This window comes from Phyllobates terribilis, unplaced genomic scaffold, assembly GCF_046119375.1.
Source record: "Phyllobates terribilis strain yellow unplaced genomic scaffold, ASM4611937v1 Scaffold_6__1_contigs__length_29720123, whole genome shotgun sequence".
Lineage (NCBI taxonomy): Eukaryota > Metazoa > Chordata > Amphibia > Anura > Dendrobatidae > Phyllobates > Phyllobates terribilis.
Genome location: NW_027362766.1, coordinates 14,953,576 through 15,241,933, shown reverse-complemented (window position 1 = coordinate 15,241,933; position 288,358 = coordinate 14,953,576).

The window sequence follows — 288,358 nt, the reverse complement described above, 5'->3', positions numbered from 1 at the left end:
TGTAAATAGTCTGTTATAGGCCCGAGAAATACAAGTGTGGTTTAGCAGTTCCAAGGGTCAAATCTCTGTATAATCCTACTTTTTGCATTTTTTACCTTAAAGAAAAACAGTAGTGTCTCCTGATTGTTCAGACACAAATATATCTGTTGAAAACAGTCTGGTGTAGGCCCGAGAAACACAAGTGTGGTTTTGCAGTTCAACGGGTCAAATCTCTGTATTATCCTGCTTTTTTGCATTTTTTGCTGTAAGAAAAACAGTAGTGTCTCCTGATTGTTCAGACACAAATATATCTGGAGAAAATAGTCTGATGTAGGCCCAAGAAGTACAAGTGTGGTTTTGCAGTTCCACGGGTCAAATCTTTCTATTATCCTGCTTTTTGGAAATTTTTGCTGTAAAGAAAAACAGTAGTGTCTCCTGATTGTTCAGACACAAATATATCTATTGAAAACAGTTTGGTGTAGGCCCGAGAAACACAAGTGTGGTTTTGCAGTTCCACGGGTCAAATCTCTGTATTATCCTGCTTTTTTGCATTTTTTGCTTTATAGAAAACAGTAGTGTCTCCTGATTGTTCAGACACAAATATATCTGGAGAAAATAGTCTGATGTAGTCCCGAGAAATACAAGTGTGGTTTTGCAGTTCCAAGGGTCAAATCTCTGCATTATCCTGCTGTCTTGCATTTTTTGCTGTAACGAAAAACAGTAGTGTCTCCTGATTGTTCAGACACAAATATATCTGTTGAAAATAGTCTGGAGTGGGCCCGAGAAATACAAGTGTTGCTTTGCAGTTCCACGAGTCAAATCTCTGTATTATCCTGCTTTTTTGCATTTTTGCCGTAAAGAAAAACAGTAGTGCCTCCTGATTGTTCATACACAAATATATCTATTGAAAATAGTCTCGTGTAGGCCCAAGAAATACAAGTGTGGTTTTGCAGTTCCACTGGTCAAATCTCTGTATTATCCTTCTTTTTGCATTTTTTACCTTAAAGAAAAACAGTAGTGTCTCCTGATAGTTCAGACACAAATATATCTGTTGAAAACAGTCTGGTGTAGGCCCGAGAAACGCAAGTGTGGTTTTGCAGTTCCACGGGTCAAATCTCTGTATTATCCTGCTTTTTTGCATTTTTTGCCGTAAAGGAAAACAGTAGTGTCTCCTGATTGTTCAGAATCAAATATATCTGTTGAAAATAGTCTGGTGTAGGCCCGAGAAATACAAGTGTGGTTTTGCAGTTCCATGTGTCAAATCTTTGTATTATCCTGCTTTTTGCATTTTTTCCCTTAAAGAAAAACAGTAGTGTCTCCTGATTGTTCAGACACAAATATATCTATTGTAAATAGTCTGTTATAGGCCCGAGAAATACAAGTGTGGTTTAGCAGTTCCAAGGGTCAAATCTCTGTATAATCCTACTTTTTGCATTTTTTACCTTAAAGAAAAACAGTAGTGTCTCCTGATTGTTCAGACACAAATATATCTGTTGAAAACAGTCTGGTGTAGGCCCGAGAAACACAAGTGTGGTTTTGCAGTTCCACGGGTCAAATCTCTGTATTATCCTGCTTTTTTTCATTTTTTGCTGTAAGAAAAACAGTAGTGTCTCCTGATTGTTCAGACACAAATATATCTGGAGAAAATAGTCTGATGTAGGCCCAAGAAATACAAGTGTGGTTTTGCAGTTCCAAGGGTCAAATCTCTGCATTATCCTGCTTTCTTGCATTTTTTGCTGTAACAAAAAACAGTAGTGTCTCCTGATTGTTTAGACACAAATATATCTATTGAAAATAGTCTGGTGTAGGCCCGAGAAATACAAGTGTGGTTTTGCAGTTCCACGGGTCAAATCTCTGTATTATCCTGCTTTTTTTGCATTTTTTGCTGTAAAGAAAAACAGTAGTGTCTCCTGATTGTTCAGACACAAATATATCTGGAGAAAATAGTCTGATGTAGGCCCGAGAAATACAAGTGTGGTTTTGCAGTTCTAAGTGTCAAATCTCTGCATTATCCTGCTTTCTTGCATTTTTTGCTGTAACGAAAAACAGTAGTGTCTCCTGATTGTTCAGACACAAATATATCTGTTGAAAATATTCTGGTGTAGGCCCGAGAAATACAAGTGTGGTTTTGCAGTTCCACGGGTCAAATCTCTGTATTATCCTGCTTTTTTGCATTTTTTGCTGTAAAGAAAAACAGTAGTGTCTCCTGATTGTCCAGACACAAATATATCTGGAGAAAATAGTCTGATGTAGTCCCGAGAAATACAAGTGTGGTTTTGCAGTTCCAAGGGTCAAATCTCTGCATTATCCTGCTGTCTTGCATTTTTTGCTGTAACGAAAAACAGTAGTGTCTCCTGATTGTTCAGACACAAATATATCTGTTGAAAATAGTCTGGAGTGGGCCCTAGAAATACAAGTGTTGTTTTGCAGTTCCACGAGTCAAATCTCTGTATTATCCTGCTTTTTTGCATTTTTGCCGTAAAGAAAAACAGTAGTGCCTCCTGATTGTTCAGACACAAATATATCTATTGAAAATAGTCTGGTGTAGGCCCAAGAAATACAAGTGTGGTTTTGCAGTTCCACTGGTCAAATCTCTGTATTATCCTTCTTTTTGCATTTTTTACCTTAGAGAAAAACAGTAGTGTCTCCTGATTGTTCAGACACAAATATATCTGTTGAAAACAGTCTGGTGTAGGCCCGAGAAACACAAGTGTGGTTTTGCAGTTCCACGGGTCAAATCTCTGTATTATCCTGCTTTTTTGCATTTTTTGCTGTAAGAAAAACAGTTGTGTTTCCTGATTGTTCAGACACAAATATATCTGGAGAAAATAATCTGATGTAGGCCCGAGAAATACAAGTGTGGTTTTGCAGTTCCAAAGGTCAAATCTCTGCATTATCCTGCTGTCTTGCATTTTTTGACGTAACGAAAAACAGTAGTGTCTCCTGATTGTTCAGACACAAATATATCTGTTGAAAATAGTCTGGAGTGGGCCCGAGAAATACAAGTGTTGTTTTGCAGTTCCACGAGTCAAATCTCTGTATTATCCTGCTTTTTTGCATTTTTGCCATAAAGAAAAACAGTAGTGCCTCCTGATTGTTCAGACACAAATATATCTGTTGAAAATAGTCTGTTATAGGCCCGAGAAATACAAGTGTGGTTTAGGAGTTCCAAGGGTCAAATCTCTGTATAATCCTACTTTTTGCATTTTTTACCTAAAAGAAAAACAGTAGTGTCTCCTGATTGTTCAGACACAAATATATCTGTTGAAAACAGTCTGGTGTAGGCCCGAGAAACACAAGTGTGGTTTTGCAGTTCCACGGGTCAAATCTCTGTATTATCCTGCTTTTTTGCATTTTTTGCTGTAAGAAAAACAGTAGTGTCTCCTGATTGTTCAGACACAAATATATCTGGAGAAAATAGTCTGATGTAGGCCCAAGAAATACAAGTGTGGTTTTGCAGTTCCAAGGGTCAAATCTCTGCATTATCCTGCTTTCTTGCATTTTTTGCTGTAACGAAAAACAGTAGTGTCTCCTGATTGTTCAGACACAAATATATCTATTGAAAATAGTCTGGTGTAGGCCCGAGAAATACAAGTGTGGTTTTGCAGTTCCACAGGTCAAATCTCTGTATTATCCTGCTTTTTTTGCATTTTTTGCTGTAAAGAAAAACAGTAGTGTCTCCTGATTGTTCAGACACAAATGTATCTGGAGAAAATAGTCTGATGTAGGCCCAAGAAATACAAGTGTGATTTTGCAGTTCCAAGGGTCAAATCTCTGCATTATCCTGCTTTCTTGCATTTTTTGCTGTAACGAAAAACAGTAGTGTCTCCTGATTGTTCAGACACAAATATATCTGTTGAAAATAGTCTGGTGTAGGCCCGAGAAATACAAGTGTGGTTTTGCAGTTCCACGGGGTAAATCTCTGTATTATCCTGCTTTTTTGCATTTTTGCCTTAAAGAAAAACAGTAGTGTCTCCTGATTGTTCAGACACAAATATATCTGTTGAAAATAGTCTGGTGTAGGCCCAAGAAATACAAGTGTGGTTTTGCAGTTCCATGGGTCAAATCTCTGTATTATCCTGCTTTTTTTTGCATTTTTTGCCATAAAGAAAAACAGTAGTGTCTACTGATTGTTGAGACACAAATATATCTGGAGAAAATAGTCTCATGTAGGCCCGAGAAATACAAGTGTGGTTTTGCACTTTCAAGGGTCAAATCTCTGCATTATCCTGCTTTCTTGCATTTTTTGCTGTAACGAAAAACAGTAGTGTCTTCTGATGGCTCAGACACAAATATATCTGTTGAAAATAGTCTGGTGTAGGCCTGAGAAATACAAGTGTGGTTTTGGAGTTCCACGGGTCAAATCTCTGTATTATCCTGCTTTTTTGTATTTTTTGCTGTAAGAAAAACAGTTGTGTCTCCTGATTGTTCAGACACAAATATATCTGGAGAAAATAGTCTGATGTAGGCCCGAGAAATACAAGTGTGGTTTTGCAGTTCCAAGGGTCAAATCTCTGCATTATCCTGCTGTCTTGCATTTTTTAACGTAACGAAAAACAGTAGTGTCTCCTGATTGTTCAGACACAAATATATCTGTTGAAAATAGTCTGGAGTGGGCCCGAGAAATACAAGTGTTGTTTTGCAGTTCCACGAGTCAAATCTCTGTATTATCCTGCTTTTTTGCATTTTTGCCATAAAGAAAAACAGTAGTGCCTCCTGATTGTTCAGACACAAATATTTCTGTTGAAAATAGTCTGTTATAGGCCCGAGAAATACAAGTGTTGTTTAGGAGTTCCAAGGGTCAAATCTCTGTATAATCCTACTTTTTGCATTTTTTACCTTAAAGAAAAACAGTAGTGTCTCCTGATTGTTCAGACACAAATATATCTGTTGAAAACAGTCTGGTGTAGGCCCGAGAAACACAAGTGTGGTTTTGCAGTTCAACGGGTCAAATCTCTGTATTATCCTGCTTTTTTGCATTTTTTGCTGTAAGAAAAACAGTAGTGTCTCCTGATTGTTCAGACACAAATATATCTGGAGAAAATAGTCTGATGTAGGCCCAAGAAGTACAAGTGTGGTTTTGCAGTTCCACGGGTCAAATCTTTCTATTATCCTGCTTTTTGGAAATTTTTGCTGTAAAGAAAAACAGTAGTGTCTCCTGATTGTTCAGACACAAATATATCTATTGAAAACAGTTTGGTGTAGGCCCGAGAAACACAAGTGTGGTTTTGCAGTTCCACGGGTCAAATCTCTGTATTATCCTGCTTTTTTGCATTTTTTGCTTTATAGAAAACAGTAGTGTCTCCTGATTGTTCAGACACAAATATATCTGGAGAAAATAGTCTGATGTAGTCCCGAGAAATACAAGTGTGGTTTTGCAGTTCCAAGGGTCAAATCTCTGCATTATCCTGCTGTCTTGCATTTTTTGCTGTAACGAAAAACAGTAGTGTCTCCTGATTGTTCAGACACAAATATATCTGTTGAAAATAGTCTGGAGTGGGCCCGAGAAATACAAGTGTTGCTTTGCAGTTCCACGAGTCAAATCTCTGTATTATCCTGCTTTTTTGCATTTTTGCCGTAAAGAAAAACAGTAGTGCCTCCTGATTGTTCATACACAAATATATCTATTGAAAATAGTCTCGTGTAGGCCCAAGAAATACAAGTGTGGTTTTGCAGTTCCACTGGTCAAATCTCTGTATTATCCTTCTTTTTGCATTTTTTACCTTAAAGAAAAACAGTAGTGTCTCCTGATAGTTCAGACACAAATATATCTGTTGAAAACAGTCTGGTGTAGGCCCGAGAAACGCAAGTGTGGTTTTGCAGTTCCACGGGTCAAATCTCTGTATTATCCTGCTTTTTTGCATTTTTTGCCGTAAAGGAAAACAGTAGTGTCTCCTGATTGTTCAGAATCAAATATATCTGTTGAAAATAGTCTGGTGTAGGCCCGAGAAATACAAGTGTGGTTTTGCAGTTCCATGTGTCAAATCTTTGTATTATCCTGCTTTTTGCATTTTTTCCCTTAAAGAAAAACAGTAGTGTCTCCTGATTGTTCAGACACAAATATATCTATTGTAAATAGTCTGTTATAGGCCCGAGAAATACAAGTGTGGTTTAGCAGTTCCAAGGGTCAAATCTCTGTATAATCCTACTTTTTGCATTTTTTACCTTAAAGAAAAACAGTAGTGTCTCCTGATTGTTCAGACACAAATATATCTGTTGAAAACAGTCTGGTGTAGGCCCGAGAAACACAAGTGTGGTTTTGCAGTTCCACGGGTCAAATCTCTGTATTATCCTGCTTTTTTGCATTTTTTGCTGTAAGAAAAACAGTAGTGTCTCCTGATTGTTCAGACACAAATATATCTGGAGAAAATAGTCTGATGTAGGCCCAAGAAATACAAGTGTGGTTTTGCAGTTCCAAGGGTCAAATCTCTGCATTATCCTGCTTTCTTGCATTTTTTGCTGTAACAAAAAACAGTAGTGTCTCCTGATTGTTTAGACACAAATATATCTATTGAAAATAGTCTGGTGTAGGCCCGAGAAATACAAGTGTGGTTTTGCAGTTCCACGGGTCAAATCTCTGTATTATCCTGCTTTTTTTGCATTTTTTGCTGTAAAGAAAAACAGTAGTGTCTCCTGATTGTTCAGACACAAATATATCTGGAGAAAATAGTCTGATGTAGGCCCGAGAAATACAAGTGTGGTTTTGCAGTTCTAAGTGTCAAATCTCTGCATTATCCTGCTTTCTTGCATTTTTTGCTGTAACGAAAAACAGTAGTGTCTCCTGATTGTTCAGACACAAATATATCTGTTGAAAATATTCTGGTGTAGGCCCGAGAAATACAAGTGTGGTTTTGCAGTTCCACGGGTCAAATCTCTGTATTATCCTGCTTTTTTGCATTTTTTGCTGTAAAGAAAAACAGTAGTGTCTCCTGATTGTCCAGACACAAATATATCTGGAGAAAATAGTCTGATGTAGTCCCGAGAAATACAAGTGTGGTTTTGCAGTTCCAAGGGTCAAATCTCTGCATTATCCTGCTGTCTTGCATTTTTTGCTGTAACGAAAAACAGTAGTGTCTCCTGATTGTTCAGACACAAATATATCTGTTGAAAATAGTCTGGAGTGGGCCCGAGAAATACAAGTGTTGTTTTGCAGTTCCACGAGTCAAATCTCTGTATTATCCTGCTTTTTTGCATTTTTGCCGTAAAGAAAAACAGTAGTGCCTCCTGATTGTTCAGACACAAATATATCTATTGAAAATAGTCTGGTGTAGGCCCAAGAAATACAAGTGTGGTTTTGCAGTTCCACTGGTCAAATCTCTGTATTATCCTTCTTTTTGCATTTTTTACCTTAGAGAAAAACAGTAGTGTCTCCTGATTGTTCAGACACAAATATATCTGTTGAAAACAGTCTGGTGTAGGCCCGAGAAACACAAGTGTGGTTTTGCAGTTCCACGGGTCAAATCTCTGTATTATCCTGCTTTTTTGCATTTTTTGCTGTAAGAAAAACAGTTGTGTTTCCTGATTGTTCAGACACAAATATATCTGGAGAAAATAATCTGATGTAGGCCCGAGAAATACAAGTGTGGTTTTGCAGTTCCAAAGGTCAAATCTCTGCATTATCCTGCTGTCTTGCATTTTTTGACGTAACGAAAAACAGTAGTGTCTCCTGATTGTTCAGACACAAATATATCTGTTGAAAATAGTCTGGAGTGGGCCCGAGAAATACAAGTGTTGTTTTGCAGTTCCACGAGTCAAATCTCTGTATTATCCTGCTTTTTTGCATTTTTGCCATAAAGAAAAACAGTAGTGCCTCCTGATTGTTCAGACACAAATATATCTGTTGAAAATAGTCTGTTATAGGCCCGAGAAATACAAGTGTGGTTTAGGAGTTCCAAGGGTCAAATCTCTGTATAATCCTACTTTTTGCATTTTTTACCTAAAAGAAAAACAGTAGTGTCTCCTGATTGTTCAGACACAAATATATCTGTTGAAAACAGTCTGGTGTAGGCCCGAGAAACACAAGTGTGGTTTTGCAGTTCCACGGGTCAAATCTCTGTATTATCCTGCTTTTTTGCATTTTTTGCTGTAAGAAAAACAGTAGTGTCTCCTGATTGTTCAGACACAAATATATCTGGAGAAAATAGTCTGATGTAGGCCCAAGAAATACAAGTGTGGTTTTGCAGTTCCACAGGTCAAATCTCTGTATTATCCTGCTTTTTTTGCATTTTTTGCTGTAAAGAAAAACAGTAGTGTCTCCTGATTGTTCAGACACAAATGTATCTGGAGAAAATAGTCTGATGTAGGCCCAAGAAATACAAGTGTGATTTTGCAGTTCCAAGGGTCAAATCTCTGCATTATCCTGCTTTCTTGCATTTTTTGCTGTAACGAAAAACAGTAGTGTCTCCTGATTGTTCAGACACAAATATATCTGTTGAAAATAGTCTGGTGTAGGCCCAAGAAATACAAGTGTGGTTTTGCAGTTCCATGGGTCAAATCTCTGTATTATCCTGCTTTTTTTTGCATTTTTTGCCATAAAGAAAAACAGTAGTGTCTACTGATTATTGAGACACAAATATATCTGGAGAAAATAGTCTCATGTAGGCCCGAGAAATACAAGTGTGGTTTTGCACTTTCAAGGGTCAAATCTCTGCATTATCCTGCTTTCTTGCATTTTTTGCTGTAACGAAAAACAGTAGTGTCTTCTGATGGCTCAGACACAAATATATCTGTTGAAAATAGTCTGGTGTAGGCCTGAGAAATACAAGTGTGGTTTTGGAGTTCCACGGGTCAAATCTCTGTATTATCCTGCTTTTTTGTATTTTTTGCTGTAAGAAAAACAGTTGTGTCTCCTGATTGTTCAGACACAAATATATCTGGAGAAAATAGTCTGATGTAGGCCCGAGAAATACAAGTGTGGTTTTGCAGTTCCAAGGGTCAAATCTCTGCATTATCCTGCTGTCTTGCATTTTTTAACGTAACGAAAAACAGTAGTGTCTCCTGATTGTTCAGACACAAATATATCTGTTGAAAATAGTCTGGAGTGGGCCCGAGAAATACAAGTGTTGTTTTGCAGTTCCACGAGTCAAATCTCTGTATTATCCTGCTTTTTTGCATTTTTGCCATAAAGAAAAACAGTAGTGCCTCCTGATTGTTCAGACACAAATATTTCTGTTGAAAATAGTCTGTTATAGGCCCGAGAAATACAAGTGTTGTTTAGGAGTTCCAAGGGTCAAATCTCTGTATAATCCTACTTTTTGCATTTTTTACCTTAAAGAAAAACAGTAGTGTCTCCTGATTGTTCAGACACAAATATATCTGTTGAAAACAGTCTGGTGTAGGCCCGAGAAACACAAGTGTGGTTTTGCAGTTCCACGGGTCAAATCTCTGTATTATCCTGCTTTTTTGCATTTTTTGCTGTAAGAAAAACAGTAGTGTCTCCTGATTGTTCAGACACAAATAAATCTGGAGAAAATAGTCTGATGTAGGCCCAAGAAATACAAGTGTGGTTTTGCAGTTCCAAGGGTCAAATCTCTGCATTATCCTGCTTTCTTGCATTTTTTGCTGTAACGAAAAACAGTAGTGTCTCCTGATTGTTCAGACACAAATATATCTATTGAAAATAGTCTGGTGTAGGCCCGAGAAATACAAGTGTGGTTTTGCAGTTCCACAGGTCAAATCTCTGTATTATCCTGCTTTTTTTGCATTTTTTGCTGTAAAGAAAAACAGAAGTGTCTCCTGATTGTTCAGACACAAATATATCTGGAGAAAATAGTCTGATGTAGGCCCGAGAAATACAAGTGTGGTTTTGCAGTTCCAAGGGTCAAATCTCTGCATTATCCTGCTTTCTTGCATTTTTTGCTGTAACGAAAAACAGTAGTGTCTCCTGATTGTTCAGACACAAATATATCTGTTGAAAATAGTCTGGTGTAGGCCCGAGAAATACAAGTGTGGTTTTGCAGTTCCACGGGGTAAATCTCTGTATTATCCTGCTTTTTTGCATTTTTGCCTTAAAGAAAAACAGTAGTGTCTCCTGATTGTTCAGACACAAATATATCTGTTGAAAATAGTCTGGTGTAGGCCCAAGAAATACAAGTGTGGTTTTGCAGTTCCATGGGTCAAATCTCTGTATTATCCTGCTTTTTTTTGCATTTTTTGCCGTAAAGAAAAACAGTAGTGTCTACTGATTGTTGAGACACAAATATATCTGGAGAAAATAGTCTCATGTAGGCCCGAGAAATACAAGTGTGGTTTTGCAGTTCCAAGGGTCAAATCTCTGCATTATCCTGCTTTCTTGCATTTTTTGCTGTAACGAAAAACAGTAGTGTCTTCTGATTGTTCAGACACAAATATATCTGTTGAAAATAGTCTGGTGTAGGCCTGAGAAATACAAGTGTGGTTTTGGAGTTCCACGGGTCAAATCTCTGTATTATCCTGCTTTTTTGCTTTTTTTGCTGTAAGAAAAACAGTTGTGTCTCCTGATTGTTCAGACACAAATATATCTGGAGAAAATAGTCTGATGTAGGCCCGAGAAATACAATTGTGGTTTTGCAGTTCCAAGGGTCAAATCTCTGCATTATCCTGCTGTCTTGCATTTTTTGACGTAGCGAAAAACAGTAGTGTCTCCTGATTGTTCAGACACAAATATATCTGTTGAAAATAGTCTGGAGTGGGCCCGAGAAATACAAGTGTTGTTTTGCAGTTCCACGAGTCAAATCTCTGTATTATCCTGCTTTTTTGCATTTTTGCCATAAAGAAAAACAGTAGTGCCTCCTGATTGTTCAGACACAAATATTTCTGTTGAAAATAGTCTGTTATAGGCCCTAGAAATACAAGTGTGGTTTAGGAGTTCCAAGGGTCAAATTTCTGTATAATCCTACTTTTTGCATTTTTTACCTTAAAGAAAAACAGTAGTGTCTCCTGATTGTTCAGACACAAATATATCTGTTGAAAACAGTCTGGTGTAGGCCCGAGAAACACAAGTGTGGTTTTGCAGTTCCACGGGTCAAATCTCTGTATTATCCTGCTTTTTTGCATTTTTTGCTGTAAGAAAAACAGTAGTGTCTCCTGATTGTTCAGACACAAATATATCTGGAGAAAATAGTCTGATGTAGTCCCAAGAAATACAAGTGTGGTTTTGCAGTTCCAAGGGTCAAATCTCTGCATTATCCTGCTTTCTTGCATTTTTTGCTGTAACGAAAAACAGTAGTGTCTCCTGATTGTTCAGACACAAATATATCTATTGAAAATAGTCTGGTGTAGGCCCGAGAAATACAAGTGTGGTTTTGCAGTTCCACAGGTCAAATCTCTGTATTATCCTGCTTTTTTTGCATTTTTTGCTGTAAAGAAAAACAGTAATGTCTCCTGATTGTTCAGACACAAATATATCTGGAGAAAATAGTCTGATGTAGGCCCAAGAAATACAAGTGTGATTTTGCAGTTCCAAGGGTCAAATCTCTGCATTATCCTGCTTTCTTGCATTTTTTGCTGTAACGAAAAACAGTAGTGTCTCCTGATTGTTCAGACACAAATATATCTGTTAAAAATAGTCTGGTGTAGGCCCGAGAAATACAAGTGTGGTTTTGCAGTTCCACGGGGTAAATCTCTGTATTATCCTGCTTTTTTGCATTTTTGCCTTAAAGAAAAACAGTAGTGTCTCCTGATTGTTCAGACACAAATATATCTGTTGAAAATAGTCTGGTGTAGGCCCAAGAAATACAAGTGTGGTTTTGCAGTTCCATGGGTCAAATCTCTGTATTATCCTGCTTTTTTTTGCATTTTTTGCCGTAAAGAAAAACAGTAGTGTCTACTGATTGTTGAGACACAAATATATCTGGAGAAAATATTCTCATGTAGGCCCGAGAAATACAAGTGTGGTTTTGCAGTTCCAAGGGTCAAATCTCTGCATTATCCTGATTTCTTGCATTTTTTGCTGTAACGAAAAACAGTAGTGTCTTCTGATTGTTCAGACACAAATATATCTGTTGAAAATAGTCTGATGTAGGCCCGAGAAATACAAGTGTGGTTTTGCAGTTCCAAGGGTCAAATCTCTGCATTATCCTGCTGTCTTGCATTTTTTAATGTAACGAAAAACAGTAGTGTCTCCTGATTGTTCAGACACAAATATATCTGTTGAAAATAGTCTGGAGTGGGCCCGAGAAATACAAGTGTTGTTTTGCAGTTCCACGAGTCAAATCTCTGTATTATTCTGCTTTTTTGCATTTTTGCCATAAAGAAAAACAGTAGAGCCTCCTGATTGTTCAGACACAAATATTTCTGTTGAAAATAGTCTGTTATAGGCCCGAGAAATACAAGTGTGGTTTAGGAGTTCCAAAGGTCAAATCTCTGTATAATCCTACTTTTTGCATTTTTTACCTTAAAGAAAAACAGTAGTGTCTCCTGATTGTTCAGACACAAATATATCTGTTGAAAACAGTCTGGTGTAGGCCCGAGAAACACAAGTGTGGTTTTGCAGTTCCACGGGTCAAATCTCTGTATTATCCTGCTTTTTTGCATTTTTTGCTGTAAGAAAAACAGTAGTGTCTCCTGATTGTTCAGACACAAATAAATCTGGAGAAAATAGTCTGATGTAGGCCCAAGAAATACAAGTGTGGTTTTGCAGTTCCAAGGGTCAAATCTCTGCATTATCCTGCTTTCTTGCATTTTTTGCTGTAACGAAAAACAGTAGTGTCTCCTGATTGTTCAGACACAAATATATCTATTGAAAATAGTCTGGTGTAGGCCCGAGAAATACAAGTGTGGTTTTGCAGTTCCACAGGTCAAATCTCTGTATTATCCTGCTTTTTTTGCATTTTTTGCTGTAAAGAAAAACAGTAGTGTCTCCTGATTGTTCAGACACAAATATATCTGGAGAAAATAGTCTGATGTAGGCCCAAGAAATACAAGTGTGATTTTGCAGTTCCAAGGGTCAAATCTCTGCATTATCCTGCTTTCTTGCATTTTTTGCTGTAACGAAAAACAGTAGTGTCTCCTGATTGTTCAGACACAAATATATCTGTTAAAAATAGTCTGGTGTAGGCCCGAGAAATACAAGTGTGGTTTTGCAGTTCCACGGGGTAAATCTCTGTATTATCCTGCTTTTTTGCATTTTTGCCTTAAAGAAAAACAGTAGTGTCTCCTGATTGTTCAGACACAAATATATCTGTTGAAAATAGTCTGGTGTAGGCCCAAGAAATACAAGTGTGGTTTTGCAGTTCCATGGGTCAAATCTCTGTATTATCCTGCTTTTTTTTGCATTTTTTGCCGTAAAGAAAAACAGTAGTGTCTACTGATTGTTGAGACACAAATATATCTGGAGAAAATAGTCTCATGTAGGCCCGAGAAATACAAGTGTGGTTTTGCAGTTCCAAGGGTCAAATCTCTGCATTATCCTGATTTCTTGCATTTTTTGCTGTAACGAAAAACAGTAGTGTCTTCTGATTGTTCAGACACAAATATATCTGTTGAAAATAGTCTGGTGTAGGCCTGAGAAATACAAGTGTGGTTTTGGAGTTCCACGGGTCAAATCTCTGTATTATCCTGCTTTTTTGCATTTTTTGCTGTAAGAAAAACAGTTGTGTCTCCTGATTGTTCAGACACAAATATATCGGGAGAAAATAGTCTGATGTAGGCCCGAGAAATACAAGTGTGGTTTTGCAGTTCCAAGGGTCAAATCTCTGCATTATCCTGCTGTCTTGCATTTTTTAACGTAACGAAAAACAGTAGTGTCTCCTGATTGTTCAGACACAAATATATCTGTTGAAAATAGTCTGGAGTGGGCCCGAGAAATACAAGTGTTGTTTTGCAGTTCCACGAGTCAAATCTCTGTATTATTCTGCTTTTTTGCATTTTTGCCATAAAGAAAAACAGTAGTGCCTCCTGATTGTTCAGACACAAATATTTCTGTTGAAAATAGTCTGTTATAGGCCCGAGAAATACAAGTGTGGTTTAGGAGTTCCAAAGGTCAAATCTCTGTATAATCCTACTTTTTGCATTTTTTACCTTAAAGAAAAACAGTAGTGTCTCCTGATTGTTCAGACACAAATATATCTGTTGAAAACAGTCTGGTGTAGGCCCGAGAAACACAAGTGTGGTTTTGCAGTTCCACGGGTCAAATCTCTGTATTATCCTGCTTTTTTGCATTTTTTGCTGTAAGAAAAACAGTAGTGTCTCCTGATTGTTCAGACACAAATAAATCTGGAGAAAATAGTCTGATGTAGGCCCAAGAAATACAAGTGTGGTTTTGCAGTTCCAAGGGTCAAATCTCTGCATTATCCTGCTTTCTTGCATTTTTTGCTGTAACGAAAAACAGTAGTGTCTCCTGATTGTTCAGACACAAATATATCTATTGAAAATAGTCTGGTGTAGGCCCGAGAAATACAAGTGTGGTTTTGCAGTTCCACAGGTCAAATCTCTGTATTATCCTGCTTTTTTTGCATTTTTTGCTGTAAAGAAAAACAGTAGTGTCTCCTGATTGTTCAGACACAAATATATCTGGAGAAAATAGTCTGATGTAGGCCCGAGAAATACAAGTGTGGTTTTGCAGTTCCAAGGGTCAAATCTCTGCATTATCCTGCTTTCTTGCATTTTTTGCTGTAACGAAAAACAGTAGTGTCTCCTGATTGTTCAGACACAAATATATCTGTTGAAAATAGTCTGGTGTAGGCCCGAGAAATACAAGTGTGGTTTTGCAGTTCCACGGGGTAAATCTCTGTATTATCCTGCTTTTTTGCATTTTTGCCTTAAAGAAAAACAGTAGTGTCTCCTGATTGTTCAGACACAAATATATCTGTTGAAAATAGTCTGGTGTAGGCCCAAGAAATACAAGTGTGGTTTTGCAGTTCCATGGGTCAAATCTCTGTATTATCCTGCTTTTTTTTGCATTTTTTGCCGTAAAGAAAAACAGTAGTGTCTACTGATTGTTGAGACACAAATATATCTGGAGAAAATAGTCTCATGTAGGCTCGAGAAATACAAGTGTGGTTTTGCAGTTCCAAGGGTCAAATCTCTGCATTATCCTGCTTTCTTGCATTTTTTGCTGTAACGAAAAACAGTAGTGTCTTCTGATTGTTCAGACACAAATATATCTGTTAAAAATAGTCTGGTGTAGGCCTGAGAAATACAAGTGTGGTTTTGGAGTTCCACAGGTCAAATCTCTGTATTATCCTGCTTTTTTGCATTTTTTGCTGTAAGAAAAACAGTTGTGTCTCCTGATTGTTCAGACACAAATATATCTGGAGAAAATAGTCTGATGTAGGCCCGAGAAATACAAGTGTGGTTTTGCAGTTCCAAGGGTCAAATCTCTGCATTATCCTGCTGTCTTGCATTTTTTGACGTAACGAAAAACAGTAGTGTCTCCTGATTGTTCAGACACAAATATATCTGTTGAAAATAGTCTGGAGTGGGCCCGAGAAATACAAGTGTTGTTTTGCAGTTCCACGAGTCAAATCTCTGTATTATCCTGCTTTTTTGCATTTTTGCCATAAAGAAAAACAGTAGTGCCTCCTGATTGTTCAGACACAAATATTTCTGTTGAAAATAGTCTGTTATAGGCCCGAGAAATACAAGTGTGGTTTAGGAGTTCCAAGGGTCAAATCTCTGTATAATCCTACTTTTTGCATTTTTTACCTTAAAGAAAAACAGTAGTGTCTCCTGATTGTTCAGACACAAATATATCTGTTGAAAACAGTCTGGTGTAGGCCCGAGAAACACAAGTGTGGTTTTGCAGTTCCACGGGTCAAATCTCTGTATTATCCTGCTTTTTTGCATTTTTTGCTGTAAGAAAAACAGTAGTGTCTCCTGATTGTTCAGACACAAATATATCTGGAGAAAATAGTCTGATGTAGGCCCAAGAAATACAAGTGTGATTTTGCAGTTCCAAGGGTCAAATCTCTGCATTATCCTGCTTTCTTGCATTTTTTGCTGTAACGAAAAACAGTAGTGTCTCCTGATTGTTCAGACACAAATATATCTGTTGAAAATAGTCTGGTGTAGGCCCGAGAAATACAAGTGTAGTTTTGCAGTTCCACGGGGTAAATCTCTGTATTATCCTGCTTTTTTGCATTTTTGCCTTAAAGAAAAACAGTAGTGTCTCCTGATTGTTCAGACACAAATATATCTGTTGAAAATAGTCTGGTGTAGGCCCAAGAAATACAAGTGTGGTTTTGCAGTTCCATGGGTCAAATCTCTGTATTATCCTGCTTTTTTTTGCATTTTTTGCCGTAAAGAAAAACAGTAGTGTCTACTGATTGTTGAGACACAAATATATCTGGAGAAAATAGTCTCATGTAGGCCCGAGAAATACAAGTGTGGTTTTGCAGTTCCAAGGGTCAAATCTCTGCATTATCCTGCTTTCTTGCATTTTTTTGCTGTAACGAAAAACAGTAGTGTCTTCTGATTGTTCAGACACAAATATATCTGTTGAAAATAGTCTGGTGTAGGCCTGAGAAATACAAGTCTGGTTTTGGAGTTCCACGGGTCAAATCTCTGTATTATCCTGCTTTTTTGCATTTTTTGCTATAAGAAAAACAGTTGTGTCTCCTGATTGTTCAGACACAAATATATCTGGAGAAAATAGTCTGATGTAGGCCCGAGAAATACAAGTGTGGTTTTGCAGTTCCAAGGGTCAAATCTCTGCATTATCCTGCTGTCTTGCATTTTTTAACGTAACGAAAAACAGTAGTGTCTCCTGATTGTTCAGACACAAATATATCTGTTGAAAATAGTCTGGAGTGGGCCCGAGAAATACAAGTGTTGTTTTGCAGTTCCACGAGTCAAATCTCTGTATTATCCTGCTTTTTTGCATTTTTGCCATAAAGAAAAACAGTAGTGCCTCCTGATTGTTCAGACACAAATATTTCTGTTGAAAATAGTCTGTTATAGGCCCGAGAAATACAAGTGTGGTTTAGGAGTTCCAAGGGTCAAATCTCTGTATAATCCTACTTTTTGCATTTTTTACCTTAAAGAAAAACAGTAGTGTCTCCTGATTGTTCAGACACAAATATATCTGTTGAAAACAGTCTGGTGTAGGCCCGAGAAACACAAGTGTGGTTTTGCAGTTCCACGGGTCAAATCTCTGTATTATCCTGCTTTTTTGCATTTTTTGCTGTAAGAAAAACAGTAGTGTCTCCTGATTGTTCAGACACAAATATATCTGGAGAAAATAGTCTGATGTAGGCCCAAGAAATACAAGTGTGGTTTTGCAGTTCCAAGGGTCAAATCTCTGCATTATCCTGCTTTCTTGCATTTTTTGCTGTAACGAAAAACAGTAGTGTCTCCTGATTGTTCAGACACAAATATATCTATTGAAAATAGTCTGGTGTAGGCCCGAGAAATACAAGTGTGGTTTTGCAGTTCCACAGGTCAAATCTCTGTATTATCCTGCTTTTTTTGCATTTTTTGCTGTAAAGAAAAACAGTAGTGTCTCCTGATTGTTCAGACACAAATATATCTGGAGAAAATAGTCTGATGTAGGCCCGAGAAATACAAGTGTGGTTTTGCAGTTCCAAGGGTCAAATCTCTGCATTATCCTGCTTTCTTGCATTTTTTGCTGTAACGAAAAACAGTAGTGTCTCCTGATTGTTCAGACACAAATATATCTGTTGAAAATAGTCTGGTGTAGGCCCGAGAAATACAAGTGTGGTTTTGCAGTTCCACGGGGTAAATCTCTGTATTATCCTGCTTTTTTGCATTTTTGCCTTAAAGAAAAACAGTAGTGTCTCCTGATTGTTCAGACACAAATATATCTGTTGAAAATAGTCTGGTGTAGGCCCAAGAAATACAAGTGTGGTTTTGCAGTTCCATGGGTCAAATCTCTGTATTATCCTGCTTTTTTTTGCATTTTTTGCCGTAAAGAAAAACAGTAGTGTCTACTGATTGTTGAGACACAAATATATCTGGAGAAAATAGTCTCATGTAGGCCCGAGAAATACAAGTGTGGTTTTGCAGTTCCAAGTGTCAAATCTCTGCATTATCCTGCTTTCTTGCATTTTTTGCTGTAACGAAAAACAGTAGTGTCTTCTGATTGTTCAGACACAAATATATCTGTTGAAAATAGTCTGGTGTAGGCCTGAGAAATACAAGTGTGGTTTTGGAGTTCCACGGATCAAATCTCTGTATTATCCTGCTTTTTTGCATTTTTTGCTGTAAGAAAAACAGTTGTGTCTCCTGATTGTTCAGACACAAATATATCTGGAGAAAATAGTCTGATGTAGGCCCGAGAAATACAAGTGTGGTTTTGCAGTTCCAAGGGTCAAATCTCTGCATTATCCTGCTGTCTTGCATTTTTTGACGTAACGAAAAACAGTAGTGTCTCCTGATTGTTCAGACACAAATATATCTGTTGAAAATAGTCTGGAGTGGGCCCGAGAAATACAAGTGTTGTTTTGCAGTTCCACGAGTCAAATCTCTGTATTATCCTGCTTTTTTGCATTTTTGCCATAAAGAAAAACAGTAGTGCCTCCTGATTGTTCAGACACAAATATTTCTGTTGAAAATAGTCTGTTATAGGCCCGAGAAATACAAGTGTGGTTTCTGAGTTCCAAGGGTCAAATCTCTGTATAATCCTACTTTTTGCATTTTTTACCTTAAAGAAAAACAGTAGTGTCTCCTGATTGTTCAGACACAAATATATCTGTTGAAAACAGTCTGGTGTAGGCCCGAGAAACACAAGTGTGGTTTTGCAGTTCCACGGGTCAAATCTCTGTATTATCCTGCTTTTTTGCATTTTTTGCTGTAAGAAAAACAGTAGTGTCTCCTGATTGTTCAGACACAAATATATCTGGAGAAAATAGTCTGATGTAGGCCCAAGAAATACAAGTGTGGTTTTGCAGTTCCAAGGGTCAAATCTCTGCATTATCCTGCATTCTTGCATTTTTTGCTGTAACGAAAAACAGTAGTGTCTCCTGATTGTTCAGACACAAATATATCTATTGAAAATAGTCTGGTGTAGGCCCGAGAAATACAAGTGTGGTTTTGCAGTTCCACAGGTCAAATCTCTGTATTATCCTGCTTTTTTTTCATTTTTTGCTGTAAAGAAAAACAGTAGTGTCTCCTGATTGTTCAGACACAAATATATCTGGAGAAAATAGTCTGATGTAGGCCCAAGAAATACAAGTGTGGTTTTGCAGTTCCAAGGGTCAAATCTCTGTATTATCCTGCTTTCTTGCATTTTTTGCTGTAACGAAAAACAGTAGTGTCTCCTGATTGTTCAGACACAAATATATCTGTTGAAAATAGTCTGGTGTAGGCCCGAGAAATACAAGTGTGGTTTTGCAGTTCCACAGGTCAAATCTCTGTATTATCCTGCTTTTTTTTCATTTTTTGCTGTAAAGAAAAACAGTAGTGTCTCCTGATTGTTCAGACACAAATATATCTGGAGAAAATAGTCTGATGTAGGCCCAAGAAATACAAGTGTGGTTTTGCAGTTCCAAGGGTCAAATCTCTGTATTATCCTGCTTTTTTGCATTTTTGCCTTAAAGAAAAACAGTATTGTCTCCTGATTGTTCAGACACAAATATATCTGTTGAAAATAGTCTGGTGTAGGCCCAAGAAATACAAGTGTGGTTTTGCAGTTCCACGGGTCAAATCTCTGTATTATCCTGCTTTTTTTGCATTTTTTGTCGTAAAGAAAAACAGTAGTGTCTACTGATTGTTCAGACACAAATATATCTGTTGAAAATAGTCTGGTGTAGGCCTGAGAAATACAAGTGTGGTTTTGTAGTTCCACGGGTCAAATCTCTGTATTATCCTGCTTTTTTGCATTTTTTGCCGTAAAGTAAAACAGTTATGTCTCCTGATTGTTCAGACACAAATATATCTGTTGAAAATAGTCTGGTGTAGGCCCGAGAAATACAAGTGTGGTTTTGCAGTTCCACGGGTCAAATCTTTCTATTTTCCTGCTTTTTGGAAATTTTTGCTATAAAGAAAAACTGTAGTGTCTCCTGATTGTTCAGACACAAATATATCTATTGAAAACAGTTTGGTGTAGGCCCGAGAAACACAAGTGTGGTTTTGCAGTTCCACGGGTCAAATCTCTGTATTATCCTGCTTTTTTGCATTTTTTGCTTTATAGAAAACAGTTGTGTCTCCTGATTGTTCAGACACAAATATATCTTGAGAAAATAGTCTGATGTAGTCCCGAGAAATACAAGTGTGTTTTTGCAGTTCCAAGGGTCAAATCTCTGCATTTTCCTGCTGTCTTGCATTTTTTGCTGTAACGAAAAACAGTAGTGTCTCCTGATTGTTCAGACACAAATATATCTGTTGAAAATAGTCTGGAGTGGGCCCGAGAAATACAAGTGTTGTTTTGCAGTTCCACGAGTCAAATCTCTGTATTATCCTGCTTTTTTGCATTTTTGCCATAAAGAAAAACAGGAGTGCCTCCTGATTGTTCAGACACAAATATATCTGTTGAAAATAGTCTGTTATAGGCCCGAGAAATACAAGTGTGGTTTAGGAGTTCCAAGGGTCAAATCTCTGTATAATCCTACTTTTTGCATTTTTTACCTTAAAGAAAAACAGTAGTGTCTCCTGATTGTTCAGACACAAATATATCTGTTGAAAACAGTCTGGTGTAGGCCCGAGAAACACAAGTGTGGTTTTGCAGTTCCACGGGTCAAATCTCTGTATTATCCTGCTTTTTTGCATTTTTTGCTGTAAGAAAAACAGTAGTGTCTCCTGATTGTTCAGACACAAATATATCTGGAGAAAATAGTCTGATGTAGGCCCAAGAAATACAAGTGTGGTTTTGCAGTTCCAAGGGTCAAATCTCTGCATTATCCTGCTTTCTTGCATTTTTTGCTGTAACGAAAAACAGTAGTGTCTCCTGATTGTTCAGACACAAATATATCTATTGAAAATAGTCTGGTGTAGGCCCGAGAAATACAAGTGTGGTTTTGCAGTTCCACAGGTCAAATATCTGTATTATCCTGCTTTTTTTGCATTTTTTGCTGTAAAGAAAAACAGTAGTGTCTCCTGATTGTTCAGACACAAATATATCTGGAGAAAATAGTCTGATGTAGGCCCAAGAAATACAAGTGTGGTTTTGCAGTTCCAAGGGTCAAATCTCTGCATTATCCTGCTTTCTTGCATTTTTTGCTGTAACGAAAAACAGTAGTGTCTCCTGATTGTTCAGACACAAATATATCTGTTGAAAATAGTCTGGTGTAGGCCCGAGAAATACAAGTGTGGTTTTGCAGTTCCACGGGGTAAATCTCTGTATTATCCTGCTTTTTTGCATTTTTGCCTTAAAGAAAAACAGTAGTGTCTCCTGATTGTTCAGACACAAATATATCTGTTGAAAATAGTCTGGTGTAGGCCCAAGAAATACAAGTGTGGTTTTGCAGTTCCACGGGTCAAATCTCTGTATTATCCTGCTTTTTTTTGCATTTTTTGCCGTAAAGAAAAACAGTAGTGTCTACTGATTGTTAAGACACAAATATATCTGGAGAAAATAGTCTCATGTAGGCCCGAGAAATACAAGTGTGGTTTTGCAGTTCCAAGGGTCAAATCTCTGCATTATCCTGCTTTCTTGCATTTTTTGCTGTAGCGAAAAACAGTAGTGTCTTCTGATTGTTCAGACACAAATATATCTGTTGAAAATAGTCTGGTGTAGGCCTGAGAAATACAAGTGTGGTTTTGGAGTTCCACGGGTCAAATCTCTGTATTATCCTGCTTTTTTAGCATTTTTTGCTGTGAAGAAAAACAGTAGTGTCTCCTGATTGTTCTGACAGAAATATATCTGTTGAAAATAGTCTGGTGTGGGCCCGAGAAATACAAGTGTGGTTTTGCAGTTCCACGGGTCAAATCTCTCTATTATCCTGCTTTTTGGAAATTTTTGCTCTAAAGAAAAACAGTAGTGTCTCCTGATTGTTCAGACACAAATATATCTGTTGAAAACAGTCTGGTGTAGGACCGAGAAACGCAAGTGTGGTTTTGCAGTTCCACGGGTCAAATCTCTGTATTATCCTGCTTTTTTGCATTTTTTGCTGTAAGAAAAACAGTAGTATCTCCTGATTGTTCAGACACAAATATATCTGGAGAAAATAGTCTGATGTAGGCCCAAGAAATACAAGTGTGGTTTTGCAGTTCCATGTGTCAAATCTTTGTATTATCCTGCTTTTTGCATTTTTTCCCTTAAAGAAAAACAGTAGTGTCTCCTGATTGTTCAGACACAAATATATCTGTTGTAAATAGTCTGTTATAGGCCCAAGAAATACAAGTGTGGTTTAGCAGTTCCAAGGGTCAAATCTCTGTATAATCCTACTTTTTGCATTTTTTACCTTAAAGAAAAACAGTAGTGTCTCCTGATTGTTCAGACACAAATATATCTGTTGAAAACAGTCTGGTGTAGGCCCGAGAAACACAAGTGTGGTTTTGCAGTTCCACGGGTCAAATCTCTGTATTATCCTGCTTTTTTGCATTTTTTGCTGTAAGAAAAACAGTAGTGTCTCCTGATTGTTCAGACACAAATATATCTGGAGAAAATAGTCTGATGTAGGCCCAAGAAATACAAGTGTGGTTTTGCAGTTCCAAGGGTCAAATCTCTGCATTATCCTGCTTTCTTGCATCTTTTGCTTTAACGAAAAACGGTAGTGTCTCCTGATTGTTCAGACACAAATATATCTATTGAAAATAGTCTGGTGTAGGCCCGAGAAATACAAGTGTGGTTTTGCAGTTCCACGGGTCAAATCTCTGTATTATCCTGCTTTTTTTGCATTTTTTGCTGTAAAGAAAAACAGTAGTGTCTCCTGATTGTTCAGACACAAATATATCTGGAGAAAATAGTCTGATGTAGGCCCGAGAAATACAAGTGTGGTTTTGCAGTTCCACGGGTCAAATCTCTGTATTATCCTGCTTTTTTGCATTTTTGCCTTAAAGAAAAACAGTATTGTCTCCTGATTGTTCAGACACAAATATATCTGTTGAAAATAGTCTGGTGTAGGCCCAAGAAATACAAGTGTGGTTTTGCAGTTCCACGGGTCAAATCTCTGTATTATCCTGCTTTTTTTGCATTTTTTGCCGTAAAGAAAAACAGTAGTGTCTACTGATTGTTCAGACACAAATATATCTGTTGAAAATAGTCTCATGTAGGCCCGAGAAATACAAGTGTGGTTTCGCCGTTCCAAGGGTCAAATCTCTGCATTATCCTGCTTTCTTGCATTTTTTGCTGTAACGAAAAACAGTAGTGTCTTCTGATTGTTCAGACACAAATATATCTGTTGAAAATAGTCTGGTGTAGGAATGAGAAATACAAGTGTGGTTTTGTAGTTCCACGGGTCAAATCTCTGTATTATCCTGCTTTTTTTGCATTTTTTGCTGTAAAGAAAAACAGTAGTGTCTCCTGATTGTTCTGACAGAAATACATCTGTTGAAAATAGTATGGTGTGGGCCCGAGAAATACAAGTGTGGTTTTGCAGTTCCACGGGTTAAATCTCTCTATTATCCTGCTTTTTGGAAATTTTTGCTGTAAAGTAAAACAGTAGTGTCTCCTGATTGTTCAGACACAAATATAACTGTTGAAAACAGTCTCGTGTAGGCCCGAGAAATACAAGTGTGGTTTCGCAGTTCCACTGGTCAAATCTCTGTATTATCCTGCTTTTTTGCATTTTTTGCTGTAAGAAAAACAGTAGTGTCTCCCGATTGTTCAGACACAAATATATCTGGAGAAAATATTCTGATGTAGGCCGGAGAAATACAAGTGTGGTTTTGCAGTTCCAAGGGTCAAATCTCTGCCTTATCCTGCTTTCTTGCATTTTTTGCTGTAACGAAAAACAGTAGTGTCTCCTGATTGTTCAGACACAAATATATCAGTTGAAAATAGTCTGGTGTAGGCCCGAGAAATACAAGTGTGGTTTTGCAGTTCCACGGATCAAATCTCTGTATTATCCTGCTTTTTTTGCATTTTTTGCTGTAAAGAAAAACAGTAGTGTCTCCTGATTGTTCAGACACAAATATATCTGGATAAAATAGTCTGATTTAGGCCCGAGAAATACAAGTGTGGTTTTGCAGTTCCAAGGGTCAAATCTCTGCATTATCCTGCTTTCTTGCATTTTTTGCTGTAACGAAAAACAGTAGTGTCTCCTGATTGTTCAGACACAAATATATCTGTTGAATATAGTCTGGTGTAGGCCCGAGAAATACTAGTGTGGTTTTGCAGTTCCACGGGTCAAATCTTTGTATTATCCTGCTTTTTGAATTTTTTGCTGTAAAGAAAAACAGTAGTGTCTCCTGATTGTTCAGGCACAAATATATCTGGAGAAAATAGTCTGATGTAGGCCCAAGAAATACAAGTGTGGTTTTGCAGTTCCAAGGGTCAAATCTCTGCATTATCCTGCTTTCTTGCATTTTTTGCTGTAACGAAAAACAGTAGTGTCTCCTGATTGTTCAGACACAAATATATCTGTTGAAAATAGTCTGGTGTAGGCCCGAGAAATACAAGTGTGGTTTTGCAGTTCCACGGGTCAAATCTCTGTATTATCCTGCTTTTTTTGCATTTTTTGCTTTAAAGAAAAACAGTAGTGTCTCCTGATTGTTCAGACACAAATATATCTGTTGAAAATAGTCTGGTGTGGGCCTGAGAAATACAAGTGTGGTTTTGCAGTTCCACGAGTCAAATCTCTGCATTATCCTGCTTTCTTGCATTTTTTGCTGTAACGAAAAACAGTAGTGTCTCCTGATTGTTCAGACACAAATATATCTGTTGAAAATAGTCTGGTGTAGGCCTGAGAAATACAAGTGTGGTTTTGTAGTTCCACGGGTCAAATCTCTCTATTACCCTGCTTTTTGGAAATTTTTGCTGTAAAGTAAAACAGTAGTGTCTCCTGATTGTTCAGACACAAATATATCTGTTGAAAATAGTCCGGTGTAGGCCCGAGAAATACAAGTGTGGTTTTGCAGTTCCACGGGTCAAATCTCTGTATTATCCTGCTTTTTTGCATTTTTTGCTTTATAGAAAAACAGTAGTGTCTCCTGATTGTTCAGACACAAATATATCTGGAGAAAATAGTCTGATGTAGGCCCAAGAAATACAAGTGTGGTTTTGCAGTTCCAAGGGTCAAATCTCTGCATTATCCTGCTTTCTTGCATTTTTTGCTGTAACGAAAAACAGTAGTGTCTCCTGATTGTTCAGACACAAATATATCTATTGAAAATAGTCTGGTGTAGGCCCGAGAAATACAAGTGTGGTTTTGCAGTTCCACAGGTCAAATCTCTGTATTATCCTGCTTTTTTTGCATTTTTTGCTGTAAAGAAAAACAGTAGTGTCTCCTGATTGTTCAGACACAAATATATCTGGAGAAAATAGTCTGATGTAGGCCCGAGAAATACAAGTGTGGTTTTGCAGTTCCAAGGGTCAAATCTCTGCATTATCCTGCTTTCTTGCATTTTTTGCTGTAACGAAAAACAGTAGTGTCTCCTGATTGTTCAGACACAAATATATCTGTTGAAAATAGTCTGGTGTAGGCCCGAGAAATACAAGTGTGGTTTTGCAGTTCCACGGGGTAAATCTCTGTATTATCCTGCTTTTTTGCATTTTTGCCTTAAAGAAAAACAGTAGTGTCTCCTGATTGTTCAGACACAAATATATCTGTTGAAAATAGTCTGGTGTAGGCCCAAGAAATACAAGTGTGGTTTTGCAGTTCCATGGGTCAAATCTCTGTATTATCCTGCTTTTTTTTGCATTTTTTGCCGTAAAGAAAAACAGTAGTGTCTACTGATTGTTGAGACACAAATATATCTGGAGAAAATAGTCTCATGTAGGCCCGAGAAATACAAGTGTGGTTTTGCAGTTCCAAGTGTCAAATCTCTGCATTATCCTGCTTTCTTGCATTTTTTGCTGTAACGAAAAACAGTAGTGTCTTCTGATTGTTCAGACACAAATATATCTGTTGAAAATAGTCTGGTGTAGGCCTGAGAAATACAAGTGTGGTTTTGGAGTTCCACGGATCAAATCTCTGTATTATCCTGCTTTTTTGCATTTTTTGCTGTAAGAAAAACAGTTGTGTCTCCTGATTGTTCAGACACAAATATATCTGGAGAAAATAGTCTGATGTAGGCCCGAGAAATACAAGTGTGGTTTTGCAGTTCCAAGGGTCAAATCTCTGCATTATCCTGCTGTCTTGCATTTTTTGACGTAACGAAAAACAGTAGTGTCTCCTGATTGTTCAGACACAAATATATCTGTTGAAAATAGTCTGGAGTGGGCCCGAGAAATACAAGTGTTGTTTTGCAGTTCCACGAGTCAAATCTCTGTATTATCCTGCTTTTTTGCATTTTTGCCATAAAGAAAAACAGTAGTGCCTCCTGATTGTTCAGACACAAATATTTCTGTTGAAAATAGTCTGTTATAGGCCCGAGAAATACAAGTGTGGTTTCTGAGTTCCAAGGGTCAAATCTCTGTATAATCCTACTTTTTGCATTTTTTACCTTAAAGAAAAACAGTAGTGTCTCCTGATTGTTCAGACACAAATATATCTGTTGAAAACAGTCTGGTGTAGGCCCGAGAAACACAAGTGTGGTTTTGCAGTTCCACGGGTCAAATCTCTGTATTATCCTGCTTTTTTGCATTTTTTGCTGTAAGAAAAACAGTAGTGTCTCCTGATTGTTCAGACACAAATATATCTGGAGAAAATAGTCTGATGTAGGCCCAAGAAATACAAGTGTGGTTTTGCAGTTCCAAGGGTCAAATCTCTGCATTATCCTGCATTCTTGCATTTTTTGCTGTAACGAAAAACAGTAGTGTCTCCTGATTGTTCAGACACAAATATATCTATTGAAAATAGTCTGGTGTAGGCCCGAGAAATACAAGTGTGGTTTTGCAGTTCCACAGGTCAAATCTCTGTATTATCCTGCTTTTTTTTCATTTTTTGCTGTAAAGAAAAACAGTAGTGTCTCCTGATTGTTCAGACACAAATATATCTGGAGAAAATAGTCTGATGTAGGCCCAAGAAATACAAGTGTGGTTTTGCAGTTCCAAGGGTCAAATCTCTGTATTATCCTGCTTTCTTGCATTTTTTGCTGTAACGAAAAACAGTAGTGTCTCCTGATTGTTCAGACACAAATATATCTGTTGAAAATAGTCTGGTGTAGGCCCGAGAAATACAAGTGTGGTTTTGCAGTTCCACAGGTCAAATCTCTGTATTATCCTGCTTTTTTTTCATTTTTTGCTGTAAAGAAAAACAGTAGTGTCTCCTGATTGTTCAGACACAAATATATCTGGAGAAAATAGTCTGATGTAGGCCCAAGAAATACAAGTGTGGTTTTGCAGTTCCAAGGGTCAAATCTCTGTATTATCCTGCTTTTTTGCATTTTTGCCTTAAAGAAAAACAGTATTGTCTCCTGATTGTTCAGACACAAATATATCTGTTGAAAATAGTCTGGTGTAGGCCCAAGAAATACAAGTGTGGTTTTGCAGTTCCACGGGTCAAATCTCTGTATTATCCTGCTTTTTTTGCATTTTTTGTCGTAAAGAAAAACAGTAGTGTCTACTGATTGTTCAGACACAAATATATCTGTTGAAAATAGTCTGGTGTAGGCCTGAGAAATACAAGTGTGGTTTTGTAGTTCCACGGGTCAAATCTCTGTATTATCCTGCTTTTTTGCATTTTTTGCCGTAAAGTAAAACAGTTATGTCTCCTGATTGTTCAGACACAAATATATCTGTTGAAAATAGTCTGGTGTAGGCCCGAGAAATACAAGTGTGGTTTTGCAGTTCCACGGGTCAAATCTTTCTATTTTCCTGCTTTTTGGAAATTTTTGCTATAAAGAAAAACTGTAGTGTCTCCTGATTGTTCAGACACAAATATATCTATTGAAAACAGTTTGGTGTAGGCCCGAGAAACACAAGTGTGGTTTTGCAGTTCCACGGGTCAAATCTCTGTATTATCCTGCTTTTTTGCATTTTTTGCTTTATAGAAAACAGTTGTGTCTCCTGATTGTTCAGACACAAATATATCTTGAGAAAATAGTCTGATGTAGTCCCGAGAAATACAAGTGTGTTTTTGCAGTTCCAAGGGTCAAATCTCTGCATTTTCCTGCTGTCTTGCATTTTTTGCTGTAACGAAAAACAGTAGTGTCTCCTGATTGTTCAGACACAAATATATCTGTTGAAAATAGTCTGGAGTGGGCCCGAGAAATACAAGTGTTGTTTTGCAGTTCCACGAGTCAAATCTCTGTATTATCCTGCTTTTTTGCATTTTTGCCATAAAGAAAAACAGGAGTGCCTCCTGATTGTTCAGACACAAATATATCTGTTGAAAATAGTCTGTTATAGGCCCGAGAAATACAAGTGTGGTTTAGGAGTTCCAAGGGTCAAATCTCTGTATAATCCTACTTTTTGCATTTTTTACCTTAAAGAAAAACAGTAGTGTCTCCTGATTGTTCAGACACAAATATATCTGTTGAAAACAGTCTGGTGTAGGCCCGAGAAACACAAGTGTGGTTTTGCAGTTCCACGGGTCAAATCTCTGTATTATCCTGCTTTTTTGCATTTTTTGCTGTAAGAAAAACAGTAGTGTCTCCTGATTGTTCAGACACAAATATATCTGGAGAAAATAGTCTGATGTAGGCCCAAGAAATACAAGTGTGGTTTTGCAGTTCCAAGGGTCAAATCTCTGCATTATCCTGCTTTCTTGCATTTTTTGCTGTAACGAAAAACAGTAGTGTCTCCTGATTGTTCAGACACAAATATATCTATTGAAAATAGTCTGGTGTAGGCCCGAGAAATACAAGTGTGGTTTTGCAGTTCCACAGGTCAAATATCTGTATTATCCTGCTTTTTTTGCATTTTTTGCTGTAAAGAAAAACAGTAGTGTCTCCTGATTGTTCAGACACAAATATATCTGGAGAAAATAGTCTGATGTAGGCCCAAGAAATACAAGTGTGGTTTTGCAGTTCCAAGGGTCAAATCTCTGCATTATCCTGCTTTCTTGCATTTTTTGCTGTAACGAAAAACAGTAGTGTCTCCTGATTGTTCAGACACAAATATATCTGTTGAAAATAGTCTGGTGTAGGCCCGAGAAATACAAGTGTGGTTTTGCAGTTCCACGGGGTAAATCTCTGTATTATCCTGCTTTTTTGCATTTTTGCCTTAAAGAAAAACAGTAGTGTCTCCTGATTGTTCAGACACAAATATATCTGTTGAAAATAGTCTGGTGTAGGCCCAAGAAATACAAGTGTGGTTTTGCAGTTCCACGGGTCAAATCTCTGTATTATCCTGCTTTTTTTTGCATTTTTTGCCGTAAAGAAAAACAGTAGTGTCTACTGATTGTTAAGACACAAATATATCTGGAGAAAATAGTCTCATGTAGGCCCGAGAAATACAAGTGTGGTTTTGCAGTTCCAAGGGTCAAATCTCTGCATTATCCTGCTTTCTTGCATTTTTTGCTGTAGCGAAAAACAGTAGTGTCTTCTGATTGTTCAGACACAAATATATCTGTTGAAAATAGTCTGGTGTAGGCCTGAGAAATACAAGTGTGGTTTTGGAGTTCCACGGGTCAAATCTCTGTATTATCCTGCTTTTTTAGCATTTTTTGCTGTGAAGAAAAACAGTAGTGTCTCCTGATTGTTCTGACAGAAATATATCTGTTGAAAATAGTCTGGTGTGGGCCCGAGAAATACAAGTGTGGTTTTGCAGTTCCACGGGTCAAATCTCTCTATTATCCTGCTTTTTGGAAATTTTTGCTCTAAAGAAAAACAGTAGTGTCTCCTGATTGTTCAGACACAAATATATCTGTTGAAAACAGTCTGGTGTAGGACCGAGAAACGCAAGTGTGGTTTTGCAGTTCCACGGGTCAAATCTCTGTATTATCCTGCTTTTTTGCATTTTTTGCTGTAAGAAAAACAGTAGTATCTCCTGATTGTTCAGACACAAATATATCTGGAGAAAATAGTCTGATGTAGGCCCAAGAAATACAAGTGTGGTTTTGCAGTTCCATGTGTCAAATCTTTGTATTATCCTGCTTTTTGCATTTTTTCCCTTAAAGAAAAACAGTAGTGTCTCCTGATTGTTCAGACACAAATATATCTGTTGTAAATAGTCTGTTATAGGCCCAAGAAATACAAGTGTGGTTTAGCAGTTCCAAGGGTCAAATCTCTGTATAATCCTACTTTTTGCATTTTTTACCTTAAAGAAAAACAGTAGTGTCTCCTGATTGTTCAGACACAAATATATCTGTTGAAAACAGTCTGGTGTAGGCCCGAGAAACACAAGTGTGGTTTTGCAGTTCCACGGGTCAAATCTCTGTATTATCCTGCTTTTTTGCATTTTTTGCTGTAAGAAAAACAGTAGTGTCTCCTGATTGTTCAGACACAAATATATCTGGAGAAAATAGTCTGATGTAGGCCCAAGAAATACAAGTGTGGTTTTGCAGTTCCAAGGGTCAAATCTCTGCATTATCCTGCTTTCTTGCATCTTTTGCTTTAACGAAAAACGGTAGTGTCTCCTGATTGTTCAGACACAAATATATCTATTGAAAATAGTCTGGTGTAGGCCCGAGAAATACAAGTGTGGTTTTGCAGTTCCACGGGTCAAATCTCTGTATTATCCTGCTTTTTTTGCATTTTTTGCTGTAAAGAAAAACAGTAGTGTCTCCTGATTGTTCAGACACAAATATATCTGGAGAAAATAGTCTGATGTAGGCCCGAGAAATACAAGTGTGGTTTTGCAGTTCCACGGGTCAAATCTCTGTATTATCCTGCTTTTTTGCATTTTTGCCTTAAAGAAAAACAGTATTGTCTCCTGATTGTTCAGACACAAATATATCTGTTGAAAATAGTCTGGTGTAGGCCCAAGAAATACAAGTGTGGTTTTGCAGTTCCACGGGTCAAATCTCTGTATTATCCTGCTTTTTTTGCATTTTTTGCCGTAAAGAAAAACAGTAGTGTCTACTGATTGTTCAGACACAAATATATCTGTTGAAAATAGTCTCATGTAGGCCCGAGAAATACAAGTGTGGTTTCGCCGTTCCAAGGGTCAAATCTCTGCATTATCCTGCTTTCTTGCATTTTTTGCTGTAACGAAAAACAGTAGTGTCTTCTGATTGTTCAGACACAAATATATCTGTTGAAAATAGTCTGGTGTAGGAATGAGAAATACAAGTGTGGTTTTGTAGTTCCACGGGTCAAATCTCTGTATTATCCTGCTTTTTTTGCATTTTTTGCTGTAAAGAAAAACAGTAGTGTCTCCTGATTGTTCTGACAGAAATACATCTGTTGAAAATAGTATGGTGTGGGCCCGAGAAATACAAGTGTGGTTTTGCAGTTCCACGGGTTAAATCTCTCTATTATCCTGCTTTTTGGAAATTTTTGCTGTAAAGTAAAACAGTAGTGTCTCCTGATTGTTCAGACACAAATATAACTGTTGAAAACAGTCTCGTGTAGGCCCGAGAAATACAAGTGTGGTTTCGCAGTTCCACTGGTCAAATCTCTGTATTATCCTGCTTTTTTGCATTTTTTGCTGTAAGAAAAACAGTAGTGTCTCCCGATTGTTCAGACACAAATATATCTGGAGAAAATATTCTGATGTAGGCCGGAGAAATACAAGTGTGGTTTTGCAGTTCCAAGGGTCAAATCTCTGCCTTATCCTGCTTTCTTGCATTTTTTGCTGTAACGAAAAACAGTAGTGTCTCCTGATTGTTCAGACACAAATATATCAGTTGAAAATAGTCTGGTGTAGGCCCGAGAAATACAAGTGTGGTTTTGCAGTTCCACGGATCAAATCTCTGTATTATCCTGCTTTTTTTGCATTTTTTGCTGTAAAGAAAAACAGTAGTGTCTCCTGATTGTTCAGACACAAATATATCTGGATAAAATAGTCTGATTTAGGCCCGAGAAATACAAGTGTGGTTTTGCAGTTCCAAGGGTCAAATCTCTGCATTATCCTGCTTTCTTGCATTTTTTGCTGTAACGAAAAACAGTAGTGTCTCCTGATTGTTCAGACACAAATATATCTGTTGAATATAGTCTGGTGTAGGCCCGAGAAATACTAGTGTGGTTTTGCAGTTCCACGGGTCAAATCTTTGTATTATCCTGCTTTTTGAATTTTTTGCTGTAAAGAAAAACAGTAGTGTCTCCTGATTGTTCAGGCACAAATATATCTGGAGAAAATAGTCTGATGTAGGCCCAAGAAATACAAGTGTGGTTTTGCAGTTCCAAGGGTCAAATCTCTGCATTATCCTGCTTTCTTGCATTTTTTGCTGTAACGAAAAACAGTAGTGTCTCCTGATTGTTCAGACACAAATATATCTGTTGAAAATAGTCTGGTGTAGGCCCGAGAAATACAAGTGTGGTTTTGCAGTTCCACGGGTCAAATCTCTGTATTATCCTGCTTTTTTTGCATTTTTTGCTTTAAAGAAAAACAGTAGTGTCTCCTGATTGTTCAGACACAAATATATCTGTTGAAAATAGTCTGGTGTGGGCCTGAGAAATACAAGTGTGGTTTTGCAGTTCCACGAGTCAAATCTCTGCATTATCCTGCTTTCTTGCATTTTTTGCTGTAACGAAAAACAGTAGTGTCTCCTGATTGTTCAGACACAAATATATCTGTTGAAAATAGTCTGGTGTAGGCCTGAGAAATACAAGTGTGGTTTTGTAGTTCCACGGGTCAAATCTCTCTATTACCCTGCTTTTTGGAAATTTTTGCTGTAAAGTAAAACAGTAGTGTCTCCTGATTGTTCAGACACAAATATATCTGTTGAAAATAGTCCGGTGTAGGCCCGAGAAATACAAGTGTGGTTTTGCAGTTCCACGGGTCAAATCTCTGTATTATCCTGCTTTTTTGCATTTTTTGCTTTATAGAAAAACAGTTGTGTCTCCTGATTGTTCAGACACAAATATATCTGTTGAAAATAAACTGGTGTAGGCCCGAGAAATACAAGTGTGGTTTTGCAGTTCCATGTGTCAAATCTCTGTATTATCCTGCTTTTTGCATTTTTTACCTTAAAGAAAAACAGTAGTGTCTCCTGATTGTTCAGACACAAATATATCTGTTGAAAATAGTCTGTTATAGGCCCGAGAAATACAAGTGTGGTTTTGCAGTTCCAAGGGTCAAATCTCTGTATTATCCTACTTTTTGCATTTTTTACCTTAAAGAAAAACAGTAGTGTCTCCTGATTGTTCAGACACAAATATATCTGGAGAAAATAGTCTGATGTAGGCCCAAGAAATACAATGTGGTTTTGCAGTTCCAAGGGTCAAATCTCTGCATTATCCTGCTTTTTTGCATTTTTTGCTGTAACGAAAAACAGTAGTGTCTCGTGATTGTTCAGACACAAATATATCTGTTGAAAATAGTCTGGTGTAGGCCCGAGAAATACAAGTGTGGTTTTGCAGTTCCACTGGTCAAATCTCTGTATTATCCTGCATTTTTTTTCATTTTTTGCCGTAAAGAAACACAGTAGTGTCTCCTGATTGCTCAGACACAAATATATCTGTTGAAAATAGTCTGCTGTAGGCCCGAGAAATACAAGTGTGGTTTTGCAGTTCCACGGGTCAAATCTCTGTATTGTAATGCTTTTTTGCATTTTTTGCAATAAAGAAAAACAGTAGTGTCTCCTGATTGTTCAGACACAAATATATCTGTTGAAAATAGTCTGGTGTTGGCCCGAGAAATACAAGTGTGGTTTTGCAGTTCCATGGGTCAAATCTCTGTATTATACTGCTTTTTTGCATTTTTTGCTGTAAAGAAAAACAGTAGTATCTCCTGATTGTTCAGACACAAATATATCTGGAGAAAATAGTCTGATGTAGGCCCGAGAAATACAAGTGTGGTTTTGCAGTTCCAAGGGTCAAATCTCTGCATTATCCTGCTTTCTTGCATTTTTTGCTGCAACGAAAAACAGTAGTGTCTCCTGATTGTTCAGACACAAATATATCTGTTGAAAATAGTCTGGTGTAGGTCCGAGAAATACAAGTGTGGTTTTGCAGTTCCACGGGTCAAATCTCTGTATTATCCTGCTTTTTTCGCATTTTATGCTGTAAAGAAAAACAGTAGTGTCTCCTGATTGTCCAGACACAAATATATCTGGAGAAAATAGTCTGATGTAGGCCCGAGAAATACAAGTGTGGTTTTGCAGTTCCAAGGGTCAAATCTCTGCATTATCCTACTGTCTTGCATTTTTTGCTGCAACGAAAAACAGTAGTGTCTCCTGATTGTTCAGACACAAATATATCTGTTGAAAATAGTCTGGTGTAGGCCCGAGATATACAAGTGTGGTTTTGCAGTTCCACGGGTCAAATCTCTGTATTATCCTGCTTTTTTTGTATTTTTTGCTGTAAAGAAAAACAGTAGTGTCTCCTGATTGTTCAGACACAAATATATCTGGAGAAAATAGTCTGGTGTTTGCCCGAGAAATACAAGTTTCGTTTTGCAGTACCACGAGTCAAATCTCGGTATTATCCTGCTTTTTTGCATTTTTGCCGTAAAGAAAAACAGTAGTGTCTCCTAATTGTTCAGACACAAATATATCTGGAGAAAATAGTCTGATGTAGGCCCGAGAAATACAAGTGTGGTTTTGCAGTTCCAAGGGTCAAATCTCTGCATTATCCTACTGTCTTGCATTTTTTGCTGTAACGAAAAACAGTAGTGTCTCCTGATTGTTCAGACACAAATATATCTGTTGAAAATAGTCTGGTGTAGGCCCGAGAAATACAAGTGTGGTTTTGCAGTTCCACGGGACAAATCTCTGCATTATCCTGCTTTTTTGCATTTTTTGCTGTAAAGAAAAATAGTAGTGTCTCCTGATTGTTCAGACAAAAATATATCTATTGAAAATAGTCAGGTGTAGGCCCGAGAAATACAAGTGTGGTTTTGCAGTTCCACGGGTAAATTCTCTGTATTATCCTGCTTTTTTGCATTTTTTGCCGTAAAGAAAAACAGTAGTGTCTCCTGATTGCTCAGACACAAATATATCTGTTGAAAATAGTCTGGTGTACGCCCGAGAAATACAAGTGTGGTTTTGCAGTTCCACTGGTCAAATCTCTGTATTATCCTGCTTTTTTGCATTTTCTGCTGTAAAGAAAAACAGTACTGTCTACTGATTGTTCAGACACAAATATATCTGTTGAAAACAGTCTGGTGTAGGCCCGAGAAACACAAGTGTGGTTTTGCAGTTCCACTGGTCAAATCTTGGTATTTTCCTGCTTTTTTGCATTTTTTGCCATAAAGAAAAAGAGTAGTGTCTCCTGATTGTTCAGACACAATTATATCTGTTGAAAATAGTCTGGTGTACGCCCATGAAATACAAGTGTGGTTTTGCAGTTCCATGGGTCAAATCTCTCTATTATCCTGCTTTTTTGCATTTTTTGCTGTAAAGTAAAACAGTAGTGTCTCCTGATTGTTCAGACACAAATATATCTGGAGAAAATAGTCTGGTGTGGGCCCGAGAAATACAAGTTTGGTTTTGCAGTACCACGAGTCAAATCTCGGTATTATCCTGCTTTTTTGCATTTTTGCCGTAAAGAAAAACAGTAGTGTCTCCTGATTGTTCAGACACAAATATATCTGGAGAAAATAGTCTGATGTAGGCCTGAGAAATACAAGTGTGGTTTTGCAGTTCCAAGGGTCAAATCTCTGCATTATCCTGCTGTCTTGCATTTTTTGCTGTAACGAAAAACAGTAGTGTCTCCTGATTGTTCAGACACAAATATATCTGTTGAAAATAGTCGGGTGTACGCCCAAGAAATACCAGTGTGGTTTTGGAGTTCCACGGGTCAAATCTCTGTATTATCCTATTTTTTTTCATTTTTTGCCGTAAAGAAACACAGTAGTGTCTCCTGATTGCTCAGACACAAATATATCTGTTGAAAATAGTCTGCTGTAGGCCCGAGAAATACAAGTGTGGTTTTGCAGTTCCACGCGTCAAATCTCTGTATTGTAATGCTTTTTTGCATTTTTTGCCGTAAAGAAAAACATAGTGTCTCCTGATTGTTCAGACACAAATATATCTGTTGAAAATAGTCTGGTGTTGGCCCGAGAAATACACGTGTGGTTTTGCAGTTCCATGGGTCAAATCTCTGTATTATACTGCTTTTTTGCATTTTTTGCTGTAAAGAAAAACAGTAGTATCTCCTGATTGTTCAGACACAAATATATCTGGAGAAAATAGTCTGATGTAGGCCCGAGAAATACAAGTGTGGTTTTGCAGTTCCAAGGGTCAAATCTCTGCATTATCCTGCTTTCTTGCATTTTTTGCTGCAACGAAAAACAGTAGTGTCTCCTGATTGTTCAGACACAAATATATCTGTTGAAAATAGTCTGGTGTAGGTCCGAGAAATACAAGTGTGGTTTTGCAGTTCCACGGGTCAAATCTCTGTATTATCCTGCTTTTTTCGCATTTTATGCTGTAAAGAAAAACAGTAGTGTCTCCTGATTGTCCAGACACAAATATATCTGGAGAAAATAGTCTGATGTAGGCCCGAGAAATACAAGTGTGGTTTTGCAGTTCCAAGGGTCAAATCTCTGCATTATCCTACTGTCTTGCATTTTTTGCTGCAACGAAAAACAGTAGTGTCTCCTGATTGTTCAGACACAAATATATCTGTTGAAAATAGTCTGGTGTAGGCCCGAGAAATACAAGTGTTGTTTTGCAGTTCCACGGGTCAAATCTCTGTATTATCCTGCTTTTTTTGTATTTTTTGCTGTAAAGAAAAACAGTAGTGTCTCCTGATTGTTCAGACACAAATATATCTGGAGAAAATAGTCTGGTGTTTGCCCGAGAAATACAAGTTTCGTTTTGCAGTACCACGAGTCAAATCTCGGTATTATCCTGCTTTTTTGCATTTTTGCCGTAAAGAAAAACAGTAGTGTCTCCTAATTGTTCAGACACAAATATATCTGGAGAAAATAGTCTGATGTAGGCCCGAGAAATACAAGTGTGGTTTTGCAGTTCCAAGGGTCAAATCTCTGCATTATCCTACTGTCTTGCATTTTTTGCTGTAACGAAAAACAGTAGTGTCTCCTGATTGTTCAGACACAAATATATCTGTTGAAAATAGTCTGGTGTAGGCCCGAGAAATACAAGTGTGGTTTTGCAGTTCCACGGGACAAATCTCTGCATTATCCTGCTTTTTTGCATTTTTTGCAGTAAAGAAAAATAGTAGTGTCTCCTGATTGTTCAGACAAAAATATATCTATTGAAAATAGTCTGGTGTAGGCCCGAGAAATACAAGTGTGGTTTTGCAGTTCCACGGGTAAATTCTCTGTATTATCCTGCTTTTTTGCATTTTTTGCCGTAAAGAAAAACAGTAGTGTCTCCTGATTGCTCAGACACAAATATATCTGTTGAAAATAGTCTGGTGTACGCCCGAGAAATACAAGTGTGGTTTTGCAGTTCCACTGGTCAAATCTCTGTATTATCCTGCTTTTTTGCATTTTCTGCTGTAAAGAAAAACAGTACTGTCTACTGATTATTCAGACACAAATATATCTGTTGAAAACAGTCTGGTGTAGGCCCGAGAAACACAAGTGTGGTTTTGCAGTTCCACTGGTCAAATCTTGGTATTTTCCTGCTTTTTTGCATTTTTTGCCATAAAGAAAAAGAGTAGTGTCTCCTGATTGTTCAGGCACAATTATATCTGTTGAAAATAGTCTGGTGTACGCCCAAGAAATACAAGTGTGGTTTTGCAGTACCATGGGTCAAATCTCTCTATTATCCTGCTTATTTGCATTTTTTGCTGTAAAGAAAAACAGTAGTGTCTCCTGATTGTTCAGACACAAATATATCTGGAGAAAATAGTCTGATGTAGGCCCGAGAAATACAAGTGTGGTTTTGCAGTTCCAAGGGTCAAATCTCTGCATTATCCTGCTGTCTTGCATTTTTTGCTGTAAGAAAAACAGTAGTGTCTCCTGATTGTTCAGACACAAATATATCTGTTGAAAATAGTCTGGTGTACGCCCAAGAAATACAAGTGTGGTTTTGCAGTTCCACGGTTCAAATCTCTGTATTATCCTACTTTTTTTCATTTTTTGCCGTAAAGAAACACAGTAGTGTCTCCTGATTGCTCAGACACAAATATATCTGTTGAAAATAGTCTGCTGTAGGCCCGAGAAATACAAGTGTGGTTTTGCAGTTCCATGGGTCAAATCTCTGTATTGTAATGCTTTTTTGCATTTTTTGCCGTAAAGAAAAACAGTAGTGTCTCCTGATTGTTCAGACACAAATATATCTGGAGAAAATAGTCTGGTGTGGGCCCGAGAAATACAAGTTTGGTTTTGCAGTACCACGAGTCAAATCTCGGTATTATCCTGCTTTTTTGCATTTTTGCCGTAAAGAAAAACAGTAGTGTCTCCTGATTGTTCAGACACAAATATATCTGGAGAAAATAGTCTGATGTAGGCCTGAGAAATACAAGTGTGGTTTTGCAGTTCCAAGGGTCAAATCTCTGCATTATCCTGCTGTCTTGCATTTTTTGCTGTAACGAAAAACAGTAGTGTCTCCTGATTGTTCAGACACAAATATATCTATTGAAAATAGTCTGGTGTAGGCCCGAGAAATACAAGTGTGGTTTTGCAGTGCCATGGGTAAATTCTCTGTATTATCCTGCTTTTTTGCATTTTTTGCTGTAAAGAAAAACAGTAGTGTCTCCTGATTGCTCAGACACAAATATATCTGTTGAAAATAGTCTGGTGTACGCCCGAGAAATACAAGTGTGGTTTTGCAGTTCCACTGGTCAAATCTCTGTATTATCCTGCTTTTTTGCATTTTCTGCTGTAAAGAAAAACAGTAGTGTCTCCTGATTGTTCAGACACAAATATATCTGTTGAAAACAGTCTGGTGTAGGCCCGAGAAACACAAGTGTGGTTTTGCAGTTCCACTGGTCAAATATTGGTATTTTACTGCTTTTTTGCATTTTTTGCCATAAAGAAAAAGAGTAGTGTCTCCTGATTGTTCAGGCACAATTATATCTGTTGAAAATAGTCTGGTGCACGCCCAAGAAATACAAGTGTGGTTTTGCAGTACCATGGGTCAAATCTCTCTATTATCCTGCTTTTTTGCATTTTTTGCTGTAAAGAAAAACAGTAGTGTCTCCTGATTGTTCAGACACAAATATATCTGGAGAAAATAGTCTGATGTAGGCCCGAGAAATACAAGTGTGGTTTTGCAGTTCCAAGGGTCAAATCTCTGCATTATCCTGCTGTCTTGCATTTTTTGCTGTAACGAAAAACAGTAGTGTCTCCTGATTGTTCAGACACAAATATATCTGTTGAAAATAGTCTGGTGTACGCCCAAGAAATACAAGTGTGGTTTTGCAGTTCCACGGTTCAAATCTCTGTATTATCCTACTTTTTTTCATTTTTTGCCGTAAAGAAACACAGTAGTGTCTCCTGATTGCTCAGACACAAATATATCTGTTGAAAATAGTCTGCTGTAGGCCCGAGAAATACAAGTGTGGTTTTGCAGTTCCATGGGTCAAATCTCTGTATTGTAATGCTTTTTTGCATTTTTTGCCGTAAAGAAAAACAGTAGTGTCTCCTGATTGTTCAGACACAAATATATCTGTTGAAAATAGTCTGGTGTTGGCCCGAGAAATACAAGTGTGGTTTTGCAGTTCCACGGGTCAAATCTCTGTATTATACTGCTTTTTTGCATTTTTTGCTGTAAAGAAAAACAGTAGTATCTCCTGATTGTTCAGACACAAATATATCTGGAGAAAATAGTCTGATGTAGGCCCGAGAAATACAAGTGTGGTTTTGCAGTTCCAAGGGTCAAATCTCTGCATTATCCTGCTGTCTTGCATTTTTTGCTGTAACGAAAAGCAGTAGTGTTTCCTGATTGTTCAGACACAAATATATCTGTTCTAAATAGTCTGGTGTAGGCCCGAGAAATACAAGTGTGGTTTTGCAGTTCCACGGGTCAAATCTCTGTATTATCCTGCTTTTTTTGTATTTTTTGCTGTAAAGAAAAACAGTAGTGTCTCCTGATTGTTCAGACACAAATATATCTGTTGAAAATAGTCTGGTGTACGCCCAAGAAATACAAGTGTGGTTTTGCAGTTCCACGGGTCAAATCTCTGTATTATCCTGCTTTTTTGCATTTTTTGTTGTAAAGAAAAACAGTAGTGTCTCCTGATTGTTCAGACAAAAATATATCTGTTGAAAATAGTCTGGTGTAGGCCCGAGAAATACAAGTGTGGTTTTGCAGTTCCACGGGTAAATTCTCTGTATTATCCTGCTTTTTTGCATTTTCCGCTGTAAAGAAAAACAGTAGTGTCTCCTGATTGTTCAGACACAAATATATCTGTTTAAAACAGTCTGGTGTAGGCCGGAGAAACACAAGTGTGGTTTTGCAGTTCCACTGGTCAAATCTCGGCATTTTCCTGCTTTTTTGCATTTTTTGCCATAAAGAAAAACAGTAGTGTCTCCTGATTGTTCAGACATAATTATATCTGTTGAAAATAGTCTGGTGTACACCCAAGAAACACAAGTGTGGTTTTGCAGTTCCACGGGTCAAATCTCTCTATTATCCTGCTTTTCTGCATTTTTTGCTGTAAAGAAAAACAGTAGTGTCTCCTGATTGTTCAGACACAAATATATCTGGAGAAAATAGTCTGATGTAGGCCCGAGAAATACAAGTGTGGTTTTGCAGTTCCAAGGATCAAATCTCTGCATTATCCTGCTTTCTTGCATTTTTTGCTGTAACGAAAAACAGTAGTGTCTCCTCATTGTTCAGACACAAATATATCTGTTGAAAATAGTCTGGTGTAGGTCCGAGAAATACAAGTGTGGTTTTGCAGTTCCACGGGTCAAATCTCTGTATTATCCAGCTTTTTTCGCATTTTATGCTGTAAAGAAAAACAGTAGTGTCTCCTGATTGTTCAGACACAAAAATATCTGTTGAAAATAGTCTGGTGTACGCCCAAGAAATACAAGTGTGGTTTTGCAGTTCCACGGTTCAAATCTCTGTATTATCCTGCTTTTTTGCATTTTTTGCTGTAAAGAAAAACAGTAGTGTCTCCTGATTGTTCAGACACAAATATATCTGTTGAAAATAGTCTGGTGTAGGCCCGAGAAATACAAGTGTGGTTTTGCAGTTCCACGGGTAAATTCTCTGTATTATCCTGCTTTTTTGCATTTTTTGCCATACAGAAAAACAGTAGTGTCTCCTGATTGCTCAGACACAAATATATCTGTTGAAAATAGTCTGGTGTTGGCCCGATAAATACAAGTGTGGTTTTGCAGTTCCACTGGTAAAATCTCTGTATTATCCTGCTTTTTTCCATTTTCCGCTGTAAAGAAAAACAGTAGTGTCTCCTGATTGTTCAGACACAAATATATCTGTTGAAAACAGTCTGGTATAGGCCCGAGAAACAGAAGTGTGGTTTTGGAGTTCCAAGGGTCAAATCTCGGCATTTTCCTGCTTTTTTGCATTTTTTGCCATAAAGAAAAACAGTAGTGTCTCCTGATTGTTCAGACACAATTATATCTGTTGAAAATAGTCTGGTGTACACCCAAGAAACACAAGTGTGGTTTTGCAGTTCCACGGGTAAAATCTCTGCATTATTCTGCTTTCTTGCATTTTTTGCTGTAAAGAAAAACAGTAGTGTCTCCTGATTGTTCAGACACAAATTTATCTGTTGAAAATAGTCTGGAGTAGGCCCGAGAAATACAAGTGTGGTTTTGCAGTTCCACGGGTCAAATCTCTGTACTATCCTGCTTTATTGCATTTTTTGCTGTAAAGAAAAACAGTAATGTCTCCTGATTTTTCAGACACAAATATATCTGTTGAAAATAGGCTGGTGTAGGCCCGAGAAATACAAGTGTGGTTTTGCAGTTCCACGGGTAAATTGTCTGTATTATTCTGCTTTTTTGCATTTTTTGCCGTAAAGAAAAACAGTAGTGTCTCCTGACTGCTCAGACACAAATATATCTGTTGAAAACAGTCTGGTGTAGGCCCGAGAAACACAAGTGTGGTTTTGCAGTTAAACTGGTCAAATCTCGGTATTTTCCTGCTTTTTTGCATTTTTTGCCGTAAAGAAAAACAGTAGTGTCTCCTGATTGTTCAGACACAATTATATCTGTTGAACATATTCTGGTGTACGCCCAAGAAATACAAGTGTGGTTTTGCAGTTCCACTGATCAAATCTCTCTATTATCCTGCTTTTCTGCATTTTTTGCTGTAAAGAAAAACAGTAGTGTCTCCTGATTGTTCAGACACAAATATATCTGGAGAAAATAGTCTGATGTAGGCCCGAGAAATACAAGTGTGGTTTTGCAGTTCCAAGGGTCAAATCTCTGCACTATCTTGCTTTCTTGCATTTTTTGCTGTAACGAAAAACAGTAGTGTCTCCTGATTGTTCAGACACAAATATATCTGTTGAAAATAGTCTGGTGTAGGCACGAGAAATACAAGTGTGGTTTTGCAGTTCCACGGGTCAAATCTCTGTATTATCCTCCTTTTTTCGCATTTTATGCTGTAAAGAAAAACAGTAGTGTCTCCCGATTGTTCAGACACAAATATATCTGGAGAAAATAGTCTGGTGTGGGCCCGAGAAATACAAGTGTGGTTTTGCAGTTCCACGGGTCAAATCTCTCTATTATCCTGCTTTTTTCGCATTTTATGATGTAAAGAAAAACAGTAGTGTCTCCTGATTGTTCAGACACAAATATATCTGGAGAAAATAGTCTGATGTAGGCCCGAGAAATACAAGTGTGGTTTTGCAGTTCCAAGGGTCAAATCTCTGCATTATCCTGCTGTCTGGCATTTTTTGCTGTAACGAAAAACAGTAGTGTCTCCTGATTGTTCAGACACAAATATATCTGTTGAAAATAGCCTGGTGTACGCCCAAGAAATACAAGTGTGGTTCTGCAGTTCCACTGGTCAAATCTCTGTATTATCCTGCATTTTTTTCCATTTTTTGCCGTAAAGAAACACAGTAGTGTCTCCTGATTGCTCAGACACAAATATATCTGTTGAAAATAGTCTGCTGTAGGCCCGAGAAATACAAGTGTGGTTTTGCAGTTCCACGGGTAAAATCTCTGTATTGTAATGCTTTTTTGCATTTTTTGCCGTAAAGAAAAACAGTAGTGTCTCCTGATTGTTCAGACACAAATATATCTGTTGAAAATAGTCTGGTGTTGGCCGAGAAATACAAGTGTCGTTTTGCAGTTCCACGGGTAAAATCTCGGCATTATCCTGCTTTCTTGCATTTTTTGCTGTAAAGAAAAACAGTAGTGTCTCCTGATTGTTCAGACACAAATTTATCTGTTGAAAATAGTCTGGAGTAGGCCCGAGAAATACAAGTGTGGTTTTGCAGTTCCACGGGTCAAATCTCGGTATTTTCCTGCTTTTTTGCATTTTTTGCCATAAAGAAAAAGAGTAGTGTCTCCTGATTGTTCAGACACAATTATATCTGTTGAAAATAGTCTGGTGTACGCCCAAGAAATACAAGTGTGGTTTTGCAGTTCCACGCGTCAAATCTCTGCATTATCCTGCTTTTTTGCATTTTTTGCTGAAAAGAAAAACAGTAGTGTCTCCTGATTGTTCAGACACAATTATATCTGTTGAAAATAGTCTGGTGTACGCCCAAGAAATACAAGTGTGGTTTTGCAGTTCCACGCGTCAAATCTCTGCATTATCCTGCTTTTTTGCATTTTTTGCTGAAAAGAAAAACAGTAGTGTCTCCTGATTGTTCAGACACAAATATATCTGGAGAAAATATTCTGATGTAGGCCCGAGAAATACAAGTGTGGTTTTGCAGTTCCAAGGGTCAAATCTCTGCATTATCCTGCTTTCTTACTTTTTTTGCTGTAACGAAAAACCGTAGTGTCTCCTGATTGTTCAGACACAAATATATCTGTTGAAAATAGTCTGGTGTAGGCCCGAGAAATACAAGTGTGGTTTTGCAGTTCCACGGGTCAAATCTCTCTATTATCCTGCTTTTTTCGCATTTTATGATGTAAAGAAAAACAGTAGTGTCTCCTGATTGTTCAGACACAAATATATCTGGAGAAAATAGTCTGATGTAGGCCCGAGAAATACAAGTGTGGTTTTGCAGTTCCAAGGGTCAAATCTCTGCATTATCCTGCTGTCTGGCATTTTTTGCTGTAACGAAAAACAGTGGTGTCTCCTGATTGTTCAGACACAAATATATCTGTTGAAAATAGCCTGGTGTACGCCCAAGAAATACAAGTGTGGTTCTGCAGTTCCACTGGTCAAATCTCTGTATTATCCTGCATTTTTTTCCATTTTTTGCCGTAAAGAAACACAGTAGTGTCTCCTGATTGCTCAGACACAAATATATCTGTTGAAAATAGTCTGCTGTAGGCCCGAGAAATACAAGTGTGGTTTTGCAGTTCCACTGGTCAAATCTCTGTATTGTAATGCTTTTTTGCATTTTTTGCCGTAAAGAAAAACAGTAGTGTCTCCTGATTGTTCAGACACAAATATATCTGTTGAAAACAGTCTGGTGTAGGCCCAAGAAACACAATTGTGGTTTTGCAGTTCCACTGGTCAAATCTCGGTATTTTCCTGCTTTTTTGCATTTTTTGCCATAAAGAAAAAGAGTAGTGTCTCCTGATTGTTCAGACACAAATATATCTGTTGAAAATAGTCTGGTGTACGCCCAAGAAATACAAGTGTGGTTTTGCAGTTCCAAGCGTCAAATCTCTGCATTATCCTGCTTTTTTGCATTTTTTGCTGTAAAGAAAAACAGTAGTGTCTCCTGATTGTTCAGACACAATTATATCTGTTGAAAATAGTCTGGTGTACGCCCAAGAAATACAAGTGTGGTTTTGCAGTTCCACCCGTCAAATCTCTGCATTATCCTGCTTTTTTGCATTTTTTGCTGAAAAGAAAAACAGTAGTGTCTCCTGATTGTTCAGACACAATTATATCTGTTGAAAATAGTCTGGTGTACGCCCAAGAAATACAAGTGTGGTTTTGCAGTTCCACGCGTCAAATCTCTGCATTATCCTGTTTTTTTGCATTTTTTGCTGTAAAGAAAAACAGTAGTGTCTCCTGATTGTTCAGACACAAATATATCTGGAGAAAATAGTCTGATGTAGGCCCGAGAAATACAAGTGTGGTTTTGCAGTTCCAAGGGTCAAATCTCTGCATTATCCTGCTTTCTTACTTTTTTTGCTGTAACGAAAAACCGTAGTGTCTCCTGATTGTTCAGACACAAATATATCTGTTGAAAATAGTCTGGTGTAGGCCCGAGAAATACAAGTGTGGTTTTGCAGTTCCACGGGTCAAATCTCTGTATTATCCTGCTTTTTTTGCATTTTTTGCTGTAAAGAAAAACAGTAGTGTCTCCTGATTGTTCAGACACAAATATATCTGGAGAAAATAGTCTGATGTAGGCCCGAGAAATACAAGTGTGGTTTTGCAGTTCCAAGGGTCAAATATCTGCATGATCCTGCTGTCTTGCATTTTTTGCTGTAACGAAAAGCAGTAGTGTTTCCTGATTGTTCAGGCACAAATATATCTGTTGAAAATAGTCTGGTGTAGGCCCGAGAAATACAAGTGTGGTTTTGCAGTTCCACGGGTCAAATCTCTGTATTATCCTGCTTTTTTTTAGATTTTTTGCTGTAAAGAAAAACAGTAGTGTCTCCTAATTGTTCAGTCACAAATAAATCTGTTGAAAATAGTCTAGTGTAGGCCCGAGAAATACAAGTGTGGTTTTGCAGTTCCACTGGTCAAATCTCTGTATTATCCTGCATTTTTTTTCATTGTTTACCGTAAAGAAACACAGTAGTGTCTCCTGATTGCTCAGACACAAATATATCTGTTGAAAATAGTCTGCTGTAGGCCCGAGAAATACAAGTGTGGTTTTGCAGTTCCAGTGGTCAAATCTCTGTATTGTAATGCTTTTTTGCATTTTTTGCCGTAAAGAAAAACAGTAGTGTCTCCTGATTGTTCTGACACAAATATATCTGTTGAAAATAGTCTGGTGTTGGCCAGAGAAATACAAGTGTCGTTTTGCAGTTCCACGGGTAAAATCTCTGCATTATCCTGCTTTCTTGCATTTTTTGCTGTAAAGAAAAACAGTAGTGTCTCCTGATTGTTCAGACACAAATATATCTGGAGAAAATAGTCTGGTGTGGGCCCGAGAAATACAAGTTTGGTTTTGCAGTTCCACGAGTCAAATCTCGGTATTATCCTGCTTTTTTGCATTTTTGCCGTAAAGAAAAACAGTAGTGTCTCCTGATTGTTCAGACACAAATGTATCTGTTGAAAATAGCCTGGTGTACGCCCAAGAAATACAAGTGTGGTTTGGCAGTTCCACGGGTCAAATCTCTGTATTATCCTGCTTTTTTGTATTTTTTGCTGTAAAGAAAAACAGTAGTGTTTCCTGATTGCTCAGACACAAATATATCTGTTGAAAATAGTCTGGTGTAGGCCCGAGAAATACAAGTGTGGTTTTGCAGTTCCACGGGTAAATTCTCTGTATTATCCTGCTTTTTTCATTTTTTGCCGTAAAGAAAAACAGTAGTGTCTCCTGATTGCTCAGACACAAATATAACTGTTGAAAATAGTCTGGTGTAGGCCAGAGAAATACAAGTGTGGTTTTGCAGTTTCACTGGTCAAATCTCTGTTTTATCCTGCTTTTTTGCATTTTCTGCTGTAAAGAAAAACAGTAGTGTCTCCTGATTGTTCAGACACAAATATATCTGTTGAAAACAGTCTGGTGTAGGCCCGAGAAACACAAGTGTGGTTTTGCAGTTCCAATGGTCAAATTTCGGTATTTTCCTGCTTTTTTGCATTTTTTGCCGTAAAGAAAAACAGTAGTGTCTTCTGATTGTTCAGACACAATTATATCTGTTGAAAATAGTCTGGTGTACGCACAAGAAATACACGTGTGGTTTTGCAGTTCCACGGGTCAAATCTCTGCATTATCCTGCTTTCTTGCATTTTTTGCTGTAACGAAAAACCGTAGTGTCTCCTGATTGTTCAGACACAAATATATCTGTTGAAAATAGTCTGGTGTAGGCCCTAGAAATACAAGTGTGGTTTTGCAGTTCCACGGGTCAAATCTCTGTATTATCCTGCTTTTTTTGCATTTTTTGCTGTAAAGAAAAACAGTAGTGTCTCCTGATTGTTCAGACACAAATATATCTGAAGAAAATAGTCTGATGTAGGCCCGAGAAATACAAGTGTGGTTTGGCAGTTCTAAGGGTCAAATATCTGCATGATCCTGCTGTCTTGCATTTTTTGCTGTAACGAAAAGCAGTAGTGTTTCCTGATTGTTCAGACACAAATATATCTGTTGAAAATAGTCTGGTGTAGGCCCTGATAAATACAAGTGTGGTTTTGCAGTTCCACGGGTCAAATCTCTCTATTATCCTGCTTTTTTTATATTTTTTGCTGTAAAGAAAAACAGTAGTGTCTCCTAATTGTCCAGTCACAAATAAATCTGTTGAAAATAGTCTGGTGTAGGCCCGAGAAATACAAGTGTGGTTTTGCAGTTCCACTGGTCAAATCTCTGTATTATCCTGCATTTTTTTTTCATTTTTTACCGTAAAGAAACACAGTAGTGTCTCCTGATTGCTCAGAGACAAATATATCTGTTGAAAATAGTCTGCTGTAGGCCCGAGAAATACAAGTGTGGTTTTGCAGTTCCACGGGTAAAATCTCTGTATTGTAATGCTTTTTTGCATTTTTTGCCGTAAAGAAAAACAGTAGTGTCTGCTGATTGTTCAGACACAAATATATCTGTTGAAAATAGGCTGGTGTTGGCCCGAGAAATACAAGTGTCGTTTTGCATTTCCACGGGTAAAATCTCTGCATTATCCTGCTTTCTTGCATTTTTTGCTGTAAAGCAAAACAGTAGTGTCTCCTGATTGTTCAGACACAAATATATCTGTTGAAAATAGTCTGGTGTAGGCCCGAGAAATACAAATGTGGTTTTGCAGTTCCACGGGAAAAATTCTCTGTATTATCCTGCTTTTTTGCATTTTTTGCCGTAAAGAAAAACAGTAGTGTCTCCTGATTGTTCAGACACAAATATATCTGGAGAAAATAGTCTGGTGTGGGCCCGAGAAATACAAGTTTGGTTTTGCAGTTCCACGAGTCAAATCTTGGTATTATCCTGCTTTTTTGCATTTTTGCCATAAAGAAAAACAATAGTGTCTCCTGATTGTTCAGACACAAATATATCTGTTGAAAATAGCCTAGTGTACGCCCAAGAAATACTAGTGTGGTTTTGCAGTTCCACGGGTCAAATCTCTGTATTATCCTGCTTTTTTGTATTTTTTGCTGTAAAGAAAAACAGTAGTGTCTCCTGATTGTTCAGAAATAAATATATCTGTTGAAAATAGTCTGGTGTAGGCCCGAGAAATACAAGTGTGGTTTTGCAGTTCCACGGGTAAATTCTCTGTATTATCCTGCTTTTTTGCATTTTTTGCCGTAAAGAAAAACAGTAGTGTCTCCTGATTGCTCAGACACAAATATATCTGTTGAAAATAGTCTGGTGTAGGCCCAAGAAATACAAGTGTGGTTTTGCAGTTCCACTGGTCAAATCTCTGTTTTATCCTGCTTTTTTGCATTTTCTGCTGTAAAGAAAAACAGTAGTGTCTCCTAATTGTTCAGTAACAAATAAATCTGTTGAAAATAGTCTGGTGTAGGCCCGAAAAATACAACTGTGATTTTGCAGTTCCACTGTTCAAATCTCTGTATTATCCTGCATTTTTTTTTCATTTTTTACCGTAAAGAAACACAGTAGTGTCTCCTGATTGCTCAGTCACAAATATATCTGTTGAAAATAGTCTGCTGTAGGCCCGAGAAATACAAGTGTGGTTTTGCAGTTCCACGGGTAAAATCTCTGTATTGTAATGCTTTTTTGCATTTTTTGCCGTAAAGGAAAACAGTAGTGTCTCCTGATTGTTCAGACACAAATATATCTGTTGAAAATAGTCTGGTGTTGGCCCGAGAAATACAAGTGTCGTTTTGCAGTTCCACGGGTAAAATCTCTGCATTATCCTGATCTCTTGCATTTTTTGCTGTAAAGAAAAACAGTAGTGTCTCCTGATTGTTCAGACACAAATTTATCTGTTGAAAATAGTCTGGAGTAGGCCCGAGAAATACTAGTGTGGTTTTGCAGTTCCACGGGTCAAATCTCTGTACTGTCCTGCTTTATTGCATTTTTTGCTGTAAAGCAAAACAGTAGTGTCTCCTGATTGTTCAGACACAAATATATCTGTTGAAAATAGTCTGGTGTAGGCCCGAGAAATACAAGTGTGGTTTTGCAGTTTCACGGGTAAATTCTCTGTATTATCCTGCTTTTTTGCATTTTTTGCTGTAAAGAAAAACAGTAGTGTCTCCTGATTGTTCAGACACAAATATATCTGGAGAAAATAGTCTGGTGTGGGCCCGAGAAATACAAGTTTGGTTTTGCAGTTCCACGAGTCAAATCTCGGTATTATCCTGCTTTTTTGCATTTTTGCCGTAAAGAAAAACAGTAGTGTCTCCTGATTGTTCAGACACAAATATATCTGTTGAAAATAGCCTGGTGCACGCCCAAGAAATACAAGTGTGGTTTGGCAGTTCCACGGGTCAAATCTCTGTATTATCCTGCTTTTTTGTATTTTTTGCTGTAAAGAAAACAGTAGTGTCTCCTGATTGTTCAGACACAAATATATCTGTTGAAAATAGTCTGGTGTAGGCCCGAGAAATACAAGTGTGGTTTTGCAGTTCCACGGGTAAATTCTCTGTATTATCCTGCTTTTTTGCATTTTTTGCCATAAAGAAAAACAGTAGTGTCTCCTGATTGCTCAGACACAAATATATCTGTTGAAAATAGTCTGGTGTAGGCCCGAGAAATACAAGTGTGGTTTTGCAGTTCCACTGGTCAAATCTCTGTTTTATCCTGCTTTTTTGCATTTTCTGCTGTAAAGAAAAACAGTAGTGTCTCCTGATTGTTCAGACACAAATATATCTGTTGAAAACAGTCTGGTGTAGGCCCGAGAAACACAAGTGTGGTTTTGCAGTTCCAATGGTCAAATTTCGGTATTTTCCTGCTTTTTTGCATTTTTTGCCGTAAAGAAAAAGAGTAGTGTCTTCTGATTGTTCAGACACAATTATATCTGTTGAAAATAGTCTGGTGTACGCACAAGAAATACAAGTGTGGTTTTGCAGTTCCACGGGTCAAATCTCTGCATTATCCTGCTTTTTTGCATTTTTTGCTGTAAAGAAAAACAGTAGTGTCTCCTGATTGTTCAGACACAAATATATCTGGAGAAAATAGTCTGATGTAGGCCCGAGAAATACAAGTGTGGTTTTGCAGTTCCAAGGGTCAAATCTCTGCATTATCCTGCTTTCTTGCATTTTTTGCTGTAACGAAAAACCGTAGTGTCTCCTGATTGTTCAGACACAAATATATCTGTTGAAAATAGTCTGGTGTAGGCCCTAGAAATACAAGTGTGGTTTTGCAGTTCCACGGGTCAAATCTCTGTATTATCCTGCTTTTTTTGCATTTTTTGCTGTAAAGAAAAACAGTAGTGTCTCCTGATTGTTCAGACACAAATATATTTGTTGAAAATAGTCTGCTGTAGGCCCGAGTAATACAAGTGTGGTTTTGCAGTTCCAAGGGTCAAATCTCTGTATTATCCTGCATTTTTTTTCATTTTTTACCGTAAAGAAACACAGTAGTGTATCCTGATTGCTCAGACACAAATATATCTGTTGAAAATAGTCTGCTGTAGGCCCGAGAAATACAAGTGTGGTTTTGCAGTTCCACGGGTAAAATCTCTGTATTGTAATGCTTTTTTGCATTTTTTGCCGTAAAGGAAAACAGTAGTGTCTCCTGATTGTTCAGACACAAATATATCTGTTGAAAATAGTCTGGTGTTGGCCCGAGAAATACAAGTGTCGTTTTGCAGTTCCACGGCTAAAATCTCTGCATTATCCTGCTTTCTTGCATTTTTTGCTGTAAAGAAAAACAGTAGTGTCTCCTGATTGTTCAGACACAAATTTATCTGTTGAAAATAGTCTGGAGTAGGCCCGAGAAATACTAGTGTGGCTTTGCAGTTCCACGGGTCAAATCTCTGTACTATCCTGCTTTATTGCATTTTTTGCTGTAAAGCAAAACAGTAGTGTCTCCTGATTGTTCAGACACAAATATATCTGTTGAAATTGGATCGTGTAGGCCCGAGAAATACAAGTGTGGTTTTGCAGTTTCACGGGTAAATTCTCTGTATTATCCTGCTTTTTTGCATTTTTTGCTGTAAAGAAAAACAGTAGTGTCTCCTGATTGTTCAGACACAAATATATCTGGAGAAAATAGTCTGGTGTGGGCCCGAGAAATACAAGTTTGGTTTTGCAGTTCCACGAGTCAAATCTCGGTATTATCCTGCTTTTTTGCATTTTTGCCGTAAAGAAAAACAGTAGTGTCTCCTGATTGTTCAGACACAAATATATCTGTTGAAAATAGCCTGGTGTACGCCCAAGAAATACAAGTGTGGTTTTGCAGTTCCACGGGTCAAATCTCTGTATTATCCTGCTTTTTTGTATTTTTTGCTGTAAAGAAAAACAGTAGTGTCTCCTGATTGTTCAGAAATAAATATATCTGTTGAAAATAGTCTGGTGTAGGCCCGAGAAATACAAGTGTGGTTTTGCAGTTCCACGGGTAAATTCTCTGTATTATCCTGCTTTTTTGCATTTTTTGCCGTAAAGAAAAACAGTAGTGTCTCCTGATTGCTCAGACACAAATATATCTGTTGAAAATAGTCTGGTGTAGGCCCAAGAAATACAAGTGTGGTTTTGCAGTTCCACTGGTCAAATCTCTGTTTTATCCTGCTTTTTTGCATTTTCTGCTGTAAAGAAAAACAGTAGTGTCTCCTAATTGTTCAGTAACAAATAAATCTGTTGAAAATAGTCTGGTGTAGGCCCGAAAAATACAACTGTGATTTTGCAGTTCCACTGTTCAAATCTCTGTATTATCCTGCATTTTTTTTTCATTTTTTACCGTAAAGAAACACAGTAGTGTCTCCTGATTGCTCAGTCACAAATATATCTGTTGAAAATAGTCTGCTGTAGGCCCGAGAAATACAAGTGTGGTTTTGCAGTTCCACGGGTAAAATCTCTGTATTGTAATGCTTTTTTGCATTTTTTGCCGTAAAGGAAAACAGTAGTGTCTCCTGATTGTTCAGACACAAATATATCTGTTGAAAATAGTCTGGTGTTGGCCCGAGAAATACAAGTGTCGTTTTGCAGTTCCACGGGTAAAATCTCTGCATTATCCTGATCTCTTGCATTTTTTGCTGTAAAGAAAAACAGTAGTGTCTCCTGATTGTTCAGACACAAATTTATCTGTTGAAAATAGTCTGGAGTAGGCCCGAGAAATACTAGTGTGGTTTTGCAGTTCCACGGGTCAAATCTCTGTACTGTCCTGCTTTATTGCATTTTTTGCTGTAAAGCAAAACAGTAGTGTCTCCTGATTGTTCAGACACAAATATATCTGTTGAAAATAGTCTGGTGTAGGCCCGAGAAATACAAGTGTGGTTTTGCAGTTTCACGGGTAAATTCTCTGTATTATCCTGCTTTTTTGCATTTTTTGCTGTAAAGAAAAACAGTAGTGTCTCCTGATTGTTCAGACACAAATATATCTGGAGAAAATAGTCTGGTGTGGGCCCGAGAAATACAAGTTTGGTTTTGCAGTTCCACGAGTCAAATCTCGGTATTATCCTGCTTTTTTGCATTTTTGCCGTAAAGAAAAACAGTAGTGTCTCCTGATTGTTCAGACACAAATATATCTGTTGAAAATAGCCTGGTGCACGCCCAAGAAATACAAGTGTGGTTTGGCAGTTCCACGGGTCAAATCTCTGTATTATCCTGCTTTTTTGTATTTTTTGCTGTAAAGAAAACAGTAGTGTCTCCTGATTGTTCAGACACAAATATATCTGTTGAAAATAGTCTGGTGTAGGCCCGAGAAATACAAGTGTGGTTTTGCAGTTCCACGGGTAAATTCTCTGTATTATCCTGCTTTTTTGCATTTTTTGCCATAAAGAAAAACAGTAGTGTCTCCTGATTGCTCAGACACAAATATATCTGTTGAAAATAGTCTGGTGTAGGCCCGAGAAATACAAGTGTGGTTTTGCAGTTCCACTGGTCAAATCTCTGTTTTATCCTGCTTTTTTGCATTTTCTGCTGTAAAGAAAAACAGTAGTGTCTCCTGATTGTTCAGACACAAATATATCTGTTGAAAACAGTCTGGTGTAGGCCCGAGAAACACAAGTGTGGTTTTGCAGTTCCAATGGTCAAATTTCGGTATTTTCCTGCTTTTTTGCATTTTTTGCCGTAAAGAAAAAGAGTAGTGTCTTCTGATTGTTCAGACACAATTATATCTGTTGAAAATAGTCTGGTGTACGCACAAGAAATACAAGTGTGGTTTTGCAGTTCCACGGGTCAAATCTCTGCATTACCCTGCTTTTTTGCATTTTTTGCTGTAAAGAAAAACAGTAGTGTCTCCTGATTGTTCAGACACAAATATATCTGGAGAAAATAGTCTGATGTAGGCCCGAGAAATACAAGTGTGGTTTTGCAGTTCCAAGGGTCAAATCTCTGCATTATCCTGCTTTCTTGCATTTTTTGCTGTAACGAAAAACCGTAGTGTCTCCTGATTGTTCAGACACAAATATATCTGTTGAAAATAGTCTGGTGTAGGCCCTAGAAATACAAGTGTGGTTTTGCAGTTCCACGGGTCAAATCTCTGTATTATCCTGCTTTTTTTGCATTTTTTGCTGTAAAGAAAAACAGTAGTGTCTCCTGATTGTTCAGACACAAATATATTTGTTGAAAATAGTCTGCTGTAGGCCCGAGTAATACAAGTGTGGTTTTGCAGTTCCAAGGGTCAAATCTCTGTATTATCCTGCATTTTTTTTCATTTTTTACCGTAAAGAAACACAGTAGTGTATCCTGATTGCTCAGACACAAATATATCTGTTGAAAATAGTCTGCTGTAGGCCCGAGAAATACAAGTGTGGTTTTGCAGTTCCACGGGTAAAATCTCTGTATTGTAATGCTTTTTTGCATTTTTTGCCGTAAAGGAAAACAGTAGTGTCTCCTGATTGTTCAGACACAAATATATCTGTTGAAAATAGTCTGGTGTTGGCCCGAGAAATACAAGTGTCGTTTTGCAGTTCCACGGCTAAAATCTCTGCATTATCCTGCTTTCTTGCATTTTTTGCTGTAAAGAAAAACAGTAGTGTCTCCTGATTGTTCAGACACAAATTTATCTGTTGAAAATAGTCTGGAGTAGGCCCGAGAAATACTAGTGTGGTTTTGCAGTTCCACGGGTCAAATCTCTGTACTATCCTGCTTTATTGCATTTTTTGCTGTAAAGCAAAACAGTAGTGTCTCCTGATTGTTCAGACACAAATATATCTGTTGAAATTGGATCGTGTAGGCCCGAGAAATACAAGTGTGGTTTTGCAGTTTCACGGGTAAATTCTCTGTATTATCCTGCTTTTTTGCATTTTTTGCTGTAAAGAAAAACAGTAGTGTCTCCTGATTGTTCAGACACAAATATATCTGGAGAAAATAGTCTGGTGTGGGCCCGAGAAATACAAGTTTGGTTTTGCAGTTCCACGAGTCAAATCTCGGTATTATCCTGCTTTTTTGCATTTTTGCCGTAAAGAAAAACAGTAGTGTCTCCTGATTGTTCAGACACAAATATATCTGTTGAAAATAGCCTGGTGTACGCCCAAGAAATACAAGTGTGGTTTTGCAGTTCCACGGGTCAAATCTCTGTATTATCCTGCTTTTTTGTATTTTTTGCTGTAAAGAAAAACAGTAGTGTCTCCTGATTGTTCAGACACAAATATATCTGTTGAAAATAGTCTGGTGTAGGCCCGAGAAATACAAGTGTGGTTTTGCAGTTCCACGGGTAAATTCTCTGTATTATCCTGCTTTTTTGCATTTTTTGCCATAAAGAAAAACAGTAGTGTCTCCTGATTGCTCAGACACAAATATATCTGTTGAAAATAGTCTGGTGTAGGCCCGAGAAATACAAGTGTGGTTTTGCAGTTCCACTGGTCAAATCTCTGTTTTATCCTGCTTTTTTGCATTTTCTGCTGTAAAGAAAAACAGTAGTGTCTCCTGATTGTTCAGACACAAATATATCTGTTGAAAACAGTCTGGTGTAGGCCCGAGAAACACAAGTGTGGTTTTGCAGTTCCAATGGTCAAATTTCGGTATTTTCCTGCTTTTTTGCATTTTTTGCCGTAAAGAAAAACAGTAGTGTCTTCTGATTGTTCAGACACAAATATATCTGTTGAAAATAGTCTGGTGTAGGCCCTGATAAATACAAGTGTGGTTTTGCAGTTCCACGGGTCAAATCTCTCTATTATCCTGCTTTTTTTATATTTTTTGCTGTAAAGAAAAACAGTAGTGTCTCCTAATTGTCCAGTCACAAATAAATCTGTTGAAAATAGTCTGGTGTAGGCCCGAGAAATACAAGTGTGGTTTTGCAGTTCCACTGGTCAAATCTCTGTATTATCCTGCATTTTTTTTTCATTTTTTACCGTAAAGAAACACAGTAGTGTCTCCTGATTGTTCAGACACAAATATATCTGTTGAAATTAGTCTGGTGTAGGCCCTGATAAATACAAGTGTGGTTTTGCAGTTCCACGGGTAAAATCTCTGTATTGTAATGCTTTTTTGCATTTTTTGCCGTAAAGAAAAACAGTAGTGTCTCCTGATTGTTCAGACACAAATATATCTGTTGAAAATAGTCTGGTGTTGGCCCGAGAAATGCAAGTGTCGTTTTGCAGTTCCACGGGTAAAATCTCTGCATTATCCTGCTTTCTTGCATTTTTTGCTGTAAAGAAAAACAGTAGTGTCTCCTGATTGTTCAGACACAAATTTATCTGTTGAAAATAGTCTGGAGTAGGCCCGAGAAATACTAGTGTGGTTTTGCAGTTCCACGGGTCAAATCTCTGTACTATCCTGCTTTATTGCATTTTTTGCTGTAAAGCAAAACAGTAGTGTCTCCTGATTGTTCAGACACAAATATATCTGTTGAAAATACTCTGGTGTAGGCCCGAGAAATACAAGTGTGGTTTTGCAGTTCCACGGGTAAATTCTCTGTATTATCCTGCTTTTTTGCATTTTTTGCTGTAAAGAAAAACAGTAGTGTCTCCTAATTGTTCAGTCACAAATAAATCTGTTGAAAATAGTCTGGTGTAGGCCCGAGAAATACAAGTGTGGTTTTGCAGTTCCACTGGTCAAATCTCTGTATTATCCTGCATTTTTTTCCATTTTTTACCGTAAAGAAACACAGTAGTGTCTCCTGATTGCTCAGACACAAATATATCTGTTGAAAATAGTCTGCTGTAGGCCCGAGAAATACAAGTGTGGTTTTGCAGTTCCACGGGTAAAATCTCTGTATTGTAATGCTTTTTTGCATTTTTTGCCGTAAAGAAAAACAGTAGTGTCTCCTGATTGTTCAGACACAAATATATCTGTTGAAAATAGTCTGGTGTTGGCCCGAGAAATACAAGTGTCGTTTTGCAGTTCCACGGGTCAAATCTCTGCATTATCCTGCTTTCTTTCATTTTTTGCTGTAAAGAAAAACAGTAGTGTCTCCTGATTGTTCAGAAATAAATATATCTGTTGAAAATAGTCTGGTGTAGGCCCGAGAAATACAAGTGTGGTTTTGCAGTTCCACGGGTAAATTCTCTGTATTATCCTGCTTTTTTGCATTTTTTGCCGTAAAGAAAAACAGTAGTGTCTCCTGATTGCTCAGACACAAATATATCTGTTGAAAATAGTCTGGTGTAGGCCCAAGAAATACAAGTGTGGTTTTGCAGTTCCACTGGTCAAATCTCTGTTTTATCCTGCTTTTTTGCATTTTCTGCTGTAAAGAAAAACAGTAGTGTCTCCTAATTGTTCAGTAACAAATAAATCTGTTGAAAATAGTCTGGTGTAGGCCCGAAAAATACAACTGTGATTTTGCAGTTCCACTGTTCAAATCTCTGTATTATCCTGCATTTTTTTTTCATTTTTTACCGTAAAGAAACACAGTAGTGTCTCCTGATTGCTCAGTCACAAATATATCTGTTGAAAATAGTCTGCTGTAGGCCCGAGAAATACAAGTGTGGTTTTGCAGTTCCACGGGTAAAATCTCTGTATTGTAATGCTTTTTTGCATTTTTTGCCGTAAAGGAAAACAGTAGTGTCTCCTGATTGTTCAGACACAAATATATCTGTTGAAAATAGTCTGGTGTTGGCCCGAGAAATACAAGTGTCGTTTTGCAGTTCCACGGGTAAAATCTCTGCATTATCCTGATCTCTTGCATTTTTTGCTGTAAAGAAAAACAGTAGTGTCTCCTGATTGTTCAGACACAAATTTATCTGTTGAAAATAGTCTGGAGTAGGCCCGAGAAATACTAGTGTGGTTTTGCAGTTCCACGGGTCAAATCTCTGTACTGTCCTGCTTTATTGCATTTTTTGCTGTAAAGCAAAACAGTAGTGTCTCCTGATTGTTCAGACACAAATATATCTGTTGAAAATAGTCTGGTGTAGGCCCGAGAAATACAAGTGTGGTTTTGCAGTTTCACGGGTAAATTCTCTGTATTATCCTGCTTTTTTGCATTTTTTGCTGTAAAGAAAAACAGTAGTGTCTCCTGATTGTTCAGACACAAATATATCTGGAGAAAATAGTCTGGTGTGGGCCCGAGAAATACAAGTTTGGTTTTGCAGTTCCACGAGTCAAATCTCGGTATTATCCTGCTTTTTTGCATTTTTGCCGTAAAGAAAAACAGTAGTGTCTCCTGATTGTTCAGACACAAATATATCTGTTGAAAATAGCCTGGTGCACGCCCAAGAAATACAAGTGTGGTTTGGCAGTTCCACGGGTCAAATCTCTGTATTATCCTGCTTTTTTGTATTTTTTGCTGTAAAGAAAACAGTAGTGTCTCCTGATTGTTCAGACACAAATATATCTGTTGAAAATAGTCTGGTGTAGGCCCGAGAAATACAAGTGTGGTTTTGCAGTTCCACGGGTAAATTCTCTGTATTATCCTGCTTTTTTGCATTTTTTGCCATAAAGAAAAACAGTAGTGTCTCCTGATTGCTCAGACACAAATATATCTGTTGAAAATAGTCTGGTGTAGGCCCGAGAAATACAAGTGTGGTTTTGCAGTTCCACTGGTCAAATCTCTGTTTTATCCTGCTTTTTTGCATTTTCTGCTGTAAAGAAAAACAGTAGTGTCTCCTGATTGTTCAGACACAAATATATCTGTTGAAAACAGTCTGGTGTAGGCCCGAGAAACACAAGTGTGGTTTTGCAGTTCCAATGGTCAAATTTCGGTATTTTCCTGCTTTTTTGCATTTTTTGCCGTAAAGAAAAAGAGTAGTGTCTTCTGATTGTTCAGACACAATTATATCTGTTGAAAATAGTCTGGTGTACGCACAAGAAATACAAGTGTGGTTTTGCAGTTCCACGGGTCAAATCTCTGCATTACCCTGCTTTTTTGCATTTTTTGCTGTAAAGAAAAACAGTAGTGTCTCCTGATTGTTCAGACACAAATATATCTGGAGAAAATAGTCTGATGTAGGCCCGAGAAATACAAGTGTGGTTTTGCAGTTCCAAGGGTCAAATCTCTGCATTATCCTGCTTTCTTGCATTTTTTGCTGTAACGAAAAACCGTAGTGTCTCCTGATTGTTCAGACACAAATATATCTGTTGAAAATAGTCTGGTGTAGGCCCTAGAAATACAAGTGTGGTTTTGCAGTTCCACGGGTCAAATCTCTGTATTATCCTGCTTTTTTTGCATTTTTTGCTGTAAAGAAAAACAGTAGTGTCTCCTGATTGTTCAGACACAAATATATTTGTTGAAAATAGTCTGCTGTAGGCCCGAGTAATACAAGTGTGGTTTTGCAGTTCCAAGGGTCAAATCTCTGTATTATCCTGCATTTTTTTTCATTTTTTACCGTAAAGAAACACAGTAGTGTATCCTGATTGCTCAGACACAAATATATCTGTTGAAAATAGTCTGCTGTAGGCCCGAGAAATACAAGTGTGGTTTTGCAGTTCCACGGGTAAAATCTCTGTATTGTAATGCTTTTTTGCATTTTTTGCCGTAAAGGAAAACAGTAGTGTCTCCTGATTGTTCAGACACAAATATATCTGTTGAAAATAGTCTGGTGTTGGCCCGAGAAATACAAGTGTCGTTTTGCAGTTCCACGGCTAAAATCTCTGCATTATCCTGCTTTCTTGCATTTTTTGCTGTAAAGAAAAACAGTAGTGTCTCCTGATTGTTCAGACACAAATTTATCTGTTGAAAATAGTCTGGAGTAGGCCCGAGAAATACTAGTGTGGTTTTGCAGTTCCACGGGTCAAATCTCTGTACTATCCTGCTTTATTGCATTTTTTGCTGTAAAGCAAAACAGTAGTGTCTCCTGATTGTTCAGACACAAATATATCTGTTGAAATTGGATCGTGTAGGCCCGAGAAATACAAGTGTGGTTTTGCAGTTTCACGGGTAAATTCTCTGTATTATCCTGCTTTTTTGCATTTTTTGCTGTAAAGAAAAACAGTAGTGTCTCCTGATTGTTCAGACACAAATATATCTGGAGAAAATAGTCTGGTGTGGGCCCGAGAAATACAAGTTTGGTTTTGCAGTTCCACGAGTCAAATCTCGGTATTATCCTGCTTTTTTGCATTTTTGCCGTAAAGAAAAACAGTAGTGTCTCCTGATTGTTCAGACACAAATATATCTGTTGAAAATAGCCTGGTGTACGCCCAAGAAATACAAGTGTGGTTTTGCAGTTCCACGGGTCAAATCTCTGTATTATCCTGCTTTTTTGTATTTTTTGCTGTAAAGAAAAACAGTAGTGTCTCCTGATTGTTCAGACACAAATATATCTGTTGAAAATAGTCTGGTGTAGGCCCGAGAAATACAAGTGTGGTTTTGCAGTTCCACGGGTAAATTCTCTGTATTATCCTGCTTTTTTGCATTTTTTGCCATAAAGAAAAACAGTAGTGTCTCCTGATTGCTCAGACACAAATATATCTGTTGAAAATAGTCTGGTGTAGGCCCGAGAAATACAAGTGTGGTTTTGCAGTTCCACTGGTCAAATCTCTGTTTTATCCTGCTTTTTTGCATTTTCTGCTGTAAAGAAAAACAGTAGTGTCTCCTGATTGTTCAGACACAAATATATCTGTTGAAAACAGTCTGGTGTAGGCCCGAGAAACACAAGTGTGGTTTTGCAGTTCCAATGGTCAAATTTCGGTATTTTCCTGCTTTTTTGCATTTTTTGCCGTAAAGAAAAACAGTAGTGTCTTCTGATTGTTCAGACACAAATATATCTGTTGAAAATAGTCTGGTGTAGGCCCTGATAAATACAAGTGTGGTTTTGCAGTTCCACGGGTCAAATCTCTCTATTATCCTGCTTTTTTTATATTTTTTGCTGTAAAGAAAAACAGTAGTGTCTCCTAATTGTCCAGTCACAAATAAATCTGTTGAAAATAGTCTGGTGTAGGCCCGAGAAATACAAGTGTGGTTTTGCAGTTCCACTGGTCAAATCTCTGTATTATCCTGCATTTTTTTTTCATTTTTTACCGTAAAGAAACACAGTAGTGTCTCCTGATTGTTCAGACACAAATATATCTGTTGAAATTAGTCTGGTGTAGGCCCTGATAAATACAAGTGTGGTTTTGCAGTTCCACGGGTAAAATCTCTGTATTGTAATGCTTTTTTGCATTTTTTGCCGTAAAGAAAAACAGTAGTGTCTCCTGATTGTTCAGACACAAATATATCTGTTGAAAATAGTCTGGTGTTGGCCCGAGAAATGCAAGTGTCGTTTTGCAGTTCCACGGGTAAAATCTCTGCATTATCCTGCTTTCTTGCATTTTTTGCTGTAAAGAAAAACAGTAGTGTCTCCTGATTGTTCAGACACAAATTTATCTGTTGAAAATAGTCTGGAGTAGGCCCGAGAAATACTAGTGTGGTTTTGCAGTTCCACGGGTCAAATCTCTGTACTATCCTACTTTATTGCATTTTTTGCTGTAAAGCAAAACAGTAGTGTCTCCTGATTGTTCAGACACAAATATATCTGTTGAAAATACTCTGGTGTAGGCCCGAGAAATACAAGTGTGGTTTTGCAGTTCCACGGGTAAATTCTCTGTATTATCCTGCTTTTTTGCATTTTTTGCTGTAAAGAAAAACAGTAGTGTCTCCTAATTGTTCAGTCACAAATAAATCTGTTGAAAATAGTCTGGTGTAGGCCCGAGAAATACAAGTGTGGTTTTGCAGTTCCACTGGTCAAATCTCTGTATTATCCTGCATTTTTTTCCATTTTTTACCGTAAAGAAACACAGTAGTGTCTCCTGATTGCTCAGACACAAATATATCTGTTGAAAATAGTCTGCTGTAGGCCCGAGAAATACAAGTGTGGTTTTGCAGTTCCACGGGTAAAATCTCTGTATTGTAATGCTTTTTTGCATTTTTTGCCGTAAAGAAAAACAGTAGTGTCTCCTGATTGTTCAGACACAAATATATCTGTTGAAAATAGTCTGGTGTTGGCCCGAGAAATACAAGTGTCGTTTTGCAGTTCCACGGGTCAAATCTCTGCATTATCCTGCTTTCTTTCATTTTTTGCTGTAAAGAAAAACAGTAGTGTCTCCTGATTGTTCAGACACAAATTTATCTGTTGAAAATAGTCTGGAGTAGGCCCGAGAAATACTAGTGTGGTTTTGCAGTTCCATGGGACAAATCTCTGTAATATCCTGCTTTATTGCATTTTTTGCTGTAGAGCAAAACAATAGTGTGTCCTGATTGTTCAGACACAAATATATCTGTTGAAAATAGTCTGGTGTAGGCCCGAGAAATACAAGTGTGGTTTTGCAGTTCCAAGGGTCAAATCTCTGCATTATCCTGCTTTCTTGCATTTTTTGCTGTAACGAAAAACCGTAGTGTCTCCTGATTGTTCAGACACAAATATATCTGTTGAAAATAGTCTGGTGTAGGCCCTAGAAATACAAGTGTGGTTTTGCAGTTCCACGGGTCAAATCTCTGTATTATCCTGCTTTTTTTGCATTTTTTGCTGTAAAGAAAAACAGTAGTGTCTCCTGATTGTTCAGACACAAATATATTTGTTGAAAATAGTCTGCTGTAGGCCCGAGTAATACAAGTGTGGTTTTGCAGTTCCAAGGGTCAAATCTCTGTATTATCCTGCATTTTTTTTCATTTTTTACCGTAAAGAAACACAGTAGTGTATCCTGATTGCTCAGACACAAATATATCTGTTGAAAATAGTCTGCTGTAGGCCCGAGAAATACAAGTGTGGTTTTGCAGTTCCACGGGTAAAATCTCTGTATTGTAATGCTTTTTTGCATTTTTTGCCGTAAAGGAAAACAGTAGTGTCTCCTGATTGTTCAGACACAAATATATCTGTTGAAAATAGTCTGGTGTTGGCCCGAGAAATACAAGTGTCGTTTTGCAGTTCCACGGCTAAAATCTCTGCATTATCCTGCTTTCTTGCATTTTTTGCTGTAAAGAAAAACAGTAGTGTCTCCTGATTGTTCAGACACAAATTTATCTGTTGAAAATAGTCTGGAGTAGGCCCGAGAAATACTAGTGTGGTTTTGCAGTTCCACGGGTCAAATCTCTGTACTATCCTGCTTTATTGCATTTTTTGCTGTAAAGCAAAACAGTAGTGTCTCCTGATTGTTCAGACACAAATATATCTGTTGAAATTGGATCGTGTAGGCCCGAGAAATACAAGTGTGGTTTTGCAGTTTCACGGGTAAATTCTCTGTATTATCCTGCTTTTTTGCATTTTTTGCTGTAAAGAAAAACAGTAGTGTCTCCTGATTGTTCAGACACAAATATATCTGGAGAAAATAGTCTGGTGTGGGCCCGAGAAATACAAGTTTGGTTTTGCAGTTCCACGAGTCAAATCTCGGTATTATCCTGCTTTTTTGCATTTTTGCCGTAAAGAAAAACAGTAGTGTCTCCTGATTGTTCAGACACAAATATATCTGTTGAAAATAGCCTGGTGTACGCCCAAGAAATACAAGTGTGGTTTTGCAGTTCCACGGGTCAAATCTCTGTATTATCCTGCTTTTTTGTATTTTTTGCTGTAAAGAAAAACAGTAGTGTCTCCTGATTGTTCAGACACAAATATATCTGTTGAAAATAGTCTGGTGTAGGCCCGAGAAATACAAGTGTGGTTTTGCAGTTCCACGGGTAAATTCTCTGTATTATCCTGCTTTTTTGCATTTTTTGCCATAAAGAAAAACAGTAGTGTCTCCTGATTGCTCAGACACAAATATATCTGTTGAAAATAGTCTGGTGTAGGCCCGAGAAATACAAGTGTGGTTTTGCAGTTCCACTGGTCAAATCTCTGTTTTATCCTGCTTTTTTGCATTTTCTGCTGTAAAGAAAAACAGTAGTGTCTCCTGATTGTTCAGACACAAATATATCTGTTGAAAACAGTCTGGTGTAGGCCCGAGAAACACAAGTGTGGTTTTGCAGTTCCAATGGTCAAATTTCGGTATTTTCCTGCTTTTTTGCATTTTTTGCCGTAAAGAAAAACAGTAGTGTCTTCTGATTGTTCAGACACAAATATATCTGTTGAAAATAGTCTGGTGTAGGCCCTGATAAATACAAGTGTGGTTTTGCAGTTCCACGGGTCAAATCTCTCTATTATCCTGCTTTTTTTATATTTTTTGCTGTAAAGAAAAACAGTAGTGTCTCCTAATTGTCCAGTCACAAATAAATCTGTTGAAAATAGTCTGGTGTAGGCCCGAGAAATACAAGTGTGGTTTTGCAGTTCCACTGGTCAAATCTCTGTATTATCCTGCATTTTTTTTTCATTTTTTACCGTAAAGAAACACAGTAGTGTCTCCTGATTGTTCAGACACAAATATATCTGTTGAAATTAGTCTGGTGTAGGCCCTGATAAATACAAGTGTGGTTTTGCAGTTCCACGGGTAAAATCTCTGTATTGTAATGCTTTTTTGCATTTTTTGCCGTAAAGAAAAACAGTAGTGTCTCCTGATTGTTCAGACACAAATATATCTGTTGAAAATAGTCTGGTGTTGGCCCGAGAAATGCAAGTGTCGTTTTGCAGTTCCACGGGTAAAATCTCTGCATTATCCTGCTTTCTTGCATTTTTTGCTGTAAAGAAAAACAGTAGTGTCTCCTGATTGTTCAGACACAAATTTATCTGTTGAAAATAGTCTGGAGTAGGCCCGAGAAATACTAGTGTGGTTTTGCAGTTCCACGGGTCAAATCTCTGTACTATCCTGCTTTATTGCATTTTTTGCTGTAAAGCAAAACAGTAGTGTCTCCTGATTGTTCAGACACAAATATATCTGTTGAAAATACTCTGGTGTAGGCCCGAGAAATACAAGTGTGGTTTTGCAGTTCCACGGGTAAATTCTCTGTATTATCCTGCTTTTTTGCATTTTTTGCTGTAAAGAAAAACAGTAGTGTCTCCTAATTGTTCAGTCACAAATAAATCTGTTGAAAATAGTCTGGTGTAGGCCCGAGAAATACAAGTGTGGTTTTGCAGTTCCACTGGTCAAATCTCTGTATTATCCTGCATTTTTTTCCATTTTTTACCGTAAAGAAACACAGTAGTGTCTCCTGATTGCTCAGACACAAATATATCTGTTGAAAATAGTCTGCTGTAGGCCCGAGAAATACAAGTGTGGTTTTGCAGTTCCACGGGTAAAATCTCTGTATTGTAATGCTTTTTTGCATTTTTTGCCGTAAAGAAAAACAGTAGTGTCTCCTGATTGTTCAGACACAAATATATCTGTTGAAAATAGTCTGGTGTTGGCCCGAGAAATACAAGTGTCGTTTTGCAGTTCCACGGGTCAAATCTCTGCATTATCCTGCTTTCTTTCATTTTTTGCTGTAAAGAAAAACAGTAGTGTCTCCTGATTGTTCAGACACAAATTTATCTGTTGAAAATAGTCTGGAGTAGGCCCGAGAAATACTAGTGTGGTTTTGCAGTTCCATGGGACAAATCTCTGTAATATCCTGCTTTATTGCATTTTTTGCTGTAGAGCAAAACAATAGTGTGTCCTGATTGTTCAGACACAAATATATCTGTTGAAAATAGTCTGGTGTAGGCCCGAGAAATACAAGTGTGGTTTTGCAGTTCCACGGGTAAATTCTCTGTATTATCCTGCTTTTTTGCATTTTTTGCCGTAAAGAAAAACAGTAGTGTCTCCTGATTGTTCACACACAAATATATCTGGAGAAAATAGTCTGGGGTGGGCCTGAGAAATACAAGTTTGGTTTTGCAGTTCCACGAGTCAAATCTCGGTATTATCCTGCTTTTTTGCATTTTTGCCGTAAAGAAAAACAGTAGTGTCTCCTGATTGTTCAGACACAAATATATCTGTTGAAAATAGCCTGGTGTACGCCCAAGAAATACAAGTGTGGTTTTGCAGTTCCACGGGTCAAATCTCTGTATTATCCAGCTTTTTTGTATTTTTTGCTGCAAAGAAAAACAGTAGTGTCTCCTGATTGTTCAGACACAAATATATCTGTCGAAAATAGTCTGGTGTAGGCCCGAGAAATACAAGTGTGGTTTTGCAGTTCCACGGGTCAAATCTCTGTATTATCCTGCATTTTTTGCATTTTTTGCTGTAAAGAAAAACAGTAGTGTCTCCTGATTGTTCAGACACAAATATATCTGTTGAAAATAGTCTGCTGTAGGCCCGAGAAATACAAGTGTGGTTTTGCAGTTCCAAGGGTCAAAAATCTGCATGATCCTGCTGTCTTGCATTTTTTGCTGTAACGAAAAGCAGTAGTGTTTCCTGATTGTTCAGACACAAATATATCTGTTGAAAATAGTCTGGTGTAGGCCCTGATAAATACAAGTGTGGTTTTGCAGTTCCACGGGTCAAATCTCTCTATTATCCTGCTTTTTTTATATTTTTTGCTGTAAAGAAAAACAGTAGTGTCTCCTAATTGTCAAGTCACAAATAAATCTGTTGAAAATAGTCTGGTGTAGGCCCGAGAAATACAAGTGTGGTTTTGCAGTTCCACTGGTCAAATCTCTGTATTATCCTGCATTTTTTTTTCATTTTTTACCGTAAAGAAACACAGTAGTGTCTCCTGATTGCTCAGACACAAATATATCTGTTGAAAATAGTCTGCTGTAGGCCCGAGACATACAAGTGTGGTTTTGCAGTTCCACGGGTAAAATCTCTGTATTGTAATGCTTTTTTGCATTTTTTGCCGTAAAGAAAAACAGTAGTGTCTCCTGATTGTTCAGACACAAATATATCTGTTGAAAATAGTCTGGTGTTGGCCCGAGAAATACAAGTGTCGTTTTGCAGTTCCACGGGTCAAATCTCTGCATTATCCTGCTTTCTTTCATTTTTTGCTGTAAAGAAAAACAGTAGTGTCTCCTGATTGTTCAGACACAAATTTATCTGTTGAAAATAGTCTGGAGTAGGCCCGAGAAATACTAGTGTGGTTTTGCAGTTCCATGGGACAAATCTCTGTAATATCCTGCTTTATTGCATTTTTTGCTGTAGAGCAAAACAATAGTGTGTCCTGATTGTTCAGACACAAATATATCTGTTGAAAATAGTCTGGTGTAGGCCCGAGAAATACAAGTGTGGTTTTGCAGTTCCACGGGTAAATTCTCTGTATTATCCTGCTTTTTTGCATTTTTTGCCGTAAAGAAAAACAGTAGTGTCTCCTGATTGTTCAGACACAAATATATCTGGAGAAAATAGTCTGGGGTGGGCCTGAGAAATACAAGTTTGGTTTTGCAGTTCCACGAGTCAAATCTCGGTATTATCCTGCTTTTTTGCATTTTTGCCGTAAAGAAAAACAGTAGTGTCTCCTGATTGTTCAGACACAAATATATCTGTTGAAAATAGCCTGGTGTACGCCCAAGAAATACAAGTGTGGTTTTGCAGTTCCACGGGTCAAATCTCTGTATTATCCAGCTTTTTTGTATTTTTTGCTGCAAAGAAAAACAGTAGTGTCTCCTGATTGTTCAGACACAAATATATCTGTCGAAAATAGTCTGGTGTAGGCCCGAGAAATACAAGTGTGGTTTTGCAGTTCCACGGGTCAAATCTCTGTATTATCCTGCTTTTTTTGCATTTTTTGCTGTAAAGAAAAACAGTAGTGTCTCCTGATTGTTCAGACACAAATATATCTGTTGAAAATAGTCTGCTGTAGGCCCGAGAAATAAAAGTGTGGTTTTGCAGTTCCAAGGGTCAAATATCTGCATGATCCTGCTGTCTTGCATTTTTTGCTGTAACGAAAAGCAGTAGTGTTTCCTGATTGTTCAGACACAAATATATCTGTTGAAAATAGTCTGGTGTAGGCCCTGATAAATACAAGTGTGGTTTTGCAGTTCCACGGGTCAAATCTCTCTATTATCCTGCTTTTTTTATATTTTTTGCTGTAAAGAAAAACAGTAGTGTCTCCTAATTGTCCAGTCACAAATAAATCTGTTGAAAATAGTCTGGTGTAGGCCCGAGAAATACAAGTGTGGTTTTGCAGTTCCACTGGTCAAATCTCTGTATTATCCTGCATTTTTTTTTCATTTTTTACCGTAAAGAAACACAGTAGTGTCTCCTGATTGCTCAGACACAAATATATCTGTTGAAAATAGTCTGCTGTAGGCCCGAGAAATACAAGTGTGGTTTTGCAGTTCCACGGGTAAAATCTCTGTATTGTAATGCTTTTTTGCATTTTTTGCCGCAAAGAAAAACAGTAGTGTCTCCTGATTGTTCAGACACAAATATATCTTTTGAAAATAGGCTGGTGTTGGCCCGAGAAATACAAGTGTCGTTTTGCAGTTCCACGGGTAAAATCTCTGCATTATCCTGCTTTCTTGCATTTTTTGCTGTAAAGAAAAACAGTAGTGTCTCCTGATTGTTCAGACACAAATTTATCTGTTGAAAATAGTCTGGAGTAGGCCCGAGAAATAGTAGTGTGGTTTTGCAGTTCCATGGGACAAATCTCTGTAATATCCTGCTTTATTGCATTTTTTGCTGTAAAGCAAAACAATAGTGTGTCCTGATTGTTCAGACACAAATATATCTGTTGAAAATAGTCTGGTGTAGGCCCGAGAAATACAAGTGTGGTTTTGCAGTTCCACGGGTAAATTCTCTGTATTATCCTGCTTTTTTGCATTTTTTGCCGTAAAGAAAAACAGTAGTGTCTCCTGATTGTTCAACACAAATATATCTGGAGAAAATAGTCTGGGGTGGGCCTGAGAAATACAAGTTTGGTTTTGCAGTTCCACGAGTCAAATCTCGGTATTATCCTGCTTTTTTGCATTTTTGCCGTAAAGAAAAACAGTAGTGTCTCCTGCTTGTTCAGACACAAATATATCTGTTGAAAATAGCCTGGTGTACGCCCAAGAAATACAAGTGTGGTTTTGCAGTTCCACGGGTCAAATCTCTGTATTATCCAGCTTTTTTGTATTTTTTGCTGCAAAGAAAAACAGTAGTGTCTCCTGATTGTTCAGACACAAATATATCTGTTGAAAATAGTCTGGTGTAGGCCCGAGAAATACAAGTGTGGTTTTGCAGTTCCACGGGTAAATTCTCTGTATTATACTGCTTTTTTGCATTTTTTGCTGTAAAGAAAAACAGTAGTGTCTCCTGATTGCTCAGACACAAATATATCTGTTGAAAATAGTCTGGTGTAGGCCCGAGAAATACAAGTGTGGTTTTGCAGTTCCACTGGTCAAATCTCTGTTTTATCCTGCTTTTTTGCATTTTCTGCTGTAAAGAAAAACAGTAGTGTCTCCTGATTGTTCAGACACAAATATATCTGTTGAAAATAGTCTGGTGTACGCCCAAGAAATACAAGTGTGGTTTTGCAGTTCCACGGGTCAAATCTCTGCATTATCCTGCTTTTTTGCATTTTTTGCTGTAAAGAAAAACAGTAGTGTCTCCTCATTGTTCAGACACAAATATATCTGGAGAAAATAGTCTGATGTAGGCCCGAGAAATACAAGTGTGGTTTTGCAGTTCCAAGGGTCAAATCTCTGCATTATCCTGCTTTATTGCATTTTTTGCTGTAACGAAAAACAGTAGTGTCTCCTGATTGTTCAGACACAAATATATCTGTTGAAAATAGTCTGGTGTAGGCTCGAGAAATACAAGTGTGGTTTTGCAGTTCCACGGGTAAATTCTCTGTATTATCCTGCTTTTTTGCATTTTTTGCTGTAAAGAAAAACAGTAGTGTCTCCTGATTGTTCAGACACAACTATATCTGGAGAAAATAGTCTGGTGTAGGCCCGAGAAATACAAGTGTGGTTTTGCAGTTCCACGGGTAAATTCTCTGTATTATACTGCTTTTTTGCATTTTTTGCCGTAAAGAAAAACAGTAGTGTCTCCTGATTGCTCAGACACAAATATATCTGTTGAAAATAGTCTGGTGTAGGCCCGAGAAATACAAGTGTGGTTTTGCAGTTCCACTGGTCAAATCTCTGTTTTATCCTGCTTTTTTGCATTTTCTGCTGTAAAGAAAAACAGTAGTGTCTCCTGATTGTTCAGACACAAATATATCTGTTGAAAATAGTCTGGTGTACGCCCAAGAAATACAAGTGTGGTTTTGCAGTTCCACGGGTCAAATCTCTGCATTATCCTGCTTTTTTGCATTTTTTGCTGTAAAGAAAAACAGTAGTGTCTCCTCATTGTTCAGACACAAATATATCTGGAGAAAATAGTCTGATGTAGGCCCGAGAAATACAAGTGTGGTTTTGCAGTTCCAAGGGTCAAATCTCTGCATTATCCTGCTTTCTTGCATTTTTTGCTGTAACGAAAAACAGTAGTGTCTCCTGATTGTTCAGACACAAATATATCTGTTGAAAATAGTCTGGTGTAGGCCCGAGAAATACAAGTGTGGTTTTGCAGTTCCACGGGTAAATTCTCTGTATTATCCTGCTTTTTTGCATTTTTTGCTGTAAAGAAAAACAGTAGTGTCTCCTGATTGTTCAGACACAACTATATCTGGAGAAAATAGTCTGATGTAGGCCCAAAAAATACAAGTGTGGTTTTGCAGTTCCAAGGGTCAAATCTCTGCATTATCTTGCTGTCTTGCATTTTTTGCTGTAACGAAAAACAGTAGTGTCTCCTGATTGTTCAGACACAAATATATCTGTTGAAAATAGTCTGGAGTGGGCCCGAGAAATACAAGTGTTCTTTTGCAGTTCCACGAGTCAAATCTCTGTATTATCCTGCTTTTTTGCATTTTTGCCGTAAAGAAAAACAGTAGTGTCTCCTGATTGTTCAGACACAAATATATCTATTGAAAATAGTCTGGTGTAGGCCCAAGAAATACAAGTGTGGTTTTGCAGTTCCACGGGTCAAATCTCTGTATTATCCTTCTTTTTTGCATTTTTTGCCGTAAAGAAAAACAGTAGTGTCTCCTGATTGTTCAGACACAAATTTATCTGTTGAAAATAGTCTGGAGTAGGCCCGAGAAATAGTAGTGTGGTTTTGCAGTTCCATGGGACAAATCTCTGTAATATCCTGCTTTATTGCATTTTTTGCTGTAAAGCAAAACAATAGTGTGTCCTGATTGTTCAGACACAAATATATCTGTTGAAAATAGTCTGGTGTAGGCCCGAGAAATACAAGTGTGGTTTTGCAGTTCCACGGGTAAATTCTCTGTATTATCCTGCTTTTTTGCATTTTTTGCCGTAAAGAAAAACAGTAGTGTCTCCTGATTGTTCAGACACAAATATATCTGGAGAAAATAGTCTGGGGTGGGCCTGAGAAATACAAGTTTGGTTTTGCAGTTCCACGAGTCAAATCTCGGTATTATCCTGCTTTTTTGCATTTTTGCCGTAAAGAAAAACAGTAGTGTCTCCTGCTTGTTCAGACACAAATATATCTGTTGAAAATAGCCTGGTGTACGCCCAAGAAATACAAGTGTGGTTTTGCAGTTCCACGGGTCAAATCTCTGTATTATCCAGCTTTTTTGTATTTTTTGCTGCAAAGAAAAACAGTAGTGTCTCCTGATTGTTCAGACACAAATATATCTGTTGAAAATAGTCTGGTGTAGGCCCGAGAAATACAAGTGTGGTTTTGCAGTTCCACGGGTAAATTCTCTGTATTATACTGCTTTTTTGCATTTTTTGCCGTAAAGAAAAACAGTAGTGTCTCCTGATTGCTCAGACACAAATATATCTGTTGAAAATAGTCTGGTGTAGGCCCGAGAAATACAAGTGTGGTTTTGCAGTTCCACTGGTCAAATCTCTGTTTTATCCTGCTTTTTTGCATTTTCTGCTGTAAAGAAAAACAGTAGTGTCTCCTGATTGTTCAGACACAAATATATCTGTTGAAAATAGTCTGGTGTACGCCCAAGAAATACAAGTGTGGTTTTGCAGTTCCACGGGTCAAATCTCTGCATTATCCTGCTTTTTTGCATTTTTTGCTGTAAAGAAAAACAGTAGTGTCTCCTCATTGTTCAGACACAAATATATCTGGAGAAAATAGTCTGATGTAGGCCCGAGAAATACAAGTGTGGTTTTGCAGTTCCAAGGGTCAAATCTCTGCATTATCCTGCTTTCTTGCATTTTTTGCTGTAACGAAAAACAGTAGTGTCTCCTGATTGTTCAGACACAACTATATCTGGAGAAAATAGTCTGATGTAGGCCCAAAAAATACAAGTGTGGTTTTGCAGTTCCAAGGGTCAAATCTCTGCATTATCTTGCTGTCTTGCATTTTTTGCTGTAACGAAAAACAGTAGTGTCTCCTGATTGTTCAGACTCAAATATATCTGTTGAAAATAGTCTGGTGTAGGCCCGAGAAATACAAGTGTGGTTTTGCAGTTCCACGGGTCAAATCTCTGTATTATCCTGCTTTTTTTGTATTTTTTGCTGTAAAGAAAAACAGTAGTGTCTCCTGATTGTTCAGACACAAATATATCTGTTGAAAATAGTCTGGAGTGGGCCCGAGAAATACAAGTGTTCTTTTGCAGTTCCACGAGTCAAATCTCTGTATTATCCTGCTTTTTTGCATTTTTGCCGTAAAGAAAAACAGTAGTGTCTCCTGATTGTTCAGACACAAATATATCTATTGAAAATAGTCTGGTGTAGGCCCAAGAAATACAAGTGTGGTTTTGCAGTTCCACGGGTCAAATCTCTGTATTATCCTTCTTTTTTGCATTTTTTGCCGTAAAGAAAAACAGTAGTGTCTCCTGATTGTTCAGACACAAATTTATCTGTTGAAAATAGTCTGGAGTAGGCCCGAGAAATAGTAGTGTGGTTTTGCAGTTCCATGGGACAAATCTCTGTAATATCCTGCTTTATTGCATTTTTTGCTGTAAAGCGAAACAATAGTGTGTCCTGATTGTTCAGACACAAATATATCTGTTGAAAATAGTCTGGTGTAGGCCCGAGAAATACAAGTGTGGTTTTGCAGTTCCACGGGTAAATTCTCTGTATTATCCTGCTTTTTTGCATTTTTTGCCATAAAGAAAAATAGTAGTGTCTCCTGATTGTTCAGACACAAATATATCTGGAGAAAATAGTCTGGGGTGGGCCTGAGAAATACAAGTTTGGTTTTGCAGTTCCACGAGTCAAATCTCGGTATTATCCTGCTTTTTTGCATTTTTGCCGTAAAGAAAAACAGTAGTGTCTCCTGCTTGTTCAGACACAAATATATCTGTTGAAAATAGCCTGGTGTACGCCCAAGAAATACAAGTGTGGTTTTGCAGTTCCACGGGTCAAATCTCTGTATTATCCAGCTTTTTTGTATTTTTTGCTGCAAAGAAAAACAGTAGTGTCTCCTGATTGTTCAGACACAAATATATCTGTTGAAAATAGTCTGGTGTAGGCCCGAGAAATGCAAGTGTGGTTTTGCAGTTCCACGGGTAAATTCTCTGTATTATACTGCTTTTTTGCATTTTTTGCCGTAAAGAAAAACAGTAGTGTCTCCTGATTGCTCAGACACAAATATATCTGTTGAAAATAGTCTGGTGTAGGCCCGAGAAATACAAGTGTGGTTTTGCAGTTCCACTGGTCAAATCTCTGTTTTATCCTGCTTTTTTTCATTTTCTGCTGTAAAGAAAAACAGTAGTGTCTCCTGATTGTTCAGACACAAATATATCTGTTGAAAATAGTCTGGTGTACGCCCAAGAAATACAAGTGTGGTTTTGCAGTTCCACGGGTCAAATCTCTGCATTATCCTGCTTTTTTGCATTTTTTGCTGTAAAGAAAAACAGTAGTGTCTCCTCATTGTTCAGACACAAATATATCTGGAGAAAATAGTCTGATGTAGGCCCGAGAAATACAAGTGTGGTTTTGCAGTTCCAAGGGTCAAATCTCTGCATTATCCTGCTTTCTTGCATTTTTTGCTGTAACGAAAAACAGTAGTGTCTCCTGATTGTTCAGACACAAATATATCTGTTGAAAATAGTCTGGTGTAGGCTCGAGAAATACAAGTGTGGTTTTGCAGTTCCACGGGTAAATTCTCTGTATTATCCTGCTTTTTTGCATTTTTTGCTGTAAAGAAAAACAGTAGTGTCTCCTGATTGTTCAGACACAACTATATCTGGAGAAAATAGTCTGGTGTAGGCCCGAGAAATACAAGTGTGGTTTTGCAGTTCCACGGGTAAATTCTCTGTATTATACTGCTTTTTTGCATTTTTTGCCGTAAAGAAAAACAGTAGTGTCTCCTGATTGCTCAGACACAAATATATCTGTTGAAAATAGTCTGGTGTAGGCCCGAGAAATACAAGTGTGGTTTTGCAGTTCCACTGGTCAAATCTCTGTTTTATCCTGCTTTTTTGCATTTTCTGCTGTAAAGAAAAACAGTAGTGTCTCCTGATTGTTCAGACACAAATATATCTGTTGAAAATAGTCTGGTGTACGCCCAAGAAATACAAGTGTGGTTTTGCAGTTCCACGGGTCAAATCTCTGCATTATCCTGCTTTTTTGCATTTTTTGCTGTAAAGAAAAACAGTAGTGTCTCCTCATTGTTCAGACACAAATATATCTGGAGAAAATAGTCTGATGTAGGCCCGAGAAATACAAGTGTGGTTTTGCAGTTCCAAGGGTCAAATCTCTGCATTATCCTGCTTTCTTGCATTTTTTGCTGTAACGAAAAACAGTAGTGTCTCCTGATTGTTCAGACACAAATATATCTGTTGAAAATAGTCTGGTGTAGGCCCGAGAAATACAAGTGTGGTTTTGCAGTTCCACGGGTAAATTCTCTGTATTATCCTGCTTTTTTGCATTTTTTGCTGTAAAGAAAAACAGTAGTGTCTCCTGATTGTTCAGACACAACTATATCTGGAGAAAATAGTCTGATGTAGGCCCAAAAAATACAAGTGTGGTTTTGCAGTTCCAAGGGTCAAATCTCTGCATTATTTTGCTGTCTTGCATTTTTTGCTGTAACGAAAAACAGTAGTGTCTCCTGATTGTTCAGACTCAAATATATCTGTTGAAAATAGTCTGGTGTAGGCCCGAGAAATACAAGTGTGGTTTTGCAGTTCCACGGGTCAAATCTCTGTATTATCCTGCTTTTTTTATATTTTTTGCTGTAAAGAAAAACAGTAGTGTCTCCTGATTGTTCAGACACAAATATATCTGTTGAAAATAGTCTGGAGTGGGCCCGAGAAATACAAGTGTTCTTTTGCAGTTCCACGAGTCAAATCTCTGTATTATCCTGCTTTTTTGCATTTTTGCCATAAAGAAAAACAGTAGTGTCTCCTGATTGTTCAGACACAAATATATCTATTGAAAATAGTCTGGTGTAGGCCCAAGAAATACAAGTGTGGTTTTGCAGTTCCACGGGTCAAATCTCTGTATTATCCTTCTTTTTTGCATTTTTTGCCGTAAAGAAAAACAGTAGTGTCTCCTGATTGTTCAGACACAAATATATCTGTTGAAAATAGTCTGGTGTATGCCTGAGAAATACAAGTGTGGTTTTGCAGTTCAACGGGTCAAATCTCTGCTTTATCCTGCTTTATTTTGCATTTTTTGGCCTAAAGAAAAACAGTAGTGTCTCCTGATTGTTCAGACACAAATATATCTGTTGAAAATAGTCTGGTGTAGGCCCGAGAAATACAAGTGTGGTTTTGCAGTTCCACAGGTCAAATCTCTGTATTATCCTGCTTTTCAGAAATTTTTGCTGTAAAGAAAAACAGTAGTGTCTCCTGATTGTTCAGACACAAATATAACTGTTGAAAACAGTCTGGTGTAGGCCCGAGAAACACAAGTGTGGTTTTGCAGTTCCACGGGTCAAATCTCTGTATTATCCTGCTTTTTTGCATTTTTTGCCGTAAAGAAAAACAGTTGTGTCTCCTGATTGTTCAGACACAAATATATCTGTTGAAAATAGTCTGGCGTAGGCCCGAGAAATACAAGTGTGGTTTTGCAGTTCCATGTGTCAAATCTTTGTATTATCCTGCTTTTTGCATTTTTTCCCTTAAAGAAAAACAGTAGTGTCTTCTGATTGTTCAGAAACAAATATATCTGTTGAAAATAGTCTATTATAGGCCCGAGAAATACAAATGTGGTTTAGCAGTTCCAAGGGTCAAATCTCTGTATTATCCTGCTGTCTTGCATTTTTTAACTTAAAGAAAAACAGTAGTGTCTCCTGATTGTTCAGACACAAATATATCTGTTGAAAACAGTCTGGTGTAGGCCCGAGAAACACAAGTGTGGTTTTCAGTTCCACTGGTCAAATCTCTGTATTATCCTGCTTTTTTGCATTTTTTGCTGTAAGAAAAACAGTAGTGTCTCCTGATTGTTCAGACACAAATATATCTGGAGAAAATAGTCTGATGTAGGCCCGAGAAATACAAGTGTGGTTTTGCAGTTCCAAGGGTCAAATCTCTGCATTATCCTGCTTTCTTGCATTTTTTGCTGTAACGAAAAACAGTAGTGTCTCCTGATTATTCAGACACAAATATATCTATTGAAAATAGTCTGGTGTAGGCCCGAGAAATACAAGTGTGGTTTTGCAGTTCCAGGAGTCAAATCTCTGCATTATCCTGCTTTTTTGCATTTTTGCCTTAAAGAAAAACAGTAGTGTCTCCTGATTGTTCAGACACAAATATATCTGTTGAAAATAGTCTATTATAGGCCCGAGAAATACAAATGTGGTTTAGCAGTTCCAAGGGTCAAATCTCTGTATTATCCTGCTTTTTGCATTTTTTAACTTAAAGAAAAACAGTAGTGTCTCCTGATTGTTCAGACACAAATATATCTGTTGAAAACAGTCTGGTGTAGGCCCGAGAAACACAAGTGTGGTTTTGCAGTTCCACGGGTCAAATCTCTGTATTATCCTGCATTTTTTTTTCATTTTTTACCGTAAAGAAACACAGTAGTGTCTCCTGATTGCTCAGACACAAATATATCTGTTGAAAATAGTCTGCTGTAGGCCCGAGAAATACAAGTGTGGTTTTGCAGTTCCACGGGTAAAATCTCTGTATTGTAATGCTTTTTTGCATTTTTTGCCGTAAAGAAAAACAGTAGTGTCTCCTGATTGTTCAGACACAAATATATCTTTTGAAAATAGGCTGGTGTTGGCCCGAGAAATACAAGTGTCGTTTTGCAGTTCCACGGGTAAAATCTCTGCATTATCCTGCTTTCTTGCATTTTTTGCTGTAAAGAAAAACAGTAGTGTCTCCTGATTGTTCAGACACAAATTTATCTGTTGAAAATAGTCTGGAGTAGGCCCGAGAAATACTAGTGTGGTTTTGCAGTTCCACGGGTCAAATCTCTGTACTATCCTGCTTTATTGCATTTTTTGCTGTAAAGCAAAACAGTAGTGTCTCCTGATTGTTCAGACACAAATATATCTGTTGAAAATAGTCTGGTGTAGGCCCGAGAAATACAAATGTGGTTTTGCAGTTCCACGGGAAAAATTCTCTGTATTATCCTGCTTTTTTGCATTTTTTGCCGTAAAGAAAAACAGTAGTGTCTCCTGATTGTTCAGACACAAATATATCTGGAGAAAATAGTCTGGTGTGGGCCCGAGAAATACAAGTTTGGTTTTGCAGTTCCACGAGTCAAATCTCGGTATTATCCTGCTTTTTTGCATTTTTGCCGTAAAGAAAAACAGTAGTGTCTTCTGATTGTTCAGACACAAATATATCTGTTGAAAATAGCCTGGTGTACGCCCAAGAAATACTAGTGTGGTTTTGCAGTTCCACGGGTCAAATCTCTGTATTATCCTGCTTTTTTGTATTTTTTGCTGTAAAGAAAAACAGTAGTGTCTCCTGATTGTTCAGACACAAATATATCTGTTGAAAATAGTCTGGTGTACGCCCAAGAAATACAAGTGTGGTTTTGCAGTTCCACGGGTCAAATCTCTGCATTATCCTGCTTTTTTGCATTTTTTGCTGTAAAGAAAAACAGTAGTGTCTCCTCATTGTTCAGACACAAATATATCTGGAGAAAATAGTCTGATGTAGGCCCGAGAAATACAAGTGTGGTTTTGCAGTTCCAAGGGTCAAATCTCTGCATTATCCTGCTTTCTTGCATTTTTTGCTGTAACGAAAAACAGTAGTGTCTCCTGATTGTTCAGACACAAATATATCTGTTGAAAATAGTCTGGTGTAGGCCCGAGAAATACAAGTGTGGTTTTGCAGTTCCACGGGTAAATTCTCTGTATTATCCTGCTTTTTTGCATTTTTTGCTGTAAAGAAAAACAGTAGTGTCTCCTGATTGTTCAGACACAACTATATCTGGAGAAAATAGTCTGATGTAGGCCCAAAAAATACAAGTGTGGTTTTGCAGTTCCAAGGGTCAAATCTCTGCATTATCTTGCTGTCTTGCATTTTTTGCTGTAACGAAAAACAGTAGTGTCTCCTGATTGTTCAGACTCAAATATATCTGTTGAAAATAGTCTGGTGTAGGCCCGAGAAATACAAGTGTGGTTTTGCAGTTCCACGGGTCAAATCTCTGTATTATCCTGCTTTTTTTGTATTTTTTGCTGTAAAGAAAAACAGTAGTGTCTCCTGATTGTTCAGACACAAATATATCTGTTGAAAATAGTCTGGAGTGGGCCCGAGAAATACAAGTGTTCTTTTGCAGTTAAACGAGTCAAATCTCTGTATTATCCTGCTTTTTTGCATTTTTGCTGTAAAGAAAAACAGTAGTGTCTCCTGATTGTTCAGACACAAATATATCTATTGAAAATAGTCTGGTGTAGGCCCAAGAAATACAAGTGTGGTTTTGCAGTTCCACGGGTCAAATCTCTGTATTATCCTTCTTTTTTGCATTTTTTGCCGTAAAGAAAAACAGTAGTGTCTCCTGATTGTTCAGACACAAATATATCTGTTGAAAATAGTCTGGTGTATGCCTGAGAAATACAAGTGTGGTTTTGCAGTTCAACGGGTCAAATCTCTGCTTTATCCTGCTTTATTTTGCATTTTTTGGCCTAAAGAAAAACAGTAGTGTCTCCTGATTGTTCAGACACAAATATATCTGTTGAAAATAGTCTGGTGTAGGCCCGAGAAATACAAGTGTGGTTTTGCAGTTCCACAGGTCAAATCTCTGTATTATCCTGCTTTTCAGAAATTTTTGCTGTAAAGAAAAACAGTAGTGTCTCCTGATTGTTCAGACACAAATATAACTGTTGAAAACAGTCTGGTGTAGGCCCGAGAAACACAAGTGTGGTTTTGCAGTTCCACGGGTCAAATCTCTGTATTATCCTGCTTTTTTGCATTTTTTGCCGTAAAGAAAAACAGTTGTGTCTCCTGATTGTTCAGACACAAATATATCTGTTGAAAATAGTCTGGCGTAGGCCCGAGAAATACAAGTGTGGTTTTGCAGTTCCATGTGTCAAATCTTTGTATTATCCTGCTTTTTGCATTTTTTCCCTTAAAGAAAAACAGTAGTGTCTTCTGATTGTTCAGAAACAAATATATCTGTTGAAAATAGTCTATTATAGGCCCGAGAAATACAAATGTGGTTTAGCAGTTCCAAGGGTCAAATCTCTGTATTATCCTGCTTTTCAGAAATTTTTGCTGTAAAGAAAAACAGTAGTGTCTCCTGATTGTTCAGACACAAATATATCTGTTGAAAACAGTCTGGTGTAGGCCCGAGAAACACAAGTGTGGTTTTGCAGTTCCACGGGTCAAATCTCTGTATTATCCTGCTTTTTTGCATTTTTTGCTGTAAGAAAAACAGTAGTGTCTCCTGATTGTTCAGACACAAATATATCTGGAGAAAATAGTCTGATGTAGGCCCGAGAAATACAAGTGTGGTTTTGCAGTTCCACTGGTCAAATCTCTGCATTATCCTGCTTTCTTGCATTTTTTGCTGTAACGAAAAACAGTAGTGTCTCCTGATTATTCAGACACAAATATATCTATTGAAAATAGTCTGGTATAGGCCCGAGAAATACAAGTGTGGTTTTGCAGTTCCACGGGTCAAATCTCTGTATTATCCTGCATTTTTTTTTCATTTTTTACCGTAAAGAAACACAGTAGTGTCTCCTGATTGCTCAGACACAAATATATCTGTTGAAAATAGTCTGCTGTAGGCCCGAGAAATACAAGTGTGGTTTTGCAGTTCCACGGGTAAAATCTCTGTATTGTAATGCTTTTTTGCATTTTTTGCCGTAAAGAAAAACAGTAGTGTCTCCTGATTGTTCAGACACAAATATATCTTTTGAAAATAGGCTGGTGTTGGCCCGAGAAATACAAGTGTCGTTTTGCAGTTCCACGGGTAAAATCTCTGCATTATCCTGCTTTCTTGCATTTTTTGCTGTAAAGAAAAACAGTAGTGTCTCCTGATTGTTCAGACACAAATTTATCTGTTGAAAATAGTCTGGAGTAGGCCCGAGAAATACTAGTGTGGTTTTGCAGTTCCACGGGTCAAATCTCTGTACTATCCTGCTTTATTGCATTTTTTGCTGTAAAGCAAAACAGTAGTGTCTCCTGATTGTTCAGACACAAATATATCTGTTGAAAATAGTCTGGTGTAGGCCCGAGAAATACAAATGTGGTTTTGCAGTTCCACGGGAAAAATTCTCTGTATTATCCTGCTTTTTTGCATTTTTTGCCGTAAAGAAAAACAGTAGTATCTCCTGATTGTTCAGACACAAATATATCTGGAGAAAATAGTCTGGTGTGGGCCCGAGATATACAAGTTTGGTTTTGCAGTTCCACGAGTCAAATCTCGGTATTATCCTGCTTTTTTGCATTTTTGCCGTAAAGAAAAACAGTAGTGTCTCCTGATTGTTCAGACACAAATATATCTGTTGAAAATAGCCTGGTGTACGCCCAAGAAATACTAGTGTGGTTTTGCAGTTCCACGGGTCAAATCTCTGTATTATCCTGCTTTTTTGTATTTTTTGCTGTAAAGAAAAACAGTAGTGTCTCCTGATTGTTCAGACACAAATATATCTGTTAAAAATAGTCTGGTGTAGGCCCGAGAAATACAAGTGTGGTTTTGCAGTTCCACGGGTAAATTCTCTGTATTATCCTGCTTTTTTGCATTTTATGCTGTAAAGAAAAACAGTAGTGTCTCCTAATTGTTTAGTCACAAATAAATCTGTTGAAAATAGTCTGGTGTAGGCCCGAGAAATACAAGTGTGGTTTTGCAGTTCCACTGGTCAAATCTCTGTATTATCCTGCATTTTTTTTCATTTTTTACCGTAAAGAAACACAGTAGTGTCTCCTGATTGCTCAGACACAAATATGTCTGTTGAAAATAGTCTGCTGTAGGCCCGAGAAATACAAGTGTGGTTTTGCAGTTCCACGGGTAAAATCTCTGTATTGTAATGCTTTTTTGCATTTTTTGCCGTAAAGAAAAACAGTAGTGTCTCCTGATTGTTCAGACACAAATATATCTTTTGAAAATAGGCTGATGTTGGCCCGAGAAATACAAGTGTCGTTTTGCAGTTCCACGGGTAAAATCTCTGCATTATCCTGCTTTCTTGCATTTTTTGCTGTAAAGAAAAACAGTAGTGTCTCCTGATTGTTCAGACACAAATTTATCTGTTGAAAATAGGATGGAGTAGGCCCGAGAAATACCAGTGTGGTTTTGCAGTTCCACGGGTCAAATCTCTGTACTATCCTGCTTTATTGCATTTTTTGCTGTAAAGCAAAACAGTAGTGTCTCCTGATTGTTCAGACACAAATATATCTGTTGAAAATAGTCTGGTGTAGGCCCGAGAAATACAAATGTGGTTTTGCAGTTCCACGGGAAAAATTCTCTGTATTATCCTGCTTTTTTGCATTTTTTGCCGTAAAGAAAAACAGTAGTGTCTCCTGATTGTTCACACACAAATATATCTGGAGAAAATAGTCTGGTGTGGGCCCGAGAAATACAAGTTTGGTTTAGCAGTTCCACGAGTCAAATCTCGGTATTATCCTGCTTTTTTGCATTTTTGCCGTAAAGAAAAACAGTAGTGTCTCCTGATTGTTCAGACACAAATATATCTGTTGAAAATAGCCTGGTGTACGCCCAAGAAATACTAGTGTGGTTTTGCAGTTCCACGGGTCAAATTTCTGTATTATCCTGCTTTTTTGTATTTTTTGCTGTAAAGAAAAACAGTAGTGTCTCCTGATTGTTCAGACACAAATATATCTGTTGAAAATAGTCTGGTGTAGGCCCGAGAAATACAAGTGTGGTTTTGCAGTTCCACGGGTAAATTCTCTGTATTATCCTGCTTTTTTGCATTTTATGCTGTAAAGAAAAACAGTAGTGTCTCCTAATTGTTCAGTCACAAATAAATCTGTTGAAAATAGTCTGGTGTAGGCCCGAGAAATACAAGTGTGGTTTTGCAGTTCCACTGGTCAAATCTCTGTATTATCCTGCATTTTTTTTCATTTTTTACCGTAAAGAAACACAGTAGTGTCTCCTGATTGCTCAGACACAAATATATCTGTTGAAAATAGTCTGCTGTAGGCCCGAGAAATACAAGTGTGGTTTTGCAGTTCCACGGGTAAAATCTCTGTATTGTAATGCTTTTTTGCATTTTTTGCCGTAAAGAAAAACAGTAGTGTCTCCTGATTGTTCAGACACAAATATATCTGTTGAAAATAGTCTGGTGTTGGCCCGAGAAATGCAAGTGTCGTTTTTCAGTTCCACGGGTCAAATCTCTGCATTATCCTGCTTTCCTTCATTTTTTGCTGTAAAGAAAAACAGTAGTGTCTCCTGATTGTTCAGACACAAATTTATCTGTTGAAAATAGTCTGGAGTAGGCCCGAGAAATACTAGTGTGGTTTTGCAGTTCCATGGGACAAATCTCTGTAATATTCTGCTTTATTGCATTTTTTGCTGTAAAGCAAAACAATAGTGTGTCCTGATTGTTCAGACACAAATATATCTGTTGAAAATAGTCTGGTGTAGGCCCGAGAAATACAAGTGTGGTTTTGCAGTTCCACGGGTAAATTCTCTGTATTATCCTGCTGTTTTGCATTTTTTGCCGTAAAGAAAAACAGTAGTGTCTCCTGATTGTTCAGACACAAATATATCTGGAGAAAATAGTCTGGGGTGGGCCTGAGAAATACAAGTTTGGTTTTGCAGTTCAACGAGTCAAATCTCTGTATTATCCAGCTTTTTTGTATTTTTTGCTGCAAAGAAAAACAGTAGTGTCTCCTGATTGTTCAGACACAAATATATCTGTTGAAAATAGTCTGGTGTAGGCCCGAGAAATACAAGTGTGGTTTTGCAGTTCCACGGGTAAATTCTCTGTATTATACTGCTTTTTTGCATTTTTTGCCGTAAAGAAAAACAGTAGTGTCTCCTGATTGCTCAGACACAAATATATCTGTTGAAAATAGTCTGGTGTAGGCCCGAGAAATACAAGTGTGGTTTTGCAGTTCCACTGGTCAAATCTCTGTTTTATCCTGCTTTTTTGCATTTTCTGCTGTAAAGAAAAACAGTAGTGTCTCCTGATTGTTCAGACACAAATATATCTGTTGAAAATAGTCTGGTGTACGCCCAAGAAATACAAGTGTGGTTTTGCAGTTCCACGGGTCAAATCTCTGCATTATCCTGCTTTTTTGCATTTTTTGCTGTAAAGAAAAACAGTAGTGTCTCCTCATTGTTCAGACACAAATATATCTGGAGAAAATAGTCTGATGTAGGCCCGAGAAATACAAGTGTGGTTTTGCAGTTCCAAGGGTCAAATCTCTGCATTATCCTGCTTTCTTGCATTTTTTGCTGTAACGAAAAACAGTAGTGTCTCCTGATTGTTCAGACACAAATATCTGTTGAAAATAGTCTGGTGTAGGCCCGAGAAATACAAGTGTGGTTTTGCAGTTCCACAAGTAAATTCTCTGTATTATCCTGCTTTTTTGCATTTTTTGCTGTAAAGAAAAACAGTAGTGTCTCCTGATTGTTCAGACACAACTATATCTGGAGAAAATAGTCTGATGTAGGCCCGAAAAATACAAGTGTGGTTTTGCAGTTCCAAGGGTCAAATCTCTGCATTATCTTGCTGTCTTGCATTTTTTGCTGTAACGAAAAACAGTAGTGTCTCCTGATTGTTCAGACTCAAATATATCTGTTGAAAATAGTCTGGTGTAGGCCCGAGAAATACAAGTGTGGTTTTGCAGTTCCACGGGTCAAATCTCTGTATTATCCTGCTTTTTTTGTATTTTTTGCTGTAAAGAAAAACAGTAGTGTCTCCTGATTGTTCAGACACAAATATATCTATTGAAAATAGTCTGGTGTAGGCCCAAGAAATACAAGTGTGGTTTTGCAGTTCCACGGGTCAAATCTCTGTATTATCCTTCTTTTTTGCATTTTTTGCCGTAAAGAAAAACAGTAGTGTCTCCTGATTGTTCAGACACAAATATATCTGTTGAAAATAGTCTGGTGTATGCCTGAGAAATACAAGTGTGGTTTTGCAGTTCAACGGGTCAAATCTCTGCTTTATCCTGCTTTTTTTTGCATTTTTTGCCCTAAAGAAAAACAGTAGTGTCTCCTGATTGTTCAGACACAAATATATCTGTTGAAAATAGTCTGGTGTAGGCCCGAGAAATACAAGTGTGGTTTTGCAGTTCCATGTGTCAAATCTTTGTATTATCCTGCTTTTTGCATTTTTAACCTTAAAGAAAAACAGTAGTGTCTTCTGATTGTTCAGAAACAAATATATCTGTTGAAAATAGTCTATTATAGGCCCGAGAAATACAAATGTGGTTTAGCAGTTCCAAGGGTCAAATCTCTGTATTATCCTGCTTTTTGCATTTTTTAACTTAAAGAAAAACAGTAGTGTCTCCTGATTGTTCAGACACAAATATATCTGTTGAAAACAGTCTGGTGTAGGCCCGAGAAACACAAGTGTGGTTTTGCAGTTCCACGGGTCAAATCTCTGTATTATCCTGCTTTTTTGCATTTTTTGCTGTAAGAAAAACAGTAGTGTCTCCTGATTGTTCAGACACAAATATATCTGGAGAAAATAGTCTGATGTAGGCCCGAGAATTACAAGTGTGGTTTTGCAGTTCCAAGGGTCAAATCTCTGCATTATCCTGCTTTCTTGCATTTTTTGCTGTAACGAAAAACAGTAGTGTCTCCTGATTATTCAGACACAAATATATCTATTGAAAATAGTCTGGTGTAGGCCCGAGAAATACAAGTGTGGTTTTGCAGTTCCACGAGTCAAATCTCTGCATTATCCTGCTTTTTTGCATTTTTGCCTTAAAGAAAAACAGTAGTGTCTCCTGATTGTTCAGACACAAATATATCTGTTGAAAAAAGTCTGGTGTAGGCCCAAGAAATACAAGTGTGGTTTTGCAGTTCCACGGGTCAAATCTCTGTATTATCCTGCTTTTTTTGTATTTTTTGCTGTAAAGAAAAACAGTAGTGTCTCCTGATTGTTCAGACACAAATATATCTGTTGAAAATAGTCTGGAGTGGGCCCGAGAAATACAAGTGTTCTTTTGCAGTTCCACGAGTCAAATCTCTGTATTATCCTGCTTTTTTGCATTTTTGCCGTAAAGAAAAACAGTAGTGTCTCCTGATTGTTCAGACACAAATATATCTGTTGAAAATAGTCTGGTGTAGGCCCAAGAAATACAAGTGTGGTTTTGCAGTTCCACGGGTCAAATCTCTGTATTATCATGCTTTTTTTGCATTTTTTGCCGTAAAGAAAAACAGTAGTGTCTACTGATTATTCAGACACAATTATATCTGTTGAAAATAAACTGGTGTACGCCCAAGAAATACAAGTGTGGTTTTGCAGTTCCACGGGTCAAATCTCTGTATTATCCTGCAGTTTTGCATTTTTTGCTGTAAAGAAAAACAGTGTCTCCTTATTGTTCAGACACAAATATATCTGGAGAAAATAGTCTCATGTAGGCCCGAGAAATACAAGTGTGGTTTTTGCAGTTCCAAGGGTCAAATCTCTGCATTATCCTGCTTTATTGCATTTTTTGCTGTAACGAAAAACAGTAGTGTCTTCTGATTGTTCAGACACAAATATATCAGTTGAAAATAGTCTGGTTAGGCCTGAGAAATACAAGTGTGGTTTTGTAGTTCCACGGGTCAAATCTCTGTATTATCCTGCTTTTTTTGCATTTTTTGCTGTAAAGAAAAACAGTAGTGTCTTCTGATTGTTCAGACACAAATATATCTGTTGAAAATAGTCTGGTGTGGGCCCGAGAAATACAAGTGTGGTTTTGCAGTTCCACGGGTCAAATCTCTCTATTATCCTGATTTTTGGAAATTTTTGCTGTAAAGTAAAACAGTAGTGTCTCCTGATTGTTCAGACACAAATATATCTGGAGAAAATAGTCTGATGTAGGCCCGAGAAATACAAGTGTGGTTTTGCAGTTCCAAGGGTCAAATCTCTGCATTATCCTGCTTTCTTGCATTTTTTGCTGTAACGAAAAACAGTAGTGTCTCCTGATTGTTCAGACACAAATATATCTGTTGAAAATAGTCTGGTGTAGGCCCGAGAAATACAAGTGTGGTTTTGCAGTTCCACGGGTAAATTCTCTGTATTTTTTGCATTTTTTGCTGTAAAGAAAAACAGTAGTGTCTCCTGATTGTTCAGACACAACTATATCTGGAGAAAATAGTCTGATGTAGGCCCGAAAAATACAAGTGTGGTTTTGCAGTTCCAAGGGTCAAATCTCTGCATTAGCTTGCTGTCTTGCATTTTTTGCTGTAACGAAAAACAGTAGTGTCTCCTGATTGTTCAGACTCAAATATATCTGTTGAAAATAGTCTGGTGTAGGCCCGAGAAATACAAGTGTGGTTTTGCAGTTCCACGGGTCAAATCTCTGTATTATCCTGCTTTTTTTGTATTTTTTGCTGTAAAGAAAAACAGTAGTGTCTCCTGATTGTTCAGACACAAATATATCTGTTGAAAATAGTCTGGAGTGGGCCCGAGAAATACAAGTGTTCTTTTGCAGTTCCACGAGTCAAATCTCTGTATTATCCTGCTTTTTTGCATTTTTGCCGTAAAGAAAAACAGTAGTGTCTCCTGATTGTTCAGACACAAATATATCTATTGAAAATAGTCTGGTGTAGGCCCAAGAAATACAAGTGTGGTTTTGCAGTTCCACGGGTCAAATCTCTGTATTATCCTTCTTTTTTGCATTTTTTGCCATAAAGAAAAACAGTAGTGTCTCCTGATTGTTCAGACACAAATATATCTGTTGAAAATAGTCTGGTGTATGCCTGAGAAATACAAGTGTGGTTTTGCAGTTCAACGGGTCAAATCTCTGCTTTATCCTGCTTTTTTTTTGCATTTTTTGCCCTAAAGAAAAACAGTAGTGTCTCCTGATTGTTCAGACACAAATATATCTGTTGAAAATAGTCTGGTGTAGGCCCGAGAAATACAAGTGTGGTTTTGCAGTTCCATGTGTCAAATCTTTGTATTATCCTGCTTTTTGCATTTTTTCCCTTAAAGAAAAACAGTAGTGTCTTCTGATTGTTCAGAAACAAATATATCTGTTGAAAATAGTCTATTATAGGCCCGAGAAATACAAATGTGGTTTAGCAGTTCCAAGGGTCAAATCTCTGTATTATCCTGCTTTTTGCATTTTTTAACTTAAAGAAAAACAGTAGTGTCTCCTGATTGTTCAGACACAAATATATCTGTTGAAAACAGTCTGGTGTAGGCCCGAGAAACACAAGTGTGGTTTTGCAGTTCCACGGGTCAAATCTCTGTATTATCCTGCTTTTTTGCATTTTTTGCTGTAAGAAAAACAGTAGTGTCTCCTGATTGTTCAGACACAAATATATCTGGAGAAAATCGTCTGATGTAGGCCCGAGAAATACAAGTGTGGTTTTGCAGTTCCAAGGGTCAAATCTCTGCATTATCCTGCTTTCTTGCATTTTTTGCTGTAACGAAAAACAGTAGTGTCTCCTGATTATTCAGACACAAATATATCTATTGAAAATAGTCTGGTGTAGGCCCGAGAAATACAAGTGTGGTTTTGCAGTTCCACGAGTCAAATCTCTGCATTATCCTGCTTTTTTGCATTTTTGCCTTAAAGAAAAACAGTAGTGTCTCCTGCTTGTTCAGACACAAGTATATCTGTTGAAAAAAGTCTGGTGTAGGCCCAAGAAATACAAGTGTGGTTTTGCAGTTCCACGGGTCAAATCTCTGTATTATCCTGCTTTTTTTGCATTTTTTGCCGTAAAGAAAAACAGTAGTGTCTACTGATTATTCAGACACAATTATATCTGTTGAAAATAAACTGGTGTACGCCCAAGAAATACAAGTGTGGTTTTGCAGTTCCACGGGTCAAATCTCTGTATTATCCTGCAGTTTTGCATTTTTTGCTGTAAAGAAAAACAGTGTCTCCTTATTGTTCAGACACAAATATATCTGGAGAAAATAGTCTCATGTAGGCCCGAGAAATACAAGTGTGGTTTTGCAGTTCCAAGGGTCAAATCTCTGCATTATCCTGCTTTCTTGCATTTTTTGCTGTAACGAAAAACAGTAGTGTCTTCTGATTGTTTAGACACAAATATATCTGTTGAAAATAGTCTGGTGTAGGCCTGAGAAATACAAGTGTGGTTTTGTAGTTCCACGGGTCAAATCTCTGTATTATCCTGCTTTTTTTGCATTTTTTGCTGTAACGAAAAACAGTAGTGTCTTCTGATTGTTCAGACACAAATATATCTGTTGAAAATAGTCTGGTGTGGGGCCGAGAAATACAAGTGTGGTTTTGCAGTTCCACGGGTCAAATCTCTCTATTATCCTGCTTTTTGGAAATTTTTGCTATAAAGTAAAACAGTAGTGTCTCCTGATTGTTCAGACACAAATATATCTGGAGAAAATAGTCTGATGTAGGCCCGAGAAATACAAGTGTGGTTTTGCAGTTCCAAGGGTCAAATCTCTGCATTATCCTGCTTTCTTGTATTTTTTGCTGTAACTAAAAACAGTAGTGTCTCCTGATTGTTCAGACACAAATATATCTGTTGAAAACAGTCTGGTGTAGGCCCGAGAAATACAAGTGTGGTTTTGCAGTTCCATGGGTCAAATCTCTGTATTATCCTGCTTTTTTTGCATTTTTTGCTGTAAAGAAAAACAGTAGTGTCTCCTGATTGTTCAGACACAAATATATCTGTTGAAAATAGTCTGGTGTGGGCCCGAGAAATACAAGTGTGGTTTTGCAGTTCCACGAGTCAAATCTCTGCATTATCCTGCTTTTTTGCATTTTTGCCTTAAAGAAAAACAGTAGTGTCTCCTGATTGTTCAGACATAAATATATCTGGAGAAAATAGTCTGATGTAGGCCCGAGAAATACAAGTGTGGTTTTGCAGTTCCAAGGGTCAAATCTCTGCATTATCCTGCTGTCTTGCATTTTTTGCTGTAACGAAAAACAGTAGTGTCTCCTGATTGCTCAGACACAAATATATCTGTTGAAAATAGTCTGGTGTAGGCCTGAGAAATAAAAGTGTGGTTTTGCAGTTCCACGGGTCAAATCTCTGTATTATCCAGCTTTTTTGCATTTTTTGCTGTAAAGAAAAACAGTAATGTCTCCTGATTGTTCAGACACAAATATATCTGTTGAAAATAGTCTGGAGTGGGCCCGAGAAATACAAGTGTTGTTTTCCAGTTCCACGAGTCAAATCTCTGTATAATCCTGCTTTTTTGCATTTTTGCCGTAAAGAAAAACAGCAGTGTCTCCTGATTGTTCAGACACAAATATATCTGTTGAAAATAGTCTGGTGTATGCCCGAGAAATACAAGTGTGGTTTTGCAGTTCCACGGGTGAAATCTCTGTATTATCCTGCTTTTTTTGCATTTTTTGCTGTAAAGAAAAACAGTTGTGTCTCCTGATTGTTCAGACACAAATATATCTGGAGAAAATAGTCTGATGTAGGCCCGAGAAATACAAGTGTGGTTTTGCAGTTCCAAGGGTCAAATTTCTGCATTATCCTGCTTTCTTGTACTTTTTGCTGTAACTAAAAACAGTAGTGTCTCCTGATTGTTCAGACACAAATATATCTGTTGAAAATAGTCTGGTGTAGGCCCGAGAAATACAAGTGTGGTTTTGCAGTTCCATGGGTCAAATCTCTGTATTATCCTGCTTTTTTTGCATTTTTTGCTGTAAAGAAAAACAGTACTGTCTCCTGATTGTTCAGACACAAATATATCTGTTGAAAATAGTCTGGTGTGGGCCCGAGAAATACAAGTGTGGTTTTGCAGTTCCACGAGTCAAATCTCTGCATTATCCTGCTTTTTTGCATTTTTGCCTTAAAGAAAAACAGTAGTGTCTCCTGATTGTTCAGACACAAATATATCTGTTGAAAAAAGTCTGGAGTAGGCCCAAGAAATACAAGTGTGGTTTTGCAGTTCCACGGGTCAAATCTCTGTATTATCCTGCTTTTTTTGCATTTTTTGCCGTAAAGAAAAACAGTAGTGTCTACTGATTGTTCAGACACAATTATATCTGTTGAAAATAAACTGGTGTACGCCCAAGAAATACAAGTGTGGTTTTGCAGTTCCACGGGTCAAATCTCTGTATTATCCTGCAGTTTTGCATTTTTTGCTGTAAAGAAAAACAGTAGTGTCTCCTGATTGTTCAGACACAAATATATCTGGAGAAAATATTCTCATGTAGGCCCGAGAAATACAAGTGTGGTTTTGCAGTTCCAAGGGTCAAATCTCTGTATTATCCTGCTTTCTTGCATTTTTTGCTGTAACGAAAAACAGTAGTGTCTTCTGATTGTTTAGACACAAATATATCTGTTGAAAATAGTCTGGTGTAGGCCTGAGAAATACAAGTGTGGTTTTGTAGTTCCACGGGTCAAATCTCTGTATTATCCTGCTTTTTTTGCATTTTTTGCTGTAACGAAAAACAGTAGTGTCTTCTGATTGTTCAGACACAAATATATCTGTTGAAAATAGTCTGGTGTGGGCCCGAGAAATACAAGTGTGGTTTTGCAGTTCCACGGGTCAAATCTCTCTATTATCCTGCTTTTTGGAAATTTTTGCTATAAAGTAAAACAGTAGTGTCTCCTAATTGTTCAGACACAAATATATCTGGAGAAAATAGTCTGATGTAGGCCCGAGAAATACAAGTGTGGTTTTGCAGTTCCAAGGGTCAAATCTCTGCATTATCCTGCTTTCTTGTATTTTTTGCTGTAACTAAAAACAGTAGTGTCTCCTGATTGTTCAGACACAAATATATCTGTTGAAAACAGTCTGGTGTAGGCCCGAGAAATACAAGTGTGGTTTTGCAGTTCCATGGGTCAAATCTCTGTATTATCCTGCTTTTTTTGCATTTTTTGCTGTAAAGAAAAACAGTAGTGTCTCCTGATTGTTCAGACACAAATATATCTGTTGAAAATAGTCTGGTGTGGGCCCGAGAAAGACAAGTGTGGTTTTGCAGTTCCACGAGTCAAATCTCTGCATTATCCTGCTTTTTTGCATTTTTGCCTTAAAGAAAAACAGTAGTGTCTCCTGATTGTTCAGACATAAATATATCTGTTGAAAAAAGTCTGGTGTAGGACCAAGAAATACAAGTGTGGTTTTGCAGTTCCACGGGTGAAATCTCTGTATTATCCTGCTTTTTTTGCATTTTTTGCCGTAAAGAAAAGCAGTAGTGTCTACTGATTGTTCAGACACAATTATATCTGTTGAAAATAAACTGGTGTACGCCCAAGAAATACAAGTGTGGTTTTGCAGTTCCACGGGTCAAATCTCTGCGTTATCCTGCTGTCTTGCATTTTTTGCTGTAACGAAAAACAGTAGTGTCTCCTGATTGTTCAGACACAAATATATCTGTTGAAAATAGTCTGGTGTAGACCCGAGAAATACAAGTGTTGTTTTGCAGTTCCACGAGTCAAATCTCTGTATTATCCTGCTTTTTTGCACTTTTGCCGTAAAGAAAAACAGTAGTGTCTCCTGATTGTTCAGACACAAATATATCTGTTGAAAATAGTCTGGTGTATGCCCGAGAAATACAAGTGTGGTTTTGCAGTTCCACGGGTCAAATTTCTGCTTTATCCTGCTTTTTTTTGCATTTTTTGCTGTGAAGAAAAACAGTTGTGTCTCCTGATTGTTCAGACACAAATATATCTGTTGAAAATAGTCTGGTGTAGGACCGAGAAATACAAGTGTGGTTTTGCAGTTCCACGGGTCAAATCTCTGTATTATCCTGCTTTTTTGCATTTTTGCCGTAAAGAAAAACAGTAGTGTCTCCTGATTGTTCAGACACAAATATATCTGTTGAAAACAGTCTGGTGTAGGCCCGAGAAATACAAGTGTGGTTTTGCAGTTCCATGTGTCAAATCTTTGTATTATCCTGCTTTTTGCATTTTTTCCCTTAAAGAAAAACAGTAGTGTCTCCTGATTGTTCAGACACAAATACATCTGTTGAAAACAGTCTGGTGTAGGCCCGAGAAACACAAGTGTGGTTTTGCAGTTCCACGGGTCAAATCTCTGTATTATCCTGCTCTTTTGCATTTTTTGCTGTAAGAAAAACAGTAGTGTCTCCCGATTGTTCAGACACAAATATATCTGGAGAAAATAGTCTGATGTAGGCCCGAGAAATAAAAGTGTGGTTTTGCAGTTCCAAGGGTCAAATGTCTGCATTATCCTGCTTTCTTGCATTTTTTGCTGTAACGAAAAACAGTAGTGTCTCCTGATTGTTCAGACACAAATATATCTGTTGAAAATAGTCTGGTGTAGGCCCGAGAAATACAAGTGTGGTTTTGCAGTTCCACGGGTCAAATCTCTGTATTATCCTGCTTTTTTTGCATTTTTTGCTGTAAAGAAAAACAGTAGTGTCTCCTGATTGTTCTGACACAAATATATCTGCAGAAAATAGTCTGGTGTGGGCCCGAGAAATACAAGTGTGGTTTTGCAGTTCCACGGGTCAAATCTCTCTATTACCCTGCTTTTTGGAAATTTTTGCTGTAAAGAAAAACAGTAGTGTCTTCTGATTGTTCAGACACAAATATAACTGTTGAAAACAGTCTGGTGTATGCCCGAGAAACACAAGTGTGGTTTTGCAGTTCCACGGGTCAAATCTCTGTATTATCCTGCTTTTTTGCATTTTTTGCCGTAAAGTAAAACAGTAGTGTCTCCTGTTTGTTCAGACACAAATATATCTGTTGAAAATAGTCTGGTGTAGGCCCGAGAAATACAAGTGTGGTTTTGCAGTTCCATGTGTCAAATCTCTGTATTATCCTCCTTTTTGCATTTTTTACCTTAAAGAAAAACAGTAGTGTCTCCTGATTTTTCAGACACAAATATATCTGTTGAAAATAGTCAGTTATAGGCCCGAGAAATACAAGTGTGGTTTTGCAGTTACAAGGGTCAAATCTCTGTATTAATCTACTTTTTGCATTTTTTACCTTAAAGAAAAACAGTAGTGTCTCCTGATTGTTCAGACACAAATATATCTGTTGAAAACAGTCTGGTGTAGGCCCGAGAAACACAAGTGTGGTTTTGCAGTTCCACGGTTCAAATCTCTGTATTTTCCTGCTTTTTTGCACTTTTGCCGTAAAGAAAAACAGTAGTGTCTCCTGGTTGTTCAGACACAATTATATCTGTTGAAAATAGTCTGGTGTAGGCCCGAGAAATACAAGTGTGGTTTTGCAGTTCCAAGGGTCAAATCTCTGCATTATCCTGCTTTTTTTGCATTTTTCGCTGTAACGAAAAACAGTAGTGTCTCATGATTGTTCAGACACAAATATATCTGTTGAAAATAGTCTGGTGTAGGCCCGAGAAATACAAGTGTGGTTTTGCAGTTCCATGGGTCAAATCTCTGTATTATCCTGCTTTTTTTGCATTTTTTGTTGTAAAGAAAAACAGTAGTGTCTCCTGATTGTTCAGCCACAAATATATCTGTTGAAAATAGTCTGGTGTGGGCCCGAGAAATACAAGTGTGGTTTTGCAGTTCCACGAGTCAAATCTCTGTATTATCCTGCTTTTTTGCATTTTTGCCATAAAGAAAAACAGTAGTGTCTCCTGATTGTTCAGACACAAATATATCTGTTGAAAATAGTCTGGTGTAGGCCCGAGAAATACAAGTGTGGTTTTGCTGTTCCACGGGTTAAATCTCTCTATTATACTGCTTTTTGGAAATTTTTGCTGTAAAGAAAAACAGTAATGTCTCCTGATTGTTCAGACACAAATATATCTGTTGAAAATAGTCTGGTGTGGGCCCGAGAAATACAAGTGTGGTTTTGCAGTTCCACGAGTCAAATCTCTGTATTATCCTGCTTTTTTGCATTTTTGCCATAAAGAAAAACAGTAGTGTCTCCTGATTGTTCAAACACAAATATATCGGTTGAAAATAGTCTGGTGTAGGCCCGAGAAATACAAGTGTGGTTTTGCAGTTCCAAGTGTCAAATCTCTGTATTATCCTGCTTTTTGCATTTTTTACCTTAAAGAAAAACAGTAGTGTCTCCTGATTTTTCAGACACAAATATATCTGTTGAAAATAGTCAGTTATAGGCCCGAGAAATACAAGTGTGGTTTTGCAGTTACAAGGGTCAAATCTCTGTATTAATCTACTTTTTGCATTTTTTACCTTAAAGAAAAACAGTAGTGTCTCCTGATTGTTCAGACACAAATATGTCTGTTGAAAACAGTCTGGTGTAGGCCCGAGAAACACAAGTGTGGTTTTGCAGTTCCACGGTTCAAATCTCTGTATTTTCCTGCTTTTTTGCACTTTTGCCGTAAAGAAAAACAGTAGTGTCTCCTGGTTGTTCAGACACAATTATATCTGTTGAAAATAGTCTGGTGTAGGCCCGAGAAATACAAGTGTGGTTTTGCAGTTCCAAGGGTCAAATCTCTGCATTATCCTGCTTTTTTTGCATTTTTCGCTGTAACGAAAAACAGTAGTGTCTCATGATTGTTCAGACACAAATATATCTGTTGAAAATAGTCTGGTGTAGGCCCGAGAAATACAAGTGTGGTTTTGCAGTTCCATGGGTCAAATCTCTGTATTATCCTGCTTTTTTTGCATTTTTTGTTGTAAAGAAAAACAGTAGTGTCTCCTGATTGTTCAGCCACAAATATATCTGTTGAAAATAGTCTGGTGTGGGCCCGAGAAATACAAGTGTGGTTTTGCAGTTCCACGAGTCAAATCTCTGTATTATCCTGCTTTTTTGCATTTTTGCCATAAAGAAAAACAGTAGTGTCTCCTGATTGTTCAGACACAAATATATCTGTTGAAAATAGTCTGGTGTAGGCCCGAGAAATACAAGTGTGGTTTTGCTGTTCCACGGGTTAAATCTCTCTATTATACTGCTTTTTGGAAATTTTTGCTGTAAAGAAAAACAGTAATGTCTCCTGATTGTTCAGACACAAATATATCTGTTGAAAATAGTCTGGTGTGGGCCCGAGAAATACAAGTGTGGTTTTGCAGTTCCACGAGTCAAATCTCTGTATTATCCTGCTTTTTTGCATTTTTGCCATAAAGAAAAACAGTAGTGTCTCCTGATTGTTCAAACACAAATATATCGGTTGAAAATAGTCTGGTGTAGGCCCGAGAAATACAAGTGTGGTTTTGCAGTTCCACGGGTCAAATCTCTCTATTATACTACTTTTTGAAAATTTTTGCTGTAAAGGAAAACAGAAGTGTCTCCTGATTGTTCAGACACAAATATATCTGTTGAAAACAGTCTGTTGTAGGCCCAAGAAACACATGTGTGGTTTTGCAGTTCCACGGGTCAAATCTCTCTATTATCCTGCTTTTTTGCTTTTTTTGCCGTAAAGAAAAACAGTAGTGTCTCCTGATTGTTCAGACACAAATATATCTGTTGAAAATAGTCAGTTGTAGGCCCGAAAAATACAAGTGTGGTTTTGCAGTTCCATGTGTCAAATCTATGTATTATCCTGCTTTTTGCATTTGTTACCTTAAAGAAAAACAGTAGTGTCTCCTGATTGTTCAGACACAAATATATCTGTTGAAAATAGTCTGGTGTGGGCCCGAGAAATACAAGTGTGGTTTTGCAGTGCCAAGGGTCAAATCTCTGCATTATCCTGCTTTCTTGCATTTTTTGCTGTAAAGAAAAACAGTAGTGTCTCCTGATTGTTCAGACACAAATATATCTGGAGAAAATAGTCTGATGTAGGCCCGAGAAATACAAGTGTGGTTTTGCAGTTCCAAGGGTCAAATCTCTGTATTATCCTGCTTTCTTGCATTTTTTGCTGTAACGAAAAACAGTAGTGTCTCCTGATTGTTGAGACACAAATATATCTGTTGAAAATAGTCTGGTGTAGGCCCGAGAAATACTAGTGTGGTTTTGCAGTTCCACGGGTCAAATCTCTGTATTATCCTGCTTTTTTGCATTTTTTGCTGTAAAGAAAAACAGTAGTGTCTACTGATTATTCAGACACAAATATATCTGGAGAAAATAGTCTGATGTAGGCCCGAGAAATACAAGTGTGGTTTTGCAGTTCCAAGGGTCAAATCTCTGCATTATCCTGCTTTCTTGCATTTTTTGCTGTAACGAAAAACAGTAGTGTCTCCTGATTGTTCAGACACAAATATATCTGTTGAAAATAGTCTGGTGTAGGCCCGAGAAATACTAGTGTGGTTTTGCAGTTCCATGGGTCAAATCTCTGTATTATCCTGCTTTTTTTGCATTTTTTGCTGTAAAGAAAAACAGTAGTGTCTACTGATTATTCAGGCACAAATATATCTGGAGAAAATAGTCGGATGTAGGCCCGAGAAATACAAGTGTGGTTTTGCAGTTCCAAGGGTCAAATCTCTGCATTATCCTGCTTTCTTGCATTTTTTGCTGTAAAGAAAAACAGTAGTGTCTCCTGATTGTTCAGACACAAATATATCTGTTGAAAATAGTCTGGTGTGGGCCCGAGAAATACAAGTGTGGTCTTGCAGTTACACGAGTCAAATCTCTGTATTATCCTGCTTTTTTGCATTTTTGACGTAAAGAAAAACAGTAGTGTCTCCTGATTGTTCAGACACAAATATATCTGTTGAAAATAGTCTGGTGTAGGCCCGGGAAATACGAGTGCGGTTTTGCAGTTCCACGGGTCAAATCTCTCTAATATCCTGGTTTTTGGAAATTTTTGCTGTAAAGAAAAACAGTAGTGTCTCCTGATTGTTCAGACACAAATATATCTGTTGAAAACAGTCTGGTGTTGGACCGAGAAACACAAGTGTGGTTTTGCAGTTCCACGGGACAAATCTCTGTATTATCCTGCTTTTTTGCATTTTTTGCCGTAAAGAAAAACAGCTGTGTCTCCTGATTGTTCAGACACAAATATATCTGTTGAAAATAGTCTGGTGTAGGCCCGAGAAATACAAGTGTGGTTTTGCAGTTCCAAGGCTCAAATCTCTGTATTATCCTGCTTTTTTGCTTTTTTTGCCGTAAAGAAAAACAGTAGTGTCTCCTGATTGTTCAGACACAATTATATCTGTTGAAAATAGTCTGGTGTACCCCCAAGAAATACAAGTGTGGTTTTGCAGTTCCACGGGTCAAATCTCTGTATTTTCCTGTTTTTTTGCACTTTTTGCCGTAAAGAAAAACAGTAGTGTCTCCTGATTGTTCAGACAAAATTATATCTGTTGAAAATAGTCTGGTGTACGCCCAAGAAATACAAGTGTGGTTGTGCAGTTCCACGGGTCAAATCTCTGTATTATCCTGCTTTTTTGCATTTTTTGCTGTAAAGAAAAACAGTAGTGTCTCCTGATTGTTCAGACACAAATATATCTGGAGAAAATAGTCTGATGTAGGCCCGAGAAATACAAGTGTGGTTTTGCAGTTCCAAGGGTCAAATCTCTGCATTATCCTGCTTTCTTGCATTTTTTGCTGTAACGAAAAACAGTAGTGTCTCCTGATTGTTCAGACACAAATATATCTGTTGAAAATAGTCTGGTGTAGGCCCGAGAAATACAAGTGTGGTTTTGCAGTTCCACGGGTCAAATCTCTGTATTATCCTACTTTTTTTGCAATTTTTGCTGTAAAGAAAAACAGTAGTGTCTCCTGATTGTTCAGACACAAATATATCTGGAGAAAATAGTCTGATGTAGGCCCGAGAAATACAAGTGTGGTTTTCCAGTTCCAAGGGTCAAATCTCTGTATTATCCTGCTTTCTTGCATTTTTTGCTGTAACGAAAAACAGTAGTGTCTCCTGATTGTTGAGACACAAATATATCTGTTGAAAATAGTCTGGTGTAGGCCCGAGAAATACTAGTGTGGTTTTGCAGTTCCACGGGTCAAATCTCTGTATTATCCTGCTTTTTTTGCATTTTTTGCTGTAAAGAAAAACAGTAGTGTCTACTGATTATTCAGGCACAAATATATCTGGAGAAAATAGTCGGATGTAGGCCCGAGAAATACAAGTGTGGTTTCGCAGTTCCAAGGGTCAAATCTCTGCATTATCCTGCTTTCTTGCATTTTTTGCTGTAACGAAAAACAGCTGTGTCTCCTGATTGTTCAGACACAAATATATCTGTTGAAAATAGTCTGGTGTAGGCCCGAGAAATACAAGTGTGGTTTTGCAGTTCCAAGGCTCAAATCTCTGTATTATCCTGCTTTTTTGCTTTTTTTGCCGTAAAGAAAAACAGTAGTGTCTCCTGATTGTTCAGACACAATTATATCTGTTGAAAATAGTCTGGTGTACCCCCAAGAAATACAAGTGTGGTTTTGCAGTTCCACGGGTCAAATCTCTGTATTTTCCTGTTTTTTTGCACTTTTTGCCGTAAAGAAAAACAGTAGTGTCTCCTGATTGTTCAGACAAAATTATATCTGTTGAAAATAGTCTGGTGTACGCCCAAGAAATACAAGTGTGGTTGTGCAGTTCCACGGGTCAAATCTCTGTATTATCCTGCTTTTTTGCATTTTTTGCTGTAAAGAAAAACAGTAGTGTCTCCTGATTGTTCAGACACAAATATATCTGGAGAAAATAGTCTGATGTAGGCCCGAGAAATACAAGTGTGGTTTTGCAGTTCCAAGGGTCAAATCTCTGCATTATCCTGCTTTCTTGCATTTTTTGCTGTAACGAAAAACAGTAGTGTCTCCTGATTGTTCAGACACAAATATATCTGTTGAAAATAGTCTGGTGTAGGCCCGAGAAATACAAGTGTGGTTTTGCAGTTCCACGGGTCAAATCTCTGTATTATCCTACTTTTTTTGCAATTTTTGCTGTAAAGAAAAACAGTAGTGTCTCCTGATTGTTCAGACACAAATATATCTGGAGAAAATAGTCTGATGTAGGCCCGAGAAATACAAGTGTGGTTTTCCAGTTCCAAGGGTCAAATCTCTGTATTATCCTGCTTTCTTGCATTTTTTGCTGTAACGAAAAACAGTAGTGTCTCCTGATTGTTGAGACACAAATATATCTGTTGAAAATAGTCTGGTGTAGGCCCGAGAAATACTAGTGTGGTTTTGCAGTTCCACGGGTCAAATCTCTGTATTATCCTGCTTTTTTTGCATTTTTTGCTGTAAAGAAAAACAGTAGTGTCTACTGATTATTCAGGCACAAATATATCTGGAGAAAATAGTCGGATGTAGGCCCGAGAAATACAAGTGTGGTTTCGCAGTTCCAAGGGTCAAATCTCTGCATTATCCTGCTTTCTTGCATTTTTTGCTGTAACGAAAAACAGTAGTGTCTCCTCATTGTTCAGACACAAATATATCTGTTGAAAATAGTCTGGTGTAGGCCCGAGAAATACAAGTGTGGTTTTGCAGTTCCACGGGTCAAATCTCTGCATTATCCTGCTTTTTTTGCATTTTTTGCTGTAAAGAAAAACAGTAGTGTCTCCTGATTATTCAGACACAAATATATCTGGAGAAAATAGTCTGATGTAGGCCCGAGATATACAAGTGTGGTTTTGCAGTTCCAAGGGTCAAATCTCTGTATTATCCTGCTTTCTTGCATTTTTTGCTGTAACGAAAAACAGTAGTGTCTCCTGATTGTTGAGACACAAACATATCTGTTGAAAATAGTCTGGTGTAGGCCCGAGAAATACTAGTGTGGTTTTGCAGTTCCACGGGTCAAATCTCTGTATTATCCTGCTTTTTTTGCATTTTTTGCTGTAAAGAAAAACAGTAGTGTCTACTGATTATTCAGGCACAAATATATCTGGAGAAAATAGTCGGATGTAGGCCCGAGAAATACAAGTGTGGTTTTGCAGTTCCAAGGGTCAAATCTCTGCATTATCCTGCTTTCTTGCATTTTTTGCTGTAACGAAAAACAGTAGTGTCTCCTGATTGTTGAGACACAAATATATCTGTTGAAAATAGTCTGGTGTAGGCCCGAGAAATACTAGTGTGGTTTTGCAGTTCCACGGGTCAAATCTCTGTATTATCCTGCTTTTTTTGCATTTTTTGCTGTAAAGAAAAACAGTAGTGTCTACTGATTATTCAGACACAAATATATCTGGAGAAAATAGTCTGATGTAGGCCCGAGAAATACAAGTGTGGTTTTGCAGTTCCAAGGGTCAAATCTCTGCATTATCCTGCTTTCTTGCATTTTTTGCTGTAACGAAAAACAGTAGTGTCTCCTGATTGTTCAGACACAAATATATCTGTTGAAAATAGTCTGGTGTAGGCCCGAGAAATACTAGTGTGGTTTTGCAGTTCCACGGGTCAAATCTCTGTATTATCCTGCTTTTTTTGCATTTTTTGCTGTAAAGAAAAACAGTAGTGTCTACTGATTATTCAGGCACAAATATATCTGGAGAAAATAGTCGGATGTAGGCCCGAGAAATACAAGTGTGGTTTTGCAGTTCCAAGGGTCAAATCTCTGCATTATCCTGCTTTCTTGCATTTTTTGCTGTAAAGAAAAACAGTAGTGTCTCCTGATTGTTCAGACACAAATATATCTGTTGAAAATAGTCTGGTGTGGGCCCGAGAAATACAAGTGTGGTCTTGCAGTTACACGAGTCAAATCTCTGTATTATCCTGCTTTTTTGCATTTTTGACGTAAAGAAAAACAGTAGTGTCTCCTGATTGTTCAGACACAAATATATCTGTTGAAAATAGTCTGGTGTAGGCCCGGGAAATACAAGTGTGGTTTTGCAGTTCCACGGGTCAGATCTCTCTAATATCCTGGTTTTTGGAAATTTTTGCTGTAAAGAAAAACAGTAGTGTCTCCTGATTGTTCAGACACAAATATATCTGTTGAAAACAGTCTGGTGTAGGACCGAGAAACACAAGTGTGGTTTTGCAGTTCCACGGGACAAATCTCTGTATTATCCTGCTTTTTTGCATTTTTTGCCGTAAAGAAAAACAGCTGTGTCTCCTGATTGTTCAGACACAAATATATCTGTTGAAAATAGTCTGGTGTAGGCCCGAGAAATACAAGTGTGGTTTTGCAGTTCCAAGGCTCAAATCTCTGTATTATCCTGCTTTTTTGCTTTTTTTGCCATAAAGAAAAACAGTAGTGTCTCCTGATTATTCAGACACAATTATATCTGTTGAAAATAGTCTGGTGTACCCCCAAGAAATACAAGTGTGGTTTTGCAGTTCCACGGGTCAAATCTCTGTATTTTCCTGTTTTTTTGCACTTTTTGCCGTAAAGAAAAACAGTAGTGTCTCCTGATTGTTCAGACAAAATTATATCTGTTGAAAATAGTCTGGTGTACGCCCAAGAAATACAAGTGTGCTTGTGCAGTTCCACGGGTCAAATCTCTGTATTATCCTGCTTTTTTGCATTTTTTGCTGTAAAGAAAAACAGTAGTGTCTCCTGATTGTTCAGACACAAATATATCTGGAGAAAATAGTCTGATGTAGGCCCGAGAAATACAAGTGTGGTTTTGCAGTTCCAAGGGTCAAATCTCTGCATTATCCTGCTTTCTTGCATTTTTTGCTGTAACGAAAAACAGTAGTGTCTCCTGATTGTTCAGACACAAATATATCTGTTGAAAATAGTCTGGTGTAGGCCCGAGAAATACAAGTGTGGTTTTGCAGTTCCACGGGTCAAATCTCTTTATTATCCTGCTTTTTTTGCATTTTTTGCTGTAAAGAAAAATAGTAGTGTCTACTGATCATTCAGGCACAAATATATCTGGAGAAAATAGTCGGATGTAGGCCCGAGAAATACAAGTGTGGTTTCGCAGTTCCAAGGGTCAAATCTCTGCATTATCCTGCTTTCATGCATTTTTTGCTGTAACGAAAAACAGTAGTGTCTCCTCATTGTTCAGACACAAATATATCTGTTGAAAATAGTCTGGTGTAGGCCCGAGAAATACAAGTGTGGTTTTGCAGTTCCACGGGTCAAATCACTGCATTATCCTGCTTTTTTTGCATTTTTTGCTGTAAAGAAAAACAGTAGTGTCTCCTGATTATTCAGACACAAATATATCTGGAGAAAATAGTCTGATGTAGGCCCGAGAAATACAAGTGTGGTTTTGCAGTTCCAAGGGTCAAATCTCTGTATTATCCTGCTTTCTTGCATTTTTTGCTGTAACGAAAAACAGTAGTGTCTCCTGATTGTTGAGACACAAATATATCTGTTGAAAATAGTCTGGTGTAGGCCCGAGAAATACTAGTGTGGTTTTGCAGTTCCACGGGTCAAATCTCTGTATTATCCTGCTTTTTTTGCATTTTTTGCTGTAAAGAAAAACAGTAGTGTCTACTGATTATTCAGGCACAAATATATCTGGAGAAAATAGTCGGATGTAGACCCGAGAAATACAAGTGTGGTTTTGCAGTTCCAAGGGTCAAATCTCTGCATTATCCTGCTTTCTTGCATTTTTTGCTGTAACGAAAAACAGTAGTGTCTCCTGATTTTTCAGACACAAATATATCTGTTGAAAATAGTCTGGTGTAGGCCCGAGAAATACTAGTGTGGTTTTGCAGTTCCACGGGTCAAATCTCTGTATTATCCTGTTTTTTTTGCATTTTTTGCTGTAAAGAAAAACAGTAGTGTCTACTGATTATTCAGACACAAATATATCTGGAGAAAATAGTGTGATGTAGGCCCGAGAAATACAAGTGTGGTTTTGCAGTTCCAAGGGTCAAATCTCTGCATTATCCTGCTTTCTTGCATTTTTTGCTGTAACGAAAAACAGTAGTGTCTCCTGATTGTTCAGACACAAATATATCTGTTGAAAATAGTCTGGTGTAGGCCCGAGAAATACTAGTGTGGTTTTGCAGTTCCACGGGTCAAATCTCTGTATTATCCTGCTTTTTTTGCATTTTTTGCTGTAAAGAAAAACAGTAGTGTCTACTGATTATTCAGGCACAAATATATCTGGAGAAAATAGTCGGATGTAGGCCCGAGAAATACAAGTGTGGTTTTGCAGTTCCAAGGGTCAAATCTCTGCATTATCCTGCTTTCTTGCATTTTTTGCTGTAAAGAAAAACAGTAGTGTCTCCTGATTGTTCAGACACAAATATATCTGTTGAAAATAGTCTGGTGTGGGCCCGAGAAATACAAGTGTGGTCTTGCAGTTACACGAGTCAAATCTCTGTATTATCCTGCTTTTTTGCATTTTTGACGTAAAGAAAAACAGTAGTGTCTCCTGATTGTTCAGACACAAATATATCTGTTGAAAATAGTCTGGTGTAGGCCCGGGAAATACAAGTGTGGTTTTGCAGTTCCACGGGTCAGATCTCTCTAATATCCTGGTTTTTGGAAATTTTTGCTGTAAAGAAAAACAGTAGTGTCTCCTGATTGTTCAGACACAAATATATCTGTTGAAAACAGTCTGGTGTAGGACCGAGAAACACAAGTGTGGTTTTGCAGTTCCACGGGACAAATCTCTGTATTATCCTGCTTTTTTGCATTTTTTGCCGTAAAGAAAAACAGCTGTGTCTCCTGATTGTTCAGACACAAATATATCTGTTGAAAATAGTCTGGTGTAGGCCCGAGAAATACAAGTGTGGTTTTGCAGTTCCAAGGCTCAAATCTCTGTATTATCCTGCTTTTTTGCTTTTTTTGCCATAAAGAAAAACAGTAGTGTCTCCTGATTATTCAGACACAATTATATCTGTTGAAAATAGTCTGGTGTACCCCCAAGAAATACAAGTGTGGTTTTGCAGTTCCACGGGTCAAATCTCTGTATTTTCCTGTTTTTTTGCACTTTTTGCCGTAAAGAAAAACAGTAGTGTCTCCTGATTGTTCAGACAAAATTATATCTGTTGAAAATAGTCTGGTGTACGCCCAAGAAATACAAGTGTGCTTGTGCAGTTCCACGGGTCAAATCTCTGTATTATCCTGCTTTTTTGCATTTTTTGCTGTAAAGAAAAACAGTAGTGTCTCCTGATTGTTCAGACACAAATATATCTGGAGAAAATAGTCTGATGTAGGCCCGAGAAATACAAGTGTGGTTTTGCAGTTCCAAGGGTCAAATCTCTGCATTATCCTGCTTTCTTGCATTTTTTGCTGTAACGAAAAACAGTAGTGTCTCCTGATTGTTCAGACACAAATATATCTGTTGAAAATAGTCTGGTGTAGGCCCGAGAAATACAAGTGTGGTTTTGCAGTTCCACGGGTCAAATCTCTTTATTATCCTGCTTTTTTTGCATTTTTTGCTGTAAAGAAAAATAGTAGTGTCTACTGATCATTCAGGCACAAATATATCTGGAGAAAATAGTCGGATGTAGGCCCGAGAAATACAAGTGTGGTTTCGCAGTTCCAAGGGTCAAATCTCTGCATTATCCTGCTTTCATGCATTTTTTGCTGTAACGAAAAACAGTAGTGTCTCCTCATTGTTCAGACACAAATATATCTGTTGAAAATAGTCTGGTGTAGGCCCGAGAAATACAAGTGTGGTTTTGCAGTTCCACGGGTCAAATCACTGCATTATCCTGCTTTTTTTGCATTTTTTGCTGTAAAGAAAAACAGTAGTGTCTCCTGATTATTCAGACACAAATATATCTGGAGAAAATAGTCTGATGTAGGCCCGAGAAATACAAGTGTGGTTTTGCAGTTCCAAGGGTCAAATCTCTGTATTATCCTGCTTTCTTGCATTTTTTGCTGTAACGAAAAACAGTAGTGTCTCCTGATTGTTGAGACACAAATATATCTGTTGAAAATAGTCTGGTGTAGGCCCGAGAAATACTAGTGTGGTTTTGCAGTTCCACGGGTCAAATCTCTGTATTATCCTGCTTTTTTTGCATTTTTTGCTGTAAAGAAAAACAGTAGTGTCTACTGATTATTCAGGCACAAATATATCTGGAGAAAATAGTCGGATGTAGACCCGAGAAATACAAGTGTGGTTTTGCAGTTCCAAGGGTCAAATCTCTGCATTATCCTGCTTTCTTGCATTTTTTGCTGTAACGAAAAACAGTAGTGTCTCCTGATTTTTCAGACACAAATATATCTGTTGAAAATAGTCTGGTGTAGGCCCGAGAAATACTAGTGTGGTTTTGCAGTTCCACGGGTCAAATCTCTGTATTATCCTGTTTTTTTTGCATTTTTTGCTGTAAAGAAAAACAGTAGTGTCTACTGATTATTCAGACACAAATATATCTGGAGAAAATAGTGTGATGTAGGCCCGAGAAATACAAGTGTGGTTTTGCAGTTCCAAGGGTCAAATCTCTGCATTATCCTGCTTTCTTGCATTTTTTGCTGTAACGAAAAACAGTAGTGTCTCCTGATTGTTCAGACACAAATATATCTGTTGAAAATAGTCTGGTGTAGGCCCGAGAAATACTAGTGTGGTTTTGCAGTTCCACGGGTCAAATCTCTGTATTATCCTGCTTTTTTTGCATTTTTTGCTGTAAAGAAAAACAGTAGTGTCTACTGATTATTCAGGCACAAATATATCTGGAGAAAATAGTTGGATGTAGGCCCGAGAAATACAAGTGTGGTTTTGCAGTTCCAAGGGTCAAATCTCTGCATTATCCTGCTTTCTTGCATTTTTTGCTGTAAAGAAAAACAGTAGTGTCTCCTGATTGTTCAGACACAAATATATCTGTTGAAAATAGTCTGGTGTGGGCCCGAGAAATACAAGTGTGGTCTTGCAGTTACACGAGTCAAATCTCTGTATTATCCTGCTTTTTTGCATTTTTGACGTAAAATAAAACAGTAGTGTCTCCTGATTGTTCAGACACAAATATATCTGTTGAAAATAGTCTGGTGTAGGCCCGGGAAATACAAGTGTGGTTTTGCAGTTCCACGGGTCAAATCTCTCTAATATCCTGGTTTTTGGAAATTTTTGCTGTAAAGAAAAACAGTAGTGTCTCCTGATTGTTCAGACACAAATATATCTGTTGAAAACAGTCTGGTGTAGGACCGAGAAACACAAGTGTGGTTTTGCAGTTCCACGGGACAAATCTCTGTATTATCCTGCTTTTTTGCATTTTTTGCCGTAAAGAAAAACAGCTGTGTCTCCTGATTGTTCAGACACAAATATATCTGTTGAAAATAGTCTGGTGTAGGCCCGAGAAATACAAGTGTGGTTTTGCAGTTCCAAGGCTCAAATCTCTGTATTATCCTGCTTTTTTGCTTTTTTTGCCATAAAGAAAAACAGTAGTGTCTCCTGATTATTCAGACACAATTATATCTGTTGAAAATAGTCTGGTGTACCCCCAAGAAATACAAGTGTGGTTTTGCAGTTCCACGGGTCAAATCTCTGTATTTTCCTGTTTTTTTGCACTTTTTGCCGTAAAGAAAAACAGTAGTGTCTCCTGATTGTTCAGACAAAATTATATCTGTTGAAAATAGTCTGGTGTACGCCCAAGAAATACAAGTGTGCTTGTGCAGTTCCACGGGTCAAACCTCTGTATTATCCTGCTTTTTTGCATTTTTTGCTGTAAAGAAAAACAGTAGTGTCTCCTGATTGTTCAGACACAAATATATCTGGAGAAAATAGTCTGATGTAGGCCCGAGAAATACAAGTGTGGTTTTGCAGTTCCAAGGGTCAAATCTCTGCATTATCCTGCTTTCTTGCATTTTTTGCTGTAACGAAAAACAGTAGTGTCTCCTGATTGTTCAGACACAAATATATCTGTTGAAAATTGTCTGGTGTAGGCCCGAGAAATACAAGTGTGGTTTTGCAGTTCCACGGGTCAAATCTCTGTATTATCCTGCTTTTTTTGCATTTTTTGCTGTAAAGAAAAATAGTAGTGTCTACTGATTATTCAGGCACAAATATATCTGGAGAAAATAGTCGGATGTAGGCCCGAGAAATACAAGTGTGGTTTCGCAGTTCCAAGGGTCAAATCTCTGCATTATCCTGCTTTCTTGCATTTTTTGCTGTAACGAAAAACAGTAGTGTCTCCTCATTGTTCAGACACAAATATATCTGTTGAAAATAGTCTGGTGTAGGCCCGGGAAATACAAGTGTGGTTTTGCAGTTCCACGGGTCAAATCTCTCTAATATCCTGGTTTTTGGAAATTTTTGCTGTAAAGAAAAACAGTAGTGTCTCCTGATTGTTCAGACACAAATATATCTGTTGAAAACAGTCTGGTGTAGGACCGAGAAACACAAGTGTGGTTTTGCAGTTCCACGGGACAAATCTCTGTATTATCCTGCTTTTTTGCATTTTTTGCCGTAAAGAAAAACAGCTGTGTCTCCTGATTGTTCAGACACAAATATATCTGTTGAAAATAGTCTGGTGTAGGCCCGAGAAATACAAGTGTGGTTTTGCAGTTCCAAGGCTCAAATCTCTGTATTATCCTGCTTTTTTGCTTTTTTTGCCATAAAGAAAAACAGTAGTGTCTCCTGATTATTCAGACACAATTATATCTGTTGAAAATAGTCTGGTGTACCCCCAAGAAATACAAGTGTGGTTTTGCAGTTCCACGGGTCAAATCTCTGCATTATCCTGCTTTTTTTGCATTTTTTGCTGTAAAGAAAAACAGTAGTGTCTCCTGATTATTCAGACACAAATATATCTGGAGAAAATAGTCTGATGTAGGCCCGAGAAATACAAGTGTGGTTTTGCAGTTCCAAGGGTCAAATCTCTGTATTATCCTGCTTTCTTGCATTTTTTGCTGTAACGAAAAACAGTAGTGTCTCCTGATTGTTGAGACACAAATATATCTGTTGAAAATAGTCTGGTGTAGGCCCGAGAAATACAAGTGTGGTTTTGCAGTTCCACGGGTCAAATCTCTGTATTATCCTGCTTTTTTTTGCATTTTTTGCTGTAAAGAAAAACAGTAGTGTCTACTGATTATTCAGGCACAAATATATCTGGAGAAAATAGTCGGATGTAGGCCCGAGAAATACAAGTGTGGTTTTGCAGTTCCAAGGGTCAAATCTCTGCATTATCCTGCTTTCTTGCATTTTTTGCTGTAACGAAAAACAGTAGTGTCTCCTCATTGTTCAGACACAAATATATCTGTTGAAAATAGTCTGGTGTAGGCCCGAGAAATACACGTGTGGTTTTGCAGTTCCACGGGTCAAATCTCGGCATTGTCCAGCTTTTTTTGCATTTTTTGCTGTAAAGAAAAACAGTAGTGTCTACTGATTGTTCAGGCACAAATATATCTGGAGAAAATAGTCTGATGTAGGCCCGAGAAATACAAGTGTGGTTTTGCAGTTCCAAGGGTCAAATCTCTGCATTATCCTGCTTTCTTGCATTTTTTGCTGTATCGAAAAACAGTAGTGTCTCCTCATTGTTCAGACACAAATATATCTGTTGAAAATAGTCTGGTGTAGGCCCGAGAAATACAAGTGTGGTTTTGCTGTTCCACGGGTCAAATCTCTGTATTATCCTGCTTTTTTGCATTTTTGCCGTAAAGAAGAACAGTATTGGCTCCTGATTGTTCAGACACAAATATATCTGTTGAAAATAGTCTGGTGTATGCCCGAGAAATACAAGTGTGGTTTTGCAGTTCCACGGGTCAAATCTCTGCTTTATCCTGCTTTTTTTTGCATTTTTTGCTGTGAAGAAAAACAGTTGTGTCTCCTGATTGTTCAGACACAAATATATCTGTTGAAAATAGTCTGGTGTAGGCCCGAGAAATACAAGTGTGGTTTTGCAGTTCCACGGGTCAAATCTCTGTATTATCCTGCTTTTTTGAATTTTTGCCGTAAAGAAAAACAGTAGTGTCTCCTGATTGTTCAGACACAAATATAACTGTTGAAAACAGTCTGGTGTAGGCCCGAGAAATACAAGTGTGGTTTTGCAGTTCCACGGGTCAAATCTCTGTATTATCCTGCTTTTTTGCATTTTTTACCTTAAAGAAAAACAGTAGTGTCTGCTCATTGTTCAGACACAAATATATCTGTTGAAAACAGTCTGGTGTAGACCCGAGAAACACAAGTGTGGTTTTGCAGTTCCACGGGTCAAATCTCTGTATTATCCTGCTCTTTTGCATTTTTTGCTGTAAGAAAAACAGTAGTGTCTCTCGATTGTTCAGACACAAATATATCTGGAGAAAATAGTCTGATGTAGGCCCGAGAAATACAAGTGTGGTTTTGCAGTTCCAAGGGTCAAGTCTCTGCATTATCCTGCTTTCTTGCATTTTTTGCTGTAACGAAAAACAGTAGTGTCTCCTGATTGTTCAGACACAAATATATCTGTTGAAAATAGTCTGGTGTAGGCCCGAGAAATACAAGTGTGGTTTTGCAGTTCCACGGGTCAAATCTCTGTATTATCCTACTTTTTTTGCATTTTTTGCTGTAAAGAAAAACAGTAGTGTCTCCTGATTGTTCAGACACAAATATATCTGGAGAAAATAGTCTGATGTAGGCCTGAGAAATACAAGTGTGGTTTTGCAGTTCCAAGGGTCAAATCTCTGTATTATCCTGCTTTCTTGCATTTTTTGCTGTAACGAAAAACAGTAGTGTCTCCTGATTGTTGAGACACAAATATATCTGTTGAAAATAGTCTGGTGTAGGCCTGAGAAATACTAGTGTGGTTTTGCAGTTCCACGGGTCAAATCTCTGTATTATCCTGCTTTTTTTGCATTTTTTGCTGTAAAGAAAAACAGTAGTGTCTACTGATTATTCAGGCACAAATATATCTGGAGAAAATAGTCTGATGTAGGCCCGAGAAATACAAGTGTGGTTTTGCAGTTCCAAGGGTCAAATCTCTGCATTATCCTGCTTTCTTGCATTTTTTGCTGTAACGAAAAACAGTAGTGTCTCCTCATTGTTCAGACACAAATATATCTGTTGAAAATAGTCTGGTGTAGGCCCGAGAAATACAAGTGTGGTTTTGCAGTTCCACGGGTCAAATCTCTGTATTATCCTGCTTTTTTTGCATTTTTTGCTGTAAAGAAAAACAGTAGTGTCTCCTGATTGTTCAGACACAAATATATCTGTTGAAAATAGTATGGTGTAGGCCCGAGAAATACAAGTGTGGTTTTGCAGTTCCACGGGTCAAATCTCTGTATTATCCTGCTTTTTTTGCATTTTTTGCTGTAAAGAAAAACAGTAGTGTCTCCTGATTGTTCTGACACAAATATATCTGTAGAAAATAGTCTGGTGTGGGCCCGAGAAACACAAGTGTGGTTTTGCAGTTCCACGGGTCAAATCTCTCTATTACCCTGCTTTTTGGAAATTTTTGCTGTAAAGAAAAACAGTAGTGTCTTCTGATTGTTCAGACACAAATATAACTGTTGAAAACAGTCTGGTGTAGGCCCGAGAAACACAAGTGTGGTTTTGCAGTTCCACGGGTCAAATCTCTGTATTATCCTGCTTTTTTGCATTTTTTGCCGTAAAGTAAAACAGTTGTGTCTCCTGATTGTTCAGACACAAATATATCTGTTGAAAATAGTCTGGTGTAGGCCCGAGAAATACAAGTGTGGTTTTGCAGTTCCATGTGTCAAATCTCTGTATTATCCTGCTTTTTGCATTTTTTACCTTAAAGAAAAACAGTAGTGTCTCCTGATTGTTCAGACACAAATATATCTGTTGAAAATAGTCAGTTATAGGCCCGAGAAATACAAGTGTGGTTTTGCAGTTACAAGGGTCAAATCTCTGTATTAATCTACTTTTTGCATTTTTTACCTTAAAGAAAAACAGTAGTGTCTCCTGATTGTTCAGACACAAATATATCTGTTGAAAACAGTCTGGTGTAGGCCCGAGAAACACAAGTGTGGTTTTGCAGTTCCACGGTTCAAATCTCTGTATTTTCCTGCTTTTTTGCACTTTTGCCGTAAAGAAAAACAGTAGTGTCTCCTGGTTTTTCAGACACAATTATATCTGTTGAAAATAGTCTGGTGTAGGCCCGAGAAATACAAGTGTGGTTTTGCAGCTCCAAGGGTCAAATCTCTGCATTATCCTGCTTTTTTTGCATTTTTCGCTGTAACGAAAAACAGTAGTGTCTCATGATTGTTCAGACACAAATATATCTGTTGAAAATAGTCTGGTGTAGGCCCGAGAAATACAAGTGTGGTTTTGCAGTTCTATGGGTCAAATCTCTGTATTATCCTGCTTTTTTGCATTTTTTGTTGTAAAGAAAAACAGTAGTGTCTCCTGATTGTTCAGCCACAAATATATCTGTTGAAAATAGTCTGGTGTGGGCCCGAGAAATACAAGTGTGGTTTTGCAGTTCCACGAGTCAAATCTCTGTATTATCCTGCTTTTTTGCATTTTTGCCATAAAGAAAAACAGTAGTGTCTCCTGATTGTTCAGACACAAATATATCTGTTGGAAATAGTCTGGTGTAGGCCCCAGAAATACAAGTGTGGTTTTGCTGTTCCACGGGTTAAATCTCTCTATTATACTGCTTTTTGGAAATTTTTGCTGTAAAGAAAAACAGTAGTGTCTCCTGATTGTTCAGACACAAATATATCTGTTGAAAATAGTCTGGTTTGGGCCCGAGAAATACAAGTGTGGTTTTGCAGTTCCACGAGTCAAATCTCTGTATTATCCTGCTTTTTTGCATTTTTGCCATAAAGAAAAACAGTAGTGTCTCCTGATTGTTCAAACACAAATATATCTGTTGAAAATAGTCTGGTGTAGGCCCGAGAAATACAAGTGTGGTTTTGCAGTTCCACGGGTCAAATCTCTCTATTATACTACTTTTTGAAAATTTTTGCTGTAAAGAAAAACAGAAGTGTCTCCTGATTGTTCAGACACAAATATATCTGTTGAAAACAGTCTGTTGTAGGCCCAAGAAACACAAGTGTGGTTTTGCAGTTCCACGGGTCAAATCTCTCTATTATCCTGCTTTTTTGCTTTTTTTGCCGTAAAGAAAAACAGTTGCGTCTCCTGATTGTTCAGACACAAATATATCTGTTGAAAATAGTCAGTTGTAGGCCCGAAAAATACAAGTGTGGTTTTGCAGTTCCATGTGTCAAATCTCTGTATTATCCTGCTTTTTGCATTTGTTACCTTAAAGAAAAACAGTAGTGTCTCCTGATTGTTCAGACACAAATATATCTGTTGAAAATAGTCATTTATAGGCCTGAGAAATACAAGTGTGATTTTGCAGTTCCAAGGGTCAAATCTCTGTATTATCGTGTTTTTTGCATTTTTTGCCGTATAGAAAAACAGTAGTGTCTCCTGATTGTTCAGACACAATTATATCTTTTGAAAATAATCTGGTGTATGCCCGAGAAATACAAGTGTGGTTTTGCAGTTCCACGGGTCAAATCTCTCTATTATCCTGCTTTTTGGAAATTTTTGCTGTAAAGAAAAACAGTAGCGTCTCCTGATTGTTCAGACACAAATATAGCTGTTGAAAACAGTCTGGTGTAGGCCCGAGAAACAAATGTGTGGTTTTGCAGTTCCACGGGTCATATCTCTGTATTATCCTGCTTTTTTGCATTATTTGCCGTAAAGAAAAACAGTTGTGTCTCCTGATTGTTCAGACACAAATTTATCTGTTGAAAATAGTCTGGTGTAGTCCCGAGAAATACAAGTGTGGTTTTGCAGTTCCACGGGTCAAATCTCTCTATTATCCTGCTTTTTGGAAATTTTTGCTGTAAAGAAAAACAGTAGTGTCTCCTGATTGTTCAGACACAAATATATCTGTTGAAAACAGTCTGGTGTAGGCCCGAGAAACACAGGTGTGGTTTTGCAGTTCCATGGGTCAAATCTCTGTATTATCCTGCTTTTTTGCATTTTTTGCCGTAAAAAAAACAGTTGTGTCTCCTGATTGTTCAGACACAAATATATCTGTTGAAAATAGTCTGGTGTAGGCCCGAGAAATACAAGTGTGGTTTTGCAGTTTCATGTGTCAAATCTCTGTATTATCCTGCTTTTTGCATTTTTTACTTTAAAGAAAAACAATAGTGTCTCCTGATTGTTCAGACACAAATATATCTGGAGAAAATAGTCTGATGTAGGCTCGAGAAATACAAGTGTGGTTTTGCAGTTCCAAGGGTCAAATCTCTGCATTATCCTGCTTTCTTGCATTTTTTGCTGTAACGAAAAACAGTAGTGTCTCCTCATTGTTCAGACACAAATATATCTGTTGAAAATAGTCTGGTGTAGGCCCGAGAAATACAAGTGTGGTTTTGCAGTTCCACGGGTCAAATCTCTGTATTATCCTGCTTTTTTTGCATTTTTTGCTGTAAAGAAAAACCGTAGTGTCTCCTGATTGTTCAGACAAAAATATATCTGTTGAAAATAGTCTGGTGTAGGACCGAGAAATACAAGTGTGGTTTTGCAGTTCCACGGGTCAAATCTCTGTATTATCCTGCTTTTTTTGCATTTTTTGCTGTAAAGAAAAACAGTAGTGTCTCCTGATTGTTCTGACACAAATATATCTGTAGAAAATAGTCTGGTGTGGGCCCGAGAAATACAAGTGTGGTTTTGCAGTTCCACGGGTCAAATCTCTCTATTACCCTGCTTTTTGGAAATGTTTGCTGTAAAGAAAAACAGTAGTGTCTTCTGATTGTTCAGACACAAATATAACTGTTGAAAACAGTCTGGTGTAGGCCCGAGAAACACAAGTGTGGTTTTGCAGTTCCACGGGTCAAATCTCTGTATTATCCTGCTTTTTTGCATTTTTTGCCGTAAAGTAAAACAGTTGTGTCTCCTGATTGTTCAGACACAAATATATCTGTTGAAAATAGTCTGATGTAGGCCCGAGAAATACAAGTGTGGTTTTGCAGTTCCATGTGTCAAATCTCTGTATTATCCTGCTTTTTGCATTTTTTACCTTAAAGAAAAACAGTAGTGTCTCCTGATTGTTCAGACACAAATATATCTGTTGAAAATAGTCAGTTATAGGCCCGAGAAATACAAGTGTGGTTTTGCAGTTACAAGGGTCAAATCTCTGTATTAATCTACTTTTTGCATTTTTTACCTTAAAGAAAAACAGTAGTGTCTCCTGATTGTTCAGACACAAATATATCTGTTGAAAACAGTCTGGTGTAGGCCCGAGAAGCACAAGTGTGGTTTTGCAGTACCACGGTTCAAATCTCTGTATTTTCCTGCTTTTTTGCACTTTTGCCGTAAAGAAAAACAGTAGTGTCTCCTGGTTGTTCAGACACAATTATATCTCTTGAAAATAGTCTGGTGTAGGCCCGAGAAATACAAGTGTGGTTTTGCAGCTCCAAGGGTCAAATCTCTGCATTATCCTGCTATTTTTGCATTTTTCGCTGTAACGAAAAACAGTAGTGTCTCATGATTGTTCAGACACAAATATATCTGTTGAAAATAGTCTGGTGTAGGCCCGAGAAATACAAGTGTGGTTTTGCAGTTCTATGGGTCAAATCTCTGTATTATCCTGCTTTTTTTGCATTTTTTGTTGTAAAGAAAAACTGTAGTGTCTCCTGATTGTTCAGCCACAAATATATCTGTTGAAAATAGTCTGGTGTGGGCCCGAGAAATACAAGTGTGGTTTTGCAGTTCCACGAGTCAAATCTCTGTATTATCCTGCTTTTTTGCATTTTTGCCATAAAGAAAAACAGTAGTGTCTCCTGATTGTTCAGACACAAATATATCTGTTGAAAATAGTCTGGTGTAGGCCCGAGAAATACAAGTGTGGTTTTGCTGTTCCACGGGTTAAATCTCTCTATTATACTGCTTTTTGGAAATTTTTGCTGTAAAGAAAAACAGTAGTGTCTCCTGATTGTTCAGACACAAATATATCTGTTGAAAATAGTCTGGTGTGGGCCCGAGAAATACAAGTGTGGTTTTGCAGTTCCACGAGTCAAATCTCTGTATTATCCTGCTTTTTTGCATTTTTGCCATAAAGAAAAACAGTAGTGTCTCCTGATTGTTCAAACACAAATATATCTGTTGAAAATAGTCTGGTGTAGGCCCGAGAAATACAAGTGTGGTTTTGAAGTTCCACGGGTCAAATCTCTCTATTATACTACTTTTTGAAAATTTTTGCTGTAAAGAAAAACAAAAGTGTCTCCTGATTGTTCAGACACAAATATATCTGTTGAAAACAGTCTGTTGTAGGCCCAAGAAACACAAGTGTGGTTTTGCAGTTCCACGGGTCAAATCTCTCTATTATCCTGCTTTTTTGCTTTTTTTGCCGTAAAGAAAAACAGTTGCGTCTCCTGATTGTTCAGACACAAATATATCTGTTGAAAATAGTCAGTTGTAGGCCCGAAAAATACAAGTGTGGTTTTGCAGTTCCATGTGTCAAATCTCTGTATTATCCTGCTTTTTGCATTTGTTACCTTAAAGAAAAACAGTAGTGTCTCCTGATTGTTCAGACACAAATATATCTGTTGAAAATAGTCTGTTATAGGCCTGAGAAATACAAGTGTGATTTTGCAGTTCCAAGGGTCAAATCTCTGTATTATCCTGTTTTTTGCATTTTTTGCCGTATAGAAAAACAGTAGTGTCTCCTGAATGTTCAGACACAATTATATCTTTTGAAAATAATCTGGTGTATGCCCGAGAAATACAAGTGTGGTTTTGCAGTTCCACGGGTCAAATCTCTCTATTATCCTGCTTTTTGGAAATTTTTGCTGTAAAGAAAAACAGTAGCGTCTCCTGATTGTTCAGACACAAATATAGCTGTTGAAAACAGTCTGGTGTAGGCCCGAGAAACAAAAGTGTGGTTTTGCAGTTCCACGGGTCATATCTCTGTATTATCCTGCTTCTTTGAATTATTTGCCGTAAAGAAAAACAGTTGTGTCTCCTGATTGTTCAGACACAAATATATCTGTTGAAAATAGTCTGGTGTAGTCCCGAGAAATACAAGTGTGGTTTTGCAGTTCCACGGGTCAAATCTCTCTATTATCCTGCTTTTTGGAAATATTTGCTGTAAAGAAAAACAGTAGTGTCTCCTGATTGTTCAGACACAAATATATCTGTTGAAAACAGTCTGGTGTAGGCCCGAGAAACACAGGTGTGGTTTTGCAGTTCCATGGGTCAAATCTCTGTATTATCCTGCTTTTTTGCATTTTTTGCCGTAAAAAAAACAGTTGTGTCTCCTGATTGTTCAGACACAAATATATCTGTTGAAAATAGTCTGGTGTAGGCCCGAGAAATACAAGTGTGGTTTTGCAGTTTCATGTGTCAAATCTCTGTATTATCCTGCTTTTTGCATTTTTTACTTTAAAGAAAAACAATAGTGTCTCCTGATTGTTCAGACACAAATATATCTGGAGAAAATAGTCTGATGTAGGCCCGAGAAATACAACTGTGGTTTTGCAGTTCCAAGGGTCAAATCTCTGTATTATCCTGCTTTTTTTTGCATTTTTTGCTGTAAAGAAAAACCGTAGTGTCTCCTGATTGTTCAGACACAAATATATCTGTTGAAAATAGTCTGGTGTAGGCCCGAGAAATACAAGTGTGGTTTTGCAGTTCCACGGGTCAAATCTCTGTATTATCCTGCTTTTTTTGCATTTTTTGCTGTAAAGAAAAACAGTAGTGTCTCCTGATTGTTCTGACACAAATATATCTGTAGAAAATAGTCTGGTGTGGGCCCGAGAAATACAAGTGTGGTTTTGCAGTTCCACGGGTCAAATCTCTCTATTACCCTGCTTTTTGGAAATTGTTGCTGTAAAGAAAAACAGTAGTGTCTTCTGATTGTTCAGACAAAAATATAACTGTTGAAAACAGTCTGGTGTAGGCCCGAGAAACACAAGTGTGGTTTTGCAGATCCACGGGTCAAATCTCTGTATTATCCTGCTTTTTTGTATTTTTTGCCGTAAAGTAAAACAGTTGTGTCTCCTGATTGTTCAGACACAAATATATCTGTTGAAAATAGTCTGGTGTAGGCCCGAGAAATACAAGTGTGGTTTTGCAGTTCCATGTGTCAAATCTCTGTATTATCCTGCTTTTTGCATTTTTTACCTTAAAGAAAAACAGTAGTGTCTCCTGATTGTTCAGACACAAATATATCTGTTGAAAATAGTCAGTTATAGGCCCGAGAAATACAAGTGTGGTTTTGCAGTTACAAGGGTCAAATCTCTGTATTAATCTACTTTTTGCATTTTTTACCTTAAAGAAAAACAGTAGTGTCTCCTGATTGTTCAGACACAAATATATCTGTTGAAAACAGTCTGGTGTAGGCCCGAGAAACACAAGTGTGGTTTTGCAGTTCCACGGTTCAAATCTCTGTATTTTCCTGCTTTTTTGCACTTTTGCCGCAAAGAAAAACAGTAGTGTCTCCTGGTTGTTCAGACACAATTATATCTGTTGAAAATAGTCTGGTGTAGGCCCGAGAAATACAAGTGTGGTTTTGCAGCTCCAAGGGTCAAATCTCTGCATTATCCTGCTTTTTTTGCATTTTTCGCTGTAACGAAAAACAGTAGTGTCTCATGATTGGTCAGACACAAATATATCTGTTGAAAATAGTCTGGTGTAGGCCCGAGAAATACAAGTGTGGTTTTGCAGTTCTATGGGTCAAATCTCTGTATTATCTTGCTTTTTTTGCATTTTTTGTTGTAAAGAAAAACAGTAGTGTCTCCTGATTGTTCAGCCACAAATATATCTGTTGAAAATAGTCTGGTGTGGGCCCGAGAAATACAAGTGTGGTTTTGCAGTTCCACGAGTCAAATCTCTGTATTATCCTGCTTTTTTGCATTTTTGCCATAAAGAAAAACAGTAGTGTCTCCTGATTGTTCAGACACAAATATATCTGTTGAAAATAGTCTGGTGTAGGCCCCAGAAATACAAGTGTGGTTTTGCTGTTCAACGGGTTAAATCTCTCTATTATACTGCTTTTTGGAAATTTCTGCTGTAAAGAAAAACAGTAGTGTCTCCTGATTGTTCAGACACAAATATATCTGTTGAAAATAGTCTGGTGTGGGCCCGAGAAATACAAGTGTGGTTTTGCAGTTCCACGAGTCAAGTCTCTGTATTATCCTGCTTTTTTGCATTTTTGCCATAAAGAAAAACAGTAGTGTCTCCTGATTGTTCAAACACAAATATATCTGTTGAAAATAGTCTGGTGTAGGCCCGAGAAATACAAGTGTGGTTTTGCAGTTCCATGGGTCAAATCTCTCTATTATCCTGCTTTTTGGAAATTTTTGCTGTAAAGAAAAACAGTAGTGTCTCCTGATTGTTCAGACACAAATATATCTGTTGAAAACAGTCTGGTGTAGGCCCGAGAAACACAGGTGTGGTTTTGCAGTTCCATAAGTCAAATCTCTGTATTATCCTGCTTTTTTGCATTTTTTGCCGTAAAAAAAACAGTTGTGTCTCCTGATTGTTCAGACACAAATATATCTGTTGAAAATAGTCTGGTGTAGGCCCGAGAAATACAAGTGTGGTTTTGCAGTTTCATGTGTCAAATCTCTGTATTATCCTGCTTTTTGCATTTTTTACTTTAAAGAAAAACAATAGTTCTCCTGATTGTTCAGACACAAATATATCTGGAGAAAATAGTCTGATGTAGGCCCGAGAAATACAAGTGTGGTTTTGCTATTCCACGGGTCAAATCTCTGTATTATCCTGCTTTTTTTGCATTTTTTGCTGTAAAGGAAAACATTAGTGTCTCCTGATTGTTCAGACACAAATATATCTGGAGAAAATAGTTTGATGTAGGCCCGAGAAATACAAGTGTGGTTTTGCAGTTCAAAGGGTCAAATCTCTGCATTATCCTGCTTTTTTTGCATTTTTTGCTGTAGCGAAAAACAGTAGTGTCTCCTGATTGTTCAGACACAAATATATCTGTTGAAAATAGTCTGGTGTAGGCCCGAGAAATACAAGTGTGGTTTTGCAGTTCCACGGGTAAAATCTCTGTATTATCCTGCTTTTTTTGCATTTTTTGCTGTAAAGAAAAACAGTAGTGTCTCCTGATTGTTCAGACACAAATATATCTGTTGAAAATAGTCTGGTGTGGGCCCGAGAAATACAAGTGTGGTCTTGCAGTTACACGAGTCAAATCTCTGTATTATCCTGCTTTTTTGCATTTTTGACGTAAAGAAAAACAGTAGTGTCTCCTGATTGTTCAGACACAAATATATCTGTTGAAAATAGTCTGGTGTAGGCCCGGGAAATACATGTGTGGTTTTGCAGTTCCACGGGTCAAATCTCTCTAATATCCTGGTTTTTGGAAATTTTTGCTGTAAAGAAAAACAGTAGTGTCTCCTGATTGTTCAGACACAAATATATCTGTTGAAAACAGTCTGGTGTAGGACCGAGAAACACAAGTGTGGTTTTGCAGTTCCACGGGACAAATCTCTGTATTATCCTGCTTTTTTGCATTTTTTGCCGTAAAGAAAAACAGCTGTGTCTCCTGATTGTTCAGACACAAATATATCTGTTGAAAATAGTCTGGTGTAGGCCCGAGAAATACAAGTGTGGTTTTGCAGTTCCAAGGCTCAAATCTCTGTATTATCCTGCTTTTTTGCTTTTTTTGCCGTAAAGAAAAACAGTAGTGTCTCCTGATTGTTCAGACACAAATATATCTGTTGAAAATAGTCTGGTGTAGGCCCGAGAAATACAAGTGTGGTTTTGCAGTTCCACAGGTCAAATCTCTGTATTTTCCTGTTTTTTTGCACTTTTTGCCGTAAAGAAAAACAGTAGTGTCTCCTGATTGTTCAGACACAATTATATCTGTTGAAAATAGTCTGGTGTACGCCCAAGAAATACAAGTGTGCTTGTGCAGTTCCACGGGTCAAATCTCTGTATTATCCTGCTTTTTTGCATTTTTTGCTGTAAAGAAAAACAGTAGTGTCTCCTGATTGTTCAGACACAAATATATCTGGAGAAAATAGTCTGATGTAGGCCCGAGAAATACAAGTGTGGTTTTGCAGTTCCAAGGGTCAAATCTCTGCATTATCCTGCTTTTTTTGCATTTTTCGCTGTAACGAAAAACAGTAGCGTCTCCTGATTGTTCAGACACAAATATATCTGTTGAAAATAGTCTGGTGTAGGCCCGAGAAATAGAAGTGTGGTTTTGCAGTTCCATGGGTCAAATCTCTGTATTATCCTGCTTTTTTTGCATTTTTTATTGTAAAGAAAAACAGTAGTGTCTCCTGATTGTTCAGCCACAAATATATCTGTTGAAAATAGTCTGGTGTAGGCCCGAGAAATACAAGTGTGGTTTTGCAGTTCCACGGGTTAAGTCTCTCTATTATACTGTTTTTTGGAAATTTTTGCTGTAAACAAAAACAGTAGTGTCTCCTGATTGTTCAGACACAAATATATCTGTTGAAAATAGTCTGGTGTAGGCCCGAGAAATGCAAGTGTGGTTTTGCAGTTCCATGGGTCAAATCTCTGTATTATCCTGCTTTTTTTTCATTTTTTGTTGTAAAGTAAAACAGTCGTGTCTCCTGATTGTTCAGCCACAAATATATCTGTTGAAAATAGTCTGGTGTGGGCCCGAGAAATACAAGTGTGGTTTTGCAGTTCCATGAGTCAAATCTCTGTATTATCCTGCTTTTTTGCATTTTTGCCATAAAGAAAAACAGTAGGATCTCCTGTTTGTTCAGACTCAAATATATCTGTTGAAAATAGTCTGGTGTAGGCCCGAGAAATACAAGTGTGGTTTTGCAGTTCCATGTGTCAAATCTCTGTATTATCCTGCTTATTGCATTTTTTACCTTAAAGAAAAACATTAGTGTCTCCTGATTGTTCAGAAACAATTATATCTGTTGAAAATAGACTGGTGTACCCCCAAGAAATACAAGTGTGGTTTTGCAGTTCCACAGGTCAAATCTCTGTATTATCCTCCTTTTTTGCATTTTTTGCTGTAAAGAAAAACAGTAGTGTCTCCTGATTGTTCTGACACAAATATATCTGTTGAAAATAGTCTGGTGTGGGCCCGAGAAATACAAGTGTGGTTTTGCAGTTCCACGGGTCAAATCTCTCTATTATCCACTTTTTGGAATTTTTTGCTGTAAAGAAAAATAGTAGTGTCTCCTGATTGTTCAGACACAAATATAACTGTTGAAAACAGTCTGGTGTAGGCCCGAGAAACACAAGTGTGGTTTTGCAGTTCCACGGGTCAAATCTCTGTATTATCCTGGTTTTTTGCATTTTTTGCCATAAAGTAAAACAGTTGTGTCTCCTGATTGTTCAGACACAAATATATCTGTTGAAAATAGTCTGGTGTAGGCCCAAGAAATACAAGTGTGGTTTTGCAGTTCCACGGGTGAAATCTTTCTATTATCCTGCTTTTTGGAAATTTTTGCTGTAAAGAAAAACAGTAGTGTCTCCTGATTGTTCAGACACAAACATATCTGTTGAAAACAGTCTGGTGTAGGCCCGAGAAACACAAGTGTGGTTTTGCAGTTCCACGGGTCAAATCTCTGTATTATCCTGCTTTTTTGCATTTTTTGCTTTATAGAAAAACAGTTGTGTCTCCTTATTTTTCAGACACAAATATATCTGTTGAAAATAGTCTGGTGTAGGCCCCAGAAATACAAGTGTGGTTTTGCAGTTCCATGTGTCAAATCTCTGTATTATCCTGCTTTTTGCATTTTTTATCTTAAAGAAAAACAGTAATGTCTCCTGATTGTTCAGACACAAATATATCTGTTGAAAATAGTCTGTTATAGGCCCGAGAAATACAAGTGTGGTTTTGCAGTTCCAAGGGTCAAATCTCTGTATTATCCTGCTTTTTGCATATTTTACCTTAAAGAAAAACAGTAGTGTCTCCTGATTGTTCAGACACAAATATATCTGTTGAAAACAGTCTGGTGTATGCCCGAGAAACACAAGTGTGGTTTTGCAGTTCCACGGGTCAAATCTCTGTATTTTCCGGTTTTTTTGCACTTTTTGCCGTAAAGAAAAACAGTAGTGTCTCCTGATTGTTCAGACACAATTATATCTGTTGAAAATAGTCTGGTGTACGCCCAAGAAATACAAGTGTGCTTGTGCAGTTCCACGGGTCAAATCTCTGTATTATCCTGCTTTTTTGCATTTTTTGCTGTAAAGAAAAACAGTAGTGTCTCCTGATTGTTCAGCCACAAATATATCTGTTGAAAATAGTCTGGTGTAGGCCCGAGAAATACAAGTGTGGTTTTGCAGTTCCACGGGTTAAATCTCTCTATTATACTGGTTTTTGGAAATTTTTGCTGTAAAGAAAAACAGTAGTGTCTCCTGATTGTTCAGACACAAATATATCTGTTGAAAATAGTCTGGTGTGGGCCCGAGAAATACAAGTGTGGTTTTGAAGTTCCATGAGTCAAATCTCTGTATTATCCTGCTTTTTTTCCATTTTTGCCATAAAGAAAAACAGTAGTGTCTCCTGATTGTTCAGACACAAACATATCTGTTGAAAATAGTCTGGTGTGGGCCCGAGAAATACAAGTGTGGTTTTGAAGTTCCATGAGTCAAATCTCTGTATTATCCTGCTTTTTTGCATTTTTGCCATAAAGAAAAACAGTAGTGTCTCCTGATTGTTCAGACACAAACATATCTGTTGAAAATAGTCTGGTGTAGGCCCGAGAAATACAAGTGTGCTTGTGCAGTTCCACGGGTCAAATCTCTGCATTATCCTGCTTTTTTGCATTTTTTGCTGTAACGAAAAACAGTAGTGTCTCCTGATTGTTCAGACACAAATATATCTGTTGAAAATAGTCTGGTGTAGGCCCGAGAAATGCAAGTGTGGTTTTGCAGTTCCATGGGTCAAATCTCTGTATTATCCTGCTTTTTTGCATTTTTTGCCATAAAGTAAAACAGTTGTGTCTCCTAATTGTTCAGACACAAATATATCTGTTGAAAATAGTCTGGTGTAGGCCCGAGAAATACAAGTGTGGTTTTGCAGTTCCACGGGTGAAATCTTTCTATTATCCTGCTTTTTGGAAATTTTTGCTGTAAAGAAAAACAGTAGTGTCTCCTGATTGTTCAGACACAAACATATCTGTTGAAAACAGTCTGGTGTAGGCCCGAGAAACACAATTGTGGTTTTGCAGTTCCACGGGTCAAATCTCTGTATTATCCTGCTTTTTTGCATTTTTTGCTTTATAGAAAAAACGTTGTGTCTCCTGATTTTTCAGACACAAATATATCTGTTGAAAATAGTCTGGTGTAGGCCCGAGAAATACAAGTGTGGTTTTGAAGTTCCATGTGTCAAATCTCTGTATTATCCTGCTTTTTGCATTTTTTATCTTAAAGAAAAACAGTAGTGTCTCCTGATTGTTGAGACACAAATATATCTGTTGAAAATAGTCTGTTATAGGCCCGAGAAATACAAGTGTGGTTTTGCAGTTCCAAGGGTCAAATCTCTGTATTATCCTGCTTTTTGCATATTTTACCTTAAAGAAAAACAGTAGTGTCTCCTGATTGTTCAGACACAACTATATCTGTTGAAAACAGTCTGGTGTATGCCCGAGAAACACAAGTGTGGTTTTGCAGTTCCACGGGTCAAATCTCTGTATTTTCCTGTTTTTTTGCACTTTTTGCCGTAAAGAAAAACAGTAGTGTCTCCTGATTGTTCAGACACAATTATATCTGTTGAAAATAGTCTGGTGTACGCCCAAGAAATACAAGTGTGCTTGTGCAGTTCCACGGGTCAAATCTCTGTATTATCCTGCTTTTTTGCATTTTTTGCTGTAAAGAAAAACAGTAGTGTCTCCTGATTGTTCAGACACAAATATATCTGGAGAAAATAGTCTGATGTAGGCCTGAGAAATACAAGTGTGGTTTTGCAGTTCCAAGGGTCAAATCTCTGCATTATCCTGCTTTTTTTGCATTTTTCGCTGTAACGAAAAACAGTAGTGTCTCCTGATTGTTCAGACACAAATATATCTGTTGAAAATAGTCTGGTGAAGGCCCGAGAAATACAAGTGTGGTTTTGCAGTTCCATGAGTCAAATCTCTGTATTATCGTGCTTTTTTGTATTTTTGCCATAAAGAAAAACAGTAGTGTCTCCTGATTGTTCAGACACAAACATATCTGTTGAAAATAGTCTGGTGAATGCCCGAGAAATACAAGTGTGGTTTTACAGTTCCACGGGTCAAATCTCTCTATTATACTGGTTTTTGGAAATTTTTGCTGTAAAGAAAAACAGTAGTGTCTCCTGATTGTTCAGACACAAATATATCTGTTGAAAATAGTCTGGTGTACGCCCAAGAAATACAAGTGTGCTTGTGCAGTTCCACGGGTCAAATCTCTGTATTATCCTGCTTTTTTGCATTTTTTGCTGTAAAGAAAAACAGTAGTGTCTCCTGATTGTTCAGACACAAATATATCTGGAGAAAATAGTCTGATGTAGGCCCGAGAAATACAAGTGTGGTTTTGCAGATCCAAGGGTCAAATCTCTGCATTATCCTGCTTTTTTGCATTTTTTGCTGTAACGAAAAACAGTAGTGTCTCCTGATTGTTCAGACACAAATATATCTGTTGAAAATAGTCTGGTGTAGGCCCGAGAAATGCAAGTGTGGTTTTGCAGTTCCATGGGTCAAATCTCTGTATTATCCTGCTTTTTTTGCATTTTTTGTTGTAAAGTAAAACAGTAGTGTCTCCTTATTGTTCAGCCACAAATATATCTGTTGAAAATAGTCTGTTGTGGGCCCGAGAAATACAAGTGTGGTTTTGCAGTTCCATGAGTCAAATCTCTGTATTATCCTGCTTTTTTGCATTTTTGCCATAAAGAAAAACAGTAGTGTCTCCTGATTGTTCAGACACAAATATATCTGTTGAAAATAGTCTGGTGTAGGCCCAAGAAATACAAGTGTGGTTTTGCAGTTCCATGTGTCAAATCTCTGTATTATCCTGCTTTTTGCATTTTTTACCTTAAAGAAAAACAGGAGTGTCTCCTGATTGTTCAGACACAATTATATCTGTTGAAAATAATCTGGTGTACCCCCAAGAAATACAAGTGTGATTTTGCAGTTCCACGGGTCAAATCTCTGTATTATCCTCCTTTTTTGCATTTTTTGCTGTAAAGAAAAACAGTAGTGTCTCCTGATTGATCTGACACAAATATATCTGTTGAAAATAGTCTGGTGTGGGCCCGAGAAATACAAGTGTGGTTTTGCAGTTCCACGGGTCAAATCTCTGTATTATCCTGCTTTTTTGCATTTTTTGCTTTATAGAAAAACAGTTGTGTCTCCTGATATTTCAGACACAAATATATCTGTTGAAAATAGTCTGGTGTAGGCCCCAGAAATACAAGTGTGGTTTTGCAGTTCCATGTGTCAAATCTCTGTATTATCCTGCTTTTTGGAAATTTTTGCTGTAAAGAAAAATAGTAGTGTCTCCTGATTGTTCAGACACAAATATAACTGTTGAAAACAGTCTGGTGTAGGCCCGAGAAACACAAGTGTGGTTTTGCAGTACCACGGGTCAAATCTCTGTATTATCCTGCTTTTTTGCATTTTTTGCCATAAAGTAAAACTGTTTTGTCTCCTGATTGTTCAGACACAAATATATCTGTTGAAAATAGTCTGGTGTAGACCCAAGAATTACAAGTGTGGTTTTGCAGTTCCATGGGTGAAATCTTTCTATTATCCTGCTTTTTGGAAATTTTTGCTGTAAAGAAAAACAGTAGTGTCTCCTGATTGTATAGACACAAACATATCTGTTGAAAACAGTCTGGTGTAGGCCCGAGAAACACAAGTGTGGTTTTGCAGTTCCACGGGTCAAATCTCTGTATTATCCTGCTTTTTTGCATTTTTTGCTTTATAGAAAAACAGTTGTGTCTCCTGATATTTCAGACACAAATATATCTGTTGAAAATAGTCTGGTGTAGGCCCCAGAAATACAAGTGTGGTTTTGCAGTTTCATGTGTCAAATCTCTGTATTATCCTGCTTTTTGCATTTTTTATCTTAAAGAAAAACAGTAGTGTCTCCTGATTGTTCAGACACAAATATATCTGTTGAAAACAGTCTGGTGTATGCCCGAGAAACACAAGTGTGGTTTTGCAGTTCCACGGGTCAAATCTCTGTATTTTCCTGTTTTTTTGCACTTTTTGCCGTAAAGAAAAACAGTAGTGTCTCCTGATTGTTCAGACACAATTATATCTGTTGAAAATAGTCTGGTGTACGCCAAAGAAATACAAGTGTGCTTGTGCAGTTCCATGGGTCAAATCTCTGTATTATCCTGCTTTTTTGCATTTTTTGCTGTAAAGAAAAACAGTAGTGTCTCCTGATTGTTCAGCCACAAATATATCTGTTGAAAATAGTCTGGTGTAGGCCCGAGAAACACAAGTGTGGTTTTGCAGTTCCACGGGTTAAATCTCTCTATTATACTGGTTTTTGGAAATTTTTGCTGTAAAGAAAAACAGTAGTGTCTCCTGATTGTTCAGACACAAATATATCTGTTGAAAATAGTCTGGTGTGGGCCCGAGAAATACAAGTGTGGTTTTGCAGTTCCATGAGTCAAATCTCTGTATTATCCTGCTTTTTTGCATTTTTGCCATAAAGAAAAACAGTAGTGTCTCCTGATTGTTCAGACACAAACATATCTGTTGAAAATAGTCTGGTGTAGGCCCGAGAAATACAAGTGTGGTTTTGCAGTTCCACGGGTCAAATCTCTCTATTATACTGGTTTTTGGAAATTTTTGCTGTAAAGAAAAACAGTAGTGTCTCCTGATTGTTCAGACACTAATATATCTGTTGAAAATAGTCTGGTGTACGCCCAAGAAATACAAGTGTGCTTGTGCAGTTCCACGGGTCAAATCTCTGTATTATCCTGCTTTTTTGCATTTTTTGCTGTAAAGAAAAACAGTAGTGTCTCCTGATTGTTCAGACACAAATATATCTGGAGAGAATAGTCTGATGTAGGCCCGAGAAATACAAGTGTGGTTTTACAGATCCAAGGGTCAAATCTCTGCATTATCCTGCTTTTTTGCATTTTTTGCTGTAAAGAAAAACAGTAGTGTCTCCTGATTGTTCAGCCACAAATATATCTGTTGAAAATAGTCTGGTGTAGGCCCGAGAAATGCAAGTGTGGTTTTGCAGTTCCATGGGTCAAATCTCTGTATTATCCTGCTTTTTTTGCATTTTTTGTTGTAAAGTAAAACAGTAGTGTCTCCTGATTGTTCAGCCACAAATATATCTGTTGAAAATAGTCTGGTGTGGGCCCTAGAAATACAAGTGTGGTTTTGCAGTTCCATGAGTCAAATCTCTGTATTATCCTGCTTTTTTGCATTTTTGCCATAAAGAAAAACAGTAGTGTCTCCTGATTGTTCAGACACATATATATCTGTTGAAAATAGTCTGGTGTAGGCCCGAGAAATACAAGTGTGGTTTTGCAGTTCCATGTGTCAAATCTCTGTATTATCCTGCTTTTTGCATTTTTTACCTTAAAGAAAAACAGTAGTATCTCCTGATTGTTCAGACACAATTATATCTGTTGAAAATAGTCTGGTGTACCCCCAAGAAATACAAGTGTGGTTTTGCAGTTCCACGGGTCAAATCTCTGTATTATCCTCCTTTTTTGCATTTTTTGCTGTAAAGAAAAACAGTCGTGTCTCCTGGTTTTTCTGACACAAATATATCTGTTGAAAATAGTCTGGTGTGGGCCCGAGAAATACAAGTGTGGTTTTGCAGTTCCACGGGTCAAATCTCTCTATTATCCTGCTTTTTGGAAATTTTTGCTGTAAAGAAAAATAGTAGTGTCTCCTGATTGTTCAGACACAAATATAACTGTTGAAAATAGTCTGGTGTAGGCCCGAGAAACACAAGTGTGGTTTTGCAGTTCCACGGGTCAAATCTCTGTATTATCCTGCTTTTTTGCATTTTTTGCCATAAAGTAAAACAGTTGTGTCTCCTGATTGTTCAGACACAAATATATCTGTTGAAAATAGTCTGGTGTAGGCCCGAGAAATACAAGTGTGGTTTTGCAGTTCCACGGGTGAAATCTTTCTATTATCCTGCTTTTTGGAAATTTTTGCTGTAAAGAAAAACAGTAGTGTCTCCTGATTGTTCAGACACAAACATATCTGTTGAAAACAGTCTGGTGTAGGCCCGAGAAACAGAATTGTGGTTTTGCAGTTACATGTGTCAAATCTCTGTATTATCCTGCTTTTTGCATTTTTTATCTTAAAGAAAATCAGTAGTGTCTCCTGATTGTTCAGACACAAATATATCTGTTGAAAATAGTCTGTTATAGGCCCGAGAAATACAAGTGTGGTTTTGCAGTTCCAAGGGTCAAATCTCTGTATTATCCTGCTTTTTGCATATTTTACCTTAAAGAAAAACAGTAGTGTCTCCTGATTGTTCAGACACAAATATATCTGTTGAAAACAGTCTGGTGTATGCCCGAGAAACACAAGTGTGGTTTTGCAGTTCCACGGGTCAAATCTCTGTATTTTCCTGTTTTTTTGCACTTTTTGCCGTAAAGAAAAACAGTAGTGTCTCCTGATTGTTCAGACACAATTATATCTGTTGAAAATAGTCTGGTGTACGCCAAAGAAATACAAGTGTGCTTGTGCAGTTCCATGGGTCAAATCTCTGTATTATCCTGCTTTTTTGCATTTTTTGCTGTAAAGAAAAACAGTAGTGTCTCCTGATTGTTCAGCCACAAATATATCTGTTGAAAATAGTCTGGTGTAGGCCCGAGAAACACAAGTGTGGTTTTGCAGTTCCACGGGTTAAATCTCTCTATTATACTGGTTTTTGGAAATTTTTGCTGTAAAGAAAAACAGTAGTGTCTCCTGATTGTTCAGACACAAATATATCTGTTGAAAATAGTCTGGTGTGGGCCCGAGAAATACAAGTGTGGTTTTGCAGTTCCATGAGTCAAATCTCTGTATTATCCTGCTTTTTTGCATTTTTGCCATAAAGAAAAACAGTAGTGTCTCCTGATTGTTCAGACACAAACATATCTGTTGAAAATAGTCTGGTGTAGGCCCGAGAAATACAAGTGTGGTTTTGCAGTTCCACGGGTCAAATCTCTCTATTATACTGGTTTTTGGAAATTTTTGCTGTAAAGAAAAACAGTAGTGTCTCCTGATTGTTCAGACACTAATATATGTGTTGAAAATAGTCTGGTGTACGCCCAAGAAATACAAGTGTGCTTGTGCAGTTCCACGGGTCAAATCTCTGTATTATCCTGCTTTTTTGCATTTTTTGCTGTAAAGAAAAACAGTAGTGTCTCCTGATTGTTCAGACACAAATATATCTGGAGAGAATAGTCTGATGTAGGCCCGAGAAATACAAGTGTGGTTTTACAGATCCAAGGGTCAAATCTCTGCATTATCCTGCTTTTTTGCATTTTTTGCTGTAAAGAAAAACAGTAGTGTCTCCTGATTGTTCAGCCACAAATATATCTGTTGAAAATAGTCTGGTGTAGGCCCGAGAAATGCAAGTGTGGTTTTGCAGTTCCATGGGTCAAATCTCTGTATTATCCTGCTTTTTTTGCATTTTTTGTTGTAAAGTAAAACAGTAGTGTCTCCTGATTGTTCAGCCACAAATATATCTGTTGAAAATAGTCTGGTGTGGGCCCTAGAAATACAAGTGTGGTTTTGCAGTTCCATGAGTCAAATCTCTGTATTATCCTGCTTTTTTGCATTTTTGCCATAAAGAAAAACAGTAGTGTCTCCTGATTGTTCAGACACAAATATAACTGTTGAAAATAGTCTGGTGTAGGCCCGAGAAATACAAGTGTGGTTTTGCAGTTCCATGTGTCAAATCTCTGTATTATCCTGCTTTTTGCATTTTTTACCTTAAAGAAAAACAGTAGTATCTCCTGATTGTTCAGACACAATTATATCTGTTGAAAATAGTCTGGTGTACCCCCAAGAAATACAAGTGTGGTTTTGCAGTTCCACGGGTCAAATCTCTGTATTATCCTCCTTTTTTGCATTTTTTGCTGTAAAGAAAAACAGTCGTGTCTCCTGGTTTTTCTGACACAAATATATCTGTTGAAAATAGTCTGGTGTGGGCCCGAGAAATACAAGTGTGGTTTTGCAGTTCCACGGGTCAAATCTCTCTATTATCCTGCTTTTTGGAAATTTTTGCTGTAAAGAAAAATAGTAGTGTCTCCTGATTGTTCAGACACAAATATAACTGTTGAAAATAGTCTGGTGTAGGCCCGAGAAACACAAGTGTGGTTTTGCAGTTCCACGGGTCAAATCTCTGTATTATCCTGCTTTTTTGCATTTTTTGCCATAAAGTAAAACAGTTGTGTCTCCTGATTGTTCAGACACAAATATATCTGTTGAAAATAGTCTGGTGTAGGCCCGAGAAATACAAGTGTGGTTTTGCAGTTCCACGGGTGAAATCTTTCTATTATCCTGCTTTTTGGAAATTTTTGCTGTAAAGAAAAACAGTAGTGTCTCCTGATTGTTCAGACACAAACATATCTGTTGAAAACAGTCTGGTGTAGGCCCGAGAAACAGAATTGTGGTTTTGCAGTTACATGTGTCAAATCTCTGTATTATCCTGCTTTTTGCATTTTTTATCTTAAAGAAAATCAGTAGTGTCTCCTGATTGTTCAGACACAAATATATCTGTTGAAAATAGTCTGTTATAGGCCCGAGAAATACAAGTGTGGTTTTGCAGTTCCAAGGGTCAAATCTCTGTATTATCCTGCTTTTTGCATATTTTACCTTAAAGAAAAACAGTAGTGTCTCCTGATTGTTCAGACACAAATATATCTGTTGAAAACAGTCTGGTGTATGCCCGAGAAACACAAGTGTGGTTTTGCAGTTCCACGGGTCAAATCTCTGTATTTTCCTGTTTTTTTGCACTTTTTGCCGTAAAGAAAAACAGTAGTGTCTCCTGATTGTTCAGACACAATTATATCTGTTGAAAATAGTCTGGTGTACTCCCAAGAAATACAAGTGTGCTTGTGCAGTTCCACGGGTCAAATCTCTGTATTATCCTGCTTTTCTGCATTTTTTGCTGTAAAGAAAAACAGTAGTGTCTCCTGATTGTTCAGACACAAATATATCTGGAGAAAATAGTCTGATGTAGGCCCGAGAAATACAAGTGTGGTTTTGCAGTTCCACAGGCCAAATCTCTCTATTATACTGGTATTTGGAAATTTTTGCTGTAAAGAAAAACAGTAGTGTCTCCTGATTGTTCAGACACAAATATATCTGTTGAAAATAGTCTGGTGTACCCCCAAGAAATACAAGTGTGGTTTTGCAGTTCCACGGGTCAAATCTCTGTATTATCCTCCTTTTTTGCATTTTTTGCTGTAAAGAAAAACAGTCGTGTCTCCTGGTTTTTCTGACACAAATATATCTGTTGAAAATAGTCTGGTGTGGGCCCGAGAAATACAAGTGTGGTTTTGCAGTTCCACGGGTCAAATCTCTCTATTATCCTGCTTTTTGGAAATTTTTGCTGTAAAGAAAAATAGTAGTGTCTCCTGATTGTTCAGACACAAATATAACTGTTGAAAATAGTCTGGTGTAGGCCCGAGAAACACAAGTGTGGTTTTGCAGTTCCACGGGTCAAATCTCTGTCTTATCCTGCTTTTTTGCATTTTTTGCCATAAAGTAAAACAGTTGTGTCTCCTGATTGTTCAGACACAAATATATCTGTTGAAAATAGTCTGGTGTAGGCCCGAGAAATACAAGTGTGGTTTTGCAGTTCCACGGGTGAAATCTTTCTATTATCCTGCTTTTTGGAAATTTTTGCTGTAAAGAAAATCAGTAGTGTCTCCTGATTGTTCAGACACAAATATATCTGTTGAAAATAGTCTGGTGTAGGCCCGAGAAATGCAAGTGTGGTTTTGCAGCTCCATGGGTCAAATCTCTGTATTATCCTGCTTTTTTTGCATTTTTTGTTGTAAAGTAAAACAGTAGTGTCTCCTGATTGTTCAGCCACAAATATATCTGTTGAAAATAGTCTGGTGTGGGCCCGAGAAATACAAGTGTGGTTTTGCAGTTCCATGAGTCAAATCTCTGTATTATCCTGCTTTTTTGCATTTTTGCCATAAAGAAAAACAGTAGTGTCTCCTGATTGTTCAGTCACAAATATATCTGTTGAAAATAGTCTGGTGTAGGCCCGAGAAACACAAGTGTGGTTTTGCAGTTCCACGTGTTAAATCTCTCTATTATACTGCTTTTTGGAAATTTTTGCTGTAAAGAAAAACAGTAGTGTCTCCTGATTGTTCAGACACAAATATATCTGTTGAAAATAGTCTGGTGTGGGCCCGAGAAATACAAGTGTGGTTTTGCAGTTCCACGAGTCAAATCTCTGTATTATCTTGCTTTTTTGCATTTTTGCCATAAAGAAAAACAGTAGTGTCTCCTGATTGTTCAGACACAATTATATCTGTTGAAAATAGTCTGGTGTACGGCCAAGAAATACAAGTGTGCTTGTGCAGTTCCACGGGTCAAATCTCTGTATTATCCTGCTTTTTTGCATTTTTTTGCTGTAAAGAAAAACAGTAGTGTCTCCTGATTGTTCAGACTCAAATATATCTGGAGAAAATAGTCTGATGTAGGCCCGAGAAATACAAGTGTGGTTTTGCAGTTCCACGGGTCAAATCTCTGCATTATCCTGCTTTTTTTGCATTTTTCGCTGTAACGAAAAACAGTAGTGTCTCCTGATTGTTCAGACACAAATATATCTGTTGAAAATAGTCTGGTGTAGGCCCGAGAAATGCAAGTGTGGTTTTGCAGCTCCATGGGTCAAATCTCTGTATTATCCTGCTTTTTTTGCATTTTTTGTTGTAAAGTAAAACAGTAGTGTCTCCTGATTGTTCAGCCACAAATATATCTGTTGAAAATAGTCTGGTGTGGGCCCGAGAAATACAAGTGTGGTTTTGCAGTTCCATGAGTCAAATCTCTGTATTATCCTGCTTTTTTGCATTTTTGCCATAAAGAAAAACAGTAGTGTCTCCTGATTGTTCAGTCACAAATATATCTGTTGAAAATAGTCTGGTGTAGGCCCGAGAAATACAAGTGTGGTTTTGCAGTTCCACGTGTTAAATCTCTCTATTATACTGCTTTTTGGAAATTTTTGCTGTAAAGAAAAACAGTAGTGTCTCCTGATTGTTCAGACACAAATATATCTGTTGAAAATAGTCTGGTGTGGGCCCGAGAAATACAAGTGTGGTTTTGCAGTTCCACGAGTCAAATCTCTGTATTATCTTGCTTTTTTGCATTTTTGCCATAAAGAAAAACAGTAGTGTCTCCTGATTGTTCAGACACAATTATATCTGTTGAAAATAGTCTGGTGTACGGCCAAGAAATACAAGTGTGCTTGTGCAGTTCCACGGGTCAAATCTCTGTATTATCCTGCTTTTTTGCATTTTTTGCTGTAAAGAAAAACAGTAGTGTCTCCTGATTGTTCAGACTCAAATATATCTGGAGAAAATAGTCTGATGTAGGCCCGAGAAATACAAGTGTGGTTTTGCAGTTCCAAGGGTCAAATCTCTGCATTATCCTGCTTTTTTTGTATTTTTCGCTGTAACGAAAAACACTAGTGTCTCCTGATTGTTCAGACACAAATATATCTGTTGAAAATAGTCTGGTGTAGGCCCGAGAAATACAAGTGTGGTTTTGCAGTTCCATGGGTCAAATCTCTGTATTATCCTGCTTTTTTTGCATTTTTTATTGTAAAGAAAAACAGTAGTGTCTTCTGATTGTTCAGCCACAAATATATCTGTTGAAAATAGTCTGGTGTAGGCCCGAGAAATACAAGAGTGGTTTTGCAGTTCCACGGGATAAATCTCTCTATTATACTGCTTTTTGGAAATTTTTGCTGTAAAGAAAAACAGTAGTGTCTCCTGATTGTTCAGACACAAATATAACTGTTGAAAATAGTCTGTTGTAGGCCCGAGAAATACAAGTGTGGTTTTGCAGTTCCATGTGTCAAATCTCTGTATTATCCTGCTTTTTGCATTTTTTACCTTAAAGAAAAACAGTAGTATCTCCTGATTGTTCAGACACAATTATATCTGTTGAAAATAGTCTGGTGTACCCCCAAGAAATACAAGTGTGGTTTTGCAGTTCCATGGGTCAAATCTCTGTATTATCCTCCTTTTTTGCATTTTTTGCTGTAAAGAAAAACAGTCGTGTCTCCTGGTTTTTCTGACACAAATATATCTGTTGAAAATAGTCTGGTGTGGGCCCGAGAAATACAAGTGTGGTTTTGCAGTTCCACGGGTCAAATCTCTCTATTATCCTGCTTTTTGGAAATTTTTGCTGTAAAGAAAAATAGTAGTGTCTCCTGATTGTTCAGACACAAATATAACTGTTGAAAATAGTCTGGTGTAGGCCCGAGAAACACAAGTGTGGTTTTGCAGTTCCACGGGTCAAATCTCTGTATTATCCTGCTTTTTTGCATTTTTTGCCATAAAGTAAAACAGTTGTGTCTCCTGATTGTTCAGACACAAATATATCTGTTGAAAATAGTCTGGTGTAGGCCCGAGAAATACAAGTGTGGTTTTGCAGTTCCACGGGTGAAATCTTTCTATTATCCTGCTTTTTGGAAATTTTTGCTGTAAAGAAAAACAGTAGTGTCTCCTGATTGTTCAGACACAAACATATCTGTTGAAAACAGTCTGGTGTAGGCCCGAGAAACAGAATTGTGGTTTTGCAGTTACATGTGTCAAATCTCTGTATTATCCTGCTTTTTGCATTTTTTATCTTAAAGAAAATCAGTAGTGTCTCCTGATTGTTCAGACACAAATATATCTGTTGAAAATAGTCTGTTATAGGCCCGAGAAATACAAGTGTGGTTTTGCAGTTCCAAGGGTCAAATCTCTGTATTATCCTGCTTTTTGCATATTTTACCTTAAAGAAAAACAGTAGTGTCTCCTGATTGTTCAGACACAAATATATCTGTTGAAAACAGTCTGGTGTATGCCCGAGAAACACAAGTGTGGTTTTGCAGTTCCACGGGTCAAATCTCTGTATTTTCCTGTTTTTTTGCACTTTTTGCCGTAAAGAAAAACAGTAGTGTCTCCTGATTGTTCAGACACAATTATATCTGTTGAAAATAGTCTGGTGTACTCCCAAGAAATACAAGTGTGCTTGTGCAGTTCCACGGGTCAAATCTCTGTATTATCCTGCTTTTCTGCATTTTTTGCTGTAAAGAAAAACAGTAGTGTCTCCTGATTGTTCAGACACAAATATATCTGGAGAAAATAGTCTGATGTAGCCCCGAGAAATACAAGTGTGGTTTTGCAGTTCCACAGGCCAAATCTCTCTATTATACTGGTATTTGGAAATTTTTGCTGTAAAGAAAAACAGTAGTGTCTCCTGATTGTTCAGACACAAATATATCTGTTGAAAATAGTCTGGTGTACCCCCAAGAAATACAAGTGTGGTTTTGCAGTTCCACGGGTCAAATCTCTGTATTATCCTCCTTTTTTGCATTTTTTGCTGTAAAGAAAAACAGTCGTGTCTCCTGGTTTTTCTGACACAAATATATCTGTTGAAAATAGTCTGGTGTGGGCCCGAGAAATACAAGTGTGGTTTTGCAGTTCCACGGGTCAAATCTCTCTATTATCCTGCTTTTTGGAAATTTTTGCTGTAAAGAAAAATAGTAGTGTCTCCTGATTGTTCAGACACAAATATAACTGTTGAAAATAGTCTGGTGTAGGCCCGAGAAACACAAGTGTGGTTTTGCAGTTCCACGGGTCAAATCTCTGTCTTATCCTGCTTTTTTGCATTTTTTGCCATAAAGTAAAACAGTTGTGTCTCCTGATTGTTCAGACACAAATATATCTGTTGAAAATAGTCTGGTGTAGGCCCGAGAAATACAAGTGTGGTTTTGCAGTTCCACGGGTGAAATCTTTCTATTATCCTGCTTTTTGGAAATTTTTGCTGTAAAGAAAATCAGTAGTGTCTCCTGATTGTTCAGACACAAATATATCTGTTGAAAATAGTCTGGTGTAGGCCCGAGAAATGCAAGTGTGGTTTTGCAGCTCCATGGGTCAAATCTCTGTATTATCCTGCTTTTTTTGCATTTTTTGTTGTAAAGTAAAACAGTAGTGTCTCCTGATTGTTCAGCCACAAATATATCTGTTGAAAATAGTCTGGTGTGGGCCCGAGAAATACAAGTGTGGTTTTGCAGTTCCATGAGTCAAATCTCTGTATTATCCTGCTTTTTTGCATTTTTGCCATAAAGAAAAACAGTAGTGTCTCCTGATTGTTCAGTCACAAATATATCTGTTGAAAATAGTCTGGTGTAGGCCCGAGAAACACAAGTGTGGTTTTGCAGTTCCACGTGTTAAATCTCTCTATTATACTGCTTTTTGGAAATTTTTGCTGTAAAGAAAAACAGTAGTGTCTCCTGATTGTTCAGACACAAATATATCTGTTGAAAATAGTCTGGTGTGGGCCCGAGAAATACAAGTGTGGTTTTGCAGTTCCACGAGTCAAATCTCTGTATTATCTTGCTTTTTTGCATTTTTGCCATAAAGAAAAACAGTAGTGTCTCCTGATTGTTCAGACACAATTATATCTGTTGAAAATAGTCTGGTGTACGGCCAAGAAATACAAGTGTGCTTGTGCAGTTCCACGGGTCAAATCTCTGTATTATCCTGCTTTTTTGCATTTTTTTGCTGTAAAGAAAAACAGTAGTGTCTCCTGATTGTTCAGACTCAAATATATCTGGAGAAAATAGTCTGATGTAGGCCCGAGAAATACAAGTGTGGTTTTGCAGTTCCACGGGTCAAATCTCTGCATTATCCTGCTTTTTTTGCATTTTTCGCTGTAACGAAAAACAGTAGTGTCTCCTGATTGTTCAGACACAAATATATCTGTTGAAAATAGTCTGGTGTAGGCCCGAGAAATGCAAGTGTGGTTTTGCAGCTCCATGGGTCAAATCTCTGTATTATCCTGCTTTTTTTGCATTTTTTGTTGTAAAGTAAAACAGTAGTGTCTCCTGATTGTTCAGCCACAAATATATCTGTTGAAAATAGTCTGGTGTGGGCCCGAGAAATACAAGTGTGGTTTTGCAGTTCCATGAGTCAAATCTCTGTATTATCCTGCTTTTTTGCATTTTTGCCATAAAGAAAAACAGTAGTGTCTCCTGATTGTTCAGTCACAAATATATCTGTTGAAAATAGTCTGGTGTAGGCCCGAGAAATACAAGTGTGGTTTTGCAGTTCCACGTGTTAAATCTCTCTATTATACTGCTTTTTGGAAATTTTTGCTGTAAAGAAAAACAGTAGTGTCTCCTGATTGTTCAGACACAAATATATCTGTTGAAAATAGTCTGGTGTGGGCCCGAGAAATACAAGTGTGGTTTTGCAGTTCCACGAGTCAAATCTCTGTATTATCTTGCTTTTTTGCATTTTTGCCATAAAGAAAAACAGTAGTGTCTCCTGATTGTTCAGACACAATTATATCTGTTGAAAATAGTCTGGTGTACGGCCAAGAAATACAAGTGTGCTTGTGCAGTTCCACGGGTCAAATCTCTGTATTATCCTGCTTTTTTGCATTTTTTGCTGTAAAGAAAAACAGTAGTGTCTCCTGATTGTTCAGACTCAAATATATCTGGAGAAAATAGTCTGATGTAGGCCCGAGAAATACAAGTGTGGTTTTGCAGTTCCAAGGGTCAAATCTCTGCATTATCCTGCTTTTTTTGTATTTTTCGCTGTAACGAAAAACACTAGTGTCTCCTGATTGTTCAGACACAAATATATCTGTTGAAAATAGTCTGGTGTAGGCCCGAGAAATACAAGTGTGGTTTTGCAGTTCCATGGGTCAAATCTCTGTATTATCCTGCTTTTTTTGCATTTTTTATTGTAAAGAAAAACAGTAGTGTCTTCTGATTGTTCAGCCACAAATATATCTGTTGAAAATAGTCTGGTGTAGGCCCGAGAAATACAAGAGTGGTTTTGCAGTTCCACGGGATAAATCTCTCTATTATACTGCTTTTTGGAAATTTTTGCTGTAAAGAAAAACAGTAGTGTCTCCTGATTGTTCAGACACAAATATATCTGTTGAAAATAGTCTGGTGTTGGCCCGAGAAATACAAGTATGGTTTTGCAGTTTCATGTGTCAAATCTCTGTATTATCCTGCTTTTTGCATTTTTTACCTTAAAGAAAAACAGTAGTGTCTCCTGATTGTTCAGACACAAATATATCTGTTGAAAATAGTCTGTTATAGGCCAGAGAAATACAAGTGTGGTTTTGCAGTGCCACGGGTCAAATTTCTGTATTGTCCTGCTTTTTTTGCATTTTTTGCTGTAAAGAAAAACAGTAGTGTCTCCTGATTGTTCAGACACAAATATATCTGGAGAAAATAGTCTGATGTAGGCCCGAGAAATACAAGTGTGGTTTTGCAGTTCCAAGGGTCAAATCTCTGCATTATCCTGCTTTTTGGGCATTTTTTGCTGTAACGAAAAACAGTACTGTCTCCTGATTGTTCAGACACAAATATATCTGTTGAAATGAGTCTGGTGTTGGCCCGAGAAATACAAGTGTGGTTTTGCAGTTCCACGGGTCAAATCTCTGCATTATCCTGATTTCTTGCAATTTTTGCTTTAAAGAAAAACAGTAGTGTCTCCTGATTGTTCAGACACAAATATATCTGTTAAAATAGTCTGGTGTAGGCCCGAGAAATACAAGTGTGGTTTTGCAGTTCCAAGGGTCAAATCTCTGCATTATCCTGCTTTCTTGCAATTTTTGCTGTAAACAAAAACAGTAGTTTCTCCTCATTGTTCAGACACAAATATATCTGTTGAAAACAGTCTGGTGTATGCCCGAGAAACACAAGTGTGGTTTTGCAGTTCCACGGGTCAAATCTCTGTATTTTCCTGCTTTTTTGCACTTTTTGCCGTAAAGAAAAACAGTAGTGTCTCCTGATTGTTCAGACACAATTATATCTGTTGAAAATAGTCTGGTGTACACCCAAGAAATACAAGTGTGCTTGTGCAGTTCCACGGGTCAAATCTCTGTATTATCCTGCTTTTTTGCATTTTTTGCGGTAAAGAAAAACAGTAGTGTCTCCTGATTGTTCAGACTCAAATATATCTGGAGAAAATAGTCTGATGTAGGCCCGAGAAATACAAGTGTGGTTTTGCAGTTCCAAGGGTCAAATCTCTGCATTATCCTGCTTTTTTTGCATTTTTCGCTGTAACGAAAAACAGTAGTGTCTCCTGATTGTTCAGATACAAATATATCTGTTGAAAATAGTCTGGTGTAGGCCCGAGAAATACAAGTGTGGTTTTGCAGTTCCATGGGTCAAATCTCTGTATTGTCCTGCTTTTTTTGCATTTTTTATTGTAAAGAAAAACAGTAGTGTCTTCTGATTGTTCAGCCACAAATATACCTGTTGAAAATAGTCTGGTGTAGGCCCGAGAAATACAAGTGTGGTTTTGCAGTGCCACGGGATAAATCTCTCTATTATACTGCTTTTTGGAAATTTTTGCTGTAAAGAAAAACAGTAGTGTCTCCTGATTGTTCAGACAGAAATATATCTGTTGAAAATAGTCTGGTGTGGGCCCGAGAAATACAAGTGTGGTTTTGCAGTTCCACGAGTCAAATCTCTGTATTATCTTGCTTTTTTGCATTTTTGCCATAAAGAAAAACAGTAGTGTCTCCTGATTGTTCAGACACAAATTTATCTGTTGAAAATAGTCTGGTGTTGGCCCGAGAAATACAAGTATGGTTTTGCAGTTTCACGTGTCAAATCTCTGTATTATCCTGCTTTTTGCATTTTTTACCTTAAAGAAAAACAGTAGTGTCTCCTGATTGTTCAGACACAAATATATCTGTTGAAAATAGTCTGTTATAGGCCTGAGAAATACAAGTGTGGTTTTGCAGTGCCACGGGTCAAATTTCTGTATTGTCCTGCTTATTTTGCATTTTTTGCTGTAAAGAAAAACAGTAGTGTCTCCTGATTGTTCAGACACAAATATATCTGGAGAAAATAGTCTGGTGTAGGCCCGAGAAATACAAGTGTGGTTTTGCAGTTCCAAGGGTCAAATATCTGCATTATCCTGCTTTCTTGCAATTTTTGCTGTAAAGAAAAACAGTAGTGTCTCCTGATTGTTCAGACACAAATATATCTGTTGAAAACAGTCTGGTGTAGGCCCAAGAAATACAAGTGTGGTTTTGCAGTTCCACGGGTCAAATCTCTGTATTATCCTGCTTTTTTGCATTTTTTGCTGTAAAGAAAAACAGTAGTGTCTCCTGATTGTTCAGTCACAAATATATCTGGAGAAAATAGTCTGATGTAGCTCCGAGGAATACAAGTGTGGTTTTGCAGTTCCAAGGGTCAAATCTCTGCATTATCCTGCTTTCTTGCATTTTTTGCTGTAACGAAAAACAGTAGTGTCTCCTGATTGTTCATACACAAATATATCTGTTGAAATGAGTCTGGTGTTGGCCCGAGAAATACAAGTGTGGTTTTGCAGTTCCAAGGATCAAATCTCTGCATTATCCTGATTTCTTGCAATTTTTGCTTTAAAGAAAAACAGTAGTGTCTCCTGATTGTTCAGACACAAATATATCTGTTAAAATAGTCTGGTGTAGGCCCGAGAAATACAAGTGTGGTTTTGCAGTTCCAAGGGTCAAATCTCTGCATTATCCTGCTTTCTTGCAATTTTTGCTGTAAATAAAAACAGTAGTTTCTCCTCATTGTTCAGACACAAATATATCTGTTGAAAACAGTCTGGTGTATGCCCGAGAAACACAAGTGTGGTTTTGCAGTTCCACGGGTCAAATCTCTGTATTTTCCTGCTTTTTTGCACTTTTTGCCGTAAAGAAAAACAGTAGTGTCTCCTGATTGTTCAGACACAATTATATCTGTTGAAAATAGTCTGGTGTACGCCCAAGAAATACAAGTGTGCTTGTGCAGTTCCACGGGTCAAATCTCTGTATTATCCTGCTTTTTTGCATTTTTTGCAGTAAAGAAAAACAGTAGTGTCTCCTGATTGTTTAGACACAAATATATCTGGAGAAAATAGTCTGATGTAGGCCCGAGAAATACAAGTGTGGTTTTGCAGTTTCAAAGGTCAAATCTCTGCATTATCCTGCTTTTTTTGCATTTTTCGCTGTAACAAAAAACAGTAGTGTCTCCTGATTGTTCAGACACAAATATATCTGTTGAAAATAGTCTGGTGTAGGCCCGAGAAATACAAGTGTGGTTTTGCAGTTCCATGGTTCAAATCTCTGTATTATCCTGCTTTTTTTGCATTTTTTATTGTAAAGAAAAACAGTAGTGTCTCCTGATTGTTCAGCCACAAATATATCTGTTGAAAATAGTCTGGTGTAGGCCCGAGAAATACAAGTGTGGTTTTGCAGTTCCACGGGTTAAATCTCTCTATTATACTGCTTTTTGGAAATTTTTGCTGTAAAGAAAAACAGTAGTGTCTCCTGATTGTTCAGACACAAATATATCTGTTGAAAATAGTCTGGTGTACGCCCAAGAAATACAAGTGTGCTTGTGCAGATCCACGGGTCAAATCTCTGTATTATCCTGCTTTTTTGCATTTTTTGCTGTAAAGAAAAACAGTAGTGTCTGCTGATTGTTAAGACACAAATATATCTGGAGAAAATAGTCTGAGGTACGCCCGAGAAATACAAGTGTGGTTTTGCAGTTCCAAGGGTCAAATCTCTGTATTATCTTGCTTTTTTGCATTTTTGCCATAAAGAAAAACAGTAGTGTCTCCTGATTGTTCAGACACAAATATATCTGTTAAAATAGTCTGGTGTAGGCCCGAGAAATACAAGTGTGGTTTTGCAGTTCCATGTGTCAAATCTATGTATTATCCTGCTTTTTGCATTTTTTACCTTAAAGAAAAACAGTAGTGCCTCCTGATTGTTCAGACACAATTATATCTGTTGAAAATAGTCTGGTGTATACCCAAGAAATACAAGTGTGGTTTTGCAGTTCCACGGGTCAAATCTCTGTATTATCCTCCTTTTTTGCATATTTTGCTGTAAAGAAAAACAGTAGTGTCTCCTGATTGTTCAGACACAAATATATCTGGAGAAAATAGTCTGGTGTAGGCCCGAGAAATACAAGTGTGGTTTTGCAGTTCCAAGGGTCAAATCTCTGCATTATCCTGCTTTCTTGCAATTTTTGCTGTAAAGAAAAACAGTAGTGTCTCCTGATTGTTCAGACACAAATATATCTGTTGAAAACAGTCTGGTGTAGGCCCAAGAAATACAAGTTTGGTTTTGCAGTTCCACGGGTGAAATCTCTGTATTATCCTGCTTTTTTGCATTTTTTGCTGTAAAGAAAAACAGTAGTGTCTCCTGATTGTTCAGTCACAAATATATCTGGAGAAAATAGTCTGATGTAGGCCCGAGGAATACAAGTGTGGTTTTGCAGTTCCAAGGGTCAAATCTCTGCATTATCCTGCTTTCTTGCATTTTTTGCTGTAACGAAAAACAGTAGTGTCTCCTGATTGTTCAGACACAAATATATCTGATGAAAATAGTCTGGTGTAGGCCCGAGAAATACAAGTGTGGTTTTGCAGTTCCACGGGTCAAATCTCTGTATTATCCTGCTTTTTTTGCATTTTTTGCTGTAAAGAGAAACAGTAGTGTCTCCTGATTGTTCAGACACAAATATATCTGTTGAAAATAGTCTGGTGTAGGCCTGAGAAATACAAGTGTGGTTTTGCAGTTCCATTGGTCAAATCTCTGTATTATCCTGCTTTTTTGCATTTTTTGTTGTAAAGAAAAACAGTAGTGTCTCCTGATTGTTCAGCCACAAATATATCTCCTGAAAATAGTCTGGTGTGGGCCCGAGAAATACAAGTGTGGTTTTGCAGTTCCACGAGTCAAATCTCTGTATTATCCTGCTTTTTTGCATTTTTGCCATAAAGAAAAACAGTATAGTCTCCTGATTGCTCAGACACAAATATATCTGTTGAATATAGTCTGGTGTAGGCCCGAGAAATACAAGTGTGGTTTTGCAGTTCCACGTGTCAAATCTCTCTAGTATACTGCTTTTTGGAAATTTTTGCTGTAAAGAAAAACAGTAGTGTCTCCTGATTGTTCAGACACAAATATATCTGTTGAAAATAGTCTGGTGTGGGCCCGAGAAATACAAGTGTGGTTTTGCAGTTCCACGAGTCAAATCTCTGAATTATCCCGCTTTTTTGCATTTTTGCCATAAAGAAAAACAGTAGTGTCTCTTGATTGTTCAGACACAAATATATCTGTTGAAAATAGTCTGGTGTAGGCGCGAGAAATACAAGTGTGGTTTTGCAGTTCCACAGGTCAAATCTCTCTATTATCCTGCTTTTTGCATATTTTACCTTAAAGAAAAACAGTAGTGTCTCCTGAATGTTCAGACTCAATTATATCTTTTGAAAATAATCTGGTGTATGCCCGAGAAATACAAGTGTGGTTTTGCAGTTCCACGAGTCAAATCTCTCTATTATCCTGCTTTTTGGAAATTTTTGCTGTAAAGAAAAACAGTAGTGTCTCCTGATTGTTCAGACACAAATATATCTGTTGAAAACAGTCTGGTGTAGGTCCGAGAAACACAAGTGTGGTTTGGCAGTTCCACGGGTCTAATCTCTGTATTATCCTGCTTTTTTGCATTTTTTGCCGTAAAGAAAAACAGTTGCGTCTCCTGATTGTTCAGACACAAATATATCTGTTGAAAATAGTCTGGAGTAGGCCCAAGAAATACAAGTGTGGTTTTGCAGCTTCATGTGTCAAATCTCTGTATTATCCTGCTTTTTGCATTTTTTTACCTTAAAGAAAAACAGTAGTGTCTCCTGATTGTTCAGACACAAATATATCTGTTGAAAATAGTCTGGTGTGGGCCCGAGAAATACAAGTGTGGTTTTGCAGTTCCACGAGTCAAATCTCTGAATTATCCCGCTTTTTTGCATTTTTGCCATAAAGAAAAACAGTAGTGTCTCCTGATTGTTCAGACACAAATATATCTGTTGAAAATAGTCTGGTGTAGGCCCGAGAAATACAAGTGTGGTTTTGCAGTTCCACAGGTCAAATCTCTCTATTATCCTGCTTTTTGCATTTTTTACCTTAAAGAAAAACAGTAGTGTCTCCTGATTGTTCAGACTCAATTATATCTTTTGAAAATAATCTGGTGTATGCCCGAGAAATACAAGTGTGGTTTTGCAGTTCCACGAGTCAAATCTCTCTATTATCCTGCTTTTTGGAAATTTTTGCTGTAAAGAAAAACAGTAGTGTCTCCTGATTGTTCAGACACAAATATAACTGTTGAAAACAGTCTGGTGTAGGCCCGAGAAACACAAGTGTGGTTTTGCAGTTCCACGGGTCATATCTCTGTATTATCCTGCTTTTTTTGCATTTTTTGCCGTAAAGAAAAACAGTTGTGTCTCCTGATTGTTCAGACACAAATATATCTGTTGAAAATAGTCTGGTGTAGGCCCGAGAAATACAAGTGTGGTTTTGCAGTTCCACGGGTCAAATCTCTCTATTATCCTGCTTTTTGGAAATTTTTGCTGTAAAGAAAAACAGTAGTGTCTCCTGATTGTTCAGACACAAATATATCTGTTGAAAACAGTCTGGTGTAGGTCCGAGAAACACAAGTGTGGTTTTGCAGTTCCACGCGTCTAATCTCTGTATTATCCTGCTTTTTTGCATTTTTTGCCGTAAAGAAAAACAGTAGTGTCTCCTGATTGTTCAGCCACAAATATATCTGTTGAAAATAGTCTGGTGTAGGCCCGAGAAATACAAGTGTGGTTTTGCAGTTCCACGGGTTAAATCTCTCTATTACACTGGTTTTTGGAAATTTTTGCTGTAAAGAAAAACAGTAGTGTCTCCTGATTGTTCAGACACAAATATATCTGTTGAAAATAGTCTGGTGTGGGCCCGAGAAATACAAGTGTGGTTTTGCAGTTCCATGAGTCAAATCTCTGTATTATCCTGCTTTTTTGCATTTTTGCCATAAAGAAAAACAGTAGTGTCTCCTGATTGTTCAGACACAAACATATCTGTTGAAAATAGTCTGGTGTAGGCCCGAGAAATACAAGTGTGGTTTTGCAGTTCCACGGGTCAAATCTCTCTATTATACTGGTTTTTGGAAATTTTTGCTGTAAAGAAAAACAGTAGTGTCTCCTGATTGTTCAGACACAAATATATCTGTTGAAAATAGTCTGGTGTAGGCCCGAGAAATGCAAGTGTGGTTTTGCAGTTCCATGGGTCAAATCTCTGTATTATCCTGCTTTTTTTGCATTTTTTGTTGTAAAGTAAAACAGTAGTGTCTCCTGATTGTTCAGCCACAAATATATCTGTTGAAAATAGTCTGGTGTGGGCCCGAGAAATACAAGTGTGGTTTTGCAGTTCCATGAGTCAAATCTCTGTATTATCCTGCTTTTTTGCATTTTTGCCATAAAGAAAAACAGTAGTGTCTCCTGTTTGTTCAGACACAAATATATCTGTTGAAAATAGTCTGGTGTAGGCCCGAGAAATACAAGTGTGGTTTTGCAGTTCCATGTGTCAAATCTCTGTATTATCCTCCTTTTTTGCATTTTTTGCTGTAAAGAAAAACAGTAGTGTCTCCTGATTGTTCTGACACAAATATATCTGTTGAAAATAGTCAGGTGTGGGCCCGAGAAATACAAGTGTGGTTTTGCAGTTCCACGGGTCAAATCTCTCTATTATCCTGCTTTTTGGAAATTTTTGCTGTAAAGAAAAATAGTAGTGTCTCCTGATTGTTCAGATACAAATATAACTGTTGAAAACAGTCTGGTGTAGGCCCGAGAAACACAAGTGTGGTTTTGCAGTTCCATGGGTCAAATCTCTGTATTATCCTGCTTTTTTGCATTTTTTGCCATAAAGTAAAACAGTTGTGTCTCCTGATTGTTCAGACACAAATATATCTGTTGAAAATAGTCTGGTGTAGGCCCAAGAAATACAAGTGTGGTTTTGCAGTTCCACGGGTGAAATCTTTCTATTATCCTGCTTTTTGGAAATTTTTGCTGTAAAGAAAAACAGTAGTGTCTCCTGATTGTTCAGACACAAACATATCTGTTGAAAACAGTCTGGTGTAGGCCCGAGAAACACAAGTGTGGTTTTGCAGTTCCACGGGTCAAATCTCTGTATTATCCTGCTTTTTTGCATTTTTTGCTTTATAGAAAAACAGTTGTGTCTCCTGATTTTTCAGACACAAATATATCTGTTGAAAATAGTCTGGTGTAGGCCCCAGAAATACAAGTGTGGTTTTGCAGTTCCATGTGTCAAATCTCTGTATTATCCTGCTTTTTGCATTTTTTATCTTAAAGAAAAACAGTAATGTCTCCTGATTGTTCAGACACAAATATATCTGTTGAAAATAGTCTGTTATAGGCCCGAGAAATACAAGTGTGGTTTTGCAGTTCCAAGGGTCAAATCTCTGTATTATCCTGCTTTTTGCATATTTTCCCTTAAAGAAAAACAGTAGTGTCTCCTGATTGTTCAGACACAAATATATCTGTTGAAAACAGTCTGGTGTATGCCCGAGAAACACAAGTGTGGTTTTGCAGTTCCACGGGTCAAATCTCTGTATTTTCCTGTTTTTTTGCACTTTTTGCCGTAAAGAAAAACAGTAGTGTCTCCTGATTGTTCAGACACAATTATATCTGTTGAAAATAGTCTGGTGTACGCCCAAGAAATACAAGTGTGCTTGTGCAGTTCCACGGGTCACATCTCTGTATTATCCTGCTTTTTTGCATTTTTTGCTGTAAAGAAAAACAGTAGTGTCTCCTGATTGTTCAGCCACAAATATATCTGTTGAAAATAGTCTGGTGTAGGCCCGAGAAATACAAGTGTGGTTTTGCAGTTCCACGGGTTAAATCTCTCTATTATACTGGTTTTTGGAAATTTTTGCTGTAAAGAAAAACAGTAGTGTCTCCTGATTGTTCAGACACAAATATATCTGTTGAAAATAGTCTGGTGTGGGCCCGAGAAATACAAGTGTGGTTTTGAAGTTCCATGAGTCAAATCTCTGTATTATCCTGCTTTTTTGCATTTTTGCCATAAAGAAAAACAGTAGTGTCTCCTGATTGTTCAGACACAAATATATCTGTTGAAAATAGTCTGGTGTAGGCCCGAGAAATACAAGTGTGCTTGTGCAGTTCCACGGGTCAAATCTCTGTATTATCCTGCTTTTTTGCATTTTTTGCTGTAAAGAAAAACAGTAGTGACTCCTGATTGTTCAGACACAAATATATCTGGAGAAAATAGTCTGATGTAGGCCCAAGAAATACAAGTGTGGTTTTGCAGATCCAAGGGTCAAATCTCTGCATTATCCTGCTTTTTTGCATTTTTTGCTGTAACGAAAAACAGTAGTGTCTCCTGATTGTTCAGACACAAATATATCTGTTGAAAATAGTCTGGTGTAGGCCCGAGAAATGCAAGTGTGGTTTTGCAGTTCCATGGGTCAAATCTCTGTATTATCCTGCTTTTTTGCATTTTTTGCCATAAAGTAAAACAGTAGTGTCTCCTGATTGTTCAGACACAAATATAACTGTTGAAAACAGTCTGGTGTAGGCCCGAGAAACACAAGTGTGGTTTTGCAGTTCCACGGGTCATATCTCTGTATTATCCTGCTTTTTTGCATTTTTTGCCGTAAAGAAAAACAGTTGTGTCTCCTGATTGTTCAGACACAAATATATCTGTTGAAAATAGTCTGGTGTAGGCCCGAGAAATACAAGTGTGGTTTTGCAGTTCCACGGGTCAAATCTCTCTATTATCCTGCTTTTTGGAAATTTTTGCTGTAAAGAAAAACAGTAGTGTCTCCTGATTGTTCAGACACAAATATATCTGTTGAAAACAGTCTGGTGTAGGCCCGAGAAACACAAGTGTGGTTTTGCAGTTCCACGCGTCTAATCTCTGTATTATCCTGCTTTTTTGCATTTTTTGCCGTAAAGAAAAACAGTAGTGTCTCCTGATTGTTCAGCCACAAATATATCTGTTGAAAATAGTCTGGTTTAGGCCCGAGAAATACAAGTGTGGTTTTGCAGTTCCACGGGTTAAATCTCTCTATTATACTGGTTTTTGGAAATTTTTGCTGTAAAGAAAAACAGTAGTGTCTCCTGATTGTTCAGACACAAATATATCTGTTGAAAATAGTCTGGTGTGGGCCCGAGAAATACAAGTGTGGTTTTGCAGTTCCATGAGTCAAATCTCTGTATTATCCTGCTTTTTTGCATTTTTGCCATAAAGAAAAACAGTAGTGTCTCCTGATTGTTCAGACACAAACATATCTGTTGAAAATAGTCTGGTGTAGGCCCGAGAAATACAAGTGTGGTTTTGCAGTTCCACGGGTCAAATCTCTCTATTATACTGGTTTTTGGAAATTTTTGCTGTAAAGAAAAACAGTAGTGTCTCCTGATTGTTCAGACACAAATATATCTGTTGAAAATAGTCTGGTGTAGGCCCGAGAAATGCAAGTGTGGTTTTGCAGTTCCATGGGTCAAATCTCTGTATTATCCTGCTTTTTTTGCATTTTTTGTTGTAAAGTAAAACAGTAGTGTCTCCTGATTGTTCAGCCACAAATATATCTGTTGAAAATAGTCTGGTGTGGGCCCGAGAAATACAAGTGTGGTTTTGCAGTTCCATGAGTCAAATCTCTGTATTATCCTGCTTTTTTGCATTTTTGCCATAAAGAAAAACAGTAGTGTCTCCTGTTTGTTCAGACACAAATATATCTGTTGAAAATAGTCTGGTGTAGGCCCGAGAAATACAAGTGTGGTTTTGCAGTTCCATGTGTCAAATCTCTGTATTATCCTGCTTTTTGCATTTTTTACATTAAAGAAAAACAGTAGTGTCTCCTGATTGTTCAGAAACAATTATATCTGTTGAAAATAGTCTGGTGTACCCCCAAGAAATACAAGTGTGGTTTTGCAGTTCCACAGGTCAAATCTCTGTATTATCCTCCTTTTTTGCATTTTTTGCTGTAAAGAAAAACAGTAGTGTCTCCTGATTGTTCTGACACAAATATATCTGTTGAAAATAGTCTGGTGTGGGCCCGAGAAATACAAGTGTGGTTTTGCAGTTCCACGGGTCAAATCTCTCTATTATCCTGCTTTTTGGAAATTTTTGCTGTAAAGAAAAATAGTAGTGTCTCCTGATTGTTCAGACACAAATATAACTGTTGAAAACAGTCTGGTGTAGGCCCGAGAAACACAAGTGTGGTTTTGCAGTTCCACGGGTCAAATCTCTGTATTATCCTGCTTTTTTGCATTTTTTGCCATAAAGTAAAACAGTTGTGTCTCCTGATTGTTCAGACACAAATATATCTGTTGAAAATAGTCTGGTGTAGGCCCAAGAAATACAAGTGTGGTTTTGCAGTTCCACGGGTGAAATCTTTCTATTATCCTGCTTTTTGGAAATTTTTGCTGTAAAGAAAAACAGTAGTGTCTCCTGATTGTTCAGACACAAACATATCTGTTGAAAACAGTCTGGTGTAGGCCCGAGAAACACAAGTGTGGTTTTGCAGTTCCACGGGTCAAATCTCTGTATTATCCTGCTTTTTTGCATTTTTTGCTTTATAGAAAAACAGTTGTGCCTCCTGATTTTTCAGACACAAATATATCTGTTGAAAATAGTCTGGTGTAGGCCCCAGAAATACAAGTGTGGTTTTGCAGTTCCATGTGTCAAATCTCTGTATTATCCTGCTTTTTGCATTTTTTATCTTAAAGAAAAACAGTAATGTCTCCTGATTGTTCAGACACAAATATATCTGTTGAAAATAGTCTGTTATAGGCCCGAGAAATACAAGTGTGGTTTTGCAGTTCCAAGGGTCAAATCTCTGTATTATCCTGCTTTTTGCATATTTTACCTTAAAGAAAAACAGTAGTGTCTCCTGATTGTTCAGACACAAATATATCTGTTGAAAACAGTCTGGTGTATGCCCGAGAAACACAAGTGTGGTTTTGCAGTTCCACGGGTCAAATCTCTGTATTTTCCTGTTTTTTTGCACTTTTTGCCGTAAAGAAAAACAGTAGTGTCTCCTGATTGTTCAGACACAATTATATCTGTTGAAAATAGTCTGGTGTACGCCCAAGAAATACAAGTGTGCTTGTGCAGTTCCACGGGTCAAATCTCTGTATTATCCTGCTTTTTTGCATTTTTTGCTGTAAAGAAAAACAGTAGTGTCTCCTGATTGTTCAGCCACAAATATATCTGTTGAAAATAGTCTGGTGTAGGCCCGAGAAATACAAGTGTGGTTTTGCAGTTCCACGGGTTAAATCTCTCTATTATACTGGTTTTTGGAAATTTTTGCTGTAAAGAAAAACAGTAGTGTCTCCTGATTGTTCAGACACAAATATATCTGTTGAAAATAGTCTGGTGTGGGCCCGAGAAATACAAGTGTGGTTTTGAAGTTCCATGAGTCAAATCTCTGTATTATCCTGCTTTTTTGCATTTTTGCCATAAAGAAAAACAGTAGTGTCTCCTGATTGTTCAGACACAAACATATCTGTTGAAAATAGTCTGGTGTAGGCCCGAGAAATACAAGTGTGCTTGTGCAGTTCCACGGGTCAAATCTCTGTATTATCCTGCTTTTTTGCATTTTTTGCTGTAAAGAAAAACAGTAGTGTCTCCTGATTGTTCAGACACAAATATATCTGGAGAAAATAGTCTGATGTAGGCCCGAGAAATACAAGTGTGGTTTTGCAGATCCAAGGGTCAAATCTCTGCATTATCCTGCTTTTTTGCATTTTTTGCTGTAACGAAAAACAGTAGTGTCTCCTGATTGTTCAGACACAAATATATCTGTTGAAAATAGTCTGGTGTAGGCCCGAGAAATGCAAGTGTGGTTTTGCAGTTCCATGGGTCAAATCTCTGTATTATCCTGCTTTTTTGCATTTTTTGCCATAAAGTAAAACAGTTGTGTCTCCTGATTGTTCAGACACAAATATATCTGTTGAAAATAGTCTGGTGTAGGCCCGAGAAATACAAGTGTGGTTTTGCAGTTCCACGGGTGAAATCTTTCTATTATCCTGCTTTTTGGAAATTTTTGCTGTAAAGAAAAACAGTAGTGTCTCCTGATTGTTCAGACACAAACATATCTGTTGAAAACAGTCTGGTGTAGGCCCGAGAAACACAAGTGTGGTTTTGCAGTTCCACGGGTCAAATCTCTGTATTATCCTGCTTTTTTGCATTTTTTGCTTTATAGAAAAACAGTTGTGTCTCCTGATTTTTCAGACACAAATATATCTGTTGAAAATAGTCTGGTGTAGGCCCGAGAAATACAAGTGTGGTTTTGCAGTTCCATGTGTTAAATCTCTGTATTATCCTGCTTTTTGCATTTTTTATCTTAAAGAAAAACAGTAGTGTCTCCTGATTGTTGAGACACAAATATATCTGTTGAAAATAGTCTGTTATAGGCCCGAGAAATACAAGTGTGGTTTTGCAGTTCCAAGGGTCAAATCTCTGTATTATCCTGCTTTTTGCATATTTTACCTTAAAGAAAAACAGTAGTGTCTCCTGATTGTTCAGACACAAATATATCTGTTGAAAACAGTCTGGTGTATGCCCGAGAAACACAAGTGTGGTTTTGCAGTTCCACGGGTCAAATCTCTGTATTTTCCTGTTTTTTTGCACTTTTTGCCGTAAAGAAAAACAGTAGTGTCTCCTGATTGTTCAGACACAATTATATCTGTTGAAAATAGTCTGGTGTACGCCCAAGAAATACAAGTGTGCTTGTGCAGTTCCACGGGTCACATCTCTGTATTATCCTGCTTTTTTGCATTTTTTGCTGTAAAGAAAAACAGTAGTGTCTCCTGATTGTTCAGACACAAATATATCTGGAGAAAATAGTCTGATGTAGGCCTGAGAAATACAAGTGTGGTTTTGCAGTTCCAAGGGTCAAATCTCTGCATTATCCTGCTTTTTTTGCATTTTTCGCTGTAACGAAAAACAGTAGTGTCTCCTGATTGTTCAAACACAAATATATCTGTTGAAAATAGTCTGGTGTAGGCCCGAGAAATACAAGTGTGGTTTTGCAGTTCCATGAGTCAAATCTCTGTATTATCGTGCTTTTTTGTATTTTTGTCATAAAGAAAAACAGTAGTGTCTACTGATTGTTCAGACACAAACATATCTGTTGAAAATAGTCTGGTGTAGGCCCGAGAAATACAAGTGTGGTTTTGCAGTTCCACGGGTCAAATCTCTCTATTATACTGGTTTTTGGAAATTTTTGCTGTAAAGAAAAACAGTAGTGTCTCCTGATTGTTCAGACACAAATATATCTGTTGAAAATAGTCTGGTGTACGCCCAAGAAATACAAGTGTGCTTGTGCAGTTCCACGGGTCAAATCTCTGTATTATCCTGCTTTTTTGCATTTTTTGCTGTAAAGAAAAACAGTAGTGTCTCCTGATTGTTCAGACACAAATATATCTGGAGAAAATAGTCTGATGTAGGCCCGAGAAATACAAGTGTGGTTTTGCAGTTCCATGGGTCAAATCTCTGTATTATCCTGCTTTTTTTGCATTTTTTGTTGTAAAGTAAAAGAGTAGTGTCTCCTGATTGTTCAGCCACAAATATATCTGTTGAAAATAGTCTGTTGTGGGCCCGAGAAATACAAGTGTGGTTTTGCAGTTCCATGAGTCAAATCTCTGTATTATCCTGCTTTTTTGCATTTTTGCCATAAAGAAAAACAGTAGTGTCTCCTGATTATTCAGACACAAATATATCTGTTGAAAATAGTCTGGTGTAGGCCCGAGAAATACAAGTGTGGCTTTGCAGTTCCATGTGTCAAATCTCTGTATTATCCTGCTTTTTGCATTTTTTACCTTAAAGAAAAACAGTAGTGTCTCCTGATTGTTCAGACACAATTATATCTGTTGAAAATAGTCTGGTGTACCCCCAGGAAATACAAGTGTGATTTTGCAGTTCCACGGGTCAAATCTCTGTATTATCCTCCTTTTTTGCATTTTTTGCTGTAAAGAAAAACAGTAGTGTCTCCTGATTGATCTGACACAAATATATCTGTTGAAAATAGTCTGATGTGGGCCCGAGAAATACAAGTGTGGTTTTGCAGTTCCACGGGTCAAATCTCTCTATTATCCTGCTTTTTGGAAATTTTTGCTGTAAAGAAAAATAGTAGTGTCTCCTCATTGTTCAGACACAAATATAACTGTTGAAAACAGTCTGGTGTAGGCCCGAGAAACACAAGTGTGGTTTTGCAGTACCACGGGTCAAATCTCTGTATTATCCTGCTTTTTTGCATTTTTTGCCATAAAGTAAAACTGTTGTGTCTCCTGATTGTTCAGACACAAATATATCTGTTGAAAATATTCTGGTGTAGACCCAAGAATTACAAGTGTGGTTTTGCAGTTCCATGGGTGAAATCTTTCTATTATCCTGCTTTTTGGAAATTTTTGCTGTAAAGAAAAACAGTAGTGTCTCCTGATTGTATAGACACAAACATATCTGTTGAAAACAGTCTGGTGTAGGCCCGAGAAACACAAGTGTGGTTTTGCAGTTCCACGGGTCAAATCTCTGTATTATCCTGCTTTTTTGCATTTTTTGCTTTATAGAAAAACAGTTGTGTCTCCTGATATTTCAGACACAAATATATCTGTTGAAAATAGTCTGGTGTAGGCCCCAGAAATACAAGTGTGGTTTTGCAGTTCCATGTGTCAAATCTCTGTATTATCCTGCTTTTTGCATTTTTTATCTTAAAGAAAAACAGTAGTGTCTCCTGATTGTTCAGACACAAATATATCTGTTGAAAATAGTCTGTTATAGGCCCGAGAAATACAAGTGTGGTTTTGCAGTTCCACGGGTCAAATCTCTGTATTTTCCTGTTTTTTTCCACTTTTTGCCGTAAAGAAAAACAGTAGTGTCTCCTGATTGTTCAGACACAATTATATCTGTTGAAAATAGTCTGGTGTACGCCAAAGAAATACAAGTGTGCTTGTGCAGTTCCACGGGTCAAATCTCTGTATTTTCCTGTTTTTTTGCACTTTTTGCCGTAAAGAAAAACAGTAGTGTCTCCTGATTGTTCAGACACAATTATATCTGTTGAAAATAGTCTGGTGTACGCCCAAGAAATACAAGTGTGCTTGTGCAGTTCCACGGGTCACATCTCTGTATTATCCTGCTTTTTTGCATTTTTTGCTGTAAAGAAAAACAGTAGTGTCTCCTGATTGTTCAGACACAAATATATCTGGAGAAAATAGTCTGATGTAGGCCTGAGAAATACAAGTGTGGTTTTGCAGTTCCAAGGGTCAAATCTCTGCATTATCCTGCTTTTTTTGCATTTTTCGCTGTAACGAAAAACAGTAGTGTCTCCTGATTGTTCAAACACAAATATATCTGTTGAAAATAGTCTGGTGTAGGCCCGAGAAATACAAGTGTGGTTTTGCAGTTCCATGAGTCAAATCTCTGTATTATCGTGCTTTTTTGTATTTTTGTCATAAAGAAAAACAGTAGTGTCTACTGATTGTTCAGACACAAACATATCTGTTGAAAATAGTCTGGTGTAGGCCCGAGAAATACAAGTGTGGTTTTGCAGTTCCACGGGTCAAATCTCTCTATTATACTGGTTTTTGGAAATTTTTGCTGTAAAGAAAAACAGTAGTGTCTCCTGATTGTTCAGACACAAATATATCTGTTGAAAATAGTCTGGTGTACGCCCAAGAAATACAAGTGTGCTTGTGCAGTTCCACGGGTCAAATCTCTGTATTATCCTGCTTTTTTGCATTTTTTGCTGTAAAGAAAAACAGTAGTGTCTCCTGATTGTTCAGACACAAATATATCTGGAGAAAATAGTCTGATGTAGGCCCGAGAAATACAAGTGTGGTTTTGCAGTTCCATGGGTCAAATCTCTGTATTATCCTGCTTTTTTTGCATTTTTTGTTGTAAAGTAAAAGAGTAGTGTCTCCTGATTGTTCAGCCACAAATATATCTGTTGAAAATAGTCTGTTGTGGGCCCGAGAAATACAAGTGTGGTTTTGCAGTTCCATGAGTCAAATCTCTGTATTATCCTGCTTTTTTGCATTTTTGCCATAAAGAAAAACAGTAGTGTCTCCTGATTATTCAGACACAAATATATCTGTTGAAAATAGTCTGGTGTAGGCCCGAGAAATACAAGTGTGGCTTTGCAGTTCCATGTGTCAAATCTCTGTATTATCCTGCTTTTTGCATTTTTTACCTTAAAGAAAAACAGTAGTGTCTCCTGATTGTTCAGACACAATTATATCTGTTGAAAATAGTCTGGTGTACCCCCAGGAAATACAAGTGTGATTTTGCAGTTCCACGGGTCAAATCTCTGTATTATCCTCCTTTTTTGCATTTTTTGCTGTAAAGAAAAACAGTAGTGTCTCCTGATTGATCTGACACAAATATATCTGTTGAAAATAGTCTGATGTGGGCCCGAGAAATACAAGTGTGGTTTTGCAGTTCCACGGGTCAAATCTCTCTATTATCCTGCTTTTTGGAAATTTTTGCTGTAAAGAAAAATAGTAGTGTCTCCTCATTGTTCAGACACAAATATAACTGTTGAAAACAGTCTGGTGTAGGCCCGAGAAACACAAGTGTGGTTTTGCAGTACCACGGGTCAAATCTCTGTATTATCCTGCTTTTTTGCATTTTTTGCCATAAAGTAAAACTGTTGTGTCTCCTGATTGTTCAGACACAAATATATCTGTTGAAAATATTCTGGTGTAGACCCAAGAATTACAAGTGTGGTTTTGCAGTTCCATGGGTGAAATCTTTCTATTATCCTGCTTTTTGGAAATTTTTGCTGTAAAGAAAAACAGTAGTGTCTCCTGATTGTATAGACACAAACATATCTGTTGAAAACAGTCTGGTGTAGGCCCGAGAAACACAAGTGTGGTTTTGCAGTTCCACGGGTCAAATCTCTGTATTATCCTGCTTTTTTGCATTTTTTGCTTTATAGAAAAACAGTTGTGTCTCCTGATATTTCAGACACAAATATATCTGTTGAAAATAGTCTGGTGTAGGCCCCAGAAATACAAGTGTGGTTTTGCAGTTCCATGTGTCAAATCTCTGTATTATCCTGCTTTTTGCATTTTTTATCTTAAAGAAAAACAGTAGTGTCTCCTGATTGTTCAGACACAAATATATCTGTTGAAAATAGTCTGTTATAGGCCCGAGAAATACAAGTGTGGTTTTGCAGTTCCACGGGTCAAATCTCTGTATTTTCCTGTTTTTTTCCACTTTTTGCCGTAAAGAAAAACAGTAGTGTCTCCTGATTGTTCAGACACAATTATATCTGTTGAAAATAGTCTGGTGTACGCCAAAGAAATACAAGTGTGCTTGTGCAGTTCCACGGGTCAAATCTCTGTATTATCCTGCTTTTTTGCATTTTTTACTGTAAAGAAAAACAGTAGTGTCTCCTGATTGTTCAGCCACAAATATATCTGTTGAAAATAGTCTGGTGTAGGCCCGAGAAACACAAGTGTGGTTTTGCAGTTCCACGGGTTAAATCTCTCTATTATACTGGTTTTTGGAAATTTTTGCTCTAAAGAAAAACAGTAGTGTCTCCTGATTGTTCAGACACAAATATATCTGTTGAAAATAGTCTGGTGTGGGCCCGAGAAATACAAGTGTGGTTTTGCAGTTCCATGAGTCAAATCTCTGTATTATCCTGCTTTTTTGCATTTTTGCCATAAAGAAAAACAGTAGTGTCTCCTGATTGTTCAGACACAAACATATCTGTTGAAAATAGTCTGGTGTAGGCCCGAGAAATACAAGTGTGGTTTTGCAGTTCCACGGGTCAAATCTATCTATTATACTGGTTTTTGGAAATTTTTGCTGTAAAGAAAAACAGTAGTGTCTCCTGATTGTTCAGACACTAATATATCTGTTGAAAATAGTCTGGTGTACGCCCAAGAAATACAAGTGTGCTTGTGCAGTTCCACGGGTCAAATCTCTGTATTATCCTGCTTTTTTGCTGTAAAGAAAAACAGTAGTGTCTCCTGATTGTTCAGACACAAATATATCTGGAGAAAATAGTCTGATGTAGGCCCGAGAAATACAAGTGTGGTTTTACAGATCCAAGGGTCAAATCTCTGCATTATCCTGCTTTTTTGCATTTTTTGCTGTAAAGAAAAACAGTAGTGTCTCCTGATTGTTCAGCCACAAATATATCTGTTGAAAATAGTCTGGTGTAGGCCCGAGAAATGCAAGTGTGGTTTTGCAGTTCCATGGGTCAAATCTCTGTATTATCCTGCTTTTTTTGCATTTTTTGTTGTAAAGTAAAACAGTAGTGTCTCCTGATTGTTCAGCCACAAATATATCTGTTGAAAATAGTCTGGTGTGGGCCCGAGAAATACAAGTGTGGTTTTGCAGTTCCATGTGTCAAATCTCTGTATTATCCTGCTTTTTGCATTTTTTACCTTAAAGAAAAACAGTAGTGTCTCCTGATTGTTCAGACACAATTATATCTGTTGAAAATAGTCTGGTGTACCCCCAAGAAATACAAGTGTGGTTTTGCAGTTCCACGGGTCAAATCTCTGTATTATCCTCCTTTTTTGCATTTTTTGCTGTAAAGAAAAACAGTCGTGTCTCCTGGTTGTTCTGACACAAATATATCTGTTGAAAATAGTCTGGTGTGGGCCCGAGAAATACAAGTGTGGTTTTGCAGTTCCACGGGTCAAATCTCTCTATTATCCTGCTTTTTGGAAATTTTTGCTGTAAAGAAAAATAGTAGTGTCTCCTGATTGTTCAGACACAAATATAACTGTTGAAAATAGTCTGGTGTAGGCCCGAGAAACACAAGTGTGGTTTTGCAGTTCCACGGGTCAACTCTCTGTATTATCCTGCTTTTTTGCATTTTTTGCCATAAAGTAAAACAGTTGTGTCTCCTGATTGTTCAGACACAAATATATCTGTTGAAAATAGTCTGGTGTAGGCCCGAGAAATACAAGTGTGGTTTTGCAGTTCCACGGGTGAAATCTTTCTATTATCCTGCTTTTTGGAAATTTTTGCTGTAAAGAAAAACAGTAGTGTCTCCTGATTGTTCAGACACAAACATATCTGTTGAAAACAGTCTGGTGTAGGCCCGAGAAACAGAATTGTGGTTTTGCATTTCCATGTGTCAAATCTCTGTATTATCCTGCTTTTTGCATTTTTTATCTTAAAGAAAATCAGTAGTGTCTCCTGATTGTTCAGACACAAATATATCTGTTGAAAATAGTCTGTTATAGGCCCGAGAAATACAAGTGTGGTTTTGCAGTTCCAAGGGTCAAATCTCTGTATTATCCTGCTTTTTGCATATTTTACCTTAAAGAAAAACAGTAGTGTCTCCTGATTGTTCAGACACAAATATATCTGTTGAAAACAGTCTGGTGTATGCCCGAGAAACACAAGTGTGGTTTTGCAGTTCCACGGGTCAAATCTCTGTATTTTCCTGTTTTTTTGCACTTTTTGCCGTAAAGAAAAACAGTAGTGTCTCCTGATTGTTCAGACACAATTATATCTGTTGAAAATAGTCTGGTGTACTCCCAAGAAATACAAGTGTGCTTGTGCAGTTCCACGGGTCAAATCTCTGTATTATCCTGCTTTTCTGCATTTTTTGCTGTAAAGAAAAACAGTAGTGTCTCCTGATTGTTCAGACACAAATATATCTGGAGAAAATAGTCTGATGTAGGCCCGAGAAATACAAGTGTGGTTTTGCAGTTCCACAGGTCAAATCTCTCTATTATACTGGTATTTGGAAATTTTTGCTGTAAAGAAAAACAGTAGTGTCTCCTGATTGTTCAGACACAAATATATCTGTTGAAAATAGTCTGGTGTACGCCCAAGAAATACAAGTGTGCTTGTGCAGTTCCAAGGGTCAAATCTCTGTATTATCCTGCTTTTTTGCATTTTTTGCTGTAAAGAAAAACAGTAGTGTCTCCTGAATGTTCAGACACAAATATATCTGGAGAAAATAGTCTGATGTAGGCCCGAGAAATACAAGTGTGGTTTTGGAGATCCATGGGTCAAATCTCTGTATTATCCTGCTTTTTTTGCATTTTTTGTTGTAAAGTAAAACAGTAGTGTCTCCTGATTGTTCAGCCACAAATATATCTGTTGAAAATAGTCTGGTGTGGGCCCGAGAAATACAAGTGTGGTTTTGCAGTTCCATGAGTCAAATCTCTGTATTATCCTGCTTTTTTGCATTTTTGCCATAAAGAAAAACAGTAGTGTCTCCTGATTGTTCAGTCACAAATATATCTGTTGAAAATAGTCTGGTGTAGGCCCGAGAAATACAAGTGTGGTTTTGCAGTTCCACGTGTTAAATCTCTCTATTATACTGCTTTTTGGAAATTTTTGCTGTAAAGAAAAACAGTAGTGTCTCCTGATTGTTCAGACACAAATATATCTGTTGAAATTAGTCTGGTGTGGGCCCGAGAAATACAAGTGTGGTTTTGCAGTTCCACGAGTCAAATCTCTGTATTATCTTGCTTTTTTGCATTTTTGCCATAAAGAAAAACAGTAGTGTCTCCTGATTGTTCAGACACAATTATATCTGTTGAAAATAGTCTGGTGTACGGCCAAGAAATACAAGTGTGCTTGTGCAGTTCCACGGGTCAAATCTCTGTATTATCCTGCTTTTTTGCATTTTTTGCTGTAACGAAAAACAGTAGTGTCTCCTGATTGTTCAGACCCAAATATATCTGTTGAAAATAGTCTGGTGTAGGCCCGAGAAATACAAGTGTGGTTTTGCAGTTCCATGGGTCAAATCTCTGTATTATCCTGCTTTTTTTGCATTTTTTATTGTAAAGAAAAACAGTAGTGTCTTCTGATTGTTCAGCCACAAATATATCTGTTGAAAATAGTCTGGTGTAGGCCCGAGAAACACAAGTGTGGTTTTGCAGTTCCACGGGATAAATCTCTCTATTATACTGCTTTTTGGAAATTTTTGCTGTATAGAAAAACAGTAGTGTCTCCTGATTGTTCAGACACAAATATATCTGTTGAAAATAGTCTGGTGTTGGCCCGAGAAATACAAGTATGGTTTTGCAGTTTCATGTGTCAAATCTCTGTATTATCCTGCTTTTTGCATTTTTTACCTTAAAGAAAAACAGTAGTGTCTCCTGATTGTTCAGACACAAATATATCTGTTGAAAATAGTCTGTTATAGGCCTGAGAAATACAAGTGTGGTTTTGCAGTGCCAAGGGTCAAATTTCTGTATTGTCCTGCTTTTTTTGCATTTTTTGCTGTAAAGAAAAACAGTAGTGTCTCCTGATTGTTCAGACACAAATATATCTGGAGAAAATAGTCTGATGTAGGCCCGAGAAATACAAGTGTGGTTTTGCAGTTCCAAGGGTCAAATCTCTGCATTATCCTGCTTTTTTGGCATTTTTTGCTGTAACGAAAAACAGTAGTGTCTCCTGATTGTTCAGACACAAATATATCTGTTGAAATGAGTCTGGTGTTGGCCCGAGAAATACAAGTGTGGTTTTGCAGTTCCACGGGTCAAATCTCTGCATTATCCTGATTTCTTGCAATTTTTGCTTTAAAGAAAAACAGTAGTGTCTCCTGATTGTTCAGACACAAGTTTATCTGTTAAAATAGTCTGGTGTAGGCCCGAGAAATACAAGTGTGGTTTTGCAGTTCCAAGGGTCAAATCTCTGCATTATCCTGCTTTCTTGCAATTTTTGCTGTAAACAAAAACAGTAGTTTCTCCTCATTGTTCAGACACAAATATATCTGTTGAAAACAGTCTGGTGTATGCCCGAGAAACACAAGTGTGGTTTTGCAGTTCCACGGGTCAAATCTCTGTATTTTCCTGCTTTTTTGCACTTTTTGCCGTAAAGAAAAACAGTAGTGTCTCCTGATTGTTCAGACACAATTATATCTGTTGAAAATAGTCTGGTGTACACCCAAGAAATACAAGTGTGCTTGTGCAGTTCCACGGGTCAAATCTCTGTATTATCCTGCTTTTTTGCATTTTTTGCTGTAAAGAAAAACAGTAGTGTCTCCTGATTGTTCAGACTCAAATATATCTGGAGAAAATAGTCTGATGTAAGCCCGAGAAATACAAGTGTGGTTTTGCAGTTCCAAGGGTCAAATCTCTGCATTATCCTGCTTTTTTTGCATTTTTCGCTGTAACGAAAAACAGTAGTGTCTCCTGATTGTTCAGATACAAATATATCTGTTGAAAATAGTCTGGTGTAGGCCCGAGAAATACAAGTGTGGTTTTGCAGTTCCATGGGTCAAATCTCTGTATTATCCTGCTTTTTTTGCATTTTTTATTGTAAAGAAAAACAGTAGTGTCTTCTGATTGTTCAGCCACAAATATATCTGTTGAAAATAGTCTGGTGTAGGCCCGAGAAATACAAGTGTGGTTTTGCAGTTCCACGGGATAAATCTCTCTATTATACTGCTTTTTATAAATTTTTGCTGTAAAGAAAAACAGTAGTGTCTCCTGATTGTTCAGACACAAATATATTTGTTGAAAATAGTCTGGTGTGGGCCCGAGAAATACAAGTGTGGTTTTGCCGTTCCACAAGTCAAATCTCTGTATTATCTTGCTTTTTTGCATTTTTGCCATAAAGAAAAACAGTAGTGTCTCCTGATTGTTCAGACACAAATTTATCTGTTGAAAATAGTCTGATGTTGGCCCGAGAAATACAAGTATGGTTTTGCAGTTTCATGTGTCAAATCTCTGTATTATCCTGCTTTTTGCATTTTTTACCTTAAAGAAAAACAGTAGTGTCTCCTGATTGTTCAGACACAAATATATCTGTTGAAAATAGTCTGTTATAGGCCTGAGAAATACAAGTGTGGTTTTGCAGTGCCACGGGTCAAATTTCTGTATTGTCCTGCTTATTTTGCATTTTTTGCTGTAAAGAAAAACAGTAGTGTCTCCTGATTGTTCAGACACAAATATATCTGGAGAAAATAGTCTGGTGTAGGCCCGAGAAATACAAGTGTGGTTTTGCAGTTCCAAGGGTCAAATCTCTGCATTATCCTGCTTTCTTGCAATTTTTGCTGTAAAGAAAAACAGTAGTGTCTCCTGATTGTTCAGACACAAATATATCTGTTGAAAACAGTCTGGTGTAGGCCCAAGAAATACAAGTGTGGTTTTGCAGTTCCACGGGTCAAATCTCTGTATTATCCTGCTTTTTTTGCATTTTTTGCTGTAAAGAAAAACAGTAGTGTCTCCTGATTGTTCAGTCACAAATATATCTGGAGAAAATAGTCTGATGTAGGCCCGAGGAATACAAGTGTGGTTTTGCAGTTCCAAGGGTCAAATCTCTACATTATCCTGCTTTCTTGCATTTTTTGCTGTAACGAAAAACAGTAGTGTCTCCTGATTGTTCATACACAAATATATCTGTTGAAATGAGTCTGGTGTTGGCCCGAGAAATACATGTGTGGTTTTGCAGTTCCAAGGATCAAATCTCTGCATTATCCTGATTTCTTGCAATTTTTGCTTTAAAGAAAAACAGTAGTGTCTCCTGATTGTTCAGACAAAAATATATCTGTTAAAATAGTATGGTGTAGGCCCGAGAAATACAAGTGTGGTTTTGCAGTTCCAAGGGTCAAATCTCTGCATTATCCTGCTTTCTTGCAATTTTTGCTGTAAATAAAAACAGTAGTTTCTCCTCATTGTTCAGACACAAATATATCTGTTGAAAACAGTCTGGTGTATGCCCGAGAAACACAAGTGTGGTTTTGCAGTTCCACGGGTCAAATCTCTGTATTTTCCTGCTTTTTTGCACTTTTTGCCGTAAAGAAAAACAGTAGTGTCTCCTGATTGTTCAGACACAATTATATCTGTTGAAAATAGTCTGGTGTACGCCCAAGAAATACAAGTGTGCTTGTGCAGTTCCACAGGTCAAATCTCTGTATTATCCTGCTTTTTTGCATTTTTTGCTGTAAAGAAAAACAGTAGTGTCTCCTGATTGTTTAGACACAAATATATCTGGAGAAAATAGTCTGATGTAGGCCCGAGAAATACAAGTGTGGTTTTGCAGTTTCAAAGGTCAAATCTCTGCATTATCCTGCTTTTTTTGCATTTTTCGCTGTAACAAAAAACAGTAGTGTCTCCTGATTGTTCAGACACAAATATATCTGTTGAAAATAGTCTGCTGTAGGCCCGAGAAATACAAGTGTGGTTTTGCAGTTCCATGGTTCAAATCTCTGTATTATCCTGCTTTTTTTGCATTTTTTATTGTAAAGAAAAACAGTAGTGTCTCCTGATTGTTCAGCCACAAATATATCTGTTGAAAATAGTCTGGTGTAGGCCCGATAAATACAAGTGTGGTTTTGCAGTTCCACGGGTTAAATCTCTCTATTATACTGCTTTTTGGAAATTTTTGCTGTAAAGAAAAACAGTAGTGTCTCCTGATTGTTCAGACACAAATATATCTGTTGAAAATAGTCTGGTGTGGGCCCGAGAAACACAAGTGTGGTTTTGCAGTTCCATGGGTCAAATCTCTGTATTATCCTGCTTTTTTGCATTTTTTGCCATAAAGAAAAACAGTTGCGTCTCCTGATTGTTCAGACACAAATATATCTGTTGAAAATAGTCTGGTGTACGCCCAAGAAATACAAGTGTGCTTGTGCAGATCCACGGGTCAAATCTCTGTATTATCCTGCTTTTTAGCATTTTTTGCTGTAAAGAAAAACAGTAGTGTCTGCTGATTGTTAAGACACAAATATATCTGGAGAAAATAGTCTGATGTGGGCCCGAGAAATACAAGTGTGGTTTTGCAGTTCCAAGGGTCAAATCTCTGTATTATCTTGCTTTTTTGCATTTTTGCCATAAAGAAAAACAGTAGTGTCTCCTGATTGTTCAGACACAAATATATCTGTTAAAATAGTCTGGTGTAGGCCCGAGAAATACAAGTGTGGTTTTGCAGTTCCATGTGTCAAATCTCTGTATTATCCTGCTTTTTGCATTTTTTACCTTAAAGAAAAACAGTAGTGCCTCCTGATTGTTCAGACACAATTATATCTGTTGAAAATAGTCTGGTGTATACCCAAGAAATACAAGTGTGGTTTTGCAGTTACACGGGTCAAATCTCTGTATTATCCTCCTTTTTTGCATTTTTTGCTGTAAAGAAAAACAGTAGTGTCTCCTGATTGTTCAGACACAAATATATCTGGAGAAAATAGTCTGGTGTATGCCCGAGAAATACAAGTGTGGTTTTGCAGTTCCAAGGGTCAAATCTCTGCATTATCCTGCTTTCTTGCAATTTTTGCTGTAAAGAAAAACAGTAGTGTCTCCTGATTGTTCAGACACAAATATATCTGTTGAAAACAGTCTGGTGTAGGCCCAAGAAATACAAGTGTGGTTTTGCAGTTCCACGGGTGAAATCTCTGTATTATCCTGCTTTTTTGCATTTTTTGCTGTAAAGAAAAACAGTAGTGTCTCCTGATTGTTCAGTCACAAATATATCTGGAGAAAATAGTCTGATGTAGGCCCGAGGAATACAAGTGTGGTTTTGCAGTTCCAAGGGTCAAATCTCTGCATTATCCTGCTTTCTTGCATTTTTTGCTTTAACGAAAAACAGTAGTGTCTCCTGATTGTTCAGACACAAATATATCTGATGAAAATAGTCTGGTGTAGGCCCGAGAAATACAAGTGTGGTTTTGCAGTTCCACGGGTCAAATCTCTGTATTATCCTGCTTTTTTTGCATTTTTTGCTGTAAAGAGAAACAGTAGTGTCTCCTGATTGTTCAGACACAAATATATCTGTTGAAAATAGTCTGGTGTAGGCCTGAGAAATACAAGTGTGGTTTTGCAGTTCCATTGGTCAAATCTCTGTATTATCCTGCTTTTTTTGCATTTTTTGTTGTAAAGAAAAACAGTAGTGTCTCCTGATTGTTCAGCCACAAATATATCTCTTGAAAATAATCTGGTGTGGGCCCGAGAAATACAAGTGTGGTTTTGCAGTTCCACGAGTCAAATCTCTGTATTATCCTGCTTTTTTGCATTTTTGCCATAAAGAAAAACAGTATTGTCTCCTGATTGCTCAGACACAAATATATCTGTTGAATATAGTCTGGTGTAGGCCCGAGAAATACAAGTGTGGTTTTGCAGTTCCACGTGTCAAATCTCTCTAGTATACTGCTTTTTGGAAATTTTTGCTGTAAAGAAAAACAGTAGTGTCTCCTGATTGTTCAGACACAAATATATCTGTTGAAAATAGTCTGGTGTGGGCCCGAGAAATACAAGTGTGGTTTTGCAGTTCCACGAGTCAAATCTCTGAATTATCCCGCTGTTTTTCATTTTTGCCATAAAGAAAAACAGTAGTGTCTCCTGATTGTTCAGACACAAGTATATCTGTTGAAAATAGTCTGGTGTAGGCGCGAGAAATACAAGTGTGGTTTTGCAGTTCCACAGGTCAAATCTCTCTATTATCCTGCTTTTTGCATATTTTACCTTAAAGAAAAACAGCAGTGTCTCCTGATTGTTCAGACTCAATTATATCTTTTGAAAATAATCTGGTGTATGCCCGAGAAATACAAGTGTGGTTTTGCAGTTCCACGAGTCAAATCTCTCTATTATCCTGCTTTTTGGAAATTTTTGCTGTAAAGAAAAACAGTAGTGTCTCCTGATTGTTCAGACACAAATATATCTGTTGAAAACAGTCTGGTGTAGGCCCGAGAAACACAAGTGTGGTTTCTCAGTTCCACGGGTCTAATCTCTGTATTATCCTGCTTTTTTGCATTGTTTGCCGTAAAGAAAAACAGTTGCGTCTCCTGATTGTTCAGACACAAATATATCTGTTGAAAATAGTCTGGTGTAGGCCCAAGGAATACAAGTGTGGTTTTGCAGCTTCATGTGTCAAATCTCTGTATTATCCTGCTTTTTGCATTTTTTTACCTTAAAGAAAAACAGTAGTGTCTCCTGATTGTTCAGACACAAATATATCTGTTGAAATTAGTCTGGTGTGGGCCCGAGAAATACAAGTGTGGTTTTGCAGTTCCACGAGTCAAATCTCTGAATTATCCCGCTTTTTTGCATTTTTGCCATAAAGAAAAACAGTAGTGTCTCCTGATTGTTCAGACACAAATATATCTGTTGAAAATAGTCTGGTGTAGGCCCGAGAAATACAAGTGTGGTTTTGCAGTTCCACGAGTCAAATCTCTGTATTATCCTGCTTTTTGGAAATTTTTGCTGTAAAGAAAAACAGTAGTGTCTCCTGATTGTTCAGACACAAATATAACTGTTGAAAACAGTCTGGTATAGGCCCGAGAAACACAAGTGTGGTTTTGCAGTTCCACGGGTCATATCTCTGTATTATCCTGCTTTTTTGCATTTTTTGCCGTAAAGAAAAACAGTTGTGTCTCCTGATTGTTCAGACACAAATATATCTGTTGAAAATAGTCTGGTGTAGGCCCGAGAAATACAAGTGTGGTTTTGCAGTTCCACGGGTCAAATCTCTCTATTATCCTGCTTTTTGGAAATTTTTGCTGTAAAGAAAAACAGTAGTGTCTCCTGATTGTTCAGACACAAATATATCTGTTGAAAACAGTCTGGTGTAGGCCCGAGAAACACAAGTGTGGTTTTGCAGTTCCACGCGTCTAATCTCTGTATTATCCTGCTTTTTTGCATTTTTTGCCGTAAAGAAAAACAGTTGCGTCTCCTGATTGTTCAGACACAAATATATCTGTTGAAAATAGTCTGGTGTAGGCCCAAGAAATACAAGTGTGGTTTTGCAGCTTCATGTGTCAAATCTCTGTATTATCCTGCTTTTTGCATTTTTTTACCTTAAAGAAAAACAGTAGTGTCTCCTGATTGTTCAGACACAAATATATCTGTTGAAAATAGTCTGGTGTGGGCCCGAGAAATACAAGTGTGGTTTTGCAGTTCCACGAGTCAAATCTCTGAATTATCCCGCTTTTTTGCATTTTTGCCATAAAGAAAAACAGTAGTGTCTCCTGATTGTTCAGACACAAATATATCTGTTGAAAATAGTCTGGTGTAGGCCCGAGAAATACAAGTGTGGTTTTGCAGTTCCACAGGTCAAATCTCTCTATTATCCTGCTTTTTGCATTTTTTACCTTAAAGAAAAACAGTAGTGTCTCCTGATTGTTCAGACTCAATTATATCTTTTGAAAATAATCTGGTGTATGCCCGAGAAATACAAGTGTGGTTTTGCAGTTCCACGAGTCAAATCTCTCTATTATCCTGCTTTTTGGAAATTTTTGCTGTAAAGAAAAACAGTAGTGTCTCCTGATTGTTCAGACACAAATATATCTGTTGAAAACAGTCTGGTGTAGGCCCGAGAAACACAAGTGTGGTTTTGCAGTTCCACGCGTCTAATCTCTGTATTATCCTGCTTTTTTGCATTTTTTGCCGTAAAGAAAAACAGTTGCGTCTCCTGATTGTTCAGACACAAATATATCTGTTGAAAATAGTCTGGTGTAGGCCCAAGAAATAAAAGTGTGGTTTTGCAGTTTCATGTGTCAAATCTCTGTATTATCCTGCTTTTTGCATTTTTTTACCTTAAGAAAAACAGTAGTGTCTCCTCATTGTTCAGACACAAATATATCTGTTGAAAATAGTCTGTTATAGGCCTGAGAAATACAAGTGTGGTTTTGCAGTTCCACGGGTCAAATCTCTGTATTATCCTGCTTTTTTTGCATTTTTTGCTGTAAAGAAAAACAGTAGTGTATCCTGATTGTTCAGACACAAATATATCTGGAGAAAATAGTCTGATGTAGGCCCGAGAAATACAAGTGTGGTTTTGCAGTTCCACGGGTCAAATCTCTGCATTATACTGCTTTTTTGGCATTTTTTGCTGTAACGAAAAACAGTAGTGTCTCCTGATTGTTCAGACACAAATATATCTGTTGAAAATAGTCTGGTGTAGGCCCGAGAAATACAAGTGTGGTTTTGCAGTTCCACGGGTCAAATCTCTGTATTATCCTGCGTTTTTTGCATTTTTTGCTGTAAAGAAAAGCAGTAGTGTCTCCTGATTGTTCAGACACAAATATATCTGTTGAAAATAGTCTGGTGTGGGCCCGAGAAATACAAGTGTGATCTTGCAGTTCCAAGGGTCAAATCTCTGTATTATCCTGCTTTTTTGCATTTTTGAGGTAAAGAAAAACAGTAGTGTCTCCTGATTATTCAGACACAAATATATCTGTTGAAAATAGTCTGGTGTAGGCCCGAGAAATACAAGTGTGGTTTTGCAGTTCCACGGGTCAAATCTCTCTATTATCCTGGTTTTTGGAAATTTTTGCTGTAAAGAAAAACATTAGTGTCTCCTGATTGTTCAGACACAAATATATCTGTTGAAAATAGTCTGGTGTGGGCCCGAGAAATACAAGTTGGTCTTGCAGTTCCAAGGGTCAAATCTCTGTATTATCCTGCTTTTTTGTATTTTTGATGTAAAGAAAAACAGTAGTGTCTCCTGAATATTCAGACACAAATATATCTGTTGAAAATAGTCTGGTGTAGGCCCGAGAAATACAAGTGTGGTTTTGCAGTTCCACGGGTCAAATCTCTCTATTATCCTGGTTTTTGGAAATTTTTGCTGTAAAGAAAAACTGTAGTGTCTCCTGATTGTTCAGACACAAATATATCTGTTGAAAACAGTCTGGTGTAGGCCCGAGAAACACAAGTGTGGTTTTGCAGTTCCAAGGGACAAATCTCTGTATTATCCTGCTTTTTTGCATTTTTTTGCCGTAAAGAAAAACAGCTGTGTCTCCTGATTGTTCAGACACAATTATATCTGTTGAAAATAATCTGGTGTACCCCCAAGAAATACAAGTGTGGTTTTGCAGTTCCACGGGTCAAATCTCTGTATTATCCTCCTTTTTTGCATTTTTTCTGTGAAGAAAAACAGTAGTGTCTCCTGATTGTTCAGACACAAATATATCTGGAGAAAATAGGTTGGTGTAGGCCCGAGAAATACAAGCGTGGTTTTGCAGTTCCACGGGTCAAATCTCCGTATTATTCTGTTTTTTTTTGCATTTTTTGCTGTAAAGAAAAACAGTAGTGTCTCCTCATTGTTCAGACACAAATATATCTGTTGAAAATAGTCTGGTGTGGGCCCGAGAAATACAAGTGTGGTTTTGCAGTTCCACGAGTCAAATCTCTGTATTATCCTGCTTTTTTGCATTTTTGCCATAAAGAAAAACAGTAGAGTCTCCTGATTGTTCAGACACAAATATATCTGTTGAAAATAGTCGGGTGTAGGCCCGAGAAATACATGTGTGGTGTTGCAGTCCCACGGGTCAAATCTCTGTATTATCCTGCTTTTTTTTCCATTTTTTGCCGTGAAGAAAAACAGTAGTGTCTCCTGATTGTTCAGACACAAATATATCTGTTGAAAATAGTCTGGTGTATGCCTGAGAAATACAAGTGTGGTTTTGCAGTTCCACGGGTCAAATCTCTGTATTATCCTGCTATTTTTTGCATTTTTTGCCCTAAAGAAAAACAGAAGTGTCTACTGATTGTTCAGACACAAATATATCTGTTGAAAATAGTGTGGTGTAGGCCCGAGAAATACAAGTGTGGTTTTGCAGTTCCTTGGGTCAAATCTCTCTAATATCCTGCTTTTTGGAAATTTTTGCTGTAAAGAAATACTGTAGTGTCTCCTGATTGTTCAGACACAAATATATCTTTTGAAAAGAGTCTGGTGTAGGCCTGAGAAAAACAAGTGTGATTTTGCAGTTCCACGGGTCAAATCTCTGTATTATCCTGCTTTTTTGCATTTTTTGCCGTAAAGAAAAACAGTTGTGTCTCCTGATTATTCAGACACAAATATATCTGTTGAAAATAGTCTGGTGTAAGCCTTAGAAATACAAGCGTGGTTTTGCAGTTCCACGGGTCAAGTCTTCATATTATCCTGCTTTTTTTTGCATTTTTTGCCCAAAAGTAAAACAGAAGTGTCTCCTGATTGTTCAGACACAAATATATCTGTTGAAAATAGTGTGGTGTAGGCCCGAGAAATACAAGTGTGGTTTTACAGTTCCATGGGTCAAATCTCTCTAATATCCTGCTTTTTGGAAATTTTTGCTGTAAAGAAATACAGTAGTGTCTCCTGATTGTTCAGACACAAATATATCTTTTGAAAACAGTCTGGTGTAGGCCTGAGAAACACAAGTGTGGTTTTGCAGTTCCACGGGTCAAATCTCTGTATTATCCTGCTTTTTTGCATTTTTTGCCGTAAAGAAAAACAGTTGTGTCTCCTGATTGTTCAGACACAAATATATCTGTTGAAAATAGTCTGGTCTAGGCCTGAGAAATACAAGCAAGGTTTTTCAGTTCCACGGGTCAAATCTCCGTATTATCCTGCTTTTTTTTGCATTTTTTCCTGTAAAGAAAAACAGTAGTGTCTCCTGATTGTTCAGACACAAATATATCTGTTGAAAATAGTCTGGTGTGGGCCCGAGAAATACAAGTGTGGTTTTGCAGTTCCACGAGTCAAATCTCTGTATTATCCTGCTTTTTTGCATTTATGCCGTAAAGAAAAACAGTACTGTCTACTGATTGTTCAGACACAAATATATCTGTTGAAAATAGTCTGGTGTAGGCCCAAGAAATACAAGTGTGGTTTTGCAGTTCCACGGGTCAAATCTCTGATTTATCCTGCTTTTTTTGCATTTTTTGTCGTAAAGAAAAACAGTAGTATCTCCTGATTGTTCAGACACAAATATATCTGATGAAAATAGTCTGGTGTATGCCCGAGAAATACAAGTGTGGTTTTGCAGTTCCACGAGTCAAATCTCTGTATTATCCTGCCTTTTTTGCATTTTTTGCCCTAAAGAAAAACAGTAGTGTCTCCTCATTGTTCAGACAGAAATATATCAGTTGAAAATAGTCTGGTGTAGGCCCGAGAAATACAAGTGTGATTTTTTGCAGTTCCACGTGTCAAATCTCTCTAATATTCTGCTTTTTTGCATTTTTTGCTGTGAAGAAAAACAGTTGTGTCTCCTAATTGCTCAGACACAAATATATCTGTTGAAAATAGTCTGGTGCAGGCCCGAGAAACACAAGTGTGGTTTTGCAGTTCCACGGGTCAAATCTATGTATTATCCTGCTTTTTTGCATTTTTTGCTGTAAAGAAAAACAGTAGTGTCCCCTGATTGTTCAGACACAAATATATCTGTTGAAAATAGTCTGGTGTGGGCCCGAGAAACACAAGTGTGGTTTTGCAGTTCCACGAGTCAAATCTTTGTATTATCCTGCTTTTTTGCATTTTTGCCGTAAAGAAAAACAGTAGGGTCTCCTGATTGTTCAGACACAAATATATCTGTTGAAAATAGTTTGGTGTAGGACCAAGAAATACAAGTGTGGTTTTGCAGTACCACGGGTCAAATCTCTGTATTATCCTGCTTTTTTTCCATTTTTTGCCGTAAAGAAAAATAGTAGTGTCTCCTGATTGTTCAGACACAAATATATCTGATGAAAATAGTCTGGTGTATGCCCGAGAAATACAAGTGTGGTTTTGCAGTTCCACGAGTCAAATCTCTGTATTATCCTGCCTTTTTTGCATTTTTTGCCCTAAAGAAAAACAGTAGTGTCTCCTCATTGTTCAGACAGAAATATATCAGTTGAAAATAGTCTTTTGTAGGCCCGAGAAATACAAGTGTGATTTTGCAGTTCCATGTGTCAAATCTCTCTAATATTCTGCTTTTTTGCATTTTTTGCTGTGAAGAAAAACAGTTGTGTCTCCTAATTGCTCAGACACAAATATATCTGTTGAAAATAGTCTGGTGCAGGCCCGAGAAACACAAGTGTGGTTTTGCAGTTCCACGGGTCAAATCTATGTATTATCCTGCTTTTTTGCATTTTTTGCTGTAAAGAAAAACAGTAGTGTCCCCTGATTGTTCAGACACAAATATATCTGTTGAAAATAGTCTGGTGTGGGCCCGAGAAACACAAGTGTGGTTTTGCAGTTCCACGAGTCAAATCTTTGTATTATCCTGCATTTTTGCATTTTTGCCGTAAAGAAAAACAGTAGAGTCTCCTGATTGTTCAGACACAAATATATCTGTTGAAAATAGTTTGGTGTAGGACCAAGAAATACAAGTGTGGTTTTGCAGTACCACGGGTCAAATCTCTGTATTATCCTGCTTTTTTTCCATTTTTTGCCGTAAAGAAAAATAGTAGTGTCTCCTGATTGTTCAGACACAAATATATCTGTTGAAAATAGTCTGGTGTATGCCCGAGAAATACAAGTGTGGTTTTGCAGTTCCACGGGTCAAATCTCTATATTATCCTGCTTTTTTTTTGCATTTTTTGCCCTAAAGAAAAACAGAAGTGTCTCCTGATTGTTCAGACACAAATATATCTGTTGAAAATAGTGTGGTGTAGGCCCGAGAAATACAAGTGTGGTTTTGCAGTTCCATGGGTCAAATCTCTCTAATATCCTGCTTTTTGGAAATTTTTGCTGTAAAGAAATACAGTAGTGTCTCCTAATTGTTCAGACACAAATATATCTTTTGAAAACAGTTTGGTGTAGGCCTGAGAAACACAAGTGTGGTTTTGCAGTTCCACGGGTCAAATCTCTGTATTTTCCTGCTTTTTTCCATTTTTTGCCTTAAAGAATAACAGTTGTGTCTTCTGATTGTTCAGACACAAATATATCTGTTGAAAATAGTCTGGTGTAGGCCCGAGAAATACAAGTGTGGTTTTGCAGTTCCATGTGTCAAATCTCTGTATTATCCTGCTTTTTTGCATTTTTTACCTTAATGAAAAACAGTAGTGTCTCCTGATTGTTCAGACACAATTTTATCTGTTGAAAATAGTCTGGTGTACGCCCAAGAAATACAAGTGTGGTTTTGCTGTTCCACGGGTCAAATCTCTGTATTATAGTGCTTTTTGCATTTTTTGCTGTAGAGAAAAACAGTAGTATCTCCTGATTGTTCAGACACAAATATATCTGTTGAAAATAGTCTGGTGTAGGCCCGAGAAATACAAGTGTGGTTTTGCAGTTCCAAGGGTCAAATCTCTGCATTATCCTGCTTTCTTGCAATTTTTGCTGTAAAGAAAAACAGTAGTGTCTCCTGATTGTTCAGACACAAATATATCTGTTGAAAATAGTCTGGTGTATGCCTGAGAAATACAAGTGTGGTTTTGCAGTTCCACGGGTCAAATCTCTGTATTATCCTGCTATTTTTTGCATTTTTTGCCCTAAAGAAAAACAGAAGTGTCTACTGATTGTTCAGACACAAATATATCTGTTGAAAATAGTGTGGTGTAGGCCCGAGAAATACAAGTGTGGTTTTGCAGTTCCACGGGTCAAATCTCTCTAATATCCTGCTTTTTGGAAATTTTTGCTGTAAAGAAATACTGTAGTGTCTCCTGATTGTTCAGACACAAATATATCTTTTGAAAAGAGTCTGGTGTAGGCCTGAGAAAAACAAGTGTGATTTTGCAGTTCCACGGGTCAAATCTCTGTATTATCCTGCTTTTTTGCATTTTTTGCCGTAAAGAAAAACAGTTGTGTCTCCTGATTATTCAGACACAAATATATCTGTTGAAAATAGTCTGGTGTAAGCCTGAGAAATACAAGCGTGGTTTTGCAGTTCCACGGGTCAAGTCTTCGTATTATCCTGCTTTTTTTTGCATTTTTTGCCCTAAAGAAAAACAGAAGTGTCTCCTGATTGTTCAGACACAAATATATCTTTTGAAAATAGTGTGGTGTAGGCCCGAGAAATACAAGTGTGGTTTTACAGTTCCATGGGTCAAATCTCTCTAATATCCTGCTTTTTGGAAATTTTTGCTGTAAAGAAATACAGTAGTGTCTCCTGATTGTTCAGACACAAATATATCTTTTGAAAACAGTCTGGTGTAGGCCTGAGAAACACAAGTGTGGTTTTGCAGTTCCACGGGTCAAATCTCTGTATTATCCTGCTTTTTTGCATTTTTTGCCGTAAAGAAAAACAGTTGTGTCTCCTGATTGTTCAGACACAAATATATCTGTTGAAAATAGTCTGGTGTAGGCCTGAGAAATACAAGCAAGGTTTTGCAGTTCCACGGGTCAAATCTCCGTATTATCCTGCTTTTTTTTGCATTTTTTCCTGTAAAGAAAAACAGTAGTGTCTCCTGATTGTTCAGACACAAATATATCTGTTGAAAATAGTCTGGTGTGGGCCCGAGAAATACAAGTGTGGTTTTGCAGTTCCACGAGTCAAATCTCTGTATTATCCTGCTTTTTTGCATTTATGCCGTAAAGAAAAACAGTACTGTCTACTGATTGTTCAGACACAAATATATCTGTTGAAAATAGTCTGGTGTAGGCCCAAGAAATACAAGTGTGGTTTTGCAGTTCCACGGGTCAAATCTCTGATTTATCCTGCTTTTTTTGCATTTTTTGTCGTAAAGAAAAACAGTAGTATATCCTGATTGTTCAGACACAAATATATCTGATGAAAATAGTCTGGTGTATGCCCGAGAAATACAAGTGTCGTTTTGCAGTTCCACGAGTCAAATCTCTGTATTATCCTGCCTTTTTTGCATTTTTTGCCCTAAAGAAAAACAGTAGTGTCTCCTCATTGTTCAGACAGAAATATATCAGTTGAAAATAGTCTGGTGTAGGCCCGAGAAATACAAGTGTGATTTTTTGCAGTTCCACGTGTCAAATCTCTCTAATATTCTGCTTTTTTGCATTTTTTGCTGTGAAGAAAAACAGTTGTGTCTCCTAATTGCTCAGACACAAATATATCTGTTGAAAATAGTCTGGTGCAGGCCCGAGAAACACAAGTGTGGTTTTGCAGTTCCACGGGTCAAATCTATGTATTATCCTGCTTTTTTGCATTTTTTGCTGTAAAGAAAAACAGTAGTGTCCCCTGATTGTTCAGACACAAATATATCTGTTGAAAATAGTCTGGTGTGGGCCCGAGAAACACAAGTGTGGTTTTGCAGTTCCACGAGTCAAATCTTTGTATTATCCTGCTTTTTTGCATTTTTGCCGTAAAGAAAAACAGTAGAGTCTCCTGATTGTTCAGACACAAATATATCTGTTGAAAATAGTTTGGTGTAGGACCAAGAAATACAAGTGTGGTTTTGCAGTACCACGGGTCAAATCTCTGTATTATCCTGCTTTTTTTCCATTTTTTGCCGTAAAGAAAAATAGTATTGTCTCCTGATTGTTCAGACACAAATATATCTGAAGAAAATAGTCTGGTGTATGCCCGAGAAATACAAGTGTGGTTTTGCAGTTCCACGAGTCAAATCTCTGTATTATCCTGCCTTTTTTGCATTTTTTGCCCTAAAGAAAAACAGTAGTGTCTCCTCATTGTTCAGACAGAAATATATCAGTTGAAAATAGTCTGGTGTAGGCCCGAGAAATACAAGTGTGATTTTGCAGTTCCACGTGTCAAATCTCTCTAATATTCTGCTTTTTTGCATTTTTTGCTGTGAAGAAAAACTGTTGTGTCTCCTAATTGCTCAGACACAAATATATCTGTTGAAAATAGTCTGGTGCAGGCCCGAGAAACACAAGTGTGGTTTTGCAGTTCCACGGGTCAAATCTATGTATTATCCTGCTTTTTTGCATTTTTTGCTGTAAAGAAAAACAGTAGTGTCCCCTGATTGTTCAGACACAAATATATCTGTTGAAAATAGTCTGGTGTGGGCCCGAGAAACACAAGTGTGGTTTTGCAGTTCCACGAGTCAAATCTTTGTATTATCCTGCTTTTTTGCATTTTTGCCGTAAAGAAAAACAGTAGAGTCTCCTGATTGTTCAGACACAAATATATCTGTTGAAAATAGTTTGGTGTAGGACCAAGAAATACAAGTGTGGTTTTGCAGTACCAAGTTTCAAATCTCTGTATTATCCTGCTTTTTTTCCATTTTTTGCCGTAAAGAAAAATAGTAGTGTCTCCTGATTGTTCAGACACAAATATATCTGTTGAAAATAGTCTGGTGTATGCCCGAGAAATACAAGTGTGGTTTTGCAGTTCCACGGGTCAAATCTCTATATTATCCTGCTTTTTTTTTGCATTTTTTGCCCTAAAGAAAAACAGAAATGTCTCCTGATTGTTCAGACACAAATATATCTGTTGAAAATAGTGTGGTGTAGGCCCGAGGAATACAAGTGTGGTTTTGCAGTTCCATGGGTCAAATCTCTCTAATATCCTGCTTTTTGGAAATTTTTGCTGTAAAGAAATACAGTAGTGTCTCCTAATTGTTCAGACACAAATATATCTTTTGAAAACAGTTTGGTGTAGGCCTGAGAAACACAAGTGTGGTTTTGCAGTTCCACGGGTCAAATCTCTGTATTTTCCTGCTTTTTTCCATTTTTTGCCTTAAAGAATAACAGTTGTGTCTTCTGATTGTTCAGACACAAATATATCTGTTGAAAATAGTCTGGTGTAGGCCCGAGAAATACAAGTGTGGTTTTGCAGTTCCATGTGTCAAATCTCTGTATTATCCTGCTTTTTTGTATTTTTTACCTTAATGAAAAACAGTAGTGTCTCCTGATTGTTCAGACACAATTTTATCTGTTGAAAATAGTCTGGTGTACGCCCAAGAAATACAAGTGTGGTTTTGCTGTTCCACGGGTCAAATCTCTGTATTATAGTGCTTTTTGCATTTTTTGCTGTAGAGAAAAACAGTAGTATCTCCTGATTGTTCAGACACAAATATATCTGTTGAAAATAGTCTCTTGTAGGCCCGAGAATACAAGTGTGGTTTTGCAGTTCCAAGGGTCAAATCTCTGCATTATCCTGCTTTCTTGCAATTTTTGCTGTAAAGAAAAACAGTAGTGTCTCCTGATTGTTCAGACACAAATATATCTGTTGAAAATAGTCTGGTGTAGGCCCGAGAAATACAAGTGTGGTTTTGCAGTTCCACGGGTCAAATCTCCGTATTATCCTGCTTTTTTGCATTTTTTGGTGTAAATAAAAACAGTAGTGTCTCCTGATTATTTAGACACAAATATATCTGTTTAAAATAGTCTGGTGTGGGCTCGAGAAATACAAGTGTGGTTTTGCAGTTCCACGAGTCAAATCTGTGTATTATCCTGCTTTTTTGCATTTTTGCCATAAAGACAAACAGTAGTGTCTCCTGATTGTTCAGACACAAATATATTTGTTGAAAATAGTCTGGTGTAGGTCCAAGAAAGACAAGTGTGGTTTTGCAGTTCCACGGGTCAAATCTCTGTATTATCCTGCTTTTTTTGCATTTTTTGCCGTAAAGAAAAACAGTAGTATCTCCTGATTGTTCAGACACAAATATATCTGTTGAAAATAGTCTGGTGTGGGCAAGAGAAATACAAGTGTGGTTTTGCAGTTCCACGAGTCAAATCTCTGTATTATCCTGCTTTTTTGCATTTTTGCCGTAAGGAAAAACAGTAGTGTCTCCTGATTGTTCAGACACAAATATATCTGTTGAAAATAGTCTCGTGTAGGCCCAAGAAATACAAGTGTGGTTTTGCAGTTCCACGGGTCAAATCTCTGTATTATCCTGCTTTTTTTGCATTTTTGCTATAAAGAAAAACATAGTGTCTCCTGATTGTTCAGACACAAATATATCTGTTGAAAATAGTCTGGTGTGGGCCCGAGAAATGCAAGTGTGGTTTTGCAGTTCCACGAGTCAAATCTCTGTATTATCCTGCTTTTTTGCATTTTTGCCTTAAAGAAAAACAGTAGTGTCTCCTGATTGTTCAGACACAAATATATCTGTTGAAAATAGTCTGGTGTAGGCCCAAGAAATACAATTGTGGTTTTGCAGTTCCACGGGTCAAATCTCTGTATTATCCTGCCTTTTTTGCATTTTTTGCTGTAAAGAAAAACATAGTGTCTCCTGATTGTTCAGACAAAAATATATCTGTTGAAAATAGTCTGGTGTGGGCCCGAGAAATGCAATTGTGGTTTTGCAGTTCCACAGGTCAAATCTCTATTATCCTGCTTTTTTTGCATTTTTTGCCCTAAAGAAAAACAGTAGTGTCTCCTGATTGTTCAGACAAAAATATATCTGTTGAAAATAGTCTGGTGTAGGCCCGAGAAATACAAGTGTGGTTTTGCAGTTCCATGTGTCAAATCTCTGTATTATCCTGCTTTTTTGCATTTTTTACCTTAAAGAAAAATAGTAGTGTCTCCTGATTGTTCAGACACAAATATATCTGTTGAAAAAAGTCTGTTATAGGCCCGAGAAATACAAGTGTGGTTTTGTAGTTCCACGGGTCAAATCTCTGTATTTTCTTGCTTTTTTGCATTTTTTGACGTAAAGGAAAACAGTAGTGTCTCCTGATTTTTCAGACACAATTATATCTGTTGAAAATAGTCTGGTGTAGGCCCGAGAAATACAAGTGTGGTTTTGCAGTTCCACTGGTCAAATCTCTGTATTATCCTGCTTTATTGCATTTTTTGCTGTAAAGAAAAACAGTAGTGTCTTCTGATTGTTCAGACACAAATATATCTGGAGAAAATAGTCTGGTGTAGGCCCGAGAAATACAAGTGTGGTTTTGCAGATCCAAGGGTCAAATCTCTGCATTATCCTGCTTTCTTACATTTTTTGCTGTAAAGAAAAACAGTAGTGTCTCCTAATTGTTCAGACACAAATATAACTGTTGAAAACAGTCTGGTGTAGGCCCGAGAAACACAAGTGTGGTTTTGCAGTTCCACGGGTCATATCTCTGTATTATCCTGCTTTTTTGCATTTTTTGCCGTAAAGAAAAACAGTTGTGTCTCCTGATTGTTCAGACACAAATATATCTGTTGAAAATAGTCTGGTGTAGGTCCGAGAAATACAAGTGTGGTTTTGCAGTTCCACGGGTCAAATCTCTCTATTATCCTGCTTTTTGGAAATTTTTGCTGTAAAGAAAAACAGTAGTGTCTCCTGATTGTTCAGACACAAATATATCTGTTGAAAACAGTCTGGTGTAGGCCCGAGAAACACAAGTGTGGTTTTGCAGTTCCACGCGTCTAATCTCTGTATTATCCTGCTTTTTTGCATTTTTTGCCGTAAAGAAAAACAGTTGCGTCTCCTGATTGTTCAGACACAAATATATCTGTTGAAAATAGTCTGGTGTAGGCCCGAGAAATACAAGTGTGGTTTTGCAGTTCCACAGGTCAAATCTCTCTATTATCCTGCTTTTTGCATTTTTTACCTTAAAGAAAAACAGTAGTGTCTCCTGATTGTTCAGACTCAATTATATCTTTTGAAAATAATCTGGTGTATGCCCGAGAAATACAAGTGTGGTTTTGCAGTTCCACGAGTCAAATCTCTCTATTATCCTGCTTTTTGGAAATTTTTGCTGTAAAGAAAAACAGTAGTGTCTCCTGATTGTTCAGACACAAATATATCTGTTGAAAACAGTCTGGTGTAGGCCCGAGAAACACAAGTGTGGTTTTGCAGTTCCACGCGTCTAATCTCTGTATTATCCTGCTTTTTTGCATTTTTTGCCGTAAAGAAAAACAGTTGCGTCTCCTGATTGTTCAGACACAAATATATCTGTTGAAAATAGTCTGGTGTAGGCCCAAGAAATAAAAGTGTGGTTTTGCAGTTTCATGTGTCAAATCTCTGTATTATCCTGCTTTTTGCATTTTTTTACCTTAAGAAAAACAGTAGTGTCTCCTGATTGTTCAGACACAAATATATCTGTTGAAAATAGTCTGTTATAGGCCTGAGAAATACAAGTGTGGTTTTGCAGTTCCACGGGTCAAATCTCTGTATTATCCTGCTTTTTTTGCATTTTTTGCTGTAAAGAAAAACAGTAGTGTCTCCTGATTGTTCAGACACAAATATATCTGGAGAAAATAGTCTGATGTAGGCCCGAGAAATACAAGTGTGGTTTTGCAGTTCCACGGGTCAAATCTCTGCATTATACTGCTTTTTTGGCATTTTTTGCTGTAACGAAAAACAGTAGTGTCTCCTGATTGTTCAGACACAAATATATCTGTTGAAAATAGTCTGGTGTAGGCCCGAGAAATACAAGTGTGGTTTTGCAGTTCCACGGGTCAAATCTCTGTATTATCCTGCGTTTTTTGCATTTTTTGCTGTAAAGAAAAGCAGTAGTGTCTCCTGATTGTTCAGACACAAATATATCTGTTGAAAATAGTCTGGTGTGGGCCCGAGAAATACAAGTGTGATCTTGCAGTTCCAAGGGTCAAATCTCTGTATTATCCTGCTTTTTTGCATTTTTGACGTAAAGAAAAACAGTAGTGTCTCCTGATTATTCAGACACAAATATATCTGTTGAAAATAGTCTGGTGTAGGCCCGAGAAATACAAGTGTGGTTTTGCAGTTCCACGGGTCAAATCTCTCTATTATCCTGGTTTTTGGAAATTTTTGCTGTAAAGAAAAACAGTAGTGTCTCCTGATTGTTCAGACACAAATATATCTGTTGAAAATAGTCTGGTGTGGGCCCGAGAAATACAAGTGTGGTCTTGCAGTTCCAAGGGTCAAATCTCTGTATTATCCTGCTTTTTTGCATTTTTGATGTAAAGAAAAACAGTAGTGTCTCCTGATTATTCAGACACAAATATATCTGTTGAAAATAGTCTGGTGTAGGCCCGAGAAATACAAGTGTGGTTTTGCAGTTCCACGGGTCAAATCTCTCTATTATCCTGGTTTTTGGAAATTTTTGCTGTAAAGAAAAACAGTAGTGTCTCCTGATTGCTCAGACACAAATATATCTGTTGAAAACAGTCTGGTGTAGGCCCGAGAAACACAAGTGTGGTTTTGCAGTTCCAAGGGACAAATCTCTGTATTATCCTGCTTTTTTGCATTTTTTTGCCGTAAAGAAAAACAGCTGTGTCTCCTGATTGTTCAGACACAATTATATCTGTTGAAAATAATCTGGTGTACCCCCAAGAAATACAAGTGTGGTTTTGCAGTTCCACGGGTCAAATCTCTGTATTATCCTCCTTTTTTGCATTTTTTCTGTGAAGAAAAACAGTAGTGTCTCCTGATTGTTCAGACACAAATATATCTGGAGAAAATAGGTTGGTGTAGGCCCGAGAAATACAAGCGTGGTTTTGCAGTTCCACGGGTCAAATCTCCGTATTATCCTGTTTTTTTTTGCATTTTTTGCTGTAAAGAAAAACAGTAGTGTCTCCTCATTGTTCAGACACAAATATATCTGTTGAAAATAGTCTGGTGTGGGCCCGAGAAATACAAGTGTGGTTTTGCAGTTCCACGAGTCAAATCTCTGTATTATCCTGCTTTTTTGCATTTTTGCCATAAAGAAAAACAGTAGAGTCTCCTGATTGTTCAGACACAAATATATCTGTTGAAAATAGTCGGGTGTAGGCCCAAGAAATACATGTGTGGTGTTGCAGTCCCACGGGTCAAATCTCTGTATTATCCTGCTTTTTTTTCCATTTTTTGCCGTGAAGAAAAACAGTAGTGTCTCCTGATTGTTCAGACACAAATATATCTGTTGAAAATAGTCTGGTGTATGCCTGAGAAATACAAGTGTGGTTTTGCAGTTCCACGGGTCAAATCTCTGTATTATCCTGCTATTTTTTGCATTTTTTGCCCTAAAGAAAAACAGAAGTGTCTACTGATTGTTCAGACACAAATATATCTGTTGAAAATAGTGTGGTGTAGGCCCGAGAAATACAAGTGTGGTTTTGCAGTTCCTTGGGTCAAATCTCTCTAATATCCTGCTTTTTGGAAATTTTTGCTGTAAAGAAATACTGTAGTGTCTCCTGATTGTTCAGACACAAATATATCTTTTGAAAAGAGTCTGGTGTAGGCCTGAGAAAAGCAAGTGTGATTTTGCAGTTCCACGGGTCAAATCTCTGTATTATCCTGCTTTTTTGCATTTTTTGCCGTAAAGAAAAACAGTTGTGTCTCCTGATTATTCAGACACAAATATATCTGTTGAAAATAGTCTGGTGTAAGCCTGAGAAATACAAGCGTGGTTTTGCAGTTCCACGGGTCAAGTCTTCGTATTATCCTGCTTTTTTTTGCATTTTTTGCCCAAGAGTAAAACAGAAGTGTCTCCTGATTGTTCAGACACAAATATATCTGTTGAAAATAGTGTGGTGTAGGCCCGAGAAATACAAGTGTGGTTTTACAGTTCCATGGGTCAAATCTCTCTAATATCCTGCTTTTTGGAAATTTTTGCTGTAAAGAAATACAGTAGTGTCTCCTGATTGTTCAGACACAAATATATCTTTTGAAAACAGTCTGGTGTAGGCCTGAGAAACACAAGTGTGGTTTTGCAGTTCCACGGGTCAAATCTCTGTATTATCCTGCTTTTTTGCATTTTTTGCCGTAAAGAAAAACAGTTGTGTCTCCTGATTGTTCAGACACAAATATATCTGTTGAAAATAGTCTGGTGTAGGCCTGAGAAATACAAGCAAGGTTTTTCAGTTCCACGGGTCAAATCTCCGTATTATCCTGCTTTTTTTTGCATTTTTTCCTGTAAAGAAAAACAGTAGTGTCTCCTGATTGTTCAGACACAAATATATCTGTTGAAAATAGTCTGGTGTGGGCCCGAGAAATACAAGTGTGGTTTTGCAGTTCCACGAGTCAAATCTCTGTATTATCCTGCTTTTTTGCATTTATGCCGTAAAGAAAAACAGTACTGTCTACTGATTGTTCAGACACAAATAAATCTGTTGAAAATAGTCTGGTGTAGGCCCAAGAAATACAAGTGTGGTTTTGCAGTTCCACGGGTCAAATCTCTGATTTATCCTGCTTTTTTTGCATTTTTTGTCGTAAAGAAAAACAGTAGTATCTCCTGATTGTTCAGACACAAATATATCTGATGAAAATAGTCTGGTGTATGCCCGAGAAATACAAGTGTGGTTTTGCAGTTCCACGAGTCAAATCTCTGTATTATCCTGCCTTTTTTGCATTTTTTGCCCTAAAGAAAAACAGTAGTGTCTCCTCATTGTTCAGACAGAAATATATCAGTTGAAAATAGTCTGGTGTAGGCCCGAGAAATACAAGTGTGATTTTTTGCAGTTCCACGTGTCAAATCTCTCTAATATTCTGTTTTTTTGCATTTTTTGCTGTGAAGAAAAACAGTTGTGTCTCCTAATTGCTCAGACACAAATATATTTGTTGAAAATAGTCTGGTGCAGGCCCGAGAAACACAAGTGTGGTTTTGCAGTTCCACGGGTCAAATCTATGTATTATCCTGCTTTTTTGCATTTTTTGCTGTAAAGAAAAACAGTAGTGTCCCCTGATTGTTCAGACACAAATATATCTGTTGAAAATAGTCTGGTGTAGGCCCAAGAAATACAAGTGTGGTTTTGCAGCTTCATGTGTCAAATCTCTGTATTATCCTGATTTTTGCATTTTTTTACCTTAAAGAAAAACAGTAGTGTCTCCTGATTGTTCAGACACAAATATATCTGTTGAAAATAGTCTGGTGTGGGCCCGAGAAATACAAGTGTGGTTTTGCAGTTCCACGAGTCAAATCTCTGAATTATCCCGCTTTTTTGCATTTTTGCCATAAAGAAAAACAGTAGTGTCTCCTGATTGTTCAGACACAAATATATCTGTTGAAAATAGTCTGGTGTAGGCCCGAGAAATACAAGTGTGGTTTTGCAGTTCCACAGGTCAAATCTCTCTATTATCCTGCTTTTTGCATTTTTTACCTTAAAGAAAAACAGTAGTGTCTCCTGATTGTTCAGACTCAATTATATCTTTTGAAAATAATCTGGTGTATGCCCGAGAAATACAAGTGTGGTTTTGCAGTTCCACGAGTCAAATCTCTCTATTATCCTGCTTTTTGGAAATTTTTGCTGTAAAGAAAAACAGTAGTGTCTCCTGATTGTTCAGACACAAATATATCTGTTGAAAACAGTCTGGTGTAGGCCCGAGAAACACAAGTGTGGTTTTGCAGTTCCACGCGTCTAATCTCTGTATTATCCTGCTTTTTTGCATTTTTTGCCGTAAAGAAAAACAGTTGCGTCTCCTGATTGTTCAGACACAAATATATCTGTTGAAAATAGTCTGGTGTAGGCCCAAGAAATAAAAGTGTGGTTTTGCAGTTTCATGTGTCAAATCTCTGTATTATCCTGCTTTTTGCATTTTTTTACCTTAAGAAAAACAGTAGTGTCTCCTGATTGTTCAGACACAAATATATCTGTTGAAAATAGTCTGTTATAGGCCTGAGAAATACAAGTGTGGTTTTGCAGTTCCACGGGTCAAATCTCTGTATTATCCTGCTTTTTTTGCATTTTTTGCTGTAAAGAAAAACAGTAGTGTCTCCTGATTGTTCAGACACAAATATATCTGGAGAAAATAGTCTGATGTAGGCCCGAGAAATACAAGTGTGGTTTTGCAGTTCCACGGGTCAAATCTCTGCATTATACTGCTTTTTTGGCATTTTTTGCTGTAACGAAAAACAGTAGTGTCTCCTGATTGTTCAGACACAAATATATCTGTTGAAAATAGTCTGGTGTAGGCCCGAGAAATACAAGTGTGGTTTTGCAGTTCCACGGGTCAAATCTCTGTATTATCCTGCGTTTTTTGCATTTTTTGCTGTAAAGAAAAGCAGTAGTGTCTCCTGATTGTTCAGACACAAATATATCTGTTGAAAATAGTCTGGTGTGGGCCCGAGAAATACAAGTGTGATCTTGCAGTTCCAAGGGTCAAATCTCTGTATTATCCTGCTTTTTTGCATTTTTGACGTAAAGAAAAACAGTAGTGTCTCCTGATTATTCAGACACAAATATATCTGTTGAAAATAGTCTGGTGTAGGCCCGAGAAATACAAGTGTGGTTTTGCAGTTCCACGGGTCAAATCTCTCTATTATCCTGGTTTTTGGAAATTTTTGCTGTAAAGAAAAACAGTAGTGTCTCCTGATTGTTCAGACACAAATATATCTGTTGAAAATAGTCTGGTGTGGGCCCGAGAAATACAAGTGTGGTCTTGCAGTTCCAAGGGTCAAATCTCTGTATTATCCTGCTTTTTTGCATTTTTGATGTAAAGAAAAACAGTAGTGTCTCCTGATTATTCAGACACAAATATATCTGTTGAAAATAGTCTGGTGTAGGCCCGAGAAATACAAGTGTGGTTTTGCAGTTCCACGGGTCAAATCTCTCTATTATCCTGGTTTTTGGAAATTTTTGCTGTAAAGAAAAACAGTAGTGTCTCCTGATTGTTCAGACACAAATATATCTGTTGAAAATAGTCTGGTGTGGGCCCGAGAAATACAAGTGTGGTCTTGCAGTTCCAAGGGTCAAATCTCTGTATTATCCTGCTTTTTTGCATTTTTGATGTAAAGAAAAACAGTAGTGTCTCCTGATTGTTCAGACACAAATATATCTGTTGAAAACAGTCTGGTGTAGGCCCGAGAAACACAAGTGTGGTTTTGCAGTTCCAAGGGACAAATCTCTGTATTATCCTGCTTTTTTGCATTTTTTTGCCGTAAAGAAAAACAGCTGTGTCTCCTGATTGTTCAGACACAATTATATCTGTTGAAAATAATCTGGTGTACCCCCAAGAAATACAAGTGTGGTTTTGCAGTTCCACGGGTCAAATCTCTGTATTATCCTCCTTTTTTGCATTTTTTCTGTGAAGAAAAACAGTAGTGTCTCCTGATTGTTCAGACACAAATATATCTGGAGAAAATAGGTTGGTGTAGGCCCGAGAAATACAAGCGTGGTTTTGCAGTTCCACGGGTCAAATCTCCGTATTATCCTGTTTTTTTTTGCATTTTTTGCTGTAAAGAAAAACAGTAGTGTCTCCTCATTGTTCAGACACAAATATATCTGTTGAAAATAGTCTGGTGTGGGCCCGAGAAATACAAGTGTGGTTTTGCAGTTCCACGAGTCAAATCTCTGTATTATCCTGCTTTTTTGCATTTTTGCCATAAAGAAAAACAGTAGAGTCTCCTGATTGTTCAGACACAAATATATCTGTTGAAAATAGTCGGGTGTAGGCCCAAGAAATACATGTGTGGTGTTGCAGTCCCACGGGTCAAATCTCTGTATTATCCTGCTTTTTTTTCCATTTTTTGCCGTGAAGAAAAACAGTAGTGTCTCCTGATTGTTCAGACACAAATATATCTGTTGAAAATAGTCTGGTGTATGCCTGAGAAATACAAGTGTGGTTTTGCAGTTCCACGGGTCAAATCTCTGTATTATCCTGCTATTTTTTGCATTTTTTGCCCTAAAGAAAAACAGAAGTGTCTACTGATTGTTCAGACACAAATATATCTGTTGAAAATAGTGTGGTGTAGGCCCGAGAAATACAAGTGTGGTTTTGCAGTTCCTTGGGTCAAATCTCTCTAATATCCTGCTTTTTGGAAATTTTTGCTGTAAAGAAATACTGTAGTGTCTCCTGATTGTTCAGACACAAATATATCTTTTGAAAAGAGTCTGGTGTAGGCCTGAGAAAAACAAGTGTGATTTTGCAGTTCCACAGGTCAAATCTCTGTATTATCCTGCTTTTTTGCATTTTTTGCCGTAAAGAAAAACAGTTGTGTCTCCTGATTATTCAGACACAAATATATCTGTTGAAAATAGTCTGGTGTAAGCCTGAGAAATACAAGCGTGGTTTTGCAGTTCCACGGGTCAAGTCTTCGTATTATCCTGCTTTTTTTTGCATTTTTTGCCCAAGAGTAAAACAGAAGTGTCTCCTGATTGTTCAGACACAAATATATCTGTTGAAAATAGTGTGGTGTAGGCCCGAGAAATACAAGTGTGGTTTTACAGTTCCATGGGTCAAATCTCTCTAATATCCTGCTTTTTGGAAATTTTTGCTGTAAAGAAATACAGTAGTGTCTCCTGATTGTTCAGACACAAATATATCTTTTGAAAACAGTCTGGTGTAGGCCTGAGAAACACAAGTGTGGTTTTGCAGTTCCACGGGTCAAATCTCTGTATTATCCTGCTTTTTTGCATTTTTTGCCGTAAAGAAAAACAGTTGTGTCTCCTGATTGTTCAGACACAAATATATCTGTTGAAAATAGTCTGGTGTAGGCCTGAGAAATACAAGCAAGGTTTTTCAGTTCCACGGGTCAAATCTCCGTATTATCCTGCTTTTTTTTGCATTTTTTCCTGTAAAGAAAAACAGTAGTGTCTCCTGATTGTTCAGACACAAATATATCTGTTGAAAATAGTCTGGTGTGGGCCCGAGAAATACAAGTGTGGTTTTGCAGTTCCACGAGTCAAATCTCTGTATTATCCTGCTTTTTTGCATTTATGCCGTAAAGAAAAACAGTACTGTCTACTGATTGTTCAGACACAAATAAATCTGTTGAAAATAGTCTGGTGTAGGCCCAAGAAATACAAGTGTGGTTTTGCAGTTCCACGGGTCAAATCTCTGATTTATCCTGCTTTTTTTGCATTTTTTGTCGTAAAGAAAAACAGTAGTATCTCCTGATTGTTCAGACACAAATATATCTGATGAAAATAGTCTGGTGTATGCCCGAGAAATACAAGTGTGGTTTTGCAGTTCCACGAGTCAAATCTCTGTATTATCCTGCCTTTTTTGCATTTTTTGCCCTAAAGAAAAACAGTAGTGTCTCCTCATTGTTCAGACAGAAATATATCAGTTGAAAATAGTCTGGTGTAGGCCCGAGAAATACAAGTGTGATTTTTTGCAGTTCCACGTGTCAAATCTCTCTAATATTCTGTTTTTTTGCATTTTTTGCTGTGAAGAAAAACAGTTGTGTCTCCTAATTGCTCAGACACAAATATATTTGTTGAAAATAGTCTGGTGCAGGCCCGAGAAACACAAGTGTGGTTTTGCAGTTCCACGGGTCAAATCTATGTATTATCCTGCTTTTTTGCATTTTTTGCTGTAAAGAAAAACAGTAGTGTCCCCTGATTGTTCAGACACAAATATATCTGTTGAAAATAGTCTGGTGTGGGCCCGAGAAACACAAGTGTGGTTTTGCAGTTCCACGAGTCAAATCTTTGTATTATCCTGCTTTTTTGCATTTTTGCCGTAAAGAAAAACAGTAGAGTCTCCTGATTGTTCAGACACAAATATATCTGTTGAAAATAGTTTGGTGTAGGACCAAGAAATACAAGTGTGGTTTTGCAGTACCACGGGTCAAATCTCTGTATTATCCTGCTTTTTTTCCATTTTTTGCCATAAAGAAAAATAGTAGTGTCTCCTGATTGTTCAGACACAAATATATCTGATGAAAATAGTCTGGTGTATGCCCGAGAAATACAAGTGTGGTTTTGCAGTTCCACGAGTCAAATCTCTGTATTATCCTGCCTTTTTTGCATTTTTTGCCCTAAAGAAAAACAGTAGTGTCTCCTCATTGTTCAGACAGAAATATATCAGTTGAAAATAGTCTTTTGTAGGCCCGAGAAATACAAGTGTGATTTTGCAGTTCCATGTGTCAAATCTCTCTAATATTCTGCTTTTTTGCATTTTTTGCTGTGAAGAAAAACAGTTGTGTCTCCTAATTGCTCAGACACAAATATATCTGTTGAAAATAGTCTGGTGCAGGCCCGAGAAACACAAGTGTGGTTTTGCAGTTCCACGGGTCAAATCTATGTATTATCCTGCTTTTTTGCATTTTTTGCTGTAAAGAAAAACAGTAGTGTCCCCTGATTGTTCAGACACAAATATATCTGTTGAAAATAGTCTGATGTGGGCCCGAGAAACACAAGTGTGGTTTTGCAGTTCCACGAGTCAAATCTTTGTATTATCCTGAATTTTTGCATTTTTGCCGTAAAGAAAAACAGTAGAGTCTCCTGATTGTTCAGACACAAATATATCTGTTGAAAATAGTTTGGTGTAGGACCAAGAAATACAAGTGTGGTTTTGCAGTACCACGGGTCAAATCTCTGTATTATCCTGCTTTTTTTCCATTTTTTGCCGTAAAGAAAAATAGTAGTGTCTCCTGATTGTTCAGACACAAATATATCTGTTGAAAATAGTCTGGTGTATGCCCGAGAAATACAAGTGTGGTTTTGCAGTTCCACGGGTCAAATCTCTATATTATCCTGCTTTTTTTTTGCATTTTTTGCCCTAAAGAAAAACAGAAGTGTCTCCTGATTGTTCAGACACAAATATATCTGTTGAAAATAGTGTGGTGTAGGCCCGAGAAATACAAGTGTGGTTTTGCAGTTCCATGGGTCAAATCTCTCTAATATCCTGCTTTTTGGAAATTTTTGCTGTAAAGAAATACAGTAGTGTCTCCTAATTGTTCAGACACAAATATATCTTTTGAAAACAGTTTGGTGTAGGCCTGAGAAACACAAGTGTGGTTTTGCAGTTCCACGGGTCAAATCTCTGTATTTTCCTGCTTTTTTCCATTTTTTGCCTTAAAGAATAACAGTTGTGTCTTCTGATTGTTCAGACACAAATATATCTGTTGAAAATAGTCTGGTGTAGGCCCGAGAAATACAAGTGTGGTTTTGCAGTTCCATGTGTCAAATCTCTGTATTATCCTGCTTTTTTGCATTTTTTACCTTAATGAAAAACAGTAGTGTCTCCTGATTGTTCAGACACAATTTTATCTGTTGAAAATAGTCTGGTGTACGCCCAAGAAATACAAGTGTGGTTTTGCTGTTCCACGGGTCAAATCTCTGTATTATAGTGCTTTTTGCATTTTTTGCTGTAGAGAAAAACAGTAGTATCTCCTGATTGTTCAGACACAAATATATCTGTTGAAAATAGTCTGGTGTAGGCCCGAGAAATACAAGTGTGGTTTTGCAGTTCCAAGGGTCAAATCTCTGCATTATCCTGCTTTCTTGCAATTTTTGCTGTAAAGAAAAACAGTAGTGTCTCCTGATTGTTCAGACACAAATATATCTGTTGAAAATAGTCTGGTGTATGCCTGAGAAATACAAGTGTGGTTTTGCAGTTCCACGGGTCAAATCTCTGTATTATCCTGCTATTTTTTGCATTTTTTGCCCTAAAGAAAAACAGAAGTGTCTACTGATTGTTCAGACACAAATATATCTGTTGAAAATAGTGTGGTGTAGGCCCGAGAAATACAAGTGTGGTTTTGCAGTTCCACGGGTCAAATCTCTCTAATATCCTGCTTTTTGGAAATTTTTGCTGTAAAGAAATACTGTAGTGTCTCCTGATTGTTCATACACAAATATATCTTTTGAAAAGAGTCTGGTGTAGGCCTGAGAAAAACAAGTGTGATTTTGCAGTTCCACGGGTCAAATCTCTGTATTATCCTGCTTTTTTGCATTTTTTGCCGTAAAGAAAAACAGTTGTGTCTCCTGATTATTCAGACACAAATATATCTGTTGAAAATAGTCTGGTGTAAGCCTGAGAAATACAAGCGTGGTTTTGCAGTTCCACGGGTCAAGTCTTCGTATTATCCTGCTTTTTTTTGCATTTTTTGCCCTAAAGAAAAACAGAAGTGTCTCCTGATTGTTCAGACACAAATATATCTGTTGAAAATAGTGTGGTGTAGGCCCGAGAAATACAAGTGTGGTTTTACAGTTCCATGGGTCAAATCTCTCTAATATCCTGCTTTTTGGAAATTTTTGCTGTAAAGAAATACAGTAGTGTCTCCTGATTGTTCAGACACAAATAAATCTTTTGAAAACAGTCTGGTGTAGGCCTGAGAAACACAAGTGTGGTTTTGCAGTTCCACGGGTCAAATCTCTGTATTATCCTGCTTTTTTGCATTTTTTGCCGTAAAGAAAAACAGTTGTGTCTCCTGATTGTTCAGACACAAATATATCTGTTGAAAATAGTCTGGTGTAGGCCTGAGAAATACAAGCAAGGTTTTGCAGTTCCACGGGTCAAATCTCCGTATTATCCTGCTTTTTTTTGCATTTTTTCCTGTAAAGAAAAACAGTAGTGTCTCCTGATTGTTCAGACACAAATATATCTGTTGAAAATAGTCTGGTGTGGGCCCGAGAAATACAAGTGTGGTTTTGCAGTTCCACGAGTCAAATCTCTGTATTATCCTGCTTTTTTGCATTTATGCCGTAAAGAAAAACAGTACTGTCTACTGATTGTTCAGACACAAATATATCTGTTGAAAATAGTCTGGTGTAGGCCCAAGAAATACAAGTGTGGTTTTGCAGTTCCACGGGTCAAATCTCTGATTTATCCTGCTTTTTTTGCATTTTTTGTCGTAAAGAAAAACAGTAGTATCTCCTGATTGTTCAGACACAAATATATCTGATGAAAATAGTCTGGTGTATGCCCGAGAAATACAAGTGTGGTTTTGCAGTTCCACGAGTCAAATCTCTGTATTATCCTGCCTTTTTTGCATTTTTTGCCCTAAAGAAAAACAGTAGTGTCTCCTCATTGTTCAGACAGAAATATATCAGTTGAAAATAGTCTGGTGTAGGCCCGAGAAATACAAGTTTGATTTTTTGCAGTTCCACGTGTCAAATCTCTCTAATATTCTGCTTTTTTGCATTTTTTGCTGTGAAGAAAAACAGTTGTGTCTCCTAATTGCTCAGACACAAATATATCTGTTGAAAATAGTCTGGTGCAGGCCCGAGAAACACAAGTGTGGTTTTGCAGTTCCACGGGTCAAATCTATGTATTATCCTGCTTTTTTGCATTTTTTGCTGTAAAGAAAAACAGTAGTGTCCCCTGATTGTTCAGACACAAATATATCTGTTGAAAATAGTCTGGTGTGGGCCCGAGAAACACAAGTGTGGTTTTGCAGTTCCACGAGTCAAATCTTTGTATTATCCTGCTTTTTTGCATTTTTGCCGTAAAGAAAAACAGTAGAGTCTCCTGATTTTTCAGACACAAATATATCTGTTGAAAATAGTTTGGTGTAGGACCAAGAAATACAAGTGTGGTTTTGCAGTACCAAGGGTCAAATCTCTGTATTATCCTGCTTTTTTTCCATTTTTTGCCGTAAAGAAAAATAGTAGTGTCTCCTGATTGTTCAGACACAAATATATCTGTTGAAAATAGTCTGGTGTATGCCCGAGAAATACAAGTGTGGTTTTGCAGTTCCACGGGTCAAATCTCTATATTATCCTGCTTTTTTTTTGCATTTTTTGCCCTAAAGAAAAACAGAAATGTCTCCTGATTGTTCAGACACAAATATATCTGTTGAAAATAGTGTGGTGTAGGCCCGAGGAATACAAGTGTGGTTTTGCAGTTCCATGGGTCAAATCTCTCTAATATCCTGCTTTTTGGAAATTTTTGCTGTAAAGAAATACAGTAGTGTCTCCTAATTGTTCAGACACAAATATATCTTTTGAAAACAGTTTGGTGTAGGCCTGAGAAACACAAGTGTGGTTTTGCAGTTCCACGGGTCAAATCTCTGTATTTTCCTGCTTTTTTCCATTTTTTGCCTTAAAGAATAACAGTTGTGTCTTCTGATTGTTCAGACACAAATATATCTGTTGAAAATAGTCTGGTGTAGGCCCGAGAAATACAAGTGTGGTTTTGCAGTTCCATGTGTCAAATCTCTGTATTATCCTGCTTTTTTGTATTTTTTACCTTAATGAAAAACAGTAGTGTCTCCTGATTGTTCAGACACAATTTTATCTGTTGAAAATAGTCTGGTGTACGCCCAAGAAATACAAGTGTGGTTTTGCTGTTCCACGGGTCAAATCTCTGTATTATAGTGCTTTTTGCATTTTTTGCTGTAGAGAAAAACAGTAGTATCTCCTGATTGTTCAGACACAAATATATCTGTTGAAAATAGTCTGGTGTAGGCCCGAGAATACAAGTGTGGTTTTGCAGTTCCAAGGGTCAAATCTCTGCATTATCCTGCTTTCTTGCAATTTTTGCGGTAAAGAAAAACAGTAGTGTCTCCTGATTGTTCAGACACAAATATATCTGTTGAAAATAGTCTGGTGTAGGCCCGAGAAATACAAGTGTGGTTTTGCAGTTCCACGGGTCAAATCTCCGTATTATCCTGCTTTTTTGCATTTTTTGGTGTAAATAAAAACAGTAGTGTCTCCTGATTATTCAGACACAAATATATCTGTTTAAAATAGTCTGGTGTGGGCTCGAGAAATACAAGTGTGGTTTTGCAGTTCCAAGAGTCAAATCTGTGTATTATCCTGCTTTTTTGCATTTTTGCCATAAAGACAAACAGTAGTGTCTCCTGATTGTTCAGACACAAATATATTTGTTGAAAATAGTCTGGTGTAGGTCCAAGAAAGACAAGTGTGGTTTTGCAGTTCCACGGGTGAAATCTCTGTATTATCCTGCTTTTTTTGCATTTTTTGCCGTAAAGAAAAACAATAGTATCTCCTGATTGTTCAGACACAAATATATCTGTTGAAAATAGTCTGGTGTGGGCAAGAGAAATACAAGTGTGGTTTTGCAGTTCCACGAGTCAAATCTCTGTATTATCCTGCTTTTTTGCATTTTTGCCGTAAGGAAAAACAGTAGTGTCTCCTGATTGTTCAGACACAAATATATCTGTTGAAAATAGTCTCGTGTAGGCCCAAGAAATACAAGTGTGGTTTTGCAGTTCCACGGGTCAAATCTCTGTATTATCCTGCTTTTTTTGCATTTTTGCTATAAAGAAAAACATAGTGTCTCCTGATTGTTCAGACACAAATATATCTGTTGAAAATAGTCTGGTGTGGGCCCGAGAAATGCAAGTGTGGTTTTGCAGTTCCACGAGTCAAATCTCTGTATTATCCTGCTTTTTTGCATTTTTGCCGTAAAGAAAAACAGTAGTGTCTCCTGATTGCTCAGACACAAATATATCTGTTGAAAATAGTCTGGTGTAGGCCCAAGAAATACAAGTGTGGTTTTGCAGTTCCACGGGTCAAATCTCTGTATTATCCTGCCTTTTTTGCATTTTTTGCTGTAAAGAAAAACATAGTGTCTCCTGATTGTTCAGACAAAAATATATCTGTTGAAAATAGTCTGGTGTGGGCCCGAGAAATGCAATTGTGGTTTTGCAGTTCCACAGGTCAAATCTCTATTATCCTGCTTTTTTTGCATTTTTTGCCCTAAAGAAAAACAGTAGTGTCTCCTGATTGTTCAGACAAAAATATATCTGTTGAAAATAGTCTGGTGTAGGCCCGAGAAATACAAGTGTGGTTTTGCAGTTCCATGTGTCAAATCTCTGTATTATCCTGCTTTTTTGCATTTTTTACCTTAAAGAAAAATAGTAGTGTCTCCTGATTGTTCAGACACAAATATATCTGTTGAAAAAAGTCTGTTATAGGCCCGAGAAATACAAGTGTGGTTTTGTAGTTCCACGGGTCAAATCTCTGTATTTTCTTGCTTTTTTGCATTTTTTGACGTAAAGGAAAACAGTAGTGTCTCCTGATTTTTCAGACACAATTATATCTGTTGAAAATAGTCTGGTGTAGGCCCGAGAAATACAAGTGTGGTTTTGCAGTTCCACTGGTCAAATCTCTGTATTATCCTGCTTTATTGCATTTTTTGCTGTAAAGAAAAACAGTAGTGTCTTCTGATTGTTCAGACACAAATATATCTGGAGAAAATAGTCTGGTGTAGGCCCGAGAAATACAAGTGTGGTTTTGCAGATCCAAGGGTCAAATCTCTGCATTATCCTGCTTTCTTACATTTTTTGCTGTAAAGAAAAACAGTAGTGTCTCCTGATTGTTCAGACACAAATATATCTTTTGAAAATAGTCTGGTGTGGGCCCGAGAAACACAAGTGTGGTTTTGCAGTTCCACGAGTCAAATCTTTGTATTATCCTGCTTTTTTGCATTTTTGCCGTAAAGAAAAACAGTAGAGTCTCCTGATTTTTCAGACACAAATATATCTGTTGAAAATAGTTTGGTGTAGGACCAAGAAATACAAGTGTGGTTTTGCAGTACCAAGGGTCAAATCTCTGTATTATCCTGCTTTTTTTCCATTTTTTGCCGTAAAGAAAAATAGTAGTGTCTCCTGATTGTTCAGACACAAATATATCTGTTGAAAATAGTCTGGTGTATGCCCGAGAAATACAAGTGTGGTTTTGCAGTTCCACGGGTCAAATCTCTATATTATCCTGCTTTTTTTTTGCATTTTTTGCCCTAAAGAAAAACAGAAATGTCTCCTGATTGTTCAGACACAAATATATCTGTTGAAAATAGTGTGGTGTAGGCCCGAGGAATACAAGTGTGGTTTTGCAGTTCCATGGGTCAAATCTCTCTAATATCCTGCTTTTTGGAAATTTTTGCTGTAAAGAAATACAGTAGTGTCTCCTAATTGTTCAGACACAAATATATCTTTTGAAAACAGTTTGGTGTAGGCCTGAGAAACACAAGTGTGGTTTTGCAGTTCCACGGGTCAAATCTCTGTATTTTCCTGCTTTTTTCCATTTTTTGCCTTAAAGAATAACAGTTGTGTCTTCTGATTGTTCAGACACAAATATATCTGTTGAAAATAGTCTGGTGTAGGCCCGAGAAATACAAGTGTGGTTTTGCAGTTCCATGTGTCAAATCTCTGTATTATCCTGCTTTTTTGTATTTTTTACCTTAATGAAAAACAGTAGTGTCTCCTGATTGTTCAGACACAATTTTATCTGTTGAAAATAGTCTGGTGTACGCCCAAGAAATACAAGTGTGGTTTTGCTGTTCCACGGGTCAAATCTCTGTATTATAGTGCTTTTTGCATTTTTTGCTGTAGAGAAAAACAGTAGTATCTCCTGATTGTTCAGACACAAATATATCTGTTGAAAATAGTCTGGTGTAGGCCCGAGAATACAAGTGTGGTTTTGCAGTTCCAAGGGTCAAATCTCTGCATTATCCTGCTTTCTTGCAATTTTTGCTGTAAAGAAAAACAGTAGTGTCTCCTGATTGTTCAGACACAAATATATCTGTTGAAAATAGTCTGGTGTAGGCCCGAGAAATACAAGTGTGGTTTTGCAGTTCCACGGGTCAAATCTCCGTATTATCCTGCTTTTTTGCATTTTTTGGTGTAAATAAAAACAGTAGTGTCTCCTGATTATTCAGACACAAATATATCTGTTTAAAATAGTCTGGTGTGGGCTCGAGAAATACAAGTGTGGTTTTGCAGTTCCAAGAGTCAAATCTGTGTATTATCCTGCTTTTTTGCATTTTTGCCATAAAGACAAACAGTAGTGTCTCCTGATTGTTCAGACACAAATATATTTGTTGAAAATAGTCTGGTGTAGGTCCAAGAAAGACAAGTGTGGTTTTGCAGTTCCACGGGTGAAATCTCTGTATTATCCTGCTTTTTTTGCATTTTTTGCCGTAAAGAAAAACAATAGTATCTCCTGATTGTTCAGACACAAATATATCTGTTGAAAATAGTCTGGTGTGGGCAAGAGAAATACAAGTGTGGTTTTGCAGTTCCACGAGTCAAATCTCTGTATTATCCTGCTTTTTTGCATTTTTGCCGTAAGGAAAAACAGTAGTGTCTCCTGATTGTTCAGACACAAATATATCTGTTGAAAATAGTCTCGTGTAGGCCCAAGAAATACAAGTGTGGTTTTGCAGTTCCACGGGTCAAATCTCTGTATTATCCTGCTTTTTTTGCATTTTTGCTATAAAGAAAAACATAGTGTCTCCTGATTGTTCAGACACAAATATATCTGTTGAAAATAGTCTGGTGTGGGCCCGAGAAATGCAAGTGTGGTTTTGCAGTTCCACGAGTCAAATCTCTGTATTATCCTGCTTTTTTGCATTTTTGCCGTAAAGAAAAACAGTAGTGTCTCCTGATTGCTCAGACACAAATATATCTGTTGAAAATAGTCTGGTGTAGGCCCAAGAAATACAAGTGTGGTTTTGCAGTTCCACGGGTCAAATCTCTGTATTATCCTGCCTTTTTTGCATTTTTTGCTGTAAAGAAAAACATAGTGTCTCCTGATTGTTCAGACAAAAATATATCTGTTGAAAATAGTCTGGTGTGGGCCCGAGAAATGCAATTGTGGTTTTGCAGTTCCACAGGTCAAATCTCTATTATCCTGCTTTTTTTGCATTTTTTGCCCTAAAGAAAAACAGTAGTGTCTCCTGATTGTTCAGACAAAAATATATCTGTTGAAAATAGTCTGGTGTAGGCCCGAGAAATACAAGTGTGGTTTTGCAGTTCCATGTGTCAAATCTCTGTATTATCCTGCTTTTTTGCATTTTTTACCTTAAAGAAAAATAGTAGTGTCTCCTGATTGTTCAGACACAAATATATCTGTTGAAAAAAGTCTGTTATAGGCCCGAGAAATACAAGTGTGGTTTTGTAGTTCCACGGGTCAAATCTCTGTATTTTCTTGCTTTTTTGCATTTTTTGACGTAAAGGAAAACAGTAGTGTCTCCTGATTTTTCAGACACAATTATATCTGTTGAAAATAGTCTGGTGTAGGCCCGAGAAATACAAGTGTGGTTTTGCAGTTCCACTGGTCAAATCTCTGTATTATCCTGCTTTATTGCATTTTTTGCTGTAAAGAAAAACAGTAGTGTCTTCTGATTGTTCAGACACAAATATATCTGGAGAAAATAGTCTGGTGTAGGCCCGAGAAATACAAGTGTGGTTTTGCAGATCCAAGGGTCAAATCTCTGCATTATCCTGCTTTCTTACATTTTTTGCTGTAAAGAAAAACAGTAGTGTCTCCTGATTGTTCAGACACAAATATATCTTTTGAAAATAGTCTGGTGTGGGCCCGAGAAACACAAGTGTGGTTTTGCAGTTCCACGAGTCAAATCTTTGTATTATCCTGCTTTTTTGCATTTTTGCCGTAAAGAAAAACAGTAGAGTCTCCTGATTTTTCAGACACAAATATATCTGTTGAAAATAGTTTGGTGTAGGACCAAGAAATACAAGTGTGGTTTTGCAGTACCAAGGGTCAAATCTCTGTATTATCCTGCTTTTTTTCCATTTTTTGCCGTAAAGAAAAATAGTAGTGTCTCCTGATTGTTCAGACACAAATATATCTGTTGAAAATAGTCTGGTGTATGCCCGAGAAATACAAGTGTGGTTTTGCAGTTCCACGGGTCAAATCTCTATATTATCCTGCTTTTTTTTTGCATTTTTTGCCCTAAAGAAAAACAGAAATGTCTCCTGATTGTTCAGACACAAATATATCTGTTGAAAATAGTGTGGTGTAGGCCCGAGGAATACAAGTGTGGTTTTGCAGTTCCATGGGTCAAATCTCTCTAATATCCTGCTTTTTGGAAATTTTTGCTGTAAAGAAATACAGTAGTGTCTCCTAATTGTTCAGACACAAATATATCTTTTGAAAACAGTTTGGTGTAGGCCTGAGAAACACAAGTGTGGTTTTGCAGTTCCACGGGTCAAATCTCTGTATTTTCCTGCTTTTTTCCATTTTTTGCCTTAAAGAATAACAGTTGTGTCTTCTGATTGTTCAGACACAAATATATCTGTTGAAAATAGTCTGGTGTAGGCCCGAGAAATACAAGTGTGGTTTTGCAGTTCCATGTGTCAAATCTCTGTATTATCCTGCTTTTTTGTATTTTTTACCTTAATGAAAAACAGTAGTGTCTCCTGATTGTTCAGACACAATTTTATCTGTTGAAAATAGTCTGGTGTACGCCCAAGAAATACAAGTGTGGTTTTGCTGTTCCACGGGTCAAATCTCTGTATTATAGTGCTTTTTGCATTTTTTGCTGTAGAGAAAAACAGTAGTATCTCCTGATTGTTCAGACACAAATATATCTGTTGAAAATAGTCTGGTGTAGGCCCGAGAATACAAGTGTGGTTTTGCAGTTCCAAGGGTCAAATCTCTGCATTATCCTGCTTTCTTGCAATTTTTGCTGTAAAGAAAAACAGTAGTGTCTCCTGATTGTTCAGACACAAATATATCTGTTGAAAATAGTCTGGTGTAGGCCCGAGAAATACAAGTGTGGTTTTGCAGTTCCACGGGTCAAATCTCCGTATTATCCTGCTTTTTTGCATTTTTTGGTGTAAATAAAAACAGTAGTGTCTCCTGATTATTCAGACACAAATATATCTGTTTAAAATAGTCTGGTGTGGGCTCGAGAAATACAAGTGTGGTTTTGCAGTTCCACGAGTCAAATCTGTGTATTATCCTGCTTTTTTGCATTTTTGCCATAAAGACAAACAGTAGTGTCTCCTGATTGTTCAGACACAAATATATTTGTTGAAAATAGTCTGGTGTAGGTCCAAGAAAGACAAGTGTGGTTTTGCAGTTCCACGGGTCAAATCTCTGTATTATCCTGCTTTTTTTGCATTTTTTGCCGTAAAGAAAAACAATAGTATCTCCTGATTGTTCAGACACAAATATATCTGTTGAAAATAGTCTGGTGTGGGCCCGAGAAATGCAAGTGTGGTTTTGCAGTTCCACGAGTCAAATCTCTGTATTATCCTGCTTTTTTGCATTTTTGCCGTAAAGAAAAACAGTAGTGTCTCCTGATTGCTCAGACACAAATATATCTGTTGAAAATAGTCTGGTGTAGGCCCAAGAAATACAAGTGTGGTTTTGCAGTTCCACGGGTCAAATCTCTGTATTATCCTGCTTTTTTGCATTTTTTGCTGTAAAGAAAAACATAGTGTCTCCTGATTGTTCAGACAAAAATATATCTGTTGAAAATAGTCTGGTGTGGGCCCGAGAAATGCAATTGTGGTTTTGCAGTTCCACAGGTCAAATCTCTATTATCCTGCTTTTTTTGCATTTTTTGCCCTAAAGAAAAACAGTAGTGTCTCCTGATTGTTCAGACAAAAATATATCTGTTGAAAATAGTCTGGTGTAGGCCCGAGAAATACAAGTGTGGTTTTGCAGTTCCATGTGTCAAATCTCTGTATTATCCTGCTTTTTTGCATTTTTTACCTTAAAGAAAAATAGTAGTGTCTCCTGATTGTTCAGACACAAATATATCTGTTGAAAAAAGTCTGTTATAGGCCCGAGAAATACAAGTGTGGTTTTGTAGTTCCACGGGTCAAATCTCTGTATTTTCTTGCTTTTTTGCATTTTTTGACGTAAAGGAAAACAGTAGTGTCTCCTGATTTTTCAGACACAATTATATCTGTTGAAAATAGTCTGGTGTAGGCCCGAGAAATACAAGTGTGGTTTTGCAGTTCCACTGGTCAAATCTCTGTATTATCCTGCTTTATTGCATTTTTTGCTGTAAAGAAAAACAGTAGTGTCTTCTGATTGTTCAGACACAAATATATCTGGAGAAAATAGTCTGGTGTAGGCCCGAGAAATACAAGTGTGGTTTTGCAGATCCAAGGGTCAAATCTCTGCATTATCCTGCTTTCTTACATTTTTTGCTGTAAAGAAAAACAGTAGTGTCTCCTGATTGTTCAGACACAAATATATCTTTTGAAAATAGTCTGGTGCAGGCCCAAGAAATACAAGTGTGGTATTGCAGTTCCACGGGTCAAATCTCTGTATTATCCTGCTTTTTGCATTTTTTGCCGTAAAGAAAAACAGTAGTGTCTACTGATTGTTCAGACACAAATATATCTGTTGAAAATAGTCTGGTGTAGGCCGCAGAAATACAAGTGTGGTTTTGCAGTTCCACTGGTCAAATCTCTGTATTATCCTGCTTTTTGGCATTTTTTGCTGTAAAGAAAAACAGTAGTCTCTCCTGATTGTTCAAACACAAATATATCTGTTGAAAATAGTCTGGTGTAGGCTCGAGAAATACAAGTGTGGTTTTGGAGTTCCACTCGTCAAATCTCTGTATTATCCTGCTTTTTGGCATTTTTTGCTGTAAAGAAAAACAGTTGTGTCTCCTGATTGTTCAGACACAAATATATCTGTTGAAAATAGTCTGGTGTATGCCCGAGAAATACAATTGTGGTTTTGCAGTTCCACGGGTCAAATCTCTGTATTATCCTGCTTTTTTGCTGTAACGAAAAACAGTAGTGTCTCCTGATTGTTCAGACACAAATATATCTGGAGAAAATAGTCTGGTGTAGACCCGAGAAATACAAGTGTGGTTTTGCAGTTCCTCGAGTCAAATCTCTGTATTATCCTGCTTCTTTGCATTTTTTACCTTAATGAAAAACAGTAGTGTCTCCTCATTGTTCAGACACAATTTTATCTGTTGAAAATAGTCTGGTGTACGCCCAAGAAATACAAGTGTGGTTTTGCTGTTCCACGGGTCAAATCTCTGTATTATAGTGCTTTTTGCATTTTTTGCTGTAGAGAAAAACAGTAGTGTCTCCTGATTGTTCAGACACAAATATATCTGGAGAAAATAGTCTGGTGTAGGCCCGAGAAATACAAGTGTGGTTTTGCAGTTCCAAGGGTCAAATCTCTGCATTATCCTGCTTTCTTGCAATTTTTTCTGTAAAGAAAAACAGTAGTGTCTCCTGATTGTTCAGACACAAATATATCTGTTGAAAATAGACTGGGGTAGGCCCGAGAAATACAAGTGTGGTTTTGCAGTTCCACGGGTCAAATCTCCGTATTATCCTGCTTTTTTGCATTTTTTGGTGTAAATAAAAACAGTAGTGTCTCCTGATTATTCAGACACAAATATATCTGTTTAAAATAGTCTGGTGTGGGCTCGAGAAATACAAGTGTGGTTTTGCAGTTCCACGAGTCAAATCTGTGTATTATCCTGCTTTTTTGCATTTTTGCCATAAAGACAAACAGTAGTGTCTCCTGATTGTTCAGACACAAATATATTTGTTGAAAATAGTCTGGTGTAGGTCTAAGAAAGACAAGTGTGGTTTTGCAGTTCCACGGGTCAAATCTCTGTATTATCCTGCTTTTTTTGCATTTTTTGCCGTAAAGAAAAACAGTAGTATCTCCTGATTGTTCAGACACAAATATATCTGTTGAAAATAGTCTGGTGTGGGCAAGAGAAATACAAGTGTGGTTTTGCAGTTCCACGAGTCAAATCTCTGTATTATCCTGCTTTTTTGCATTTTTGCCATTAGGAAAAACAGTAGTGTCTCCTGATTGTTCAGACACAAATATATCTGTTGAAAATAGTCTCGTGTAGGCCCAAGAAATACAAGTGTGGTTTTTCAGTTCCACGGGTCAAATCTCTGTATTATCCTGCTTTTTTTGCATTTTTGCTGTAAAGAAAAACATAGTGTCTCCTGATTGTTCAGACACAAATATATCTGTTGAAAATAGTCTGGTGTGGGCCCGAGAAATGCAAGTGTGGTTTTGCAGTTCCACGAGTCAAATCTCTGTTTTATCCTGCTTTTTTGCATTTTTGCCGTAAAGAAAAACAGTAGTGTCTCCTGATTGTTCAGACACAAATATATCTGTTGAAAATAGTCTGGTGTAGGCCCAAGAAATACAAGTGTGGTTTTGCAGTTCCACGGGTCAAATCTCTGTATTATCCTGCCTTTTTTGCATTTTTTGCTGTAAAGAAAAACATAGTGTCTCCTGATTGTTCAGACACAAATATATCTGTTGAAAATAGTCTGGTGTGGGCCCGAGAAATGCAATTGTGGTTTTGCAGTTCCACAGGTCAAATCTCTATTATCCTGCTTTTTTTGCATTTTTTGCCCTAAAGAAAAACAGTAGTGTCTCCTGATTGTTCAGACAAAAATATATCTGTTGAAAATAGTCTGGTGTAGGCCCGAGAAATACAAGTGTGATTTTGCAGTTCCATGTGTCAAATCTCTGTATTATCCTGCTTTTTTGCATTTTTTACCTTAAAGAAAAACAGTAGTGTCTTCTGATTGTTCAGACACAAATATATCTGGAGAAAATAGTCTGGTGTAGGCCCGAGAAATACAAGTGTGGTTTTGCAGATCCAAGGGTCAAATCTCTGCATTATCCTGCTTTCTTACATTTTTTGCTGTAAAGAAAAACAGTAGTGTCTCCTGATTGTTCAGACACAAATATATCTTTTGAAAATAGTCTGGTGCAGGCCCAAGAAATACAAGTGTGGTATTGCAGTTCCACGGGTCAAATCTCTGTATTATCCTGCTTTTTGCATTTTTTGCCGTAAAGAAAAACAGTAGTGTCTACTGATTGTTCAGACACAAATATATCTGTTGAAAATAGTCTGGTGTATGCCCGAGAAATACAAGTGTGGTTTTGCAGTTCCACGGGTAAAATCTCTGTATTATCCTGCTTTTTTTGCATTTTTTGCCCTAAAGAAAAACAGTAGTGTCTCCTGATTGTTCAGACACAAATATATCTGTTGAAAATAGTCTGGTGTGTGCCCGAAAAATACAAGTGTCGTTTTGCAGTTCCACGGGTCAAATCTCTGTATTATCCTGCTTTATTGCATTTTTTGCTGTAAAGAAAAACAGTAGTGTCTGTTGATTGTTCAGACACAAATATATCTGTTGAAAATAGTCTGGTGTAGGCCCGAGAAATACAAGTGTGGTTTTGCAGTTCCACTGGTCAAATCTCTGTATTATCCTGCTTTTTGGCATTTTTTGCTGTAAAGAAAAACAGTAGTCTCTCCTGATTGTTCAAACACAAATATATCTGTTGAAAATAGTCTGGTGTAGGCTCGAGAAATACAAGTGTGGTTTTGCAGTTCCACTCGTCAAATCTCTGTATTATCCTGCTTTTTGGCATTTTTTGCTGTAAAGAAAAACAGTAGTGTGTCCTGATTATTCAGACACAAGTATATCTGTTGAAAATAGTCTGGTGTAGGCCCGAGAAATACAATTGTGGTTTTGCAGTTCCACGGGTCAAATCTCTGTATTATCCTGCTTTTTTGCTGTAACGAAAAACAGTAGTGTCTCCTGATTGTTCAGACACAAATATATCTGGAGAAAATAGTCTGGTGTAGACCCGAGAAATACAAGTGTGGTTTTGCAGTTCCACGGGTCCAATCTCTGTATTATCCTGCTAATTTGCATTTTTTGCTATAACGAAAAACAGTAGTGTCTCCTGATTGTTCAGACCCAAATATATCTGGAGAAAATAGTCTGTTGCAGGCCCGAGAAATACAAGTGTGGTTTTGCATTTCCACGGGTCCAATCTCTGTATTATCCTACTTTTTTTGAATTTTTTGCCATAAAGAAAAACAGTAATGTCTCCTGATTGTTCAGACACAAATATATCTGTTGAAAATAGTCTGGTGTAGGCCCAAGAAATACAAGTGTGGTTTTGCAGTTCCACGGGTCAAATCTCTGTATTACCCTGCTTTTTGGCATTTTTTGCTGTAAAGAAAAACAGTAGTGTCTCCTGATTGTTCAGACACAAATATATCTGTTGAAAATATTCTGGTGTAGGCCCGAGAAATACAAGTGTGGTTTTGCAGTTCCACTGGTCAAATCTCTGTATTATCCTGCTTTGTGGCATTTTGTGCTGTAAAGAAAAACAGTAGTGTCTCCTGATTGTTCAGACACAAATATATCTGTTGAAAATAGTCTGGTGTAGGCCCGAGAAATACAAGTGTGGTTTTGCTGTTCCACGGGTGAAATCTCTGTATTATCCTGCTTTTTGGCATTTTTTGCTGTAAAGAAAAACAGTTGTGTCTCCTGATTGTTCAGACACAAATATATCTGTTGAAAATAGTCTGGTGTAGGCCTGAGAAATACAAGTGTGGTTTTGCAGTTCCACGGGTCAAATCTCTGTATTATCCTGCTTTTTTTGCATTTTTTGCCGTAAAGAAAAACAGTAGTGTCTCCTGATTGTTCAGACACAAATATATCTGTTGAAAATAGTCTGGTGTAGGCCGGAGAAATACAAGTGTGGTTTTGCAGTTCCACTGGTCAAATCTCTGTATTATCCTGCTTTTTGGCATTTTTTCCTGTAAAGAAAAACAGTAATGTCTCCTGATTGTTTAGACACAAATATGTCTCTTGAAAATAGTCTGGTGTAGGCCCGCGAAATACAAGTGTGGTTTTGCAGTTCCAAGGGTCAAATTTCTGCATTATCCTGCTTTTTTGCATTTTTTGCCATAAAGAAAAACAGTAGTGTCTCCTGATTGTTCAGACACAAATATATCTGTTGAAAATAGTCTGGTGTATGCCCGAGAAATACAAGTGTGGTTTTGCAGTCCTACGGGACAAATCTCTGTATTATCCTGCTTTTTTGTATTGTTCCTGTAAAGAAAAACAGTAATGTCTCCTGATTGTTCAGACACAAACATATCTGTTGAAAATAGTCTGGTGTAGGCCCGAGAACAACAAGTGTGGTTTTGCAGTTCCACGGGTCAAATCTCTGTATTATCCTGCTTTTTTGTATTTTTCCTGTAAAGAAAAACAGTAATGTCTCCTGATTATTCAGACACAAATATATCTGTTGAAAATAGTCTGGTGTAGGCCCAAGAAATACAAGTGTGGTTTTGCAGTTCCACGGGTCAAATCTCTGTATTACCCGGCTTTTTGGCATTTTTTGCTGTAAAGAAAAACAGTAGTGTCTCCTGATTGTTCAGACACAAATATATCTGTTGAAAATAGACTGGGGTAGGCCCGAGAAATACAAGTGTGGTTTTGCAGTTCCACTGGTCAAATCTCTGTATTATCCTGCTTTTTGGCATTTTTTGCTGTAACGAAAAACAGTAGTGTCTCCTGATTGTTCAGACACAAATATATCTGTTGAAAATAGTCTGGTGTAGGCCTGAGAAAAACAAGTGTGGTTTTGCAGTTCCACGGGTCAAATCTCTGTATTATCCTGCTTTTTTTGAATTTTTTACCATAAAGAAAAACAGTAATGTCTCCTGATTGTTCAGACACAAATATATCTGTTGAAAATAGTCTGGTGTAGGCCCAAGAAATACAAGTGTGGTTTTGCAGTTCCATGGGTCAAATCTCTGTATTACCCTGCTTTTTGGCATTTTTTGCTGTAAAGAAAAACAGTAGTGTCTCCTGATTGTTCAGACACAAATATATCTGTTGAAAATAGTCTGGTGTAGGCCCGAGAAATACAAGTGTGGTTTTGCAGTTCCACTGGTCAAATCTCTGCATTATCATGCTTTTTGGCTTTTTTTGCTGTAAAGAAAAACAGTAGTGTCTCCTGATTGTTCAGACACAAATATATCTGTTGAAAATAGTCTGGTGTAGGCCCGAGAAATACAAGTGTGGTTTTGCAGTTCCACTGGTCAAATCTCTGTATTATCCTGCTTTTTTGCATTTTTGGCCGTAAAGAAAAACAGTTGTGTCTCCTGATTATTCAGACACAAATATATCTGTTGAAAATAGTCTGGTGTAGGCCCGAGAAATACAAGTGTGGTTTTGCAGTTCCTCGAGTCAAATCTCTGTATTATCCTGCTTTTTTGCATTTTTGCCCTAAAGAAAAACAGTGTCTCCTGATTGTTCAGACACAAATATATCTGTTGAAAATAGTCTGTTATAGGCCCGAGAAATACAAGTGTGGTTTTGTAGTTCCAGGGGTCAAATCTCTGTATTTTCCTGCTTTTTTGCATTTTTTGCCGTAAAGAAAAACAGTAGTGTCTCCTGATTTTTCAGACACAATTATATCTGTTGAAAATAGTCTGGTGTAGGCCCGAGAAATACAAGTGTGGTTTTGCAGTTCCACTGGTCAAATCTCTGTATTATCCTGCTTTATTGCATTTTTTGCTGTAAAGAAAAACAGTAGTGTCTTCTGATTGTTCAGACACAAATATATCTGGAGAAAATAGTCTGGTGTAGGCCCGAGAAATACAAGTGTGGTTTTGCAAATCCAAGGTTCAAATCTCTGCATTATCCTGCTTTCTTACATTTTTTTGCTGTAAAGAAAAACAGTAGTGTCTCCTGATTGTTCAGACACAAATATATCTGTTGAAAATAGTCCGGTGTAGGCCCGAGAAATACAAGTGTGGTTTTGCAGTTCCACTGGTCAAATCTCTGCATTATCCTGCTTTTTGGCATTTTTTGCTGTAAAGAAAAACAGTATTCTCTCCTGATTGTTCAGACACAAATATATCTGTTGAAAATAGTCTGGTGTAGGCCCGAGAAATACAAGTGTGGTTTTGCAGTTCCACTGGTCAAATCTCTGTATTATCCTGCTTTTTGGCATTTTTTGCTGTAAAGAAAAACAGTAGTCTCTCCTGATTGTTCAAACACAAATATATCTGTTGAAAATAGTCTGGTGTAGGCTCGAGAAATACAAGTGTGGTTTTGCAGTTCCACTCGTCAAATCTCTGTATTATCCTGCTTTTTGGCATTTTTTGCTGTAAAGAAAAACAGTAGTGTGTCCTGATTATTCAGACACAAGTATATCTGTTGAAAATAGTCTGGTGTAGGCCCGAGAAATACAATTGTGGTTTTGCAGTTCCACGGGTCAAATCTCTGTATTATCCTGCTTTTTTGCTGTAACGAAAAACAGTAGTGTCTCCTGATTGTTCAGACACAAATATATCTGGAGAAAATAGTCTGGTGTAGACCCGAGAAATACAAGTGTGGTTTTGCAGTTCCACGGGTCCAATCTCTGTATTATCCTGCTAATTTGCATTTTTTGCTGTAACGAAAAACAGTAGTGTCTCCTGATTGTTCAGACCCAAATATATCTGGAGAAAATAGTCTGTTGCAGGCCCGAGAAATACAAGTGTGGTTTTGCATTTCCACGGGTCCAATCTCTGTATTATCCTACTTTTTTTGAATTTTTTGCCATAAAGAAAAACAGTAATGTCTCCTGATTGTTCAGACACAAATATATCTGTTGAAAATAGTCTGGTGTAGGCCCAAGAAATACAAGTGTGGTTTTGCAGTTCCACGGGTCAAATCTCTGTATTACCCTGCTTTTTGGCATTTTTTGCTGTAAAGAAAAACAGTAGTGTCTCCTGATTGTTCAGACACAAATATATCTGTTGAAAATATTCTGGTGTAGGCCCGAGAAATACAAGTGTGGTTTTGCAGTTCCACTGGTCAAATCTCTGTATTATCCTGCTTTGTGGCATTTTGTGCTGTAAAGAAAAACAGTAGTGTCTCCTGATTGTTCAGACACAAATATATCTGTTGAAAATAGTCTGGTGTAGGCCCGAGAAATACAAGTGTGGTTTTGCTGTTCCACGGGTGAAATCTCTGTATTATCCTGCTTTTTGGCATTTTTTGCTGTAAAGAAAAACAGTTGTGTCTCCTGATTGTTCAGACACAAATATATCTGTTGAAAATAGTCTGGTGTAGGCCTGAGAAATACAAGTGTGGTTTTGCAGTTCCACGGGTCAAATCTCTGTATTATCCTGCTTTTTTTGCATTTTTTGCCGTAAAGAAAAACAGTAGTGTCTCCTGATTGTTCAGACACAAATATATCTGTTGAAAATAGTCTGGTGTAGGCCGGAGAAATACAAGTGTGGTTTTGCAGTTCCACTGGTCAAATCTCTGTATTATCCTGCTTTTTGGCATTTTTTCCTGTAAAGAAAAACAGTAATGTCTCCTGATTGTTTAGACACAAATATGTCTCTTGAAAATAGTCTGGTGTAGGCCCGCGAAATACAAGTGTGGTTTTGCAGTTCCAAGGGTCAAATTTCTGCATTATCCTGCTTTTTTGCATTTTTTGCCATAAAGAAAAACAGTAGTGTCTCCTGATTGTTCAGACACAAATATATCTGTTGAAAATAGTCTGGTGTATGCCCGAGAAATACAAGTGTGGTTTTGCAGTCCTACGGGACAAATCTCTGTATTATCCTGCTTTTTTGTATTGTTCCTGTAAAGAAAAACAGTAATGTCTCCTGATTGTTCAGACACAAACATATCTGTTGAAAATAGTCTGGTGTAGGCCCGAGAACAACAAGTGTGGTTTTGCAGTTCCACGGGTCAAATCTCTGTATTATCCTGCTTTTTTGTATTTTTCCTGTAAAGAAAAACAGTAATGTCTCCTGATTATTCAGACACAAATATATCTGTTGAAAATAGTCTGGTGTAGGCCCAAGAAATACAAGTGTGGTTTTGCAGTTCCACGGGTCAAATCTCTGTATTACCCGGCTTTTTGGCATTTTTTGCTGTAAAGAAAAACAGTAGTGTCTCCTGATTGTTCAGACACAAATATATCTGTTGAAAATAGACTGGGGTAGGCCCGAGAAATACAAGTGTGGTTTTGCAGTTCCACTGGTCAAATCTCTGTATTATCCTGCTTTTTGGCATTTTTTGCTGTAACGAAAAACAGTAGTGTCTCCTGATTGTTCAGACACAAATATATCTGTTGAAAATAGTCTGGTGTAGGCCTGAGAAAAACAAGTGTGGTTTTGCAGTTCCACGGGTCAAATCTCTGTATTATCCTGCTTTTTTTGAATTTTTTACCATAAAGAAAAACAGTAATGTCTCCTGATTGTTCAGACACAAATATATCTGTTGAAAATAGTCTGGTGTAGGCCCAAGAAATACAAGTGTGGTTTTGCAGTTCCATGGGTCAAATCTCTGTATTACCCTGCTTTTTGGCATTTTTTGCTGTAAAGAAAAACAGTAGTGTCTCCTGATTGTTCAGACACAAATATATCTGTTGAAAATAGTCTGGTGTAGGCCCGAGAAATACAAGTGTGGTTTTGCAGTTCCACTGGTCAAATCTCTGCATTATCATGCTTTTTGGCTTTTTTTGCTGTAAAGAAAAACAGTAGTGTCTCCTGATTGTTCAGACACAAATATATCTGTTGAAAATAGTCTGGTGTAGGCCCGAGAAATACAAGTGTGGTTTTGCAGTTCCACTGGTCAAATCTCTGTATTATCCTGCTTTTTTGCATTTTTGGCCGTAAAGAAAAACAGTTGTGTCTCCTGATTATTCAGACACAAATATATCTGTTGAAAATAGTCTGGTGTAGGCCCGAGAAATACAAGTGTGGTTTTGCAGTTCCTCGAGTCAAATCTCTGTATTATCCTGCTTTTTTGCATTTTTGCCGTAAAGAAAAACAGTGTCTCCTGATTGTTCAGACACAAATATATCTGTTGAAAATAGTCTGTTATAGGCCCGAGAAATACAAGTGTGGTTTTGTAGTTCCAGGGGTCAAATCTCTGTATTTTCCTGCTTTTTTGCATTTTTTGCCGTAAAGAAAAACAGTAGTGTCTCCTGATTTTTCAGACACAATTATATCTGTTGAAAATAGTCTGGTGTAGGCCCGAGAAATACAAGTGTGGTTTTGCAGTTCCACTGGTCAAATCTCTGTATTATCCTGCTTTATTGCATTTTTTGCTGTAAAGAAAAACAGTAGTGTCTTCTGATTGTTCAGACACAAATATATCTGGAGAAAATAGTCTGGTGTAGGCCCGAGAAATACAAGTGTGGTTTTGCAAATCCAAGGTTCAAATCTCTGCATTATCCTGCTTTCTTACATTTTTTTGCTGTAAAGAAAAACAGTAGTGTCTCCTGATTGTTCAGACACAAATATATCTGTTGAAAATAGTCCGGTGTAGGCCCGAGAAATACAAGTGTGGTTTTGCAGTTCCACTGGTCAAATCTCTGCATTATCCTGCTTTTTGGCATTTTTTGCTGTAAAGAAAAACAGTATTCTCTCCTGATTGTTCAGACACAAATATATCTGTTGAAAATAGTCTGGTGTAGGCCCGAGAAATACAAGTGTGGTTTTGCAGTTCCACTCGTCAAATCTCTGCATTATCCTGCTTTTTGGCATTTTTTGCTGTAAAGAAAAACAGTAGTGTCTCCTGATTGTTCATACACAAATATATCTCTTGAAAATAGTCTGGTGTAGGCCTGCGAAATACAAGTGTGGTTTTGCATTTCCACGGGTCCAATCTCTGTATTATCCTACTTTTTTTGAATTTTTTGCCATAAAGAAAAACAGTAATGTCTCCTGATTGTTCAGACACAAATATATCTGTTGAAAATAGTCTGGTGTAGGCCCAAGAAATACAAGTGTGGTTTTGCAGTTCCACGGGTCAAATCTCTGTATTACCCTGCTTTTTGGCATTTTTTGCTGTAAAGAAAAACAGTAGTGTCTCCTGATTGTTCAGACACAAATATATCTGTTGAAAATATTCTGGTGTAGGCCCGAGAAATACAAGTGTGGTTTTGCAGTTCCACTGGTCAAATCTCTGTATTATCCTGCTTTGTGGCATTTTGTGCTGTAAAGAAAAACAGTAGTGTCTCCTGATTGTTCAGACACAAATATATCTGTTGAAAATAGTCTGGTGTAGGCCCGAGAAATACAAGTGTGGTTTTGCAGTTCCACGGGCCAAATCTCTGCATTATCCTGCTTTTTGGCTTTTTTTTTCTGTAAAGAAAAACAGTAGTGTCTACTGATTGTTCAGACACAAATATATCTGTTGAATATAGTCTGGTGTAGGACCGAGAAATACAAGTGTGGTTTTGAAGTTCCACTGGTCAAATCTCTGTGTTATCCTGCTTTTTTGCATTTTTTGCCGTAAAGAAAAACAGTTGTGTGTCCTGATTATTCAGACACAAATATATCTGTTGAAAATAGTCTGGTGTTGGCCCGAGAAATACAAGTGTGGTTTTGCTGTTCCACGGGTCAAATCTCTGTATTATCCTGCTTTTTGGCATTTTTTGCTGTAAAGAAAAACAGTTGTGTCTCCTGATTGTTCAGACACAAATATATCTGTTGAAAATAGTCTGGTGTAGGCCTGAGAAATACAAGTGTGGTTTTGCAGTTCCACGGGTCAAATCTCTGTATTATCCTGCTTTTTTTGCATTTTTTGCCGTAAAGAAAAACAGTAGTGTCTCCTGATTGTTCAGACACAAATATATCTGTTGAAAATAGTCTGGTGTAGGCCGGAGAAATACAAGTGTGGTTTTGCAGTTCCACTGGTCAAATCTCTGTATTATCCTGCTTTTTGGCATTTTTTCCTGTAAAGAAAAACAGTAATGTCTCCTGATTGTTTAGACACAAATATGTCTCTTGAAAATAGTCTGGTGTAGGCCCGCGAAATACAAGTGTGGTTTTGCAGTTCCAAGGGTCAAATTTCTGCATTATCCTGCTTTTTTGCATTTTTTGCCATAAAGAAAAACAGTAGTGTCTCCTGATTGTTCAGACACAAATATATCTGTTGAAAATAGTCTGGTGTATGCCCGAGAAATACAAGTGTGGTTTTGCAGTCCTACGGGACAAATCTCTGTATTATCCTGCTTTTTTGTATTGTTCCTGTAAAGAAAAACAGTAATGTCTCCTGATTGTTCAGACACAAACATATCTGTTGAAAATAGTCTGGTGTAGGCCCGAGAACAACAAGTGTGGTTTTGCAGTTCCACGGGTCAAATCTCTGTATTATCCTGCTTTTTTGTATTTTTCCTGTAAAGAAAAACAGTAATGTCTCCTGATTATTCAGACACAAATATATCTGTTGAAAATAGTCTGGTGTAGGCCCAAGAAATACAAGTGTGGTTTTGCAGTTCCACGGGTCAAATCTCTGTATTACCCGGCTTTTTGGCATTTTTTGCTGTAAAGAAAAACAGTAGTGTCTCCTGATTGTTCAGACACAAATATATCTGTTGAAAATAGACTGGGGTAGGCCCGAGAAATACAAGTGTGGTTTTGCAGTTCCACTGGTCAAATCTCTGTATTATCCTGCTTTTTGGCATTTTTTGCTGTAACGAAAAACAGTAGTGTCTCCTGATTGTTCAGACACAAATATATCTGTTGAAAATAGTCTGGTGTAGGCCTGAGAAAAACAAGTGTGGTTTTGCAGTTCCACGGGTCAAATCTCTGTATTATCCTGCTTTTTTTGAATTTTTTACCATAAAGAAAAACAGTAATGTCTCCTGATTGTTCAGACACAAATATATCTGTTGAAAATAGTCTGGTGTAGGCCCAAGAAATACAAGTGTGGTTTTGCAGTTCCATGGGTCAAATCTCTGTATTACCCTGCTTTTTGGCATTTTTTGCTGTAAAGAAAAACAGTAGTGTCTCCTGATTGTTCAGACACAAATATATCTGTTGAAAATAGTCTGGTGTAGGCCCGAGAAATACAAGTGTGGTTTTGCAGTTCCACTGGTCAAATCTCTGCATTATCATGCTTTTTGGCTTTTTTTGCTGTAAAGAAAAACAGTAGTGTCTCCTGATTGTTCAGACACAAATATATCTGTTGAAAATAGTCTGGTGTAGGCCCGAGAAATACAAGTGTGGTTTTGCAGTTCCACTGGTCAAATCTCTGTATTATCCTGCTTTTTTGCATTTTTGGCCGTAAAGAAAAACAGTTGTGTCTCCTGATTATTCAGACACAAATATATCTGTTGAAAATAGTCTGGTGTTGGCCCGAGAAATACAAGTGTGGTTTTGCTGTTCCACGGGTCAAATCTCTGTATTATCCTGCTTTTTGGCATTTTTTGCTGTAAAGAAAAACAGTTGTGTCTCCTGATTGTTCAGACACAAATATATCTCTTGAAAATAGTCTGGTGTAGGCCTGAGAAATACAAGTGTGGTTTTGCAGTTCCACGGGTCAAATCTCTGTATTATCCTGCTTTTTTTGCATTTTTTGCCGTAAAGAAAAACAGTAGTGTCTCCTGATTGTTCAGACACAAATATATCTGTTGAAAATAGTCTGGTGTAGGCCGGAGAAATACAAGTGTGGTTTTGCAGTTCCACTGGTCAAATCTCTGTATTATCCTGCTTTTTGGCATTTTTTCCTGTAAAGAAAAACAGTAATGTCTCCTGATTGTTTAGACACAAATATGTCTCTTGAAAATAGTCTGGTGTAGGCCCGGGAAATACAAGTGTGGTTTTGCAGTTCCAAGGGTCAAATTTCTGCATTATCCTGCTTTTTTGCATTTTTTGCCATAAAGAAAAACAGTAGTGTCTCCTGATTGTTCAGACACAAATATATCTGTTGAAAATAGTCTGGTGTATGCCCGAGAAATACCAGTGTGGTTTTGCAGTCCTACGGGACAAATCTCTGTATTATCCTGCTTTTTTGTATTGTTCCTGTAAAGAAAAACAGTAATGTCTCCTGATTGTTCAGACACAAACATATCTGTTGAAAATAGTCTGGTGTAGGCCCGAGAACAACAAGTGTGGTTTTGCAGTTCCACGGGTCAAATCTCTGTATTATCCTGCTTTTTTGTATTTTTCCTGTAAAGAAAAACAGTAATGTCTCCTGATTATTCAGACACAAATATATCTGTTGAAAATAGTCTGGTGTAGGCCCAAGAAATACAATTGTGGTTTTGCAGTTCCACGGGTCAAATCTCTGTATTACCCGGCTTTTTGGCATTTTTTGCTGTAAAGAAAAACAGTAGTGTCTCCTGATTGTTCAGACACAAATATATCTGTTGAAAATAGACTGGGGTAGGCCCGAGAAATACAAGTGTGGTTTTGCAGTTCCACTGGTCAAATCTCTGTATTATCCTGCTTTGTGGCATTTTGTGCTGTAAAGAAAAACAGTAGTGTCTCCTGATTGTTCAGACACAAATATATCTGTTGAAAATAGTCTGGTGTAGGCCCGAGAAATACAAGTGTGGTTTTGCAGTTCCACGGGCCAAATCTCTGCATTATCCTGCTTTTTGGCTTTTTTTTTCTGTAAAGAAAAACAGTAGTGTCTACTGATTGTTCAGACACAAATATATCTGTTGAATATAGTCTGGTGTAGGACCGAGAAATACAAGTGTGGTTTTGAAGTTCCACTGGTCAAATCTCTGTGTTATCCTGCTTTTTTGCATTTTTTGCCGTAAAGAAAAACAGTTGTGTGTCCTGATTATTCAGACACAAATATATCTGTTGAAAATAGTCTGGTGTTGGCCCGAGAAATACAAGTGTGGTTTTGCTGTTCCACGGGTCAAATCTCTGTATTATCCTGCTTTTTGGCATTTTTTGCTGTAAAGAAAAACAGTTGTGTCTCCTGATTGTTCAGACACAAATATATCTGTTGAAAATAGTCTGGTGTAGGCCTGAGAAATACAAGTGTGGTTTTGCAGTTCCACGGGTCAAATCTCTGTATTATCCTGCTTTTTTTGCATTTTTTGCCGTAAAGAAAAACAGTAGTGTCTCCTGATTGTTCAGACACAAATATATCTGTTGAAAATAGTCTGGTGTAGGCCGGAGAAATACAAGTGTGGTTTTGCAGTTCCACTGGTCAAATCTCTGTATTATCCTGCTTTTTGGCATTTTTTCCTGTAAAGAAAAACAGTAATGTCTCCTGATTGTTTAGACACAAATATGTCTCTTGAAAATAGTCTGGTGTAGGCCCGCGAAATACAAGTGTGGTTTTGCAGTTCCAAGGGTCAAATTTCTGCATTATCCTGCTTTTTTGCATTTTTTGCCATAAAGAAAAACAGTAGTGTCTCCTGATTGTTCAGACACAAATATATCTGTTGAAAATAGTCTGGTGTATGCCCGAGAAATACAAGTGTGGTTTTGCAGTCCTACGGGACAAATCTCTGTATTATCCTGCTTTTTTGTATTGTTCCTGTAAAGAAAAACAGTAATGTCTCCTGATTGTTCAGACACAAACATATCTGTTGAAAATAGTCTGGTGTAGGCCCGAGAACAACAAGTGTGGTTTTGCAGTTCCACGGGTCAAATCTCTGTATTATCCTGCTTTTTTGTATTTTTCCTGTAAAGAAAAACAGTAATGTCTCCTGATTATTCAGACACAAATATATCTGTTGAAAATAGTCTGGTGTAGGCCCAAGAAATACAAGTGTGGTTTTGCAGTTCCACGGGTCAAATCTCTGTATTACCCGGCTTTTTGGCATTTTTTGCTGTAAAGAAAAACAGTAGTGTCTCCTGATTGTTCAGACACAAATATATCTGTTGAAAATAGACTGGGGTAGGCCCGAGAAATACAAGTGTGGTTTTGCAGTTCCACTGGTCAAATCTCTGTATTATCCTGCTTTTTGGCATTTTTTGCTGTAACGAAAAACAGTAGTGTCTCCTGATTGTTCAGACACAAATATATCTGTTGAAAATAGTCTGGTGTAGGCCTGAGAAAAACAAGTGTGGTTTTGCAGTTCCACGGGTCAAATCTCTGTATTATCCTGCTTTTTTTGAATTTTTTACCATAAAGAAAAACAGTAATGTCTCCTGATTGTTCAGACACAAATATATCTGTTGAAAATAGTCTGGTGTAGGCCCAAGAAATACAAGTGTGGTTTTGCAGTTCCATGGGTCAAATCTCTGTATTACCCTGCTTTTTGGCATTTTTTGCTGTAAAGAAAAACAGTAGTGTCTCCTGATTGTTCAGACACAAATATATCTGTTGAAAATAGTCTGGTGTAGGCCCGAGAAATACAAGTGTGGTTTTGCAGTTCCACTGGTCAAATCTCTGCATTATCATGCTTTTTGGCTTTTTTTGCTGTAAAGAAAAACAGTAGTGTCTCCTGATTGTTCAGACACAAATATATCTGTTGAAAATAGTCTGGTGTAGGCCCGAGAAATACAAGTGTGGTTTTGCAGTTCCACTGGTCAAATCTCTGTATTATCCTGCTTTTTTGCATTTTTGGCCGTAAAGAAAAACAGTTGTGTCTCCTGATTATTCAGACACAAATATATCTGTTGAAAATAGTCTGGTGTTGGCCCGAGAAATACAAGTGTGGTTTTGCTGTTCCACGGGTCAAATCTCTGTATTATCCTGCTTTTTGGCATTTTTTGCTGTAAAGAAAAACAGTTGTGTCTCCTGATTGTTCAGACACAAATATATCTCTTGAAAATAGTCTGGTGTAGGCCTGAGAAATACAAGTGTGGTTTTGCAGTTCCACGGGTCAAATCTCTGTATTATCCTGCTTTTTTTGCATTTTTTGCCGTAAAGAAAAACAGTAGTGTCTCCTGATTGTTCAGACACAAATATATCTGTTGAAAATAGTCTGGTGTAGGCCGGAGAAATACAAGTGTGGTTTTGCAGTTCCACTGGTCAAATCTCTGTATTATCCTGCTTTTTGGCATTTTTTCCTGTAAAGAAAAACAGTAATGTCTCCTGATTGTTTAGACACAAATATGTCTCTTGAAAATAGTCTGGTGTAGGCCCGGGAAATACAAGTGTGGTTTTGCAGTTCCAAGGGTCAAATTTCTGCATTATCCTGCTTTTTTGCATTTTTTGCCATAAAGAAAAACAGTAGTGTCTCCTGATTGTTCAGACACAAATATATCTGTTGAAAATAGTCTGGTGTATGCCCGAGAAATACCAGTGTGGTTTTGCAGTCCTACGGGACAAATCTCTGTATTATCCTGCTTTTTTGTATTGTTCCTGTAAAGAAAAACAGTAATGTCTCCTGATTGTTCAGACACAAACATATCTGTTGAAAATAGTCTGGTGTAGGCCCGAGAACAACAAGTGTGGTTTTGCAGTTCCACGGGTCAAATCTCTGTATTATCCTGCTTTTTTGTATTTTTCCTGTAAAGAAAAACAGTAATGTCTCCTGATTATTCAGACACAAATATATCTGTTGAAAATAGTCTGGTGTAGGCCCAAGAAATACAATTGTGGTTTTGCAGTTCCACGGGTCAAATCTCTGTATTACCCGGCTTTTTGGCATTTTTTGCTGTAAAGAAAAACAGTAGTGTCTCCTGATTGTTCAGACACAAATATATCTGTTGAAAATAGACTGGGGTAGGCCCGAGAAATACAAGTGTGGTTTTGCAGTTCCACTGGTCAAATCTCTGTATTATCCTGCTTTTTGGCATTTTTTGCTGTAACGAAAAACAGTAGTGTCTCCTGATTGTTCAGACACAAATATATCTGTTGAAAATAGTCTGGTGTAGGCCTGAGAAAAACAAGTGTGGTTTTGCAGTTCCACGGGTCAAATCTCTGTATTATCCTGCTTTTTTTGAATTTTTTACCATAAAGAAAAACAGTAATGTCTCCTGATTGTTCAGACACAAATATATCTGTTGAAAATAGTCTGGTGTAGGCCCAAGAAATACAAGTGTGGTTTTGCAGTTCCATGGGTCAAATCTCTGTATTACCCTGCTTTTTGGCATTTTTTGCTGTAAAGAAAAACAGTAGTGTCTCCTGATTGTTCAGACACAAATATATCTGTTGAAAATAGTCTGGTGTAGGCCCGAGAAATACAAGTGTGGTTTTGCAGTTCCACTGGTCAAATCTCTGCATTGTCATGCTTTTTGGCTTTTTTTGCTGTAAAGAAAAACAGTAGTGTCTCCTGATTGTTCAGACACAAATATATCTGTTGAAAATAGTCTGGTGTAGGCCGAGAAATACAAGTGTGGTTTTGCAGTTCCACTGGTCAAATCTCTGTATTATCCTGCTTTTTTGCATTTTTGGCCGTAAAGAAAAACAGTTGTGTCTCCTGATTATTCAGACACAAATATATCTGTTGAAAATAGTCTGGTGTAGGCCCGAGAAATACAAGTGTGGTTTTGCAGTTCCACGGGTCAAATCTCTGTATTATCCTGCTTTTTTGCATTTTTTGCTGTAAAGAAAAACAGTAGTGTCTCCTGATTGTTCAGACACAAATATATCTGTTGAAAATAGTCTGGTGTAGGCCCGAGAAATACAAGTGTGGTTTTGCAGTTCCACGGGTCAAATCTCTGTATTATCCTGCTTTATTGCATTTTTTGCTGTAAAGAAAAACAGTAGTGTCTGTTGATTGTTCAGACACAAGTATATCTGTTGAAAATAGTCTGGTGTAGGCCCGAGAAATACAAGTGTGGTTTTGCAGTTCCACTGGTCAAATCTCTGTATTATCCTGCTTTTTGGCATTTTTTGCTGTAAAGAAAAACAGTAGTCTCTCCTGATTGTTCAAACACAAATATATCTGTTGAAAATAGTCTGGTGTAGGCTCGAGAAATACAAGTGTGGTTTTGCAGTTCCACTCGTCAAATCTCTGTATTACCCTGCTTTTTGGCATTTTTTGCTGTAAAGAAAAACAGTAGTGTCTCCTGATTATTCAGACACAAGTATATCTGTTGAAAATAGTCTGGTGTTGGCCCGAGATATACAAGTGTGGTTTTGCAGTTCCAAGGGTCAAATCTCTGTATTATCCTGCTTTTTGGCATTTTTTGCTGTAAAGAAAAACAGTTGTGTCTCCTGATTGTTCAGACACAAATATATCTGTTGAAGATAGTCTGGTGTAGGCCCGAGAAATACAATTGTGGTTTTGCAGTTCCACGGGTCAAATCTCTGTATTATCCTGCTTTTTTGCTGTAACGAAAAACAGTAGTGTCTCCTGATTGTTCAGACACAAATATATCTGGAGAAAATAGTCTGGTGTAGACCCGAGAAATACAAGTGTGGTTTTGCAGTTCCACGGGTCCAATCTCTGTATTATCCTGCTAATTTGCATTTTTTGCTGTAACGAAAAACAGTAGTTTCTCCTGATTGTTCAGACCCAAATATATCTGGAGAAAATAGTCTGTTGCAGGCCCGAGAAATACAAGTGTGGTTTTGCAGTTCCTCGAGTCAAATCTCTGTATTATCCTGCTTTTTTGCATTTTTGCCGTAAAGAAAAACAGTGTCTCCTGATTGTTCAGACACAAATATATCTGTTGAAAATAGTCTGTTATAGGCCCGAGAAATGCAAGTGTGGTTTTGTAGTTCCACGGGTCAAATCTCTGTATTTTCCTGCTTTTTTGCATTTTTTGCCGTAAAGAAAAATAGTAGTGTCTCCTGATTTTTCAGACACAATTATATCTGTTGAAAATAGTCTGGTGTAGGCCCGAGAAATACAAGTGTGGTTTTGCAGTTCCACTGGTCAAATCTCTGCATTATCCTGCTTTTTGGCATTTTTTGCTGTAAAGAAAAACAGTAGTGTCTCCTGATTGTTCAGACACAAATATATCTCTTGAATATAGTCTGGTGTAGGCCTGCGAAATACAAGTGTGGTTTTGCAGTTCCACGGGTCCAATCTCTGTATTATCCTACTTTTTTTGAATTTTTTGCCATAAAGAAAAACAGTAATGTCTCCTGATTGTTCAGACACAAATATATCTGTTGAAAATAGTCTGGTGTAGGCCCAAGAAATACAAGTGTGGTTTTGCAGTTCCACGGGTCAAATCTCTGTATTACCCTGCTTTTTGGCATTTTTTGCTGTAAAGAAAAACAGTAGTGTCTCCTGATTGTTCAGACACAAATATATCTGTTGAAAATATTCTGGTGTAGGCCCGAGAAATACAAGTGTGGTTTTGCAGTTCCACTGGTCAAATCTCTGTATTATCCTTCTTTGTGGCATTTTGTGCTGTAAAGAAAAACAGTAGTGTCTCCTGATTGTTCAGACACAAATATATCTGTTGAAAATAGTCTGGTGTAGGCCCGAGAAATACAAGTGTGGTTTTGCAGTTCCACGGGCCAAATCTCTGCATTATCCTGCTTTTTGGCTTTTTTTTTCTGTAAAGAAAAACAGTAGCGTCTACTGATTGTTCAGACACAAATATATCTGTTGAATATAGTCTGGTGTAGGACCGAGAAATACAAGTGTGGTTTTGAAGTTCCACTGGTCAAATCTCTGTGTTATCCTGCTTTTTTGCATTTTTTGCCGTAAAGAAAAACAGTTGTGTGTCCTGATTATTCAGACACAAATATATCTGTTGAAAATAGTCTGGTGTTGGCCCGAGAAATACAAGTGTGGTTTTGCTGTTCCACGGGTCAAATCTCTGTATTATCCTGCTTTTTGGCATTTTTTGCTGTAAAGAAAAACAGTTGTGTCTCCTGATTGTTCAGACACAAATATATCTGTTGAAAATAGTCTGGTGTAGGCCCGAGAAATACAAGTGTGGTTTTGCAGTTCCACGGGTCAAATCTCTGTATTATCCTGCTTTTTTTGCATTTTTTGCCGTAAAGAAAAACAGTAGTGTCTCCTGATTGTTCAGACACAAATATATCTGTTGAAAATAGTCTGGTGTAGGCCGCAGAAATACAAGTGTGGTTTTGCAGTTCCACTGGTCAAATCTCTGTATTATCCTGCTTTTTGGCATTTTTTCCTGTAAAGAAAAACAGTAATGTCTCCTGATTGTTCAGACACAAATATATCTGTTGAAAATAGACTGGGGTAGGCCCGAGAAATACAAGTGTGGTTTTGCAGTTCCACTGGTCAAGTCTCTGTATTATCCTGCTTTTTGGCATTTTTTGCTGTAACGAAAAACAGTAGTGTCTCCTGATTGTTCAGACACAAATATATCTGTTGAAAATAGTCTGGTGTAGGCCTGAGAAAAACAAGTGTGGTTTTGCAGTTCCACGGGTCAAATCTCTGTATTATCCTGCTTTTTTTGAATTTTTTACCATAAAGAAAAACAGTAATGTCTCCTGATTGTTCAGACACAAATATATCTGTTGAAAATAGTCTGGTGTAGGCCCAAGAAATAAAAGTGTGGTTTTGCAGTTCCATGGGTCAAATCTCTGTATTACCCTGCTTTTTGGCATTTTTTGCTGTAAAGAAAAACAGTAGTGGCTCCTGATTGTTCAGACACAAATATATCTGTTGAAAATAGTCTGGTGTAGGCCCGAGAAATACAAGTGTGGTTTTGCAGTTCCACTGGTCAAATCTCTGCATTATCATGCTTTTTGGCTTTTTTTGCTGTAAAGAAAAACAGTAGTGTCTCCTGATTGTTCAGACACAAATATATCTGTTGAAAATAGTCTGGTGTAGGCCCGAGAAATACAAGTGTGGTTTTGCAGTTCCACTGGTCAAATCTCTGTATTATCCTGCTTTTTTGCATTTTTGGCCATAAAGAAAAACAGTTGTGTCTCCTGATTATTCAGACACAAATATATCTGTTGAAAATAGTCTGGTGTAGGCCCGAGAAATACAAGTGTGGTTTTGCAGTTCCACGGGTCAAATCTCTGTATTATCCTGCTTTTTTGCATTTTTTGCTGTAAAGAAAAACAGTAGTGTCTCCTGATTGTTCAGACACAAATATATCTGGAGAAAATAGTCTGGTGCAGGCCCGAGAAATACAAGTGTGGTTTTGCAGTTCCACGGGTCAAATCTCTGTATTATCCTGCTTTTTTGCATTTTTTGCCTTAAAGAAAAACAGTAGTGTCTCCTGATTATTCAGACACAAATATATCTGTTGAAAATAGTCTGGTGTAGGCCCGAGAAATACAAGTGTGGTTTTGCAGTTCCACGGGTCCAATCTCTGTATTATCCTGCTTTTTTGCATTTTTTGCTGTAAAGAAAAACAGTAGTGTCTCCTCATTGTTCAGACACAAATATATCTGTTGAAAATAGTCTGGTGTAGGCCCGAGAAATACAAGTGTGGTTTTGCAGTACCACGGGTCAAGTCTCTGCATTATCATGCTTTTTGGCTTTTTTGCTGTAAAGAAAAACAGTAGTGTCTCCTGATTGTTCAGACACAAATATATCTGTTGAAAATAGTCTGGTGTAGGCCCGAGAAATACAAGTGTGGTTTTGCAGTTCCACGGGTCAAATCTCTGTATTATCCTGCTTTTTTGCATTTTTTGCTGTAAAGAAAATCAGTAGTGTCTCCTGATTGTTCAGACACAAATATATCTGGAGAAAGTAGTCTGGTGCAGGCCCGAGAAATACAAGTGTGGTTTTGCAGTTCCTCGAGTCAAATCTCTGAATTATCCTGCTCTTTTGCATTTTTGCCGTAAAGAAAAACAGTGTCTCCTGATTGTTCAGACACAAATATATCTGTTGAAAATATTCTGGTGTAGGCCGGAGAAATACAAGTGTGGTTTTGCAGTTCCACTGGTCAAATCTCTGTATTATCCTGCTTTTTGGCATTTTTTTCCTGTAAAGAAAAACAGTAATGTCTCCTGATTGTTCAGACACAAATATGTCTCTTGAAAATAGTCTGGTGTAGGCCCGCGAAATACAAGTGTGGTTTTGCAGTTCCAAGGGTCAAATTTCTGCATTATCCTGCTTTTTTGCATTTTTTGCCGTAAAGAAAAACAGTAGTGTCTCCTGATTGTTCAGATACAAATATATCTGTTGAAAATAGTCTGGTGTAGGCCCGAGAAATACAAGTGTGGTTTTGCAGTCCTACGGGACAAATCTCTGTATTATCCTGCTTTTTTGCATTTTTCCTGTAAAGAAAAACAGTAATGTCTCCTGATTATTCAGACACAAACATATCTGTTGAAAATAATCTGGTGTAGGCCTGAGAAAAACAAGTGTGGTTTTGCAGTTCCACGGGTCAAATCTCTGTATTATCCTGCTTTTTTTGAATTTTTTACCATAAAGAAAAACAGTAATGTCTCCTGATTGTTCAGACACAAATATATCTGTTGAAAATAGTCTGGTGTAGGCCCAAGAAATACAAGTGTGGTTTTGCAGGTCCATGGGTCAAATCTCTGTATTACCCTGCTTTTTGGCATTTTTTGCTGTAAAGAAAAACAGTAGTGTCTCCTGATTGTTCAGACACAAATATATCTGTTGAAAATAGTCTGGTCTAGGCCCGAGAAATACAAGTGTGGTTTTGCAGTTCCACTGGTCAAATCTCTGCAATATCATGCTTTTTGGCTTTTTTTGCTGTAAAGAAAAACAGTAGTGTCTCCTGATTGTTCAGACACAAATATATCTGTTGAAAATAGTCTGGTGTAGGCCCGAGAAATACAAGTGTGGTTTTGCAGTTCCACTGGTCAAATCTCTGTATTATCCTGCTTTTTTGCATTTTTTGCCGTAAAGAAAAACAGTTGTGTCTCCTGATTATTCAGACACAAATATATCTGTTGAAAATAGTCTGGTGTAGGCCCGAGAAATACAAGTGTGGTTTTGCAGTTCCACGGGTCAAATCTCTGTATTATCCTGCTTTTTTGCATTTTTTGCTGTAAAGAAAAACAGTAGTGTCTCCTGATTGTTCAGACACAAATATATCTGGAGAAAATAGTCTGGTGTAGGCCCGAGAAATACAAGTGTGGTTTTGCAGTTCCACGGGTCAAATCTCTGTATTATCCTGCTTTTTTGCATTTTTTGCTGTAACGAAAAACAGTAGTGTCTCCTGATTGTTCAGACACAAATATATCTGGAGAAAATAGTCTGGTGTAGGCCCGAGAAATACAAGTGTGGTTTTGCAGTTCCACGGGTCAAATCTCTGTATTATCCTGCTTTTTTGCATTTTTTGCTTTAAAGAAAAACAGTAGTGTCTCCTGATTGTTCAGACACAAATATATCTGGGGAACATAGTCTGGTGCAGGCCCGAGAAATACAAGTGTGGTTTTGCAGTTCCTCGAGTCAAATCTCTGTATTATCCTGCTCTTTTGCATTTTTGCCGTAAAGAAAAACAGTGTCTCCTGATTGTTCAGACACAAATATACAGTTATATGAAAAAGTTTGGGCACCCCTATTAATCTTAAGCTTAATGTTTTATAAAAATTGGTGTTTTTGCAACAGCTATTTCAGTTTGATATATGTAATAACTGTTGGACACAGTAATGTTTCTGCCTTGAAATGAGGTTTATTGTACCAACAGAAAATGTGCAATCTGCATTCAAACAAAATTTGACAGGTGCATAAGTATGGGCACCTCACCAGAAAAGTGACATTAATATTGAGTAGATCCTCCTTTTGCAAAAATAACAGCCTCCAGTCGCTTCCTGTAGCTTTTAATGAATTCCTGGATCCTGGATGAAGGTATTTTTGACCATTCCTCTTTACAAAACAATTCCAGTTCAGTTAAGTTTGATGGTTGCCGAGCATGGACAGCCCTCTTCAAATGATCCCACAGATGTTCAATGATATTCAGGTCTGGGGACTGGGATGGCCATTCCAGAACATTGTAATTGTTCCTCTGCATGAATGCCTGAGTAGATTTGGAGCGGTGTTTTCGATCATTGTCTTGCTGAAAGATCCATACCCTGCGTAACTTCAACTTTATCACTGATTCTTGAACATTATTGTCAAGAATCTGCTGATACTGAGTGGAATCCATGCGTCCCTCAACTTTAACAAGATTCCCGGTGCCGGCATTGGCCACACAGCCCCAAAGCATGATGGAACCTCCACCAAATTTTACTGTGGGTAGCAAGTGTTTTTCTTGGAATGCTGTGTTTTTTTGCCGCCATGCATAACGCCTTTTTGTATAACCAAACAACTCAATCTTGGTTTCATCAGTCCACAGGACCTTCTTCCAAAAAGAAATTGGCTTCTCCAAATGTGCTTTTGCATACCTCAGCCGACTCTGTTTGTGGCGTGCTTGCAGAAATGGCTTCTTTCGCATCACTCTCCCATACAGCTTCTCCTTGTGCAAAGTGCGTTGTATAGTTGACCGATGCACAGTGACACCATCTGCAGCAAGTTGATGCTGCAGCTCTCTGGAGGTGGTCTGAGGATTGTCCTTGACTGATCTCACCATTCTTCTTCTCTGCCTTTCTGATGTTTTTCTTGGCCTGCCACTTCTGGCCTCAACAAGAACTGTCCCTGTGTTCTTCCATTTCCTTACTATGTTCCGCACAGTGGAAACTGACAGGTTAAATCTCTGAGACTGCTTTTTGTATCCTTCCCTTGAACAACTATGTTGAATAATCTTTGTTTTCAGATCATTTGACAGTTGTTTTGAGGAGCCCATGATGCCACTCTTCAGAGGAGATTCAAACAGGAGAACAACTTGCAAGTGGCCACTTTAAGTAGCTTTTCTCATGATTGCATACACCTGGCTCTGAAGTTCAAAGCTCAATGAGGTTACAAAACCAAAAAAAGTGCTTTAGTAAGTCAGTAAAAAGTAGGTAGGAGTATTTAAAACAAGAAAATGATAAGGGTGCCCATACTTATGCACCTGTCAAATTTTGTTTGAATGCAGATTGCACATTTTCTGTTAGTACAATAAACCTCATTTCAAGGTAGAAACATTACTGTGTCCAACAGTTATTACATATATCAAACTGAAATAGCTGTTGCAAAAACACCAATTTTTATAAAACATTAAGCTTAAGATTAAAAGGGGTGCCCAAACTTTTTCATATAACTGTATCTGTTGAAAATAGTCTGGTGTAGGCCGGAGAAATACAAGTGTGGTTTTGCAGTTCCAAGGGTCAAATTTCTGCATTATCCTGCTTTTTTGCATTTTTTGCTGTAAAGAAAAACAGTAGTGTCTCCTGATTGTTCAGACACAAATATATCTGTTGAAAATAGTCTGGTGTAGGCCCAAGAAATACAAGTGTGGTTTTGCAGTCCTACGGGACAAATCTCTGTATTATCCTGCTTTTTTGTATTTTTTCTGTAAAGAAAAACAGTAATGTCTCCTGATTGTTCAGACAAAAACATATCTGTTGAAAATAGTCTGGTGTAGGCCCAAGAAAAACAAGTGTGGTTTTGCAGTTCCACGGGTCAAATCTCTGTATTATCCTGCTTTTTTTGAATTTTTTGCCATAAAGAAAAACAGTAATGTCTCCTGATTGTTCAGACACAAATATATCTGTTGAAAATAGTCTGGTGTAGGCCAAAGAAATACAAGTGTGGTTTTGCAGTTCCACAGATCAAATCTCTGTATTACCCTGCTTTTTGGCATTTTTTGCTGTAAAGAAAAACAGTAGTGTCTCCTGATTGTTCAGACACAAATATATCTGTTGAAACAATTCTGGTGTAGGCCCGAGAAATACAAGTGTGGTTTTGCAGTTCCACTGGTCAAATCTCTGTATTATCCTGCTTTTTGGCATTTTTTGCTGTAAAGAAAAACAGTTGTGTCTCCTGATTATTCAGACACAAATATATCTGTTGAAAATAGTCTGGTGTTGGCCAGAGGAATACAAGTCTGGTTTTGCAGTTCCACGGGTCAAATCTCTGTATTATCCTGCTTTTTGGCATTTTTTGCTGTAAAGAAAAACAGTTGTGTCTCCTGATTGTTCAGACACAAATATATCTGTTGAAAATAGTCTGGTGTAGGCCCGAGAAATACAATTGTGGTTTTGCAGTTCCACAGGTCCAATCTCTGTATTATCCTGCTTTTTTGCTGTAACGAAAAACAGTAGTGTCTCCTGATTGTTCAGACACAAATATATCTGGAGAAAATAGTCTGGTGTAGACCCCTGAAATACAAGTGTGGTTTTGCAGTTCCACGGGTCCAATCTCTGTATTATCCTGCTTTTTTGCATTTTTTGCTGTAACGAAAAACAGTAGTGTCTCCTGATTGTTCAGACACAAATATATCTGGAGAAAATAGTCTGGTGCAGGCCCGAGAAATACAAGTGTGGTTTTGCAGTTCCTCGAGTCAAATCTCTGTATTATCCTGCTTTTTTGCATTTTTGCCGTAAAGAAAAACAGTGTCTTCTGATTGTTCAGACACAAATATATCTGTTGAAAATAGTCTGTTATAGGCCCGAGAAATACAAGTGTGGTTTTGTAGTTCCACGGGTCAAATCTCTGTATTTTCCTGCTTTTTTGCATTTTTTGCCGTAAAGAAAAACAGTAGTGTCTCCTGATTTTTCAGACACAATTATATCTGTTGAAAATAGTCTGGTGTAGGCCCGAGAAATACAAGTGTGGTTTTGCAGTTCCACTGGTCAAATCTCTGTATTATCCTGCTTTATTGCATTTTTTGCTGTAAAGAAAAACAGTAGTGTCTTCTGAATGTTCAGACACAAATATATCTGGAGAAAATATTCTGGTGTAGGCCCGAGAAATACAAGTGTGGTTTTGCAGATCCAAGGGTCAAATCTCTGCATTATCCTGCTTTCTTACATTTTTTGCTGTAAAGAAAAACAGTAGTGTCTCATGATTGTTCAGACACAAATATATCTTTTGAAAATAGTCTGGTGCAGGCCCAAGAAATACAAGTGTGGTTTTGCAGTTCCACGGGTCAAATCTCTGTATTAACCTGCTTTTTTGCAATTTTTGCCATAAAGAAAAACAGTAGTGTCTACTGATTGTTCAGACACAAATATATCTGTTGAAAATAGTCTGGTGTATGCCCGAGAAATACAAGTGTGGTTTTGCAGTTCCACGGTCAAATCTCTGTATTATCCTGCTTTTTTTTGCATTTTTTGCCCTAAAGAAAAACAGTAGTGTCTCCTGATTGTTCAGACACAAATATATCTGTTGAAAGTAGTCTGGTGTAGGCCTGAGAAATACAAGTGTGGTATTGCAGTTCCACGGGTCAAATCTCTCTAATATCCTGCTTTTTTGCATTTTTTGCTGTAAAGAAAATCAGTAGAGTCTCCTGATTGTTCAGACACAAATATATCTGTTGAAAATAGTCTGGTGTAGGGCCGAAAAATACAAGTGTCGTTTTGCAGTTCCACGGGTCAAATCTCTGTATTATCCTGCTTTATTGCATTTTTTGCTGTAAAGAAAAACAGTAGTGTCTCCTGATTGTTCAGACACAAATATATCTGTTGAAAATAGTCTGGTGTAGGCCTGCGAAATACAAGTGTGGTTTTGCAGTTCCACGGGTCCAATCTCTGTATTATCCTACTTTTTTTGAATTTTTTGCCATAAAGAAAAACAGTAATGTCTCCTGATTGTTCAGACACAAATATATCTGTTGAAAATAGTCTGGTGTAGGCCCAAGAAATACAAGTGTGGTTTTGCAGTTCCACGGGTCAAATCTCTGTATTACCCTGCTTTTTGGCATTTTTTGCTGTAAAGAAAAACAGTAGTGTCTCCTGATTGTTCAGACACAAATATATCTGTTGAAAATATTCTGGTGTAGGCCCGAGAAATACAAGTGTGGTTTTGCAGTTCCACTGGTCAAATCTCTGTATTATCCTGCTTTGTGGTATTTTGTGCTGTAAAGAAAAACAGTAGTGTCTCCTGATTGTTCAGACACAAATATATCTGTTGAAAATAGTCTGGTGTAGGCCCGAGAAATACAAGTGTGGTTTTGCAGTTCCACTCGTCAAATCTCTGTATTATCCTGCTTTTTGGCATTTTTTGCTGTAAAGAAAAATAGTTGTGTCTCCTGATTATTCAGACACAAATATATCTGTTGAAAATAGTCTGGTGTTGGCCCGAGAAATACAATTGTGGTTTTGCAGTTCCACGGGTCAAATCTCTGTATTATCCTGCTTTTTTGCTGTAACGAAAAACAGTAGTGTCTCCTGATTGTTCAGACACAAATATATCTGGAGAAAATAGTCTGGTGCAGGCCCGAGAAATACAAGTGTGGTTTTGCAGTTCCTCGAGTCAAATCTCTGTATTATCCTGCTTTTTTGCATTTTTGCCGTAAAGAAAAACAGTGTCTCCTGATTGTTCAGACAAAAATATATCTGTTGAAAATAGTCTGTTATAGGCCCGAGAAATACAAGTGTGGTTTTGTAGTTCCAGGGGTCATATCTCTGTATTTTCCTGCTTTTTTGCATTTTTTGCCGTAAAGAAAAACAGTAGTGTCTCCTGATTTTTCAGACACAATTATATCTGTTGAAAATAGTCTGGTTTAGGCCCGAGAAATACAAGTGTGGTTTTGCAGTTCCACTGGTCAAATCTCTGTATTATCCTGCTTTATTGCATTTTTTGCTGTAAAGAAAAACAGTAGTGTCTTCTGAGTGTTCAGACACAAATATATCTGGAGAAAATAGTCTGGTGTAGGCCCGAGAAATACAAGTGTGGTTTTGCAGATCCAAGGTTCAAATCTCTGCATTATCCTGCTTTCTTACATTTTTTGCTGTAAAGAAAAACAGTAGTGTCTACTGATTGTTCAGACACAAATATATCTGTTGAAAATAGTCTGGTGCAGGCCCAAGAAATACAAGTGTGGTTTTGCAGTTCCACGGGTCAAATCTCTGTATTATCCTGCTTTTTTGCATTTTTTGCCGTAAAGAAAAACAGTAGTGTCTACTGATTGTTCAGACACAAATATATCTGTTGAAAATAGTCTGGTGTATGCCGGAGAAATACAAGTATGGTTTTGCAGTTCCACGGGTCAAATCTCTGTATTATCCTGCTTTTTTTGCATTTTTTGCCCTAAAGAAAAACAGTAGTGTCTCCTGATTGTTCAGACACAAATATATCTGTTGAAAATAGTCTGGTGTAGGCCTGAGAAATGCAAGTGTGGTTTTGCAGTTCCACTGGTCAAATCTCTCTAATATCCTGCTTTTTGGAAATTTTTGCTGTAAAGAAAAACAGTACTGTCTCCTGATTGTTCAGACACAAATATATCTGTTGAAAATAGTCTGGTGTAGGCCCGAGAAATACAAGTGTGGTTTTGCAGTTCCACTGGTCAAATCTCTGTATTATCCTGCTTTTTTGCATTTTTTGCTGTAAAGAAAATCAGTAGAGTCTACTGATTGTTCAGACACAAATATATCTGTTGAAAATAGTCTGGTGTAGGCCCGAAAAATACAAGTGTCGTTTTGCAGTTCCGCGGGTCAAATCTCTGTATTATCCTGCTTTATTTCATTTTTTGCTGTAAAGAAAAACAGTAGTGTCTCCTGATTGTTCAGACACAAATATATCTGTTGAAAATATTCTGGTGTAGGCCCGAGAAATACAAGTGTGGTTTTGCAGTTCCACTGGTCAAATCTCTGTATTATCCTGCTTTGTGGCATTTTGTGCTGTAAAGAAAAACAGTAGTGTCTCCTGATTGTTCAGACACAAATATATCTGTTGAAAATAGTCTGGTGTAGGCCCGAGAAATACAAGGGTGGTTTTGAAGTTCCACGGGCCAAATCTCTGCATTATCCTGCTTTTTGGCTTTTTTTGCTGTAAGGAAAAACAGTAGTGTCTACTGATTGTTCAGACACAAATATATCTGTTGAAAATAGTCTGGTGTTGGCCCGAGAAATACAAGTGTGGTTTTGCTGTTCCACGGGTCAAATCTCTGTATTATCCTGCTTTTTGGCATTTTTTGCTGTAAAGAAAAACAGTTGTTTCTCCTGATTGTTCAGACACAAATATATCTGTTGAAAATAGTCTGGTGTAGGCCCGAGAAATACAAGTGTGGTTTTGCAGTTCCACAGGTCAAATCTCTGTATTATCCTGCTTTTTTGCTGTAACGAAAAACAGTAGTGTCTCCTGATTGTTCAGACACAAATATATCTGGAGAAAATAATCTGGTGTAGACCCGAGAAATACAAGTGTGGTTTTGCAGTTCCACGGGTCCAATCTCTGTTTTATCCTGCTTTTTTGCATTTTTTGCTGTATCGAAAAACAGTAGTGTCTCCTGATTGTTCAGACACAAATATATCTTTTGAAAATAGTCTGGTGCAGGCCCGAGAAATACAAGTCTGGTTTTGCAGTTCCACGGGTCAAATCTCTGTATTATCCTGCTTTTTTTGCATTTTTTGCCGTAAAGAAAAACAGCAGTGTCTCCTGATTGTTCAGACACAAATATATCTGTTGAAAATAGTCTGGTGTAGGCCGGAGAAATACAAGTGTGGTTTTGCAGTTCCACTGGTCAAATCTCTGTATTATCCTGCTTTTTTTGAATTTTTTGCTGTAAAGAAAAACAGTAATGTCTTCTGATTGTTCAGACACAAATATATCTGTTGAAAATAGTCTGGTGTAGGCCCGAGAAATACAAGTGTGGTTTTGCAGTTCCACGGGTCAAATCTCTGCATTATCATGCTTTTTGGCTTTTTTTGTTGTAAAGAAAAACAGCAGTGTCTCCTGATTGTTCAGACACAAATATATCTGTTGAAAATAGTCTGGTGTAGGCCCGAGAAATACAAGTGTGGTTTTGCAGTTCCACTGGTCAAATCTCTGTATTATCCTGCTTTTTTGCATTTTTTGCCGTAAAGAAAAACAGTTGTGTCTCCTGATTATTCAGACACAAATATATCTGTTGAAAATAGTCTGGTGTAGGCCCGAGAAATACAAGTGTGGTTTTGCAGTTCCACGGGTCAAATCTCTGTATTATCCTGCTTTTTTTCATTTTTTGCTGTAAAGAAAAACAGTAGTGTCTCCTGATTGTTCAGACACAAATATATCTGGAGAAAATAGTCTGGTGTAGGCCCGAGAAATACCAGTTTGGTTTTGAAGTTCCACGGGTCAAATCTCTGTATTATCCTGCTTTTTTGCATTTTTTGCTGTAAAGAAAAACAGTAGTGTCTCCTGATTGTTCAGACACAAATATATCTGGAGAAAATAGTCTGGTGTAGGCCCGAGAAATACAAGTGTGGTTTTGCAGTTCCACGGGTCAAATCTCTGTATTATCCTGCTTTTTTGCATTTTTTGCTTTAAAGAAAAACAGTAGTGTCTCCTGATTGTTCAGACACAAATATATCTGGGGAAAATAGTCTGGTGCAGGCCCGAGAAATACAAGTGTGGTTTTGCAGTTCCTCGAGTCAAATCTCTGTATCATCCTGCTCTTTTGCATTTTTGCTGTAAAGAAAAACAGTGTCTCCTGATTGTTCAGACACAAATATACAGTTATATGAAAAAGTTTGGGCACCCCTATTAATCTTAAGCTTAATGTTTTATAAAAATTGGTGTTTTTGCAACAGCTATTTCAGTTTGATATATGTAATAACTGTTGGACACAGTAATGTTTCTGCCTTGAAATGAGATTTATTGTACCAACAGAAAATGTGCAATCTGCATTCAAACAAAATTTGACAGGTGCATAAGTATGGGCACCTCACCAGAAAAGTGACATTAATATTGAGTCGATCCTCCTTTTGCAAAAATAACAGCCTCTAGTCGCTTCCTGTAGCTTTTAATGAATTCCTGGATCCTGGATGAAGGTATTTTTGACCATTCCTCTTTACAAAACATTTCCAGTTCAGTTAAGTTTGATGGTCGCCGAGCATGGACAGCCCTCTTCAAATGATCCCACAGATGTTCAATGATATTCAGGTCTGGGGACTGGGATGGCCATTCCAGAACATTGTAATTGTTCCTCTGCATGAATGCCTGAGTAGATTTGGAGCGGTGTTTTCGATCATTGTCTTGCTGAAAGATCCATCCCCTGCGTAACTTCAACTTTATCACTGATTCTTGAACATTATTGTCAAGAATCTGCTGATACTGAGTGGAATCCATGCGTCCCTCAACTTTAACAAGATTCCCGGTGCCGGCATTGGCCACACAGCCCCAAAGCATGATGGAACCTCCACCAAATTTTACTGTGGGTAGCAAGTGTTTTTCTTGGAATGCTGTGTTTTTTTGCCGCCATGCATAACGCCTTTTTGTATGACCAAGCAACTCAATCTTGGTTTCATCAGTCCACAGGACCTTCTTCCAAAAAGAAATTGGCTTCTCCAAATGTGCTTTTGCATACCTCAGCCGACTCTGTTTGTGGCATGCTTGCAGAAATGGCTTCTTTCGCATTACTCTCCCATACAGCTTCTCCTTGTGCAAAGTGCGTTGTATAGTTGACCGATGCACAGTGACACCATCTGCAGCAAGTTGATGCTGCAGCTCTCTGGAGGTGGTCTGAGGATTGTCCTTGACTGATCTCACCATTCTTCTTCTCTGCCTTTCTGATGTTTTTCTTGGCCTGCCACTTCTGGCCTCAACAAGAACTGTCCCTGTGTTCTTCCATTTCCTTACTATGTTCCACACAGTGGAAACTGACAGGTTAAATCTCTGAGACTGCTTTTTGTATCCTTCCCTTGAACAACTATGTTGAATAATCTTTGTTTTCAGATCATTTGACAGTTGTTTTGAGGAGCCCATGATGCCACTCTTCAGAGGAGATTCAAACAAGAGAACAACTTGCAAGTGGCCACTTTAAGTAGCTTTTCTCATGATTGCATACACCTGGCTCTGAAGTTCAAAGCTCAATGAGGTTACAAAACCAAAAAAAGTGCTTTAGTAAGTCAGTAAAAAGTAGGTAGGAGTATTTAAAACAAGAAAATGATAAGGGTGCCCATACTTATGCACCTGTCAAATTTTGTTTGAATGCAGATTGCACATTTTCTGTTAGTACAATAAACCTCATTTCAAGGTAGAAACATTACTGTGTCCAACAGTTATTACATATATCAAACTGAAATAGCTGTTGCAAAAACTCCAATTTTTATAAAACATTAAGCTTAAGATTAAAAGGGGTGCCCAAACTTTTTCATATAACTATATCTGTTGAAAATAGTCTGGTGTAGGCCGGAGAAATACAAGTGTGGTTTTGCAGTTCCAAGGGTCAAATTTCTGCATTATCCTGCTTTTTTGCATTTTTTGCTGTAAAGAAAAACAGTAGTGTCTCCTGATTGTTCAGACACAAATATATCTGTTGAAAATAGTCTGGTGTAGGCCGGAGAAATACAAGTGTGGTTTTGCAGTCCTACGGGACAAATCTCTGTATTATCCTGCTTTTTTGTATTTTTTCTGTAAAGAAAAACAGTAATGTCTCCTGATTGTTCAGACACAAACATATCTGTTGAAAATAGTCTGGTGTAGGCCCGAGAAAAACAAGTGTGGTTTTGCAGTTCCACGGGTCAAATCTCTGTATTATCCTGCTTTTTTTGAAATTTTTGCCATAAAGAAAAACAGTAATGTCTCCTGATTGTTCAGACACAAATATATCTGTTGAAAATAGTCTGGTGTAGGCCGAAGAAATACAAGTGTGGTTTTGCAGTTCCACAGATCAAATCTCTGTATTACCCTGCTTTTTGGCATTTTTTGCTGTAAAGAAAAACAGTAGTGTCTCCTGATTGTTCAGACACAAATATATCTGTTGAAAGTAGACTGGGGTAGGCCCGAGAAATACAAGTGTGGTTTTGCAGCTCCACGGGTCAAATCTCTGTATTATCCTGCTTTTTTGCATTTTTTGCCGTAAAGAAAAACAGTTGTGTCTCCTGATTATTCAGACACAAATATATCTGTTGAAAATAGTCTGGTGTAGGCCCTGAGAAATACAAGTGTGGTTTTGCAGTTCCACGGGTCAAATCTCTGTATTGTCCTGCTTTTTTGCATTTTTTGCTGTAAAGAAAAACAGTAGTGTCTCCTGATTGTTCAGACACAAATATATCTGGAGAAAATAGTCTGGTGTAGGCCCAAGAAATACAAGTGTGGTTTTGCAGTTCCATGGGTCAAATCTCTGTATTATCCTGCTTTTTGCATTTTTTGCTGTAAAGAAAAACAGTAGTGTCTCCTGATTGTTCAGACACAAATATATCTGGAGAAAATAGTCTGGTGCAGGCCCGATAAATACAAGTGTGGTTTTGCAGTTCCTCGAGTCAAATCTCTGTATTATACTGCTCTTTTGCATTTTTGCCGTAAAGAAAAACAGTGTCTCCTGACTGTTCAGACAAAAATATATCTGTTGAAAATAGTCTGGTGTAGGCCGGAGAAATACAAGTGTGGTTTTGCAGTTCCACTGGTCAAATCTCTGTATTATCCTGCTTTTTGGCATTTTTTTCCTGTAAAGGAAAACAGTAATGTCTCCTGATTGTTCAGACACAAATATGTCTCTTGAAAATAGTCTGGTGTAGGCCCGTGAAATACAAGTGTGGTTTTGCAGTTCTAAGGGTCAAATTTCTGCATTATCCTGCTTTTTTGCATTTTTTGCCGTAAAGAAAAACAGTAGTGTCTCCTGATTGTTCAGACACAAATATATCTGTTGAAAATAGTCTGGTGTAGGCCCGAGAAATACAAGTGTGGTTTTGCAGTCCTACGGGACAAATCTCTGTTATATCCTGCTTTTTTGCATTTTTCCTGTAAAGAAAAACAGTAATGTCTCCTGATTGTTCAGTCACAAACATATCTGTTGAAAATAGAGTGGTGTAGGCCCGAGAAAAACAAGTGTGGTTTTGCAGTTCCACGGGTCAAATCTCTGTATTATCCTGCTTTTTTTGAATTTTTTGCCATAAAGAAAAACAGTAATGTCTCCTGATTGTTCAGACACAAATATATCTGTTGAAAATAGTCTGGTGTAGGCCCAAGAAATACAAGTGTGGATTTGCAGTTCCACGGGTCAAATCTCTGTATTACCCTGCTTTTGGCATTTTTTGCCGTAAAGAAAAACAGTAGTGTCTCCTGATTGTTCAGACACAAATATATCTGTTGAAAATAGACTGGGGTAGGCCCGAGAAATACAAGTGTGGTTTTGCAGTTCCACTGGTCAAATCTCTGTATTATCCTGCTTTTTGGCATTTTTTGCTGTAACGAAAAACAGTAGTGTCTCCTGATTGTTCAGACACAAATATATCTGTTGAAAATAGTCTGGTGTAGGCACGAGAAATACAAGTGTGGTTTTGCAGTTCCACGGGTCAAATCTCTGCATTATCCTGCTTTTGGCTTTTTTTGCTGTAAAGAGAAACAGTAGTGTCTCCTGATTGTTCAGACACAAATATATCTGTTGAAAATAGTCTGGTGTAGGCCCGAGAAATACAAGTGTGGTTTTGCAGTTCCACTGGTCAAATCTCTGTATTATCCTGCTTTTTTGCATTTTTTGCTGTAAAGAAAAACAGTTGTGACTCCTGATTATTCAGACACAAATATATCTGTTGAAAATAGTCTGTTGTAGGCCTGAGAAATACAAGTGTGGTTTTCCAGTTCCACGGGTCAAATCTCTGTATTATCCTGCTTTTTTGCATTTTTTGCTGTAAAGAAAAACAGTAGTGTCTCCTGATTGTTCAGACACAAATATATCTGGAGAAAATAGTCTGGTGTAGGCGTCAGAAATACAAGTGTGGTTTTGCAGTTCCTCGAGTCAAATCTCTGTATTATCCTGCTTTTTTGCATTTTTGCCGTAAAGAAAAACAGTGTCTCCTGATTGTTCAGACACAAATATATCTGTTGAAAATAGTCTGGTGTAGGCCGGAGAAAAACAAGTGTGGTTTTGCAGTTCCACTGGTCAAATCTCTGTATTATCCTGCTTTTTGGCATTTTTTTCCTGTAAAGAAAAACAGTAATGTCCCCTGATTGTTCAAACACAAATATGTCTCTTGAAAATAGTCTGGTGTAGGCCCGCGAAATACAAGTGTGGTTTTGCAGTTCCAAGGGTCAAATTTCTGCATTATCCTGCTTTTTTGCATTTTTTGCCGTAAAGAAAAACAGTAGTGTCTCCTGATTGTTCAGACACAAATATATCTGTTGAAAATAGTCTGGTGTAGGCCCGAGAAATACAAGTGTGGTTTTGCAGTCCTACGGGACAAATCTCTGTATTATCCTGCTTTTTTGCATTTTTCCTGTAAAGAAAAACAGTAATGTCTCCTGATTGTTCAGACACAAACATATCTGTTGAAAATCGTCTGGTGTAGGCCCGAGAAAAACAAGTGTGGTTTTGCAGTTCCACGGGTCAAATCTCTGTATTATCCTGCTTTTTTTTGAATTTTTTGCCATAAAGAAAAACAGTAATGTCTCCTGATTGTTCAGACACAAATATATCTGTTGAAAATAGTCTGGTGTAGGCCCAAGAAATACAAGTGTGGTTTTGCAGTTCCACGGGTCAAATCTCTGTATTACCCTGCTTTTTGGCATTTTTTGCTGTAAAGAAAAACAGTAGTGTCTCCTAATTGTTCAGACACAAATATATCTGTTGAAAATAGACTGGGGTAGGCCCGAGAATTACAAGTGTGGTTTTCCAGTTCCACTGGTCAAATCTCTGTATTATCCTGCTTTTTGGCATTTTTTGCTGTAACGAAAAACAGTAGTGTCTCCTGATTGTATAGACACAAATATATCTGTTGAAAATAGTCTGGTGAAGGCCCGAGAAATACAAGTATGGTTTTGCAGTTCCACGGGTCAAATCTCTGCATTATCATGCTTTTTGGCTTTTTTGCTGTAAAGAAAAACAGTAGTGTCTCCTGATTGTTCAGACACAATTATATCTGTTGAAAATAGTCTGGTGTAGGCCCGAGAAATACAAGTGTGTTTTTGCAGTTCCACGGGTCAAATCTCTGTATTATCCTGCTTTTTTGCATTTTTTGCCGTAAAGAAAAACAGTAGTGTCTCCTGATTATTCAGACACAAATATATCTCTTGAAAATAGTCTGGTGTAGGCCCGAGAAATACAAGTGTGGTTTTGCAGTTCCACGGGTCAAATCTCTGTATTATCCTGCTTTTTTGCATTTTTTGCTGTAAAGAAAAACAGTAGTGTCTCCTGATTGTTCAGACACAAATATATCTGTTGAAAATAGTCTGGTGTAGGCCCGAGAAATACAAGTGTGGTTTTGCAGTTCCACGGGTCAAATCTCTGTATTATCCTGCTCTTTTGCATTTTTGCCGTAAAGAAAAACAGTTGTGTCTCCTGATTATTCAGACACAAATATATCTCTTGAAAATAGTCTGGTGTAGGCCCGATAAATACAAGTGTGGTTTTGCAGTTCCACGGGTCAAATCTCTGTATTATCCTGCTTTTTTGCATTTTTTGCTGTAAAGAAAAACAGTAGTGTCTCCTGATTGTTCAGACACAAATATATCTGGAGAATATAGTCTGGTGTAGGCCCGAGAAATACAAGTGTGGTTTTGCAGTTCCACGGGTCAAATCTCTGTATTATCCTGCTTTTTTGCATTTTTTGCTGTAAAGAAAAATAGTTGTGACTCATGATTGTTCAGACACAAATATATCTGTTGAAAATAGACTGGGGTAGGCCCGAGAAATACAAGTGTGGTTTTGCAGTTCCACTGGTCAAATCTCTGTATTATCCTGCTTTTTGGCATTTTTTGCTGTAACGAAAAACAGTAGTGTCTCCTGATTGTTTAGACACAAATATATTTGTTGAAAATAGTCTGGTGTAGGCCCGAGAAATACAAGTGTGGTTTTGCAGTTCCACGGGTCAAATCTCTGTATTATCCTGCTTTTTTGCATTTTTTGCTGTAAAGAAAAACAGTAGTGTCTCCTGATTGTTCAGACACAAATATATCTATTGAAAATAGTCTGGTGTAGGCCCGAGAAATACAAGTGTGGTTTTGTAGTTCCACGGTTCAAATCTCTGTATTATCCTGCTTTTTTGCATTTTTTGCTGTAAAGAAAAACAGTAGTGTCTCCTGATTGTTCAGACACAAATATATCTGTTGAAAATAGTCTGGTGTAGGCCCAAGAAATACAAGTGTGGTTTTGCAGTTCGACGGGTCAAATCTCTGTATTACCCTGCTTTTTGGCATTTTTTGCTGTAAAGAAAAACAGTAGTGTCTCCTGATTGTTCAGACACAAATATATCTGTTGAAAATAGACTGGGGTAGGCCCAAGAAATACAAGTGTGGTTTTGAAGTTCCACTGGTCAAATCTCTGCATTATCCTGCTTTTGGCATTTTTTGCTGTAAAGAAAAACAGTAGTGTCTCCTGAATGTTCAGACACAAATATATCTGTTGAAAATAGTCTGTTGTAGGCCCGAGAAATGAAAGTGTGGTTTTGCAGTTCCACTGGTCAAATCTCTGTATTATCCTGCTTTTTTGCATTTTTTGCCGTAAAGAAAAACAGCTGTGTCTCCTGATTATTCAGACACAAATATATCTGTTGAAAATAGTCTGGTGTAGACCCGAGAAATACAAGTGTGGTTTTCCAGTTCCACGGGTCAAATCTCTGTATTATCCTGCTTTTTTGCATTTTTTGCTGTAAAGAAAAACAGTAGTGTCTCCTGATTGTTCAGACACAAATATATCTGGAGAAAATAGTCTGGTGTAGGCCCGAGAAATACAAGTGTGGTTTTGCAGTTCCTCGAGTGAAATCTCTGTATTATCCTGCTTTTTTGCATTTTTGCCGTAAAGAAAAACAGTATCTCCTGATTGTTCAGACACAAATATATCTGTTGAAAATAGTCTGGTGTAGGCCCAAGAAATACAAGTGTGGTTTTGCAGTTCCACGGGTCAAATCTCTGTATTATCCTGCATTTTTGCATTTTTTGCTGTAACGAAAAACAGTAGTGTCTCCTGATTGTTCAGACACAAATATATCTGGAGAAAATAGTCTGGTGTAGGCCCGAGAAATACAAGTGTGGTTTTGCAGTTCCTCGAGTCAAAATTCTGTATTATCCTGCTTTTTTGTATTTTTGCCGTAAAGAAAAACAGTGTCTCCTGATTGTTCAGACACAAATATATCTGTTGAAAATAGTCTGGTGTAGGCCCAAGAAATACAAGTGTGGCTTTGCAGTTCCACGGGTCAAATCTCTGTATTAGCCTGCTTTTTGGCATTTTTTCCTGTAAAGAAAAACAGTAGTGTCTCCTGATTGTTCAGACACAAATATATCTGTTGAAAATAGTCTGGTGTAGGCCCGAGAAATACAAGTGTGGTTTTGCAGTTCCACGGGTCAAATCTCTGCATTATCCTGCTTTTTGGCTTTTTTTGCTGTAAAGAAAAACAGTAGTGTCTCCTGATTGTTCAGACACAAATATATCTGTTGAAAATAGTCTGGTGTAGGCCCGAGAAATACAAGTGTGGTTTTGCAGTTCCACTGGTCAAATCTCTGTATTATCCTGCTTTTTTGCTTTTTTTGCCGTAAAGAAAAGCAGTTGTGTCTCCTGATTATTCAGACACAAATATATCTGTTGAAAATAGTCTGGTGTAGGCCCGAAAAATACAAGTGTGGTTTTGCAGTTCCACGGGTCAAATCTCTGTATTATCCTGCTTTTTTGCATTTTTTGCTGTAAAGAAAAACAGTAGTGTCTCCTGATTGTTCAGACACAAATATATCTGGAGAAAATTGTCTGGTGTAGGCCCGAGAAATACAAGTGTGGTTTTGCAGTTCCACGGGTCAAATCTCTGTATTATCCTGCTTTTTAGCATTTTTTGCTGTAAAGAAAAACAGTAGTGTCTCCTGATAGTTCAGACACAAATATATCTGAGAATAGTCTGGTGTAGGCCCGAGAAATACAAGTGTGGTTTTGCAGTTTCACTGGTCAAATCTCTGTATTATCCTGCTTTTTTGCATTTTTTGCTGTAAAGAAAAACAGTAGTGTCTCCTGATTGTTCAGACACAAATATATCCGTTGAAAATAGTCTGGTGTAGGCCCAAGAAATACAAGTGTGGTTTTGCAGTTCCACTGGTCAAATCTCTGTATTATCCTGCTTTTTTGCATTTTTTGCCGTGAAGAAATCAGTTGTGTCTCCTGATTGTTCAGACACAAATATATCTGTTGAAAATAGTCTGGTGTAGGCCCGAGAAATACAAGTGTGGTTTTGCGGTACCACGGGTCAAATCTCTGTATTATCCTGTTTTTTGCATTTTTTGCCATAGAGAAAACAGTAGTGTCTCCGGATTGTTCAGACACAAATATCTCTGTTGAAAATAGTCTGGTGTAGGACCGAGAAACGCAAGTGTGGTTTTGCAGTTCCACTTGTCAAATATCTGTATTATCCTTCTTTTGCCATTTTTTGCCGTAAAGAAAAACAGCAGTGTCTCCTGATTGTTCAGACACAAATACATCTGTTGAAAATAGTCTGGTGTAGGCCAGATTCCAAGAACTGTGGTTTTGCAGTTCCACGGGTTAAATCTCTGTATTATCCTTGTTTTGCCATTTTTTGCCGTAAAGAAAAACAGTAGTGTCTCCTGATTGTTCATACACAAATATATCTGTTGAAAATAGTCTGGTGTATGCCCAAGAAATACAAGTGTGGTTTTGCAGTTCCATGGGTTAAATCTCTGTATTATTCTGCTTTTTTGCCTTTTTTTCTGTAAAGAAAAACAGTAGTGTCTCCTGATTGTTATAACACAAATATATCTGTTGTAAATAGTCTGGTGTAGGCCACATTACTAGAACTGTGGTTTTGCTATTCCACGGGTCTAATCTCTGTATTATCCTGCTTTTTTGCATTTTTTACTGTAAAGAAAAACAGTAGTGCCTCCTGATTGCTCAGACACAGATATATCTGTTGAAAATAGTCTGGTGTAGGCCCAAGAAATACAAGTGTGGTTTTGCAGTTTCACTGGTCAAATCTCTGTATTATGTTGCTTTTTTGCATTTTTTGCCTTAAAGAAAAACAGTAGTGTCTCCTGATTGTTCAAACACAAATTTTTCTGTTGAAAATAGTCTGGTGTAGGACCGAGAAATACAAGCGTAGTTTTCCAGTTCCACTAGTCAAATCTCTGTATTATCCTGCTTTTTTGCATTTTTTGCCGTAAATAATAACAGTAGTGTCTCCTGATTGTTCAGACACAAATATATCTGTTGAAAATAGTCTGGTGTAGGCCTGAGAAATACAAGTGTGGTTTTGCAGTACCACGTGTCAAATCTCTGTATTATCCATCTTTTAGAATTTTTTGCTGTAAAGAAAAACAGTAGTGTCTCCTGAATGTTCAGACACAAATATATCTGTTGAAAATAGTCTGGTGTAGGCCAGATTACTAGAACTGGGGTTTTGCAGTTCCACAGGTCAAATCTCAGTATTATCATTCTTTTGGCATCTTTTGCCATAAAGAAAAACAGTAGTGTCTCCTGATTGTTCAGACACAAATATATCTGTTGAAAATAGTCTGGTGTATTCCCGAGAAATACAAGTGTGGTTTTGCAGTACCACGGGTCAAATCTCTTTATTATCCTGATTTTTTGCATTTTTTGCTGTCAAGAAAAACAGTAGTGTCTCGTGATTGTTCAGACACATAGATATCTGTTGAAAATAGTCTGGTGTAGGCCTGAGAAATACAAGTGTGGTTTTGCAGCTCCACGGGTCAAATCTTTGTATTATTCTGATTTTTGCATTTTTTACTGTAAAGAAAAACAGTAGTGTCTCCTGATTGCTCAGACACAGATATATCTGTTGAAAATAGTCTGGTGTAGGCCCAAGAAATACAAGTGTGGTTTTGCAGTTTCACTGGTCAAATCTCTGTATTATCTTGCTTTTTTGCATTTTTTGCCTTAAAGAAAAACAGCAGTGTCTCCTGATTGTTCAAACACAAATTTTTCTGTTGAAAATAGTCTGGTGTAGGACCGAGAAATACAAGCGTAGTTTTCCAGTTCCACTAGTCAAATCTCTGTATTATCCTGCTTTTTTGCATTTTTTGCCGTAAAGAATAACAGTAGTGTCTCCTGATTGCTCAGACACAGATATATCTGTTGAAAATAGTCTGGTGTAGGCCCAAGAAATACAAGTGTGGTTTTGCAGTTTCACTGGTCAAATCTCTGTATTATTTTGCTTTTTTGCATTTTTTGCCTTAAAGAAAAACAGCAGTGTCTCCTGATTGTTCAGACACAAATATATCTGTTGAAAATAGTCTGGTGTAGGCCTGAGAAATACAAGTGTGGTTTTGCAGTACCACCGGTCAAATCTCTGTATTATCCTGCTTTTTTGCATTTTTTGCCGTAGAGAAAATAGTAGTGTCTCCGGATTGTTCAGACACAAATATATGTGTTGAAAATAGTCTGGTGTAGGACCGAGAAATGCAAGTGTGGTTTTGCAGTTCCACTTGTCAAATATCTGTATTATCCTTCTTTTGCCATTTTTTGCCGAAAGAAAAACAGCAGTGTCTCCTGATTGTTCAGACACAAATACATCTGTTGAAAATAGTCTGGTGTAGGCCAGATTCCAAGAACTGTGGTTTTGCAGTTCCACGGGTTAAATCTCTGTATTATCCTTGTTTTGCCATTTTTTGCCATAAAGAAAAACAGTAGTGTCTCCTGATTGCTCAGACACAAATATATCTGTTGAAAATAGTCTGGTGTAGGCCCGAGAAATACAAGTGTGGTTTTGCAGTTCCATGGGTCAAATCTCTGAATTATCCTGCTTTTTTGCCTTTTTTGCTGTAAAGAAAAACAGTAGTGTCTCCTGATTGTTCAGACGCAAATATATCTGTTGAAAATAGTCTGGTCTAGGCCCGAGAAATACAAGTGTGGTTTTGCAGTTCCATGGGTTAAATCTCTTTATTATCCTGCTTTTTTGCCTTTTTTTCTGTAAAGAAAAACAGTAGTGTCTCCTGATTGTTCTAACACAAATAAATCTGTTGTAAATAGTCTGGTGTAGGCCACATTACTAGAACTGTGGTTTTGCTATTCCACGGGTCTAATCTCTGTATTATCCTGCTTTTTTGCATTTTTTGCCGTAAAGATAAACAGTAGTGTCTCCTGATTGTTCACACACAAATATATCTGTTGAAAATAGTCTGGTGTAGGCCCGAGAAATACAAGTGTGGTTTTGCAGTTCCATGGGTCAAATCTCTGTATTATCCTGCTTTTTTGCCTTTTTTGCTGTAAAGAAAAACAGTAGTGTCTCCTGATTGTTCAGACGCAAATATATCTGTTGAAAATAGTCTGGTCTAGGCCCGAGAAATTCAAGTGTGGTTTTGCAGTACCACGGGTCAAATCTCTGTATTATCCTGCTTTTTTGCATTTCTTGCCGTAGAGAAAACAGTAGTGTCTCCGGATTGTTCAGACACAAATATATCTGTTGAAAATAGTCTGGTGTAGGCCCGAGAAATACAAGTGTGGTTTTGCAGTTCCACTTGTCAAATATCTGTATTATCATTCTTTTGCCATTTTTTGCCGTAAAGAAAAACAACAGTGTCTCCTGATTGTTCAGACACAAATATATCTGTTGAAAATAGTCTGGTGTAGGCCCGAGAAATACAAGTGTGATTTTGCAGTTCCATGGGTCAAATCTCTGTATTATTCTGCTTTTTAGCATTTTTTGCTGTAAAGAAAAGCAGTAGTGTCTCCTGATTTTTCAGACACAAATATATCTGTTGAAAATAGTCTGGTGTAGGTCAGATTACTAGAACTGTGGTTTTGCAGTTCCATGGGTCAAATCTCTGTATTATTCTTTTTTTGGCATTTTTTGCCGTAAAGAAAAACAGTAGTGTCTCCTGATTGTTCATACACAAATATATCTGTTGAAAATAGTCTGGTGTATGCCCAAGAAATACAAGTGTGATTTTGCAGTTCCATGGGTTAAATCTCTGTATTATCCTGCTTTTTTGCCTTTTTTTCTGTAAGGAAAAACAGTAGTGTCTCCTGATTGTTCTAACACAAGTATATCCGTTGTAAATAGTCTGGTGTTGGCCACATTACTAGAACTGTGGTTTTGCTATTCCACGGGTCAAATCTCTGCATCATCCTGCTTTTTTGCATTTTTTGCTGTAAAGATAAACAGTATTGTCTCCTGATTGTTCAGACACAAATATATCTGTTGTAAATAGTCTGGTGTAGGCCTGAGAAACACAAGTGTGGTTTTGCAGTTCCACGGGTCAAATCTCTGTATTATCCTGCTTTTTAACATTTTTTGCTGTAATGAAAAACAGTAGTGTCTACTCATTGTTCAGACACAAATATATCTGTTGAAAATAGTCTAGTGTAGGCCCGAGAAATACAACTGTGATTTTGCAGTTCCATGGGTTAAATCTCTGTATTAACCTGCTTTTTTGTATTATCCTTATTTTGGCATTTTTTGCCGTAAAAAAAACAGTAGTGTCTTCTGATTGTTCAGACACAAATATATCTGTTGAAAATAGTCTGGTGTAGGCCATATTCCTAGAACTGTGGTTTTGCAGTTCCACGGGTCAAATCTCTGTATTATCCTTCTTTTGGCATTTTTTGCCGTAAAGAAAAACAGTAGTGTCTCCTGATTTTTCATACACAAATACAGTACAGACCAAAAGTTTGGACACACCTTCTCATTTAAAGATTTTTCTGTATTTTCATGACTATGAAAACTGTACATTCACACTGAAGGCATCAAAACTATGAACTAACACATGTGGTATTATATACTTATCAAAAAACTGTGAAACAACTGAAAATATGTCTTATATTCTAGGTTCTTCAAAGTAGCCTCCTTTTGCTTTGATGACTGCTTTGCACACTCTTGGCATTCTCTTGATGAGCTTCAAGAGGAAGTCACCAGAAATGCTCTTCCAAAAATCTTGAAGGAGTTCCCAGAGATGCTTAGCACTTTTTGGCCCTTTTGCCTTCACTCTGCGGTCCATCTCACCCCAAACCATCTCGATTAGGTTCAGGTCTGGTGACTGTGGAGGCCAGGTCATCTGGCGTAGCACCCCATTACTCTCCTTCTTGATCAAATAGCCCTTACACAGCCTGGAGGTGTGTTTGGGGTCATTGTCCTGTTGAAAAATAAATGATGGTCCAACTAAACGCAAATCAGATGGAATAGCATGCCGCTGCAAGATGCTGTGGTAGCCATGCTGGTTCAGTATGCCTTCAATTTTGAATAAATCCCCAACAGTGTCACCAGAAAAGCACCCCAACACCATCACACCTCCTCCTCCATGCTTCACGGTGGGAACCAGGCATGCAGAGTCCATCCGTTCACCTTTTCTGAGTTGCACAAAGCCACGGTAGTTGGAACCAAAGATCTCAAATTTGGACTCATCTGACCAAAGCACAGATTTCCACTGGTCTAATGTCCATTCCTTGTGTTCTTTAGCCCAAACAAGTCTCTTCTGCTTGTTGCCTGTCCTTAGCAGAGGTTTCCTAGCAGCTATTTTACCATGAAGGCCTGCTGCACAAAGTCTCCTCTTAACAGTTGTTGAAGAGATGTGTCTGCTGCTAGAACTCTGTGTGGCATTGACCTGGTCTCTTATCTGAGCTGTTGTTAACCTGCGATTTCTGAGGCTGGCGACTCGGATAAACTTATCCTCAGAAGCAGAGGTGACTCTTGGTCTTACTTTCCTGGGGCGGTCCTCATGTGAGCCAGTTTCTTTGTAGCGCTTGATGGTTGTTGCAACTGCCCTTGGGGACACTTTCAAAGTTTTCCCAATTTTTCGGACTGACTGACCTTCATTTCTTAAAGTAATGATGGCCACTTGTTTTTCTTTACTTAGCTGCTGTTTTCTTGCCATAATACAAATTCTAACAGTCTATTCAGTAGGACTATCAGTTGTGTATCCACCTGACTTTTGCACAACACAACTGATGGTCCCAACCCCATTTATAAGGCAAGAAATCCCACTTATTAAACCTGACAGGGCACACCTGTGAAGTGAAAGCCATTTCCGGTGACTACCTCTTGAAGCTCATCAAGAGAATGGCAAGAGTGTGCAAAGCAGTCATCAAAGCAAAAGGTGGCTACTTTGAAGAACCAAGAATATAAGACATATTTTCAGTTGTTTCACACTTTTTTGTTGAGTATATAATTCCACATGTGTTAATTCATAGTTTTGATGCCTTCAGTGTGAATGTACAATTTTCAAAGTCATGAAAATACAGAAAAATCTTTAAATGAGAAGGTGTGTCCAAACTTTTGGTCTGTACTGTATATCTGTATATAGTCTGGTGTAGGCCCAAGAAATACAAGTGTAGTTTTGCAGTTCCATCGGTCAAATCTCTGTATTATCCTGCTTTTTGTCTTTTTTGCCATAAAGAAAAACAGTAGTATCTCCTGATTGTTCAGACACAAATATATCTGTTGAAAATAGTCTGGTGTAGGCCCAAGAATTACAAGTGGGGTTTTGCAGTTCCTCTGGCAAATCTCTGTATTATCTTGCTTTTTTGCATTTTTTGCCGTAAAGAAAAACAGTAGTGTCTCCTGATTGTTCAGACACAAATATATCTGTTGAAAATAGTCTGGTGAAGGCCCGAGAAATACAAGTGTGGTTTTGCAGTACCACGGGTCAAATCTCTGTATTATCCTGCTTTTTTGCATTTTTTGCCATAAAGAAAAACAGTAGTGTCTCCTGATTGTTCAGACACAAATATATCTGTTGAAAATAGTCTGGTGTAGGCCCGAGAAATACAAGTGTGGTTTTGCAGTTCCACGGTTCAAATCTCTGTATTATCCTGCTTTTTTGCCTTTTTTGCTGTAAAGAAAAACAGTATTGTCTCCTGATTGCTCAGACACAAATATATCTGTTGAAAATCGTCTGGTGTAGGCCAGATTACTAGAACTGTGGTTTTGCAGTTTCACAGGTCAAATCTCTGTATTATCCTTATTTTGGCATTTTCTGCCGTAAAGAAAAACAGTAGTGTCTCCCGATTGTTCAGACACAAATATATTTGTTGAAAATAGTCTGGTGTAGGCCCGAGAAATGCAAGTGTGGTTTTGCAGTTCCACGGGTCAAATCTCTGTATTATCCTGCTTTTTTGCATTTTTTGCCGTAAAGAAAAACAGTAGTGTCTCCTGATTGCTCAGACACAATTATATCTGTTGAAAATAGTCTGGTGTAGGCCCGAGAAATCCAAGTGTGGTTTTGCAGTTCCACGGGTCAAATCTCTGTGTTATCCTCCTTTTTTGCATTTTTTGCCTTAAAGAAAAACAGTAGTGTCTCCTGATTGTTCAGACACAAATATATCTGTTGAAAATAGTCTTGTGTAGGCCCGAGAAATACAAGTGTGGTTTTGCAGTTCCACGGGTCAAACCTCTGTATTATCCACTTTTGGCCCTTTTGTATCTAAAAAAAAACAGTTTGAGTATGTCGCTCACTGTTCAGCCGCAAATATGTTTATTTAAAAAAGTATGCTATACACACCAGTAAATTATAACTGTGGTTTTGCCTTTCCACGGTAAAAAATCTCTATTGTCCAGCTTTTGGTATTTTTTCCGTAAAGAAAAACAGTAATAGTTTCTCCCTGATTGCTCAGAATGTTTAAAAGAGTCAGGTGTAGGCCAGAGAAATAGAACTGTGGTTTTCTTCTTCCACGGTTCTAATCGACTTTTTATTACCCTTTTCCATTGATAGTGCGAGTGTGAGCTATTTTACTTCATTTACAATGAGCAAGGCGCGTGGCAAGGGACGTGGAAGTGGACATTCTGGTGATTGTGCGTGCAGAGGACGGGGCCGTGGCCAAGGTGAAAATGTGCCACAGCCAACAGCCACATCTTCTTGCTCCCACTTCTTGACCGAATTATTAGGGAAGCACAGATCAACACCAGTTTTGTGAACTGATCAGTGTGAACAGGTTATTAATTGGATAGCAGATAAAACTTCCAGTTACCTGGGCACCACCACCTCCGGTCTGTCTTCCACACGGTCAACACTTAGTAGCCGTGAGTCTTCGACCGCATAGTCCTCCTCACCCTGATGCTCCTTCCTCCCACCATGCCGAGTGTCATCGGACAGCAACTGATCCCACACTTGGACACTCTGAAGAGCTGTTCACTGGTCCATTTCCATATTTGTGCCCCTCGCCTGCTCCGCTTGAAGTGGTGGAAGAGGAGATCCCATGTAGCGATGCCCAAATATTTGAACAGCCATGGCCACAGGAAGTCGACGTTGGCAATTTGTCACAAGAGGTGAACGATAACGAGACACAATTGCCAGGTAGTGAGGAGGAGGATCGTTGTGCGCAAGTGGAAGAAGAGGAGGTGGTGGATGATCTAGTAACTGACCCAATGTGGCAGGAGTACATGCAGAGCGAGGCCAGCTGCACACAGGGTGAGGGAGGCAGAGTACCCCAACAGGCAGGAAGAAGCAGTGTGGTGGACGCACACAGAAGGCGGGCAACAGTTCCCAGTAACACCAACACGAGGGACGTTGCCAGTACAACCTGTAGGTCTTCCAGAGTCTGGAATTTTTTTTTTAAAACTCTGCTGATAACCACAAAAAGGCCATTTATACCACCTGTCATGCCAGCATCAGCAGGGGTGACAAAACTACCAGCCTGACCACCACCAGCATGATCAGGCACATGGCAGCAAAGCACCTGACTTTGTGGGGCGAACCCCAGTGTCCACGGCCAGTGTTAGCGGGTGTCACCACTGCTTCTTCCGCTGTTGTGTGTGCAAGGCAATCCCCTGTCCATACTGCATGCAAAGATGCCCCCTCCTCTCAGTCTTCACTTGTTATGGCAGTTTCTCAAGAAACAGCATCAACGTCCATGTCCATGTCCAACCACTGCGTTTAATTGTCCATATCCCAGACCTTTGAATGAAAGCAGAAATTCATAGCTAACGCCCCACAGGCCACAGTCCTAGATTCGCACATTTCACGACTGCTTGCGTTGGAAATGCTGCCTTTTAGGCTGGTGGAGACAGAACCCTTCCGCAACCTTATGGCGGTGGCCGTCCCTCGGTACTCGGTCCCCAGCCGACACTATTTTGCCCGGTGTGCCATCCCCGCTCTACACAAGCACGTGTCCAAAAATATCTGCCGTGCCCTCAACAGCACAGTTACTGGGAGAGTCCACCTGACAACGGACACAAGTGCTTGTGGCCAGGTATGGTACATCTCCCTGACGGCACACTGGGTTAACATAGTGGAAGCCAGGACCCAGTTGGACCTTGGGACAGAACACATCCTCCCCACACCGAGGATTGCAGGCCCTATGTTAGTCAGAGTTGCCCCCACAGTGTACAGCTCCTGCACATCATCCTCCTCCTCTTCCTCACATTCAGCCTCCATCTCAGACATTACCACATCAGTTACAAGCTGGAAGCACTGTGTTAGGCATCGGTCTAGTGCTGGATTCGAAATGGGTCCAGGACCTTCTGTGGTCTCCTATTTCAGTTCAGCCAGGGCTGATGCTGCTCAGCATCACCATCAGCCTCAACGCCTAGCTGGTCCGCGAGCACTGTTTATCTCCCAGCTAGTTGTGTCTAGCAATGTTAAGCCTGGGTTGCAGAAGGAGACAGGGCTTGTGGAATCTAATTCCAGGATTTGCCGAACTGAGCATGTCCGTGACCTGGCGGATCATGATTGGTGGGTTGGCACCCACCTGACCCGGTGACCTGGCACCGCCTGATTGGTCCACGGGTAATGTCACCAATGGCGTGTCGGTGGGCAGGGCTTAGTCTTTAAAAGGCCCGCCCACAAACATAGTGACGCGCTCAGATCATTTTGCAAGTGTTGCCGCTGTGTGGACGAGTGTATTCCACGTGCTCTCTAGCTGCTCTCTCCGTGACCTGCCGATGCCAGAGTTAGCTCGGCTGATTAGCACAGGTCACTCAGGCAGGTTTAGATTTGTTTAGGCAGATAGCTACGTCTTGCAGCCTGGCTCAGCCAAAGGGGTCGCTTTACACCTCGAGCAGTCTGCAGACACCCTGTCCACGGCTATCGCCTGTCAGCCACGTGGAGTAGTACCCTTCTGTCCGGTGGCACGCCGGCTGGAGGCACGTGTACCCATCGCGTAGTCACAAACGCATCTTAGGGCCAATCCCTACAGCGTAGCGCCTGTATTGAAGACAGGGCTACTGCTTTCCCTCCGGTCGTACGTCTCCCTGCGGTTCTTGGAGATTGTGTGAACCGCTGAAACCCGCTCCGTGTGCGTTAACTCGGAGTGGTTCTTCAGTTAAGTAGGTGCTATCCCGGTCACTCTTCTCCCGTGCAGTTAACGGAGATAGAGCGAACCGCTATACCCGTTCCTGTGTGCTGAAACACGGAAGGGTTTAACATTTAAGTTGGTTGCTTTACTTTCCACCCGAAAAGTGTTCAGCAGCAGCCCTCCAGGCTGCATCGCGGACACCGGGGTCAGTTGCGTTCCATTTTAATAAAGTTGTCTGCAACTGCCCTCCTAACACACTGCAGTACTGCCTCCGCCAAGTGGCAACAGGCGGTGCTGAAACTCATAAGCTTAGGTGATAAACCTCACACTGCTTGTGAGTTGTGGACAGCTGTGAAAGAGCAGGCAGATCTGTGGCTGAGACCGCTGAACCTACATCCAGGCAAGGTCATGTGTGACAATGGCTGTAACCTGGTGGCGGCTCTGAGGCGAGGCGAGATCACACACGTACCATGCCTGGCTCATGTGCTTAACCTCGTGGTTCAGCGGTTTCTTAAATCATACCCCGAGTTGCCAGATCTGCTTGTCAAAGTACGCCGCCTGTCAGCTCATTTTCGCAAGTCGGCTACAGCTTCCGCCACCCTTGCTGTGTTGCAGCAGCGTTTGCAGCTTCCGTCACACTGACTGGTGTGTGATGTCCCCACACGTTGGAACTCTACCCTCCACATGTTGCAAAGGATTTGTGAGCAGAAGAGAGCAGTTGTGGAGTACCAGCTGCAACAAGGCCGTCGATATTCAGGTCAGACTCCACACATAAGACCTCAGGAGTGGCCCTGAATGTCTGACAAATGTACCATCTTGACAAACTTTGAGGAGTCCACCAAGATGGTGAGTGGCGATGACGCCATCATTAGCGTTAGCATCCCACTTGTCTGTCTTTTGCAACGCTCTCTGCAGAGAATTAAAGAGGAGGCATTGCAGCCAGAGTATGATGAGATGGATCAAGAAGCCGTAGTGGTCGATTACTCACAGCCCAGCCTCATCTCATCCCAACGTGCATTGCGGGACAATGAGGGAGAGGAGGAGGAGGAGGAGGAAGAACAGGAGCTTGTATCATGCGCTGTGGACAGTAGTACCTGTACAACTGTCATACCGTCAGTTCAGCGTGGGTGGCCTAAGGACAGGGGGGAGGAGGAGGAGGAGAGCATGGTCAGTCGTCAGCTTGGTGAGTTGCAAAAAGAACTTCGGCACTCCATACATGAATATAAATGAAATATTGTATCTAGACAAATGTCACTTTGAAAAATGAAGGTTTTTTGCGCATAATTTGGCCAATTTATGTGTGCCCATCAACCACGACAAGGTCACCTTCGTATGATGGGAAAGTACACTACGCTACCACTGGATGTGCCACTCTTGGGCTGTACGCCTGTATGAACAATATGTCTCTGCTTGGGCTTTTAACCTACAATGTATGGGCTGGTAGAGCTAGTTAAAACAACCTGTGACTGAATGGGAGGGACACATGGTCAGAAAAAAAGCTGTCAAACTTCTAATAGTGTGAACACGTACCTGCTGCTATGTTCCAGGAGCGGGATCCCAAAAATGGTGAGGACACGGAAGTCTTGCCCATTACCAGCCTGGCACGCATGGCTGACTTTATCTTACGCTGCCTTAACAGTGACCCTCGTGTTGTCAAAATGTTGGGTGACAGTCATTACTGGTTGGTGACACTTTTAGACCCCTGCAACAAGGAGAACTTTCACTCTCTTATTCCTGAGGTGGAGAGGTCTCCAAAAATGGGGCAGTACCAGAAGGCCCTTGCTGCAGAACTGTTTAAAAAATTCCCATCTGAACACGCTAGCAGCAGAGGTCACAATTCGTTGACCAACCAAGGCATACAAGCGAGAGAGAGGCAACTCCAATCCAGCAGAGGCAGGGGAACACTGTCAACGTTCTGGGACAGTTTTGTGAGACCCGCCCAGCTTACAGGCCCTGAGGCATGTGGTACTCTCACAAGGAGTGGAAAGTTTCAAAAGATGGTGAGGGAGTACCTTGCCGACCATACCAATGTCCTCCGTGATTCCTCTGTGTCTTTTAATTATTGGGTATCCAAGCTGGACACTTGGAATGAACTCGCTCTGTACTCCTTGGAGGTCCGGGCCTGCCCTGCCGCTAGAGTGTTATCGGTGCGTGTTTTTAGTGCCGCTGGGGGAATTATAACTGATAAACGCACTCGCCTGTGAACTGACAAGCTGACCCTTATCAAAATGAACAACGGCTGGATTGGGCCAGACTTCTCATCACCACCAAATGACAGCAGAGTAACATAAAGTCAAATCTACTGTGTTATTTCGGGAGGTGTATTCACATGCACCGCTTCACACCCACACATGGGTATACGCTTCCTCATTTCGGCTGTTTTATGTTCTTCTCCTTATCCTCAGCCTCCACCACCACTATACCACCAGGGTGACCGTGGTCCGTGTTGCCATTATTGAAAGCTCCTCCGTCCTTATTTTTGTCAGCTTTTGCTTGGAAGGCATAAGCAAGGACTGTGGGAGACCCACTCCCCAATAATGGGAATAATATTTTTAAGATGGTGTACTGTATGGCTCTTGCAAGGGGCATTAAAAGCATCTTGTTAAGCTACTGCTACCTCCACCACTTTTCCGAGGGGCATTAAAAGCATCTTGTTAAGCTACTGTGACCTCCACCACTTTTCCGAGGGCAATTAAAAGCGTCTTGTTAAGCTTCTGCGACCTCCATCACTTTTCCGAGGGGCAAAATAACCGTCTTGCTAAGCTACTGGAACCTCCACGTCTCTTCTGAGGGGCATTAAAAGCGTCTTGTTAAGCTACTGTGACCTCCACCACTTTTCCAAAGGGCAAAATAACCGTCTTGTTAAGCTACTGGAACCTCCACCACTTTTCCGAGGGGCATTAAAACCTTCTTGTTAAGCTACTGGGACCTCCACGTCTCTTCTGAGGGGCATTAAAAGTGCCTTGTTAAACCACTCTGAACTCCACATCTCTTCCAAGGGGCATTGAAATGTTGCTTTTAATTAACTCTAACCTCCGCGACTCTTCGAACGGGCATTGCATTTCCTCCTAATTTTTGGCAGCTTTTGCTTGAAAGGCATAATCAAATACTATGGGAGACTCACTCCCCAATAATGGGAATAATGTTTGTAATATGCTGTACTGCATGGCTCTTGTAAAGGGCATTGCAAGTTCCTCCGTCCTAATTTTTGGCAGCTTTTGCTTGGAACGCATAAGCAAAGACTATGGGAGACACACTCCCCAATAATGGGAATAATGTTTGTAATATGCTGTACTGCATGGCTCTTGTAAGGGGCATTGCAAGTTCCTCCGTCCGAATTTTTGGCAGCTTTTGCTTGGAAGGCATAAGCAAAGACTGTGGGAGACCCACTCCCCAATAATGGGACTTAGGTTTGTAATATGCTGTACTGCATGGCTCTTGTAAGGGGCATTGCAAGTTGGTCCGTCCTAATTTTTGGAAGCTTTTGCTTGGAAGGCATAAGCAAATACTATGGGAGGCCCACTCCCCAATAATGGGACTTATGTTTGTAATATGCTGTACTGCATGGCTTTTGTAAGGGGCATTGCAAGTTCCTCATAATTTTTGGAAAGCCTTCCATTCACTGCTTAGGCTAACAGTGTACAGGAGACCCAGTTGGTATAAATGGAAAAAACGGTTTAGTTAAGGCCCTCTGACCTCCATGTCATTTCCAAGGGGCATTGGAGTGCCTCAAAATTTTTGGTAGGCATTGCACTCACTGTATGCCCTATAACTGTGCAGCCGAACCGCTCCTTTTGCTACAGAAACATATCCTACAAGACATATGTGGTTGACTGGCCTGATATTGATGTGAATGGTCCCTGTTCCTCCTGCTCTTTCTCCTTTGCCACCACCTCATCCATCATTTATCACCTGAAGCTTTGTTTTAACGGGAGTCATAGCACTGGGATAGTAGCAGGAAAACATCCAGCAATCCTTGGAGGTGGTAGGATATGCGCCAAAACGCTGACCACCTCAGGCCTAGCCGCTACTACATACCTGCGCTTGCATTCCAAGAAAACAAAGCAGATGCTAACTTATATCATCATCATCATGGTCCTCACCTTGGCACTCTCAACTCCCCTGATGGAGAAGCCAGGGCCCACCAGAGGAGTCTGGTTCTCTAGTGGTCTCGTCCAATGTTGCTCTAAAGCAGGCCGGGCTTAGAAAAGTGTGTGGGGGGAAGTTGACAGGAGAAATAGGGGTGGCTGGGGACCGTTTATGGACCCCCTGCTGCCCCCAGGCGGCTGGGGACCGAGTGTGTATACCCGGCCGCCGGGCGGCTGGGGACTGAGTATGGATTCCAGGCCGCCAACACAGCCATGACGTGGTGGCCAGATTCCACCTCCACATGCCTAAAAGGCCCAATTTCAAGTGCAAGCAAGCAGTATGGTATTGCAGCCTGGGGGTGGGTAGGTGACAGGCTGCATACTTGCGCTTTCATTGCAAGGAATGGTAGAGGTACAATTGAACACTGCCCTGGGACAAGGACTTGAACGGGAATAGTTGCAAGTCTGCAACGACAGGTGCAGGGTGGGAGGCATCTTCGCATGTACCATGAACAAGGGTTTGGCATGCACACACTACAGCGGAATAGGCTGTACTTCCCACTAAATGCACTGGGGAGGGCAAAGGTAATGTTTTGGTATACGCGCTTAATCTTATGTATAAGGCATACCGGGACAAATAGGGGCAGCTGGGGACTGAGTATGGATACCTCGCTGCCGAAGCAGCCATGAGGTAGTGGCCAGCTTCGGCCTCCTCCAAACTAAAAGGCCCCATTTCAAGTGCAAGCTAGCAGTATGGCATTGCAGCCTGGGGTTCAGTGGGTGGCAGGCTGCACACTTATGCTTGCATTAAAATAAAACAAAGCAGATTCTAACTTCTATCATCATCATCATGCTCCTCACCTTGGCACTCTCAACTCCCCTGATGGAGAAGCCAGGGCCCACCGGAGGAGTCTGGTTTTCTGGTGGGCTCGTCCAATGCTGCCCTAAAGCAGTCCGGGCTAAGAAAAGTGTGTGGGATGGAGGTTGACAGGAGAAATAGGGGCGGCTGGGGACCATTTATGGACACCCGGCTGCCCCCAGGCGGCTGGGGACCGTGTGTGGACACCCGGCCGCGGGGCAGCTGGGGACCGAGTATGGACATCCGGCTGCCCCCTGGCGGCTGGGGACCGAGTGTGGACACCCAGCCGCCGGGCGGTTGGGGACTGAGTATGGATTCCAGGCCGCCAACACAGCCATGACGTGGTGGCCAGATTCCGCCTCCACATGCCTAAAAGGCCCAATTTCAAGTGCAAGCAAGCAGTATGGTATTGCAGCCTAGGGGTGGGTGGGTGGCAGGCTGCATACTTGCGCTTGCATTGCAAGGAATGGGGGAGGTACGATTGAACACTGCCCTGGGACAAGAACTTGCACGGGGATAGTTGCAAGTCTGTATCTTCTGATGAGGCAAGGATCACTTCTGATGGGCACACTTTTAGGCAGTGACCTGGGTGTCAGAGATGCTTCCAGGGGTCTTCCCCATGCTGTTCCCATGTCTTTTCAGCACTGTATGCATGTGTCACACAGCACATGGCCATATAAGGTTCTAAAATGTTAAAATGACATTTCCCGGTGAATGCATTTGTCATGGTTGAAAGCAATACAAAAGTGCAAAAACGCATAAAAAATGCTACTTGTTAACATAGCCCAAGATGTGGAGGAGTATTTTTTTGGGGGGGTATTTATTTGACCTTATACACAAGTCTTTACCCTGGAAAGGAACTTCCTTAACATATTTCACAGGAAAGCAGTTTCAGTTTCGTTTTTGAACGTTTTATTGTGAGCCCTTAAAAGTGGCTTAATATCTCTGACCACCTTGTTGACAACGGTGACCTGGGGGTCAGAAATGCTTCCAGGGGCGATCCCCATGCTGTCCCCATGTCATTTGAGGACTGTCACTATCGTTTTCGGCACTTGTTAGACTTTTAAAAGACTGCCGGGTATGCCGCGCCAAAAATGCTCAGGTCTCCCATAGACTAACATTGGGCTCGTTGCTCGGGTCGAGCACCCGAGTATCACGGCGAGCTCGGCCCGAGCTTCGAGCACCCGAGCATTTTAGTGCTCGCTCAACACTAGTCAAATCAGTACATTATATGGTAAAATTAATAATGTCATTCAAATCTGCAACTCGTCCTGCAAAACAACAATCCCGTATACAGCTATGTCGAATGAAGAATTATGGCTTTTTGGAAAAAAATACAAAAAAATAAAATATTAAAGCAAATAAAAAAATAAATTGCCTGACCCTGAAGGATTTAAAATATTGAATGCTTGCAGTATATGACAGATTATTATGCAGTTGACTCTGAATGTTTATTACATACTTACCGCTGCTTATTTTGGGTCATAACCCCAAAAAATTAACTGGAGTGTAAGTTGACAGGCATACAAAATATAGGAGCATGTTCACACTGGCCATCAAACAGATAAAACCTAAGACAGAGACAAAATAAGCATATACCCTGTTGTAATTAAATCGGTAAAAGGAATAGTGCATATAAATAACGTAGGTACTTAGTAAACACAGTTTTTGATAATAATAGCTTTTATGCTTTTCTTGATCAAATATGGTGGTTACTAAATACCTACATAATATATATGCACTATTCCTTTCACGTACAGCAGGGTAAATGTTCATTTTGTGTCTATCTTAGGTTTTGTCTGTTTTAGATCATGGTGTACATTAGTGATGAGCGAGCACTAACATACTTGGGTCAAGAAAATCATAATGTTCGAGTGCTTTACCCGAGTAACGAGCCCAATGTAAGTCAATGGGAAACTCGAGCATTTTTCTGGCGGCTCCCTGCGGCGGTCTGCAGAGGGCATAAAAATTGGTCTAATCAATGGGAACAGTGCTCAAATGACATGAGAACAGCATGAGGAATCATAGAATCATAGAATCATAGAATGGTAGAGTTGGAAGGGACCTCCTGGGTCATCTGGTCTAACCCCCTGCTCAAAGCAGGATTCACTAGATCATCTCAGACAGATGTCTGTCCAGCCTCTGTTTGAAGACGTCCATTGAAGGGGAACTCACCACCTCTCGTGGCAGCCTGTTCCACTCATTAATCACCCTAACTGTCAAAAAGTTTTTTCTAATATCTAATCTGTGTCTCCTCCCATTTAGTTTCATCCCATTGCTTCTAGTCTTTCCTTGTGCAAATGAGAATAAAGATGATCCTTCTACAATGTGACAGCCCTTGACATATTTGTAGACAGCTATTAAGTCTCCTCTCAGTCTTCTTTTTTGCAAGCTAAACATTCCCAAATCCTGCAACCGTTCCCCATAGGACATGGTTTGCAGACCAGTCACCATTCTGGTCGCTCTTCTCTGAACTTGCTCCAGTTTGTCTATGTCTTTTTTAAAATGTGGTGCCCAAAACTGTACACAGTATTCCAGATGAGGTCTGACCAAAGAGGAGTAAAGACCGATAATGACTTCACGTGATCTAGACTGTATGCTTCTGTTAATACATCCCAGAATTGTATTTGCCTTTTTTGCTGCTGCATCACACTGTTGACTCATGTTTAGTCTATGATCTATTAGTATACCTAAGTCTTTTTCACATGTACTGTTGCTTAGCTCTATTCCTCCCATTCTGTATATGCTTTTTTCATTTTTATTGCCCAGATGTAGTACTTTGCATTTTTCCCTGTTAAAAACCATTCTGTTGGTTGCTGCCCACTGCTCCAGTTTATTTAGGTCTTTTTGAATCCTCTCTCTCTCTTCTCTAGTATTAGCTATCCCTCCTAGCTTTGTGTCATCAGCAAATTTAATCAGTTTACCCTCAATTCCTTCATCTAAATCATTGATAAAGATGTTGAACAATACAGGTCCCAGGACGGAGCCCTGTGGTACCCCACTTGAGACATTCATCCAGCTGGATGTGAAGCCATTTACAACCACCCTTTGAGTCCGATCACTAAGCCAGTTATGAATCCACCTAACAGTTGCCTGGTCCATTGCATACTTGGTCATTTTTTCAATAAGGATGGTGTGAGATACTTTGTCAAATGCTTTGCTGAAGTCAAGATATACTATATCTACAGCATTTCCCTGATCCACCCAGTCAGTGATTCTGTCATAGAAGGATATTAAGTTAGTCTGACATGACTTGTTAGTTACAAACCCATGCTGACTCTGGTTAATCACTTCATTCTTATCCATGTACTTACATACATGTTGTTTAATAATTTGTTCAAAGATCTTTCCTGGTATAGAAGTCAGACTCACCGGCCTATAGTTCCCTGGGTCCACCTTCTTCCCCTTTTTGAAGATAGGAACAACATTTGCTCTTCTCCAGTCTTCTGGGACTTCTCCTGTTCTCCAAGAATTTTCAAAGATTATGGAGAGTGGTTCTAAAATTTCTTCTACGATCTCCTTCAGTACTCTGGGGTGTAATTCATCTGGACCTGGAGACTTGAACTCATTCATGTTAGCTAAATATTCCCTCACAATCTTTCTGTTTACAAATAACTTGGATTCCTCTATTCCTTTAAAAGGACAGTGAAGATCAGTTGATGTTACATTTTCTTTCTGAGAGAAAACAGATGCAAAATAGGAATTAAAAAGTTCGGCCTTCTCAACATCTTCTCTTACCATTTCTCCATTTTCATCCTGTAAAAATCCTATAGCATCTTTGACTTTTTTTTTACTTTTGACATACCCCCAAAATCCTTTTTTATTGCTTTTGACATCTCTTGCAAGCCTTAATTCATTGTCAGCTTTAGCTAACCTGATACGTGCCCTGCAGGATCTGCAGACTGCATTATAATCTTCTTTAGATATGCCTCCCTCTTTCCATTTAATAAACATTTCTTTCTTTCTTTTTAGCATGTGTTTAAGTTCTGTGTTCATCCATCCTGGTTTCCTTAAATGCTTCCCATTCTTCCTACTTTTCGGGATTGTTAACGATTGTGCTTTGAGAATCTCATTTTTAAAAATTTCCCATCCTTCCTGGACATTTTTGTCCTTAAGGACATCCAGCCATTGGATCCCTCCTATTCTCTTTCTGAGTCTCTTAAAATCTGCCTTTCTAAAATCTAACCTTGAAGTTTGAGTCTTCACATGTCTTCCTCCTCTAGTTATCCAAAATTCTATAATAGCATGATCGCTGCCTCCTAGGGTCCCAGCCACCTTTACCTCCTCAACCATTTCCTCCCTGTTTATAAGGATTAGATCCAAAGTAGCAGATCCCCTTGTTTTCTCCCCTACCTTTTGGAAGATAAAGTTGTCAGCAAGAGAGGATATGAATTTGCTTGACCTGTTAGTTTTACTTGAGAGAGATTCCCAACAAATGTCTGGATAGTTGAAATCTCCCATGACCACTACGTCATATTTTTTGGAGAACTTGGTCATTTGATACATAAAGAGTTCATCCATATCTTCAGCTTGCCCAGGTGGCCTGTAGTAAATGCCTACAATGGTGTCCTTTCCATTGTTCTCTCCTTGTATTCTTACCCAAACAGTTTCCACAGAACTCCCAGTCTCTGAAGCTTCAATCTCTGTGCAGATATACGCTTTTCTAACATACAATGCAACACCTCCTCCTCGTTTATCAAGTCTGTTTCTTGCAAATAATTTGTATCCTTTTAGCCTTGTATTCCAATCATGTGTATCGTCCCACCAAGTTTCAGTGATTCCAATGACATCATATTCCTTTTCCTGCATTAGTAGTTCCAATTCTCCTTGTTTGTTGCCCATGCTTTGTGCATTTGTATAAAAACATTTTAGTTTGTGATTGGTTTCTCTTCCTCCCATATTTTTATTATTTAAATTGTTTTGTCTTTGTTCTTCTTTTCCACTTCCAGTAGCAGAGATCTCAATAGTATTTGTCAGCTGTATGGCTTTTTCTGGCCTTTTGCTTCCCTTCCCACATTGTTCTAGTTTAAAGCTCTTCTGATGAGTGTAGCAAGGCGACTTCCAAATACATGTTTTCCAGTCTTCGTAAGGTGCACCCCATCTCTAGCAAGTAGTCCATCGTATAGGTAATTCATTCCGTGATCCAGAAATCCAAATCCTTGTTGACGGCACCATCGACGTAGCCAGTTGTTCACCTATAGAATCTTATTCCACCTCATTGTTCCATGGCCATTCACTGGGAGGATGGATGAGAAGACCACCTGCGCTCCCAATTCTTTCACTTTCTTGCCTAAGTCTTCAAAGTCACTGCAGATGGTTTCCAGGTCCTTTCTTGCGGTGTCATTTGTCCCCACATGTATTAGCAGGAATGGGTAGTGATCTGTAGGTCTGAAGAGTCTTGATATCCTGTCAGACACATCTTTAATTTTTGCTCCTGGAAGACAGCACATTTCTCTTGAGGTTATGTCTGGTCTGCAGATAGCGGCCTCTGTTCCTCTTAACAGGGAATCCCCCATGACCACCACTCTCCGTTTTTTCTTCACAACATTCTTCTTTCTCCATCCAGGAGGATTCTGAGGGCTTACAAGGTTATTCATTGCTGGCAAAGTCTTATTTTGCTGTATTTCTTCATGGTTCTCCTGCGTGAGAGCCTGGTACTGGTTCCTGAGCAGTATGGGTGCTGACTGCCTCTCGATCCTCCTGCTTCTGTGGGTCACATGCTTCCATTCCTCTGTTTCGTCAGGTGCAGTTCGAATTTCTTCTCTTTCTGAATCATGAAGAGATAATTCTGCTCTGTCTAAGAACTCTTCACCTTCCTTAATGATTTTCAAGGTAGTTAACCTCTCTTCTAGATTTCGCAACTTTTCCTCCAACAGGGGAGCAAGCTTGCATTTCTGGCATGTGAAGTTTGGCTTTTCCACTGGCAAGTCTGTGAACATGTAGCAGGATATGCAGCTCACCAAATGGCTCCTGGACTCTTCCATGTTCTTATTGTTAATATTCTGAAAACAGTGAAAAAAGCTTAAAAAAAGGTTCAAAATGCGCACGCCGGTAGGCGCGCGGTTTACCGATGTCCTCTTTTCAGCTCCAACAGCCAAAATCCAGTGTTCTTTGAGCTCGCGAAGACTCTTCACTTACCCCAAAATGCAGTGGGAATATGCAAATTATCTCCTCAGGACTCCTCCCCTGGTTTACCGATGTCCTCTTTTCAGCTCCAACAGCCAAAATCCAGTGTTCTTTGAGCTCGCGGAGACTCTTCACTTACCCCAAAATGCAGTGGGAATATGCAAATTATCTCCTCAGGACTCCTGAGGAAGACCCCTGGAAGCATCTCTGACTCCCAGGTCACTGCTGCGAACAATGTTGTCAGAGTATTACGGCACTTTTGCAAACTGTAAATGACTACTAACTCGCTCTAGACACAGGCGTAGAAGTAAAGAGGATGCTAGTAGTAAAACAGAAATATTTATTGATTAAAAAATTGATAAAACGTGCTATTTAAAATGTGCAATAAAAGTAGGTGTGGAGGAAGGTAGTCCCCAAGAGACCTTTGGGTAATGGTTCTAGTGGAGGAGTGGTATTTGGTATCTTTCTTCGGTATTGCTTGGAATTAACCCAATGGATGCTGGATCCTGGAAAGTGATAATTTCCTGGTGGAAGGGAAGAGTGAGTCCGATATAAAGTTTGGGATAGTAGATATTGATACAGGTAGGGATTAGTGTTGAGCCACCCCCGTAGTGTTCGAGTTCGGTTCGGTTCGTCGAACACCCGTGTGTTCGCCGAACTGTTCGTCGAACTGTTCGTCGAACACCTTCGAACACAGTTAAAACCAATGGCAGGCAAACAAAAACACATAGAAACACATAGAAAACACCTTCAAAGGTGTCCAAAAGCTGACAAACTGCTCAGAAGACATAACTAACACATGGAAAAGTGACAAGTACATATAGTCATGCGAAAATAAAAGAGGTGGAGGAGTAAAAGGAGGGGGAGACACAGATATAGGCATGTCATGCCCTTCTAAAATCCAAAAAGTGAGAAGCCGACACGGCCAGTCCGCTCCTGCCCGTGCCACCTCCGTGTCGCCGGGTTTGTGCCAGAGCCGCGGTGAACCCTGATGGCCAGCCCCCCTCTCCCAATACTGGTGCCTGTCCGCTGGTGGGTCGAGCGAGCCCCCCTGTGGTGGAGGCAGCTCTAAGCTTTTTAATTTAAATTGTCTCTCTAATTTGAATGAATACACTTTAAATCCATTTACAAGGATCTATTGGAGGGCAAGTCTCATGCCAGCAGCCGCGTAATTCCAGCTCCAGTAGCGTCCAATAAAGCTGCTGCAGTTAAAAAGCTTTTATAAGGATCGAGCTCGGCTGTCCACCGCAAGGCATCCTACTGCCAGTCCAAGCCCCTATGCCTTGGGGTGCCTCCTGATGCTCTTCACTGAGTATCCCATGGTCCCGAAGCATTTCCTTTGAAAAAATTAAGTGTCTAAACTCCAGGTGGTGTAGCTTGCTTAACAGCCGGGATAATCCGCTGACTAGCAGACACTGCTACTAGGCACAAAGTATTTCCTGGGCTAGATGCAGTTAAAAATTTGTAATTAGATACTCTCGTTGGATGCTGAGAAAGCATTCCATAGAGTCTCCTGGCACGCCATATATGATTCTCTTAAAAAGCTTGGGGTAGGGGTCTAGGGGACCCTTTTATAGCCAAAATCACGGCCCTGTATCACAATACGTCACCTAGGCTGAAGATAATTGGAACTGTAGCACCCTGAGGGCTCGGTTGCTACAGAGGTATTGCACCTCACCCAGAGGTGTGATATCTCACTCTCAGGTAAGGATGGAGTGTGGATCAGGACCCGACACCTGCATGCATTACACCACATTGCCGTGGGGCAGGGCGACCAATATGCCCCTGAGATGGGCACGACAGTCCCTGTCCCTGGCTGGAGTGGGGGGAGGGAACACTGAGGAAGGGGAACCCTGTAGTGCAGGAGCAGGGAGGAAGCAGTTACTGGGTGCATTGAGAAGGGAGTATAAAAGGTGGGCACCATCTTAGTTCAGTGCAGAGAAGTCTGAGCAGAAGTGGCAGGGAGCAGGGGCTCTGCATGAGCTCTGCTCCGGAGGTGGGCCTAGTAACAGAGGCCCAGGCCTGGAAGAGGGAGAAGGAAGGAAGAGGAGCGGAGAAGGCTCCAGGAACGAGGAATGAAGGGATCCCAGGGGTGCGGACGGGCGAGTCGCCACCGCACGCCCGAATCCACCTGCGTGGAGGGGTCAGGCCAAAGGGGGAGACCGGTCCCCGAAACTAGTGGAGGCAGGAAACGACCCTCAGCTAGAAACCGGAGGCTGTGACATTTTATGTGGCGCAGCCCCTCGCTACACCCGCTAGGAAGGCACCACATAGGGTCAGGGAAACTGGCGCCAAGTTTACCAAGAGGAGGCCCGAGGCAGCCGGACAGAAGGGTTGGTAAGAAAGGCCAGACAAAGGACACACAAAGGGGGTCCTGTGAAGTGCTCCAAAGTTATCTGGGAGTTGTCTGAGCCCCTCACCTGGTGAGCACAGTACGACGTGGGCAGCCATTACCTGCAGACGTGGTCTGGATAATAAGAACTGTGAGTAAAGGCCCTGGACTGCATCACTGACTCCGTGTCATTACTGCTACTGCCCTGCACCATCACCCCCATCCTCCGCATACACTGCCCTGAGGCTATACTCCTCCCGTGGGGAGTTATGCTACGCTCTGCTGCACCCACAACACCAGCCTCAGCGGTCTGCCCTGCAGTCGCGGTTCACTCTGACCGCAATCCACGGGTGGCGTAGTCGGACATTTAAACATCAAAACCACATAAATAGTTCCGCCACTGGTTTGACCACCCTGAGCCACGGAACCGGGTCGCCGCCACGAAGACTACAACCACCAGCATCCACCAAAAAGGGTCCGGCTCCGGGTGTCCCAAGGCCCAGGGGGTGCATCAGAACATTTTCATCACCTTTCACAATCACCAATGGGACAAGGCAGGGATGTCCTCTGTCCCCTCTCTTATACATCCTAGTGACGGAGCACCTGCTCTCATCAATTCGCCATAACCCCAATATTAGGTGGATTGAGGTGGGAGGCACCGAGTACAAGTGCTCTCTATTTGCTGATGATGTCCTAGTATATATCACTCAATCACATATATCCATCCATGCTGTTATGGCTGAAATAGATCACTTTGTTACATGGTCAAATTTTAAAATCAATGCAGCGAAGTCTGAGGCCCTCGATGTCTCCCTCCCCAAATCCATATAGGATTCCATCCAGTCCAACTTTCCCTTTGCCTGGCCCTCACAGGGTATCAAATACTTAGGAATTCCTATTCATAGAGACCTCTCCCATCTATGTTATCTTAATTTTGGGCCCTTTATTGAACAACTCCATACAGACCACGGTTGGCAAGTTAGAACTGTAAGATTCACTACGTGAACCACTGGTGTTTTGTGGAAAAGCACATGTACACTGCGTTCCAAATTATTATGCAAAAAGAGTTTAGGAGTGATAAGGGAAGAATTTGTTTGTTTGTCAGTTAAACTCATTGATGGTGATGTGTGTCAGGGCTCTTTATATCACTGTAAGCAATTGCAGACACCTGTGCTAATTAGTTTGGCAGGTGTGTCCAATGAAAGGCAAGACTACTTAAGAAGGCTGTCTAACATTATTAAGCAGCCTACATTTCTGCCAAAATGGGAAAGAAAAAGGATGTGTCGGCTGCTGAGAAGCAACAAATTGTGGAGTGTTTAGGTCAAGGCATGACTACAATCAACATTGTGCGATGATCAAGATGAAGTGTCTTGGCAATCAAGAAGTATGTAGCTGATTCACAGTACACACGTGTGCGTGCTGATAAGGGCAAATTGAGGACTCTTTCCTACAGGCAATTACGTCAGGTTGAAAGAGCAGCGGCAAAAAAGCCTTGTCATAGCAGCAGACAAGTTTTTGAAGCTGCTTGTGCCTCCAACGTCCCCCGAACAACAAGATGCAGGGTCCTTCAGAGGTTTGCAGCTGTGCATACGCCATCCTGTCGACCTCCTCTATCCACTTCACACAAGAAGAAACGGCTCCAGTGGGCCAAACATTACATGAAGACTGATTTCAAAACTGTTTTGTTCACGGATGAGTGCCGAGCAGCGCTCGATGGTCCAGATGGATGGAGTGGAGGATGGCTGGTTGATGTACACCCCACGCAAACACGGCTACAGCACCAACAAGGAGGAGGTGGAGTAATGTTTTTGGCTGGAATCATGGGGAGAGAGATTGTCGGCCCCGTTAGGCTCCCTGAAGGCGCTAAAGATGAACTCCATAATGTATGTGGATTTTCTCAAACAGCACTTCCTGCCATGGTTCAAGAAGAAGAACCGTGTATTTCACAGCAAGATCATTTTTCTGCATGATAATGCACCATTTCATGCTGCACATAAAACATCTGCATCTCTGGCTGATATGGGCATAAAAGGGGAAAAACTTATGGTGTGACCCCCATGCTCCCCTGACCTCTACCCCATTCAGAACCTTTGGAGCATCATTAAAAGGAGTGTCTATGATGGCGGGAGGCAGTTCACATCTAAGCAACAGCTCTGGGAGGGTATTCTGTCCTCATGCAAAACAATTGAAGCAGAAACCATCCAAAACCTGACAAATTCAATGGACGAGAGAGTTCAGAAGCTCCTTTCGAACAAGGGGTCCTATGTGAAAATGTAACATCACCTAGAATAAAGTTTTGAGTTGAAAACTGTTTGATTTCAGTTTCTAACAACCTGCTAATGCTTATAATTTCCAAAATGACCATTTTTTTGGTCTTTATTAAAATGAAAAGGTTGATCGAAAAGTTTGGGGGATCTAAGAGTGTGGCAACCCAGTAGTCATGATTACTTCGAATTCTGACAATATGAGGGTCATGCTGCAGGTAGTGCAGCAAGAAGGCACTTATGTGTCTTGCGCATCTCGGAGCCCCAAAATTATTTTCTGGGCTAGATGCAGCTAAAAATTATTATTAATTTTAAATCTGGTGAAGCTTTAGTGTAGATGGCCTAATAGGATCAGTGCTGCACACTGCTACAAAGCTCAAATTATTTTCCAGTCAAGATACAGATAAACATGATTAGTAATTTTAAATCTGGTGGAGCTTATTATAGATGGCCTAATAGAATCAGTGCTGCACACTGCTACAAAGCCCAAATTATTTTCCAGCCAAGATACAGATAAACATGATTAGTAATTTGAAAGCTTAAAACGGTTGGTAGGGTGATTTTAACCAATCATCAAGCTTTTACTCTCCCCAGGATGACACAGGGGTAGAAAAGTCATTTCGGATCCATGATTTGTTCATCTTTATGAACGTGAGTCTGTCTACATTATCAGTGGAGAGCCGCGTGCGCTTATCTGTCAGCACACCACCAGCAGCGCTGAACACACGTTCAGACAGAACGCTGGCTGCGGGGCATGACAAGATCTCCAAGGCGTAAGTGGCTAGCTCCGGCCATTTATCCAGATTGGAAGCCCAAAAAGAGCAAGGGTCCAGTGACACAGTCGTGGCTTCAATGTTTACTTGGAGATACTCCTGTACCATCGTCTCTAGGCGTTGACTATGTGTCAGACTTCTTGTCTCCTGTGGCCTTGCAAAGGATGGGCTAAAAAAGTGGTGAAATGATTCCGCAAAATTGATGTTACCAGCAGATACTGTGGTTCTGTTACGGTTTGAGTGCTGAACACTTGACGGTCCCACGGTTGGCAAGTTGGAACTGTGAGATTCACTACGTGCACCACTGGTATTTTGTGGAAAAGCACATGTAAGATTCTGCAACAGTCTCTGCTGATACTCCTGCATGCGTGCATCCCTTTCTATGGCAGGAATAATTTCTGCAAATTTACTTTTGTACCGGGGATCTAACAGTGTGGCAACCCAGTAGTCAGGATTATTTCTAATTCTCACAATTCGAGGGTCATGTTGCAGGTAGTGCAGCAAGAAGGCACTCGTGTGTTGCGCATCCAGGAGCACCAAGTCCCTGTTGTGTTGGTGGCGAGGTAACAATCATGCTTCCTTCCTCTGTCCTCTCCCCCCAACCTCGCACAACAGAAATGTGATCAAGGTCTCCCTCATCTGATGAGTCTTCCATCAGTTCGTCCTCCACTTCTTCCTGGGCTCCTGCACCTTCCTCACTAGTTTGGCTGCTACCATGCGCCCTGGTAAAACCATCTCCCCCACCCTCACATGCCTGCCGCCTTGGTGCTGCCGACCGTCTGGACCTTGCAGATGTTAGCCCTTCCGCATACAACTCCTCCTCCTCTACTTCCTCCACCTCCTCTTGTGCCACCACCTGACTCCGAATTCTGTTTAACATGTGCTCCAGCATGTAAATCACCGGAATAGTCATGCTGATAATGGCATCGTCAGCACTAAACATCTTCGTCGCCATTTCAAAACTGTGCAGAAGGGTGCATAGGTCCCTGATCTGAGACCACTCCTCCAGCGTGACTTGCCCCACCTCTGAATCTCGTTGGCCCAGGCTATACGTCAGAACGTATTGCACCAGGGCTTGTCGGTGCTGCCACAGTCGCTGCAACATGTGCAGAGTTGAATTCCACCGGGTAGGCACATCGCATTTTAGCCGGTGAAGTGGCAGGCCCAACGACTTCTGTAGAGATGTAAGTCGCTGAGCTGCGGGATGCGAACGGCGGAAGTGAGCACACAGCGACCGTGCCCTCTGCAGAAGGCCATCTAGTCTGGGATAGTGGGCTAAAAATTGCTGGACAACCAGGTTCAACACGTGAGCCATACAAGGCACGTGTGTGACATTGCCCCGGCGAAGGGCCGCATCCAGGTTTGCAGCATTGTCGCACACGGCCTTCCCTGGTTTCAGGTCCAGTGGAGACAACCATTCATGAAATTGGTTCTCCAGAGCTGACCACAACTCCTCAGCTGTGTGACTCACATTTCCCAGACATTTCAATGTAAAAACCGCCTGATGACGTTGAGCCCTACTGCCAGCATAGTAAGGAGGTGTGCAGGATCCCTTCTGCGCAGTTAGAAAGCTTGTGGCATGACCAGACAGGCTTTGGGTGCAGGTGGAAGACCGAGAGGAGGTTGAGGAGGCAGAAGCAGTGGAGGAACTTTGACATAAAGAGGATTGACGCACAACTCGTGGGGACGGCAAGACTTGGACAGCAGCCCCTTGTCCTGCTGTCACCATAGTTACCCAGTGCCCAGTCAGCGACATGTAACGCCCCTGTCCATGCCTACTCGTCCAAGTGTCTGTGGTGAAATGCACCCTGTCACACACAGAGTTTCTCAAAGAAGCGGTGATGTTGTGTGCGACATGCTGGTGGAGCGCAGGCACACCTTTCTTTGAGAAGTAGTGCCGACTGGGCATCTGGTACTGGGGCACTGCGACGGACATAAGGTCTCGAAAATCCTCTGTGTCCACCAGGCGGAAAGGCAGCATTTCTGTAGCCAAGAGCTTGCAGATGGTGAAATTCAACCTCTTAGCTTTCTCATGGCTAGGAGGAAATGCTCTTTTTCTTGTCCACATCTGAGGGACCGAGGGCTGGCTATTGTGCTTAGACGGGGTTGATAAGGGTGTCCCCGGCAAACTGCCGGTCTGTGAGGAAGATGCAGGCGGACATGTTAGGTTGCCTTGATCCAAAGGTGGTGCTATCGATGTCGGACAGCGCTCAACACCAGCTGGTGTTACCACCTCCAAAGAAAATGATGACCTGCCAATCACGCTGGCTGTTGCGGGTAAAGAGGTGGCAGGTCTGCGCCCCAAAACAGGTGTGACTGCTGTCCCCCCAGTCACAGAGGATGAAGAGGCCGCGGATGCACAAGATATGGCAGACGGTGGTTGGCCCGGCCGGCTAGGCCACATTGTAGCACACTGAGCTTCCCACTGCAACTTATGCTTCATGTCCATGTGCCGGTTCATGCATGAAGTACTCAAACTATGTATTTTTTGGCCTCTACTTAGCTTTTGCTGACAAATGTTACAGATAACACGAGTTGGGTCATCTTTATCGATCTGAAAAAATGCCCAGGCTATGCAAGGCTTAGCACCCATGCGACCTGAAGAGCCACCACGACTTGTGGTGAGAGGCAGAGTTGTGTTTGAGGATGCAGTTGTTGACGTGCTTCCAGTACTACGTCTCTGTCCAGGAAGGCGCAACCTGACCTCATCGTCACTAGCATCTTCCTCCACCTCCTCTGCTGACCTCATCTCTTGGCTGACTGTGGGTTGACAGTAAGTGGGATCTCCAACCTCATCATCATCACCCTGTGCGTTATCACACCCGTCGTCCTCAGAGCCAACCTGTTCCTGCCCTGACAAAAAACTAAAGTTGTCGCTCCAATCAGGTATTTGAGTCTTATCATCGTCTTCCTCATTGTCTCCACCAACAGGAGTTACAGTTTAGGGAATGAGGGTCTACATTATGGTCAGAACCTTCTGCGTCTGGTCCTGGATCCGACTCATAAAGATTCTGGGCATCAGTGCAGATCATTTCCTCGTCTGGATTCACAGAAGCGCTGGAGTCGACCTCTGATTCCCAGGCTATAGTATGAGTAAACAGCTCTGCAGACTCAACCATCTGTTCTACCTCATACTCAGACGGGCAGCTGGAGATTTGGGAGCTGTGAGGAAGCAAGTGCGATTGGGGTGACACCTTTGAGGACTGGAGTATTTGTGAAGTTGAAGTTGATGTGGAGGAGAGCCCACTTAAAGGAGCACTTGATATCCGTTGAAGCACCTGCTGTTTTTGTGCCTCATCTGGAATTTGTAGCGATTGGCGTGGCCGTAAGAAAGGGATCTTATCACATTGTCTGCTAAAAGAAGTAGACATTTTAGTTTGGCTGGAAGATGGTCTTTCTTCTGCAGATGTTACTGTTGCTTTAACACCTACCCCACGGACACAACCTTTTTTCCCCTTCCCAACACGCCTATTCCCCTTTCCACCAGCAGCAGGCCTTTTTCCACTCATTTTGGTGGTTAACTAATTCACAACTCTGGAGTTGTTTGCACAAAAAAACAATGGATGGGAACCGAGCAGAGCTGAGTGGCCAAACTGTGGTATTAGGCCAAAACTATTGGCTGGGTTAGATGCAGAAAAAAATTATATTCAGTTTGCATCCTGATGGAGGTCAGTATAGATGGACTAATAGAGGAAGTCCCACACACTGCTAGAAGGCCAATATTTTTTCAGAGGTAGATGCAGAAAAAAATATATTCAGTTTGCAACCTGATGGAGGTCAGTATAGATGGACTAATACAACAAGTCCCACACACAGCTAGAAGCCCAATATTTTTTCAGAGGTAGATGCAGAAAAAAATATATTCAGTTTGCAACCTGATGGAGGTCTGTATAGATGGATTAATAGAACAAGTCCCACACACAGCTAGAAGCCCAATATTTTTTCAGAGGTAGATGCAGAAAAAAATATATTCAGTTTGCAACCTGATGGAGGTCTGTATAGATGGATTAATAGAACAAGTCCCACACACAGCTAGAAGCCCAATATTTTTTCAGAGGTAGATGCAGAAAAAAATTATATTCAATTTGCAACCTGATGGAGGTCAGTATAGATGGACTAATAGAATGATGCTATGCCCAAAAGATTTTACTTCACTAGGTGCAGTAAAAAAATTGGTATTCTATACACAGGTGGTATATCTTGCAACACAGATAGGCTACTCCACTGACTAACACACTCTGCAATAGGCCAAAAAGGATTAGCTTTGCTAGATTCAGCTAAATGCTGTGAAAAAAACTTGCACAGCACTGGCACAGACCTGCCTGGCAAAAACTGATAGGAACTGATGTAACCTAGTCCTGAAAAGGACTCCAATTACAATTAGTCTTTACTCCCACAATCTATCTATTTAAGAGCACAGACCTGCCTGATAAAAGTCGTAGGAAATGCTGTAACCTAGTCCTTAAAAGGACTGCAATCACAACTATTCCCTACTCCCAAGCTATCTGTAGATTTGTGCGAAAATTGGCTTGAAATTAACAAGGTATAGCGCACACAGCAACAGCGGTGCCGTCTAACACGCAGCTGCAGCAGTGAGAAAATGGTGGCGATGGGGAAAATGGCTTGGTCTTATAGGGCAAGGACATGTGACATACACTGCCAATGACACATGCCCTTGCTTGTGTGAAAAAAAGCACTTCGCTCCGTGTGTGCGCTGCTGATAGGCTGACAGATTGCACCTCCCCACTGCAAATGCGGGAAAGAGAAAAAAAAATGGAGATCTTCATTGTTCCTGCAGAGATCCATCCCTGCCCCTCCCCCCACCCCGCTGTACACTCAAACTGCGTATTAACATTAATTTTCATCATTACTGAGAAAAAATCCAGTTATGATTTTGGTGCACGAACAGTTATCGAACATAACCTCGAACAGCCGAATTTTTCTCAAATTGTTCGTGTTCGCCGAACGGCTCGAACACCGCCCAAAACAGCTCGAATTTGAGATTGGCGAACAGTTCGAGTAGAACAACGCTCATCTCTAGTAGGGATAGACAGATATTACCAGATTGAAGAAGGGTAAGTACGAAGGATGATCCGGTGGGATCATCTTAAGTAGAGATGAGCGTTGTTCTACTCGAACTGTTCGCCAATCTCAAATTCGAGCTGTTTTGGGCGGTGTTCGAGTCGTTCGGCGAACACGAACAATTTGAGAAAAATTCGGCTGTTCAAGGTTATGTTCGATAACTGTTCGTGCACCAAAATCATAACTGGATTTTTTCTCAGTAATGATGAAAATTAATGTTAATACGCAGTTTGAGTGTACAGCGGGGTGGGGGGAGGAGCAGGGGATGGATCTCTGCAGGAACAATGAAGATCTCCATTTTTTTTTTTCTCTTTCCCGCATTTACAGTGGGGAGGTGCAATCTGTCAGCCTATCAGCAGCGCACACACGGAGCGAAGTGCTTTTTTTCACACAAGCAAGGGCATGTGTCATTGGCAGTGTATGTCACATGTCCTTGCCCTATAAGACCAAGCCATTTTCCCCGTCGCCACCATTTTCTCACTGCTGCAGCTGCGTGTTAGACGGCACCGCTGTTGCTGTGTGCGCTATACCTTGTTAATTTCAAGCCAATTTTCGCACAAATCTACAGATAGCTTGGGAGTAGGGAATAGTTGTGATTGCAGTCGTTTTAAGGACTAGGTTACAGCATTTCCTACGACTTTTATCAGGCAGGTCTGTGCTCTTAAATAGATAGATTGTGGGAGTAAAGACTAATTGTAATTGGAGTCCTTTTCAGGACTAGGTTACATCAGTTCCTATCAGTTTTTGCCAGGCAGGTCTGTGCCAGTGCTGTGCAAGTTTTTTTTCACAGCATTTGGCTGAATCTAGCAAAGCTAATCCTTTTTGGCCTATTGCAGAGTGTGTTAGTCAGTGGAGTAGCCTATCTGTGTTGTAAGATATACCACCTGTGTATAGAATACCAATTTTTTTACTGCACCTAGTGAAGTAAAATCTTTTGGGCATAGCATCATTCTATTAGTCCATCTATACTGACCTCCATCAGGTTGCAAATTGAATATAATTTTTTTCTGCATCTAGCTCTGAAAAAATATTGGGCTTCTAGCTGTGTGTGGGACTTGTTGTATTAGTCCATCTATACTGACCTCCATCAGGTTGCAAACTGCATATATTTTTTTTTTCATCTCCCTCTGAAAAAATATTGGGCTTCTAGCTGTGTGTGGGACTTGTTCTATTAATCCATCTATACAGACCTCCATCAGGTTGCAAACTGAATATATTTTTTTCTGCATCTACCTCTGAAAAAATATTGGGCTTCTAGCTGTGTGTGGGACTTGTTGTATTAGTCCATCTATACTGACCTCCATCAGGTTGCAAACTGAATATATTTTTTTCTGCATCTACCTCTGAAAAAATATTGGGCTTCTAGCTGTGTGTGGGACTTGTTCTATTAATCCATCTATACAGACCTCCATCAGGTTGCAAACTGAATATATTTTTTTCTGCATCTACCTCTGAAAAAATATTTGGCCTTCTAGCAGTGTGTGGGACTTTCTCTATTAGTCCATCTATACTGACCTCCATCAGGTTGCAAATTAAAAATAATTTTTATCTGCATCTAGCTCTGAAAAAATATTTGGCCTTCTAGCAGTGTGTGGGACTTTCTCTATTAGTCCATCTATACTGACCTCCATCAGGTTGCAAATTGAATATAATTTTTTTCTGCATCTAACCCAGCCAATAGTTTTGGCCTAATACCACAGTTTGGCCACTCAGCTCTGCTCGGTTCCCATCCATTGTTTTTTTGTGCAAACAACTCCAGAGTTGTTAATTAGTTAACCACCAAAATGAGTGGAAAAAGGCCTGCTGCTGGTGGAAAGGGGAATAGGCGTATTGGGAAGGGGAAAAAAGGTTGTGTCCGTGGAGTAGGTGTTAAAGCAACAGTAACATCTGCAGAAGAAAGACCATCTTCCAGCCAAACTAAAATGTCTACTTCTTTTAACGTACAATGTGATAAGATCCCTTTCTTACGGCCACGCCAATCGCTACAAATTCCAGATGAGGCACAAAAACAGCAGGTGCTTCAACGGATATCAAGTGCTGCTTTAAGTGGGCTCTCCTCCACATCAACTTCAACATCACAAATACTCCAGTCCTCAAAGGTGTCACCCCAATCGCACTTGCTTCCTCACAGCTCCCAAATCTCCAGCTGCCCGTCTGAGTATGAGGTAGAACAGATGGTTGAGTCTGCAGAGCTGTTTACTCATACTATAGCCTGGGAATCAGAGGTCGACTCCAGCGCTTCTGTGAATCCAGACAATGAAATGATCTGCACTGATGCCCAGAATCTTTATGAGTCGGATCCAGGACCAGACGCAGAAGGTTCTGACCATAATGTAGACCCTCATTCCCAAACTGTAACTCCTGTTGGTGGAGACAATGAGGAAGACGATGATAAGACTCAAATACCTGATTGGAGCGACAACTTTAGTTTTTTGTCAGGGCAGGAACAGGTTGGCTCTGAGGACGACGGGTGTGATAACGCACAGGGTGATGATGATGAGGTTGGAGATCCCACTTACTGTCAACCCACAGTCAGCCAAGAGATGAGGTCAGCAGAGGAGGTGGAGGAAGATGTTAGTGATGACGAGGTCAGGTTGCGCCTTCCTGGACAGAGACGTAGTACTGGAAGCACGTCAACAACTGCATCCTCAAACACAACTCTGCCTCTCACCACAAGTCGTGGTGGCTCTTCAGGTCGCATGGGTGCTAAGCCTTGCATAGCCTGGGCATTTTTTCAGATCGATAAAGATGACCCAACTCGTGATATCTGTAACATTTGTCAGCAAAAGCTAAGTAGAGGCCAAAAAATACATAGTTTGAGTACTTCATGCATGAACCGGCACATGGACATGAAGCATAAGTTGCAGTGGGAAGCTCAGTGTGCTACAATGCGGCCTAGCCGGCCGGGCCAACCACCGTCTGCCATATCTTGTGCATCCGCGGCCTCTTCATCCTCTGTGACTGGGGGGACAGCAGTCACACCTGTTTTGGGGCGCAGACCTGCCACCTCTTTACCCGCAACAGCCAGCGTGATTAGCAGGTCATCATTTTCTTTGGAGGTGGTAACACCAGCTGGTGTTGAGCGCTGTCCGACATCGATAGCACCACCTTTGGATCAAGGCAACCTAACATGTCCGCCTGCATCTTCCTCACAGACCGGCAGTTTGCCGGGGACACCCTTATCAACCCCGTCTAAGCACAATAGCCAGCCCTCGGTCCCTCAGATGAGGACAAGTAAAAGACCATTTCCTCCTAGCCATGAGAAAGCTAAGAGGTTGAATTTCACCATCTGCAAGTTCTTGGCTACAGAAATGCTGCCTTTCCGCCTGGTGGACACAGAGGATTTTCGAGATCTTATGTCCGTCGCAGTGCCCCAGTACCAGATGCCCAGTCGGCACTACTTCTCAAAGAAAGGTGTGCCTGCGCTCCACCAGCATGTCGCACACAACATCACCGCTTCTTTGAGAAACTCTGTGTGTGACAGGGTGCATTTCACCACAGACACTTGGACGAGTAGGCATGGACAGGGGCGTTACATGTCGCTGACTGGGCACTGGGTAACTATGGTGACAGCAGGACAAGGGGCTGCTGTCCAAGTCTTGCCGTCCCCACGAGTTGTGCGTCAATCCTCTTTATGTCAAAGTTCCTCCACTGCTTCTGCCTCCTCAACCTCCTCTCGGTCTTCCACCTGCACCCAAAGCCTGTCTGGTCATGCCACAAGCTTTCTAACTGCGCAGAAGGGATCCTGCACACCTCCTTACTATGCTGGCAGTAGGGCTCAACGTCATCAGGCGGTTTTTCCATTGAAATGTCTGGGAAATGTGAGTCACACAGCTGAGGAGTTGTGGTCAGCTCTGGAGAACCAATTTCATGAATGGTTGTCTCCACTGGACCTGAAACCAGGGAAGGCCGTGTGCGACAATGCTGCAAACCTGGGTGCGGCCCTTCGCCGGGGCAATGTCACACACGTGCCTTGTATGGCTCACGTGTTGAACCTGGTTGTCCAGCAATTTTTAGCCCACTATCCCAGACTAGATGGCCTTCTGCAGAGGGCACGGTCGCTGTGTGCTCACTTTCGCCGTTCGCATCCCACAACTCAGCGACTTACATCTCTACAGAAGTCGTTGGGCCTGCCACTTCACCGGCTAAAATGCGATGTGCCTACCCGGTGGAATTCAACTCTGCACATGTTGCAGCGACTGTGGCAGCACCGACAAGCCCTGGTGCAATACGTTCTGACGTATAGCCTGGGCCAACGAGATCCAGAGGTGGGGCAAGTCACGCTGGAGGAGTGGTCTCAGATCAGGGACCTATGCACCCTTCTGCACAGTTTTGAAATGGCGACGAAGATGTTTAGTGCTGACGATGCCATTATCAGCATGACTATTCCGGTGATTTACATGCTGGAGCACATGTTAAACAGAATTCGGAGTCAGGTGGTGGCACAAGAGGAGGTGGAGGAAGTAGAGGAGGAGGAGTTGTATGCGGAAGGGCTAACATCTGCAAGGTCCAGACGGTCGGCAGCACCAAGGCGGCAGGCATGTGAGGGTGGGGGAGATGGTTTTACCAGGGTGCATGGTAGCAGCCAAACTAGTGAGGAAGGTGCAGGAGCCCAGGAAGAAGTGGAGGACGAACTGATGGAAGACTCATCAGATGAGGGAGACCTTGATCACATTTCTGTTGTGCGAGGTTGGGGGGAGAGGACAGAGGAAGGAAGCATGATTGTTACCTCGCCACCAACACAACAGGGACTTGGTGCTCCTGGATGCGCAACACACATGAGTGCCTTCTTGCTGCACTACCTGCAACATGACCCTCGAATTGTGAGAATTATAAATAATCCTGACTACTGGGTTGCCACACTGTTAGATCCCTGGTACAAAAGTAAATTTGCAGAAATTATTCCTGCCATAGAAAGGGATGCACGCATGCAGGAGTATCAGCAGAGACTGTTGCAGAATCTTACATGTGCTTTTCCACAAAATACCAGTGGTGCACGTAGTGAATCTCACAGTTCCAACTTGCCAACCGTGGGACCGTCAAGTGTTCAGCACTCAAACCGTAACAGAACCACAGTATCTGCTGGTAACATCAATTTTGCGGAATCATTTCACCACTTTTTTAGCCCATCCTTTGCAAGGCCACAGGAGACAAGAAGTCTGACACATAGTCAACGCCTAGAGACGATGGTACAGGAGTATCTCCAAGTAAACATTGAAGCCACGACTGTGTCACTGGACCCTTGCTCTTTTTGGGCTTCCAATCTGGATAAATGGCCGGAGCTAGCCACTTACGCCTTGGAGATCTTGTCATGCCCCGCAGCCAGCGTTCTGTCTGAACGTGTGTTCAGCGCTGCTGGTGGTGTGCTGACAGATAAGCGCACGCGGCTCTCCACTGATAATGTAGACAGACTCACGTTCATAAAGATGAACAAATCATGGATCCGAAACGACTTTTCTACCCCTGTGTCATCCTGGGGAGAGTAAAAGCTTGATGATTGGTTAAAATCACCCTACCAACCGTTTTAAGCTTTCAAATTACTAATCATGTTTATCTGTATCTTGGCTGGAAAATAATTTGGGCTTTGTAGCAGTGTGCAGCACTGATTCTATTAGGCCATCTATAATAAGCTCCACCAGATTTAAAATTACTAATCATGTTTATCTGTATCTTGACTGGAAAATAATTTGGGCTTTGTAGCAGTGTGCAGCACTGATCCTATTAGGCCATCTATACTAAAGCTTCACCAGATTTAAAATTAATAATAATTTTTAGCTGCATCTAGCCCGGAAAATAATTTTGGGGCTCCGAGATGCGCAAGACACATAAGTGCCTTCTTGCTGCACTACCTGCAGCATGACCCTCATATTGTCAGAATTCGAAGTAATCATGACTACTGGGTTGCCACACTCTTAGATCCCCCAAACTTTTCGATCAACCTTTTCATTTTAATAAAGACCAAAAAAATGGTCATTTTTGAAATTATAAGCATTAGCAGGTTGTTAGAAACTGAAATCAAACAGTTTTCAACTCAAAACTTTATTCTAGGTGATGTTACATTTTCACATAGGACCCCTTGTTCGAAAGGAGCTTCTGAACTCTCTCGTCCATTGAATTTGTCAGGTTTTGGATGGTTTCTGCTTCAATTGTTTTGCATGAGGACAGAATACCCTCCCAGAGCTGTTGCTTAGATGTGAACTGCCTCCCGCCATCATAGACACTCCTTTTAATGATGCTCCAAAGGTTCTGAATGGGGTAGAGGTCAGGGGAGCATGGGGGTCACACCATAAGTTTGTCCCCTTTTATGCCCATATCAGCCAGAGATGCAGATGTTTTATGTGCAGCATGAGATGGTACATTATCATGCAGAAAAATGATCTTGCTGTGAAATACACGGTTCTTCTTCTTGAACCATGGCAGGAAGTGCTGTTTGAGAAAATCCACATACATTATGGAGTTCATCTTTAGCGCCTTCAGGGATCCTAAAGGGGCCGACAATCTCTCTCCCCATGATTCCAGCCCAAAACATTACTCCACCTCCTCCTTGTTGGCACTGTAGCCGTGTTTGCGTGGGGTGTCCATCAACCAGCCATCCTCCACTCCATCCATCTGGACCATCGAGCGCTGCACGGCACTCATCCGTGAACAAAACAGTTTTGAAATCAGTCTTCATGTAATGTTTGGCCCACTGGAGCCGTTTCTGCTTGTGTGAAGTGGATAGAGGAGGTCGACAGGATGGCGTATGCACAGCTGCAAACCTCTGAAGGACCCTGCATCTTGTTGTTCGGGGGACGTTGGAGGCACAAGCAGCTTCAAAAACTTGTCTGCTGCTATGACAAGGCTTTCTTGCCGCTGCTCTTTCAACCTGACGTAATTGCCTGTAGGAAAGAGTCCTCAATTTGCCCTTATCAGCACGCACACGTGTGTACTGTGAATCAGCTACATACTTCTTGATTGCCAAGACACTTCATCCTGATCATCGCACAATGTTGATTGTAGTCATGCCTTGACCTAAACACTCCACAATTTGTTGCTTCTCAGCAGCCGACACATCCTTTTTCTTTCCCATTTTGGCAGAAAATGTAGGCTGCTTAATAATGTGAGACAGCCTTCTTAAGTAGTCTTGCCTTTCATTGGACACACCTGCCAAACTAATTAGCACAGGTGTCTGCAATTGCTTACAGTGATATAAAGAGCCCTGACATACATCACCATCAATGAGTTTTAACTGACAAACAAACAAATTCTTCCCTTATCACTCCTAAACACTTTTTGCATAATAATTTGGAACACAGTGTACATGTGTGTACAGAGTGAACCGCCGCTGCAGGGCAGACCGCTGAGGCTGGTGTTGTGGGTGCAGCAGAGCGTAGCATAACTCCCCACGGGAGGAGTACAGCCTCAGGGCAGTGTATGCGGAGGATGGGGGTGATGGTGCAGGGCAGCAGCAGTAATGACACGGAGTCAGTGATGCAGTCCAGGGCCTTTACTCACAGTTCTTATTATCCAGACCACGTCTGCAGGTAACGGCTGCCCACGTCGTACTGTGCTCACCAGGTGAGGGGCTCAGACAACTCCCAGATAACTTTGGAGTGCTTCACAGGACCCCCTTTGTGTGTCCTTTGTCTGGCCTTTCTTACCAACCCCTCTGTCCGGCTGCCTCGGGCCTCCTCTTGGTAAACTTGGCGCCAGTTTCCCTGACCCTATGTGGTGCCTTCCTAGCGGGTGTAGCGAGGGGCTGCGCCACATAAAATGTCACAGCCTCCTGTTTCTAGCTGAGGGTCGTTTCCTGCCTCCACTAGTTTCGGGGACCGGTCTCCCCCTTTGGCCTGACCCCTCCACGCAGGTGGATTCGGGCGTGCGGTGGCGACTCGCCCGTCCGCACCCCTGAGATCCCTTCGTTCCTCGTTCCTGGAGCCTTCTCCGCTCCTCTTCCTTCCTTCTCCCTCTTCCAGGCCTGGGCCTCTGTTACTAGGCCCGCCTCCGGAGCAGAGCTCATGCAGAGCCCCTGCTCCCTGCCACTTCTGCTCAGACTTCTCTGCACTGAACTAAGATGGTGCCCACCTTTTATACTCCCTTCTCAATGCACCCAGGAACTGCTTCCTCCCTGCTCCTGCACTACAGGGTTCCCCTTCCTCAGTGTTCCCTCCCCCCACTCCAGCCAGGGACAGGGACTGTCGTGCCCATCTCAGGGGCATATTGGTCGCCCTGCCCCACGGCAATGTGGTGTAATGCATGCAGGTGTCGGGTCCTGATCCACACTACATCCTTACCTGAGAGTGAGATATCACACCTCTGGGTGAGGTGCAATACCTCTGTAGCAACCGAGCCCTCAGGGTGCTACAGTTCCATTTATCTTCAGCCTAGGTGACGTATTGCGATACAGGGCCGTGATTTTGGCTATAAAAGGGTCCCCTAGACCCCTACCCCAAGCTTTTTAAGAGAATCATATATGGCGTGCCAGGAGACTCTATGGAATGCTTTCTCAGCATCCAACGAGAGTATCTAATTACAAATTTTTAACTGCATCTAGCCCAGAAAATACTTTGTGCCTAGTAGCAGGGTCTGCTAGTCAGCGGATTATCCCGGCTGTTAAGCAAGCTACACCACCTGTAGTTTGGACACTTCATTTTTTCAAAGGAAATGCTTCGGGACCACGGGATACTCAGTGAAGAGCATCAGGAGGCACCCCAAGGCATAGGGGCTCGGACTGGCAGTAGGATGCCTTGCGGTGGACAGCCGAGCTCGATCCTTATAAAAGCTTTTTAACTGCAGCAGCTTTAGTGGACTCTACTGGAGCTGGAATTACGCGGCTGCTGGCATGAGACTTGCCCTCCAATAGATCCTTGTAAATGGATTTAAAGTGTATTTATTCAAATTAGAGAGACAATTTAAATTAAAAAGCTTAGAGCTGCCTCCACCACAGGGGGGCTCGCTCGACCCACCAGCGGACAGGCACCAGTATTGGGAGAGGGGGGCTGGCCGTCAGGGTTCACCGCGGCTCTGGCACAAACCCGGCGACACGGAGGTGGCACGGGCAGGAGCGGACTGAACGTGTCGGCTTCTCACTTTTTTGGATTTTAGAAGGGCATGACATGCCTATATCTGTGTCTCCCCCTCCTTTTACTCCTCCACCTCTTTTCTTTTCGCATGACTATATGTACTTGTCACTTTTCCATGTGTTAGTTGTGTCTTCTGAGCAGTTTGTCAGCTTTTGGACACCTTTGAAGGTGTTTTCTATGTGTTTCTATGTGTTTTTGTTTGCCTGCCATTGGTTTTAACGGTGTTCGAAGGTGTTCGACGAACAGTTCGACGAACAGTTCGGCGAACACACGGGTGTTCGACGAACCGAACCGAACTCGAACACTACGGGGGTGGCTCAACACTAGTCTTAAGTAGTAGTTAGTTAGGATAGAATGCCAATGAAAATCGGGTAGATAGCGGTTAGGTGGTAAATCGTCTCTCTTAGATATAGTAGTATGCTTACTGTTGTTGTCCTAGGGTGGATAAGTGGACCTCCTGGCTTTGATCAAGTTGTCAAATGAATTGGATGGTCTTTTAGGATATTGCCCCTTGTCTTGACATACATTGTATTCAGTATAATGCACCCTGCAACCATTCTCACACAGGCAAAATAAATAACCAAAGACAAAAATGCTTCTCCACACCTCGGGCTATGTTCACAAGTAGCGTTTTTGATGCATTTTTGCACTTTTGCATTTCTTTCAAAGGTAAAAAATACATTCACCAATAAATGCAATTTTAACATATACTACCTTATCTGGCCATGTGGTGTGTGAGACATGATCAGACACATCGAGAATGAGATATGACAGAACTGCTGTTGGTTATCTCTGCCCTCTTGCGTTACAGCTCCCCGGGGGCTCACAAATATGGAAAAATATGCATACTGTTCCTTAGTTAGTCCTGCCCCTAAATTATGCATCCCATTATAATCGGAATTATAGAACTTCCGATATTCCATATTTCATTCTGGTGCCTACGAGTCTGGAGATTGCAGCTGGGAATGTTTTTAGTATTGTAATTAGTGTGACAGAATTTCTTTGAAGCCTAACGAGATGCATCTGCCCACCATTCTGGTGGAGTCCTTAAAGTTTTGGAGGATGGCACAGTTGTCAGGCATCCATCCCCACTCATCAGCTCTTATGTGCGGAGGCTGACCTGAATACCAACCGGTGTGTTGAAGCTTGTACTCAACAACTGCCCTCTGCTGCTCAAAAATTCTTCCCAACATCTGCAATGTTGAGTTCCAATGCGTGGTGACATCGCACATCATTCAGTGCCCCAATTCTCTCCCTCACTTAGCAGCACCTCTCCCTACTCTGCCTGCTTGACCGGTACACTGTGACGAGCATAGGGTCTTATATAGATCTGATGACGCTATGCAGACAGCCAATCACTGTAATGCCACAACCAACATGGCTACAGCATTACAGTGACTAGCAGGCAATCTCTGCATGTTAATTAGCTGTCTAAACAGTGCCAAACATAGGGACTTGAGCTCCAGCCCCAGCATTTTAAAATTACTCACCGAGATTTGGTACTCGCACTGAGATGCTCGGGCGAGTACCAAATAGAGGCGAGCATGGTCGCTCATCACTATTCGTGACACATTGTACTTTATTTTAAAGGTATATTGATTTGCATTTGTCAAGATCAAGAGAATGCCAAGAGTGTGCAAAGCAGTCATCAAAGAAAAAGGTGGCTACTTTGAAGAACCTAGAATATAAGACATATTTTCAGTTGTTTCACACTTTTTTGTTAAGTATATAATTCCACATGTGTTAATTCATAGTTTTGATGCCTTCAGTGTGAATGTACAATTTTCATGGTTATGAAAATACAGAAAAATCTTTAAATGAGAAGGTGTGTCCAAACTTTTGGTCTGTACTGTATGTCCACAGAAATTTGTCCTGCCCAAGCTCGTTCGCTACACTATACTGGTACGTTCGAATTTCCCCTCTTCTCCCCTTGTCCCCATCCTTATTGACCTACTGGCATGTTGTTTTTTCTCCTCCTAATGTTCATTTTGATGATCTGCTTGACAGTCACTCATTTATTATTTTTACTACTTTTATTTTGGACCGTTTGTTGAATTATCATGTTATTTAATACATTGTTATCTTTATTTTTTTACTTCAGTACACTGATGAAGGTCATCTGTGACTGAAAGGTTTGTGTTTTTGTACTATTTTCCCCTATTAAAAATCTACAAATAATCTATTGAGTCTTCAGAGTGCCAAGTTTTCTTTATATACTATTGGCTTTGGACCCTACTTGTGCACCAGCCCACTCCAGGAGTGCGGTAGTTTTTGTATACTATCTGTTATTGGCCATGACTGAAAAGTTTGCAGAGTATTTGATGATTGACGAAGTCACCGTAATGACGGAAAATAATTCATTAGCACACTTGGAGAAGGCCAAGCTAGGAGCTCTTGAACAGAGGTAGATGGCTCGTCTTTCCAAGTAACAATACCGCATCCGATTTTGGTTGGGAAGAGAGAATGATAATGCTGATGCACTCTCCCGAGTCCCAGTATGGATGCCGACCCAGAGTGTCGATGATGAGCTAGAGAACACTAAAACCTCAAATCTTGCCGATTGCCTGTATTCCGTAACGTGTCACATTCAAGTGGGGTGGCTTCCAGGGTGCCGATGGTGTTGAGGAAAACATTGGCTGCTTGAGGAAGAGTCCAGAATGGCTGCCCAGACCTACGGAGAGTGAAAGAGTGGGTTCAGACCAAGGTTTTGCCACGGCCAGGGGAGTGAGCACATCTGACCTCGGAGGGCTAGAAATTGCTGAGGCAGTTGGCATGTCTCAAGTATTGGCCCTACGGGCTGAATAATAGCCCTGAACAGCAGGATCCTGTCCAGGCCATCTGGACGTCTGCACTCCAAGAGATCCTGATGATTCCCTATGTGCTGATTGGATACTCTACCTTGGGACACTCATACTGTCTGGTCATGACAGACCATTTCATAAAATATGCGGTGGCTGTACCCACCAGAGACCTATCAGCAAAGTCGGCAGCTGAGGCAGTCTGCAAACAGTTTATACAGGTGTTTGGGTGTCTGCAGAGGATCCATTCAGATCAGAGGGCATGTTTACATTGTGCCCTGATGACCGAGCTGAACCAGCTTTATGGCATTGAACATTCCCACACCACCCCATATCACTACAAAGGGAATGGGGAATGCGAGCGGTTCAATCATATCTTGCTCTTGATGCTGGTGACTCTACAGGATAGTCAAAAGGCTTGGTGGCTGAAATACTTCCCCAGACTGATGTGGGTCTATAACAACAGGGTACACAACACCACTGGTTACTCACCGCATATTTGGGAGAGCAGACCGAGAGATCGATGATCTCCACATGCCCGATCCAATGGGACCACCAATGGAACACACCTAGAGATACCACTGCAGGGATGCAAGAGCACCGCCGCCGGCTGAGAGCAGTGCATAAGGTTGTGGGGAAGCGCCTGAGACAAGTGATGCAACCCAACCTGAGACCTGACCTGTACAGAAGGGCGGGTATACTCCGGGCGACCGAGTGATGGTCAGTGCCAAGAGGCCATCTTGAAAGTTAGATGGGAAGTGAGAGGTGGTCCCATATATGGTGAAAAAGAGGGTAGACCCTACCATTCCGGTCTATGAGGTGGAGCAAGTAGGGACTGAGGGACCCTCGTGGAACCTTCACCACAACATGTTGAAATCCTACAACTTTGAAGAGCACATGGCCGTGGAGGAGGTGCCTACCCTTACAACAGTGGAACCTCTTTTAGATGAAAAATGATGGGTTGTCTCTATCCTGGAACCAACAGGGACTCCGGTCGTGGCAAGCTTGCCACCCAGGGAGAGAGTTGCACAGCCAGCAGCCCCTCCCCCAATGAAGGTACCTGACGTCCCCCAATTCTACGACTCTGCCTAGGACAGCCATGCCCAATCGGTAACACCGCCACAGTGCTGTGTGCAGACCAAATTTGCATGCTGAGGGTTGAAGAGGACATCAACCTCTAGTGGGGTGGCATGTGAGATGATGAAACAGCCCCCATTGCCCATGGGCAGATATACAGTACAGACCAAAAGTTTGGACACACGTTCTCATTTAAAGATTTTTCTGTATTTTCATGACTATGAAAATTGTACATTCACACTGAAGGCATCAAAACTATGAATTAACACATGTGGAATTATATACTTAACAAAAAAGTGTGGAACAACTGAAAATATGTCTTATATTCTAGGTTCTTCAAAGTAGCCACCTTTTGCTTTGATGACTGCTTTGCACACTCTTGGCATTCTCTTGATGAGCTTCAAGAGGTAGTCACCGGAAATGGTTTTCATTTCACGGGTGTGCCCTGTCAGGTTTAATAAGTGGGATTTCTTGCCTTATAAATGGGGTTGGGACCATCAGTTGTGTTGTGCAGAAGTCAGGTGGATACACAGCTGATAGTCCTACTGAATAGACTGTTAGAATTTGTATTATGGCAAGAAAAAAGCAGCTAAGTAAAGGAAAACGAGTGGCCATCATTACTTTAAGAAATTACGATCAGTCAGTGCGAAAAATTGGGAAAACTTTGAATGTGTCCCCAAGTGCAGTTGCAAAAACCATCAAGTGCTACAAATAAACTGGCCCACATGAGGACCGCCCCAGGAAAGGAAGACCAAGAGTCACCTCTGCTTCTGAGGATAAGTTTATCCGAGTCACCAGCCTCAGAAATCGCAGGTTAACAGCAGCTCAGATTAGATACCAGGTCAATGCCACACAGAGTTCTAGCAGCAGACACATCTCTACAACAACTGTTAAGAGGAGACTTTGTGCAGCAGGCCTTCATGGTAAAATAGCTGCTAGGAAACCACTGCTAAGGACAGGCAACAAGCAGAAGAGACTTATTTGGGCTAAAGAACACAAGGAATGGACATTAGACCAGTGGAAATCTGTGCTTTGGTCTGATGAGTCCAAATTTGAGATCTTTGTTTACAACCACCGTGTCTTTGTGCGACGCAGAAAAGGTGAACGGATGGACTCTACATGCCTGGTTCCCACCGTGAAGCATGGAGGAGGAGGTGTGATGGTGTGGGGGTGCTTTGCTGGTGACACTGTTGGGGATTTATTCAAAATTGAAGGCATACTGAACCAGCATGGCTACCACAGCATCTTGCAGCGGCATGCTATTCCATCCGGTTTGCGTTTAGTTGGACCATCATTTATTTTTCAACAGGACAATGACCCCAAACACACCTCCAGGCTGTGTAAGGGCTATTTGACCAAAAAGGAGAGTGATGGGGTGCTACGCCAGATGACCTGGCCTCCACAGTCACCAGACCTGAACCCAATCGAGATGGTTTGGGGTGAGCTGGACTGCAGAGCGAAGGCAAAAGGGCCAACAAGTGCTAAGCATCTCTGGGAACTCCTTCATGATTGTTGGAAGACCATTTCCGGTGACAACCTCTTGAAGCTCATCAAGAGAATGCCAAGAGTGTGCAAAGCAGTCATCAAAGCAAAAGGTGGCTACTTTGAAGAACCTAGAATATAAGACATATTTTCAGTTGTTTCACACTTTTTTGTTAAGTATATAATTCCACATGTGTTAATTCATAGTTTTGATGCCTTCAGTGTGAATGTACAATTTTCATAGTCATGAAAATACAGAAAAATCTTGAAATGAGAAGGTGTGTCCAAACTTTTGGTCTGTACTGTATGTACCTGGTTAAAGGGATGAATGGTGAGCCTTGTACATCCGGAGCACTGCCTGGCTCACCAGCGGGGTATGGATGTGCATATCTGTGTCCCCATATGTGTAAACATTGTACCTGTTGTGTATAAGTTTATCACCTTCTTGCTGTCAGTAATTACGTGGTACTGCTTTACATGAACTGAAATACCTTTTTCAGCTACAAGAAGTCACTGTTTCCTAAGCACAAGTTTTCCCAGCATCATACGCATAGTCAAATACAGTTGACAGTTGGATGTGCATCACAAGAAGGAGTGGGGCAGCCATCTTAGTGGCAGTTGGAAGTTACTAAGGACAGAGAAAGAACATGCCGGAGGGAGGTGCAATGACATTTGCACATAGAAGCATCCTAATGAGGACCAGAGCCACGGCGGAGTCAAGCTGACCCTGCCTGTGACCAGTTCCTTTTCAGATGGGAAAAGATTGCCATCAGGAACACTATTGAGAGATGGAAATAGGCCGGAACCTATCACAAGTAGTGCTGGATGCCAAGCCATAGTCATCAGCGGTACTGCTCAACTGTTGGAGGGGAGCCTCATCTGTCCACATGAATTGGTATTTGTCCAGAGTAGACACGGGTTGCTAAGATAACTAAGGCCCACTGTGCCATCACAGTGGGTAACCGTGCATAAACCTCATCACATTTTGGCTCCAAAATTACCAAAGACTGAGACTGCCTGTAGTTAGTTAGATAGGCAAATGGACTGTGTCAGGCTGCAATTTTTGTCCAAAAAAAAGCATCAGTGATTTCCAGTTTCACTGCTTTGCCACCTATTTCTTTGTGATTAAGGACTCTGTGTTTACTATAAATCTCCAATTTACACCTAGATGCTGTTAAAGCATGCAACGGACTTTAGGCTATTCCTGAGCTTGTATAGGAGAAAACTTCTGAGGAACATTATACAACCCCTGGCAAAAATTATGGAATCACCGGGCTCGGAGGATGTTCATTCAGTTGTTTAATGTTGTTGAAAAAAAGCAGATCACAGACATGGCACAAAACTAAAGTCATTTCAAATGGCAACTTTAGGGGTTTAGGAAACACTAAAAGAAATCAAGATTAAAAATGTGGTACTCAGTAAGAGTTATTTTTTTCAGACCAAGCAGAGGGAAAAAATTATGGAATCACTCAATTATGAGGAAAAAATTATGGAATCATGAAAAACAAACACACAAAAGAACAACAACAACAACATTAAACAACTGAATGAACATCTTCCGTGCCCGGTGATTCCATAATTTTTGCCAGGGGTTGTAGTTATTTGATATGTGTTCAAGTTTTTCAACCTTTGTTTTTAGGGGGCTAAGCAGCTGCTGCATTTTTATTCATGATGGAGTCAGAGAAAGATTATTCTTCAGTGTTCACTGAAGTCATAACAGGGTAGGGAAGTGTTTGGTTGGGGAATAGAGTTAAATTATTGTAAGATTGTAAGCTGTTGTGCTGTACATCAGGTGAGCCCATATTCCACACCCATTCAATTGTTCTAGATTTAAGGGTGTTAACAGGTGATAGGCAGCTGGTTTAACCAGGTATGCCAGTAGGTAAAGATATAAAGATATAGTGAATATACTGTAGTTGACATATATTGAAGGGGGCCACGCTGTACAGCACAAGGGTCTCGGCCTCCTGGTTGTGAATTTCTTTGAATCTTTCTCCTTTCTCTGGTACATTTATTCACATATTTAAGTAACTTTTTTAGTGGTTGAACTGGTATTGGAGTCGTCTTTCTCATTCATGACTTTGATGTATCCTGGGAAGCCCACCCCGCCACACGGCTAACAACTGTAAATTTTTTGCTTTGAGAATAAACATAAGGAGACATGATGAGTATATGTTTCTTTATTGTGTCTTAATACCGAAAAAAATAAGAAACACAGTATGAAATGACAAAAGATCACATGCAACATCAGAATCATACAAATGCACTGAAACAACATAGTGATATCGATTGTATATCATATATATAAATTTGCGGTAAATTTATTTGTGCACTTGGCCGCACTTGACGTCATTAGCGCACTCCTCCACATCGTATGAGATAACGACTGATTGTTTTTGGGGGGGCCTATCAAATTGAAAATTGGGACCTGTGAATTTCAGGAAATTTGACTCTAATTTGATTTGCTATAGATCTATCATTCCTTTGCAACACTCCTGTGCTTTAGATACAAGTGCAGAAATGTCAGAGATACAGTACATAGGGTACTTAGTCAACATTGTTTTTGATCAAATAAATTATAGCTTTTACGCTTTTTTTTATCAAAAACAATGTGTACTAAGTACCCTGTGTTATTTATATGTACTATAGCAATTTACTTACTTATACTCATTTTGTTTTTTTTTAAGTTTTGTCTGTTAAATAGCCACAATGATAATATTCTTCTACACGTTACATGTCTACCAACTTATGCTCCAGCTTATTTCTTTGGTTTTGCTGTAGTTTCTTTTACTTTGTACAAAGAAGGGCTTGGCTCCCCCTATTTTGAGCTAGGAGTTTCATTTATATAGCTTTCTTATGGGAAGGAGCTTGAAACAGTCATGCCCCTGTCCAGCTCTTCCCCCATCTACATTGTGGTTATCTGACACACGGTGATGTTTTAATATTAGAGGATAGGACCAACCCGACTGCGGTCACCTTGTCATGGTGGGATGCCTGTTATGCTTTTTTTCAATCAAAAACAGTCTTTGCTATGTATCCTATGTTATTTACATGTACTATTACTATCTGATTACTTACTGTCTATGCTCATTTTGTTTCTATCTTAGGTTTTGTCCATTTATCAAGTTGAGAAAACCTCTTTTAAGTGAATGT